This window comes from Indicator indicator, chromosome 30 (genome assembly GCF_027791375.1).
Source record: "Indicator indicator isolate 239-I01 chromosome 30, UM_Iind_1.1, whole genome shotgun sequence".
Lineage (NCBI taxonomy): Eukaryota > Metazoa > Chordata > Aves > Piciformes > Indicatoridae > Indicator > Indicator indicator.
Genome location: NC_072039.1, coordinates 6,911,213 through 7,160,111, shown reverse-complemented (window position 1 = coordinate 7,160,111; position 248,899 = coordinate 6,911,213). Strand labels below are relative to the sequence as shown.

Here is a 248,899-nt window from a genome sequence, read left to right as displayed (position 1 = left end):
GTGAAAGAGCAGTGTTGTAGAAAGAGCCTTTCCCATGCTCTCAGCAGGGCTGCCAGAGCAGGCTGAAGCTCTCTTCCCCTGCAGATGGCACATGGCAGGGCCAGTGCTTTTGCTAGGGGTGGGCATCATTTTCTGTATCTACTCTTTGAGGCTTGCTGCTGCCAACATATAACTGTTTTAAAGAGCAGGTTTTGACTTCACAGCTCACTGGAGCAAGCTGGATGAGAGAGCTGAATGCAGGCAGCAAAGGGGAGGGGAACCTTCACCTCTCTGCAGAGAGCACCTGCCCAGCACCCCCAGCTGCCACACTCCTGCTGTGGCCACTGCTGCTGGGTGAGTCCTTGCCCACATGAGTGTGAGGTGGGGCCATGGAGCCTAGCTGAGCCATTCCAGGATATCTGCCAGGGCCACAGAGGTTAGTAAGAGTTCATGTGGATCACTGTCACTGTCCTTTTGGGAGAAGACCAGGAGTCAAAGCACGAGGCCAAAGCCATGCCAGCCATTGTTTCTGACAGAGGGATGGCAACAGGGTAGTGCCAGCTGTCACCTGCCAGGCTGGAGAGGTTGATTTGACCTCTTTGCCCTGCCAGTGTGGAGTCTGCCATGGCCCTGTGTGTGTGTTTAATCTCCAGCACTTGCAGAGTAGTCAGGGGGGAAGAGGGGCAGGAAAGGTATGAGGCACTGAGTTGTGCTGTGGCAACAACTCCTTTGCCAGTTAAACTGCCTGACTTTAGGCTGGCTTTGATGCAGTTTCTAGAAAGCAGTCACTAATCCACCAAGTCAAATCCTGTTTCACCAGGGGTTTCACTTTACCTGATTTCATGTCCTGTCTGCTGCTGGGGCTTAAGGGCATAGAGCATGCTTTGATTTTAATGAAGCCTCTGTTCAGCTGTCCTGGGCTTGGAGGTTCTTTGGCAGTAGTAAGAGCTCAAGGGTTCTTCTGAAAGCAAGAAAATAGCTGCAGGCCCTGGGGAGCTAAGCTCCAGGGAGGCTTCTCTTCAGGCACAGTGCTGGAAGCTGGTCTCTGTCCCAGGCAGGTGAAGCCCTGGGAGGAGCAGGGCTGTGAGCTGCCTTTCCTAGTCTGCTGCCTGCTTCTTGTGTGAAAGCTGTGGACTGTTTTAACTGCAGTCATGGTTGTTTGGTCCCAAGGTGCTCTAAGACTCTCCACTGCTATGGCTGCAGAAATGTTAGTGCTGAGTTGCTGGTGGAGGATTTGGACAGGGCATAAAGGCTGGAACAAGGGCTGGGTCTCTGCAGGGTAGTGCTGCATGTGGCAGTCAGGTGAAGCTGGGCAGTAAAACATGCAAAGGGGATTAAATTCTGCCTGTCCCAAGCTAAGCCTGTGCTGGAGCAGCCACATTCAGGTCTCTGTCCTTCCTCTGAGTGTTCTCCTTGCAGATGAGATCAGTCTTGAACAGTCTGTGGCTTTCAAACCTCTGCCCTGGCCAGGAGGCCCTGCAGGGGTCAAGAATAGAATCAAGAAGGTTGGAAGAGACCTCAAGGATCATCGAGTCCAACCTGTCACCCTACACCTCATGCCTATCTAAACCATGGCACCAAGTGCCACGTCCAATCCCCTCTTGAACACCTCCAGGGATGGTGACTCCACCACCTCCCTGGGCAGCACATTCCAATGGCCAACCACTCTCTCTGTGAAGAACTTTCTCCTCACCTCCAGCCTAAACTTCCCCTGGCACAGCTTGAGACTGTGTCCTCTTGTTCTGGTGCTGGCTGCCTGGGAGAAGAGACCAACCCCCTCCTGGCTACAACCTCCCTTCAGGTAGTTGTAGACAGCAATGAGGTCTGCCCTGAGCCTCTTCTTCTCCAGGCTAAACAGTCCCAGCTCCCCCAGCCTCTCCTCATAGGGCTGTGCTCAAGGCCTCTCCCCAGCCTCCTTGCCCTTCTCTGGACATGCTCCAGCAAGGCAAAGGGTAGCTCAGCCACCTGGCTTAGAAGGCTGGTGGGGAATTAGCCACCCTTGAGGGGTGGGGTCTCGGTGATGCAGGAGAAGCCCTGGACTTTAGTGCTAGCAATGCCTTCCTGTGGGGTGGGAAGTGTCACACAGCAGTGCAGTGGTTCTGATGGGGCACTTGTGGCCAATATGTTTTGGAGCATCACTGCCAATTGTGCCCAATACAGTAGCTGAGATAGCTCAGCAGCAGCCAGTCCTCTTGTGATGGTTTTAAGACTGTCTTTAATTTTTCTTCTCACAGCTTCATTTGCTTCCAGACTGAGCTGGCCTGGTTATTGTCAGTGTGAGAGGGGGATTTCAGCTCTCACACTGTGACACCTCTGCTAGAGAAAAGTAGCTGCATCAGCTTCTGCTTTGCAGTGTGCCACAACACAACCAGATTTTTTTTTTTCCTGAGGTGCTTTTGCAGCCAAGACACAAGTCCCAAGCTTCTTTCCAGCTGTCCCAAATACGGCCTTCAGCAGGCACTCAAGACATACCTGGAGACACATAAAAGACACATGCCTGGCCTTGCTGTCTTCAGCAGCACTTCACTGCCAGTCCAGTTGCAGAATGGTGAGTTGTGTTGTTATTTCTCCCTTTCCCAGGCAAAGGAGAACTTGTGTCCCCAGATCATAGTGGAAGCAGGGCTTAAGGGCAGCATTTCTCTGCTGTTTCTTAAAGGAGAGGTTCCTTGATCAGAGGGCTGGAGCACCTCTCCTATGAGGACAGACTGAAAGAGTTGGGGTGTTCAGTCTGGAGAAGAGAAGGCTCTGAGGTGACCTTATTGTGGCCTTCCAGTATCTGAAGGGGGCTACAAGAAAGTTGGGGAGGGACTTTTTAGGCTATCAGGTAGTGACAGGACTAGGGGGAATGGAATAAAGCTGGAAGTGGGGACATCCAGACTGGATGTGAGGAAGAAGTTTTTCACCATGAGAGTGAATGGGTTGTCCAGGGAGGTGGTTGAGGCTCCATCCCTGGAGGTGTTTGCAGCCAGGCTGGATGAGGCTCTGGCCAGCCTGATCTAGTGTGAGGTGTCCCTGCCCATGGCAGGGGGGGTTGGAACTAGATGCTCCTTGTGGTCCCTTCCAACCCTGACTGATTCTATGATTCTTGTAATTAGAAGCCCTGAGCTTACAGGAATTGGCTCATACTGGGGTGCTAACATGGTTTGGATTGTTCTGCTTTGTGCTGTGAGGCTAGAAAACAGGAGGCCAGCAGCCAGCATGTGCTGGGAGTGGCAGGACACTCCCTATTGCTTGGTGCTGGTTTGGATTGGGGCAGTGACTCTCCTGACAGATGGACTGTGCTTTGATGGGGATCCCAGGCTGTCCAGCCACATGGACCCTCTGCTCCTGATGCCCTCACACAGGTTCACATCATGACTCTTCTTGGCAGGTGTGGCAGTTTGGGCTGGGTGCCCCCTGCCACTGCCGCATGAGATACACCTCTGGTGTCCTGGGTGCCCACCCAACAGGGGTGGACACAGGAAACGGCGTATATCTACCCATAAATCCTGCACCCTATAAGGCCATCTGCAGAGTCATTCTCTTCCTCTTTCTTCCCTCTCTGCTCCCACGGGAGATGTCCTCTCTTATCGGGTAATGCCGGGGGAGTATCCTCAAGGCCTCTTAGGCCTGTCTAGGCCTAATGCCAGGAGGAGAATGGAGGGGGGGGGCAGTCTCAGACCTGGCCAGCCTGAGACTTGCCTAGCAGCGGGAGGGGGAAGAAAGAGCCCTGGGGGGTTTGGGTTTACCCCCAGGTGGGAAGAAGGGAAGGATTGGGAAGCCTTTGGGAATTCTGTGAGGGGTTCTGTACGCTTTGGGATACTCTTTGTCACTATGCTTTGTAGTTTGTAGGTTTTTTTTGTAGCTTCACCAATTGCTTTTTCCATTTAAACTTTCCATCACTCTCCAATCTGTTTGTGTGAGTCTCATTCTTTTGTCCCTTTCGGGGCAAGAGAGGATCTGTCTGGCCCCAAACCAGCACAGCAGGGGAAAGGCTGGCCACAGGGACCTCCTCCTGACTGGCATCTGTTGGTCATCCAGTGCAGTGACAGTGAAGGCTGAATGGACTGCTGGAGAAGTAACCATTTGTGATGGTTTGAAACTGTCTTTTTAATTTTTCCTTGCAAAGTTCAGAACAGAGAAAGTGAAAGAATGTAAATAAGTCACTATTGGGTGTAAGAAAGCAAAATAACGATTGTTCTAAACACTTCCATTGGATAGATAGAAATGTTTAAGAACTATTACCCAAAACAAAGTGGGCACTCTGCACATTCTGCGTTCAGCAGTGGGGGCAGTTGCTGGGCTGTCTGGCTGCTGTTTCTTCTTCTCTTCTGGCTGAAGATAACACACTGACCTTGGCAGCTAAGTTAACAACTTTCTGCTCTAACTAAACTCTGCTTCTCTGTCCAGGGGGGTCTGGGGGGGAAGCTCCTGGGAGGGAGGCCCCTTTGGGGAGGGTCCCCTTTGGGGGGAAGCAAAGGGAGCTTGGTTGTGCTTTTTCTGTTGATTGTATATATTTGTAAATGTTGTGAATTTTGTATATTTGTACATATTCATTGCATTTCCTCGTAGACTTTGCTTGTAAATACAGCTGTCATTCACTTCCAGACTGAGCTAGCTTGGTTATTGTCAGTGGGGGGGAATTTCAGCTCACACTGACACATTTTTATTTTTGGTGCCCAACGTGGGGCAGAGAGGGAAGAAAGAGAAAGAATATGACTTTGCAGATGGCTTTATAGGGCACAGGATTTATGGGTAGAAATACGTCGTTTCCTGTGTCCACCCCTATTGGGTGGGCACCTGGGACACCAGAGGTGTATCTCATGCAGCAGTGGCAGGGGGGGCACCCAGCCTAAACTGCCACACCATTGTGTCCTTTTGAGCGTGTTTGCAAAGGCTAAAACCTTAATGTTTTATTTGTGAAGTACTACACAATGTGGCATACACAGATTTGTCTTGCCAGGGACACTCAGAGATGGCTGCAGTGTGTTGGAGATGGTCAGGAGTGAAAGTGAGGTTACCACTCAGTCAGGACACCCTTGCACCAGCAAGTCAGCCCAGGACACCTGGCACCATCAACTGGCATCAGCTTGGCCAAGCCAGTCTGAGCTTCACAAGGTGATGTGTAGCTCTGGTGTCAGCATGTGGTGCGGAGGGCCAGGGCTGTCACCCTATGCAAGCTTCATTAAGCTGTGGTCTTGTTTGTCAGCCTTTAGATAGCCTTGGTAGAGCTCTACAGGAACAGCACTGGTGTGTGTGGGAGGTGTTTTTGTAAAGGGAAGGCTGGAGGGGCTGGAAGAGTGAGAGTGTGTCTGTGTGTGTGCAGGCACACGTGCTTGGGTATGCCCAGGATCAGAATCAGTGTGGTCACTGCAGTCATGTTGGCTGTTGTTTGCTGATGGCTGCTGGAACATCAGAATTTACAAAATTATGCTTAATCATACTCTGTAAAGGGCTTGATTGAGCTGAAAGCTCTGAGATGTGCTGCCAAAAGGTGATTTGGGGTTGATTGTTGAAGTGACAAATCCTTTGCTTGCAGGGATGGCCTGGCCTGGACGCTTGTGCTGTGCTGAAGGAGAAGCTGCTGCAGGGCACTGTAGGAGAGGTCTCCCCCACAGCTGGTAAGGGAAAACTCCAACACACCTTGTCTGTGCTACTGCTACAGAGCAGGGCAGGGGAATGGGTGGGCTGCAGTGCTCCTGAGCCAGTGGAACCAGCCCCTTCACTCCTCCTTTTGCCCATGGTGACATGGTCAAGTGGTCATGAGGTCTTGGGTGACAGGTTGGAGGTTGATGATCCTTGAGGTCTTTTCCAACCTTACTGATTCTGTGATAAGTGAGGTGCCACCCTCCTGTGAAGCTGACAGGGATGGCTGCTGCAGGATCCTTGGAGAAGGGCAGCCTTGACCACTTGGGGGTTAATTTGCTGGCCTGCTTCCTGCCCATCTTCCCAAGCACCTGACCCATAGCTACCACCACATTAGCTGCTGGTTTTCTCAGTCAGCTCAGCCATGCCTTTTGGCTCTGGTGTGCACCATTGCTGTGCAGGGAGCAGTGCAGAAGGGGATGGAGCATCACCCTGCCCTTGTACTCACCACCCATGCCTCCCCCCACCTCTGACACCCTCAAAGGAGGTTGTCACTGACCACCCCTCTGCTCCCTCTGCCTTTCCCTGCTCATGGTGTTACTTTTCAGACAGGCTGCTGGCCAGGGTAGGTTTATTGCCATCCACATCAAAGTGTTCCTGGCAGGATCTGTGTGGCTGCTAGAGCTTGGAGCAGCCTGGAACCAGCCCTGCAGCCAACAACTATAGGAGTGTGCAGACAGAGCAAGACTCAAGAGGTGACACAACTAAAGGAGCCAGGAGGTATGTTTTAAATACTTTTATTTCTTAATTTACATAAAGGTATAATATTTGGCTTAATTCTCTTTTTTCTTTTTTTTTTTTTTTAATACTCTGAGATTCACAATCAGTTGCTCTTAAAAAATAAAATAGTCATTTGCTTCTGAAAGAAATCAGAAAACTATTTTATACTCCTCCCTTGTATAACAAGAAAATATACTTAATACTCCTGTACATCACGTGGTAAAAGTGATTGTAAGTGCTGGTTTACCAAAGAGTAAAGCAAATGGAGAAGAAAACAATGAGGATGGAGGCTGCAGAGAGGAGCTCTGCTTCCCAGGGTCCAGCCATTCACCTGTAGGGTTTAGTCACCCTGAGGTTCTCTTTTAGCTACAGAAGGGGAGAGGCTCTTGGGTTCACCCAGATCTAGCTCTGTGAGTGAAGGCAGCCAGAGGTATTACAGGGCCTTGGGTTGGCAGCTTGCTGGTTTTTGGTCACTTTCTTGCCTCTCTGTGCAGTTCCTCTTCCCTCTTTTCCTCTCATTGTGTATAAGCTGCCTCATTGCTTCTGTAGTGAGTGCATGGTGCAAATGCCTCTGAGCCGTGGAGGGAGTTAATGGAGTAGAAGAGGCATCCTGGACCCTCCCTGGTGGACTCTGGACACCCTGGTGAGTGCAGCAAGGCTGCAGCTGATGTAGGTCCCAGCAGGTGGAGGGAGATTGGAAGGAGCCTGTGTCTTGCTTGCCAGAGATGGTCAACCCTGAGGCAGAGGTGGGGAACAGGAGCAGAGCACTGGGGAAGGACCAGTTGCCACCCTGGGGAAGGACCAAGGTGAGGCAACAGGTACCAGGGAGTGGAAGCAAGACACAGCAGCCCCAGCTCATAACCTGGAGCTCTTTGCCCCTGCTTGGCTCCTGTCCTGAGGAGATGTGCATGTGCTGGGATGTGGAGCTGAGTGGAGTGGTGCCTGCTGCCTTTTGGTAGCATTTTCCCACTGCATGCAGGAGCTGCTGTTTGTGTGCTCCACTTTACAGACATTCATGTGAAGTGACTTTGTGTGCAGGAGAGCAGTGGCTTTAAAGGTATTTCTGTCCTTACTCAGACTATTTAATTTTGTGTTGAAGTTTAGAACCACAACCATAACCTCAGTGACCTGAACAACCACTTATTTAAGTGACAGGCTGGAACCTTGCTTCATTTGCTGTGATGGATACTAAAATAGGTGGATTCTTTATTAAAAACTAATTCTCTTTTCCTATTAACAGCCTTTCTTTATAAAAAAAAAAGACATAGAACATCTCAGCAGTGAGAATCTAAGCTTTGCAGAGAAAGAGGCTGAGGCTAGGCTGTGACTTTCCCCAAGCCACATACTGGCAGGAATAGACTGATGTCTTGGGAAAGGGCTTAAGTGGCAACATAAGTCCAGTTTCTGGCCACATTACATGTTTCCTGTCCAGGCTTGATGTAGCTTCATGGCCTCCCTCTACAAACCCTTCACCTAAAAGTGAGCTGCTTTCCCTCTAATAGACCAACCACCTTTACAGGAGCACCAACTGAACAATTCTTCTTCACCAAGAACCACTCTACAAGGAATGCAGCCTTTCAGCTTCTGGCCATTCAAATATTTGCCATCTAGCTGTACAGGAGCAGCAGCATCTGCAGGAGGTGCAAGGATGGACTTTCCATGCTGTTCATCTCCTCTGAGCTGTCATAGCTGCTGCTTTGGCTTCCCTCTCTGAGCCTAGAAGGAGTGGGAGCAGGGACTCTTGGACCTCACCCTGTGGAACTCTTGCAGGTAGGACTCACTTTTCCCTCCCTTGTTTGCTCCCTCAGTTAAAAGTAAGCCACAACAATTTCCTTCATCTGCACAGAACACAAAGCTGGCCTCCTGGTAACAGCTCTGTGCCTCTCCAACAAGGACTGGGGCTCCTCACTAATAAGTACAAGTGAAATTACACAACACTTAGGTTGCCTTTTCACTGTTGACTTCTGAGAATTAAGTTTCAGGACCATTCCTAATCTCTCACCTTCACTTCATTTTGTGGACAGTAAATACTACAACAGAGAGAGCCTCCCAGAGAAGCAATTTAGGAAATGGGTCTAATCTTCTTTGGGCTCTCAGCTGAAGTGACTGATTGTTGGGCTGCTTTTTGTTTCTGTTTTTCTTTTATTTTCTTTTTTTTTTCTTTTTTTAACAGCTTAACAAGGAATTTCTTAATAGGAATCAGAAATTCTTGTGCCTGTAAAGCCAAGTGCTTGGCTCCTGGAATACAGAGGCAGTATTTCCACTCCCCCCTACCCAGTGTAAATAGTAGCAGGAGGTGGAAATGAAGCATTGTTTGGGATTTGGTTTGCTTTATTATTTCTAGCACCCACTTGCTGTTCTCCAGAGGCTGCCCTGGCACTCGAGGAAAGCTTCTGGCTGCAGTTGTTTAGCCAAGTCTTAAAGCTATTGGTAAGGTATTTTTAGGTGACAGAGCAGCCCTTGCAGAAGGGGCCTGTGGAGTCTGAGGAGGAGGAAGGGCTGACATGGGTGCAGGAGTCATCCTCAGAACCCATCTACCTGGGCAGAGATTGGCTCTCTGGTGAGCAGTTTGGTGTTACCTGGAATTCCTGACCAGTGCTACTACCACCCTGTGCTCTAAATCCCAGCACATCCTGGAAGGGAGTGGGAGATAAAGTCCAGATTTACTAACAGTAACTTCCTGAGTCTCTGAACACACCTGGGCCACAATCAGGACAGCCAGCTTCTACACTTACAACCAGTGGGGCATGGAGAAGAGAAGGCTCCAGGGAGACCTTTTAGCAGCCTTCCAGTACCTAAAGGGTGCTACAGGAAAGCTGGAGAGGGCCTGTGGTGATAGGACAAGTGGCAAAGGTTTGAAATTAGAGCAGGGTAGATTTAGATTGGACATTAGCAAGAAGCTCTTTACCATGAGAGCAGTGAGACACTGGAACAGGCTGTCCAGAGAGGTGGTGGACACATCCCTGGAAGTGTGTAAGACCAGGCTGGATGAGGCTTTGAGCAACCTGATCTAGTGGGAGGTGTCCCTGCCCATGCAGGAGACTTGAAACTAGATGATCTTTAAAGCCCCTTCCAACTCAAACCAGTATATGATTCTATGATTTCCTTTGCTGATTTAGTCCTTGCAGTCCAGCTGCACAAGAGGGAGGTGCATTCACTGACTCAAGATGTGTGTAACGTGGAAGAGAGTGTCTAAACTGTGTGAGACAGCAGAAAAAAGGGTCTAGGGAGTCACTGAAGCAGTGCCCTTTCTTTGGAAACCTGACTGCTCCTCCAGGGCCTGTGCTCACCTGCCTTGCCCACACTGTTGCTGCATCAAGCTGGCACAGCACAAATTTAGCTTGTGGAGGCCAAGTGCAGGAAACAAGACCCTAGCTTGAGAGACATCTGCTTCTGCCTTTAGGACTAACACAGCTCAGGCACTGGCCCTGTTATGCATCTTCATAAAGTGGCCAACTGACAGCCCAGCAGGAGCAGTCTGGGACTGTGTGTGGCACTGGGTGTGCATTAAGCCTAAGCAGCATTGTTCCAAAGGAGACAGCTACAGCAGAGTATCAGCCACTGGCTGTGAGAATACTGGCAGAGGGAGACTCAGCACTGACAACACTTGTGATATGCATGTAAACAAAGCATGATGGCCCTGGCACAGCAGTACTGCACTACCAGGCCCTAGGTAAAGCACTGAAGCCAGATGGATTTTGGTATTTGTAAAACCTGTGAACCTCCCAGGCAAAGAATAGTGAGCAAACTCTACAGCCCCTAGGGATTCCTGTCCAAAGTTCTGGGCCTTTCTGTAACAACCACCAGCATACCCAGTGCAGTGGAACTCTCTCCTCTCTCCCCTTGCTCAGCCTCAGGTGCCAAGTCAGTCAGTCAGTCACCCACTGGAAGTCTTCCTAAGGTGCCCTTGCAGGGCCTGAGAGCAGGGCACTGAGAGGAGGAGAGTTGTGGACGTTACTGATACCTGCTCTGGTTGCACAGGCAGCTCCAGCTTTGCAATGTTTAAATAAAAAAAAACAAAACTGTTTATCTAAATATATATCTCTATATAGCTCTCTATATATATCTGTCCTCTAATGTCTTCAGCAGGGATAAAGCCATCTTACAACATATTTAAATAAAAAATAATTATCTGAATCAAGCCTTCAGTGTTAAAGAAAAGGTGATGTACAGAACAGGTCCCCAACTAGTGCAGTCTGTGGGTGTGGGAGTGCTGACAGAACAGCAGCATTCAGTAGGACATTTAAGTTGCCCTATAAACATTGTGGACTTTGTTGGCTACAGCTAAAACCATATTCACAATCTACAGTCACTCACTTGGGGAGCATGCCGTGGGTCCAGGTGGACAGCTGCTTTTGATGCTCAGAGGAGCCTGCTGAAGGTCCTTATGCTCAAGAAGCTCTTGTGTTCCAGGCTGCCCTGCTCATCTCCTGGTGCCTGGCCCTGCAGGCTGGAGTGGTGAGATTGATTTGGTGCTGGATCAACCCTTCCAGGGTAGTGTGGAGCTGGAGGATCCACTGGTTTCCAGTATGGAAGGGCATCGAGCTTGAGCTTGGTGTGGTGAGACAGGGGGGAGCAGGAGTCCACATGTTGTTTACTTCCCTGGCAGCTGCAAACAAGGAAGAGAAAGAAGGTGGTTAATGGAGTGGCACAGGAGTGGATCAATGAATGATGCACCCCAGCTCTGTGGCAGAGGCCAGCTAGAAGAGCCCTTGCCTCCATGGAGAGTGGAGGCCAGCAAAGCTTGACCAGCATGGAGACAGCATTTTGGGATGTCCTGCAGGCTTTTGGAAGGGGCAGCTCAAGCACACTGTGATCCAGGCACAGTCTGCTCTGTCTGTAGTACTTAAGGGCACTGAGCACATCTTGTTTGTATCAGTTGTGTAGGTCCAGGTGCTTGTGATGGGGCTTGGAGCAGCTCAGCAGACAAGCAGACAGCTCACTTCTGCTAGACTGTTTCTCACCTCATCAGTTTACTAAAGAAAACAGGGCCTGCTTCTTGCCTTCTCCTGTCACCTTCAGAACCTCTGTCCAGCTCAGGCAGTCCAGCAGGCACAGACCCAACAGGAGAGCTCAGTTGTCAGTCTTGCTGCTAACAAGGTAGAGCAGACACTGGCTTCCTCCCAGCGTGCTGGTGGTGTACACTTGCTTGAAAGAGCAACATCAGCACATCTATTAACTGGTGAGGTGCCACTTGAGCATGCTGTGGTGTATCTAAGCAGCCAGCAGCTCTTTTAAGTGGGCAGGATAACCAGTTCTCTTGCTGCAGGATTTCCTCTGAGGGGTTCTGTGCTCCACATCAGGCAGGAAATTGCCCCTGCCCATTAAGATCAGGGACTGCTGGGTTGTAGAAAAACTCCTGTAATGATGGCCTGGTTTCTCTCAACCTGTTTAAAAACTGGACCAAAAGAGAAGTAATATAGTGAAAAAAACTGATATTTGCTCAGTGCTTTATAAAGCAAGCTGCAGTACCACCACCTAATACACTTCCTTCCGGAATTTTTTGAGGATTTTTTTTGTTTAAAACCCTCTTTGTCTAAAAGCTGCTAATAAATAATGGTTTGTGAGCTCACATCCAGCCCAGGGACTGGAAGGTACAGGCAGGCTGAGCATATCCTCAGCCTGTACCAGAATCCACTCCCCTCTGTGGCAATAACCCATCTGCTGGGCTAGAGATTGCATTAAATCTTTTTCCCCCAAAAGGCCATTTTTAAGTGTGTTCTGATTTTATGATTAGTCTTTGAATGCATTTCATTTATGGGAAAGAGAAAAAAAAAAAAAAAAAAGAAGGGCTTTAATTAATTTTGGCTACAAGGAAAATGTTGGGAAGTGTTTATCAATCATTGCAGCTCTGAGCTGTGGTGCTGTGACTGCTGGTGAGTGATAAGAGCAGCATGAGCACCAGGGAGAAGAAAGGGCAGTGGGAGTGGGACTCTTTGTCACCCTGGAGCAGGGGGTTGCAGTGGGGACAGTCCCAGCAAGTTCATTCCCTGCCAGAAAACATTTTTCTGCAGAAAATTTGGAATGGGCTAGGACTGGTCAGTTGATAGGGAGCAGATGTTGGCCCAAGAGCAAGGCAGCAGGAGGTTTTATGAACACAAGAGATGTGCTAAGTTGTGGCCTTGGACAGTCACATCTGCTGCTGGTCAAGTCATTGGGCATGGTCCTGGCTGCTCAAAGAAGGGACCACCTGGCTTCTGGAAGCAACTCAGTACAATAAGGGACACCTGGGTTGATCCCTGGTTTCCCTGTTCTTGATTTGCTGCCTTTTGGGTTGAGGGGGGCAAAGGTGCAGACTTGTGGCTGCCTAAGGTTGACTTCTTTCCAGTTTATAAGCAGAGAAAGGGGCTGGCACGGGGCTTGGTGCAGGATGCGTAGCTTGAAACCAGTTGCTGGTTTGGGTCACTCACCGTCTCAGACTTTCACAGAGGCTGGTGGCATCACAAGTGGATTCACCCTGATGAAGGCAAAACAAAAGTGACATGTGAGAGGTGCAGTTAGTGAAGGAACAGGCTCCTAAAGCCATACCAGCCTGTTAAATCCAGGTCCCTGTTGCTTAACAGCTTCTGGAGAGCTAAGGACATTAACAACTGCCCTGCACAAAGGTATGAAGCTGAAAGCCTCACACGCAGCAGTGTCTGATAGCAATCCTGACAGTTGCTGGAATATGCCAGTTAATGTTGCTGACACTAATTGACAAGGATTTGGGAAGGTCCCAAAGGCATTCAGGTGTAGCAATTGTTTTCCTAAGCCAGTAACAAGAGTGGCTGTGGAGCAGTGTCCTTCAGCCTGACAGCATCGCTGCAAACAGGCACTGCTGAGAAAAATTAAATGAAGAAAAAAGGAGCTGCCTTTCAGTTTTCAGCTCCTGATGACCTGCTGCTGTTCCAGACAGCTGCTGCCAAGTGATGGATGGAGTCCAGTGGGGACTGCAGTGTCACCAGGCAGAAGCTGTTCTCACCACATGCTGTCCTGCACCTCCTGCTTGCTGAGGGGAGCAGCTCCTCTTTGTGCTGTGGGGCACCCAGGGAAAAGGCAGCAACAGCTCTGCAAAGTTCATCCCTTTAACCTGCTCCTCCTTGCACAGTGTGCCCTGTGCATGTCAGCCTTCCTCAGCCACAGCTCTCCTGCTGCAGCAGATCACCTCTCCTTGCTCCTGCCTGCCCAGGTCATGGTGACTTGGGGACAGGCTCCTCTGAGCATTAAGCACAGCAGGGCTCCTGCCTGCCTGCTAAGGCACCCTCAGACTCTAAAGCCTTTGGGACTTGCTTTCTGTCTTGGATTCTCACCAACCTCATGGGGAACTCCTGAACAGCCCCCACCTCTCCTAAGGACCTGGCTTGATGCTGCCACCTTTGAGTGCCTTGACCCAAATGCACTCCAGCTGTGCTTGGTCAATGGGAGAAGAAATCTGAGTCATAAAGTAGGAGTCTTCTCAGACCAGTGGGCAGTGCTAACTTAAAACAGTAAAGACACTGAAAGAGCAGGATTTTATACCTTAAAGGCCTGCAGCAGGACTTGGCCATCACATACATGCCAAAGCACACCATTTTTTTCTGAATCTGTGAAAAATGGGGGCAGATTTGCAGGGAAGAGGACAGAAACCATCACCACCTGAAGTCCTACCAGACAAGAACTTCTCAGTGAACCATCATTTTCCTTTGGAAAATGCTGAGTCATTAAAACTCACCTGGGGCTCTTCCCCAGACTTCACAGCTGGAAAGGGATGATGCAGGATTCAGACACATTCCAGGATAAAAATTAAGCAGTGCTGAGGGAACACCTTCCAAGAGATCTCTGCATCAGAAACTGGCACAGTTCAGCTCTTAACCTCACACAAAGCCTATCTCCAAGATGCATAGAAACCTCTGTGCCTTTTCTGGCCTTCCAGGCTGTAAACCAAAATACTTCTGATGCAGGAACTGACCCATGTTTGTAGAATTACCAGTCTTGATCACCCTTCTGGACAGTGCATCATACTCAAGATGGAACAGGAACTATCAGAACACATCAGAGAGAGAACTCAGAGCAGCAGAAAGTAAATTGATTGCCATGAAGCTATCAGAGAACAATGGAAGGTGCTATACTGTTTGACAGTCATAGAATCAAGCAGGTTGGAAGAGACCTCCAAGATCCTCCAGTCCAACCTATCCCCCAGCCCTATCCAATCAACCAGACCATGGCACTGAGTGCCTCATCCAGTCTTGAACATCTCCAGGGTCATTGACTCCACCACCTCCCTGGGCAGCCCATTCCAATGGGCACTCACTCTCTCTGTGAAGAACTTCCTCCTAACATCCAGCCTATAATGTCCCTCACCATGTGATTCTCATTCTGTATTTTTACAAAATACAGAATATCTCCAGAAAAAGTTTTAGTTTGCCATCACTTCAGCACAGAGAACCCAACCTGCACTGCAGACACATCAGCTAAACACACAACACAACTTCCCTGCTTACAGTTCAGCCTCCTGTGGGGTCCTGCATAAGTACTTCTGTTGGCCCCAAGTCATGAGTTACTTGTTCTTTGCATCTTAACACATTTCTTTCAACTTCTGCTTTATCTCTCTTTCACAGATGGGAACAGAGGCCTGAGGGGCTAATCTTGAAAGGCATTTGGAAGATGTCATGGGAAATTAGACCCCACATGACTTTGAGAACCTGCTGGGGACAAAAGTGACTTTCAGAGATCACCCAGGAAGCCAGTGGGCAGAAGAGAGAACTAGAAGTCTCCCAAACTTCAGCCAGCAGCCTTCACTCTCTCTGGAGCACAGAATCAACAAGGTTGGAAAAGACCTCAAAGATCATCAAAGTCCAATCTGTCACCCAAGACCTCATGACTACTAAACCATGTCACCAAGTGCCACATCCAATCCCAGTGCTGAAGGCAGTGGTCACTGCCTTATTCACAGCCTGGTTTCACTGAGGCTCAGCTTGCAGGTGGCAGCAGGTCAGCTCTGTTTGCTATTTTTTAATCAAAACCACTACTAATAAAACTTAGCTTCTCTTCTCTAGTAAGAAGTGGTGCATGGACTTCAGCTAACAAGGCTTAAGAGCACCTAAACCCCAGCTGAAGTTCCCCTTTGCCTTTCTAGTAATGATAATCCCACGCTGACTGGATTGTCACTTCCTATTTGGTGCTGTCTGCTGACTAAACATTGCTCCCTGAATTGTTCTATTTTCTCTGCAGTGTTTTCTCAAGGTTGTGAATGTTTTCATTCCTTGAAGAGAGCTGGGTGGGAACCACTCTTTTGTTTCCTGCAGGGTAGGAAACTTACTCGAGTTGCCTTTTAAGAACAGAAGCTGTACAACTTTTTTCTTTTTGGGTTGTTTTTTATGGGCTTTTCCAGCAGTTAAAAATGTGGCTGGCTCCTTCTAACCCCATCATTTCCTCCCCTGTCAAACCTAAATATTTCTTCTAGATCCTATCAAACCATTTCCATGTAGTGTGACAGCATCTATAATTCTGAAGTATTTATAAGACTGTCTGTTTAATATTAAACTACATGCTCTGGAGCTCTTAAATATTTATACTATGTAAAATGGATCTAATTTCACAGCACCTCAGCTAGTTAGAGGACAGCACAGGAAAAAGAAGACAACTTTAAGATAACAGATGAGTGGCCAGCATCCTTTACAGGTCAGCTGTACTCTATTTCAGGAGCTGTGCAGAGATTATTCCCCAAATGCTCTGTCCCTTTCAGTCCAAGCTGGTCACCAAGCCAACAGATAACAGAGATTACAGGTTGTAATACAGCCAGCACTGCTCTACAGCTCCCAGCACCAATCTTAGGAGGCCTTTGAAAGAGCTTTTGCTCCTCACATCCAACCCAAGAACACTCTGCTCCACCTTGTGCCAGCAAGAATCTCCTTTCTTACCTGCAGCTCCACCTGTCCCAACGACTGAGGGTGAAGCTGTGAGCAGCAGTGGGAGGTGATCTGCCCCTCTGCCTTTCCTTAACCTAGAGGTTACAGAGTGTTTGGGCCCCATGAAAGTGGCATGAGCTCAAAGTCAAGGAGAACGCTCTTCAGTGTGAGCAGCACCATCCTGCACAAGACTCCCAGAGGAAGGCTGTGCTTACATAAAGTTTTTCTGCATGCTGCCTACACCACTGAATGTTAAGTTGCATAAATAACTTAAACAACACAGAGATTTCAGTATCCTACAGCTTTCCAGCAGCCTATTTTCTTGCTATCTAAACAACTCAAGCTCTGGCTTTTGTAACTGAGAAGCATATTAGGAAATAATGTCCTAATTTTTACAGCCTGCTGTACTTAACATCACTTAACTTTTACAACCAACAATAAAATGCTTCAGTGGGGTCCTTCTAGCCTGCAAATAACTCATGTTTTGACTAGCAGGAGCTCGTTCAACAGATGAGTATTTGGGCTACAGGGGCAGCTAGGTCACTGGCTTTAGCAGCAACTCCTGCCTGTGATTAAAGACCCTTCCTCTTCATTTCACTGGGGAGAATTTGGAAGTGCTGTGCAATGTGCCATAAAGTGCCTGTTTGAAGCAGTGCTTTAGGAGCAGCAACCAACATTACAATCCCTAATGGCACCCTTCAGCAGATTCCTCCTCCCTGTTCTGAACTTCCTTAGGTGTTGCTCTGGGGGCTAAACATCTCAAAAAAGGGCCATGTGAACCCACCCAAATCAGAACTTTCACAAGAAGAAATTTTTACATGGTCAGATGTCCATGAAAGGCAAAGAGACTTTATGGCCTTAAATCTTTGGGGTGGGGAGGGGAAAAATCTCCTTCAAATAGAGGTAGTTAAAAGGATTTTTTTTTTTTTGCATCAAAGTGTTGGAGCCAGTGAGACACTCGACCTGTACCAGTGATCATGAGCAGCCCAGCCAGGTGCAGCAGTCTGCAAAGCCAGCTACTGAACTCAGCAGCAGCAGTCAGCTCTAAGGGTTGCTGTCTGAACCTGGGCAAGAAAAAAGAGGCTAAGGATTACCATTTATAGCTCCACACCTGCTTGACTTTCAGATGCAAGAGTCAATTTGATCAACTGATAAAAGAACACAGAAGTTTGTTGCACACAAGGTTAGCTCCTGCTACTGTTAGTCTTGTATTCCTGCAGGTAACTAACAACACAGTTATGGAGTAGGAGAGCTGGGGGCAGCATTCCACACTGGGTTTCTTGATCTCCACATGCACACAGAGTCCATCAAGTAAGTTAAAATCCTAGGGTAGATGTAGTGCTCTCACTGTGCTCTCCCTGACACAACAGGACAAGTACAGTTGCAGCTGAAAAGCAGAAAGAGATCACCAAAGCAGAGGAGCATAAATGGGGTCAGGCACAGGCAAAGTCCTCTCTCTGCACAATAACCACCTCCTAATTTACCAACTGTGCTTCAGACATGTCAGGGAGGTTTATGTTCCACATGGCCTCACTTCATCCACCACCTCGATACTGCAAGCATCAAGCACCTCAAGTAAACCCTTGCTGAAGCCAACTGCCAAAGCACAGTAACATTTTAGTAAACAAAGGAGGGAAATGGACACAGGTTTGGAGACCATCCCACTCAGAGTTTCCATCCCTGCCTGCATACTGTCAACACCCTCATCAACAGTCAGCTCCAAGAGGAGATAGAGCTTATTGCAGGTGGCCTGCCAGCAACACAGACAGGTGACAAAAGACCAGGAAGCACCTTAAAACCACAACCAACCACCCCACATACATTACCACACCTTGCTCATCCTCTCCACAGACCCTACTGCTTTGTCCCACCAGGATTGCACCACATAGCTGCATTTCACTGGGATCTTACCACATTTCCCTTGCACCAAATGTAAGATACTGGTCCCAACCTTTTTTGCCAGACACTTCATGGAGAGCAGACCCAGCAAGCTGGAGGGAGACTCCAGTTCAAGTGTGCACCTTTTATGCCCATTGTTACAGAGAGGTTTTAAGCAGCACAGAATGCAAATATGTAAAGCCATTGCTGTCCTCCAGTGACAGGAGGTGTAGTTGTTACTTTTACCTGTAGTTGGAAGGAGATGGCTTTGGTTCCTTGCTCTACCACAGAGTTCTCCCAGGATGCTGAACAAACTGCTGGGTGCACTTGTGCCTCCATCTCTTTTCCTAAAAAGTGGCTGCAGACCATGAAACCTCAGCACAGCCTTCTGAGCTTGGTGTGAGAACAGCCAAATCAAGGATTGCTTCCAGAGAACATGTCCTGTTTTAGCTGAACCTCAGCTATTTGGTAGCTAAGTCAGCAGCCTGGGGCCAAGTCACTCACCATTACCAACATGCATTGCTGCAGCCACCTTCTGCTCTGGGTTAAAAGGCTCCTGGGATGCTGCAACTGGAAACAGTGACTGAAAGTGAAGATGCATGAAAGGTGAGCAGTAATAATACATCAACCTAGAAAGATCCCAGTGAGGGGCACAGGGACAGGACTGGCATGGCTAAAAATAGCCTACACACTGAGCTCCCTGATGCATCCTGACAGCCTCCCAGGAACAGGATCTGTTTGATGAAGTTTGAGGTCAGTTTGCTAAAGGAAAAGGACACTGAGCAGAACACTAACAGAATTTAACAAAGAATCAGCCACAAGCATAGCTTCCATTGGAGTAGGAACCCATTGCTTAATTTAGCTCTGCTGCCTGCTTGTGCCCACTCATTTCCACCCAAAGAGGAAGCCTTGGGGCTTGTGTAAATCTAAAGCACTCCAAAGCAAAGGCTCCAACAGGACTCAGTTGTATGCAGCTCTCCTGGCAGTCACTGGCATAGAGTTGCCTTGCCCTCTGGAGATGGAGATGGTGGCTCAGGCTGTACTGAGCAGCAGCTCTCTGGAGGAGAGACCCTGATGGGAGCTTCATGCTGGTGATGCCAGGTGCACCCTGCCAGCTCCACTAAAGAAATGAATTGGCTTCAATCCCCTTTCTTCCTACATGTCACTGGCTTTAGCAAATGGAATATGATAATCATGTACAGCAAATACAGGTTTGTTTGTTTGTTTTTTTCTCTTGTTTGGTACAGCCCCTTAAAGCTGTACAGCCTCTGTCAGTGTTTTCCATCTGTTCATTTAATCTGGGTGCTGAGCATGTTTGCCTCCAGAGGAAGCAGCCCAGGTCAGCTTCGATTTTCCCTCTTTCAAAGATCTTGACAGAGGAGAAAACTGGCATGAAGGAAAAAAGTCAATAACCTTTCCTTCTGTTTTTTTTTTTTTTCCAGGCAGCTGCAACAGATGTGAAGGTAGAGTGGTTAACAGTACTCACCATGACCTGGATGGAAATGAATTCCAGAGATGAGTCTGCCTGACTGCTCTGTGGGGGTACACTACTGGGGGTTCCTGAAGTTAGTGAAGAAGCCCTCAAAATTTTGTGCCTGACTCTGTCCCAAACCTTCATGCTTGAGTCTGTCCCTCTAATTCTGCCAGTTACTGGTGGGCTCAGCATGAAGGTGGTGGGATTTTAAGTACTATGGAAATTATAGGTAGCATTGTACTCTCTTGTCCACTGAAACAATGGAGAAAAGAGCAAGTGGAGGGTCTTGCTTTTTTGTGGGCATGATTGAATGGGGAAAAGGATAAAACATGACCTAAAAAGCAGATATGATCTAAGTCATTCTTTAAACAGAAAATCCTGTAGCACATCCTGATGCCACTTGAGTAGAAACACCTTTCTTACCTTCCCAAATAACTGCCTCATGATGCAGCTCTCTTCAACAACCTCTATGCTAGCAGCTCTAGAGAACTATCCTTCTGCTCTGCTCCACTGTAACACAGCCTGGGCAAGCCCTGTCTGGCATGTGGCAGTGCTCTGGCAGTAATTTTAAGAGTAACCAAATCAGAGCACTGCAGACACTCCTTGCTGAAGCCCTGGAAGTAACACTTCCAACAGTTTTGTCCCTGTTTCACTCAAAGATGCTGTTCAGGCCAAGGACCTGACCACAAATAAATGACTCTTAAGACATCTACAGCCACAGGTTGCTGAAAATCTGCCTGGCAGATTTCTCCACATGAAGAGGTCAGTTACTGTTGGTAAAAGTCAGTACCTCAGTAAGGTGCTGTGTGACCATGACAGGCTTCAGGAAACAGCCTGGCAGGGCTGAACTTGTCATGATATTTTTTTTTTCCTATTTCCTTGTGTCAGAAAAAAACTTTCTGGCTTTCAAGGCTGCCTTCTGCTCTGTGCTCCAGTCACCTGCATGGAATCTCATCAGATTTCCTATGTGTGCCTGGGCAGCCTTAGCAAAGAAACTGTCTTAGTGAGAGTTTAAAATACCCTCCTGCATGATTAAGTCCCTGCATGCCAAGAACTGTCCTTTGCAATGACAATGCAAATTGACATATTGAATCCATGGCAAGCACATGATAGAAGTGCCTCTTGTACCTTGTGGGTGAGTGCTTTCAATCCTGTTTAACAGCTGATGAGCATTTTAGGGACAGCATCTTGAAGGTCACAGCAGAGAGCCAAGACAGCAGTAGGGCTCCAAGTAGTTCTTCATGTGGTGCTTGGACAAGGAGGCTTTGCCTTCCTGTATCTTCAGGCACATAGATCAATTCTGTTCTTGCTGTAGAACAGCACTTAAGTAGCTAGGAACAGTCTAGGAATAGTTTTCCTTTCTCCATGGCACAGGAGATCAACCTCAAGTGGTCACTAGATATGGGGAATTGATGGGCTCGGAGAACAGTAAGTTCTGCCTGCAGCCTCTTCCACAGCTTGAAGCTAGCCAGAGCTATGCCAGCACCAGCTGGCTCAATCCTTCTGCCTGTAGTTAAGAAAAGCTCCTGCTGCCAACAATTAACTTGAACAGCATATTTCAAATGCCATGAACGTTTTGTGCGTGGACCACGACTCAGCTCAAAAGGCCTGAGCTCAGCCACGCTGACCTTTGACACCTTCCTACCTCAGCTGCAGGAAATCTGCAGCTTGACTGAAAGCAACAGAACAAATCAGTGTTTTATCTGGATCAGACCATATTTTCCATCTGCATGAACCCAGCAGCTCCCAAGCTGAAGCAGCAAACCAGCATTTAAAATTCATCCAGTCCCAAGCCATTACATTCTTGTATTTACTAGTTACAAACATGGCTAAAAAAAACCCCAAACAACACAAACCCCAGCTCTACAAGCAGGCTTTTCCCACCAATAGTAAAACTATTCACATTTTTACCACCTCTTCCCTTCCTGCTCTCAAGCCTTTGATTCCATATAAACCATCTAATAGGCAAATCTTAATTCCATCTGCAGTCTGTGTAGGCTGTGTCTTGGATATTCAGAACACACTCCTTGCCTCTCCCACCAGCACAGATCCTCTGCATCCTAATCCAGGTTTTTGCTGCCAATTCAAATGCCTTCAAAGGCCAAGGAGAGCCTACCTGGGCTGAAATGGCATTGTGAGTTCATATCACTGTAGGGCATGTTTAATTATTGGTTTTCTTTTGTAAAGCAAAAACAAAAAAACAATCCCCAAATAAACGAAGCAATCAGATTATTCCCCCTAAACAGCTGAACATCAGCAGTGAGTGAACTGTTCCTCCAATATCCCTTTATGAGAGCTGTTAAAATTCACTTGCTGGCCCTGAAATCCTCAAATCCAAACTCTGCTTCAATGCAGCACTGTGATATCTCTCTGAAGGAAATCTCCAGCCTCTTAAAGAAACCCAAAACAAACAGACCATGAGATATTTCAACAAAGAAATACTCCTGTTAGTAATGCAAGCTACCAGGATGCACCTTGCTCTGTGTCAGCCCAGCATGTGCCACTATTACTGGAGGGGACTCCATCCTTTGCTGCCCACATCAGGTCATCTGATGACTCTTTTCTGTCCCTAACTGCTGCCACAAAAAACATCAGAGAAAAAAAAAAAAAAAACCAAGAGGGTTGACAGTTCTGCGAGTCCCTTCCCCTGCCCCACATAATGGAATCTGCAAAGCAAAAATAAGGTCAGACACTTTCAAATTGCTGCAACACAGAACCAGGAGATCATTTTATAGCTAGTTCTAGAAAAGGCTAAAAATAAGCCTGATGTGAGGCAGAAGGCACAGAGCCTGAAAATGGATTATTCTCATTTTTCCTGTAATGTAATTTGCAGATGTGCCATGTCAGAGACAGCAGCAAATGTGTATGGCCCAGGGACTGCTCTTTTTCTGACCTGCACTCTCTAGACTGTAAGGAGGATTTTCTTTCTAGTGTTTGTACCCAGCACTTGGAAAATGAATTGTTAATCAGCACTGCTGCTCAGCAAGAGTTTCCACACCTGATCAAAGGTGTTAAGAGTATACTTTTTTCCCCCCTTACTCAATGGTTAATTTTAATTTTAGGAGAGGAAAAAAAAAGCTGCTAGAGCTGTTAAAGTAACCTGATTCTTGTCATGTAAACAAAGGGGTGAAGCATTTAGGCTTGCAGCTCTCTCTGAAGTGCTGAGTGGTGCCTAGTTAAATAGGTAAAGCCTTTTGTTCTGACCAGCTGCATCAGTGCAGCTATTTACTGCTGTTGTGTCTGCACCCAGGGAGGCTCACTGCAGCTGCATCCTGCTGCCTCATCTGCATTGCTGTATCTTTGATATTCAGCATGCAGGATGCAGAGAAAGGCTGACAGTTAGAAAACTTGGATGCCCATCCACCACACAGCATCTTTCTGTACCTCTGGGGTAACCAGAAAAATCTCTTGCTTCCAGGGATAAAAGCAGGGATTAAATAAAAAGAGATTAAAAAAACAAAACAAAACAAACCCAAAACCAACAAAAAAAACAACAAAGCAAAACAAAACAAAAGTGGAATGCTTTGAGAGGCAGACAATGCTACACCTGCACAGGGTGGGGGTTTGCAGGGCAGATCTAGGGGAGTTTGGGTTTTCCTTCAGCAACTTCTGGGAGTGGCCACTGTTTAGAGACAGGACTGCAGGATGCCCTGCTGCAGAGCATCCATGGTCCTACAGGTCTGTGCACTGCACAGCTCAGCAAAGCTCCAGATGCTGACTGCCCAGGAAAGAATTGTGCTACATGCTGAGTCCATTACAGTGATTTATGTGCTCTGGCACCCAAAAGTTGCCACAGCTTGGGGAAAGGACTATTATTTTTTTTCCCTTTTCAGAATAAAAATAGCACATTCTGCCCAATTATTGGTGAAGCCATTGCTTCTGATAATGCAGGCATTTCTTCTGCAGCTCCCTAGGGTGAAGCTTTGATTTTTCAGGTTTATCTGCATTATGAGCCAGGAAAAGGACACAGACCACAGATGCAATTCTCAGCAGTGCTGAGCTTTTACTTCCAGTGTGTGAAGTGCCTGAAACACTCCTGACCTCTGGAAGTTGCTTTCTGCCTGCTATCTGCCAAGGCTGCACAGGTATCAGTGGTGAGGTAGGGAATAAAAGTAAGGCCCTCAGATTTCTGCTCTGTTTCTGCCATGGCAAGACTGGAATGTCTATGTATCATCTTCCAGAGGATATCAAAGTACAGCTTGGGTCTCACAAATTTTCATTAAGCAGGTAAGAGACAATACAGAGTGGGAAGTCAAATAAGACTGCTTTAAGCCTCCACTGCAGTAGTACAGAACAGGAAAGGAACTCCACTATAGTCAAGTGAAACCACAGCAGGAGGTGTAGTTGAGTGGTTTAAAAAAAGAACTGAAGTATTTATTATGACTATTGCATAGGAGCTCTTGCAGAAACCATTCTTAAGCATTTTCTCTCTCTTAGCACTTTGGAAGGGGTAGGATTAAATTTGTGTTATAAAAATGGCACCAAAAGAGATTGGATTATGTTGCAGAGGGATGTACTGTATTGTGTCCTCTGCTAGGTCTGAGTTTACTAAAAGCCTCTTTAAGCTGTCAGATTTCTGAAGCAGCATGGACACAGTTATAAGAGAATTGTGATTTTTAAAGGAGAAAAAAAAAGAATTGCTGTATAAAGACTTTTTGGTATTTTTCTCCTCTCCTGAGTGTTTTTGGGAGAGCCTTAGTGACTGGAATTCCTGTGCTAAAAAAGCCATCATCAAAATATGCCAGGAATTGTGGCAAGGATAAAAGTAGTATGGAAAAAAAAATACACCACCACCACCCCCCAGAAAAAAAAAAAAAAATCCAAGTCATGCAGCACTGAAAGCTTGGAAACTGTGTTTTTGAAAGGAAGTGTGGTGGAAACTGGAGGAAGCTTTACAGGAAACAGAGGTTGCCATCCTGATACCCTGCCCTGCCTGGGAGAAGTAATTATCTGTAAGCAAAAGCCCAGAGAGCATGACACACACAGGAACAAACAACCAACTAAACCCTAGCTGTAAACCCTTGAACTACTTTTTTCACAGAAGCGTGGAAATTAAAGCAGGGAAAGCTTAATATCCATGGGCAGAGCTGCAGAGTTACACTTTTTTTTTCTTTTTTTTTTTCCTTGCCTATTAGTTCATTAGAGAGGTCTGTGACATCTGCCCTGGGTGCCCTGACCCTCCTGGAGATGAATGGCTTTAATCTCTGGCGTGTGACACCAGCGTCTGCGAGTCCTGCAGGTTAATTGATTTCTTCTGGCAAAGCACATTTCCAAGTCCTGTTGTCTGAGCAGCAGGACTGACTGCAGAGGAAAAACAAGGCAGCTTTGGTGGAAATAAATAAATAAAGATTCTCCTGGACCCAGCAAGTAGGGTAAGAAGGGGAGGACTGAGCAGGCGGAAGGTTACCCCTGCCAAAGGTGCGCAGTGCCAAGTGCAGATGGCCGGACAGATAGGTGGGAGCTGGAGTCAGCACGGAGTTTTGAACTGCTAATAGCAAAATGCTCTGCTGTCTTACCTCTCACAGGCAAGCACTCAGCTAACAACAAATCCTCCCCCATCAATTCTCCCGAAGGAGACCACTGAACCTGTCAGCAAGGGCAGATGGAGCCAGCCGAGGGCACAGACACCACTGGATGTGGCAGGGAGAGCTGCCTTACGCCAGCCTTAGTGCAGACACCGACTGACTGCTCAGGAGGCACGTTTGGGTTGGATATCAGGAAGAAGTTTTTCACTGTGAGGGTGGTGGAACACTGGGACAGGTTGCCCAGGGAGGTAGTTGAGACCTCTTCCCTGGAGATATTCAAGGTGAGGCTTGAGGAGACCCTGGGCAACCTGATCTAGTTGGGGATGTCCTTGCTGACTGCAGGGAGGTCAGACTGGATGAGCTTTGGAGGTCCCTTCTGGCCTGGACCATTCTGTGATTCTAATGTGTCAGGAACTGAAGTTAAGCTGTACTCTCCAGGAACCTGACTTTAGAATGTCAGGGTATTTTTAATGTGGGGATGAACTCCTATGCTCATTTGAGAGAGATTATTTAGCTTACTGTTAGTTCTGACAGCTGTTCTCTATATCTGCAGTGGTTTGCAACATGAGAGATCCATTGCTGAATAATATAAAATTCATAAACAAATGTGAATCAGACAGAGGCGAAAGGGAAAGATGCTCAAAGAGAAAGAGAACCACAAAAAGCAAGTCTGAAGCCTGAATATACTTCTTTCAAAAGTGGACTGGGATATGAACAGAGTACAAAACCTGCTCAGGCTAGTCAGCAGTAGACTCAAACAAACACTTTTATCCAGGAGAAAGCAGAGCAGTGGGAGGTGATCTCCCTCCCACAGTAACACCCCTGCAAAGCTGATGCTTTGGTGCATATTAAACCACTCCAGCACTGGCACTCAGGCACAGCCTGTGAGCTGTAGTGCCTCCTGAGGAAGCCCTCTTCCATGAGAGCTCTGCTGGAGCTGTGAGTCCTGCTGGATACCACAGTGCATTGCCCAGTACAAAGGTCCAGCTGGGGCCAGACATGCTGATAAAAGGGGGGAGTAACCCAGGATTCATCAGAGCCTGAGTACTGAGTAGCTGAGGTGCTGTCATGCCATGCTGGCAGCAGAGGTGGTGCCAAGGGACACATCTCTCCACCCTAATTGCAGGTAGGGGGTGAGCAGTGTCCCCTCTGAACACACTGAAGACAAACACTGAAGCTTTCTTAGAAATGGAGAGCCCTGAACAAAGGCTGCATGAGAGGATTTCATCTGCTGCACTGCATCCCTGCCCTGCCAGAGAGAACTTAGGGCTCCTTGCAGCAAAACCCCCAAACCTTGGGCACCTAAAAGCTTATGTTCATCTTGTCCCCAAGTGCTCACTGCTTAGACTTGCAGGAACCTTTACACAAAGAGAACTGGATGGCAGCCACAGACCAGTTCCCATCTTCCTGCTTCAACACCAAGGCCTTTAGAAACACAAGACAGCTTTCACCACTTCTCCAAACAATCTGCTGTAGCATTTACCTCTTTTTTTTTTTTTTTTCCCCCATCTCAGGAAGTTTTACCAACATCTGATCTCCAATTTCACTCCTTGCAATTTAAAGCCCTTGTAGGCAGATGACAAAGCAGGGACACATCAGTCATGTCACATCCCCAAAGCCACACTGACATTCAGCTGTGCAGGACTTAACCTCTTTATGTGACACGTGATGAGGTCTTGTTTTTTCATTTCATCACGGGGGGGGGATGTGTATATCTGAAGGCACCACGAGGAAGAGAAAGTTCCTTTCTCTGGTATCTGTGCTGCAATGTTAGCAAAAGGAAGGTGGAACTGCCCTTACAGGGCCACAGAACCATCTGTGGCACTGCTTCCAAATCTCTTGCATCCACCTGATACAATAGTGTGAGCCAGAAGGTATCACCCAAACTGGTCATGCACTTGTGTCCACCTCCAAACACCTTCTTTTCCTTCTAATGGTACCAAGTGACAGGGACATGCCACAGGGCCCTTCTCCTTCAGGCACAGGCATGCTCTGTCCTCCTTGCCTGCAGCCCTAGCACCTGCACTGCTGACATCTGCACATCTCCCATTCTCCCACCCACTGCCCACGGCAGGGGGGTTGGAACTAGAAGAGCTTTGAGGCCCCTTCCAACCCAAACCATTCTATGAATCTATGAAAGGCAAAGGCAGCTTAGAGTCAGCACCAGATGAGTCACCTACCCACACACTCAGCATGACATTATACATAGATACTCTTATTTTTTGACAATGAGGAGAAAGAGACTAACCCCAGAAGTTTGTATGTCATGTGGAAGCCTCTTCTGAATTACTGTAGTTGCCAACCGTGAGGTGGTCCGAATCGGTTTCTTTACTGAAAAACAGCAGCTGCAGTGAGGGACTGGGGAAGAGCATCTGCTACAGCCACCCTTCAGCACCTCTGGCCCCACACACAGCTCTTCTCCTCCCTGCCTCATCTTCCTGTGTGTTGGAGGCAGCAAGCAGGACACAGGGAACTGAGATGGGACCAACTACCAAGCTCTGTGAAGTATCTCTTGCTCATCACCTAGCAGTCCCTGAGGTCCAACACACAGCAACCCCTCACCACTGATGGCCTGGGCTGTGGCATGCTCACATGAGTACAAGGGGCCTGTGGCCTCAAATACTGTGCTCCCCTCCAGGCCACGTGGACAACCATTGAGATCCACCAGAGCAGAAGCATGTAAAGGATGCCCAACCAGCACGACCCAAGCCCCTGTGCTCCGTGCAGCCTCATGCACTCTGCTGAGCTGAGGTTATTAACCCCACATCCTTTACCTGGAAGACCCAAGGTCAGGGAAAGAACAAGCATGAAGTTCAAGAGAGAAAGCAGGCTGTGTGTGGTACCTCCCCAGGTTACTCACTGTTCAGCTTTGGCTCGGTCACTTAGGAAGAAGAGGGCTGTGGCCAGGAAGAACATCCCTCCTAGGACAACGACAAAGGGGCAGAGCATGAGTGCATACCCCAGGCTGAGGAACTCCCAGACTGGGGACTCCTTTGTGCTTTGCCGTATCAGGTCTGAGATCTAGGAGAGACAGGCAAAAAAAAAAAAAAGGAAAAAAAAAAAGTCACTTAGCTGAAAGAGAGAGAGGGTAATGGTGAAGGGAAGATGATTGCCCAGCCAGCCACCCACTGAACATGTGCACGAGGTTTAAAATGGAACAGAGTGTTCAGTAGAAGCTGAATGTCCCCTGCAAGCTTCAGCCTTCCACATCCCACTCTGGAGCCTGGGCAGCTTATGCTGGGAGCAGCTTGGCAGCTTCCCCTCTCCCTGTCACTCTTCTGGCCTGATCTATGATTCTTCCTCCAGCCCCTTCCATCTTCTGCCTGCCTGCCTCAGTGACTGCAGCTGTGGGTGTCTTGCCTTGCTGCACTGCCCAAGCCTCCTGGGGCTGGTCAGGAGCATTGCTCTGTGAGTCAGGGAGTGATCAATCTTCTGCAATTTCTGTCAAAGCCCTGCTTACTCCTACAGCTTGCCTACCTTTCAGCAGAGGGAGGGATTCCATTCCATTTCTGCGTATGAAGGGGGAAGGGGAAAAAGGTTTTCATGCAATTAAAAAAAAAAAAACCAAAAAACCAGAGATTCCATCTGATTTTCAGAAACAGAACTCAAAAGTTTGAGGGTTTTTTTATCCCTATGTCCGAGGTATGAGCCTCATTCCCCCTTCTAACCTCCACTTCTACACTCTGAAGTGTAACTGTGTACAAAATGTGCCTCTGTCCCCTAGGCTCAGACAGGGGCTGTGCTCACACCATATAACCATGCACCACCAAGCTCATGTGCTAATACAGCCTGCATCTTCCAACAGCCAAAAAGTGAAATTATCACAGAATCATAGACTGGGTTGGAAGGGACCTCTGAAGGTCACCTAGTCCAACCCCCTGCAGTCAGCAGGGACATCTTCAACTAGATCAGGTTGCTCAAAGCCCCTGACCTGGTTCAAGGGAGGAACGATACCAAAGTGAACACAGGTACTGCTTACACAAAGGAGCAGTGAGATGCAACAGCAGCTTTTAGTTTATTCTGAAAAGCTTTTGGTAAAACTCAGCTATTTAATAACTGTCTGTAGCTAGAACAATCACAGTCTAAAATTTACTGTCCAGCAAACATAGAATCAAACCATTGTCAGGGTTGGAAGGGATGTCAGGGATCATCTAGATACAACCCCCATGCCATGGGCAGGGACACCTCACACTACATCAGGTTGCTCAGAGCCACATCCAGCCTGGCTGCAAAAACCTCCAGGGATGAGGCTTCCACCACCTCCCTGGGCAACCTGTGCCAGTGTCTCACCACCCTCGTGGGGAAGAACTTCTTCCTAACATCCAATCTGAATCTACCAACTTCTAGTTTTCTCCATTCCCCCCAGTCCTATCACTACCTGACAGCCTAAAAAGTTCCTCCCCAGCTTTCTTGTAACCCCCTTCAGATACTGAAAGGCCACAAGAAGGTCTCCTCAGAGCCTTCTCCTCTCCAGACTGACCAGCCCCAACTCTCAGTCTGTCTCCACAGGAGAGGTGCTCCAGCCCCTTACCCTTTACAACTTTACTCTCCACAAATCCAAGAGAGCTGTACCAGCAGTAGGGGCGAGTCTCAAGGCACTGGGCATTTAAATGTCCAGCTCTGGTTTTATCTGTGACTTTTTGGGGATGCAGAAATCCTCCTTTATACCACAAGGCTGCAGGGAATTTACAAGATACAAATCCTACTGCTGTGCACACACACACACACACACATTGAATCCAGAAATAGTCCAGCCTTGTGCAGCAGCTCCTAAACTGCTGCATTACTGCTAATGAAAAGGTGACGTCAGGCACAACCTCCACACAAAGTCTGACATCCAGGGCTTAAATCTTGACAATCAAGGGAGGAAATGACACATGCAGAAGAAATCACCACTTCCCAGCTCTGCAGCCAACTAGCAACCTGGAAAGTGAACATGTGTGAGGAGATGCCTCAGCAGAGGCCAAGCACAGCAGAAGGTCACAGAAAGATGACACTGGTGGGGACTCAACTGGACAGGTCCCAGAGTGTGCTCTAGCAGAGAGACTTTGGTGGTCTCACTGCCTTAAAATCTTACAGCTCAGCCTGACCCCTGCTAGAGTGAAGGGAAGGAGGAGCAGCCAGCCTGATGCTGGAGATGAAACCACACAAAATAGCAGAGGACTCTCTCAGGATGGAGCATTCTCAAGTAGAGAGCAGTGAGTAATGCTGGAAGAGACTATCTACAGAAAGAATGAAAGGCTTCTAACCAGACTTCTCTGCTTCCTTCCCTCTCCTAGAAATGAGGAGGAGAACATTTCAGTGCTTGGGATATAGCTAAGGAAGTGTTCCTGTCCTCTCAAAGAGAACTTTGTTCACACATAAGGAAAAACAAGAGTGTTATGAACTAGTTTTGTGTGAGAAATGAGGGTTAAAGAAGTCCTTAGACCCAAGGCAAGTAACAGTGGATGCTGGTCTGAGAGACTTACTAACAAAATAGCAGCAAGACTCAAATGTGAAAAGGATGCACCCACAGGAAACCAGCAGAACACACAGCACATCCAGAAGACAGAACATCAGCTGGGGAATTTATTCCCTCTGGCACCCAGACACCTTAATTCCCAGCACTTCCCTTACTCTTCATCATGAACCAAAATTGGGCATTGGACCAGCCCCTCTGTGTGCAACAGCCAGAACTGAGGCTATTCCAAAACAGGAGTTTAGAAATTCAGCAGCACTTTTCATCTGGGGGAACGGATAACAATTATCCTCCAAAGGGACCAGGCAATAAATCACTCAACAAATTGACATGATAAATCAGCACTGGAGGATGAAAAAAGCCAGGCATGCACTCCTGATTGCTTTCTCTTGGGGATGACAAGGCATTCTGGGCTAAAACCAGCTTTGCCCCACACTTTCCCTTCCAAGCCATCTTGTTGACCTTTTATACCAACAGATCCTGTTGATATTGAACCTGCTGCCTTTTGCACTTCCAGCCTAGCTGTTCAGAAGGAGCAGTGTTTTCTCCTAGCCAGTTCTTCCCACCAAGCCAGCTGGGCTTTCTCCTCACATAATCCCCTACTCCTGTTTGCCTCTCTTCACTCCAGAGCTCTAGCAGAGCCCACATAAATGTTTTTGCTTTTAACAGTGACTATTCCCTGTTGGTTTTTCCCACTCAGTCACAAGCCACCTGCTAAAAACTGGAACTTTGGCATCTCCTCTCAAGTGGACACAGGACATAATCACAGCCTTGGGCTCCAAGGATGGCAGAGTGTTTGCCAAATGCTCTGCTTTGTATTGCCAAGCTCTGGCTTCCCAGACCCCTTGCAAGGGGTAGCATCCTGAGTCATCAAGCTGTGATTTGGCAAGACCCAAGCCAGGAATCACATTCAGTGTCTTCCCTCTGTCATGAGTAACACAAAGTGGGGGCTGCCTGCACAGCCAGTGCCAGCTCTTCAGCATGGAGTCATGTGTGTGTGGGATTCCTTTCTTTGTTCTGCCCAAAACCCCCCAAAACAACAACCCTTTGAAACATTTACCCAAAATGTGGGGGTGGAAAAATCAGTAAGGAAGTCCTGCTGCTGCTTTGCAGTATAATCAGAAGCCTTTGATAACATCCTGACTGTGGAAGTTCACATCTGCTTTTCCCTCACTGCAACACAGACCAAGAGGAATGACTTGGCTAAATAAACTTCAGCTGGTGGCATTTTTGCAACAGGATACAAATGGCAAGGATTCAGCTGGTGGCAGCCAACTGGATGGAGTCCAGCTAGAGAAAATGCCTGCATTCTGGAGAACAAACACTACAGCATGCTCCAAAACCCCCAAATCTCAGATTCTGTTTCAGTCTCAGTGCAGGAGACAATGAAGGAAAAAAAGAGAAACTTGATTACCTTTCTTGGGAAGCACCTGCTGGGGTTTTTGGAAGACTGGCCAGGCTGCTGAGGTAAGAAAAGCTCAGGTGGACTCAAGGCCCAGAAAGGTGGTTTGCTTCTCTGCTGCTGTCCCTCCTGAACATCATGAGCCATTCAATTAAACTGATTTACTAATTGGGCAATGTAATGGTAACAACAGCTTTGAAATCATCATTTCATCTCCTCTGTCTCATTGCCAAGTCCAACACCTGAAGCCTTCTGCCAATTGCTTGGATTTTTCTTCATTTCTGACACTGCCTCTTGGGCACAGATCTTGCTCTGTAAATGTTATTTCCACTGTGGTATCTGAGATGAGGAAACTGATTTTCATGGTTACCAATTTGATATGAGCCAGGTTCTCCCTGGCTCTTCTCTTCAGTGCAGTTCCTGAACACAGCATTCCCTGCTGTGGTTCACCTCTCTTGAATTCAGGGCTGCATGTGAAAGGTTTCTTTGTGCTTTGCTTTGGTTTTCTTTCTTGGTTTTGGTGTGGGGTTTTTTGGTTTTGGTTTGGTTTGGTTTTTTTTTTACATCTAATATGAATGCAAGCAAAGACTAGAAACCAAAAAGAAGGGATTTTATAAAGTAAAGGTAAACAACTTGCTGGGCCAGTGGGGCAGCACAAGCATTTTGTACTCTGCTACATGGCATGAGAAACATGATCTAAAAAGAGGAAGCAAAAACCTGACTGTTGTATGGTATTTGTTCAGCAAACTGCAAGAAGGTAAAAGAAATGACAGGCTAAAAGGGATTCCAGTTTTCACTTGGCATCTTTGGCTGGTGGAGAAAAAAATAAAAAAGAGAAAAGAAAAAAGAAAAAAGCAAAGCATCCTGTCAATCTTAATTGTGTCAGATTGCAAACCAATGGAATGCTTGGCTGGTGGCAGTATCCTGCATGGGCCCTGAGTTTGTCCCAGCAATACTTAGAATCATAGAATCAGCCAGGTTGGAAGAGATCTCCAAGGTCATCCAGTCCAAGCTGTCACCCAGCCCTATCCAATCAACCAGACCATGGCACTAAGTGCCTCATCCAGGCTTGTCTTGAACACCTCCAGGGATGGTGACTCCACCACCTCCCTGGGCAGCACGTCCCAATGGCAAATCTCTCTCTGTGAAGAACTTTCTCCTATCATCAGCCTAAACCTCCCCTGGCACAGCTTGAGACTGTGTCCTCTTGTTCTGCTGCTGGTTGCCTGGGAGAAGAGACCAAACCCCTCCTGGCTACAACCTCCCTTCAGGTAGTTGTAGACAGCAATGAGGTCTCCCCTGAGCCTCCTCTTCTCCAGGCTAAACACCCCCAGCTCCCTCAGCCTCTCCTCTGGGGCTGTGCCCCAGACCCCTTCCCAGCCTTGTGCTCCAGACCTCTCCCCAGCCTCATTGCCCTTCTCTGGACACATTCCAGCACCTCAATGTCCTTCTTAAATTGAGGAGCCCAGAACTGGACGCAACACTCAAGGTGTGGCACTTCAAATCATAAAATATGACTTTAAAACCAGAATAGATAAATCCCACTTCCTCAGGCAGGCAAGTCTGGACATACAGAACAACTTTCTATATACATCTCTTTACCTGGGGGAGGGAGTAAACACCTTGGAAGCCAAATCAACACAAAGGTTGTCTCAAACTGGGACGAGGGGGCTGCCAAATTCACACCTCCAGTTATAACTTTCCTTAAAGAAGTATCTGTATTGCTGCATATCCTTAGGGGCTTTGAGCTGCCCCTAATCAGAGGCTGATCTGCCTTCCCTGATACTCTGCACCAGTGATAATTAACACTGTTCTGCTAACTGCTTGCTAAAGGGAGGTCATTAACATTCTTGCTGTTTAAGTAGCTCATTAGATCTAGTTTATTAACCTACTCATACAAGAAAGTTGGGGAGGGGAGAAAAGTGAAGGGTGACCCAGGACAGGCTGCTGCTTAAAATGTTTGCAGGTAATCACAGAATCGTGGACTGCTTTGGGTTGGAAGGGACCTTTAAAGGTCATCCAGTCCAACCCTGCTGCAGTGAGCTGGAACATCTTCAACTAGAGCAGGTTGCTCAGAGCCCCATCTAGCCTGACCTTGAACGTCTCCAGGGATGGAGGCTCCACCAGCTCCTTGGGCAACCCATTCAGGAGTGGCACAACCCCCTTCAAATCAGAACAGCTCAGATTTGCTTATGATAAATAACCAGGGTCAGCCACTCTCGGACCTCTTTTTGAAAGAGGGAAGTTGCCTGTTGGGATATTTGTGATCTCTGCTGCCAGGTCAGCCAGCCTGGGCACTGCCAACCCACCCAGCCCTCAGCCCTCAGTCGGGGGAGGGTTTGCCAAGAGGAGGCTGTCAGAGACTGCAGTTCAGGTGGTGCTCCATTTGCATCACTAGGGATGGGCAGATGGGGAGAGCTTTTGTCTGACCCTCAGCACACAAGAGGACTGAGCAGGTAGCCCCAGCCCCTGGTGGCCAGACCCTGTCGCACTGCCCTGACACTACTTGGCTGGAGTGGCTGGAGGTTGTGTGCCTCAGGGAAAACTGAAGCAGCAGCAGTTAAGAAGGGGAGGACAGGTAGAAACCACCACCAGTGGAGTACAGGGAGTAGCCTGTACTTAGCCTGTCAAAAGTGCTGGGGGAGGTGAGCTGATCTCTGGCACTTCACAACACCCTCTGCACACATTGATGCTGCCGAGTGATGAGCAGATACAGACAGGTTTCAATCCCTGCACCTGATGGATGGTTGCACAGGGGAGATGAGAAAGAATTTAATAAAGCAGGAAGCTAACAGGAGAGCCAACAGCACCAGAGCAGCAAGGACAGTGTGTGCCCACAACAGCCATTTCCCTGACACAGAGAGAGAGAGAGAGAGAGAGCAAAGCCTGGGGTGGGTGCCCATTTCTCATCACAGCCAGGGCTAGAAGCAAGGCAAGGAGAGAGGAGGACAGCTCTGCTGTGCTCAGATAGGAAGCAAATAACAGACCTGAAGGCAGGAAAGAGGGAAAAAAAAAAAAAAAAGCCATGGCACAGCCTCAAAGTTAAAAACTCACTGCCTGTACTTGGTTTTCCTGAAGCAAAAACGTTGGTGGAGGGAGACCACTGTGTGAAGCATGATGTAAACCCTGAGTGGGGGGGACAGGTTCATGCATGCACGTGCACAGCTGAACACAGAAGCACAGACTCCCTGGCACTTCTCAAAGTTACTGAAATTTCAATGGCAACAAAGACAGAACCAGAATTAATAACACAAAGAGCTGGAGCTCCAATGCAGCCTGAGAAGAGTTAGGAGCTCACTGTTAACATTCTGCACTCAGCTCTCTTCTGGGTCTGAAATGCTGAGAGGTATTAGGGCACAGGCAGAGCAGTTAGAAGACCTTTATCTAATGCTCAACATGAGTGGGGAGGTTTGAGGTATTTCTCTGAACTGTGTCTGCATAGAAGGATCTTCCAAAGGCAGAAAAGTACCAGAGAGGTTTGGGTGCAATGCACTGAGCAGGTGACATTTCTCCCTGACTGCCTCAAGAACAAAGCAGAGAGTGGTTAAACAGAGATTATTTAAACTCTGCAACCTATCACAAAGGTCCTGGAAAAGTTACAGTGATCTAGGAATAAAAACTGCTTCATCCAATGCAATACTGCAGCAGTGCAGGGAGTCCTGTTTGGCCACACTGATTTGTAGTAATTGATCTCAGTGCCTGGCAAGCAGGAAAACCTTCCCCAAATTACAGCTGCCACCCTAAAAGTCCATTGGCATGACTTCTTTGTAAGCCAGTCTTAAGGCTTTTGACCATAATAAAAGTTAGCAGAACTTAAAGAGACATGAAAAATGCCCCTGCACACATGCTCTTAAACACCAACGTGCACTTTGGTGCTCTGGGGGCAAGGAGCTGCTCTGCAAGGTTTGGAACTGGGGGAGAGTAGAGAAAAATCTGAGTCTGACCTCCTGCTCACACCACAGGGCAAGGGAACAACCACACACAGGAGGCTGCAGCTGTTAAGTACTTTCCATGTTCCACATGAGGATTATAAGATCAATACAGCATTGATTGGCACCCAGCAGACAGAGACAACTGCCTGAGACAGCTTAGTCCTTGAAGGACACAGGTACCTGGTTCTTTATTAAGAGCACTGCTAGAGGGAATCTCACCATGAACTCACCAGAGTTCCAGCTGTGTTTGATCAAAACATTACTCATTTAGTGAGGGAGCTTCAGGCAGATCTTGTAAGCAGTCAGAAGAAATGAGATCTTCAGCATCTCAGATGAAGCCTGAGTGATCAGGAGGCTGATCTGCTTTGGAGGTCACTAATTCTGAGCATGCCTGTTGCTGCAGCTCCTTTGATTTATCCTGCCTTCTGCCTCTCTCTTTCAACACCTACACCCTGCTCTTGGTCTGCTTCATGGCAGCTCTGGAATAACAGCAGTGTGAACTCAGTCCTCAAGGCTGGGGATTCCCAGAAGGACTATGGGAATTGAGTTCCCACATTCCCCTTAAGGTAGGTTGACTTAGCTCCCATGGACTGCTATGAAAATCCTAGTCACAACCCAAGCCACTTCTGTCACCTGCCCAGGTGAGATTTCAGTCCTGCATGAAGGTCTCCATCCTATAGGACAGCTGGACAATCCCAATGACAAACCCCTGCAGCTTTTAGTGATCCAGTTGCTTCCTTGCCTTAGGTCTGGTGGAGAAGTTGGCCCTTTGTCCTTCCACCTGAAATGGAATTTGTTTTCCTGAGTTGTGCTAAAGCTGCAGCTGACCTTTCAGTCCCTGTAGCAGAGGGAGCATGAATCAGCCAAGCCAGTCCAGAGGCTACAGAAATGGATGCTGGTGCCTCCTTGTGCCATGAGTGCTTCCTGCTCTCTTGCCACAGACCTTTGTGCTTGAGTGGCCTCCTCCCAAATAAAAACTGCCCAACAAGTGCAAGCATTAGGAAAGAGTAATTCCAAGTCATAATTAATATTTTTCCCAGCCTACAGAAGGCCTATGGCAGCTGTGGAATTGGGGTTACACCATGTGGAATTGGGGTTACACCATGTGGAATTGGGGTTACACCATGTTCCAGGCAGGTATTCCTTAAGTAACTCACAACTTGCCTGATCTCTGAATACCAGCAGGCCAAGACAAGTTATTTTCTAAAGTCCCTATTTATTCTTTTCTCCTTTTTTTTTTTTTTTTTTTTTTTTTTTAATTCATCTGTGACACTCAAGAGCCCTAGGCAACTTTCAAGATGAATTGCCATCATTCAGGTTCCTCACCATTCTCCTCCTGGACATCCTCTCTTTACATAAGAAAAAGAATGAACATGCAGCAGGCACCTGAGAGAGCCCCAGTGGCACCTCAGCACCTGAGAGAGCCCCAGTGGCACCTCAGCCCCTGCCTCATCGTTGGCTCCTGCCTTCAAAGCACATTGCCCTGCTTATTTCATTCCCCTACTTGACATTCCCCCCCATGTTGCCTGCCCTGCACAGGAGCACTCTCTCCCAGCCATCCCTTTGTTCTTGCCACTTTCAACTAATTTCTAAAACAAGATCACTTCTCCCTGGGTGCCCAAAACATTGAAGCAAATAAAGAGTAAGCCAGATTGTACATATTTGTTCTCTGGAGATGGTTCTCATTCTTTGGGCTGTTCAGCCTTATCTGGAGCTGTCTTTTCATGTATACTTCAGGGGGCTGCTGAGCAAGTACAGCATTGTTGGGAGCTGGCATTCCAGAGTGAATATTTATGTATATTTAAACACACACACACACACATCATTAAGTAGATACGAATAAATGTGTGTAGATGCACAGCCCAGTGTCTGTGGGATGAAGAGATGAGGACAGATGGAATAGTCCACCTAAATTTCCAGGAGGAGCTTCTTTATGTTGGGGATGGTGAAGCAGTGGAACAGGCTGCCTGGAGAGGTGGTGGAGTCTCAAAGCTCTCCTGGACACTGTCCTGTGCAAGCTGCCAACCTGGCAGCAGGATTGGTCCAGATGATCTCCAGAGGTTCCTCCTCCAAGCCCTATCATTCTGTGCTAGGATGGTTTGGGGTTTGGTTTTGTTTTCTTTTTAAAGAAAAGGTGCAGAGCACCCAGCAGCTGTGTCACAGCAGTGCTGAGCTGGAAGAGCACATCAAAGGTGATGGGGACTACTGAAGATCCCACTGGAAAACTGTCACCCCCTCAACACAAGGTGAGCAGTGCCACACAGGGTTTAGATGGAAGCTGTTATGCTTTATAAATGATGCTGTGTGCTCTCTGAGACTCAGTGCATCAAACTGCACAGAAAGGTGCAGGGGATAGAAATTACTCCAGGATATCTAGAATTGTCTTCCTCATTAAATTTCCCAGGCCTTGTATTCTCATCCCAAGCCTTATATTTGTACCTGTGAATGTTCTCTGATTGCCTTTTGTTTTGCTCTGCACTAGGATAAGGGTGACATAATAAGGGAGACCTCCAGTCAGACCAAGCAGCACTAAGAGGAAGGAATATTACTAATCAAAACCCAAAGCACACACACCAGGGAGGAATACTAATAAAAGCCCCAAAACATCCACAGCCATCCTGCCATGGATGTTGCACCACCAATTATTATCATACAAAATAGGTTCAAAATATCAGCAGGTCAGAGCAGCTGCATCTTGCTCCCTACAAAGAGCTCTCTGGCTGATGAGACCAGATGAGCAGTTCCACACAGAGGGCTCTGTTCCAATCTCATTTCTAATGGACCTGTGTGTGTCCACAGCACAGAAGCAACTGCTCTCCCTTTACAGAGCTGTCTATCAGCTTTAGAAATGCCCTAGGCTAAAATAAAAAGATTTAGAAGCTCACTTCTTGTGCCTAAGTGGTCCTTCCAGGTTTGAATTGCAGGCTCTGAAGAAGCTGCATCGCTGCACCATTTCCCATTCTGCTGGTAAGCTCTGGCCTCCCTTCCCCAGCACACCTTAAACTTGGACAAGCAGTTCATAAACAAAAACAACCACGGGCAGCAGCCCTGCCAAACCCTGCTGTGAGCACTTACAAATCCAATCAGATAAGGACTGCCAGCATCTCCCAGGAGGTGTGAAGTGAAACTCTGCAAGGCCACTGCGGTTGCACGGCGTGTTGGGATGACCACGTACTGCAAAGGAGAAGGGGAGAGAGAAAACAAACAAACAAAAGAAAAATACATCAGGAAATTGAAGCAAGAACCTGTCCAGCTGTCTTGTATTGCTCACTTCATACCCAGAGCAGGACTGGCCAGTGGAATGGGCTGCCCAGGGAGGTGGTGGAGTCACCATCCCTGGAAGCGTTTAAAATCAGACTGGATGAGGCACTTAGTGCCATGGTTTAGGTGATTAGGTGGTGCTGGGTGATAGGTTGGACTTTGTGATCTTGAAGGTCTTTTCCAACCTAGTTAATTCTGTGATTTTTGTCATTCTCTTCTCCAAAAGAAAGCAGCCCCTAGAGATAGCAGTGCCCAAGGACATGGAGCCACTGTCCAGTAGGTGGGTGACTCAAGAAATCAGGGAGCTCAGCTCTTTTCCTGCTTTCCTACTCCTCCTCCTGAGAGCAGGCTGTGAGGGAAGAAAGCTCTGTTCACAGCCTGAATTCTGAAAGACTGGATGTGGCATTTAGTGCCATGGTTTAGTTGATTAGATGGTGTGAGCTAATAGGTTGGACTTGATGACCTCAAAGGTCTTTTCCAACCTGTTATTCTGTGAGTTCTTTTCAGCCTGAGACTGACTAAAAACTTTGCCCATAAGACACTCTGCTATTGCTTCTCCCTTGATACTTCACTTGGCTGATGGGGACAGGGGGTTGAGGTGGTTTGCAGCAACTAACTTGCTCAGCACCACCAACATTCCCAGGGAGGACTTTGCTGGAACCAGGGATGTTGTGTTTTTGTTTTGGTTTTTTTTTTTTCCATAATAAAGGCATCATTTTGTTCCCTAACAAAAGCTCACATCAGTAGGAAAGGTCTCACATCCTCCCCACCTACTCCATCTGTAGCCAATTTGTATTTTTCTCAGAATATCTCAGTTCCACTTGTGAAAAGTGATAAAATCTTCCACAGCCAAGATATTGCAGTTTGGTCTCTTCTCCTCTAATAGGCCATGACAAGCTTGACCAGGTCATGTAGGATCAGTCTTGTCTACACTGGATCAGTGGAAAACACAAAGTACCTCCCCATGAAGGGACCAGAGCTCACAGAAAACAGAGCCCCAACCACAGGAAGGGATTAATGATTAAAAAAAGAAAACAAAACCAACCACAACAAAACCCAAACCCAACAACAAACCAAACAAAATAAATAAAAAACAAACAAACAAACAAAACAACCAAACCCCTGTCCTATGGAATGACCTCGAATTTATACCACACATTTAGGAGCAGAAAAAGGTAATTGTCTCCTGCATAAAACTTGTGAGTGCAGCTGGCTTAGAAACATCTGCATCGAGTCCACATATCCTGGTTTATAAATTGATCCTTTCTTGATTTAAAGACTGTGAGCAATGAAGAATTCAATAGGTCTCTAAGGCTGAGGGAGCTTTGTTTCCCCATCTGAGCACTGAATCTGATTCTGCCTTTTTTTCTGCTGCTCTGATGAGCTATCAATCCTGCCAGAAACGTCTCTTTGTTTAGCTCTTGGTAGACCATCACATCCTTTTCACTTGTCCACTTTCTCTCTGATGGGCATGCCTTCCCAGGCCCCAACTCCTTCACAGCATCACAGTCTCACAGTGTATCAGAGGTTGGAAGGGACCTCAAGAGATCATCAGGTCCAACCCCCCCTGCCAGAGCAGCATCACTTAGGGTAGTCTGCACAGGAATGCATCCAGGTGCATTTTGAAAAGTCTCCAGAGAAGGAGACTCCACAACCCCCCTGGGCAGCCTGTTCCAGGGCTCTGTCACCCTCACTGTAAAGAAGTTTCTCCTCACGTTGAGGTGAAATCTTCTCTGTTCAAGTTTGAACCCATTGTTCCTTGGCTTATCACTGTGAACCACCCAAAAGCCCCTTCCACTTGACACCCACCCCTCAGCTATTGATAGACATTGATCAGATCCCCTCTCAGCCTTCTCTTCTCAAGACTAAACAGCCCTTCTTGCAATCCTTTCCTGAAGTCAGTTATTAATTCAATGTGACATTTCAGGACTGGCATGTCCCCAGTGAGAGGTACACAGAGATCACTGCTCAGAAGGGCCACAGCTCAGGGCACAGGATCTGAAGCACTGCTTCAGTGCTTTAACACTTAGGGGAGTGGAGCTGCCCTGCCTGCAGTGGGAAGAGACATAAACAAAACAAGAGGAAAGAAAAGAAATGGCATTGAGAAAAATCCACACTAGAAGACAACTGATAGCCATTTCTTATTCCAAGCAGAGACAATTAGGAGCTATGAGTAAAATTAGGTTAAATGCTTTTCCTCAGGGTTCTACCATGTTCTCTCAGGATGACCTGCCAGGGCTTTCATTGCTGCTTTGACCAAGCTGCAAATGCACACTGCTAATGCACTTTGATGCCACACCTTATCTGGGCACCCTCTTAAGCTCCTGTTGTGCAACAGAAGAGCAAAGGATGATGAGATCCCCAGCAGCCACCTGACTGCAGATGTTACACACTGTCCTCCTTTGACATCCACCAGCTCAAAGCAGACTTGAAGGCTCATCGAAATCCCAAGAGGAAAGTAAGGTCTAGACTTCATTAGAGAGACAGAAAGGTACTGAAGGTCACACTGTGAAGCAGGAGGAGAGCTGCACAATTCATTGCCATTCCCCAAAGATGCTGGGTGATGGGTGCGACCTGGACAGATTAGACAAAGAGGGGAAGAGAAAAAAAGAGCTATTGTTGCTCGTCCCACCTGGCCCCTGCAGCCCACAGCTGCAAAGGAGAAGCATCCTGCAACAGCTGCTTGGGGAAGGGCATCTGAGGAGATAAAGTGAAATGCTACTTAATTCAGGAGGTCAGAGTTGTGCATATCTGTGAAATGGGGAATTTCACACTTAGGTTAAAAGATTTTTCTTTCATTAAAGTTTATGTTAACAACCCTGGAGAAGAAATCCTGCCTGGCTCTATCCTCTGCCAATTTCCTTAGCAAAACCATAGAATCACAGCATCATCAAGGTTGGAAAAGACCTCTAAGATCATCAAGTCCAATCTTCCACCTAACATTTCCATTCCCATTAAACCACATCCTGAAGTCTCACATCTACTCCTTTTTTGAATACCTCTAGAGATGGTGGCTCCACCACTTTGCTGGGCAGCCTGCTCCAATGCCTCACTAAATGACAAATGGCAGGGCAAATTTCTTAGAACTTAGCATTTTCAGAGAGTGGCAATGAATTGGTGCCACTTAGAGAAAGAAATGTGAATGATACCTGTGCCATATGTGTGTACAATGGACACTCACACACAGCTGAGACATCATTCTGCATGCAGAGCTGTATCATGCAGGCATACAGTTTTGCAAGAGGCAATACTATTTCCAGCAAGTTTGCAGCTTGCCTGCTTAAAGAAGTTATTGATGGCTGAAACCATGGATATGGCCAAATCCACCAAAACTTAGGCTGGAATTCAAGTGACAATCACCTTCTTCCCCCCCACTCCCAACTGCAAAACCCATCATGTGACAAGCAAATGAGCATGAGATTTTTCTTTCTCTTACCAAAAAGGTATTGGAAAGGGAAAAAAAAAATATATATATATATATAAAAGGCTGAAAGCAGCATCTTCAAAACACCAAAAACTGCTCCACCCTACCCCTCCTTACAAAGCATTTTCTTCTGGTGGAGAGGAAGCAGTTGGTAGCAAACAGTATCTACTGTTCTAGGAAGACAGCAGTAAATTACAGATCTCAAAGGGCATTTTGGTACTAAAATAGACCTAAATTCAAACCATACATGGCCTGGTTTGCCCATCCCACAGGAGCTGGAGGTGGAAGAGCCCCAGCAGCCAAGGCGGAAGGCCGTGGGATCGTCCTGGCTCATCTCCCGCTCCAGGTTCAGAGGCAGGCAGCACAGAGGATGGGCAGGGAGGCTGACCAAGCAACTTTGGCAAACCTCTGCTCTTTAAATAGAGGCCCAGAAAGGCCATGGTTTACTGCTGACATCCCCTTCCTGTACTGAAACCAGCAGAATGAGTCGATGGTCTGAAAAAAAGTTAACCAGGAAAGCCAAGGAGAGATCATCCTTCTCCCAGTAAAAGGCCACGTGCCAGAGGGAAGTTCTGATATTTATGTCCAAGCTTTGATAGGAAACTCTACTCTCTAAACCACTTTGCTGCCCCTTCTGGGTCAGACAGTAGTCTTCAGGACAGTGCACCAAAGGCAAGGAAAAGACATGGAATCATAGAATCAGTCAGGGTTGAAAAGGACCACAAGGATCATCTAGTTCCAACCCATGCTAACACTCTTCTAACCCCTGACAGAGCCTGGGAAGAGTCCAGGTGTCCCTATTGCAACTACTGCTCTGAAAGGAGAAAGGCTGCAACCCAGAGAACCCAGCCTGAGAGGGACTTTTCACTCCAGCTAGGCAGAGACTGCCTAAAACAATGCTTTTTAATGTAGTTTAAGTAGGCAAGGTGATGGTTTGAAACCAAGAGGGAGCTTCAGACTGGAGAGAAGAAAAAAAATGTTTACACCAAGGGTGGTGAGACACTGGCCCAGGTTGCCCAGAGAGGTGGTAGATGCCCCAATCCCTGGAAGCATTCCAGGCCAGGTTGCCTGGGGCTCTGAGCAACCTGCTCTAGTTGAAGATGTCCCTGCTCAGGGCAGCAGGCTTCAACTAGATGAACTTTAAAGGTCCCTTCCAGCCCAAACCATTCTGTGATTCTACACCCTGGTTTCCAAATCACAGCACACCCTGGGACAGTACACATCCATCTGCAACCCTTAGCCCATGGATGAAATGCAGAGATGCCCCTCAGCCCATCCTTCTTGGTCAGAGCTGTGCTCAAGTGGGCATTGTACCTTCATTCAAAGGCACTCCTCACCCTGCCTTAAAATCCAAACCACAGCACTCAGGTTACTGATGTGTGCAGGGCACACTAAGAGAAGCAACATTGAGAACTTCTGGAGATGCTCTTTATCTTCAGCTGTAAAAACAGGGCAGTATTTTAGACTGCATAAATAATTGGAGTTTATTTATAGGGAGGACAACAGCAACACTGCACCATGCCTATAGCACAGCTGAGCTATGCCTGTTTCAAGCCAAAAGGAAGACTTTGACTCTATAGCAAAACATTACAGCAGCTCCTCCGTGGCAGCTCATGACCATTTAAAAGAACCTAATGTTTTAAAAGAAAAAAGAAAGATGCAGAACAGAAGGGGTTTTTTTGCATGAATGTCAACTAGAGGATGGCTTTTCTGAAGAGATTGTGGCTGCAGCAGCTGAGGCTCTTGAAATTGCCTACTGGCAGTGCCACCAAGCCTCTGCCCATCATCTTTATTCCTGAGATATATATTCCATATATATTCCTGAGATTCTCCTCCTATGGAGGAGAAACCCCACTATTAAGCCCAGGTTCTACTAAGTCCCAAGCACTCAGCACACTTGCCTGCTTGCACTGAGGCTCATTCATTATTGCTGTTACAAGGCAGTTTTAATGCTACTTTGGGGTTCTGGTGATTTTTGAGGCCAATTTGCAGAGATGGTTGATAAAATCTGTTTCATAATTAGCATGATACCCCCCCCCCCCCCTCCCCTGAGCACCATCTGAGCATGTGCCTGGGAGGACCTTTGGAGAGTTGTGCTCAGGAGAATAAGGCCAGCTTTGTACAAATTTGCATTCAGAACAAATGTTAAAAATCTCAGGCAGTGCCATACATTCTGCAGTGCTGATGCTTTCTCAGACCCAGCTCTCAGCACCTTCCATTGCAGACAGTGTGAGGAGCTACACACCAACCACTGCCCTGGCGAGGACAGGAGAGGCAGTGGCAGCACGAAGCTAGGAAGAGCCAACAATTAAATCTGAAGATAATAAGCAAACATCCTTGGCTTGCCAAGGACATTAAACTTGCAAAAACCTCTGAAGATGCTTTACCGACTTGCCTGATGGGGTTCTTAAGCAGTCATGAGATCTGTGAATCTTGGGAGAGCCACAACAAATCATTTGGGATGCACTTCCCCAAAAAAAGCCTCACTTCTGGCATAATGAAATCAGTGGGAAGTGTTCAGCTACTATTGAGAGCTTTTTATCCATGAAAACAGGACAATATTTATGTATATGATGCAAGTGTTGTTAAGCTTACACTAATAATGCTTTTAAACTCCTCACCAGCCCCAGGCAAGAACAGACACACTTCTGATTACACCAAATAAATAGTAATCAGGAGAAATTAATTTGCCAAACATCTACAGTGTGTCTCCCTAAAGCACATCCACACCTTCCTCTGGCTAGGACTCCTTACAAAGCTGTCTGTCAAACACGGTTATAGCCCTGGCTCTCACCTTTTGTCTGACTAAACATCCTCTCAAGCCCCTTGTGTAATACAAATGCACTCCAGACCATCTGTTTGGAGGCTTGCATTGATCTGAGTGGATGTTTACATTTATTGGGAGAGCACTTTCACAGGGCTACTCCTGCTGGAAATGCATTAAGCTGGGCATCACAGATGACACAGTTCATTTTTCCTAAGCACCCAAGAAAAGAGCTAGCTTAGGAGTTGGCATCAATTGCCAAAAGCCAATTTGGAACATGGTTTTAGTTTCTTTACTCTATCACACACAGAGAAATATTCAGGTTGGAAAAGACCCTGAGGATCACTGATAACCCTACCCTACAAGGTTCACCCCTAAACTACACCCCCAAGCACCATCTTTTGGAAACTAGAACTAAGGAATTATTTCCCAGTCCTTTCTTTTGCAGTTCTCCTGCACTAAAACAAGATCAATAACTGCAAATGCTTCCCTACAAACTGCAGCTGTCTGTAGGGTGTTGTAAGACAGATGGGCAAACCCTACAAAAACCTGTGAAAAAGTGACAGGATACTGAGGTCACATTGAAATCAACACCAAAAACATCTCAGTAATTAAGAGGGGGCAATGATGGCTTCCTTAGCACACTTGATATAACAAAGTACTTGGTTGAAAAATGTCTTTTGGGGTTAGCTTGAGACAATGCAGGTTGAGCTTCAGCTCTCTCTCTTGCACAGATTTTTCTGGAGGGCCTTGAACATGTCTGACAGGCACCCTCTGTCCAGCTGTGCTGTTTTGGCAGCAGAGCTGGCTACCTCAGGTGCTCTTTGAGACTGACTGTTGGAGGGTTGCAGATGTGCTTCATGGCCAAGCCCATGCTCATTCCAGCCAATGCCAGGGAAGATATAAAAGATTTGCTATTTCAGTCCATCAGCTAATTCTGACCAGAGAGTTGGGAGCACCCCTGAGAACATCACAGCCCAAGTCAGAAGCAAAGGGATCTCTGGCAGGAGGCAGTAAGGAGCAGCTACAAGTACAGTGCTCTGATTTCTTCCTCAACACATCAAAGTGCTGAGATACAACTTAATGAATGGCCCCAGCAGCCCTCAACTCAGCACAAGCTGCAGCCCCCCTGTAAGTACAAAGGAACCACCTGTGCAGCCCAGGCAGAGCTCTGCCACACTAAAGCTGAACTGGTAGGAGGAATGAACCTCCTACCATTAAAAGTTATCTAATGCTACTCAGCTACACTGCTAACCTTTGCTTATCTGGGCTTTAGTCTCATCTGAGAGAAGTGGAGTTAACCACCCCCACCTCCCCAAGTGTTCTCTGTACAAATGACTTAAAGGTGGAAAGTTCATCAAGCAAGGCAATTATGGCACCTACAGTCTGCTACCTTAAAATATAAACACATCCTTGAACTGACAACCATAAACAGAACTTAAAGCAGAAGCTTGAAGCTCTTTACTTAATCAATACATCAACACCATTATCTTCCCATCTAGGAGTACAGAGCTGGATTGTGCTCTTGTTGATGTTTGCATAGGCAACAAATACAAGTCAAGGGAGTTTTCTATTGATGCCAGACTTGATTTTATATTTTTAGTGCTGTCAACGAGCTGCCAAAAGACCTCAGGCAAGTCCTGTAATGGTTCTCTGCCCTAGTTTCTTTCTTTTTCACACAATAAGCAACAAGTAACCTCCCTCACAATGGGATTTCAAGATGCAGTAAGTTTTATATGCTGTGGTGGAAGCATCTAGAAAACATGCAAAGCTCCTTGAGAAACCTCCAGACTCTTTCACCTGAAAATTTGGCTGCTGAGGTCACCTTGCTGGTTTTAAAGACTTTAAAAGTTCTGTGGTGGAAAAAGAATGGCAAATGAAGGACATGAGGTGAAAAGTCCCCAACAGTTTCCTCTTGGGCAAGGTGGACACATTCCAAAAATTCTTTAGACTTTCTTTTCCTCTCTCCTCTCCCAGAGGTAGTTTCTATTGTGTATGTGTTGAATGGTAGGTTTGCTGGAGTTAAGCCAAAGAGAGAGGTGGATGGTTGCCTTTGTGGCCAGAGCAGGGAGGGAGGGAAGGATTTCCTATTGCAGAACAAAGCCAGAGTTATTGATAACAAAATCCACTAAAGTGCTGACTGTTAGGAAATGCTGCCTGATTTCTCTGCATGTGCAGTTTTGTGCCCCCACATCTGAATGCTATTCTAATTTTAATTCAAACCCATTTGAATTCAGTGCTGCCATCCTTTCTGGACATCTCCTCTCCCTTGTGCTCAGAACAAAGGATGTAAAGAATCTTTTTTTTGTCTTCCTCTCTATTCCGCTTTCCATTTCAGCAAGTGAAAAAAAAAAAACCAAAAAACAACCAAACAACAAAAAGCCCAAAACCACCAAAAAAAAAATGAAGCAAAACAAATTGCCAGAAAGGAAAAAAAAAAAAAGGCTGAAGCAGGGGCTAGGGATTTGGAAGAAATTGTGAGCTTAGGTTGTTTTTGCAAGCTGACAAACTGCTCTGGCCCCCAGAAGATAAAGATGTTGTTCCAAAGTCCACTCACCATCAGTATGTCTGCTGTGATAGCCCAGTTTGAAAACAGAAGAGTTTCTCCAATAAAAATGCAAATCTGTGGTGACAAAAACACACAAAAAGGAGAAGGTTTATTCACTTGACATTCGTAGGGGAAAGGAACCTGCCACCAACTTTCTTTTGCTGCTCGTTTGCTTCAAACCTGCACAATGCTGTGGTTTATCCTGAATATCAGAAAATGACAGACTTGTAGTAGAGCTCTAGAGGGTTGGCCTGCAACTTTGTTAGTGTAAATGCTTATGGTCTATAGAGCTGATAAATAAAAGTCACTTTTGGTTACAGAGGAATATGAAAAGCCAGCACGAAGAGACAGCCCTAGGCTCCCATACTTGCATCATTTCGTTCCAAAAAGTTGGTTAGAAAAGGTGAGGCAGCCACAAATCCCCCAGACAGAGTCCTTCTCAGCACTAGGAATCAAGTGATGTGTTAAGCTCGCTTTGTAGTAAGCCAAATGAGGTTCTCTGCCTCAAGATCCCTTCCCTTCCCTCCCCTGAGAGCACAGTGCTGTGCTTTTTGAGGGGGACACGGGTGTAGGCACTGTGACAAGCACTGCACTGGTGATATCTATGGATATAAGCCACCACAGGGCTTAAGTGTGGGATTTGCAACACTGAAATACAGCTGCTGACTGTGGGGACCATCAACAAGGTATCTCAAAAGCCCTCTGTATGTAGTGGGATGAGAGCTGCTTTGTGTGGTGGTGTGGTATGAGCAGCCACCACATACCCTTTCTGCCTCTAGGGCTCCTTCCTTCCTTTCTTCCTCCCAGCTCACACTTGCACAGATTGCACTGGGTGGGAAGGGACCCTCACAGGTCATCTTGTCCAACTCCCCTGCACTAAGCCAGGACACCTCCAACTAGATCAGGCTGCCCAGGGCCACACTGAGTCTGAATCTCATACAGCCCTCTCAGTCGTGCTGGTACCAATGGGGCCAAGCAGGAAATCAGAGCTGGAAACTGAGATGGGGCAGAGGAATCTTTTGTTGAGGAGAAGCAGGGGAAAGCAGGGCTGGTTTTGCTTATCCTTTAACCTAAATCAGTTCTCTGGTTCAGTTCACTAAATGGTTCTACAGTTATAGCAGTTGAAGGACTGGAAATGATCAAATGGATTAAGAGCTTTAACCTGGCCTCATCATTAAATGTTCATTGATCTGGGTCAGATGGAGCAGGTGACACAGCCTCAGAAGTGACACTGCCTCCATCAAAAAGCTTTTCACTCATATTTCAGTTGTGAGCCTTTTGCTTTTATACTGCATGTTAACAATTTAGCAAAGAAACATAGGTGCAATGGGATCAAAAAAAAAAACAACCAAAACAAGGAAAGAAAACCTTCCACATATATTTCTCTCTTCCTCTGTGTGTTATGAAGAGCAGAGAACAGATGAAATGTTACATAACCAGACTTGTAAAAGCCAGCTCCCCCATTCTCCACCAAGAAGGAGCCAAGCAAAACTCATTTCATCTCCCCCAAAAGGCTGCTTTTTGCCCAGCTAACCCATTTCTTTCTGTGGCATCTAAAGAGAAAACATTACTCCTGGAATCCCTCTTGGTAGCTGGGGATAACAGCCCTGGAGATTTGGGTCCTGGTAATTGAAGATTCCTCTTTTAATTGCCCTGTGCTCAGTTTTTGTTATGCTGAATAGGCTACAATTCATTAATAAAACACAGCTGGCAAGAGAGACACAGTACACTTGGCTCTGAGAAAACATTCAGAGGGATGTCCTTTTGTGGTGGGCTTGGGAGCTTTGTCACTCTGACAGCCACAATAGCTGCCCTGGTCCCTGGCACTGCACGCTCCACAGCTATGGCATGATGGTGACCACCACCACTCTCCTCCCCACACACCAGATGGGATTGCCTAAACCCTCCCAGACCATCTAAGCCTGCCAGGAATAGTTTTGCTTTATTTAGCAAGCCTTACACACTGACCTACAGAAAGCTTCCTTTCTAAAATTGTCTTTGTTTCCCACACATTCTCCCTCCCCATCCCTCCTTTTTGTGACTGGATCTGTGATGGTGTCTGAACCAGTCCTTGCAGCCCAGCTGCTCACCAAGCAAATCTCTTCTTTCCCGTTTCTCGCTGTCCACTGGTCTGGACACAGAATTGTTTTGGTTGGCAAAGACCTCTAAGATCATCCAGTCCAACCACTGACCTAACACCACCATGGCCACATGTCACAGTGCCATGTCTACAAGTTTTTTGAACACCTCCAGGGATGGTGATGGGCAGCCTGTTTCAATGCCTGACCGCTCTTTCAGGAAAGAAATATTTTTCTAATACCCAACCTAAACCTCCCCTGGCACAATCTGAGGCCATTTCCTCTTCTTCTGTCACTTATTACTGGGAGAAGAGACCAATCCCCACCTCGCTCCAACCTCCTTTCAGGTACTTGTAAGAGAGCAATGACCCCTCCAATCAGCCTCCTCTTCTCCAGATTAAACAATCCCAGTTCTGGAAATCTCAACTGCCAAGCTCAGAAACACACAGACCAAATAAACCAAGGTGCTGACAGGAGCTGAAGCCATGTGTCATGTAGTAAAGGCATGGGAGAGCCACAGGTGGGCTCATAGGATCTGCTCTGAAATCTTTCCTGCTAGAGCTTTGCAGATGCTGCTACTGGGGTTCTGTGGCTGGACAGATAAGACTGAGCTTAGGAAAGATGGACTCACCCTTCTGAATGCAGCATCACCATGCCCTGCCTGCTCATGAGAGACAAACAACTGCTTGCCTTCAGGTTGTATGAATTATGTACACGTAGCAGATGAATTGTTGCACACAGCAAGTAAGACTTGCCCCCTTCTGCAGGAATTCAGCACAAGTCCTGTAAATTCATCACTGGCATGCTGCAGGCTGCAGCAGTTGGGAATTGTTCAGTCGGAACAATTTGGAATTTCACCTGACATGTTTTCCATGCAACACTTGTTTAGTATCTGGATACTGGTGAAAGAGGAACAGGAGGAAGATCAAAAAGTAGGACAAAAGACAGTGACATTAAAACAAGTCTGTCCCTCAGCTGCTGATGGGGATTTATGAAAATCAGTTCATCCACTGCAGAGGGCAGATGAGGATATGTGGCATTTTTGCTGGAGAGAGACTCTAGGGATGCTTACTGCAAATAGGGCAACCTCCAGAACAGATCAGTAGCTCCTGAGACTGTCACAGTTTTGACTCCTCACACACTTCTTGAAGCCCCATTTTACACTGAGATTTCAGCTCTATACATCCATCTTCTTCAGAACCCAGCTGTGCTGTATGGTATCTCATCATCTTCATTTGCTGTTCAGTTGCTCATCTGTGGTGAGCTGATAGGAGGTATGCCCAAACCTCCAGTGGGTTTCTTTATGGGATCAGTTAGCATACTCAAAAGGATAAATAGAGTAAGTTTCAGAATGGTCACAGAATCATAGAATCAACCAGTTTGGAAAAGACCTCAGAGATCATCAAACCTCTTACCTAATACCTAACACCTCCTGACAACTAAACCCTGGCTCCAAGTGCCACATCCAAGTTTTTTTTTGGACACCTCTGGGGACAGGGACTCCACCACCTCCCTGGGCATCTCTCACAGCAAAATCCAAGCAGAGTGTAAACCACTCCATGGCTGTCTGCAAAGTGCATATCATTGTTTCAGACAGAAAAGACCTCTTGATTGAGTCCAACCATTGACCTAACACCACCATGGTCATTAAACCATGTCCCCAAGAGCCATGTCCACACGTGGCTTCAACACCTCCAGGGACAGTGACTCCACCACCTCCCTGAGCAGCCTGTTCCAGGGCCTGCTATCTGTCTGCATCTTCATTATTTGCATTTATCTCTGAAATGTTGGGTAAGACTCCCAGGAGTACTCTTGAATTTGAAGCAAGTCTAACTCCATCTCAGTGCTGGGCAACACTGATGCCTCAGAAACAGGTAAATCACCACCACTGTGTCAGCAGAAGGTCCCTGGGGCTGAGACAGAGATGCTGTAAAAGCTCTGTGGCAATGTTTCACCCTGGGACTCGCTGTCCCTGCAAGACCATAAAATGTCTTTGAGGAACTGATAGAGATGTTGAAATTGAGGTACAACAGGAACTTGGAACAGTGTCAAAAGGAAGGCAAAGCAAAGCATCTCTCTCCAGTCATCTGGAGATTTAAACCAGTGCAAAATCTGCTGCTGCAATGTCTGAGCAGAGCAATGTGATGATGCCGTGCAGCTAATGGGTTTCAAGAGACAGGTTTGAAACCAAACATTTCAAAGAGGAAATTCAGGAAGAATGGGACCTAAAGATATGTAAATTGCTGTTTTAAGGAGCTGGACTAGAACACACAAATCCACAGGCTGCAAGGGAAACAGAACAAGAACTGTCTGGACTGTAGAGTCAGTTGAAAGAGCATAAGACAGACAGACAAGTGTCTGGGCAGCTAGGTGATAGGAATGCTGCTTTATTCCACCTTTCCAGCCACTTCTGCCACTGCAATCATTTACTGGATTAGTATGAACAGATTGGATGGAAAAAAGAAGTCTGTCTACCTGCTCCAGGTAGGAGTGGCTGCTACAGAACTGGAACAGCAGCTGCCCTCAGGGACCAAATCCATCTGCAAGACAGGACTGAGCAAGGGAGGAAAAGTACCTCTGTTCAGGGGAGGAAGAGAGCAGGGAGCTGACAGCCCGTGAGGGACAGCTGATCAGGCTAATGGAAATGCAGATCTTCTCCAGAAAAAAAATCCAACCCCCCCCAAACCCAAGAAATTAAAAAGCAAAGGCTCTGATGATCCTTGCTGGAGTGCTGAACACTTCATTTAAGCTGATGCCAGTATCAGTTGACAGTAAAATCTCCTGGCTGCTGACTAGAGCAGGGAGGCAGACAGTGATCTGGTGGCCACCACAGCTCAATGGTGAGAGAACACCATCTCATGGGGACTCATCTAAATGCCTGGAAAAGAGAATTTTAATGCTTTGAGCCAGTGAGGAGTCCAGAACCACTAACCCTTCCATTTTAGCATGCTCTGATCAATGACAGAAGTCTAAGAACAGTCACAGTATAGGAGGTCTGCAAGTGCCACCATACTGGGGCACAGCCCAGAACATTGCTCTTGCCTCTCACAGTCATACAGAACTCAAGGATGCTGGTTCAGGATGACAGCCAGGACACAACCACCAAGGAAGCTATCAGAAATGAGAAAAGCCACCCAGAAATTTTACTGCACTTTTCCCAGATTTTAAGCCCTTCCTATCTAAGTGGTCCAACTCCAACCATCTCATGCTTTGCCTGCAAAAACTTCTCCCAGGTCCTAGGCTTCTCTCTATTACACTGAAAGGGAACCTGGGACCTCTTCAGTGTACTGGATTTTTGCTCTCTGCTGGAAGCAAGATTCTAGCCTGAGGCTGGATTATCATACTTGAGTTTTTCCTTCTCCCTTCAGTCTATTTGGATCTATCTGATACCTTGATTACAAGCACTCAGGGACCATCTTTTAATCTCCATTTGAGCAGCACCAAGCACTGTGGGTTCCTGGGCTATGACTGGGATTTTAGGCAATACAGATAACAACAAATTGCAATTACCTGATAATTAATACTGGTCTGCAGCAAGCTACCTATGTATGAATGGTACTTAAAGGTAGCCAAAAGCACGCCCACAGACAAATTGTTATGTAATTATGATTTGGTATCACTGCAGCTCCAACACCCTTATTGCATGGGAAGTGGCCAATTTTCCAATACCAAAGTATTAGGCAAGAGAATAGAGGTATGGATAGAGGCACAGACAGAGCAAGTGGAAGGAAGGGAGCTGTGGGTTTCCATGCATGCACTACATCACCAGCTCTGAGTTCTGATGACAGTTTAGTGAGTGGGGATAAGCAGCTGAGACATCATTATCCCTTCCAGGCACATCTAGATTGTGCCAAAAACGAAGGACATTCCGAAGGGGAAAAGCAAACCCAGCATCTCAAAGCTTCCTTTGAGCAGGGAACAACACAGAGAGCCTTCTGAGGAGTTTAGCAGGGAGAGTAAGAGTGAGACTGGGGTACTGTGGTGGGTTGAAGATTTCCTCCCAACATTAAGTTTGCCAGACCAGCTCAGTTGGAAGCAAATGAAAGCTGTATTCACAAGCAAAACTACAATCTACAATGGAATGCAATGAATATGCACAAAATACACAGGAATTACAATATTTACAGCTATTTGCAATTAATAAACAGCACAAGGACACCCCTGGTCAAAGACCAGGGGAAGCTAATAGCTTCTCCCTTCCCTGCCTCCTCCCCTACTCCATTGTACACAAGGGACAAGAGACAGAAGCAGAGAAGTTAATACCAGGCAAAACAATGCAACCAAGGTCAAGCAGAGGCCAGTTAGTATCTCTCAGCCCAAGGAAACAAGGAGAGAGAGAGATTGTTTTGGGAACCAAATCTCATGGTAGCTATCCCTCCAATCCTTATTTTCCTTTTGACACCCAAGAGTGATTTATTTCCATTCTACTGCTTTCTGGTCGAGATGTGGGGAAAAAAATTTAAAGGCATAGCCTAGCACTACCACACAGATGCAAAGGATTTATTACTTACATAGGCTCCCACGATGCTGCTCTTGGCAGCCACGAAGATCAGACAGATGAAGATGGCTGATCCCAGCATGCCAACAGCACAGACAAGAGGATCAGCTCGCTGGGTTTTCGACCGGCACCATTTGGTTGCCCCTGCCCCTGTGATCACACCCAGGAAACCAGTGAAGCAGGTGATTGCTCCAAAGATCAAGCTATTAAAAAGGAAAACAAACAAACAAACAAAGAGACAGGTTTAGTTGTTGGAGTTTTCCTTCCCCCCACAAAATGGGCACAGTCTTTGAACAAATTGCTAGGGTAAACTGACTACTGGCAACCTGCACATTGGCTTTAAAAGAAAACAAAGGAGGTGCCCCCTCTCCCCTCCCCACTGAGGGCTTTGTGATTTTTAGCACTCTTCCCCTGCAGTTAGGGAAAACACAGTGTAGGAAATTTGAGGGAATTTTTAGGCTATCAGGTAGTGATAGGACTAGGGGGGAATAGAACAAAGCTGGAAGTGGGGAGATTCAGACTGGACGTGAGGAAGAAGTTCTTCCCCATGAGAGTGGTGAGAGCCTGGAATGGGTTGCACAGGGAGGTGGCTGAGGTTCCATCCCTGGAGGTGTTTAAGGCCAGGCTGGATGAGGCTCTGGCCAGCCTGATGTAGTGTGAGGTGTCCCTGCCCATGGCAGGGGGGTTGGAACTGGCTGATCCTTGTGGTCCCTTCCAACCCTGACTGATTCTATGATTCTAAATTCAGCCTGGTACACAGGTGCTGATCAAAATGCAAAGGGATGCAAAGGGCTCATGCTGCTGCTTTGCGTGGGGATGAGCTTCCTCCAAGGTGCATTGCACAGCTGCTTGTGTATGCACACAGCTAAGTAATAGCTGCACATTGATCAGGTAAGGGGAAATCACAGACAGAACACTAGGAAGCTGAAGGGAAAGGAAGCCTAACAAGACTAAATACAGAGAGGTCCAAGCACACTTTGACTTCCTAACCCCTTTCAGACCACTTCAAAGCAGCCTTCTTTTGCTGGGAGGTTATACATTTGAAATGTGCTCATTTAAATTTAAAGAGCCAGGAGCTGCCTAAGATTCTCCATACATTGTAGAGGCTCAGGGCTTGGATTACAGAATCTTTGGCAACAACATTACAGTAGCTCCAGGGCAGCTCAAAACGTAGGTGTCATCAAGGAGTGGAAAAGTTCTCTTTGTAAACAGCAGATGGGCAGTCAGAGTGGAGCTGTATTTTCTGCTCCCTGCTTTTCTGCAGGACAGCCTGAGACTGCCTGCTGGGCGCCCTGGTTGATGGCACTCCAAACCACTAAGTAGTTTACTTGAGATGGGATTGTGTCAGCTCCAGCAAGAAGGTTTTCCTGATGTTATTTTTTTTTTTGCCTCCCCCTCACAAGCTAAAAAAGCAGAAGAGCTGACAGGAAAACAAAAAAAAAAGGGAAAAAAAAAAAAAAGGCAGCAGCAGTTTTCTGTATCTTTTATTCACCTGGAGAAATGCCTTTTTTTGTTTTTTAGCATTTTATGGTTTGTGCCCCCCCCCAGGTGAAGCACAAAATGATGAAGTACTTTTCACAGCTTATGTGCTGCAAGTGATGTTCTGTAACTGGGGCTGAAAAACCAAACCACTGCCTAACATCAGGCACTCCAGCCCCACATCTCTGCACCATCCTTCAGCCAAAAACTCAGCACACACAGCAGTACACAGAGCACTGAAGCATGCTGCTCCCTCACACAGAAGCAGAAGTCTTCATGGTTAGTCTTTAGGGGAAGCAGTCCAACCTTTGAATTACAACCACCACTGTGGCTACCCAACCTGTCAGTTTACTCTGCTGCTATCACAGATTAAGTATGGGGCTTCAAACCCCATGTTCTCAGCTCTCCAAACACCCTCCAAGGCAAAGACAAAAGTCTCTACTTCTGCACCACAACCTGGGAACTAAGACAGAGCTGAGGTCACCGCTTCTCCCTTGGTTTGACTTCATGCAATGAAGAAGAGAAATCAAACCTCGTTTACAAATCCCAGCATTTCCTATCATTGTTGTAAAGGCCTGGAGGAAATTACTGACATTCTAGTAACGACTCTGTGGGACCTGCCTGTTTCCTCTGCTAAATAAGCCAACACTCCCTTCTCCCCATCTCTAAAGCAGCTGAGTCTGAATCTCACCTGTCTTTCGTGCCACAGGGCTGTGAGCTGCAGGTTTCTGCTGTCTTCTGCACCACCTGTGCTCTGTGAAGGTAGAGAGGGATCCACATGCCCAGTGCCCCTGTGGCAAAGGAGACAGCTGAGGTGGCCAACGATGAGAATACGTAGCTGCGGCTGCGGAGGTGCAAGAGGCGAAACCAAGAGAAGCTTTAGTGGTAAAAGACAGAAAGCAGCAGCCCCAGGCAGGAGGCAGTGCTTCAGTGACAAAACAGAGTGTTCTCCCAGACTGGTCACCTCCCTTTGCCAAGGGACAGAGACAATACAAGGCACAAAGCAATGGAGAATAAGAAGTATGGAATATTTTTTCGTATGTGCTGCTCTGTTGAGAGTAATTTAACTCTCCAAAGGTGCTGCACAGAGACCATTTTTCATGGGATCATTGTCACCATTTAGTCACTAAGACTAAATCACCTGTTCACCTGGATGACCTCTTTCACTTCTCCCTCCCCACCCATGCCACTATTACTACTTGGATAAATAAGTAACGCAGAAAACCTTGATAAATATTCCTCTCTATAAACCACCATCAATTTTCATAGCCTTTTGATACTGGGTGACAATACCAGGGAGACATTCAAGCCAGCAGTTCCAAAACCAAAGGACACCAGAAGTTTCCCCTCAGAATTCCAATGCAACACTGAACTCACAAGTGCAAGTAGTTGCACATTCACAGCCAGTGCTCTGGAAGCAAACAGAGCTGCTTAAAGCATTGGTGAGCACACAAACCTTCCTGCACACCTCCACATTTGTCTACACACGAGCACATTCAGTGCTTGTGCATTCAGTCACACCTGGCTGTATGAACAAATACATTTAAATCTGCCTTACAGTGCAAGCTGTTGGTCTGTTTTCCACTCTTAAATTGCTCTGCCATTTAACTCTCCCCTCAGCAGAGTAGCTCCTTCACAGAAGTAAAAGGCTCTAAGTGTCTGAACAAGAGTGGCACAACAATTAATACAGGAATACAGCAATTTCTACACTTCAAAAGCCTTGATTTGTCTGAAGTATGAGCCAAACAAAGCATTGGGATCTCTTAGATCTCAGTCTTGGAAGCAAAAGTGGGAAGCCATCATCACCACTACAGTTGATACCTCATGAAAACATAGTCTGTGCTCCCTTAGGGAAGGGAATCAGCTAAGCTACCCCCAGCTCCCTGCATGGTGCCACTTTCCAGTCCCCCAGTGCTAAGAGCACAGGCCACTGGATGTCCAATCCAGCATTAGGGACAGGGAATGCTTTTTGCTGGAGTGCTCTTACTTTCTAATCAGTGCTTTCATGTCTCTCAGCCAGGAGGTCTGAGCCTTCAGCTGGGCCCCGAGTTGTTCAGCATTTCCTCTTTTAGCAGCAGGTACAAATATCAAGATGAGTGTCCCTGTTATCATTCCCAGGAGTGGAGATACCTGCAAGAAAGGACCAGGGAATTAGCACAGGAGTCAGCAGGGCTTGCTGACACCGTTCAGGAAGGAGGAGATTACATTAGTTTAGTTTCAGCAACTTGATTCTTTGCAGTTAGCCAGAAGCTGTAAGCACACTGAGGCATCTGCTCCTTCCTTCCTCCCTGTCATTCCCTGGACTCTTATCTCATTCTGGAAGCATGCAGATTTGAGAATACTCTCACTGAAGCAGTCTTTTTTTTCTTTTTTCCTTTGGTGCTACTAAAATTCCAAGATTCATCTAAATTTGGTTCTTTGGTGACATTTAACTCTTTGGAAACCTATTCCCAGCTGGGCTGAGAGACCAACTAGTTTCTGGAAGCATGCAGAAGGTTTTTAAAGGCAGTGAGGCCAGAGGAAAGATTTCTGGATGTTTGGAGCATTGAAAATCCTTGCTTGACATGCATCCCTCTTTCAGCTAACCCACAACGGCTTCCCATTTTCAGGCAGCTTCTTCAGATTACCTCAGGCTACAGCAGACCACGAACTATTGAAAATTCAGGCTGGAAGATGCAGTCAAGGGTTAGATTTCCCAGCTGCCAATCTTTCCTCCCAATCACTAGATAAAAACACAAAGATCCCACAGCGTTTTTGCAAGCTACAAACCCAGGATTCCTGTTTTGACACTGGAATTTCATCGTTGTCAGAATGGAAAATAGCTGTGTTAGGAAAATAGGAACAATTTTTGTCACTATGCAGGCTATTTTAAACATAAATTCCTGCTCCAAAACACCCCTTATGCTTCCAATAATAACCTGAGAATGGCCTTTCCACAGAGAGCAATGTTTCATGACCAAAGATGACAGACTCAGAATTCTTCTAGGGAAAGAAAGACAAAAATAGTTCAGAACTGGAAAGTCAGGAAAATGCTACATCCAGGGACAGATGCAGCCTGACTCTGTGTTCTTAGTACAGTTGAACACAAAACACATCACTGGTTTAAAAAAAAAAAAAAAAAAAAAAAAAAAAGAAAGAAAAAGATAATGTTGAGATTGTCAAGGGCCATATAATTGAAGCCTCCTAAAGGCTTAACCCCCCAACAGGACAATACCCACTGATACTCAGCAGTGCTCCAGTGAAACACTGACATTGCTGTGAGATCCAGAGACAAAGCTGCCACTTGCCAATGTGCCCGCTGAAGTACAGATTATTCCTGACCTCTCCTGGATTTGGAGACCACAGGTGAGCACAGAGGGAAGCATCACCTGGGGAAATCTTTTACATCTTTCAAGAGCACAATGATTGCCACAGGGACAGAAGCTGCTTTATTGCTGATGTCTGGAAGCTTTCGATCTCTGCTGTTGGACTACTGTGATGGTTTGAAACTGTCTTTTTTAATCTTTCTTTGCAGACAGTTTCAAACCATCACAACTACAAAAGCTAAGCAATGCTGTCCAAAGCAACCATCATAGAAACCTGCAGCTTGCCAGATTCCCCTCGATCCTGAACGAGCAGGGAGTCATGGAGCACTCTCTCATAGTGGAAATCATGATCCCATAAAAGGTATAAGCTTGCAATAGCCTGGATTTCTCAGGATAACTATGGAGATTTCATCTGAAGAGAAGGGTGCTGGTGAGGATCTCTTTGCACACATTAATCATTTGGGTCTTACAGAGAGAAACACAAGAGTGCTCCAATGAATCAACCTGATTAAAGCCCATTGAGCAGCAGGAGAAGCAGCTTTAGGGTTTCGTATTGCTTATGCTGCTGTCTACTCAGAAGTTATTTTTACCCTTAAAGTATTTCTGCTGCTGAATGAGGTGCCCATCCTCTTGGTGTGAAGATGGGACTAATCAACTTTTCATTCCAGGTTCACAGCTGGAAGAGGCTCTCCACAGCTGGAAGAGACTCTTGGATAGGGCTAGGTGATAGGTTGGACTGGATGATCTTGGAGGTCTCTTCCAACCTGGTTGATTCTATGATTCCACAGCTGGAAAAGACTTTCCACAGCTGGAAGAGACTCTTGGATAGGGCTGGGTGATAGGTTGGACTGGATGATCTTGGAGGTCTCTTCTAACCTGGTTGGGTCTATGATTCCACAGCTGGAAGAGACTCTCCACAGCTGGAAGAGACTCTTGGACAGGGCTGGGTGATAGGTTGGACTAGGTGATCTTGGAGGTCTCTTCCAACCTGGTTGATTCTATGATTCCACAGCTGGAAAAGACTTTCCACAGCTGGAAGAGACTCTTGGATAGGGCTGGGTGATAGGTTGGACTGGATGATCTTGGAGGTCTCTTCTAACCTGGTTGGGTCTATGATTCCACAGCTGGAAGAGACTCTCCACAGCTGGAAGAGACTCTTGGACAGGGCTGGGTGATAGGTTGGACTAGGTGATCTTGGAGGTCTCTTCCAACCTGGTTGATTCTATGATTCCACAGCTGGAAAAGACTTTCCACAGCTGGAAGAGACTCTTGGATAGGGCTGGGTGATAGGTTGGACTAGGTGATCTTGGAGGTCTCTTCCAACCTGGTTGATTCTATGATTCCACAGCTGGAAAAGACTTTCCACAGCTGGAAGAGACTCTTGGATAGGGCTGGGTGATAGGTTGGACTGGATGATCTTGGAGGTCTCTTCTAACCTGGTTGGGTCTATGATTCCACAGCTGGAAGAGACTCTCCACAGCTGGAAGAGACTCTTGGACAGGGCTGGGTGATAGGTTGGACTGGGTGATCTTGGAGGTCTCTTCCAACCTGGTTGATTCTATGATTCCTTAGCTGGAAAAGACTTTCCACAGCTGGAAGAGACTCTTGGATAGGGCTGGGTGATAGGTTGGACTGGGTGATCTTGGAGGTCTCTTCTACCTGGTTGGGTCTATGATTCCACAGCTGGAAGAGACTCTCCACAGCTGGAAGAGACTCTTGGACAGGGCTGGGTGATAGGTTGGACTGGGTGATCTTGGAGGTCTCTTCCAACCTGGTTGATTCTATGATTCCACAGCTGGAAAAGACTTTCCACAGCTGGAAAAGGTTCTCCACTCTCCCAGCTGCAGGTGACCTGCTCACGGCGATTTTCCTGACTTGGTTTACCCTTGGTGGACAAGGAAGGATGGCTTGTGTCAGAGAGGGGTGGATTTGCTTGAGATGGGAATCCATGCATTTCATCACCTGCTGTTAAAAATGGTGCTGGCCTGAGCTTTATGAGAATCATTGTCTTCATGAAGTGCCAGAGCCAGAGCATGAACCTCATGGGGGTTCATGCCACCCAGCCTGCCAAAGGTCAGAAAACAGTTCTGCTGGGCCACTTCCTCTCAGCTCTTTCAAGACATCTTTGTGTGCAGGATCTGTTTGTGCCTCTGTGATTGGAGTGTATTATCTTTTCAACACATTTATCAGGCTCCCAAGAGGTTAAAATAGAAGGAAACCGACTGTCTCAGGGCAGAAAAACAAGCGGAAACTGGGACAAAGTGTTTTTTCCTCAAAGCAGGAAGCCATTCTCGGAGTTTCTTGACAGCAGGGCACTGTGGAGTTGATTTAAGGCCAATGGCTCGTCTTCCCATCCTCATCAAGAAATCATGGTGGACTGATAATGAAGTGATTGGAAAATTCTTGCTCCCAGGCAGGGAGAAACCCAAGCACAACAAGCCAACCCCACATACCACTCCCGTTTGCTTAGAGACTGCATCTGCTACCCACTTAATATTCCTAGATGCAATTTCCAATCCTTCACCTTCTAGGTATAATAACAGGTTGAGGAGCTGTGTGATAGAACTCTCCCCAGCACTGATCAACCCTTGCAACTCTTACTAAGATGTTATTAGGAGTGGCTTACCCGCAACGCCCAGTGCCAATCTCCAGCGACCTGCTTCACGCTTGACCCAGTGATGTATCCCAAGCCACTGGAAGAAGTACAAAGATGAGAGTCAGTCAGAGCTTTGGCAGACTACACAGTCAGGTTGTTGTGAGAGTCAGTCAGAGCTTTGGCAGACTACACAGTCAGGTTTTGATGAGAGTCAGTCAGAGCTTTGGCAGACTACACAGTCAGGTTTTGATGAGAGTCAGTCGGAGCTTTAGCAGACTACACAGTCAGGTTTTGATGAGAGTCAGTCAGAGCTTTGGCAGACTACACAGTCAGGTTTTGATGAGAGTCAGTCGGAGCTTTAGCAGACTACACAGTCAGGTTTTGATGAGAGTCAGTCGGAGCTTTAGCAGACTACACAGTCAGGTTTTGATGAGAGTCAGTCAGAGCTTTGGCAGACTACACAGTCAGGTTTTGATGAGAGTCAGTCGGAGCTTTAGCAGACTACACAGTCAGGTTTTGATGAGAGTCAGTCAGAGCTTTGGCAGACTACACAGTCAGGTTTTGATGAGAGTCAGTCAGAGCTTTAGCAGACTACACAGTCAGGTTTTGATGAGAGTCAGTCAGAGCTTTGGCAGACTACACAGTCAGGTTTTGATGAGAGTCAGTCAGAGCTTTAGCAGACTACACAGTCAGGTTTTGATGAGAGTCAGTCAGAGCTTTGGCAGACTACACAGTCAGGTTTTGATGAGAGTCAGTCAGAGCTTTAGCAGACTACACAGTCAGGTTTTGATGAGAGTCAGTCAGAGCTTTGGCAGACTACACAGTCAGGTTTTGATGAGAGTCAGTCAGAGCTTTAGCAGACTACACAGTCAGGTTTTGATGAGAGTCAGTCAGAGCTTTAGCAGACTACACAGTCAGGTTTTGATGAGAGTCAGTCAGAGCTTTGGCAGACTACACAGTCAGGCTGTTGTGAGGTCAGTCAGAGCTTTAGCAGACTACACAGTCAGGTTTTGATGAGAGTCAGTCAGAGCTTTAGCAGACTACACAGTCAGGTTTTGATGAGAGTCAGTCGGAGCTCTGGCAGACTACACAGTCAGGTTTTGATGAGAGTCAGTCAGAGCTTTGGCAGACTACACAGTCAGGTTTTGATGAGAGTCAGTCAGAGCTTTGGCAGACTACACAGTCAGGTTTTGATGAGAGTCAGTCGGAGCTCTGGCAGACTACACAATCAGGCTGTTGTGAGAGTCAGTCGGAGCTTTGGCAGACTACACAGTCAGGTTTTGATGAGAGTCAGTCAGAGCTTTAGCAGACTACACAGTCAGGTTTTGATGAGAGTCAGTCAGAGCTTTGGCAGACTACACAGTCAGGTTTTGATGAGAGTCAGTCAGAGCTTTGGCAGACTACACAGTCAGGTTTTGATGAGAGTCAGTCAGAGCTTTGGCAGACTACACAGTCAGGTTTTGATGAGAGTCAGTCAGAGCTTTGGCAGACTACACAGTCAGGTTTTGATGAGAGTCAGTCAGAGCTTTGGCAGACTACACAGCCAGGCTGTTGTGAGAGTCAGTCGGAGCTTTGGCAGACTACACAGTCAGGTTTTGATGAGAGTCAGTCAGAGCTTTGGCAGACTACACAGCCAGGCTGTTGTGAGAGTCAGTCGGAGCTTTGGCAGACTACACAGTCAGGTTTTGATGAGAGTCAGTCAGAGCTTTGGCAGACTACACAGTCAGGTTTTGATGAGAGTCAGTCAGAGCTTTGGCAGACTACACAGTCAGGTTTTGATGAGAGTCAGTCAGAGCTTTGGCAGACTACACAGTCAGGTTGTTGTGAGAGTCAGTCAGAGCTTTAGCAGATTACACAGTCAGGTTGTTGTGAGAGTCAGTCAGAGCTTTAGCAGACTACACAGTCCAGGTTTTGATGAGAGTCAGTCAGAGCTTTAGCAGATTACACAGTCAGGCTGTTGTGAGAGTCAGTCAGAGCTTTAGCAGACTACACAGTCAGGTTGTTGTGAGAGTCAGTTGGAGCTTTGGCAGACTACACAGTCAGGTTTTGATGAGAGTCAGTCGGAGCTTTGGCAGACTACACAGTCAGGTTTTGATGAGAGTCAGTCAGAGCTTTGGCAGACTACACAGTCAGGTTTTGATGAGAGTCAGTCAGAGCTTTGGCAGACTACACAGTCAGGTTTTGATGAGAGTCAGTCAGAGCTTTGGCAGACTACACAGTTAGGTTGTTGTGAGAGTCAGTCAGAGCTTTAGCAGACTACACAGTCAGGTTTTGATGAGAGTCAGTCAGAGCTTTAGCAGACTACACAATCAGGTTGTTATGAGAGTCAGTCAGAGCTTTAGCAGACTACACAATCAGGTTGTTATGAGAATCAGTCAGAGCTTTAGCAGACTACCACAATCAGGCTGTCCTTAAAACAGTATAAAAAGGAGACACAATCAATTTTGTGTCCTAGGCTCTCTTCTTCAGCAGGAAGAAACACAGGGCATGAAGGTGAAGCAGATGGTGGCTAATACGTAACTCTTCCCAGCACTGTTGATCTAAAAATGCTCAAATATGATGGAAATTTGGACACTGGTCTCAAATTTATGGCTGACCTTTCAATTTACAGTGGATGGAAACAAAGCCTCAACAAGAATTTATTTCCCAATTTAAATTCCACATCAGACCTTTCTGTGCACTAATAGGAATACTTCACAAATTTACATTCAAGCTCTCAGTTAAGAAATGGCCTTTGAGGACACACCACATTCCATCACTACATTTTTTTGCCTTGTAATTTTATAGTTCTTAGTTCTAATTACCCAGGAAGACACCATTTTCCACAAGTTTGTCAGGAAAATCAAGGAGAAGATGACAAGCCTGATGGGAGAACATCAGACATGAATCTTGGAAATCTCTTCTGAAGGTAAAGTTGCTACAGGAGCTTCAGCCACATGCTAAGAATTGCACTGTGGTGACAAAAGGTGGCTCACAGGCTGCTAGGTAAAGGTGAACACAGCCAAGCATCTCTCCAAGGGAACAGAAGGGACTGGAAATCCCTTTCTCAGAACTGCTGCATTTGTGGCTGAGATTGCCTTGGTTAAAAGCTGCCAGGATGACTGTGGGGCAGCTGTCAGCCCTCACAGATCTTTATTGCACAGTTTTGCAGGTTGTCATCTGTAGTCACCCCAGATCTGGGGGAGTCTTACACAGACAAGCCCCCAAACCAAACCATGGGTTCACATATCTGTTGGCTATTGAGATAATTCACTCCCAGAATCACAGAACTGTTATGGTTGGAAGAGACCTTTAAGGTCATCGAGTCCAATCATCAACCATGTCACTAAATCATGTCCCAAAGTGCCATGCCTGCATGACTTTGGAACACCTCCAGGGATGGTGACTCCACTGCCTCCCTGGGCAGCAATCTCCCAACGCCTGACCACTCTTGCAGTGAAGAAATTGCTCCTAATATCCAACCTAAACCTCCCTTGGGCACAACTTGAGGCTATTTCCCCTCATCCTATTGCTAGTTACATGGGAGAAGAAACCAACAGCCACATCTCATTCCAATCTCCTTTTAGGTAGTTGTAGAGAACAATAAGGTCTCCCTTCAGCCTTCCCTTGCTGGCCAAACAGGATGAATATTTGTCATTCCTTGCTAGCCACAGTTCACTGAATTCTCATTGTAAACAACTGGCATCCTTGACTCCCTTGGGACTCTGTTCACCAGTTAAGACTTTGCTATCTCTCTTTTCTCAAGAGCAAAGGGATGTGTGTGAGTTTGATCTTAGGATGAGTGCTCTAACTTGTAAAACGCACCATCATCAACCAGAAGTTTTACCCTGAGTTGGAGAGGATTAAACTGCTGCCTGTGCTTTCCCTGCTGGAAACAAACCCATGGGCACCACTTCTGCACAGGATGTTACCCAGCTCTGAGAATCGATGTGCAAAGCTATGCAAAGCCACCCTGCCTACCACCTCACAACAGAAGGGTAACTGTGATTTAAAAAAAAAAAAGAATAAAAATCATTTAAAAAAACCCCTCACAATCACAGATTCCCCTCCTGTCCCAACTCTCAGATGCTGCACTGGACTGATGAGGGAACTCAACTGAAAGCAAGCGCCAGAGGAAATAACTGCTCCAGATCTGTCTCTTGGCTTTCATCAAGCATCTCTGGGCTGAGCTGTCCTCCCCTGCTCTGCCTTAAGACTTGAGTGTGAACAGTTGTGACAGTTTCACTCTTCAGCCTTGCTGGCTACACTAGGCTTCAAAGATTCTCCTAATTGTTGTTTCAGTGGCAATAGCACCAGAAGGGACTGGCCACTGCTGTGGTGGCCACCAAGCCATCTAAGATTGGCTCAGCTGTGCGTTGCTAACCCTAATGGTTGAATTCAAGGTTGGGCAGAACTTGGGTTCAAGCTAAAAATATTTCTTAAGGTCAAGTTTTCAAACTCTGCATGTCATGTAGCACTTTTCTCTTGAAACCTTTGACATCTACCCTGTCACACAGAAGTGCCAGCTTGCTTGCTTTGGAAAACTCAGCCCAGTGTCTTAAGAGATCTTAGTTTCACAGTAACCTGAAAGACATTGCCTAAAGAAGACCTCACAGGAATGCAAGCAGTGATTCAGAGAACCAATATAACATTATTCAAACCCATAGTTTTGAAAGAGCTCTTGGAGGGAGTCCAGAGGAGGGCCACAAAGATGATCCAAGGGCTGGAGCACCTCTACCATGAGGATAGGCTGAGGGAGCTGGGGGTGTTCAGCCTAGAGAAGACTCTGGGGGCACCTTAGAGCTGCCTTCCAGTACCTGAAGGGATCCTACAAGAAGGCTGCAGAGGGGCTTCTCTTCAGAGTGTCTAGAGACAGGACAAGAGGGAATGTTTTGAAGCTGAGGGAGAACAGGGTTAGACTGGATCTTAGGAAAAAGATCTTCAGTACCAGGGTGGTAAAACTGTGGAACAGGCTGCCCAGGGAGGTTGTGGATGCCTCCTCCCTGAGGGTGTTCAAGGCCAGGTTGGATGAAGCCTTGAGCAGCCAAGTCTAGTTGAGAGGTGTCCCTGCCTGTGGTGGGGAGGGTGGAGTAGAGGATCTCTGAGGTCCCTTCCAACCTAAGCCACTCTGTGATTCTATGAATTTAACAATGCTAAAAAAGAAGAAGAAAAAAAGCCAGCTAAAATATTTTGATTCAATTTCTACTTCATTCCTGTAAAAATAACCAAACCAAACAACACCGAAAAAACCAAATTCTTCCCACTAATTCCCAAAAGTGAAACATGAACCAGTAACAGGGCTAGAAAAAGAATCCAATTCCTGCAACTAATTAGTCACTGCTCACAGGATTTTCCTGTCCAAGCCATTCCAACCAGAGGCAGAATTATCATCAGCAGCAGCTGAAGATACATGAGCTTACTGTGAGATAGGCCAATAGGAAATGGCCTCAAGTTGTGCCAGGGCTGGTTTCGGTTGGACATTAGGAACAATTTCTTCCCCAAAAGGGTTGTCAAACCCTGGAACAAGCTGCCCAGGGCAGTGGTAGGGTCCCCATCCCTGAAGGGATTTAAACTGTGGCCAGCCTGATCTAGTGTGAGGTGTCCCTGCCCATGGCAGGGGGGTTGGAACTGGATGATCCTTGTGGTCTCTTCCAACCCTGACTGATTCTGTGATTCTAGATGTGGTGGTGAGGGACATGATTTAGTGGTGACACATGGCAGTGCTGGGTTAACAGTTGGACTCTACCTTAAAGGTCTTTTCTAACCAAAATGATGCTGTGATCCTAAGAGAAAAGCCAAAACCAGACGAAAGCAGCATTTTGTTACTTACCTGCCAAGAGGAATTGCAAAGTAGAAAACAGACAGCATCAGGGTCCTGGTGTTTTTGGTGAAAAGGTCTCCTATGATGGTTGGTGCAATAGTGGAGTAGCTTGCTTCCCCGATGCCAACCAAACCTCTTGAGAGCACCAGAAGCCAGAAATACTGAGAAAAGAAATAAAACACATTAGCAGGCCTCCTCTTGTCTTTCTTAAGTCAAGATGGGCAATGCTGAACCTACACAAACAGGGCAAGCCAAACCCATGTGACTGCAAAGGGATCCCCTTGCTTGAAACCTCAGACTGGTTTCATTGCTCTCTGGCCAGGACTAAAGGGCTTATAGCTTTTGGTGAAGATGTGTAGGCATGAAAGAAAAGCAACAATGATCCATCTTTGCTCAGGTACAGTCCAGCTTATATCCTAACACAGGCAGAGGACCCTCAGTTTATTCTCAGGATGCAGCTTGCTCTTGTTAAACCCAAGTGCCAGCAGCACTGTGCTGACAGAGGGAGGTCTGGGATGGAGGGTGAGTGGAACAAACCTTGCTCCAGAAATAAAACAAGACCTGCCAAGCACAATCCCAGCCATCTCAGCCTCCCCAGCATGCCAAGGGATGAGTTAAGACTGGGGAAATCCTAAAGGCTCTTCAGTGCTGTAGAAGGGTTGAACCTGCAATTCCCCAAACTCAGTGTTTTTTCCTTTACTAGAAGCTACAGAATAAGAGGAGATGTTCAAAGGTGTTAGGCACCTATCTCACTGGATCATAGGATGTCAGGGGTTGGAAGGGACCTGAAGAGGTCATCGAGTCCAACCCCCCTGCCAGAGCAGGACTATACAATCTAGCTCACCTGGCCTTGAAAAAAACCCTCATAAACCTGCCCCTCACAGCAGGAAATCAGAATAAACCAACACTGAGCAGCTCTGACAAAGCTCCTGTTGTGATCTGAGCTGGGATGCACAAAGAGGTAAGCCTGGAGCTTTGCTGGGTGCCCAGCAGTCCCACCAAGTGAACACTTCAGAGCAACAGCAGGCAAGGGCAGAGGCTGCAAAAGGCACTAAGCCTTTCTGAGTAAAGGGGGATGGACTTCACATTCAACCCAGCACAAGGGAGGAAGGACTTCACACTCAGCACAGCACAGCCTAACTGGGATGGAAAGGAATTGCTCATCTCACAGAATTTTCCTCATGGCCTCTCTCCCTGTTTCAGGTAATGCTTTGTAAACTGCAAGGACCTCATTTTCTAGCCAGCCTCTTTCACTACCCTTGCATTTTTCTGGGTGCTGCTGTGTGAAGGCACAAGGCATAATACCTTGATGCCTAAATACCTGATGCATGAGGACAATCAAGCTGTCAAGACATCTAAGCAGCCTGAGCTACACCCAGAAGTAATTGCAGGTGCAGAAATTAAACTGTCAGTTGCAGAAACCTGTAAGCACAGGGTAAATCTATTGCTGCAAATCTAACCTCTACAGATCCTCCATTTACTGTAATTACCCCACAGCTCACTTGTGAGAAGAGCAGCAGGGATTATGATGTGTCCTTAAACACAAAGGTGTTCAGGTGGTTACTGATCCTCCTTCTTCAGATGGGAAGAAGCATACTGGGAGGTGGCTGACTTTGTGGCAGGCTGAGCTGGAGCAGCAGGGCTCTCATTCACAAGTGTGGAGAAAGCCATGCAGACATCAAGCCATGTGCCTCACCCACAACTACATCCATCAGCAGAGAAAAAATCCACTGCTGACATGCTCTTATTCATAGAATCATAGAATTATCAGGGTTGGAAGGGACCTCAAAAATCATCTGGTTCCAAACCCCCTGCCTTGGGCAGGGACACCTCACACTACATCAGGTTGCTCAGAGCCACATCCAGCCTGGCTGCAAAAACCTCCAGGGATGAGGCTTCCACCACCTCCCTGGACAACCTGTGCCAGTGTCTCACCACCCTGATGGGGAACAACTTCTTCCTAACATCCAATCTGAATCTACCCATTTCTATTTTTGTTCCACTCCCCCCAGTCCTATCACTCCCTGACATCTTAGAAAGTCCCTCCCCAGCGTTTCTTGTAGCCCCCTTCAGATACTGGAAGGCCACCTCAAGTCTCCTCAGAGCCTTCTCTTCTCCAGACTGAACCAGCCCCAACTCTCTCAGTCTGTCCTCACAGGAGAGGTGCTCCAGCCCTCTGCTCATCCTCATGGCCCTTCTCTGGACACACTCCACCACTTCCAGATCCTTCCTGCAACAGGATTGTTTTTCTCTTTGCAGTCTCCTGGTTGAAAAGAATTTCTTCAAGATCCTTATAGTGACACAAACCAAACACACTCTTCATTTCCTCTTCCTTGGTGGTAAGTTCTGCACCAATACTCTGTTTTCTGAGTGTATGCAAGCTCCTGGTTTGCTGGCAGGGCTGCTATCATTCATAGATCTCTCATAAGCTGCACACACGTAACAGAAACAGGTGGGTGTATGCAGAAAGGGCAACACTTTGACTCAAAGCATGGTAATTCATGCTAATTGCCCAAAGCTAAACCACCCCACTGCAGAAATATGCTGACAATGATTGGTGCACAGGTAACCAATGCATCTGGAATGAGCAACAGTATTTATAACATGCTCAGTGACTGAGTCATGCAGAATTAGAAAGCAGGGGAACTGGAGGCTGATTTGGGGCTCTTAAAGGTTCACAGAGATGGTGACAGGCACAAAGTTCATCTGCCTGACCTGAAATGAGTACAGAGACAGTGCCACAGTTACACCTGTAGAATGACAAGAACTGGATGTTCCTCAAACCTGAAATACCTACAGAACCATTCAGACTGCTAAATATTGGAATAAACTCCCAAGGGAGGTGATGGATTCCTCTACATTAGGCAATTTCAAGGCCCAGCTTGACAGGGTGCTGAGCCACCTCATTTAAAACTATACTCTTACCCTGAAAGGTTGGACCAGATGATCCCTGAGGTCCCTTCCAACCTGGCATTCTATGAATCTATGAAGAATGACCCAAGTGTGTGCTCACCAGCCAGCATCACTCCCAGTGAATGCACTGGACAGGAATTTCCTCCAAAGAATTCTGTGCCTCTTGCAATATAAAGTAGGAAAACTACAAAGTTTTCCTGTTGTGGGTAAAGAGTGACTCAGTTCCATCAATACCACTGAATCAGAGTCCCAATACAATGAAATCATCTGCACCAGGAGCATGTTCATTCTTCTCCCCCAGATCCTCCTCCTTGAATCCTCCTTTCCTGGCTTATCCCATCCTCACCCACTCCAAATGGCTGTTTAATATTTAAGCTAGGTTCTCTAAAGGAGCAGCATCCAAATTTAAGTCATGAGATCCTGGACTTCAGCTGACACTAAAAGCATAACCTACACCAGCCATGAGTGGTCTTTATTGCCCTTCTGAGAGGATCTGTTCCAGACTCTGGGCAATGCAGCTATTCAGGTGCAAAACATGCAGCAGCCCAAAACAACATGAGGTAATTCTTTATAATCAGTTGAGTCCTGTGCCTTTAGAGCTCTGTATCTGGGATTAAACAGCTAATGCCACTTCTTATCCTGCTGAAAGATCTCCTCTGGGTGTTTGGTTAGCACACATTCCACTGGAACCTATACAATAAAGTGATGCAGTAATTTGTTAGAGTTAAGCTAGAAACCCCAGTCTTTCATCTCTAATCACAGTCAGCCAAAACTTAGGTGTTTGGCAACTCTGAACAGGGACTGGGTAGATCCTCAAGACAAAAAGAATCCTGAGTGATCTGTTCACTTCCCAAATAGGAAGAAAAAAAAAAAAAAAAAAAGAAATACAGACAACACAACAACTCCAGAATTCTTATGCTGCTACTCATTTGGACCACAGACGTACCATGAACCCACTTAGAAACTGGGCCCAAACCCACTGTGTGTGCAACAGAGGCAGCCTGCTGTTTTGTGTGTGTGCATTTATAGCCACACACACTCATATCCACTCTCTGAGAGGCAACCAACGCAAACAAATGGGAAAGTCAGTTATCACCCACACAGAGAAAGCATCATTCTTCTCACCAGCTGTAGCAGGATGCTCCTACCATCTCCTGTGCACTAAATTTCCCCCCTCAAGTGCTTTTCCCTTTGTCCTAACCCAGGATTCTCAGCAGTTTAGTGAGACCAAAAGGGCTGACACCAGCCAAACTCCTTGCTGCATTATCTGTGCTTTAAAGCAGTGCAGGTAGCTAAGACTTTGAACTGAATTTCACTGTTCCCCAAGCAGAAATTGATATTAAAAAAGCTTATCCTTTCTACATTGCTTTGGAACTCTTCTCTAATTTGCTCATCTGTGCAAATAGCTCTCACTCTGACAGGAAAACTGAAAACTTCTGAGTCAGCTGCTGGTCCCTGAGCTTGTTCCCTTTCTAGGTGTTAAGTGCAGTAACCTCAAAACTTCAGTGTCTTTTTCTCTGGCTCACAGAATGCCAGCACGGTTGGGACCTCTGGGCATCATCTATTCCAACCCCTCTGCTGAAGCAGGGTCACCCAGAGCAGGTTGCCATGGATTATACTGCCCAGGTGGGTTTGGAATCTCTCCAGAGAAGGTGACTCCACAACCTCCCTGCTGCAGGGCTCTGGCACCTTCGTAGTCAGTGCTTGCAACTAAAGTTTTTTTGAAACAAAGCAATTACCAGCAAACTTATGTCTCTAATTTTGGTCAGCAGTCACGTCAGAGATGTCTGCAGCTCCATGACAGCTGCCAGCATCTCTTGCTATGGGGAGATGCAATGGTATGGTAGAAATGCCTCTCCCTGCCTGTGAGTCAGCTTCAAGTGCCACCAGAACCATGGCAGAGCTCCTCAGCACCACTTGGATGTGGACAGCTGGAGAGGGCTTAGCACAGCAACACCTGAACCATACAATGCCACTGCTATGAGCACAGGGGACAGTTCAGGATGCAAAGTACTCTGAGTCCCTTTCTCCAAACTGTAGCCACCACAAAGGGGCTGATGAGACACAGTGCTGTGAAGATTCCAGTGCACAACAAACCACAAACAAGTGGGCAGAAGGGCAGCTGACAGAGACTCAGGACTGCCAAAGTCTGTCTAGGAATTTCCCCTGAAGAGCTGCAATCACCAGAAAGCCCTCAGGAGCAGGTATGTGAGGTAGAAAGGATAGATGGAGCAGCTCTCCTCTTCCCATGTCATCACTAACCACATGGAATGAAAAACATGCTCTAGCTCTAAAGCTGGAGAACTTGCCACTTTGTGACTTGAAGACTAACAAAGCCCAAAGAAACACACAACAAAACACACAACTAATCCCCCAGGATAGAGATGGCTTTTGGAAGGGATACAAACCCTTATGCCTCAAGGTATGTGCAGATCACTTCTAGAAATACTCTACCTACCAACTTCTGAATTTCTCAAGGTGTCAGTAATCTGTAGGCAACCACATTGACAGGGTCAGGTAGACCTGGTCTGATGGCTGTTACCAGTGATGCTACCCACTGGGAGCTAAAGGTGTGACCCAACCCTTCCAGGATTTTAATCTGAAAAAAAAAAAGCTTTCATGATTTAACTGTTTATAATATGCCAAAAAAAAAAAAAAACAAAAAAAAAAAAACGAAAAACCAAAAAACCCCAAAAACCCAAACACAACAACAAAACCAAAAATAAACAAACAAAAAACCCCAAACCAAACCAAAAATCCATAACCCAGTTCATGTGTTTTTTCTAGGAAGTATGGCAGAGTTTATGGCATTTTTGTGCTGCTTTACTCTCAGTCTCACACATAAATGTTTGATGGCCTGGGACACGTGACTATCTCTAATCATGTTTGGACAAACCTCCTAATTATGCATTTATCCTCCTTGTATAGACCATTGAGTGAGTAATGCCTGTTTTAATAGGTCTAATTACAGCTTTAACTTCTTTCTCCTCTTTTTTTTTTTCTTTAATTAGTTAACAAAAGGAATTAAGCCACAGTTCTTGAACAGATTAGCTGTCAGTGATAAACCCATAATCTGCCAAATTCATGTACAACTCTGAGCCACCAGATTTACTGTCTGAAGGAACACATGATCCTTAAAGCTTGGGTTATTAAGCATTTGCATTTGAATGTGGGGTAGCTCCTAAGGGTTTCCTAAACAAGCTGCACACATGGTTCTGTCAGATGAGGAGCACATGGCCCCACAAGATCACCCAGACAGAGCTAACCTCATAAAAATTACCAGTGTGGATGGACAGCACCAGTGCAAGCCCTCTTTGAGCTGATGTTGCTGCTCTTTTAGAAGGATCTTTTACCACAGGCTCACAGGATGCTAGGGGTTGGAAGGGACCTCCTGAGATCATTGAGTCCAGCACAGGTCACACAGGAATGCATCCAGACAGGGCTTGAAAGTCTCCAGAGAAGACTCCACAACCTCTCTGGGCAGCCTGTTCCAGGGCTCTGTGACCCTCACAGTGAAGAAGTTGCTCCTCACATTGAGGTGGAACCTCCTGTGCTGTAATTTATATCCACTGCCCCTTGTCCTACCACAAGGTGCAGCTGAGCAGAGCCTGTCCCCTGCCTCTTGAAACCCAGCCCTCAGATATTTATAAACATTGATTAAATCCCCTCTCAGACTTCTCTTTATGCAGCTACAGCACCTGCACCCATTCCTATATGAGAAGATGGAATTAACCTCCTACAGTTTCTACATTTAGTTGCTGTTAAAGAGGACTCAGCACCATGAAATTCCATCTTTGGATTGCTGAGGTTTGCCAGATTTGAACTGCTGAGGTTCGCCTTATTTCCTTTCTTCTGTCACACAAACATTATGCAGCAAACAGGGATATACAATCAGAGTTTGCATCCCTGGAAAATCAACATCCTTAAGGAAAACCATCCATGCCACCAGGATGGTGTCACAAAGCCTACACCACCTGTGTGTGGAATGACAATAACCTGAGGAGAAGGCATTGGGATTGATTTAATTTCCCTGAGTCTCCAGAGCAAACTCAGTTGAAATGTCCTGCAGGTAGGCTCTTGTGTTTCTGCAGCTGGCAGAGCCTTGCACTGGCACTGCCCAGGCTACCACAGCAGTCACAAGAGATCAGTTAGATCAGCTGGGGATGGATAAATCTGAAGTAGTGCAGGAGGCAGCTGACCAAAAGTAAAACCAGGAGGCTCAAGAGGACATTGAAGGGCTGCACAACACTGGTCCCTTCTGACAGCCACACTTGTGTGCAGGCATTTGCCTTTCCTGAGCAGAACTCTCATTTTCTGGCCAGGCAAACACAGCTTCCTCTGGCACTCTGTTAAGTTTTCCCAACCATATCAGTACTTTTCAGGGACACCCCACACCCTACAGTGCAGGTAGGGCAAAGATGTACCATTAGCCATGATGCAAACCAAACCAGGAACATGCTTCTGAGTATCGGTGTGGTGACTAAGAGCATTGGCTCCTCTACACTCACAGTTTAAATTCCAGCTCATCAGCTGAGAGTCTCTCAGAGCTGAGCAATGGAATGACTTTACAGAAGCAGGGGACATATTTGCTTAAGCACTGAACACTCCATTTGTCTTCACCCTCCTACAAATGATAGGGTCACCTTTAACAACCTGACAGTTGCCAAGTCTCACCCTGAGGGTGGTGAGACACTGGCACAGGTTGCCCAGGGAGGTGGTGGAAGCCTCATCCCTGGAGGTTTTTGCAGCCAGGCTGGATGTGGCTGTGAGCAACCTGATGTAGTGTGAGGTGTCCCTGCCCATGGCAGGGGAGTTGGAACTGGATGATCCTTGAGGTCTCTCTCACCACCCTCAGGGTGAAGAACTTCTTAACATCCAATTTGAATGTACCCATTTGTAGTTTTGCTCCATTCCCCCTAGTCCAATCACTACCCTGACACCCTCAAAAGTCCCTCACCAGCTTTCCTGTAGTCTCCCTAATATGCTTGTGTGGAATCTGGTTGGTGATGGGTTGATGAGTTATCAGCTCTGATGCAATGCCTGGGGGCTATCTGTATCTGTTTTCTGTAGAGCTACAAGGTTCAAGCTACAGTTACCTGCCTGATAAATGTAACTATCAACTACCCTTCTCACCTCCAACAAGATGTTTGTCCCTCATCAGACGTGAGTCATGCTGGCAGGCTAGCCTGGGGGAGATTCACTGCCCTTGCTAGGGCTTTTTTTTGTTTGCCACTGCAGAGACATGATTTGATTTACTCTTCTCTTGTGTGTGTGTGTGTCATCACTTACCCATAAACCACTTTCCACTTCCCATTTCTTCACAGTCACAGCTGTCTTGGAAGTCTCTACTGCACACAGCATTTCCCGTAACTTCCATCAGCGCTGCGGTGAAGCTCTGCAGTTCCCTCCCTTCAGACTGAACTCCTGATGCCAAGCCCATCTTTCATCACCCTTTTCAAACTGCTCTTCTGCTTTGCATGCACATCACAGAATCAAAGAAGACTTGAGATTGGAAAGGACCTCTGGGAGATCATCTAGTCCAAGCCCCCATCAGCAACCACAGGTTGCTCAAGATCACATCCAATTGAATTTTTAGTATCTCCAGAGATGGAGGAACCGCAGGGACACTGGACAACCTCTTCCAGGGTTTGACTATTCTCACAGTCAAAATGTTTCTTCTTACATTTAAATGTAGTCTTCTGTATTTTAGTTTGTGCCTATTGCCTCATCTCCCCACTGGGCACCACTGAGAAGAGTCCAGCTCCATCTTTACTGCCTTCTATCAGATTACTGATACACAGTGAAGCAACATTCCAGGCTCTGTAGGGATAGTAGCACAGCTCTAAAGTGAGGTTACCACTTTAGCAAAGGTAAATCACATCTCAGTTAACTCCAGGGGGCAGGCACCATCCCATCTACTGTGTCTCTGCTGCATTCACTCTAAACAAGTTTTTCTCTACTTGACTTCCCTGAAGTCTGCTTGAGCATTAGAAGTAAACAATTTTTGGTGTTCAACAGAGAAGGCTTCTCTTAGCCAAAGATCTTCCCCTGAACTCTCACAGGCAGGTCACCAGCACTGAAGTGAAAAATGCCCATGGCCTTCCTCACAGTATTCACATGTTTTACTGACATTTGCTTTCTTCACACATGCTTATTAAACCCTGTCTGGAGGTTAGAAACATCTTACAGATGAGACCACTGCACCATACCAAGGCTTAATTAGCAAGCTACTGAATTACTGAAACCTTAGCACATTTGATTAATCATTTGCTCAAGGGGAAATATATAATGGAGCAAAAACTAGAAGTGGGTAGATTCAGATTGGATGTTAGGAACAAATTCTTCCCCATGAGGGTGGTGAGACACTGGCACAGGTTGCCCAGGGAGGTGGTGGAAGCCTCATCCCTGGAGGTGGTTAAGGCCAGGCTGGATGTGGCTGTGAGCAACCTGCTGTAGTGTGAGGTGTCCCTGCCCACGGCAGGGGGGTTGATGATCCTTGAGGTCCCTTCCAACCCTGACAATTCTATGATTCTATAAACCATTTGCAATTGGGATGGGCTTACAGAGAAGCTTCTAAAGCAGGCCTGGTTCTTCTGCAGCATCCATTTGCACCTCGTCAAGCACTCAAAACCTCAGCTCATTTGGATGCAGTAAGTGTCCCACCAGTTCCGAGCTCTAAGCACCTCACCTTTGAACAATTCCCTTCTGGGAAATCTCAGCTGGCACTCAGAGCCCCGTGAGGAGAAGGGAGATTACAGCAAGTAGAAAGAGAACAAAATACATATTTAAATATAGAAATGAGCAGGGGAGATGAAGCAAAGTCCATTCACCTTTCCTTTAGAGTTTGTTAATGGCTTTAGCTCTCCCAGGTGAAATGTTCAGGCACACTTCACTGAATGTGGAAAGTTTTGTTTGGCAAGGTACTCAAGATTCTAGCTGATTAAAGTGGCCTTATTTTATGCTATTGATATTATTATTTAGTATGTAAAAGTAACCAGTAAAGACTGCAAGATATTCCTCTTTCACTCATCACACCCTTCAATCAGCAACTGAAGTGTTTAATGACTGGATACCTACAGACAGGCTCTAAAGTGAAGCACCTAATTAAGTGCTCTGGAGGTAAAAAAACAACAACAAAACCACCCTGGCAGCAAGACTCCCACAGCACTTCCCAGAGTCAGGAGGGAGCTGCTCTGTGCTTCACAGGTACAAAAATCAGGGCCAAGATTTTCTTTGCTACGTGCGAACTCTGAACGCAGAATTCCCTTATGGCATTAAAACTGCAGCACCCGAAATCCAAATTCCCATCACTGCCCCCCCCCCTTCAAAGATGGGAAACTCATGAGAGAGGCTTATTCTAGTTTTCAGTCGGTTTTGGGTAGTGCAATAGAGTGGGGGCGGGGTCGGAAAGTTAGGGGAGGAGGAACGAAGAAAAAAATGGAAAACAAAAAGGAAAAGAGAAATAAAAGTGAGGGAAAAGGGGGGGAAAGAGGGAGGGGAAAAGGGGGGGTCAGAGGGAGGGGAAATGGGGTGGAATGAGTGAGTGGAAATGGGGGGGAAAGAGGGAGGGAAAAGGGGGGGAAAGAGGGAGGGGAAAAGGGGGGGAAAGAGGGAGGGGAAAAGGGGGGGAAAGAGGGAGGGGAAAAGGGGGGGAAAGAGGGAGGGGAAAAGGGGGGGAAAGAGGGAGGGGAAAAGGGGGGAAAGAGGGAGGGGAAAAGGGGGGAAAGAGGGAGGGAAAAGGGGGGAAAGAGGGAGGGAAAAGGGGGGAAAGAGGGAGGGAAAAGGGGGGAAAGAGGGAGGGAAAAGGGGGGAAAGAGGGAGGGGAAAAGGGGGGAAAGAGGGAGGGGAAAAGGGGGGAAAGAGGGAGGGAAAAGGGGGGAAAGAGGGAGGGAAAAGGGGGGAAAGAGGGAGGGGAAAAGGGGGGAAAGAGGAGGGGAAAAGGGGGGAAAGAGGGAGGGAAAAGGGGGGAAGAGGGAGGGGAAAAGGGGGAAAGAGGGAGGGGAAAAGGGGGGGAAGAGGGAGGGGAAAAGGGGGGGAAGAGGGAGGGGGACAGGAAACAAGGGGGGTGGGAAGGGGGAAGAAAGGAAATAAAATTTTTAAAAAGGGAAGAAAAAAAGAGTCATCCCAATTCCAATTCTCCATTCAATTAGGTAAGGTAATTACAAGCCACTGGGTGATGAAGCAGCACCAGCAGGTCCTGACAATTGGCTCAGCTGAGACAAAACAGCATTTCAGCTTCCTAATTGAAGGGCTTTTCATCTGATTGACCTGCCTGTGGTAAAAATCTGACCTGACACTCAAACAGGGGGGATTTACCTTCTTCTCCAGTTAGTCTCTTGGCCATTAATATTGCATTAATGACAGGGGGGCTGAAATGTAATTGGAAGGAGTTGTAAGAGATTAGTTTGCTTATTCACCAGAACACCAGCCAGCACAGGGCTACCTCCAGAGGCACTTAGGAAACAGACCTCAAAGCCAAAGGCTGATGTTTGCAAATAAATCACAGGGATCATAAAGAGCTCCATGTTTCCAGTGCCTGCTGGAACACTGAGTTAAAGCACTTTTTCCATCCCCATGGCTCTGGTGTGAGACACAGAGGAGACCACAGCATGTCCCAGGGCTGAAATAGTGCTCATCTGTTACAAAACCATTGCCTGCAGCAGGGCCAGAATGTATCTTCCACAACTGTTCCCCTGAGAACCTTCACAGTCCTGGGTCAGAAGCAGACTGTTGGCTTTTGTTCTAGATCTGTCAGGTGGGACAAACTTGCAACAAGTGTCTCTGGCATTAGGCACAATTCCCTTCCTGGGACGTGCAAAGACAACCATGACAGAACCACTACAGCAGGGATGGGGAGACCCAGGATGGATTTGTGCAAGTGTGCATCACAGAATCAGAGGACCACAGAGTTGTTTTGGCTGGGAAAGACTTCTAAGATCATCAGGTCCAAACATTGACCTTACACCACCATGGCCATTAACCCAAGTCCCAAAGTGCCATGTCCACGTTTCTTGAGGTTTTCACATGTGTTGGAACACAGCCTGGTGTGCACAGAACTAAAGGATATCCACAGGCAGTAACAGGCTGCTGTGTTCCAACCTCAGATGAGTCACCAAGAGTGAATCCAAGCAACCCAGCTATAAACAGGTACCAGGTTCTTCAGCACAAACAGTTACAGGCATCCATACACAATGTGAACAAACATCTCCACCTTCAGTGATGCCTACAGTCATGAGTGAGATCTAACCACATCAACCCGAGGGGATGCCTCGACTCAAACACTCTCTGGTTTGGAACAATTCTTAAAGCAAAATGTAGTCAAATCCAACAGACTGGTCTGGTTCTCAGAGAGCAGCACCCCCCACCCCCCCCAAATTTCTGTCCCTAAAACAACTGCAGAAACTCTGATTTCTCATCACCCTTTGAACAAACCATCAGCCACCTGAGATATCCAGGTGGGAATGTCCTGCCCTCACTATCTGTATTTTTAAGGGTAGAACACGTTTTCAGAGTTCATGAAGGACACATTTTAATGGAACGTCTCAAAGTTTACATGGAATGACCACAGCCAAAGTTCAGGGTCCCAGCAGCTTAACCTAGACCCTTGGTTCTGCTGATTCCTGGCAGAATGTACTTTGTGTATGCTCAAAGTGAGAGCACACCAGCAGGTCACATCTTTTAGGCAACTTTGCTGAAAAACTATCTGCATCACTCCAAACTCTTGACGCTTTGTTCTTCTTGCTTTCTGTTTTCACACTTCTCTGGCTTGCTGACTCAATCTAGACCCAGAAGCACCTCAGCACTATGGGGAAGAAAGGTTGACCCTCCATTATGTTTGCCCTGCATCTGAGGCAAGCAGTGACAGAACCAGAGGACACAGTCTCAAGATGCAGGAGGGGAGGTTCAGGTTGGATGTTAGGATGAAATTCTTCACAAAAAGAGTGATTGGCCATGGGAAAGTGTTTCCCAGGGAGGTGCTGGAGTCTCCATCCCTGGAAGTGTTGAAAATCAGACTGGATGAGGCACTTAGTGCCATGGTTTAGTTGATCAGATGGTGCTGGGTGCTAGGTTGGACTTGATGATCTCAAAGGTCTTTTCCAACCTGTTTGATTCTGTGTTTAGCACCACGTTTCCAGAGACAACCTGATGCATCTATCAATTCCTACTACCTAGAGGGCTTCTTCTTATTCATGATTTTCTTCTTCTTTTGAGCAGTTATTACACTGCCAGTTGAAGCATTATTAATTGGCAAGGCTTTGTCATGCTGCAGCCTCACTTCATGCTGTAAATGCAGCCTGTTTGACAGAGTGACAATCCTATTTAACTGTATCAAATGCATTTGCATCTTCTCAGGAGACTTCGTCAATCATGTTTTCAGACATGATGATCAGCAACCACTCCCAGGGATTTCCAGCTCCAATTCTATTACAGGGCTTTGAGATTAGGGCTCTAATTCAATCTTCTCTGAATTGCAAATGCTGGGGGTTTGTGTAGCATGTGAACTTTATGCATTTAAAAGAAATGTCAATACTTCAAAAGCCTAATTTAGCACCTGGGACTTGAAGAGAGTTTCCTATCTTCACACTCTTTGCACAACCCTCAGAAGACAATGGTCCTTTCCTCAGCCCTTATGCATGACCCAGGAGGCCACAGATTGTGTGTGTGTGTGCCATTGAAGAAGCACTCACACTTCCTACAGCATGACTGATGCTTTTGTAGCAGCAGGCAATCAAAAGATTGACCAAAGAAATGCTCAGATCCATGCTTCTGCACCTGAACACATGCCAGAGGCTGAACCACACTTTCCCTCTCTCCTGCATCCTGTTTTTCAGGATAATATGCACAGACCTGTTAACACAAAGCTGAGATTTGTTTCCAGGCCTCTTAATGAGTCTAAAACTGGGCTGAATTAATAGTTTTCTGTGTCTGTGAGGCATCATTAACCAAACTCTCCAGCAGCATCCTGCTTCTTTCCAAGTCCTAAGTCTCATGAACACAAACCATAAGCTGCCTCATTCACCCCCAGGCTAAGTACCCATCAGCTTCCATCCCTAAGTGAGCAGCAATGTTTCTCCAGACCCATATTTGAAGATCCCAGTGAAGCACAAAGGGACATGTTCTACACCACCAGCTTGGCATCTTCTTGAAGCACTCAATACACAGTTACCTGGGAAGCTGATTACCAAAACAACAGCATGACAGGGAGCCATCTAGACACTGCAGTAGTGGCTTGCTTGGCCTTCTGAACTCATCTGACCAAGCCACACTTCCCCGTGCCTGAAGCCCAGCATGCAACAGTGGAACAGGGATGGATTTGTTCCTCAGGTCACAGCTACTACTGCAAGGATCACATTAAGCTGATAGGAAATGATACAATTCCTTACTGTGTATGTTAAGGTTTGTTTACATGCAGCACTACTTTTTTGTTTTGTTTTGTTTTTCTTCAGTTTAATAATTTTATTTATTTATTTATTTCCCTAGCTGACTCAATCCCACTTCATTAAAGAGCATTTTCCCTTTCTTTCACTCCCAGGATGTTTTGAATGAGTCTAAGCTTAAGATGTTGCCAATTATTATTTATGAAGCATAATGCTGAAGCATTATAGAGATTTCCATGACACTAAGGCATCCTATTTGTGTTCCATCAGCATGCTCTGGGGTTAGGCCTCTGCTGCAGTACAAGCAGCAGAATATACATTTTCATAGATAACACAAGAAGGAGGAATGCTTCCAAGACACACACAGCCTGGCAATGAAATAAATACACCTCCTTGCCTCTGCCTCCACAGCAAATAACTGACCCAAGAGAGATCTCCTGCTCAGGTACAATAAAAGCAGGACAAGCAGGATGATAGTTATGAGCAGGCATTGCTTCCAAACCACCCATTTACTGACAGAGTGGCTGAACTTGCCTACTCTTCAACCTAGAGACTATAAATTCAGGTTTCTGCATAAAAATGGGAGGAAGATGTAAAGGTCTGTGGCCTGTAAAGATCACTCATGCTGGCACCACAGTCCCAGCTGTTGTCTCCAGGCGTTTCCATGATCCGATCAAACGACATCAAATGTAAGCATATTGATTTTAAAAGATGTAGAGTCTGACTCAGCTCCCACAAAGACACACAAAAGGTTCCCTCAGACTTCCAAAGGAGGAGCTGAATCAGAACCACAATCACAAACCCTATGATAACGATTGCAACATCTTCTAATGACCTAGATAACCCCTGGTGCTCTTACAAAAAAGCCCAGCAAAGGTAGGCAATTACAGGGAGTCCTCACTGAGACCCACTGCAAATTAGCATTCAGCCCCAAGCCTATTTTGTGATCCTCTCCCAACACAAACCTCTGTCCACCTGCTCTAGAAAATGCCTGAGCTCTGAGGAGCAGTTCTGACATTTCAGTGCAAATTGCTGTCTTCATTTTAATGAACTGGCACCAGAAGCCTCTGCAGCAGCATGCGGCAGTTCAGGTGAGTCGTGACACTCAGCCACAGAAACAGCTCTTCCTCTTTCAGCACCCACAGTGCCTGAGCCAGATACTCTGTGATTTCAGATTGATTCATCACTCAAAAGCAGATAGCAGAAGGCAGGAGGTGCACTTCTGGACATAACAACACATGACTGGGGTGATCTGAGAAGGTTGGATGGGACTGTGGTGCCAGACTGGCACCTACCTGGGGAGGGTTGCTCCTGCTCCCAGAGGGGAGAGCAGAACAGATCCTGTCCCAGAGAGCAAATCCAGTGTATGGTAGAGATATTCCTTATGATATTTTCTTTAGATTCATTTTTCTTATCACATGAATAAGCTTCCTGAGTGAGCTCTGGAACTATGCACTGTCTCTCTCCTGGCAGCCAGCACCAGCTGCGTTTTCAATAACTCTTCCCAAATGCTTTGCAGATAAATAGATGCAGATACTGGAGGGAAAATCCAACACTCAGAGCAGAAAATACAACACTTCAATTTGTGATAACACCTATGAAAAGCTTCCTCCTCTCACAGATTGGCTTTTAGGGGCTGATGCTCTGAGAACACCCTAACCTGTTCTTCTTTTATAGTTTGCCTCAGAAGAGGGACAGGTAGAAAGGGACAAGGGAAGAATATAAAGCAGGTAGGAGACAAAACACATGGTAGCAGCTCTGCACTTTATTTCAGCAAGCTGCAACTATTTCATCTAGGTACATCTTCTCCCATCTCTTCTCTCCTGTGTCAGCAAAACCTGAGGGAACAGTGAGGACCCAAGATTCAAGAGTTCAAATCCTGACACTTGTCTGTGCTCTTACAAGAGAGCAGTTTCCCATACACCATTTGGTATCTGCAGTGCTGAAGATGCTAGCAGATTTGACAGGTGCCCAGAACACCTGGGCTGCTTCATTATTGAAGGATTAAGCCCCCCCCCCCTTTATTTTTCTTTGCCACAGTACCTCACATAATCTATAGAAGAAAATACAAGATGGTAAAACTTGTAAGAGTGCTGTGAATAGCACTGGGAAGTAGCAGCAGCTGCCTTCTTGCTGGAGAGGGGGATAAGAAATGGTGCCTTTCAATTCCCATAGGAACTCTCATACCTCCTTGTCCAGGGAGCATGGATTTTGTTATGACTTCATCTAGTCCTATCAAGAGCTGGAAATATCCAGCTCCAAACAGCCATGAAAACACAGAAGGAGTTTCTCACAGCTGAACTGCTGCAGGAGCCTGACAACTCCTACTGCCCAAGAGCTGCAGCTTTGGAAATCTCATCTCTACCCCCAGCAGCCATATAGCTGTAGGTGCATAGAAGCAGACTTGAGGTAGGTTCATTTCTTCTCCTGATGGGCAACACCATCACCAGCACATTGCAGTGCAAGTAACCCTTTAGCACAGCAGACTGCTGAGAGGGGAAGCAGGTCTAAAGGGGGCTGTGGGAATGATCTTTCTACAAAGCATCTGTTTTCAGCCATATGGGACAGGGAAAGTGAGGTGGAATCAGCTCCTAAGGAATTTCACAGTGGAGATGACAACCCTTATCCTCTCCCTCTCTTCTGGGACTTCAGAGCCTCCTAAACTCAGCACAGCCTCCTCCTTCACTCTGCACCCACCCAAACCCAGCACCCCATCCTCCTTCACCCAGCACCCCATCCTCCTTCACCCAGCACCCCCCCAAACCCAGCACCCCATCCTCCTTCACCCAGCACCCCCCCAAACTCAGCACCCCATCCTCCTTCACCCAGCACCCTCCCAAACCCAGCACCCCATCCTCCTTCACCCAGCACCCTCCCAAACCCAGCACACCATCCTCCTTCACCCAGCACCCTCCCAAACCCAGCACCCCATCCTCCTTCACCCAGCACCCCATCCTCCTTCACCCAGCACCCTCCCAAACCCAGCACCCCATCCTCCTTCACCCAGCACACCATCCTCCTTCACCCAGCACCCTCCCAAACCCAGCACCCTCCCAAACCCAGTACCCCATCCTCCTTCACCCAGCACCCCATCCTCCTTCACCCAGCACCCACCCAAACCCAGCACCCCATCCTCCTTCACCCAGCACCCACCCAAACCCAGCACCCCATCCTCCTTCACCCAGCACCCACTCAGCACAGCAGCTCTCCTGTGCTGAGGAGGGAGCCCTGGTGGCTGGAGAAAAGCAAAGTGCAGATGCCATGTCCCATCTCAACAGAGCAGAGGCAAAGCAGGAGTGGGTTGAAGCTCCCAGGTGGTGCAGTGGGGCACCACACCAGCGTTACACAAATGGCCAGAGCAGCAGCAATTAGAAATTGGAGTGTTGACACTGCTGGCAGATAGAACAGCAACACCCCTGTAGTATATTACCCACCCTAATCTCTAGCTCTGAGGTAAGAGAGTACACAATGGACTATATTTTTCCTGAGCAGTCTAGCAAAAGGGCAGGCATGCAGCAATCCAAATGTCAGCAGCATATGCTCCTCTGTAGGGTGCCAGTACCACATTTAAGGCTGGCAAAAGACATCACAGCCAACTAAAAGCCTTTGTCCAAGAACTCCCCATGTTAGCTCCAGCACCAGCTTCTGCACCAGCCACACAGACTGTCAGGAATTGCATGTGAGAGAGGGGATGGAAGGTGTGTGCAGCAGACTTCATAGAGTTGCTGGGAGACTCTTTTGCCTCCTTTTTAAAAGAGACCTCTGCTCCAAAATAATAGGAGGGAACAGTGGGATACAGCACTCCAGTAATTCATGGAGACTTCAAAGATAACTCTCAGTACTCTCCTCACATACAAAACAATGGCTTGGGGCTTTTGGTTCTGTTTGTTTCTGTTTTGTTTGGTTTTTTTTTCAAACTGTAGATTTATCTCACACAGTGGAAGCAAAGGAACAGAAGCTGTATGTTTTAGAGCCAACTTCTGCCAAAGCATGGAAGGCTAAAGGCTTTTTCTTTCCCCCCCCTCAGAATGAATCATTGTGTGTAGGGGGTGGGTTGGTTTATGTTTATGTTTGTTAAAATTAACCCCAGCCAACCATTTGTTTCCCTACAGCACATCATTTGTAGCATTCCTTGAAAGACAAGTTTGGGAAATAAATATCCATCTGGCAAGCCTGAAAGACACAACTTCAGCAAGCACTGCAGGCTAACTGGAATTCCACAGTGGACAATTGGCTTCCTCTTTCAGAGATTCATCAAAAAGAGAGGAAAAGAAGAAAAAGAAGACACTAGCAGAAATGCCTCTCCTGATTGCCTTGGAATGGGAGCAGAAAGGTTTTATCATGTTACCTATATCAACACCAGGAACTCGAGGATTCTAAAGCACACTCCTGCTCTACCTTCTTCATTCTTTGCTTTGCCATTTCCAAACTTTCTGCCATGTGCAGCTCTGATGCCTCCCAGCAAATCCACATTCCCACAGCCTGGTCTGGCTGATGATTAGGTACACGTGGTCTCCCAGCCTAGTGGAGCCTAACTCTTTAGCAGAATACTTTGGTCATCTGCAACCAGGCATCCCTGTTACACACAAATACACTCAGGATGGGACAGAGCAGTATCTCACAAGACTGGACAACAGTCTGCAACTTTCCACCTCCAAGCTCTTTCCTGCTTCAAGATACTAGTGTCTGCCCATGAGGGAGAGAGGTTCTGATGTCCCAGAAGTTTGGGCTAAGAGGGGTAGGAAGGTTAGCACCAAACCCAAGGTTTCAGCTAAGTCATTAGCTGTAAGAACTATCATTATGACTAATAGGCACAGATATCCAAGCAGCCAGAAACAAACTCTCAGCACACAGCCTGATCACTCCTGATAACCAAGTTGCTTCATGTCAGACTTGTTAGAAAGAGGGAAGTGGTGCAGCTGAGACAGAATCTTTCCTGTGACATCTCAGAGCATAAACCAGCTCAAGCTGATCAGTCACCACACAGAGAGTCAGGCACCATGCTCATCAAAATGTGAGCTAGAGAGGAAAGTGGTCACTAATTAAATCAGAGTTTATACTGATACAGAGGAAGGCAGATATGTATTTAGCTTTTGCTGTGGATGGAAATGCATCTTGGTAAAGAAACTCTGTGTGCTCAGTGCATTTCTTTGTGATATGACTCCACACTGCCCTGCAGCTTTGCTTGTTTCTGGCTGATTTGCTATGGAGCATGAACCACAACCCAGAAAGTGCTTTCTGCAAACACTTGCCAAAAGCACAACACAAGGAAAAGGGTTTTGCAGGTGAAAGTACCAAAATTGGCGTAGCTGCAGGTGCAGAACTGTTGGAAAGTTGTGCATAAAAGGAGGCAATTTCCAAGCAGGTGTTTGCACTTACAACATACAAATTAAGATAGATGCATCCTGCACTGAAGTTTCTATAAATGGAGTTAAATCTAGAGACATGTCTAAATATGTAGCAATTTTAAGCAATCTTAGGCTAAGGAACAAGTTTGTTAATGATTTCTTCTTTTTTTTTTTTTTTCTTTTTAATGCAACTTTTATTTTAGGAACAGAATGGAACAGAAATGTGAAAGCACCAGAGACAGAGTGCAGGACAACTCTTTTTCTTGGGTTTCTATAGAGAAATTCTGCACCAATACAAATCGTCAAATCACATTATTTGACAAAAGAAAAACTGACTTTTTCACTATTACCTCAGCTGTGTTATTTCTGGTGATTTTTCATTAGTTAAACTGATCATTAGCTATTTTTTCTTTTAATCTGTGAAAGCAGGTGCATGGAATTACTCCCTGATATGGTTATTTATTTGGGTTTCTTACTTGGATTTGCTTTAAATGTAAGACCTCCTGAACAGTAACCAAACATTTAAGTATCCAGTTTTTATTTAGCTATGCATGGGATTCAGGCATTGTTGTTTTCTGCAGCTATCACCTCCTGTATACTCTGGAACTAGCCTTAAATTTTGGTCTCATTTTCTTTTCTTTTCTTTTTTTTTTTTTTCCCTGTGAGAGTCTATTATTTTAGTTATTTAGTAGCTCCTAGCAGATGAGAGATTCATGCTTCATTTATCTGATGGTCATTACTCCATGCTAACAGCACAAAGATGTTTGGTAATAGATAACTAAGGGTATTTTAATAAGTGGCTGCAAACCTTAATGCAGTGCTCTCAAACAGCTATGTGTTTGCACGACACATATCCACGGTTGCCTGTTTTATCTGCCAGCTTTTTGGTGCTTTTTAACTCAAACAGCATGAAATAGCGTTTAGATAGTATCTTAAATGAACTGTTTCTCTGTGCCCCAATCCTTGTTTTCCATATCAAAATCCATCTGTCTGAGGTAGTTTCTCACTCCAGGTAATTTTCTTGCTGCACGGGTTATTTCTCTACTGAAATGAGGACAGGAATAAGGAATGAACATGTGCTTTTCTGCATACTTATCTGCACAATCAGCTAAAAATAATCTAGATATTCAGCCAAATGAGAGCATTTTGATTGTTTCCCCATAGGTGTCCAAATTTTACCCAAATACTCTCCCAGAACCCTCCACAAATTGAGTGCCTTCAGACTCCACCAGCTCTGTAGCTGCTCTCTGCCTTTGTCAAGCTGTCTCTTTCCATTTACATTCCCCATTTGAACTCTCTGAATGTGTACTCAATCACACACTGATAGCATGCATGAGCCACTAGACACTGTCAAAATTCAGAGAAAGGCAGTCCCTGAAGACACAGTTTGCTATTTCTCCTGAAAGCCTCTTGCTTCTTGCCTACTTCAGTATTTTTGCTGTCACCACAGATGGGAGATTTCTGTACAGAAGTTTTTCAGTGGGCTCAGCCTGTGCCAAATTGTTCTTTCTAGCTCTGTGTTTTCATGTTGACTTGGATGTGGTACTTATCTGCTTACAGCAGTGTTACTGCTCCTTTTATTTGTGCTAGCAAAGAGGGTTTTTTTCGTATTTCAGCTCCTAGCCTTCCTCCCTGACACACACACACTGTCTTGAAGGAAAGAAAAGCAAAACACTGAGAGAAGAGCCAGAAAGAGAAAAGAAAGATCAGGGAAAATGCCTAGTTAGTCACTCCATGAAGAAAAAGAAGCTGCATCAGCTCTTCTCTGACCTTTTTTCTCCTTAGCCCTTCAGGACTTCACCTTGCTCTTTGTGGCAATTCCCAATTACAGATCAGGCCTTCAAAAAGGATACCAAAGTGGCAAGGGATACCACATGAAACTGGGACTATTCTTTCTGACCTTGTTCAACTGCTGCACCCCCTGGGTAAGGCACATCCACACAGCAGCTGTGACATTTTCCATCCTCTCCTGGAGTAAGCAACAAGAGAACATGGGGACACTTCTGGCTTAGAAGATGTGTCTTCCAGTAGAGCTGAGGATCACAGTTAAACCAGGACAGGGAATTTTTCTCAGTATTGGGCTGGGGTATTTTGTGCAAGGTTGCAGCCTGGATCCAGAGTTAGTACTGATGCAAATCCAGGTCTGGCTACTTTGATCTTGTCTCTCTTCTGAATTCATTGGGGTTTGGATTCCAAACATGATCCAGCTTTATCAACATCATTCTCCCTTCCTTTGGCTCACCATGCCACTTCCAATCTGAGGTCCTGTATGCTGACAACCATATATATCAATCCCTGAACTACTTCACCTTAGAATTCCAAAGTCCTAAAGTTGTCTATAAGCAGGGAATGGTTCTTTCATAAAGTGCTTCCCAGCTGCTTTTGTAGAATATTATGAGAAAGATTTTTAAAGAAACCCCAAAAAAAAGCCTCTTTGTTTTAGGTGGGAGATGTTCTTTCTCTGGAAAAGATGCTTCCTGGCTAATTATAATCCAGAGCAATTTACCCAGTTAAAGGCTTCTACATTTGGCCAGCTGCATTTTTCTTTAGAAATGCACTGACAACCCATCCAAGGTGAAAGCCAGCCAGACATCTGACTGCCACTGCCCACTTTAGGTGGAAAAACTCTTTTATTAGAAACTGCAGAGCATGTTGTTGGGCAGGAGAGAGCAGGGTGGAGAGGTTTAGTCCCTGGTTGTCATTCTCTAGGTGTGACCACAATGCTGCAATCTCTGGAACGCAGCTGAACAGAAAGGATGAGGAATGTCCCTGCCAGGAGCTGTGATTTGTTTCTCCAGGAATGTTGCCACCTGCAGCAGTTAAACTTCCTCTCTAATATGATTTAAACAAAAGGGTATTTTCCCCCAGAAACTGCCAGATCATTGTTTCCTCCAAGTGCCTCTGACAGGCAGGAAAATTAATGCAATAAGGAGTCCTCAAATGGGGTGTTGTGGTTGTCCTGAAAGCAGGTGAGGGATGCTGTGCATAGCTTGACAAAATTAAGTAAGCCTGGCAACTCCATCAACAGTTCCCCTGGCTCATCCATTGACTGTCATTAAAGGAGAGGAAGCTGTGTCTAATCTCTGTGCTACCATCCACCTTCACTGCTTTGTTGGACAGAAAACAAAACACAGCCATAAGACCACTGCTGGATGCAGTGGTCATTCCACACACCACCAGCTTGACTTCCCAACCAACCCCAATGCTTCTGTTACATGCCAGAAGATAAGAACACCACTGTATAGGCCCATGAGGTTGTGGTTTGTTTTTTTTTTCCACCAAGCCTTTTCTAAAGTTTACTGAAGTTTCTTTAGGATCTCCCTGAAAACAAAGCCTTTCTGTCACCAGCAACTCCTGCTGAGATATGCTCATGGCCAAAGAACAACAGCTTTCATAGTTAAGAAAACACAGCTACAGAGAGCACACTTCACCCACCAAAGGGCAGAGAATGCTCCATGCTGTGTGTAGGACATGTCCTCTTTGAGCACATTGTGATGGGCAGTGAGGAGGCTGCTTTAGGAGCATATTATCCATCCTCTCAGGACACCCTGCAAAATACCTTGGGAAAGATCTTACCTGTTCAGTGATGAAGGAGCTTGAAAAAGTGACAGCTGACCAAAAGAAGATCCCACAGCTGAGAATGATCTTCCTGTTGAAACGGTCACCAAGGTAACCAAAGATAGGTGCTGCCACCATGAAGCTACAGATGAAAACTGCAGAGGAGAGAAAAAGGAAAGGAACATTTCATAAACATCAGGCCAAGAACATGAAAACTAATTTTCTGCAAGCCAAATCCCCTCGAGAGCAGTTCCATTTAATTAGAGATTCTGCAGCCCTGCCTTACAGAGTTGTGCAGTCTGATAGGCTCTCAGAAGTCAGTGTTTTCTTAATCAAAGAGATTTTTCATTCCCAAAGAAACTTCAGACAAGCAAACTCATATTGTATTTGAAAGCACCAGTCCTTCACAGCCTGCTGTGAGATCAGAATCTGGGGATGGGCAGAACCAGGACAGAATAAATTAAGAGTTTCTGCCTAAAAGTCACTGGGAAGGTGAAGTGAAGGTTGGGAGGAATGTCAAGCAAACAGTAAGCAAGTTAAGGGCTCCTTGTAGGCTCTTGTAGCAGAGATCAGAGAACCAGGCTACAGGAACTGAAGTCCCTTTAGCCTTTCTAGCAGTATTTTAAAGCAACCATGAAACAGTGAGGAAATTCAGTCAACACTGCATCACTACATCATCCTACTAGCCCCAGCCCTATAGTCAGACAGAAAACTCCTGTCTCCTCATTAGGTCCTCTCACCAGCACTGAACTTGAATTTAAATCCATCAATCAGCAACAGTTTCACCAAAACAAGGACTTTTAACCTGCAAAGCCCTAAAAAGCCAGGAACGTCCTCATCTGAAATCGTCATCTTTCCCCTTTGCTTCCCATTTAAAAACCCCCAAAGCGTTTACCTCAGACCTTCTGTTGTGTAGGAATGAGGCTCCTGATAGAATAACCTCTGCAAAATCCTCTCAACTTCAGAGTTCACTCCTCCAGCCTAGCATGAAACAATCTGGCCAGGGACACCACTGCAAGCATCTGAGATGAGGCACTCACCACACTCATGATTCATTTGGAACTTGGCAGAAACTGCCAGGTTTTAAGCTGATTTGTACCTGGCTTTTGTCTGTCCACATTAGAGATTTGGATGAGAGCAGCTACATGGATTTTACTGTCAGGTAGTATAAACTTTTTGACTTTCACCAACTGTCTTGGATTCAGCAAAGGCAGAAGGATCTGGGGGGAGGGACACCAGAATACCTGGAGCTCCCTCCTTAGTCACAGAGTTATGACTGTCATTAATTATTGGGTAGTTCTTGGAAGGCAGGATGGGCTTTTGGCACTGAGTAACCCCAACCATCTACTTTAACTGCACAGAAGTGGGGGAACAGGAGGAAAAAAGGTATGAGGAGAGGACACACAACCCCTTTGGTTGGAAGGTGTGGGTAGAATTCAAGTGGTGAAGACCCAAACGATGAATTTTTCATGGATGATGATATCTGAGAGCTCAAAAACGTGCAGAATGCTGAGCTATGAAATTATCTAAATGTCTCCCCTTTTTCAGGGGATTAAGATGTCAAAGCTGCTTTATAAATAATACATGTCCATTTGCAGCCACCTTTGGTGAGCCACACGACTGTGTGTGTATCACTTTTGCACAGTGATGTTTGACTGGAATTACACATTGACTCTTTTTTTTTCCTCCCCCCTCACAATGAGAGCAAAATAAATGGAGAGGATAGAGAAAGGTTAAGACATGAGAAGAAGCACAGGCACCATCACATCACACAGCCTTCAGCAGTGATGCTGTGAGTGATGCTGCTGTTCATCTCTAGCACATGAACCCCATTGACAGACAACACTCAGCCCTTGCATCTCTATCCCCAGATCTTTGTGCAAACACAACCTGTTGGACACAACTATGAGCACTTAGGCAGTGTTTCATACAATCACAGAATCAGTCAGGGTTGGAAGGGACCACAAGGATCAGCCAGTTCCAACCCCTCTGCCATGGGCAGGGACACCTCACACTAGATCAGGCTGGCCAGAGCCTCATCCAGCCTGGCCTTAAACACCTCCAGGGAATGGGCCTCAACCACCTCCCTGTGCAACCCATTCCAGGCTCTCACCACTCTCATGGCGAAGAACTTCCTCACGTCCAGCCTGAATCTCCCCACTTCCAGCTTTGTTCCATTCCCCCCAGTCCTATCACTACCTGATAGTCTAAAAAGTCCCTCCCCAGCTTTCTTGTAGCCCCCTTCAGATACTGGAAAGCCACAATAAGGTCACCTTGGAGCCTTCTCTTCTCCAGACTGAACACCCCAACTCTTTCAGCTGTGTGTAGGACATGTTTCCACCTCTTGTGTTCTTCAGGGAAGCTGCACCCCACTCTGAATCATGGCTTAGCACTGCTATGGGTTGGATTAGATCCTCCCCAGCAACATTTTTTTTAATTTTTTTTTCCTGAAATCTGCCCCAGAGAGCAAATCTCACCACACTCCTGCCCCCACATGAGTCTGAGTGGTTGATACCTTTCAGGAAGCCCAAGCTGATACCTTCCAGGAAGCAGCACATCCCTGAAACCCATTGATCTCTAGTGAGCTGGGCTCTAGTAGACCAGAAGTGGCTTATGTATCTCTACTTTCCACAAGTACATCTGCACTGGCCCCAGTCCAGCAAGGCACTTAAGTACATGCTTATATTAAGCACTTCAGAGTAATCAATTCCACGATTAAATGCTTTCCTAAATTAACACCAAAGCTCAGCACCTTGCAAAGCTTCTGCAGCAACCTGGGGGCACAGAGGGTGTGGGAATGAGAAGCAGAAAATGACTCTGACTCGTCCAGAGCAGTGTGCCCATTGCAATTTGACTTTACCCTTGGAAGGACACTGAAATTCATTCATCTCAGAATCAGATATTCTGCTATTTTTACAATGTAAAAAGACATGAAGCTAAAAAAGCTTCTAAGGGGGAAAAAAAAACCTCAGAACCATCAAGCCAGCATTTCACCATTTCAAAGACCAAATAACCTGATTAATGCAGCTTTGAGACACAGAGGGTGTGATCCAAAATTCACATTCATCAGTGGGATTATTAGCTTCAATGACCTCTGGATCATAAAATGCAAAGTCATAAATGCAATATAAATGCAAAAGTAATTTGGGTAAAACCAGGGGGAAAGCACAAACCTCCTCTTTCCAATAAAACAAACTAAAAAAGCCCAAACAAACAAACAAAAAAGATTGCCCAGTACCTTTCCAACACCACACATCCTGCTGTTACTCAAATCCCTTTGGAGGATTTATTTTTGGAAGGTTCTGAACTGAGCTGTGAGCTTTGTCAGCGGTAAGCAGCTGACTTGACAGCTCCACAAGGTGTAAAGTGAAAGGACAATGCAATCTAATAAATAAAAGGTAATGGAACACAGCTGTCATAATAATAAATGCAATTCGTATCAGGGTATTTATGACCCAAATATGCATCAGGGCATTGATTGACTCAAATAAATGCAGAATGTGATGGCTGTGTGGTCTGTCACAAGGATCTGCCTGTTACAGGCATCGCCCATGGATCAATTTTGGCAATTACTCTTGCAAATGACAGATGAGACTCCTGAACAACAGGCTGGGCTGGCAGGATGGAGGTGAATGAAGCCAGGGCATGTCAGCAGGTGGGATGGAAACCTGAGCTACTCTAGACCAGAAGTTGAGGTGCTGCAACAACTAAACACTCATCCAGGAGATAGAAAACTGCCAGCACCTTCAGAGTAGAGAGAAAGGTGCAGAACCAAGATTAATTTGTAGAGAAAGATGCCTGCAGCATAAGGCAGAGGGATGTACTCCAGGAAAGGAGCCTGGCCCTTGTACTGGCCTCTTCCTCTCTCTCTCCCCTCCTCTCTTCCACAGCATTTTCTGCTCCTTGCACTCACCCACTCCCCCGTTAATATCCAAGGGGCACCACAGCAGCTGCAGCTTTGGCTGAACCCACTGCCACCAATCTTTTCTATTGGGAGAGTGCTGTGACAGAGGCTGGCATCTCATTTGCCTCTTCCCAATCAACAGCTCCTCTTCCCATCTGCACTCAAAGCCACCTGAGTATTACCAACTCTTGAAGAGATGTACAGAGAAGCTCAGGGCAGAGTTAGAAATCAACTGGGACTTGGAATGAGCTGCTGCAAAGGCAGAGATGTCATCTGGAGCAGCTGTGGGCAGGTATCACTATGTCACTCACCATTATGCATGCAGCATAGCTAATTTCTCTGGGTAAATGATCTCCAGCAGTGCCAGAAGTGGCTCAGCCCCAGCACAGGGTGGAGCTGAGATAATTTGCTCCTGCAGAAACCTATCTTTTGAGCAAAGGGTGAATCAACAGGCATATGATGAATGCCATCCCAGGAGGGAGGTTCTCTCAAGTCCAGGTATTTCCAAAATGAGATCCCACTTGGCATTAAACCTCCCTTTGTGGCTTGGCTGCCGAAACGCCGACTGCGGTGAGAACGCAGGAAGAGGCCAGTTGCCCAAACAGGATGGCTTGGGGTCTATTTCTGCCTCTGAGTGCCTGTCCCACCCTGTACAGGTGCACAAGCACTTTCACAGCCAGCACTGGACAGCTTTTCCTGTGCCTGGCTGCAATGACAAAAATGTGCAGCACTGGGGGGAAAAAAAAATGTTTATAAAAATCTTACACTTCCCTCCCTCTCCTCTCCTCTGCCCAAACACCCACCAGGGAAGGAAAGCAGCCTCTCCTCTCCAGTCTCTGTTGCCTACTTCAGGTACTGTGCTTTCACTCATCTTTCACGGATTTATGGCCAGGGAGCTGCTCTTCAGCCCACACTTTCCCCTCTCAAGAGCTGTGTACCTGTGACAAAGTAAACCCCTAGACAGTGGAAGCAAAGGAGATGAGGGAAGAGGGAGAAACTCTAGACAAAGAAGCTCCTCCCCGTTGTAACTAGACTTCATTGCTCTTATCTTTCTCTTTGCCTCTAAACAAAAACTTGACAGCTTGACTCTGAAACAGCTCTGACCCCTTGATTCCAAAGACACTGTTGCCTCTGCCTCACTTGTCTTTTCTCATGGGGACTGATGAACCCTTTGTGTCTCAGAGAGGAGCTTCTCCTGCCAGCAGGTCATCCACACAGCACAGCCAAGAAGGGAGAGAGGCATTGACAAAGGCACAGACATAGGTTACGTTTCCTCAGTTACTGGAGGGTTGAGAGGATCACAGGCACCTCCAAGAAAAGATCTCTTCTTTCAGTTTTGACTTCAAGCACTCAGGGTTTATTTTTCTCCTGTCAGGAATAATGTTGGAAAGGTTCAGGCAAAAACAGCTTGCTCTCTCTGTGCAGGGATGCTCAAGAAGGAAAAAACCAAACAAACCAGTGGCTATCTTTGAGCTCTGAGTCAGCATGAAACCATATATGCAGGTCTAATTGAGTGCTGACAATGTGTTTGGAAGGCAAACCCAGACAGCCTCTGCCTCAAGGGACTGGCAATCCACTTAGGCACAGCAAAGAACTATGTGCTGTGAGGTTGTTAATATTTTCCCAACAACAAATTTCCAAACAATGAGAACACCTAAACACACAGCTGGCTCTGGATGGGATAATTTGTGGGTGTGTACAAGCACAATCCTGCTCTTCCTGCACGAGGCACTGCCCTGCTGGGACTTGGTTGAGCCTCTTCTGCTCCAGGGACTACTTTAGGATGAGAAGAAATGGCCTTGAGTTGCACCAGAGAAGGTTTAGGTTGGATATCAGGAAAAAATTGCTTTCCTGAAAGAGTGGTCAGGCATTGGAACAGGCTGCCCAGGGAGGTGGTGGAGTCATCATCTCTGGAGGTGTTCAGAGAACATGCAGACATGGCATTTTGGGACATGCTTAGTGGGCATGTTGGTGTTGGACTGACAGTTGGACTTGATGGTCTTAGAGGTCTTTTCCAACCTTAATGATCCATGCTCTTGGGTTGTGAACACAGGAGTTCCTCAGGCTGCTTACAGGACCATCTACCTACAATGGTGAGGTGACTCTCCACAGCCCAACCAACCCCTCTCTTTTTGTGTTTTTTTGCAAGGCTTCTTGTTTTTTACATTTTTCATTACAGCCTTGTGCTACAATATCACTACTCAGCACACACATACACAGCACTCTCAATCACAGTAAGGCCTGGAGCAATTTAGAAAGGAAGTTAAACACCATTCAATTCTACTTCAGGGCTAAGGAAATTAAGACACAGGACTCGCCCAGGATGAACTACAGAAGCCTTGAACCAATGCAGGTTCAGGATGAACTACAGAAGCCTTGAACCAATGCAGGTCTTCCAGCTTCAGCAGTGTCCTGTTTACAGGACCATGTCTATGCTAAAGGTATTTCTTAAGGTCTACAATCACAATTAAAAGCTTTTTCTTTTTTCTTACAGCACCACACAAGCCAAACAAGAACAAAGATCCTTTCATGCTACTCAACCATTGAACCTAAGAGATCAGACACAACACGGTGCTGTGACCAAAGTAAAAGTGATACCTGACCACAGGATGATCCAAGGCCCTGGGAAATCTCAGCAAAGTGGTTTAAAACATCCATCCTTTGATGCAGTTGAATTCTCACATCACATCTGCTTGTGCAAAACATCACCCTTTAAATCCTCATCACAGACTCTACTGTAGGGAGGCTATCACATCACACTCTCTGCATGGACTTTGGTTTACTTGACTTCTGATTCAACAGCCAACAGCTGGATTGTGTTGCTGTTGTGTTGCTTGCCAAGTGCAAACACAAGCTCACTGGGTTCCAGGCAAGCAGGCAGACCAGAAGTTTCTGACAGGTGTAAGGAGCTCTGAAACACACCACCAGTTCTGTGTGTCACACAAAACTGTCACATACTGACAGCATCAAACACAGGAGCACTTCAACAAAGGCTTGAGGACACCCCAGATCTATTGGCCTGAAGTATACAAATGTTTGGTGTGCATGTGGCCTGGAATGGCTTTCCCAGAGCAGAGCACAGCACAAGATGAACTGGAGAATTTCATAAATGCTTCCCTCTTGTGTGCTTGTGTCCTCAGCAAATTAATGAGGAGAAAAGCAGTGCTTTAAGAGGTGTGGACCTCATTACTCACACTGTTTGCATTCCCTAGCATCTCTCTGTCTGGCAGGACACTCTGGGTTGCATTTCCCTCACTGCAGATGCCACTCATCAGTATTCAAGCTCCAAGTCTGTCTTCTCCATAAGGGAGCATGTTGCACCACGAGGTGCCAGTTTCCTCCTTAGAGCAAACTGCTAGAAAACATAAACAACATGTTTAGGATGGGTAGATACAGAGCCAGCTGACATACACATTTGCACTGAGAAGAAGGCTGCTGTCCCATACCGCTCAGTTCCATTTGCTGTGACAGGGTCAGAGCCTGGTTACAAAAACAGACTTCTGAAGACAGACAAAGACTTTTCCTGGCAAAGTCATGATTGACTCAACAATACACAAGATGCAGCCCTGGGAAGAGTTCAGCACTGATAATTCCACCCCTTTTCCTCACTGCAGAAACTAGATTCTTCCAAGATTTAGCCCTTGCATTCCCAGCAAAGGATATCCTGAAGCTTTGCTTTGTTCACCTTAGTCAACGAGAACAATATTATCAGTGGGAATTGCTGGGAAATCCACTCCTTGGAAACAGAAGGTCAGATAAGAATAGCCAGAAAATCAGTTCAATAACACACAAGTGCCACCTGAGCTTTGAGAGCAACTGTGTTGGGCAAAGAACAACCACTGTGGTCAAATGTAAGTAACTGCTGTCAAAAATGCCATCTATATAACTATCTGCATATTTATCTCAGGATATCATTGATCCATACAGTGGTATGTGGTGTTACAGATGTCAGAGACATTTCACTCCATGCATTGCTTCATACAGAGGGAGAAATATTCCCTTTCAGTTCCAAATGCCAAGAGAATAGCTACCAGAGTGTAACTCTAAGAAAAGTGGAGGCTAAAAAGGGAAACAACCCTTACCCATGAGTACTGCTGCCCACAGACTGGCAGAGCCTGGAGTCCAAAGGCCATGTCAGCTCCTTGCATGAGCAGGCTCACAGACAAAAATCATTCAAATGCAAATTAAGCCATGAAATACTCAACTCAACAAATCAATCTGCAAGTACTGCTGCTTGGTCAGCAGTGGAAGCAAAACCACAGCCGTAAGACTTGAGCTGCTGCCATTTTGGTCTTCTAAAGAGCCCATTTTAAAGGCTGTTCAGAGGACATAGGACAGTTTGATCACCACCAGGGAGAGGGGACTATCACCAGTGAGCTGTTAACTGCTGGCTCTGGCACTTCTACAGCCTGCAGCCAGCACTACTACTGCTCATAACTAGAAGGCAGAGAGAGACCCAGAAGCAATGAGGTAAAATGCACTGCAGGGAACATGAACCCTGCCATAACACACACTGCTCCCATATAAACTGAAAGGAAAGACAATGTCTCCAGCTGCCTTTCCATACACCTAATCAGAGTATCTCTAGCTCCTCACTCCTATGGTCCACAGCATACCAACAATCCCTAAAGAGCAGCAGCAACACTCCTCTCTCTCAGGCCTCACAAACACCACTACAATGCTTCAAAGTTTGAAATCAGCCTTGATGTCCTGATTCAGGCAATCAGCAAGGGGAAAATAGCTTTGAGTTTAAAGCCACATTCTAAACCAGCACTCAGATTTGTCACTTATTAGAAAAAAAAAAAACAAAAATCACTTCCCAGCATTATGTCAACTGGAGCTGCATTTAAAACTTCAGCTGTTCCTATCTTGCTTATCACTAAAGCAATGCAGAAGATGGTTAGTCACAGTTACTGTTGCTCAACCATTTACCACATCTACTGAGGTTCAGTTCTATCATGCTATATTTCAATTCTTTTTCCCTCAGTGTGGAGTGGAAAAGCATTTTCCTGTGCTCTCCAGTCTCTCTGGATGTCCAGCCAATTGACTTGGAGCAGGAGCTGACTTGCCACGAGATTAAATTTTCAACAGCTGTACACAGACGACATGATTCAAAAAGAAAAGAGGCCAAACCCAAACCCACCTTCTGCTTTTCACTTTGGCAATTACAGTGATTGCATTACCATTGTTTTAAAGGGATTTGGGCAACCTGAACATCAATTAAAGCAGTTACTGTGTTCCTAGAGATCTGCTTCACAAAGCAGCGCTGCAGGCAGCAATCCAAAGGAGCGGTTCCAGAGTACAGCTTACAGTTCACTGCTTCCCTTGTGCCTAAACTGGAGCTTGCCTGATCCTGCAGTGAGCTGATTCTGGGAGGCCAGCAGATAGCCCAGTCCTGATCTTTTGCAATGAAATAAATAGTGAAATAAATTGAATGCCTTCTGTGCTTTTGCTGGGGGGATTACAATTTACACATGGGCACGTGTGAGGAGCAGCAGACACCACCTCTCCCCAGTGGTGTCTCTCCCTCTCACCTCATATCTTCACATCTAGGTCAAATCCACCATCTGGTTCATTACATGGTGGCCACAAAGAAGGGGCAGGAATGGGAGGCTGTGGCAGAGTCTTCTTTCCATGGCAGTGCCATACAAAAGGCATGCAAACTATTGCCTAAGACAGCTTTAGATTCCTGACACTTAGCAGCAGGCACTTGTCTGTCAGGGCTTCAACTTGGCTTTTGCATTTCCTGCTGTTGGGAAATGAATTGATTAGATAAGTCAAGGCAACTTTTGCTTTATAGCCACTTCCACTCTGAGCTGATTTTCTGCAAAGTGCTTGTAGTGTGTTCTGATTTAGACTCCTGACCAAAGCTGATGGAAGGAAGCCCACTTGATTCAGTGGGCATTAAAGCTGAGTTTTCTGTTTAGTCAGAACTGCTTAAAAAATCCCCAGTGGCAGCAGAGATCAGAACCTCTTTACCAGTAAACAAGTTGTAGTACTTGTAAGTTTACTGCATCCCTGTGATAGAAAAGGTTATTACTGGAAAAAGGACAGAGAGCATCAAAAAGCACTGCCAAAAGGATAGAACAGGTCCTTTTACAGTAAAACATCAAACATACAGGAAAAGGAACAACTGATGTGGGATGCAGGAGAGATCTATTACCATGAATAGATTGGAGAAGGGGAAAACCTCTCTTAGAAGTCTGTCCAGCTGGCATCAAATAAAATTGGCAGCTACAAAATTCAAAGCAAAGGAGATACTTCATGCACAAAACTTAACTAAACACTGAGATTTTACCACAGGATGCTAGGGGAGGTGAGTTTAGGATAATTCAAAACAAGATTGGACAAAGTCCTGCAAGAATACTAAATGAAGGACTGATAAGGATAATTCCTTTTGTTCAGAAAATCCTCAGCCATCATTGATATATCAGGGAACTATCACCATAATCTTGTCCTGTTCTTTTTCCCTGTGTGCTATTAATCACAACCAAAGACTAAAAAGACCTCTGGTCTGGCACAGCTACTCCAAAGTTCTTGTGAAAACCAAGCAAATTAGGAGGACAAAAGTGCACCTGCATCATTTCCACCAGCTTGATTTGGTAACATCTTACCAACACTTTACTGAGTGGCACCTAAAATGACTAAAACCAAAAGCAACTTTGTCCCTGCACATGCACTCAAGGGTGAAATAATGAAGCACTCAGTCAAGAGAAGATCTGTCCCTTGGCAGTTTCTTCTCCACTTGATGTAAGCAGCTCTGGCTGTTGGACAACTTTGCTGGTTAGCACAGTGGAGCGAAAGAGGACATCCCCCCCTTGCTGGGTGCAGCCTCAGTGCACCCACAGTTCATGACATGGGTCGGTTTGCCATTGCCCAATCAGCTGCAGGGAAACCTCATTAACTTTGCTAGCCAATTAGGATGGATTTGTATCCATTCTGGTCGATCCTGCACTAGACATGAGATCCCAGAGGTACAGAGACTGCTCGATAGCTTTGCAGTGCTGCAGCTCCATGAGTGATGCTGCTACAAGTCTGGGTTTGCTTGGCCAGGACTGAAGAACTCCTACCCCAATCTTAGCTGCTGGTACAAGAACAGTCATCACTCCTAGCACTCATGAAAGGCTTGCAGCTGAGCAAACACTTTTGCTTTTCCCTTTCTGAGCAGTTTTCCAGGGTGTGCTACATTTGCCATCCCTCTGAGAGCTTCAATCACAAACAAATCCCCAGCAGGGAGGAAAGCTGCTCCCACATCCCAGGAGAATGAAGCACCTATCCCCAGGGCTCAGGGCTAGAAAAAGGGGTCTTGAGAAAAGCATTTAAATAACCACAAACCCAAAGAACCTTCAGTTTATTCTATTTTATTCTATTTCATCCTATTTTATTCTCTTCTATTCCTCTGCTTGAGATCTTTCTTCTCCCACTACAGTTGTAACACCAGGCACACACCATCCCTGCATTCACAGAAGCCTTTGGAAACAAAGGTGAGATCTTCTGAAAGAACTGCTCAGACTTTCCCTTGTATCAGTACTGGAGCTTGTGTGGCCATCTGGAGAGCAAAATCAGGGGACTGCTGAGGACTGCAATCCTTTCTGGCAGGCTCTCTCCTCCATGGCAAAGCAGTATAAAGGGTGGCCAGACACAGAGCAGTTACCTCAGGCAGTAACAGCTTGGTGCACCTTTACCCAAAAAGTCTTTTTCAACCATAGTGTGCACTTGAGCAGGCCAAGAAATGACAGCCTAAAGCTGATAATGCAGAGTAATCCAAATCCCTTGATCCTTGAAATCTGCATTGAGTACCATGAATTAGATTTAACTAGCTATAAAATACTTGAAATCTCTTATTCTCTTAATAGAATGATGCAGCATTTGTATCTGGTATGAAGTGAAATGATGTTCCTGGTTTCTAATTGGAGATTGTTTTCACCCTAAAATGAGGTTTATCATCCTTCTTTACATCCTCACCACTAATCCTGCATCCTAACTCAGCAAACATTTTCATTTCAAACAATTCATTGCCTGAAAGAGAAATCAATCTCAAAATCTACTTCCTGCAGCAACAGGGAACAGGAGAGAGAACTTTGAAAGCAGAGTGTGTTACTAACAAATTCTTTGCTAGAAGGAATTTACCAATAGCAGCAGCTTCCTAAGAAAAACACAACAGGGAATGCTTCCCTCTCTCTTTAGAGTGGAATCAAGAGCTTCTCATGGCACTGTACTCACAGAAGCTTGCTAAAAGAAATGTTCACCTGACATATTCTTATCCCAGAGCTTTTCACAGAATCACAGAATGTTAGGGGTTGGAAAGGACCTTGAAAGATCATCCAGTCCACCTCCCCTGCCAGAGCAGGATCACCTACACTGGAATGCATCCAGGCAGGTTTTGAATCTCTCCAGAGAGGGAGACTCCACAACCCCCTGGGCAGCCTGTTCCAGTGTTTTGTCACTCTCACAATAAAAAGATTTTTCCTCCTGTTTCCATGGAATTTCCTATGCCTCAACTTTCACCATTGCCCCTTGTCCTGTCACTGGGCATTACAGAGCAGAGCCTGGCTCCATCCCCTTGGCACTCATCCCTTACATCTTTATAAGCATTGATGAGGTCACCCCTTAGTCTCCTCTTCTCCCAGCTCCCTCAGGGGTTGGCACTATACAGCTCCCTCTTGGGAAGGGAAAATGGCCATACCCTCCTTTCAATTCTGCAACTGGCTATCAACAGGGACAGCACTGACAGCCTCAGTACAAACACTTCCTACTCCGGCCACAGGGATGAAATGAGACTTTGCTCTCAAGCTTTTAGTGTCTGTCACTGGCACCCACCAAAGCCTTTCTGGGAGTTAAAACTGAAGACATATCTGCAGACTGCATGGTCCAGATATTGCTCAGGAAAGCATGTAAACACTGGGCAAAGGGTAGGAAATGCTTTGGGGTTAATCAGAGACCTCCAGAGCACTCCAGATCTTGTTCCAATGCTACCAGCAAAGTGCAGGAGCAGAGCACCAGTGTCAGATAGGGAAGGACAGGGAATCATATCCACAATGTGTGTGAATCACAGTGGGTCAGGGTTTGGTGAGCAAACCTCCTTGCACATCGTTGTCCTGCAAAACTGTTACCTTTCCAATTCAAGCCATGCTTCTGTAGGACTGTTTTTAGCAGACCAGGTAAAGGGCATCTTTTAAAATCAATAAAAGCTCAATAACTAAGAAAATGATCAGTCTGAAGGGGGAAAAAATGCTGATCCATCTCTGTGTCATTGTAGCTAGCTTCCTTCACAGAAGTCAGTCCAGATCTTGCTAAATCTCTAAAGAGATGAACTTCACCCTGCTGCCTGCCTCTGGTTATCTGGAGGAAGGCAAACATTTGTCAGGTTAAGCTGAATTCTTATTCTCCTCACAAGAGCTTCAAGAGGACATCTGAAACACTTGATTTGTATTCACTTGCTCTAAGATGCAGGCAGCACCAACAAGGGATATCGCTCTCAAAAATCCTGCCATCTGCAGCCTCATGCTAATTCAACATTTTTAGGAATAGAAATAGCTGGGGAATGGGAATATGCTAAAACTCACAGAAGATATGGGTGCAGAAGCACTTGTGGGAAACTGCTTTTCTTTGATGCTAATCTAACAGTCTTGGACTGTCTTATTTTCCTCAAAGTTGTTTCTCCAACCACCCCCCTCCATCTCCTCCCAGAGATCTTAGTGCTTCATATTTGTTTGTGGAGAAAGCACACAAATTTCTTAACACTGGGCACCAAACCTTTACTTCTAAGCAAGCTGCTCAGCTGCCTCTTTTATCCTGAGTTACCTGCAAAATACAACAGTGTCTCCTGCAATGACAGCTCTTGCTCTAGGAGCTACCATCCATTAGAGTGTGGGTCTGCACAGTGCCCCATCTCCATCAGCTGGCATCACCAGCCAAGAGGTGCAGGTGGTTTCATTTCTGGTTTACCCATCCAGAGCCTTCCATTACTTCCAGCTTTTTGGTGAACACAGCAGTCAGACTAACTGGATGTAACAATATGGCAAATTGTCAGCCAGTGTGATACAAAATACATCATAGCTAGGGGAGAGGGGGGCAAGACAAAGAGAAAATATTAAAATACCTCTGAAGAAAAAAAAAAAAACAATCCAAAACATGGAGATTTTCCTGAAAAGTTGCCTTCAGTTCTCACTGAGGATGTTTTGTGGCAGCAAAGGTAATAATAATGCAGGATATTATACAATGGATGTTGAGTTTGCACTAATTTTACAAAGGAAATTTCTGTAGTGCTTGACTGGGCTTCAATCCAAAAGCACCAACACAGAAGGAGAGAAAAGCATCTCTCAATGCAATCTCACAGTTCTCCTTAGGACTGGTGTCCATCTTTCTGCCTAAGGCACTGGCACTAAATAAATAATAAGTCCCCCAATAAATAGCTCTTTCATGTAACCTCAGGAGACCACTTTATAAGAACAGTGGCAACAGATCAAAAAACCATGTAGCCTTGCATCCTGCCTGTGACAGCAATCAGATCCTTCTGAGGAAAGGACACAGAATTCCTGCACAAGCAGCTGAATCACTCAGAGGTTGGCTTAAGCCCTCCCAAGCATTACAATGTGTTATCCCCACAAAGATCTGGGGGTTTGACCTCTGACCCTCTCAATGCTCCTTGTGACATTCATTTCCACAAGCTAACTGTTCACTGATAAGCTTCTGGAATGCTTTCCAGCAACCTGACCTGTACTGATTGTTTCTGCATTATGAGGAAAAGGAATAAAACACACCCTGCCTTTGGGAGGCTTCATGGCTCCAGGTGCTTTCACGTCACCCTCCCCTCCTTTGGAAGGACAAGCAAATGAATGCTACAGGGTATCTGTAACAGTGCTGCTGGAAGAAGGAAGGGATGTGCATGTGAAGACAGAATGTGGGTATGCTCAGGGCCAGGGCAGGCTTGCTGGACTGGACACACTGGCCCCAAGTGTCATGTGTGTAACTGCACTTGCTGTCTGGTTTCATGATGAGTCACACATTCTCTAAAAGGCAAGAAAGGAACCATTTGTGCTCTCACTTACCCTGCAACCTGAACTAATTCTTATTTTATCATCCCAGCCACTACATTTGCACAGTCACAGACACTGTCTTTAGACAAAAACAATTCACCAGTAGCTGCAAGGGGCAGGAAATAAAATGCTGAAGCACAGACCTGGGCTTGTTAACAGTACAGGGTGAAAAAAGGAGGGGTCTGGATGTGCCAGACAGCAAGATCTACCTTTGGCAGAAAACAAGGCTCTAGCCCTTCAGTATTTACCATACCATAGAGGTTACCTGTTCAGTGCATCAGGTAACTCCATCTATGCTTCATTTAGGAACTGGCATCTGAACTATAGGGGCCAGGCTTCCAGACAACCACCAAACCCTCAACCATCCTAACAAGAACCACAAGTGAGCCAGAGGCATCAGGAGCACGATCTTATGACCTTCAGAATACCCTCAACTCCCACAGCTCTCTGTCCAGCATGCTTTAGAGGGAACCTCATCATCGTTTAAGAAGCAGTGGTCTGAGCACAGGATAGGGATCATAAACACTTCCTACCTCCTACACAATTCCACACGGTGCCCATCAGTGCTTAAACAACTCCCTGCCAGGGTACAGAGAGCCACAAGCTCAACCATTTACTGTTTCCAATGCCAGCAACATTTCAGCAGGCTTTTGTACCACGAAGTAAATACAAAGAAACATTGCTACCAACTGCAGTTTGCAATTACATCTTGACCAATGGGACAAGAGAGATGAACAGCCAGCTGGCCACAACTAAACACCTGCAATGATGAGCAGTCTTCACCCTACAACAAGGAGGGAGCAGAGAGTATGGCAGGAAGCCTCTCCCACACTTTCTAAGTGGCTCTCTCTTTGAGAGAACTTTTCTCCCGAGGGGGAACTTTTCCCCTGGCAGTAGTTAGAAATGCTCTTGCACCTCACTGTTAAACTCAGACAAAGGGCAGGTGTTTCAGAGTGGCTGGGTGGCCTTCAGAAAGGGATACATTCATTTAAGGAAATTGTTGAAACACTGCTGTATCCCAGTGTTTAATCCGCCAGGGTTTGTAAAAGGATCATCACGACACTGGAGAATGAATTCAGTCTCTTGTCTGCTTTACAGTTGTTATTTCTGAGATGATCACCCAGATGAATTTCCAAAGCACCATCTCTGACTTGCAAAAACACTTTAATCCAAGCTGAACTGCAGCTCCAGGAGTGAGCTTTGTAGCTAAGCTTGCAGCCGTGGCCACAGGAACGTGACCTCTGTAAATAATCTCAGGGCTGACAGCAGTTTCAAAAGCCATGGGGCATAGCTGGCCCCTGTTTGAAATAATCCCTCATTTGAAATGTCTTCTGACTAGCATCCCTCTGGTAGGATGAGCCCTACTGGGAAACAGCAGACTGAACTGAGCCCTGCAATGCACAAGGTTTGCCTTCATGCATCATCAATTACATTAATGGGAAAAAAGCAAAGACAATATTTGGTGATTCCCAGGGATTGTTAACATATTTGAAAAAAAAAATAAATTCAATCAGGCCTAAATATGTAGAAAGTGAGACTGATGTCTGAGCAGGGGTCCATCTGAAGCTAGTTGGTGTTCAGCACCTATTCCATTCCCCTCCCTAGTGACCACACCATCACATATGGTCCCAGCTGACCTTTGGGATCAGCCCACCCGACACAGCTGAGAACTGAACCCTGGGGGAAAACTTATCACAGTGTTGCCAGCAGTTTGTTTGTCTGGTGACTAGGCAATGGAGTCTACTTTGTGACCTATGAAACCATAAAGAACAAGTTCAATAAGTCCAAAGAAGGAAAATTAACACATCTTTAATGTACAATGCAAACATTGTGCTCAGTGTGCTTATGCACAAGGCAAACATCAGCTCAGCCTGTCACACACTGTAGTGCTCAAGCCATTGGAAGGTCTAACATCAGCAGCTGCTAGGAATGTCTCACTGGGGAGCTCTCAGTGCAAATTCAACATCCATTGTATAATATCCTGCATTATTATTACCTTTGCTGCCACAAAACATCCTCAGTGAGAACTGAAGGCAACTTGCTTTTCAGGAAAATCTCAGTGGTTTGGATTTTTTTTTTTTTTCTTCAGAGGTATTTTAGTATTTTCTCTTTGTCTTGCCCCCCTCTCCCCTAGCTATGATGTATTTTGTATCACACTGGCTGACAATTTGCCATATTGTTACATCCAGTTAGCCTGACTGCTGTGTTCACCAAAAAGCTGGAAGTAATGGAAGGCTCTGGATGGGTAAACCAGAAATGAAACCACCTGCACCTCTTGGCTGGTGATGCCAGCTGATGGAGATGGGGCACTGTGCAGACCCACACTGTGATGGAGATCTCAGGTTTGTGCATTTAGTCTCACTGCTCTTGTGAAAAGCTGGAAGGTTGTGTTTCCAAAGCATGCTCAACTCTGCTTCACTTCACATACCCAAACCTGATGACTAATGGCCCAGGCCACTGGACAGCACAAGAGCCAAAGCAGGGCAGCAGCCTGCTGGATTCCACTTATTACTGTGTCCACACCTAAAACCTCTGTCCTTTGGCAGTGATTCTGTAGCCAACAAACTCCAAGTACCTTAACAGCCAGCTGGAGCCTACAAGAAAGCTGGGGAGGGACATTTTAGAATGCCAGGTAGTGATAGGACTGGGGGGAACAGAGCAAAACTAGAAATGGGTAGATTCAGATTGGATGCTAAGAAGTTTCACACCATGAGGGTGGTGAGACACTGGCACAGGTTGCCCAGGGAGGTGGTGGAAGCCTCATCCCTGGAGGTTTTTGCAGCCAGGCTGGATGTGGCTGTGAGCAACCTGATCTGTGTGAGGTGTCCCTGCCCATGGCAGGGGGGTTGGAACTGGATGATCTTTGAGGTCCCCTCCAACCCTAACAATTTTATGCTCCTATGCTTTGACAGATGTTGACAGATACTAGGGAAGCTGAACAGCTTTAGGAAGTCATTTTCTGTATAAGAAGATCTCATCACATTTTCTAACAAATGCAACAAAATCCTTCTTAGAAGTAGTTTCTCTTTCTAAGCCCACGTGACTAAGCAAAAGCAACCACATAGCTCATGACATTTGCAGCCTTGTGAGCTGTAGTAGCATAGTAGTACCTTAGATTTACACACTCTGGTAGTGCTGCTGTGAACCTCAGCTTGGGGGACATCAGATAGGCAGCAGTTTATGGTGGGAGATGTCAACTTAAAAACAAAAGGGGGGGGGATGGACCACAACACCAAGAACAGAGACATTTTCGTGTTTGTGGTCTGGGGGATTTATCTAGTCAAAGACTTGCATAATTCTTACCATAATAACTCTTTACATCAGCCCTTCTGAACTAATATCTACTTTTAGAGTTAGGTTTTTTAAAAGGATCCTCAACTCAATCACTAATTTTGAGCTTGCAATTTACCCCGGGAGCAATTTTTCTGGTGGAATTAGCTCTACTTAACTACTTTGAATTGCTGGCACAATTACTGAGCTGAACATTTATATATCCTGAGCTACACCTCTCAAATGGAAAGCTGTTTTTAAAAACAGCCCATATCCTTACATTGAATGCAACTCAGTTCAATGACACATGGATCTCTAAAGCATCCTGCACATTACAAAGTAAGCAAAAAAAAAAAAAAACAAAACAAAACAAAAAAAAACCTCCAAACCTTGCCTGGGTTTTTTTGGGTGACAAAATTACTCTTTAACTCACCCACCTTTCTTACATGACTCACTGAGTCACAAAAGCCCTCATGAAATAGTACCTTTCTTTGTCAGACTCTGTCCATGACTTCTAGTGCTTGAAAGGTGTGGCCAAGGCCACTCAGGCAATTTTATTGTTATTTATATTGCCAGGAAGGCTGGCCAAATCCACAGGATGCTGAATATACAAGCATGGAAGTTGACAGCTAACACCATCTGTGGTGACCACTTTAATCCCAGGGTGGGTAAAAGGCAAGGACAAAACTCAGTAACTGTGACTAAGGTAGAATTTAAACCAAAGAATTTGAAGCATATTTCAAGCATCCTTCAAGGGAAACAAAACAAACCAAAGCAAATCCAACCCCTCTCCAAAACACCAGAGAGATAATAAATCCTACCCTGAAAATTTCACTCAGGCAAAGCTCTTAACAAGGTCAGTTTTAACAAGCACTTCATCACAGGCTTATAGGGCAGATGATTGCTTTGCCTCTCCAAACTGATGATCTGCAGAAGAAAGGGAAGAGGCAAAAGACCCAGAGAAGAGAGCACCTTGGCCAGTGCCATCAGAATTGTAAAAAGAAATCAAAGCTCAACCTGCTTTACCTGTGCTGCCTCCCTGATTCACTTCCAAGTCTAGCCCAACACTACTTTATTGTTACCATCCATTTACAATTAGCGTGGCTCTAAACAGCCAAGTTAAAGTTATTGTAACAACTTAGTTCTTTAAGGCAGCTCTTCACAGGTAAGGTTTATTACCATCAATGTTCTCACTTGAATACCACTGTCCCATGAGAGAATAAATGAGAGCTACCACATCTCCAGATCAGATCATTCACAAAGAGCAAGAGGAATGATGCAGCAGGGTATGTAAAATAAATCTTGCTTCTGTAAACGTTAGTGCATGCAAAAAGCTTGGAAGAAGAAAATGGTTAAAACTGTCTAAATGTTTAATTAATTAGGAATAACTGACCAAAAAATTTGCATGGGGGAGTTGACCTTTCCCTTGAAACATCCTTTCCACTGAAAACCAAAGCACTTCCTATAGCCTGCACTGCCAAAGGACACAAGAGTGTGAACCCCTCATCCTCTCAAGTAATTTGGTTGCATCTAAGATTTAAAAACCTAATCCATCCTCAGCCATTTGACTCAAACTTGAAAACAACTGAAGAGAGCTGGAGCAAAACAAATCTTTGTGTACATTTACTTATTTTGTGAGAACTAACTTTGAACTGGGGCAGAGTAATGGACCATGAGCACTGACACTTGCCCTCCAAAACCAGGTTCCCTGAATAATCTAAGCAGAAAATTGGTCACTGCTCTATAACCTGACATAAGTATACAAGAAAATCCTGGGATATGTGCAACCCTGGGGTTGCACTGGGAGATTTTTTTGTTTGATTGGTGTAACAATGGAGCATTCATGCAATTCAGACTTACTGGTGTTAATTGGAATCCAGTTCTGCAGGCTGGTAACATTACCAAATACCATCAGGAATGTTCACTTTTTACGTAATTGCTGCCCTGGAATTCATTTTCAAAGGCAGGTAATGGTGTCTACAAATGAGTCACTCCTTCTCAAGTGGCTTTGGGTCTAACACACAGGACTCACTCCAGCCTGCACTGAAATGTAGCTGCTTCTGCTTGGAACACACCACCTGTTCCAGCAGCTTGGAACAGTCAAAGGCTATGGCTCCCAACTTGTGTTCCACAATGTTAACAGTAAGTATTTGCAGCCAGACACACAGAAAATTTACTTTTATAGTGGTCTGATGATAAACCACTACAAAAATTTGATTGTAAGGATGCAAAGGGGTCTGGTGCACATCCCAAAAGGTTTGGAGGAAAAGCCACCTGGAACTTAAGACAGGACATTAGAGAAGGAAAATGATCTCATGGACTGGTCTAGGACCTCTGCATTTCCAGTACCATGAAAAGATTCCAATCCTTCCAGAGTCTACTGGATGCCTGCTGTGGCACAACAACTAACATCAGTGCTCTTTGCTTCACTCCAAGACAGTACTTCCAGTGCTCCTTCACACTCTGTCACAACTATTTGGTTTATCCAAATGATCTCTCTGTCTCTCCAATTAAGCACCTCCTCCAACAGCAGTGCCTCCAACTATACTGCACTAACTTGGAAGTCTCCCAGCAGGCACAGACCAAGCCTGACCTCTTTATCACCTATCTCACATCCCTGCATGAACATAGCTGCTTACATTTCTCACAACACAGTATGCTGCCTTGCAGAACTGTGTGTTTGAGCTCTAAGAAAAGGAGAGTTCTTCAGGTGTGGGAGGCAAGACAAAACTCAATCAATCTTAAAATAACTCTTTTAAAGACAGAAGACTTACAGCTTCCCTGGGATGAAGCATATTAAATACATAAAATACACAAAGTTAGTTCTATTTTCTCCCTCCCAGTTTGTAGAAGACCCTGATCTAACTTCCTTTAAAGTCAAAGCAAAAAAAAAAAAAAAAAAAAAATCTTCCCCTCTGGTCTACCACCATTAAAATGGGTCCAACAGGTATGAGTAGCAACTGTAGACACAGAGAAGAAATACAGAAGAAATGCTTCTGATTCAGACCATATACAAACACTCCTCTTGAAAAACCATGCTTGAAAACTAGACTTACAAGCTGAATGAAAAGCAAGAATTAAATCTATGAAGGTTCTCCAAGTATTAGCAAAAGCTCTTAGTGCTACAGCAGAGGGGGAGAGGAAAAGGTAAGCTACTCATGAGGCACTGAATGAAGCACACCCTGCTCTTCCAGTAACTGGGAGCTGCCAGGTGTCTAAGGACAGCACTAAAAGAACTCTTAATGCAATTCCAATGTTCCTCTGCTCCTGTCAAAATTCCAAATATGGTGTTAATGAAAAAAGCAAAGGCTGCAAGACAAGCCCTTCTGAACTATGTGTGCATGAAACACATCACAGGGTGCAGATGCCTGCTGCATGAGATTGCATAGCTGGTGTGAGGAGGGAGTTGGTGTTTAGAAGGATTACACAATACCACCAAAAATCCCACCCTTCCACTAGAAAGAGCCTGAGTGAAATTCTGAGGTTTGAGGAGCACACAGAGGAGGAGATGGACAGGCTGTGTTGTAAACTGTTTGGACATTGGGTGGAATGATAACTCTTCTAAAATCTGTGGGAAATCTTTCCCCTCATTATTACAATAAATTACAGAAGCCAACACAGCCTTGGCAAGAGGTGCTTGAACTAAAGCCTGAGGGGAAAACAGGCCAATATCTACTTATAGAACAGACATGCCAGAGGCAGCACAAGCATGAGTTCCTCTTGCAGCAGCCAGCCCAAGCACCTGCCCTGTCTGAAAGGGCAAGAGTTAGGACAAACCTTCCTTCTGCAAAGTAGGAAGACAGGATGGGAAAATTAATTGTTATGTTGTGCTAGTGGTCATGCAGTATCATAAAATCAAGCTATTAATGAAGGCAAGCCAGTCTGGAGAGTTCCCCTGTTCCAGGAGCCTGCACTCACTTGCTGACACATACAATAAGGAAATAAAGCACAGCAGTGGCTCAAGCATTTACCTGGTATCAGCAGGAGGCAAGGACACTTTCCCCTCCCTTGCCTGCCCCTTCTGCCCTATCAAGGATTATTTATTTTGCAATCTAGGGCTGTCCAGTGAGAGTGCACACTGTAACCAGCACCTATATAGTTTGGTTCTGGGTGTTCAGTGGCTGGGCTGGAGCACAAACACATTTCCCTGTAACCTGCTCACTGATTTGAGAAAACACTTTCATTCTTGATTGCAGAGAGACTTCCAAACATGCTTAACTGCTTCCATGAATCAGACCCTCTGTCGGCCATGACTTCTTAGCCTAGCAGACACCATTCCAACACACAGGAAGAAAAGGACTGTTGGAACTTGTAAAGGATCTGTGTGGGAAATCATCAGGTCCTGGTCTACCTCAATTCACTTCACAGCATTAATCTGAACACAAAGCCCTGTTTTTTTCTTTATTGCTTAAACTGGAGCTGCCCTGTACAAACTGTTTAATCAGTGGCATGCTACCAAAGGCTGGAGAAGTTCAGGAAAAAATGATACAAAGTCAGGTATGGAGGAGGAAATGAGGAAAAAAGTTTTACTTGTTGTTGACATGACTTACAGAATCTGGCAGAAAGAGAGCTCCATCTTGTCTGGCATCCAGAGGCCCAGACTGCCAGAAGAGTAAACTGGATTTAGGAATGCTTAGCATTTTTAGGAGAGATGATGATGACAGTGGCATGTCCTGCTCTGAGTAGGACAGGGTTGTCCAAACCATTTCCAGTCAAAAATGAATGAGAGCAACTACAAAGCATTCTGTCTCACCTTGTGGACTGGACACTGAGGTACCTGGGAGGTACTCTGCTGTAAGAAGTCATTCATTCAAAAGTAAACCCCATGGAATTTTAATAGAAAACAGAAAAGCATCCAGAATGTGAGTTCCTCTGTTCTAGCAAGAACAGTTAAGCAGGTGCAAGGGGAAAGGAAAGATGAAGATTTGATTCAGCTATGCATCCCATAGATGAGAAGCAGGACAGTGTCTATTCAGGTAGGAGCAGATGGCAGAAAAGAAACAAGTGGCACCTGCAGCTCATGTAATATGCATCTATTCAAGGGTAGCATCCAGAGGAGGCGGTCTCAGTGTGATTAAAAAAATGTTAGAGCACTATAGTCTGTCACCATAAGCTAATGACAGGAAGATGGGAGTCAAAGGGAGCTGCAAGAAAACCCTTCAATTTAGCAAGCCTGATTTGTCCCATCATTGCACTCCATTATCTCAAGGCTCCTATTTACTTAGCTTGGTTGGTACAATCGCAGCACACCAGAGCTGCAAACATTGCAGGGTTGCAATGTAGTACAAGGTTACACTAGGCTGGCTCAAGAGGCACCTGCTCAGGTAGGTAAAGATTCACTTTTCAAACAAAGGCTCTAGTTAGAATTGACCCTTCCAGGAAAAAGGGAGCCCATGAGAAGACTTAAGAAAGTACCTGGCACTGCTAAGCTTCTTGGGATACAAGGGCTGAGAGGCATTTGGGAGAATGCCCATCTCTCTCCACGTGAGCAGAGACAAGTTATTTCAGAGCCCCAGCTCCCTGTGATTATTCACCCCTAATGAGTCCTTCCAGATCTCTCCCTTCTTTATGTTTCCTTGCTTCTGACCTTATGCTATCAACTGCTAGTTACCAGGATTTCCTCTAACGACATCCCGGTGCTCTTTCTGATGACAGAACCTTTCCCTCTCTGCATTCCAATGGAATCTTTGCCATACCCTCCATTTGATGCCTCACAGTTTTCACCTGCAGAAATCCTCACTGGTTTATGTGCCCTCCCCTGAGCTTGAGCTGCCCAGGCTGGAAGATTAAGGTGCCCATTAAAACAAGCACCAAATCTCTGGGTCTAACCATTAACCTAGCTGAATGCTGTGTGTTTAGGAGCTGGACCCCAGCTCTCTGCCTCAGCCCTGCTGTGTGACTTTGTGCAGGTCATTTCTCCCATCTGGCTTTCTTGGTTTCCCCATCTGTAGAAAAGGGAAAGCCTCATTATCCCTCTCTGTATAAAACATCCTGAGGTCTAAGAAGACAAACTGCCTTGAGAGCCAGGCACTATTATTATTAGAGCTCAGGTGTGCTAAATAGGCACACAAAAGCAAAATGAATCCAAGGGCAAGGCAAGCAGACAGAGCAATAAAGCACAAAAATTGGAGAAAGAAGGGGAAAGAAAATCCATTGAAAACCAGAGTACAGCACTGGGGCACTGCTTCTGTGCTCTAAGCATGCATGGTAGGATAACACTGTTTGGAAGCAGTTCTACAAATGCAGGTGTCCATCTTCCCAGCCTTTTGTTTTTAGAGGTCTGTAGTTTTGGTCAATCCAAATTGCTGCTCCTACCTAACCCCACACTAGAGAAAGCCATTTCTATGGTTTGGCTTATTGACTGTATTGACTGGCTACAGCTGTAGAGATCAAGTAGGCAAGGAGATGCTCTGTCACCTTTTGAGATCAGCCAGGATTATCCTTTCTCCAGCTGGGAAAAGCAGCAGGTAAGGAATGCAAAGTACAAGAAAGCCTGAATGCAGAGCAGTAGGTCAGTTAAAGGAATTAACTCTATCTGTGTATTTAGTGCTTTATAAAGGGAGACCAGCACAGAATCACAGCATCATCAAGAGATAGCTGAGGCTCTGGAATCAACATGCCTATTACTCTACAGTGCTGCTGGGCAAGCAGCAGTTGTGGTCCATCTGTCAGTGTGTCCTCTGCTGTCACAAGATCCTTGCTGCAGATACGACCACATTCTGCTCCTTTCCATTATGGATGAGGCTGGAGTGTCCCTGTGATTTTTCCATGCAGCAGTTACAGTGCTGCTGTAACCAGTTTTTATTCTCTCTCTGAGGCAAAGAGCAGCTCTGCTCTTGGGATTACCATAAAAGAAGACAAAAATTCACATTCTGTCTTTGCAGTTCCTAAGAAATCAGTCACCTTTGCTTTCCAGAGGGCAGCAGAAGCTGAGAGTGTATGAATTGGCTTTTGAATGTTTGGTGTGGGAGAGAGCTGTGAGATTGGCTGTGCCTGCACAGAGAGGGTCACAGTGTGCATGCAGGGTCAATACATTGCCTTTGGTGGATCTCTTTCCCCCCTTCCTAAAACTGTCTGCAGCCTTCTTTCTCAGTTAAAAGGCTTTTCTTTATTATTTTTTTAAAAGCCTGTTTGATGAGTGATATCAACTGCCAGGGAATGCTACATTTCACTCCCCCTCATTAACATTGTAAATTAATTTAGGGCTCATTTAGATGCAGGATTAACAACCTGAGGATTAATCCACTCTTCATGCAGAGGACATACTCGGGATGAGCAGCCTTTCGTCTCACATCACTCAATTAGGGAGCAGGACCACCTCTTGGGAATCAAATGATATTTCTGTCTCTGCTTGCAAAGGAACTGTTCAAGGTTAAGGCAAGAGGCCCAGGAGACATCAGTCCTGGTCCCAGCTCTGCTGTAGGCTTCCTCTGCAACCCTGGCCAAATGCTTTTGCACTCTGCATCCACTTTATCCAATTTGCACATGTAGAGAGGTCAGACAGAGAAAAGGCAAAAGATTAAGAGTAGTGTTTATGGTGGTTCAGGACAGTGTGTTTTATTTCACCAGGGTTAAGGGGACAGGGGCTGTGGGCCAGCTGCCAACACACCAACTTGTTAAGCTGAAGTAATACATTTAATAATAAGTTTTCAGTTATGTGCACCTACCCTTACTGAGGTGAAAGAGTGTTTTATTTCGGGAGCACTCCCTCCCTGTGATGGCACAGTGAGTAATACTCTGTTATGTATGGTGTAGGGGCAAAGTCAAGCCCTTAGTTTTCAGATCATAAAAAAAACACCCAAAGCCAGCCAAACAAAAACCAAACCAAAAATATTGCTTTTCTCAGGCAAAGAGTCATCAGCTACAAAACTCTTGACACAGCAGCAATCCTGCAATATCTCAGTGACTCTGTTTTTATCTGCCCTGCCTATTTGCTAGAGAAATAAATAACACTTCTTGCAATTAACAAATGCAATGCCCTGTTGGAGCTTAGCTCTTACTCACTGTTAGTAAATCATCTGCAGAAGGATTTCATCCACTGAGGGGAATGAAGATTAAATACGTGCTTTGGCAAGTGTCATTTTCTACCAGAATATTTTCTTGAAGGCACTTTGTGCCTAATGATACACTGAAGACCTGTTCCTCTGAGTACAATAAATAAATACAAACAAGTGCTGTAGAAAAAAAAAAAAAAAAGCCTGACAGACAACCAATGCCACTTTGGGCAGAACTGATTGATGCTACTTAGAACCAGTAACACTTGCAAACCTCAGGCTTTCTGTTCTGCATACGTGCTGTGCACATCAGCTTAGCTGAACCCTGCTGTCCCATGAGGAGAGTGTTTCTAAAGCCCTAATGCAAACTGGTGTCAGCTGTTTGTATTGCAACATTACCAAGGGAAGCTCTAAGTGCAGGCAAGGACCCTCCTGTGCCATGGGCTGCAGGAAATGAAATGGAGATGCTGCAGTGGTTCAGAGAGTTTGAAATCAAAGACCAAATGGCAGAGCCCCAGAACAGTCTCACCTCTAGCGTGCTCATACAGAGTGAAGGATTTCATACAATATATTGCTGGCTACAGCTTCACAGACAAGCTCCTGACAGCAACAGGGGATAGCACAAAGGGAAAAAAAGTATGGAGAAAAATGTCTTCCTGGCACACTTTATCTAATCCTAATTGAAGTCTTACTTTTTTTTCCAGAAACATAACTGTTCCAGTGTGGTTCCCTCAGACAGATGACACTGACAAGACAACCACAGCACCACAAATCCGTGATTCCAACTAATAATTCTGTAGGAAGTTTCCAAACCGGATGATTTCTCCACTTAAAATACGACTTTAGCTCTCTGGCTGCTCCTTTCAGCTCCCCATAAAGATCAAAAAAGTGATGTCATAATTACTGCCACTCAATGCCAATCCAGCCCATTGAGAAAGGCACTCTTGTAAAGCACCAGAAAAGCTGGGTTTGTGCTGGGGTGGTAGAGCTCTGTCTGCTGGTATCTGCTGCATTAAAACGTCTGCCACATTAAAAGGACATCACAACTGCAACAATCCTCCTTTAAACACAAGGAGAGAAACATCTGAAGCTAACAGCACCAAAACCACAGGGATATTGTTAATCCATGAAGTCTCAAAAATTCAATGCTTGTTAGCCTTTCCTGCAGTTTTCATCCCCAGGTACTCGTTCTGATGAGGATTACGTTTTCATGCCACACTGTACTGCCAAATTCTATGCACTCAGCAGATTCTCTGTAGGGCACATGAAGGGCACTACACAGCACAGACCAACCTACAGAGAGTTCAGAGAAGTGAGAACAACAGGATCCTGCTGGTTGGTGTATCATGAGTTTTCTGATCTAGGGAAGGTAGCTGTCTCCTGTTTGATTTTAGTTGTCATAAATAATGCCATCAGGTTTGCTTTCAGCCCATTCTGCACTCAAGTCATTCTGAGCTCTGAGCTGCCCATCAGCAAATCAAAGCTCAAACAGAACCCTCATGTTTACTCATCTTCCTAGTAAGAGTGTATTTCACAGCCAGTCTGCCCAAGGGCTGTAACTGAAGAACTCTGAAAGCAAGTGAGAAGAGGAAGGTGACAGAAACCAGTGAGCAAACAAATGCTGTTACCTGTCTGCAGTAAGCCAGCCCCACTGTCTTTGACTCCAAAGTGCTGCTGGATGTCTAGTAACACACCTGCAAGGAAAACAGAGAACAAACTGAGTGCCTTCAGTCTTTGAGAAGCACACAACTCAAACCCGTGAAGCATCAGCAAAGCTTCAAATTCCAGTAGTTTTGACACCCAACTTCTAAAGTTTGCACTTCAGCTTCATTTCTGTAGGTGCACACTCAGTCATTTGGGGCTACTGCAGTATCAGCAGAGATAGGCAGACACAAAGTCATGCAAAGAGTGTGGGAATGAAATCCTCATGCATGAGGAACTGGTCTTGCCTTTCTCTTTGAATAAGATCAGGGTTTTCTTTTTTGTTTTCTGCAGAATCCAGGCCTCTTTCCTTCAGTTATTTTACAGAAATGCAAGGAAACTGATTCTGCACCATCACCATAGATGCTTCAAATGTTTTGACAAGACAGACAAATTGAATCCAAGATGAGTTTTAGCACATCATCTCTGTTGGAAGAAGATGTCACACATCCATAGGAGTGATGATGGAATTTTCTGCATCTAACTGCTTCTGGAGGGGGCGGGGGTGTGTTTCTCATTTCCAAAACAAATGCCGAAAATAAAATTACAGTATTTCAGTAGAAGTAAGTGACCAAACCTTCAGTTCTAAAGCAACTAAAAGCAGAACCAAGTCCAACCTCCTCTCTTTCCTGAGACCAAGTATATTAATTGATGCAAGTAAAACTGATGGGGATTGTGGTATTTACACATTCAGCTACTTGGGCATGAAACACATGAACATATGCAGTGTCAGGTACAACTGAACAGACACACTTTTGTAACCCCCCTAGCCAAGAGGGAAAACCCACAAGAGAGCTTTTGTAGCTCATCTTGGAGGGAGCAAGGTTGCCTAGCTCTAGAGGTCCAGCTGTGTTAGACACAGACCCATAGGCTTGAACATTTGTCTGTGGTCCAAAATTGCACTCCTTTTGGGGCTGGAACAGAGACAGTTGCTCTTTTAACATCTGGGACTTCCTTACTAAGGTTACTATCTTCCCCAAAAATAGGGATATGCAAGTTGATTTTTTTCTTTTTTAAATGAGAAACACCATTCCCCAGCTACACTGAATAGCTATAAATAGTTCACCACCAGCTCAAAACTTGAACCCAAGCTTGAGCCAAAGTCATTCTGCTCATCACTGCAGGTCTCAGGAATCAACAAAGCATCGACCTGAACTCACTCACCATATATCTCAGCTTTTGGGACTGCCAGGATCACAGTAAATGACAAGCACAATGAGATAAAAGACCCAAAGAGAACTGTTCCCAGAAGACATGGGGAGCAACGCCAAGAAAACAGACATAAATTCAAAGTACTATGGGGAAAGTAAAAGATACAGAGAAGGAAGGAAAAAAGTAAGAAAGCTAATTTGTCCTAGTCCTTATTACCTGCACATCATCATCTACTCAGGGCAGCATTCAGGCTGGCTTTTAGGCCACCAGCATCTGCCCAATAACATCAGTGCAACCTCCTACAACAATGGCCCCTCCCATACTCTCTATCAGACTGTTCAGCCACCAGCAGAGAAGGCTTGGGGTGGAGAAGGGTGTGAATCTTATCAATGTGTATCAATAACTGATGATGAGAGGGGGGGAAAGAATACAGAGCCAGGCTCTTCATACTGGTGTTGAGTCAAAAAAGGCAAAGGGCACAAACTGAATCATAGAAAATTCCCTTTAAACATAAAGAAAAAAAACCTCTCTACTGTGAAAGCAGTCAAACCCTGGAATGGGTTGTTCCAGAGAGACTGTGAATTCCCCATTCCCGGAGCTATTCAAAACCCAAAAGGACACAGACCTGAGCAGCCTGCTCTAAGCTGACCCAGCTTTTAGGAAGGGGCTTGGACTAGGTGATCTCCAGAGATCACTTCCAACCTCGATTATGCTGTGCCTGTAATTTTCTCAAGTATTAAATGTCTGATTACATCCAGCCTGACACAGTTTTCCCCAGCCTGCCTTTTCCATTGGAGCACTGCTGTCTACTCTAATTTCAACAGGCACTTCTTAATTTCCTCTTGGTTGGCAGATTTACCTCCATTTTCAAAGTGCCCTGGCATTTCTTGCCTGTCCTTGCCTCACTTGCTCCACTAATAACTAGGATATCATTATCCAGGCAATGGCTGATGAACTAAAAAAATGTTTGCCTTTGCCTCAGCAAACCCCTCTGTGGTTCAGCTGACTGACTTACTCCCCTTCATGTCCCACTATTTTACAGAGACTGATTCTCTCACAACCCAGCCTAGAAACCTGGTTTAACCAGCTCTCAACACCTTCAGTTCTGTGCTCCTAATCCCATGATCCATGTCCATGTCCGCATCCAGAGCTCTAAAAGGTGCCTGAGCTGCCTACAGCAACATATTCCTAACCATGCCAGAATGCCAAAGGGACATTAAACCACCAAAAATCACAAGGAGCAGGAGCCTGGGATGTGATGGAAAACACAGCCTGAGAAAGAAGATTGTTTGGAAACCAGAAGAGCAAATGCACAGAATTACAAAGGTGCCTCCACTGTAAAGCAGAGGAGGTCTTCCAGTTAATTACAAGGAAATTTTCTGCCCAGTGACAATGGCTTTACAGTTCTACAGTGCTTTTTTTCCACAAGAGATCATGGTGTGTTCTACAAGCTTGACCCACTGCAAGTCACAAATGAAATACATTTAGGACACTGAAGTACAGCCACCTTGGATTAAGCCTCCAATTTCATTCTGGTGGTGGAGAGGGCACTGGGTTCTGTAGCTAGTCAAAGCAATAGGACAATACAGAACCATAACTATGAGTCCTGGCTGAGCCTGGAAGAAGGTCTCACATGCTTAGGAGAGATCTGCATGTCTAATTGGCAGGAATTTCCCACTCCAAGCCTATTTTACATTCTCTTTGGGCTTAAGGTGTTTTGATATGGGATTTAGAGGATCAAATTAGAGGCAGCAGCAAGCAGCTGTTGCAATCCATGCACGAAGTGATAGGAGTTTGTCTCTGCTGTGGGAGCTTCCCTGTTCAGCCTGCTCACACGGAAAGACACTCCTCCTCTCACATTTGCTCAGCTCTGTTTTTATCTCACCATGGCAATGACTCACCCCAAGCTTTAATAAGATTTTGGGGTACAATTAAGCAATGATAGACCAGGGGAAAGTAGAGGAAAATGACAGAGCTTTTGACTTTCCCTTCTGCTTTTAAATGATGGGAAAGCAGAGATAGCTGGTGCCAGGCTCCAGACAAGGATCACATTGCTTGGAGAGATGTGCTCCCAGGTGCCTCACACCACCTGATGCAATCCAAGAAAGTGGTTTACAAGGCCTTTCTTGGATTAAAGTTCATATCTATGTCCCACATCTATGTCTCAAAACAGCCACAAGCAGCTAACAGGCACCACTCTTCCCAAGATAGCCTCTCAGCAGGACTGGTGACCACTTGGGATGTTTTTATGACTACATGGCACACATTAGAGCTATCACTTTTTCTTTTTTTAAGCACATGTGGCAACTTGATGACTGAATAAACACATGGGAAACACAGTGCCAACCTTCCAAAGCATCTTACCAGCTGAACCAGACATTGTTAATGCTGATGTAAAGCTTGGAACTCAAAGAGATGAAACACAGGGCAGCACCTAGCCAGGAATGCTGATCAAGATGGGCACAGAGACAGGACTCATTGGGGACACCCAGACAGCAGAACAAGTAGCTTCAGCCCTATCTGGTTACTTTCCTGGTGGCACTGATGTCTAAGTACCCAACAAAGACACTAAGGCACTTAGGGGATTTTTGTGGGCACTGGGCATGAAAAGGGCTTTTAAGAGCAATTTGGAGGATAAAAGGTCTTTGGGTGTGGAGTGTTAGATAGGGAGAGAACGTCAAGTAAATGGGGAAGAGGAATGTGGCTGACCTCACCCACCCAGAGTGTCAGAGGGTTTATAGGATCTGCTCCAGGATCCAGCATACACTTCCCTCCTATTCTTTAATGGCCATTTCAAAAACCACTGAATATGAGATACTTGATTCTGAGGCTTTCAGAATGCAAGCCCACATTCACCAGCCTAAGTCACCCCTGATTTAGGGTGAAACGTTTTGAGAAAGCCAAATTATCCTGAAAGTGCATAGCTCAGGCTTCAAACAGGGAGGCAGGTGGTCAGATGATGCAGGAGGCAAAGCTGCCTGCCTCAATCAGCTTTGTGTTCCTGACCAGAGCTACAACCAACAGTTGCAAGACTGGAAGGTCAGTTGATAGGGGGTTAAAAGATGCTCTGCAGAGAAGGTCATCTCAGTACAGCTCTCTTTCATGGTAACCACCATTTACTACTCCACAGGAGGTCTAATGTGCAGAGTACTTTGGTTACCCTTTGTATTTAGAAGGAACGTGGGCACTTCATGTAACCACTGCTACCTGGACATCTGCATAAAAACTTTGCCATGGTAAGAAACAGCATTCATAAGCATACAATCAAATCACAATTTCAAAGAAAAAAAAAAAAAAGAGAGAGAGAGATCAGAGCTTCTCTGCAAGACTCCCATTTTCCACTCACCAAAACAAAACATCATGATCTGATTTCAAACTGCTCCTGAGGCAGGTACAAACTCTATGGAGTTAGCTTGTGGACAGAGTGCAAAGCTACAGAAACAAAGCCAGAGTTTGTCAGCTCACCAAGCCTTGCATCACTAATGCCACTGCACAATCTTCAAGCACTGCACGTGCTGCAATACCATTACCCAACCTAACTACTTTAAAAAGCACTTTTAAAGGTATCTTTTAATGGGGGGGAAATTATGGTGCTTGACAGCACACAACTTTCCACACGATGCAGGGCAGGCACTGACAGCAATCCAGTGTGTCCCCAGCACCCTCTCTCCTGCCCCACTGCAGCACTGGACTTGCACCACTCTTTGGGGAAGCCCCAAAGGAGGTAGAAGAGAACCCAGACTCACATTCTTTTAGCTCCCAAAACACAGCAGACTGTGCTGAAAACTTGCTTCCTCCATTGCTTGTTGCTTACATACCTCTCCTTATGAAGGCATTCTCCTTCCCAAGCTGTGCTCCCTAGTTTTTCCAAGGCCAGCTCCTACAGGTGAAGGTAACTAAGCAGGGATAGCCAAGCCTGCCCTCCTAGCCATTAAAGGCACAAGCCACCTTCCCACCATCAGGCTCTTCCTCATGCCTGCAGCCATATTCAACCTGCTTCAAACAATGCATTAAGGATGCATAGGAGTGGTGTACACACCTGCCTGTTCAGAGACATGTGAACAGATTAGGTGGAGAGGAGTTTATTCTGAGGTCTCCATGATTGTATCTTCACTGCAACCCCAAGGTGTGACTGCAGCACACACACAGACCCCTAAGCTTCAAGCAAGCTGGCTTCAGCTCAGCCACCCAACAGATCTCTAAGCTTCAAACAAGCTGGCTTCAGCTCAGCCACCCAACAGATCCCTAAGCTTCAAGCAAGCTGGCTTCAGCTCAGCCACCCAACAGATCTCTAAGCCTCAAACAAGCTGGCTTCAGCTCAGCCACCCAACAGATCCCTAAGCTTCAAGCAAGCTGGCTTCAGCTCAGCCACCCAACAGATCTCTAAGCCTCAAACAAGCTGGCTTCAGCTCAGCCACCCAACAGATCCCTAAGCCTCAAACAAGCTGGCTTCAGCTCAGCCACCCAACAGATCCCCCAGCTTCAAACAAGCTGGCTTCAGCTCAGCCACCCAACAGATCCCTAAGCTTCAAACAAGCTGGCTTCAGCTCAGCCACCCAACAGATCCCTAAGCTTCAAACAAGCTGGCTTCAGCTCAGCCACCCAACAGATCCCTAAGCTTCAAACAAGCTGGCTTCAGCTCAGCCACCCAACAGATCCCAAGCTTCAAACAAGCTGGCTTCAGCTCAGCCACCCAACAGATCCCCAAGCTTCAAACAAGCTGGCTTCAGCTCAGCCACCCAACAGATCCCTAAGCTTCAAACAAGCTGGCTTCAGCTCAGCCACCCAACAGATCCCTAAGCTTCAAACAAGCTGGCTTCAGCTCAGCCACCCAACAGATCCCCAGCTTCAAACAAGCTGGCTTCAGCTCAGCCACCCAACAGATCCCTAAGCTTCAAACAAGCTGGCTTCAGCTCAGCCACCCAACAGATCCCTAAGCTTCAAGCAAGCTGGCTTCAGCTCAGCCACCCAACAGATCCCTAAGCTTCAAACAAGCTGGCTTCAGCTCAGCCACCCAACAGATCCCTAAGCTTCAAGCAAGCTGGCTTCAGCTCAGCCACCCAACAGATCCCTAAGCTTCAAGCAAGCTGGCTTCAGCTCAGCCACCCAACAGATCCCTAAGCTTCAAACAAGCTGGCTTCAGCTCAGCCACCCAACAGATCCCCAAGCTTCAAACAAGCTGGCTTCAGCTCAGCCACCCAACAGATCCCTAAGCTTCAAACAAGCTGGCTTCAGCTCAGCCACCCAACAGATCCCTAAGCTTCAAACAAGCTGGCTTCAGCTCAGCCACCCAACAGATCCCTAAGCTTCAACAAGCTGGCTTCAGCTCAGCCACCCAACAGATCCCTAAGCTTCAAACAAGCTGGCTTCAGCTCAGCCACCCAACAGATCCTAAGCTTCAAGCAAGTGGCTTCAGCTCAGCCACCCAACAGATCCCCCAGCTTCAAACAAGCTGGCTTCAGCTCAGCCACCCAACAGATCCCTAAGCTTCAAGCAAGCTGGCTTCAGCTCAGCCACCCAACAGATCCCCCAGCTTCAAACAAGCTGGCTTCAGCTCAGCCACCCAACAGATCCCCAAGCTTCAAGCAAGCTGGCTTCAGCTCAGCCACCCAACAGATCCCTAAGCTTCAAACAAGCTGGCTTCAGCTCAGCCACCCAACAGATCCCTAAGCTTCAAACAAGCTGGCTTCAGCTCAGCCACCCAACAGATCCCCCAGCTTCAAACAAGCTGGCTTCAGCTCAGCCACCCAACAGATCCCTAAGCCTCAAACAAGCTGGCTTCAGCTCAGCCACCCAACAGATCCCTAAGCTTCAAACAAGCTGGCTTCAGCTTAGCCACCAAACAGATCTCTAAGCTTCAAACAAGCTGGCTTCAGCTCAGCCACCCACTAGCTATTAAATATCAGCTTCACAATTTGGACCCTATTTAAATGCCGAGCTGCAGAAACCACCACGGTAGCCCTGCTGATATTTGCACCTCAAGATAAAATTCCCATTGCTACCAGAACTAGCAAGCACAGAAGTGAACCACAGTCCCACCTCCTGTGGATTGCCATGAGAGCATTCCCTGCCTTACATGCACAAAGATGCAGGCCTGCTCTTTAGGTATTGGGAAATGAGTGCTGACACCTTGCTTGAAAACACTGACAGCAGCTTCCTTAGGACACAGACACACACTGACTTCCATTCTGCAAAACTAATTTCCCCCGTTGTATGACATGACAGCATGCATTGGTGAAACAGTCTCTGGTTTTGAAAGAGGGTGGCAGGATTAAAAAGAAACAAACAAATCCAACCCAGCAACTAGACACAAATCCAAACAAGGGTTTCCTAAGACCTGCTGACTCTGGGACGCAACAAACTTGTGACCTAGAAAGCACTGAAAGGAAGCTGCCAGCACCCACAGGAGCACCTTTAGAAAGGGGTTCCTCTGAGGAATGAAGCAGAGCACTGTGAAGAGGGAAATCCAGCACAGCAGTTCAAGCTGAAGATCAGAGCGAGGCAGGGTCTTGGTGCCCAGCACTGCATTATTCACAGGCCATGAAACAGCTGCTTAAAAATCTGCTAACAAAACCCCAGAGCAGGTACGTGTGATGGTTCAAAGCCTTCACAGATCCTCTAGCCTCCCACTACCTGCACATGCAGAAAGGTGACAGGGTGAAAGCTCAGCTCAGAAGACTGTTTGAAATGAAGAGCAAACCTGTAAGGGTGTAGCTCTGACACAGAGGAGGACTTGTTGTGTACCCTGAGGAGCATTTCCAGTGGGCTTTTTGTTCAGGACAGGAGCTGTACACTCTGCCTAGCCCACTGCTGCTTGGGAAGTGAACAATTTCTGTTTTCTAGGGACATTCCTATCCTGAATCCAAACCCAAAGTCATCCTCAGAGGCTGGCACTGCCTGTCACACCCACTTATTCCAGTCAATGTTTTTATCCTTATTATAACATAATAAAAAAAGCCTTACCTGCATGGCATGTAACAAGCAATTAGCATTAGGAAAAAAAAACCAAATAAGGCATGCAATTAACAAAGGGCTTGAGGAGGAAAATTTATTAAAACCCAACTTCTCCCTCTCTGTCTGTGGCAGAGGTTAGGTAGTAATAAATGGTGGTTCCTCTAACATAGCTCCAACTCCACTGTAATGTTGCATGCAATTGCCTGCAAGAGTGGGAGGAGATAAAAAAAGAGTTCATCAGGTGTGGAATCAATTAACACAAGGCATCATTAACACAGGGCCAGGGCCTCTAGGGAGGGGAGCACTGGACAGCAAGTCCTGCTTAGATATAATAATAATCAAAACAAAACAAATAGGAATTTGAATGCAGCCATGGCTGCCAAATGCTGGGTGCCTCACTGGCAAAGCCACACCCTAATCAAATACTTCATCTCCCTAATTACAGTGTAGGCCTGTTCCCAGGACTATGGCTGGGAAGGAAGCCCTTGTCATATGGGGAACTTGGGATACTTGGCCAACATGAGTCCTAGAGCTTAAAAAAAATTCCAAAGCATGGAAGATTTTTCCATTTATCATCCAATGCAACAAGAGCTTTCAGCAGCCAAACTGCAGAATTACAAGGGGTCAAGTTTGACACTCAGCTCACTCTGCTGCTTTGCTCTCCTTATCACTCCCACCATACAGCTCCCTACAATCAGATCCTTAATTTCACTCCTGCCTTAGCCTATCTCAATCAGCCCTGCAATTCCCACAAGCCAAGGGAAGACTTCAATTAAAGATAAATTACATGGCTAAAAGGACAGGCTAAAATGAATTGGCCCCTAGACTTGAACTTGAAAAAAAACCAAACTCATTCATGGAGACTTGGAAAGATCCCTGCTAATGGTAAATACCAGCAGCTGTAACAACCTCAAACAACAAACAAAAGCAGGAGGTTTGTGATAGTTCTCTGAAATTGCAGGAATCATCAACAGCTTTCAGAAGAGGATGGCCAGACCCTTGTCCCAGACCCAGCACCTCTGTCTCAGGACTTGGTTCAGACCCCATTTCAGCAGGGCTTTGCTTTGCATAGCAAAACCTCTGCTCCAACACAGAATGGAACACAACCTTTACCAAGGCAAAAAGCTCCTCTTGGGACATGTCAGATCCAACCAGCAGCCTCCAAAGATCTTTCAGACCAAATAGCAGAGCCTCAAAAAACCCAAGGACATTGTCATACTTATTCAGATCTTAGATAATTCAGAGCCTCTCCCCCCTTGCAGAAAAAAAAAATGGGCTGGCTCTCTTCTGGCTTTCTAATCTCTACAGAAGACTAACAAGTCTAGCTAATTCATGCAATGAAGTGAAACATATCTCAGAAACTTTGTATATGAACTAATTAAAATTAATAAAACCAGTTTAGATAATGATAGAGCGAATCAAGTGCACATGAATTCAGCCAGTGACTCACCACTCCCTTATTTGCCTTATTGGAAAACTTGGCATATCACCAGACCAGAGTGACAATGAGTCAGGAAACTGGCATGAGCCACAAGCTGCAAGGAAATTAAAATAAGCATCTACAAAAATCTCTTTTTTGGAAGGATTTTTGGAGATCTTTGCTGGCTTTGTAGGGATGTGGCTATGGACTTCAGAGCTCTGCTCTCCTGATTTTCTGGCTAGACAAAATCAGCCAAGGAAAAAGAGTCACTTACAAGTTCTTCCAGACACAATACATCATGATTGGGCTCTTGTGCTCAGAATCAATTTGATACTTTTACTTTCACATCCTCTTGCTTATATTTTAACCATTTATACCCATACAACATTATATATTTAACATAGGAAGCACACTACCATATCCTAGAACATGTCCAGAGAAGGGCCACAAGGAAGAGCAGAGGGCTGGAGCACCTCTGCTATGAGGACAGGCTGAGAGAGTTGGGATTGTTCCGTTTGGAGAAGAGAAGGCTCCAAGGAGACCTTCTTGTGGCCTTTCAATATTTGAAGGGAGCTACAAGAAAGCTGGGGAGGGACTTTTTAGGGTGTTGGGTAACAATAGGACCAGGGGGAATGGATCCATGTTAGAGGAGGGGAGATTTAGATTAGACATCAGGAAGAATTTCTTCCCCATGAGGGTGGTGAGACACCCAGGGACAGGCTGTCCAGAGAGGTGGTAGAAGCCCCATCCCTGGAAGTTTTTAAGGCCAGGATGGATGTGGCTCTGGGCAACCTGATCTAGTGTGAGGTGTCCCTGGGATAGGGGTTGGAACTGGATGATCCTTGAGGTCCCTTCCAACCCTGACAATTCTATGGACTGCTCCATAGCACCTTACCTTGTAAACAGGCACATGTTACTCACTTGGGACTAGCCAAAGTCCATGCAAATATTGTAACTGAGAGCTAATGGCATGCATGACATGAGGGTAACAGTTCTCAGCCTAATTCTGTGTAAGCATAACCTCTAGCTGGTCACTTTGCTGCCTGCCTCATTCATGCAGACAATGAGACCTTGCACTGTCACCTTCTGGCATAGCCTCTCTTGGACTCACAACCTTCAGGCAAGGTTGGGAAGATGAAGCCCACCAAAAAGCCTCTGCTATCAGGTGTACCTTCTGTGCAGGAGCAGCTGTGTCTCCAGGGCTATAAACACATCCCATTTCCCTCTAATAAAATAGGACTCAGAAAGTGAAGCTAAAAGAAAACTTAAAGAAATTAAAAAAAAAAAAATGCAGATTTCAAGGTTGTAAATGCCAGCAGAAGGAAGCCTCTAGGTTCTTTTAATACCACCAGCCTCTAAGGAGGAGGATTTTTCACCCACTCCCTCCCCTCTCTGAGCCACACACACTGCAGTGACACACAAGATTTGAGATGTGAGCGAACAACTGGGGTAATTAGTGACTGATGATTTACAGCAGATGACAGCTAATCTCTCCAGTTAAGAAGAACTCCATCAAGTCTGTATGTTGGACACACTTCCAAGTGACTGCATCTCATTTCTCATTTGCATTTGCCTCCAAGCTATTCTGGAACATCACAAGCTGCCCAGGGCATGTTGGTATATTCCTGTGTAATTGTAAAGAGCTTTCCATTCTTTTCTACTACAAAGACTGCTGTATAAAATGCAAGGTGCAGAGGCACCCTGTGCAGAGTGGACTGGAGAAGAACAGCAGCCAGGTGATAAAGCAGCCTGGCAGGGAACATCAGGCATGTTCCAAGCAGGTTTTTTGTTGCACAGACCTCCCAGTTTCTCAGTCAAAGCAAAACACATCCACTCTCATGGTCCTGGGCTAAGAAAAGGTTTTGGTAATCAGCTCCATGGCAGCATAGGAGTGCAGAAGCACATCCCCAGTGCTCCTGCCAAGCTGCATACTGATTTGAAAAAGTAGCTCTGCAATGTTAGCTCATAGCCACTGTACAAATCTCCCACTGCCACCTAGATCTGGAGAGGAGCATCAGGCTTTAAGTGCAAAAACAGGAAAAGCTGGAATTGCCTAGAGACTACCCTCCAGATTAAAACCTGGATAAAACTGTGATGCAAACTTGGTGCTACTAGCTCACTTCTAAGACCACAGGAAATCTGTAAAAAAACCCTCAAAGGTCTACTATTTCAAGTGGCCACCTAAATCTTGTCTTAGCTTCTGGATGAAAGAGCTTTTGGCTGCAGATAAAAATACCTGTCCTAACTTTAGGAATCCCTGAATGGCCCTCACTGTTAAATATACATTTTAAACTTCTCTGAGGCACTGCTGCTGAACATGGCAAGTAGGCTTCTGAGTCTGTCATCCTGCATAAAGAAAAGAGGATAACTCTAAGGCCACCCTTGCATGCTGCTCCCTGTTGCTCACCTGTTCTCTCTCTTCTATCTGGAGCATTATTAACCAGGACTTTCTAGGCCTCCTGCTCTGGAGGGCATTATGATCCATGCAGCAGCTTCTCACACCCAGTGCACACTCCCTTCCTCCCTCCCTCACCCATTCTTGTATCCACTTGAGGATCACTCCCATCTACACATGATTCTTACTACAAGCATGATGTAAATAAATCAAAAGGTCCTGTTTGGAGGAGCTCTTCTCATATCCTTATGTGACCCCAGAGAGACATTTTTCCTGCAGATGAAGCTGTCAGCAGAGCCTCCTCCAGCTCTCTTGTGTTTTCTTCCATAACTATTTAAAGCAGCCACTGCAGTCCTCTAATCATGGGCACTTTTTAATCTGTGTATGAGTGGAAATTCCCTTCTGTCATTTGCCCACTCCAACATCTCCCACTGATGGGAATATCTTTCACCAAGCACAGCACAAGGTGATGCTCCTCCTCTGCACACACACACATGCACCCACACAAGTGCATTAAGCATTTCTTTTTCATCTTGGGTCCTGCTCAAGCTGTGCTAGGAAATGATCCAAGCATGGTGCCCAGCTGTCAGTGGCTGCATTTTTCATTCTAAGCAACATGTCTTTACATTTCTCCAGCTGACAAGGCAGGTGGCTTTGTACAGTTAGTAAGTCAGGCACACAGGTATTGAGAGAAGACCTGTGTGGGGCACAAAAGCTTGTAAGGAACCCAGGGCTTACCCACAGCAGTGTTAGGGAAAAGAGAAAAGAAAGCAGCTTTGGAGTTATCACAGGAGGTATTTAAATGAATCAACCCTAGCTTCTCAAATAAGAGCTGTGAAAGAATTTACTATGTTCTACAATTGCTCCGTGGCTGATCCTGCAGAAAAATCTGTGTATAAAACCTTTTACCTGCATGAGGGTGTGTGCAGAGGTAGGAACAGAGAGCACTGAAAGAAGCCTGACAGCTTGGGCTCCTCTATAATTGGAAGGGGTCACTGGTGTAGCCATCTGACTGCAGTGAGACCAGGAAATCTTCATGGCCCCAGTAGAGCTTGTCCTGGTTTATTCCTAGAGGGTTTTATTCAGTGCCAATTGTGGCAGTTCCTGAAGCTGGAACACCCTCCCCAGCCCTGGTTTGGGTTTTTTTTTTCCTAGCTGCATTGCCACAGGACCTCTCTGAGAAGGGCTATGGTACAGGACAGTGACACACACAACCTGAATGACACAACCAGGTTAGCAAGACCTGAATTCAACCCAGGATTGAGAGACAGGGCTGCTCTGTTCCCAGTCCTGACACTACATCACTATTAACCTTGGCTAAGTTACTTGCTCATGCAAACTTTCAGAGTCTGCATTAGCCTAATGAAGATAATAACAATAATCATGTGTGTCACAGATACAGTAGGGCTTGGTTATTATGCTCTTGTGAAGTGCTTAGAAGAGCCTCCAGATGAAAGGGAAATTAGGAGAAGGAAGATTAATTACATGACATGTGCCTCCCAAATAAATAAAAATAAAAGAAAAAAAAACCAAACCAGACAGGAACATTTTTGTTGTTGCTGTTATTAGGAGAGAGAGACTCTCTCTGATTTAGGGCAGCTTTTATTTCTCTGTGGGTAAAGCAGACCCATTTTAACCACCTTCCCTGTTCAAACTTTATTTGTAGATGGTGGGCAGGTGATAAAAGCTGCTGAGCCTCTGATACTGCAACCATCAAGGGCTTTGATCAAAGGTTTGATTCCACAGTGACTGGTGTCTGTGATATGACAAACTGGCAGGCCTGCCTGGCTTTTAACTGTGACAAGGCAAAAGCAGGCATCAAACATTTGCTGCCACTCTGAAGGAAAGAGTGGGATGAAGGGAAAGGAAACATTTCCTGTGGGTAAACACACCAGAGAGAGTATGGGCACTAGTGAGAAAGTTGGCAATGGAATCATATGAACAAGCACTTGGGAACTCAACAGCAAACTAAAGTAGCTGTTCTACAATGCCTTTCACCCAGGAAGCACCAAGCAGTTGGCATTGAGGTGAGTGGTGTTTAAACATGGGCAAAGGGACACAGTGAGAGATGTGGATACATCTGAGCTCCTGCATAATTGATCAGCACAGCCTAAAAAGAGACACAAGCTCCCCATTTCCCCCCCAAGCCTCACTGCTGTCCATTGGAGCAGCTTCATCCTCCTCTGCCAACCATCTTTAGGAGCATTAGATGCTCTACTTGAACATCACCCAGTGCCAAACACAGTTCTAACTCTTAACTTCACTGTGTGCATTTCAAAGTGATAGCAAATTCCATGAACTGGCCCTCAGGGGCAGTCAGTAATGAATTTCTTTAAAAATAGATGAGTACAGGAACCTGGGAGGGGAAAAAAAAATGCTTCATAATTGTACATTTCTTTTTTTTCCCCCAGAACCCAGGAAAACCTTTCCTTCATCTTGCACAGGGAGTTTTCTGGGTTGAAAAACAACAACAAAAAAACCCAGGGTAATATTGAACCCTTCATTTCTCAAGAGTCAGATTTGTTGTTGTTGTTGTTTAATTGCTGTTAGCAAGTCACCTACACCTTCATTTGTGATAATTAACAATGCAGTAGAAGAAGAAAAGGAGCTAGGCACCACTTGTTTCAGGAGACACTGCAATACACAGGGAGCTAAAGAAGGAGCTTGGGTTTCCCCCCTTCACCATAAACACTAAAAAGCTCTAATTTGTTAAGCTTCTGCTCATGAAATTAACTCCTTAATGACAGGTGCACCTCAGAGTCAGGACAGCTAATCACAAGATCAAGAGTTAACCACAACACAGAGCTCACAGGAGCCCTCATCTTTTTCAAGGAAAAGGCTTGGAAAGGTCCCACAAGTCAGTTCACAATGAGTTTATAGCAAAAAAAAACCCAAAAAAGTTATTTCCTAAGAGCAGAAGTAATCACCCCTGTTTTCCTATGGCTTTGCATCCTAAGACAGCATTCTCCAGGCTTTTTCAGTGGTGGCAGATGTTCCAAATTCTTTTGCCTTTGTGGTTTCTTTCACATCTAATAAACATTAAGCTCATGTTACAGGGATTCCCTCATTTCCCTGGCTCCAAGGTTCTATGAAACCTCTAGCAAAACTATCTTTGAGAAGTCTTCCTTCCTCAAGTGCAGCCAAAGCAGTAAGGGCTGAGGGAAATAAAGTCTAACCTAGAGAGAGAATGAGTCAGAAGCTACCCTCTGTTGAAAAGGAACTGCTTCCATTGCACTTCATGTCTTCATTTACTGGAATCACTGAAGGTTTTTGTTTGGTCAGCCCAGAGAGAGTTTCCTGTTTCAGACTAGCTGTGCCTTATAGATCTGAAGCCAGCCAGTGGCTTTTGACAGAATCACAGACTGGTAGGGGTTGGAAGGGACCTCTGGAGACCATCTAGTCCAACCCCCCCATGCTAAAAGCAGGGTCATCCAAAGCAGGTTGCACAGGACCACATCCAGAGGACATTCCACAACCTCTCTGAGCAGACTGCTCCAGCTGCAGCAGCAAAGATTTTTTTCCCTTATGTTTAAGTGGAACCTCCTGGGTTCCAGTCTGTGCCCATTGCTCCTTGTCTAATCAGTGGGCAGCACTGAAAAGAGCCCAGCCACATCCTCTGGGCCCCCACCCTTTAGATATTTGTAAGCATTGATAAGTTCCCCTCTCAGTCTCCTCAAAGCTAAAAAAAACTAGGTCTTTCAGCCTCTCCTCCTCAGAAAGGTGCTCCAGACCCCCCTATAAAGAAGCAAATCAGCAGAATTACTCCACTGAACCTTTAAACTCAGGACTGTGTGCAGTATCCCACACCAGTTACAGCTTCCACTTTCTGTTCATCAAGGTTTCCAGGCTTTTAGCAAACCCACCACACAGCTTTGGTGAAAAACAGCCCTAGCAAAATTTCTTGCACTGATGTTTAATAACCTGAAGTTTCATAGCTGGCCAATAAACCAGGATTTTTAGAATGGTCAGTCCCTAACTGCCATCCCTTATCTCAGGATGGTTTTGTGTGTGAAGTGGAAAACTGTTAGATCTTCAGAGATAATCAAGATTTGGACATGGGTGCTGCACAGAAGGGACTATCACTGTAGAAAGCAAACAGTATTTATCTTTCCCTCCCTGCCCACATCCTACTTTTGCACAGGAGAACCTGAACAGCCAAAGAAATGGGGTCAGGAAGAAAATGCTTAGCCACAGAACAAAAAAGGCAAAGCTCCCTTTGAAGAAAGAGCCTGTTGGGGTCCTGTGAATATGCTTTCAGACTGAATAGAGAAGAAAAAGAAAAGATCAATTTCAAAAGTAAAAGGCAACCCAGTCCTCTACCTGAACAGTAATCCACATTCTTTGGTCCTGCACTTCAGGACCTGTATTAAAGGTACTCCTTTGAGAAGATGTTGATTCTTTTGTTCGTTTATTCTGGATTTCGATGTTGAACAGAAAATAAAACATCTTAATTGTGTGTTGCATAACATAGAGGGGATGAAATAAATAAAGCAGTGTTGGTCTAAGTCCAAGGGGGGACAGGGGGAAAACAACCCTTTGTGCTGTCAGATTATGGAGAGTAACTCAGAGTATTGCAAAGTGCCCCTGCAGTCAGTATATTTAAAGGATTCAGGAAGCACTGCAAACTCTGAGCACCAAAACTGCTGCTGTCAGATAAAGTGACTCCCAGATAATCTAAGAAACTCCTTGTCAAGCATTCTGCAGGGGGACCTGTACCCATTGTAGGTAGAGAGAGCAGACCTGAGATCTTGCACAAGCATGCCATGCCCAAAGCCTTTCTTCCTTCTGCACATGACACTGGCTGGAATCATGCCTGACTCCCAAGTAACCACATGGTGTGCAAGATCCTTGCTGGAAAGCCAGGCTATAGAGAGACGGACTGTCTGCTGCTTATGTCAATCCCTCAGTGCTGAAGCAAGAGAAGTTTGGTCTGGATTGAAGTGCAGAGCACACCATAGTACTGATACAGCTCACTACTGAAGGTGGTTTAGCACTTACAGATGGTAGGTGAATCCACAAGAGCCTGACAAGACAGATATGAGACCTACCATAGCACAAAACTTTGTTTTCCAACAGGCAAATGCCAAGCTAGCAAAGGCACTTTCAAGTCAGTCCAAGAGGCAGATGTGAATGCCACCCAAACTCCAGCAGATAGCTCCGTGCAGGTCCGAACAGGCACACCAGGTGTTCCCAGGAGGTACACACTAAACCCAGGGAGCTGCAGCATTCCTCACCAACCTCCGCATTGGGAAGGGTTTCAGATGGGGTCCCCGAAGTCATTTACTCCCTTCAGCTCTTCCCTACAAGGTATTGGGGGGGTGATGGAAATGAAAACAGGAGAAAAATTAATCTTTTCATTAATTTAGAAGGGTGCAATCCATGACTCACAGCAAGCTTGTATAAAAAAATGGCATTGTTTAAATCTTATTTGTAATTATACTTCAAGCCAGAGAGTTTCAAAGCTGCACTCAGAATACAGCATCCGGATGTCTAATTTATTGTTATTTTAAGCAGGTACTGTGTGCCCAAATTCCCTTGGCAGATTGTATCTCAGCTTAAGTGTTTTGCTAGAGGTAATTTTCACGTGTTCATGACAGCAGCAATGAGAGGAAGGAAATCAAACAAAAGAGAATTCCATCTATCTTGTCCAATTTCTTCCTCTCTCCGTGGCAAGCTGAAAGAGATTCCTGCACAGCTGCAGTCTGAACTCCCTGTGCTCAGCCTCCTTTAGCACTGAAGAGCAAAGGGAAATGAGAAGTGGAGCACCTCTCCTATGGAGAAAGACAGAGAGTTGGGGTTATTCAGTCTGGAGAGGAGAAGGCTCTGAGGAGACCTGAAGTGGCCTTCCAGTATCTGAAGGGGGCTACAAGAAAGCTGGGAAGGGACTTTTTAGGATATCAGGTAGTGATAGGACTAGGGGGAATGGAGCAAAACTAGAAGTTGGTAGATTCAGATTGGATGTTAGGAAGAAGTTCTTCCCCATGAGGGTGGTGAGACACTGGCACAGGTTGCCCAGGGAGGTGGAGGAAGCCTCATGCCTGGAGGGTTTTGCAGCCAGGCTGGATGTGGCTCTGAGCAACCTGATCTGTGTGAGGTGTCCCTGCTCATGGCTGGAACTGGATAATCCTTGAGGTCCCTTCCAACCCTTACAATTCTATGATTCTATGACTCTGAGTGGTTTGGGAAAGGAAACAAACGGGCAGGCTTTCCAACCAACAGGCTTTCTTTACCTGCCTGTATTTCTGAGAAGTATGAAAAACTGTTCTTTGTGCTATTGCTGCTCACTATACTGCTCACCTGTTCATTACAACAATGGTCATTAATAAAGAACAAAAGCTCAGAAGCAGATCACCTTGTAAGTCTTGTTCATACTCCTCCATCAGGCTCCTTCACTCTCCAAACACAGACTTTAAAATTTCTTCAATATCAAAAACGTACAGAAAACTATAAGTTACTGAGGGGAAAGCCAGCACCCATCTGCATAGGAAATGCCTTCTTAACACCTCTCTTGAAACACCCCAGGCATGCTTAGAAGGCTCCTGGTAATCCTTAGGAAAACTGATGGAGTTTGGAGGCACTGTCACACAGCTGGCTGCTCTTGAAAAGTTGGACTCTGAACAACAACGGTTGGAGAAATGCCTATCACATATCTCCTGCTTTTTAACCCCTCTCACAGTGCTGTAGCCTTGTGCGAAATCTAAGGCAGGTAGCAAACGTGGAAAATTAGCAGCCTCCCAATATCCATCAGTGCTAACAGCCAGAGGACCACAGTCACCCACTTGTTCAGCACAGAAGCTGGGTTGGGGGTTGTCATCTGTCCTTTTCTTGACAGAGTTTTAACCCAGAAAGGTTTCTGTATGACAGCAAAATCAAATCCTAAAATGCTGTCATTACTAGGACTGTAATGTTAGAGAGAAAACAAAAGTTCCCTAAATCAGTTGACCTTTTTTTCCCCCTCCCCTGCTGCTAGAATATCTGAACTGCTCCTCTCTCAATTAAGAAACTGGTCTTTCATGTCAACTCAAATTCCCATGCAATGGACTGGAATTTGGTTTCATCTCCTGCTCGTTTGTCTCCCACTTCGTGATGGAACCGATGCTGAGGGATGAGAACTGCTCCACGCACTGTAAAACAAAACTCATCTAGAGTGAGTTTTCCCCCTCTGCTCAGAAACACAATCAGAAAGTTGATTTTTATATGACCACTGCTTAAAAATCCACAGCTAACTCTATTCAGTCTTGAACTGGCTTCAAACATCTCCCTTTCCTTAGCTTCATTCCTACCAAGTGTCTGCTACAGGTAAGAAAATACAACTTGAGATCTGAAATGGCAGAGACTGAAGGAAATCTCTTGCAATTACTCTTAAATGACCTGGATTTCAGAGTACACTGCTATTTTATCTCCTGGTAGATGGGGTCACAAACTGCTGTTCCTGTCTTCTGCTGCTCTAAGGGCCCAGAGGAAGACTGCAGAATGTCAGGGATGCAGGCATTAGAAATGACAAAGATGTTTGTCTAATGCAGGCATACTCCATCCTCTGCCTATCTTTGGGTCCTGGAGGGTTTTGGGGGGTTTTTTTGGTGTAATTTCCTGGTTTTGTGTTGTCATTAATACCACTTTGGGGGGTGAGAAGAGAGAAAATATTCACCTCAGGCACACTGCCTTAGGATGCTGCAACAAAAGACTGAATAAAACACCTCTAGGCAGAAGGATCCTGCTGTGTGCTGGAGGCATAATGCATCTCCAAGTCAGCTAAATAGTGCAATAGAGAAGTGGAGAAGAACTGCAGAAATTGCTTTGAAAACAAAAATTACCAAAAAAGAAAAAAAAAAAAAAAGAAAGAAAGAAAACTGTTTTCCTACAGCCATCATCAGGTTTGCTTGTCAGATCAGATGTCTTTTTTGTTTGTGTTTGTTCTCCATTCAAATGCAAAGGAAATGCTTGAAGAAAATTGCTAGTTTTGGTACTTACACCCTTCACACACACAGCTGGAGTGAAATTTCTGCTGTGGTGGGGCAACAGCATCAACAAAATAGTCTAAACTTAATGGCAGACATACTGGAAGAGCTACTGAAACATCTCATGCAAAACATTGCCTGATTCCATCCTCTCCAATAAATCAATAAATTTTATGCTTCTACAGTTTTTAAGTACCTTTTTTTTTTTTTTTTTTTTTACTCAAAGCTTAAAGGGAAATGGTTCCTTTTGGGGTAAAGATTATGATCATAGAATGGTTTGGGTTGGAATGGACCTCCAAAGGTCATCTAGTGCAAAGCCCCTGCAGTGAGTAGGGAAGGACTGAAAGGAGATTAATAAAGGTAGATGGAGTCATGAAAAACCTTCTCCTTCAAAGCTGATGCTTCAGAAAGATGGGGACAGTTTGTAGCAGGGCCTGTTTTAAATTAAGAGAGAGGAGATTTAGACTAGATAGAAGGAAGGCATTTTTATGAGGTTGATGAGACACTGGCACAGGTTACCCAAAGAGGTGGTTGCTGTCCCATCCCTGAAAACATTCCAGCTCAGGTTGTTTGGGGCTCTGAGCAACCTGATCTAGGTGAAGATATGCTGCTGACTGCAGGTGGCTGGGTTAGATGACCTTTAGAGATCCCTTCCAACCCAAAAACTCTCTCTGACTCTCCTCACTTTGGCAAGGAAAGAAGCTCCACAGAAGGCAAATCCTTTTGTAGTCACCAGCAGACACTTCTCTTGCTTTAGCTTCCCATCTGACAACAGCACACACCCTGCCTCAGCTTTGTAAGAGGTAAGAGCTGCACTTGTTTACCCTTGTGATATTTAGCACTCTCCTGAACACAGCTGCTACTGCAGTTACCAAATACTTTCAACACTTAAGCCTTCTAAATCAGACGATTATGCAGAAAGTTTCCCCAACCAGAAAGAAACCAGGCTCCAAATTCAACACTCAACTCAATCACACCCAAAAAGTTTCATTGCAAACTCAAAAAGGCTTGCTCATGGATTGTGGCAATTCATATCCATAAGGTGAAAGTTTCCATCAGGCACCACCACCTCCCTTTTATTTATTTATTGCAAACAGAACAGTGATGGTTCCCAGTACAAAAAGCTTGCTCAGATATAAGACTATAAGGACACAGGTGAATAGAGAGACAAATGAGAGAACACAAGGACACACCACATCATCTCTGTCCCTCTGACAGGTATCCTGACAGGATGAGAGAAAATGGCCTCAAGCTGTGCCAGGGGAGGTTTAGATTGGATATGAGGTAGGATTTCTTCCCCAACAGGGTTTTCAAGCCCTGGAAAAGGCTGCCCAGGAAGTGGTGGAGTCATCAGCCCTGGAGGGATTTAAGACATTTGTAGATGTGGTGCTGAGGGACATTGCTTAGTGGTGGACTTGGCAGTGCTGTGTTAACAGCTGGACTTGACCTTAAAGGTCTTTTCCAGCCTAAAGAATTCCATGACTCTATTGAGGACTCTCTTTTCCATGAAACAAGCCTTGCACCTGTAAAGCTAGAAGGAAATAAAACCCTCTGACTTTTGCTTTGCTACTAAAGTGCTGCTCTGGCCATCTGACCTGTTAAAGGGCAAATCATATGTCTGGGGTTTTACCCCCACAAAAATTTAATTGCTTTATCTCTCTTATCTGATCAGCTGTGTCTCAGTACCTTTGCTTATCAGCTACCTGCCCTGCCCTACTTGCTGCTTCTCCCCAAGTCACCTGCCAAAGCAACTACTTGTGTGGCCATGGCCACAGTTAGAGAGGAGCAAAAGCACCTGGAAAGGAAAGGGGAGGGGAAGGGGAACCTTTTGCTTTCCTTTCTCCTCCCTGCAGAGCACAGTAAGTAATTTGCCTTTCAAGACAAACAATGCTACTGCCTACAAATACCCAAGGCAGCCTTCAGAAATGACCAAGCAAGTTATTCCAGGAGAAGGAATCTGTCTCCATTGCTCCAGCTAGCTCCAGAGCTTCCTAAAGTGTTTTGAGTTGCATCAATTTCCTGTTAAAGTCCTTCATACTAATGGATATGCTCTGAATTGTATCATCAATTTCTGTCAATGTACAGATATTTTAAGCCACCCATCATTACATTTTTACTTAAAAGCTATTACCTTCCTTCTCCCTTTCATGCACACATGCTCTTTCTTTCTCTCAGCACAACACAGGGAAAGATTCATGGTTTTATACACACTAACATCAGCTGCAAACAAGAGGTGTGAAAGGAAATTGGCTATGCAAGTCAACTCATTCACAAATTAACTGCCTGTTCATTTGCAGGAGCATGATGCTTTGCCACACCAGAAAGCACTTCCCAAACATGAAGCAGCTAGGGGAGCATCAGTGATTTCTCTAGCAGCTGAGAAACAACTGGAGCAGGTAGATGAAAAGACACCTTTGTTTCTCTGAGAAGTCATTTCAGGATAGATCTCTTCTCCTTGCTGTTCTCAGTCTCCAAACACGAGGCAGATATCTACAGCACCACCAACGTTATGATATTAATAATAACTAAGTTACAGGACCACTGTGAGTATTGATTATTTGTGAGGAGTTCTTATGTGCTAGACAGCCTTGCTGTGCTAGGTAGGAAAGCAGAGGTGCAGAGGCTGTGCCCTCTTACCCCAGAGCACACAGCTCTGCAGGATGGACACTCTGGAACATGAGCTGCCTGTGTTTCTCATGCACTCCTGCTCAAGTCCCCTGACATGACTGAGCATCCTCCTCCCTTCTCATTCTCTGTGCTGTCCTGCTTCCAAGCACCACACACAGGGATGCAGCAGGGTTACACAGCACAGGGACTTCTGCAAGAGGAGCCACTCTTGTGGACCTTTAGACTCTGCAGGGATATAAACAGCAGTGTCCAAAAACCTAGCTAGAGTTCTCTGCTGCTCCTTCCATTTATCCTAACACAGGAAAACAAGAGTAGTAAAATCTTGGTCTCAGCTGGACAGTACAAACACTCTGAAATGCCCCTGTATTCACACTAAGAGAGACTTCAGCCCAGTTATTTCCCTTGTAAACTTTATCACATTACTCAACTTCAATCAAGATAGAGTATCATTTCCCTTCTGAAACTTTTCAACCCTAAATAAACATTCCCCCCTTCACCATCAAACATTCTCATGCAAATTCACTACTAAGGTTTCACAGCATGTTTAAAAGAGAAATGGTTGCAGCCTATCAAGTAAAGCATTTTGCTTAAATCACACGTTTTTTCTTCATAAAATGACAGAATGTAGTTTGCCTTCTCAATGTCCCAGGGTCTGCACTGAGGCCAGCAGAGAATCACAGAATAGTTTGGGTTTGAAGGGACCTTAAAGAATACCTAGTTCCAAGCCCCCTGCCATGGGCAGGGACATCTTCCACTAGCCCAGGCTGCTCAATGTCTCATCCAACCTGGCCTTGAACACCTCCAGGGAGGGGGCTTCAAGACTTCCCTGGGCAACCTGTTCCAGTGTCTCATCACCCTCAGCGTAAAAAATTTCTTCCTAACATCGAGTCCACGTTTGCCCTCCGTCAAAGCGGCAAAGATGTGCATCCTGCAACCTGCCCCCACAGAACCCCCCTTAATTTGTCCAGGAGCAGAGAGCACAGCCTTATTGGCTGAGGGCTGCCAACAGCAGAGAGGTGCCCATTACACACCAGGAAGGGCCAGTGAAGGAATTGGTGCACACAGGTATGGCACAGGGGATCTCTGTGCTAGGCAGAGCTCCGCTCTCCCGACAGCCGCTCTTGTCACTCGGCGGCACAGAGCACAGCACGACAGTGGCCTTCATTGCAGTTCCTAACTCTAAGTGGAAATAACACATCATTAGTGCACATCCTGCACTTCCCCAGGCATTTCAGATTTGGCTAAGTATCATCCATGACTGCTTTAGGAAGCATCAAAACCCTGCTGAAGCAGAAAAGTAAGAAATATCTGGAGCTTAAAGCGTTCTTTTTGTGTCGATCTCCATCCACGGGTTAGGTTACATCATAAGCCCTTAAAGATCTGAAGAGTTGGGTTAATTGCATTTACTTGTCATGTCCTCTTACTTGATGAATCCTTACTAAGGCTATGAGTGTAGCAACAGTTACAACAACAACAGGAGATGCCCAGAAGACCAAATTGATGTAAAAAGGCAAACAACAAACAATAAGGTTTAATTTCTCAGGGCTCCTAAAAGGAAAAACACCATACAACTGAAATTATAAAAACCAGATGAAAGTGCAGCTCAGAGCCATCTCTCCTTTCATCCTGGCATTTGAAGTTTTCAGACTCTATAATAAATGATATAATCTTCCACTTTATGACATGACAATTAGACAGCCTATAATGAGAGGCTGGGTGATAGCTGAAACTCAGAGCATGCAGGGAGAGATTTCAGTCAGGCCAAAGGCTCACAAGGCAGCATCTGACCTTTCCATTAGCTGAGAGGAATTAAAAAGCAGAGCAGATTATTTGAGAGATTCTTGGATTTTCCTTAGAAAATTTTCCTGCAGTGGCTCTTGATCTCCCATTTTGAAGTGTTCTAGAAGAGGACAGCCTGGTTCTCCAACACAGCTTAGTGCTGCGTGGTTACACTTGTGATAAAGGACAAAAACTTCTCTCTACAACCATGTGCATGGTTGTACAACCATGTCTCTCTACAACAATGTGCAATCCTAGCACCTTCTTTACACATACAATGGGCACCTTCTGCACCCCAGCACACTGTTCATTGCCACTGCCTTCTCAGGGCTTCTACTACAACACAAGAAGCAGCTTCTCAGTTGGAGGCTGAGAGGCAAGAGTCCCCACCTAAGTTAAACAGAAAGAGGAGTTTAAAACATTCAAAATTCCAGCTCAGAAAGAGAGAGCTGCCAGTGGCCAACATTTCTAAGGGCAGAATTACAGCATGTGGGAATTATAGATCTGCAGACAAACCAGCAATTTGTGAGGAATTCAAGTCACCAGAAGCGACAAATTAGGACCACAATGCTAACAAAATTAGACACAGTCTCCTTTTAACCTCATCTCTATTTTTAAGGGTGCTCCTTTTTCTTTTTCTTTTTAAGGTTTTATATTTGTTTTGTTGTTAAAGTTTCCATGAAATCGGGTTGAGAGAAACTGTTTAGGAATGATGTTTCCCCCCATAATTTACTCTCATTACCTTAGGATGTGTGAAATGATGCCCATGCCTGTACAGGGAAGTTTCTCTCAGCTATTTAACAGATTGACTGAGTCACTCAGCAAGATAAAACTTAAGTAGCAACAGGAAAATTCTTGACAGGAGGTTGTCAGGTGTAGGATTTTCTTTTTTTTGGGGGGGGGGGGGGGCGGGGAGGGGGCAGGATTCCCTTTCATTCTTAAGTCTTCTTTCCAGCTGAGGACACAGCTAAAGTCAAAAGGCAGCTCTTCCTCATCTACATGTCAATAGACTGAACCCTGGAAAATCAAAACAAGAACCAAGCCAATTTCCACCACCACTCCCCTCCACTCAGTAACAATAAAAAAATCACACAACAGCATCTTTAAAACCAAGCCTGTTCATCTTGATAATTACTCTAGCAGTCCATCTGAGCATGGCCTCTCAGCCCCCTTCTCCAAAGGAGAAACCAAAACCTGAAGGAGAAGGAGGAAACAACTCATCTGCTGAACACAATGTTCGGAAATGTGAGGTGAACATTCCTCACCCAAGCAAGATGAATGTTCCCACACAAGCACAAAGAAAGGCTTCATATTTCATATATTTTCTATTGTTTGAGCCCGCTTGTCCAGAATTAACTACATTTAGCAATCATCAATGGGAGATGTTTAGCAGCTAAAAAAGATTAATGTTTTTAAGGACTGCAAGAGCAGAAGCAAGAAGGTTGGCTGCACCCTGGTTCAGTTCCACCAAGGTTCTCTTGTTCTGACACAGAGAGCCACCCTTCCATGGGTGCAGTTACCTCTGTTAAGATGTGCAATATCCACTGCCCACAGGAAAAAAACCCATGGAAACTACCCACAATGAGGGGGCTGCAGCAACAAACCCCCAAAGAAACCAAATGCTGCTTAGTCTGAGCAGGGCTTTTAGACAGCTCCACTGCACAGTGTTGTCTGATTTGCAATGACAGAAAGAGAGTGGATACAAAGTCTGTGAGGAACTAAAGGATTCTGGATTGCAGCAAGCAAATGCTTTGAGCTGTGAAACATTTAAATGAGATGGCTTCGTGAGACAAGGAAACATCCCATAGGTAGTGATGGAGGCAGGGGGTTCAATTTGCCACACTGAAAGAAAGGTCTTGGTTTGACTCCAAGGTGTTCACCAGACAGTGAAAAGCAATGGTGGAAGAACTTGTGTAGACCTGGCAAGTCTCCCAGCCTGATGGCCATTTCATACTCATGTGCTGCAGCACTTCCCTCCTGCTCAGCACAGTGCAGCTGCTGAGGCAGGTGTGGCTGGCACATCAGGTCCTGCACGGGGCAAAGGCAGCAGCCCTCTGCCCCAGAGAAAGCATAATGCCCAGAAAAAAACAAATAGAGGCAAGAGAGGCTTTGCTGACCTACAATGGGTTTCAAAGAGAAGTCTGCAGTGTTGCACAAGTGACTCAGCATCTTTGCACAGTTATTACTCAGCACCAGTTGGGGGTGATTTGGGTTGCTGCCTTTCTTTATGTATTTAGCAGAAATCTCATAACACTGCCCTTTCTAGCTTTCATTACATGCTCTGAAAGCACTCTTCAAGTAGACCCTGAAAAAATATAAAGCAGGGTGTTTATGGACAAAGGCAAGCTTCAGCAGACCAGCAAAGGAATTAAGTGTCCTTAAAACTATGAAGCAAGATAGAAGGAACAGGGAACACTCATCAGCAGAGGCTGCTGGCACATGAGGTCATCTCAGCAGCCAGCAATGGCAGGTGCAAATGATGAAATCTGTGTGCAGATTCTAGAGGGACAGCTTTGGAACAGAGGAGCTCTTCTCCACTGGGGCTGGTGCTGCTGTTTTATTTGGTTGCACACAAATGAGAGCCTTGGGGGAGGGACAGAAGGAAGGAAAAAGGAAGAGTGAGGACCCTTCTAAGCACCCATGCTGAACTTAAAGGGCACATGCAGCTGCAGGCTCAGCAGCCAGGGTACTGAGCAGTGGTCCATGGCAAAATTACAGGGGATCAAAGAGCTGACATGGCATGATCCTTCAGCAGACAAAAAAATGCCTTGCTTGGCCCTCAGCTAACCACATGCTGCATAGCAATTTTGACTGGAAAGATGCTATCCCAGATTTAAAGGGAAACAAATCTGTTAGAAGAAATACATCACTGAGCAGGAGAGGCCAGAATCAGCATATGACCACCCCAGCACACACAGACTGATGCTTTGTCCATAACACATGCAGGTGCTGCACACCTTCAGCTTACCACCAACCAAGGCTGTTAGAACCTTGCTTTATAGAAGCTGCCCAAAAACTCTCCTCTAACCATACCTTGTAACCTACAAGTACCCAAAGTGTGCTCTCACTTCCCTCTAGCCCTGAAATCTTACAGAAGCTCTCTGAGACTGTTTCTTTAAAGGAACAAACAATTCAGTTTCAATTGCATTTTAGGTTCAAAGAGGGAAAAACAAAACCAAAATGCACCAGAGGCCAGGATCAGGTTCTCCAGACTAAGCCCAAGAATATCACTAAAGAAAAATTGTTCTTGTTGAGATATTTAGGTGTGGGGTTTTTTTAAAACCTGCTTTAAAATTGCCATGACTACCTACCAGAGTCAAAAATCACACTTTTAAGATTATATGTATTAATATCTGAAGTGTGCAATTATAAAGGAGCAGATATATTATACAAACATCATACTCAGAAACCTGGGGTTTGAAGTAGAAACTTTCTGCATGACTGTCTTTAGTCCCCCAATACTAACAGAGGCAACAGGAATCCACATGTTGGAGTGGGAGCTGCAAACAGTGATCTTCTATATTCTGTCAATGGCATTAAGACAGAAAGGAAAAAAGGCAAACCATCCTCCTGCAGAACAAAAGAAACCCTGAAAACAGTGGGGAAACTGTGCTGCTACAGTTTTCTTCTTACCAGCTTCCTTCACTAAAGGCAAACTTAAAGCAAGCAACAAGTTTTATATATTTGTTTGAATACACCCAAAAAAGTGCTGGCAAGTACTGGGTTTGCCAGCCCAAAGCATGGTTGGTGACATTTACTAGTAACTTAAGCAGTGATTTAAATCTACTAACTAGTGATATCTGCACCATGACGGATCCTGCCTGCTGTTTTCTGCCACTCTCTGCAGAGAGCAGAGGCTGAAAGCCTACAACTCTCTAGACAAACCAAACTCTCCCACTCCTGCTTTTGTTCTGTGCACACAAGCCTCTTGCTACACATAGCAACAGTGTAGGCAACCTCTCCCGCTCAGGATTTGAAGCAGGACATACTTCAGTTGCACAAGCCTTGGAGTGAATGAAACCAAATGTCTTCAGGTTACAAAGTCTAGTAATTCCTAAATGGTGATGAACATTGCTCCTATTCCTACAGAAAACCTGAAGGGATGGTATAATAGAGCTTGACTAAATGTTTAAATCATGATGTTAAATCCTGATTCTCATCATATTGCACGTGCTTACAGCTAGAAACCTCCAGCCAGCCACTCACATCACTTGTGTTTTTCATTCCAACCTCATCTCCACTGCTAATTTATTCTTGTTAAGTGGCTCTCAGCAATGCAAGTGATTTAAATGGACACTTGTGAGGCAAATGTAAGCTTGCAATGATGTAGAGTTTGACATTTATACCATTCTATATTTCTGAACACAATATGACTACAGAAGCATTACTAATTTTGAGTCACTTCCAGATGAGAAAAAGAAGTTTAACAAGAACAATGAAATGTGAAGTAAAAGTGATTTACCTCTCTCTTCTTCAGTTACTGTTGCAATCCCTCTTGATCCATAATCCAAAAACCTGTTAATTTTCGTAGCTTTGGAAAAACCTAGAAGTACACCCACTGCACCTTGAGCAGCTGCCAAAACTGTGCCTTGATATCAGATGCATCTTAGCACACCTTTAAGCACAGAAGTAATTTTAACCCTACTTGGAGAAGTGGTTTAGATTCTAAGAGCTTTACTGAAGCATGACATGAGAGGCAAAGAATCTCTGGAAAGGGCACTAATCAGCCACTGAAACATGTTCTCACTAGATGCAGTTCTCCCTGCATCACATCTGTAACTTCTGAGACATCCTGAGTCAGAGAGATGTCCCTCTGCTCCAGTGCCTACAACCCTGGCAACATCAGGGTATGACCCAAAACTCCTTTTCAGTAGTGAAAGTCCTACCCAATTCCATGGGTGTTAAAGCACCAAGAAAATGCTGCACTAGATTCCAAAACTGGTCACACAGAACTGGTCACACATCTAAGCTTAGAAAAGAACTGGAAGCAATATCCATTTATGCCAAGCTGGAATTTGCCAACCTGTAAGAGGTACAAATTACCACAACCTAAAAATACATGTTTTATGAAGGAAACAGCAAATGACCCTAAATTTTAGCAGTTCTACCAAGAGCCTGCTGTAATGAAATAGGCAAGCAGAGGAAACTCATTAATTTTATTGCCTTTTCAGCACTTCTGCACAGTTCACAGTACACCACGGAGCCAGCGAGCACACAGCAGCTAGGGAAGAATTGCAAAGTGCTGGTGAGCACCCAGCACCTGCATCCTATAAAAGTAGATTAAATTAACATAGAGGTAAATGAAATAAACCATGTTTATTCCCTCAACAGCTAATAAATGCTGCTGGGGAGAAGCAGCAAGGAAAGGGCAGAAGATACACTCTTTGTGTTGGAGTTCTAGTGGGTGAGGGGCTAACCTTTGGCCAGAATTAGCACCCAACAGCCTCACCTTCTGACCAGGGACTCAAGGTTTTGCATTAGGGATTGTGTAATTGCTTATGCAGTCTGTACACAAGGACAGATGAACAAACCCACCAGGATTCCTCTAATTTACAGAGAGAAAACAATAATGATAAAGAAAATGAAAATGATAAAGAAAATGATAAAGAAAATGATAAAGAAAATGATAAAGAAAATGATAAAGAAAATGATAAAGAAAATGATAAAGAAAATGATAAAGAAAATGATAAAGAAAATGATAAAGAAAATGATAAAGAAAATGATAAAGAAAATGATAAAGAAAATGATAAAGAAAATGATAAAGAAAATGATAAAGAAAATGATAAAGAAAATGATAAAGAAAATGATAAAGAAAATGATAAAGAAAATGATAAAGAAAATGATAAAGAAAATGATAAAGAAAATGATAAAGAAAATGATAAAGAAAATGATAAAGAAAATGATAAAGAAAATGATAAAGAAAATGATAAAGAAAATGATAAAGAAAATGATAAAGAAAATGATAAAGAAAATGATAAAGAAAATGATAAAGAAAATGATAAAGAAAATGATAAAGAAAATGATAAAGAAAATGATAAAGAAAATGATAAAGAAAATGATAAAGAAAATTATAAAGAAAATGATAAAGAAAATGATAAAGAAAATGATGATAATAATAAAATAATCTCCCTTGCCTTAATACTAATTGGAAATAAAACTCACACACACACTTTTTAGTGTCCCAAACATCACAGCTTAACTGATTATCAGAAGCTCAGCAATTTCAGCACATTTATGTTGCAGTCAAAAAAAAAAACCAAAACTCCAACTCAATGACTAAAACCCACCACCTCAGTATTTCTCAAATCTTGTTACAGGAAAGTCATGATGGAGAAATCAGTGTTTGCTCTCCCCCAAGCACTATTACTCTGCTAGCTTGTTTGGTACTTCAGAGTTACAAATTCCTCCAAGATTGCAAAGTAAATAAGAAGTCTCCTTTCCTAACACATCACTTTCTGTCTTTCCCCTTCCCTTCCCTGTCAGAGAAGGAACTAACAGAACACAGATGGAGCTGATCAGGAACTGTCAGTTTTAATCAGAGCTCTGTAGCTGTCAGTCACTGCTGGCCCTTGGGTATTTTTGTTTCCTGAATATATAGAAGATTGTTATCCTGAAAGTTACTCAGCATTTCTGGCTGCTAGATGGCAATAACAAGACTATTATAAATGCTTTAACATTAGTGTAGCAGCAGCAGGATTTCAGTTCTAACAGCTTAACACACACATGCCATGACCACTCCTGATGAGCCACATTGCTGCATTAGAAATGTTTCCCTTACTGCATAGTTTGTTTCCTGACTTACACAGTCAGCATTTATTAATAGTGTTGCAACTCCATATTAATTATTATTTAGCACTGACAGGATGTCTAGAACTGTACAAAATCTGTACCTTGTGCCTAGGCAGCCCTGATTGTGTCCCATAACCAATATTTCCCACACCAACCTGCTCAGTTACTAAAACCTGGGCAGCAACACAACTTGGCCAGCTGAGGTCACATCATGTACTTGAATTTGTGCTGCTTGGGACAGCCAAGCCACTGTGGGTCTAGCTGGGAGAAAGGTTACCATGCACAAGCCTGTTGGGGAAACTACTCAACACTAAAGCCCAAGTTAAAATGAGAATCCAGGGCTTATGAACATTCCTTGGACACTAGCAAGACATTCTTTACTATGAGGGTGGTGGAACAGGTTGCCCAGGGAGGTGCTGGAGTCCCCATCCTTGGAGATATTCAAGGTAAGGCATGATGGGGCTCTGAGCAGCCTGTTGGGGATTCACAGGTTGCATGGTGTAGGAAGAGAGCCTCAAAGGTCATCTTGTCCAACCAACCTGCACTAACCTCCAACTAGATCAGGCTGCCCAGGGCCACAGGTATGTCCCTGCTTACTGCAGGGCAAGTGGACTAGATGATCTTTAGAGGTCCTTTCCAACCCAATGCATTCTATGATTCCACCTTATAAGGGGAAAAAACCCAAACATACGACACACACACAAAAAAAAAATCCAAACCCAAACAAACAAAAAAACCCCAAAAACACTCCAAAAAACCCAACACCAACCACAACCCAAGAAAACCCAAATAAACAAAAAAACCCCACACAAACAAACAAACAAAACATCAACTCCTGTCACAGTCTCACATATTCAAATGAAAAACTGCACTTCCCACACTGCACACCTGCTAGAAGAATGTGCTAAAGCAACTATATATGCCAGCAGAAATGCAAGATGTCCAAGGTCATTGCTACCACCCAGGCACAAATCATGAAATAGAGAGGTGACAGCCAGAAAGATGTGAAAACTGCCAACCAACAACAGGGCAAGACCCACTCTCCCCTCTCAGATCTGTGCTGCTCTGGTGGCATCCTCTCCCAAAGGATCACTTCTCTGCAATGAGAATATGCAGGGTGCAGATCACAGGACAGCCACATGAATCAAAGTTAACCTTGAGCTAGGTTTAATTCAAGCCCTGCAGGCTCCACACAGAGAGAAGTCCTGTCAACTCTGTCAGTTCACCCACTTGTGTTGTTTTCTCTGCTGCCAAGAGCACAGGGCTCACGTTCTAAGACAAGAATGACATGTTTCTAGTACAAAGAAAGAGAATGGGAAGTCCTGAAACAAATAATTAACTGTGTTCTGTTATTTACAGAATTATTGGCAGAAGCCTGAACGAGGAGCAAAATAGATTACTGCACTTTTGGTTCAATGCAGCCTTAAAATAAAAATAAATAAATAAATAGAAAAACACCAACCAACAAACCACCATCATCACATGCCAAGGTCTGAAAGGATTTTCATTCCAGCAGGAGGTTCTCTCATTCTGCCAGCCAACTTCCAAGCTGCTACTGCAGCTATTCTCCAAATAAATCCCAATCTTTTCCCTCTGCTGTTCTGCTCAGCCCCTGCAGTTGCTGGCCACCAGCAGAAACATAGGAGAAAGTTCTTGAAAAGCTTGTTAGGTGATAATATTGTTCACCAGCAACACAACCTTGGTATGTTCACCTGGATGAAGCCTGAATTTAGGTGTGGCAAAGCACAAAGATGAGTTTTTCTTCTGGATTTCTCTTCCTTTTCTTCAGCTAAAATTGCTCCATGGTTTCAGCTGTGGTAGAAGATCAACAGCTCTGGAGAAGGATGATTGATATTTATCCCCCTCAAAAACAGAAGTATAGAACAGGTGAGAGCAACTACGTTGCTCTCATGTCATGCTTCATTGCTGTCTAGAAGGATCAGCCTGACAGCACTCAATGGCTTACTCTGGCAGTTCATATTTTGAGAGATAACATAGAGATACCATAGTGGTTCCCAGCCATGTCTTGTGTGGAAGCCATCATGAAACACACACAGCAACATTAAGATTGAAAAGAGACCACCAGAGGGGTCCTGAATCTTCAAAAGCCTTCCAAAGGAAACCTTCAGCCACTGCTGACTGGCATCATATCCGCAGAAATGACCTCAAGGGTGAAAGATTCTGCATCCTTTCAGTCACACAGGAGCCCTTACATTCTCTCCTCCCTGATTGTTTAGACTGTTGTAAAACCAGAAGGATGGAAATGAGTGTTCCCTCCCTTTCACTTCCTTTCCCTGCAACCCTACAGAAATAGCTGGGTTACATAAGACAGAAACACCCACAAAATAACAATAAAAACAGATGTATCATAATAAAAAAAAAGGGGGGGGGGGGGAATGTGTATGAGATGCCCACTGTGCATGTCAGTTCTAACTGAAGTACTCATCTAAGCTACGAATAGCATGGTGACCATTTTAATAGTAGCAAACTCAAAGGAATCACAGAATCACAGGATTAACCAGGTTGGAAAACAGCTTTGAGATCATCAAGTCCAACCTATCACCCAACACCATCTAATCAACTAAACCATGGCACTAAGTTCCTCATCCAGTCTTATTTGAAACACTTCCAGGGATGGAAAAAGGAGGGTCTAGTAATTAGGACCTCAGAACTATGGACTTGTGCTTGTTTTTTGACTGATCTTTTTAAATCTTTGGACTTGGTGGGTTTTGGTTTGGTTTTTTTTTTTTGCCTGTGCCTGTTTCAGATTTGCTTCTTGGCTTTCAGAGTGGTTAACCAAAAATGCAATTTTCCAGAAAGGTCCATCCATGCCAAATTCTGTAACCAAACTTCTCTGCAAACCACCAGGATTTGTTCACTTCACTTTTACCTCTCTGGGCTCTGAGCCCATTTTGCTCAACTCCCATCAAAGTTCCATGGCTCCATAAGTATTTCACAAGTCCTTTGTAGAACTCATTTTGAACACACATTATTTCTTTCTAGAACACTCATCACCCTACATTCATAGTGACAGTTTCCAGAAAACTCTCTCTACCAGCAGATGGACTTCATCCTCTATCATCCATTTCCTGCTTTCTCCTGGGATGTTCATCATGCTTGGTAGATGTTGTCTGCAAACATTTGCTGAAAGCTACCATTGCCTTCCCTCTAATCCCTCCCCACTCTTTGGCTAGGCTGCTCCCAAACAAGTCCTATGTGCTGATCTCCTAGGGCCCCTTACAGTAACCAACATTTTCTCTTATCTCCTTCAGACTCTCCCACCCATAGTTGGCAGATCTCTGATATGTCTCAATAAAAATAAGGGTTGTAAGCACCACCTGGTTCAGTAGAAGCTGCACAATGATGTCCTGGTCTAGAAGGTACATAAAGCAATGATGGTGCAAACAAGCTACCCAGAAAGAGTTCTCATCTCTTAATGTCTTCATTTCTATCTGTAAAACAAAATTATGGTTTCCCATTGGATCTCCTGAATAAATACCACAAACCTTTCTTAATGGTTACAAGGAGCCTCAAAGCTTTAAAAACTTGGATTCAGGTGGCACATTAGAATACCTTTCAACAAGAAGATCCTTGAAGCCCAAACAAGAGCTATGGGATTTCATACTGGGGGAAAAGTCACCAGCTTTTAACCACAGCTGTTGAACTTAGCTGCCCACCACATGACCTAATCAGCAGCTTGTTTGCTTCTGATGTACAGTGTACCAGAGGGAATAAAGAATAAATAGGAACAACTCAAAACAAGATGACTGATGGAATCTACCCCTATTACAGCTTGGTATGGTATTAAACAAGTCCTAAAGGAATTACTAGAGAATTCCCACCCTTCTGACCAGATATTGACTGCCTTAGAGATCAAGGGACTAGTAAGATCATCATATTATTCTTAAGAACACACTCAATATTTATGAGGATCTTAACTCCATGTAATAAAGGCCACATTCACTGACTGGGATGGCTTGGATGCTCTGGGGATAAAATTAATCAACATGCATGAAAGAGGATCTCGGAGTCAAACAGGAAAATCTGCACATGATAACACAGATAGTAACTATGTGGCAAACCTACATCACAAGGAAGAAAAATACTATGATTAAACATAGTAAGTCTTCACTTGAAATGTAAAATCCTCTAGAACACATCCCACCAATTGGCCTAAAGAGCAGCTGACTATGCAATAAAGCCATCACTCAAGGAAAACACAACTTTGGAGAGCTAGGTGCTGCTACACAGCCCCCACCCACCATGCTGCAGAGTGCTTTCTAACACCTGCTTTGGAAGTGAATGAGGTTCAGTGCTTCTAGCTTCTGCTCCCAGTGAAGTACTCCTTGAATTGTGTGCCAGCAACAGGCACCTATTGTCCAAGCAGAACACTGTCATCCTCTTGGCACTTCTCACAAGCATGAGCTGGTGACACTGCTGGCTCAGGTAGGTTCTGCCAATATTATCTTCTAATATTTTTCCAACATTACTCTCCTTCCACTGCTAAGCCCTAGAGACAAAAACAGTAAGAGCTTGCACTGCCACTTAATGGTTTCCTTTTTGAAACTAACTACTGAACAGTCTTGTTACAAAGGGGATGAGGGCCTCTCTTTACCCCACTGCACACATGGGATCTCAGACAGCATGAAGATCATTCACCAGGAAGCATGCCGTGAGGTACTGAGTTACTATCACAAATGTGAGCTCCCAAGTGAAAATAAGCAGTTTGGGTTTTGAACCCCTTGACTATCTTTGCACTTGAGAGTTAGTGTTGAACCTTTCCTAACCCTTCAGTTGCAGCCTGCACTACCCAGTTTTAAACTTGACTTTCAGCTTTCAGTAATCATTTGCATGTGCGTATCTTCAAAGAATGATATTTGATTTGCAACTATGTGTTGTAATGAGAGGCTAATTAACACAAATATAGTTATTAGCAAGTTACAGACATTTACAGGGCAAAACCAGCAGACCAAAGCCTTTGGCATACTGCATCACAGGGATGGAGAACCTCAAGGATGAGCTAGCACCAGCCAGGACTCTGCCACTAACTACGTTACCACTGGCACATTGCCGACAGCTCTGTTTCCCCTCCTGGAGTGGGATAGTAAGACTCATTTACTTTGCTGGGTAGCTCTCCATCTTAATTAAATCATTACCTTTAAATTAAAGGCACTACAGAAATGCCAGGAAGCAGTGTCTGAATTAGAGGGTAATGGTGACACTCTAATGAAGCAAGACTATTTCCATCGTCAACAGCCACGCATAGTAAGAGGTCATTCCTGGCAGAATTGTGAAACCACATTCCAGGCTTCTGAAGGTAAGATGACTTCCCTCAAAACTTCATTAAGGAAGAAGGTAAGTCCCAGTATCACCAGATGGCTGAAATGCTGTAGTTTCACAGGTAATCTGCTATGGTTACTGCTTGTTTTCCCTTTTCCCAACTCTTTGTTTTCCTAATAGCAGCAAAACACACAGCTCTTGAAAGAATGCTTCTTCCACAGGCAACTGTTTTCAGTATGATCAAAGACCTATTAAGAAAATTGCAGAGGATCATTTCCCTGCAAGTCAGTAATGTTCAGCACAGAGTTTTCAATCTTTTCTTTAGCAGAGCCACAGGAGAGGCACTCCCACTTTTTGTCTGGGACAGCTCCTCCCAAACAAAATGATATTTAACTTTCCCCATACACCCTGGAAATTTCCAGCTCTGTGTAAACTTAATGACATTATTGACACATCCACTACTAATGTGCAGGCTTCTTATTTTTAAAGTGTTAGGGAAAAAAAACTATTTTTAAACTGTAAGAAGCAGACCAGTCCTCAGTGGAGGCCCAGTTTCATCATGTGTTGCCAAAATAGCTGCAACTTCATGTCAGGTGTGAAGCTGTGCAAATCCTGTATCTCCAAAACTTCACTCACGTCGTTTCCTGGAATGTCCCAGCTACCAATAGGCACATCCCATCCTAAATTCATTTAGTCCATGCTGGCAAGTCATTAAACCAAAACTAGGAAAACAGGCAGCTACTTCCTTGTTTGTTGCACCTGAAAAAGAAAATCACCCTAGGACAACTCATTAAGCACAGCCTTTGTATCCTGAGTGTAAACACCAAGAAACACCACATTTGCTGTCCACTTTTTAGCAATGCATAAGAATTTACTTTTAGGAGCAAGATGTGCTGTAGGAGAGGCCAGCCTGGTTCTTTCTATTACATAAGATCCCCTTGCATTGGCTGGATGCATTGGCTTCTGCATGATTATGTTGGAAAGCAGTGGAAGATACCCAGGGAATTACTTTTTTTTTTTTTTTTCCTAGTGGCTAAATATACACTGGCATATACTGATTATATATATATATACACACACTAAATATAATCTTGCCTTTTTATATGCTTCCATTTGTGATCAGGAAGACCAAAATGATTGCAAGCAAGTTTTCAAGTCAGATAAAAGCTGTACTTGTAGTATCGTGCCCACACAACAGGATTCTCTGCTTGCCTCTCTCTGTCTGTCAGCTGCCTACTAATCACTCTTGAGTTCACTGACCTGCTTCTGACTAAATTTGACAGCAGGAAGAAGTCCCAAAGCTCCCCACACTTTCATTAACAAACTAAATAAATAAATAAATGGTTGGGTAGACTCTTAGAAGACAAAAAGAGAAAGGTTAATGACAAAGGTCAAGTCTTATTTGACGTCAGAGAGCCCAACAGGAGGGATCACCCTAAAGACACAAATCCTCAGGAGTCAGTTTCTATTGGTATTGCTGCTCTTCTAACACTTGTTTCAAACGCAGCTGGAACCAGGAATTAATTCCAGTTCTCACAACAGTTCACTGGCCTTAGGTAAATCATAACTTCTGATGCTACTTCCCCTGTCATAATGTGGCTAGTGTAAAACTCCCTTATTACGTTGCTGCAACAATTCATATTTGAAATGCACTTTGAAGGTCTGAAGAGCTGTATTCACTAATTATTACCTGTCTTGAGACATGAGCTGAATATTCAAAGTGCTTGCTTGATTCATATGCAAAAGTGCATGTCACATAAACATGTGGTATGCACTAAGACACAAAATATAAAAGCAAAGAGGGCTTTTAGACAAGACATCATAATAAATCAGTTCTGAGCTCAAAACACATCATTTTTATTGCCATGGCTCTTCTCTTTCACTGGATTTTAATTCTGCCTTGTTATGGATTAGCATTTTATAAAACATCAGTCTGAAAACTAAATACTAACAGACAGAGGACAAAACGATCATGCAGAACTTGATTCTGCCCCCAAAGGAAAGTCTGATGTCCGAGATCTTAAACTTGTGATATCAAACTGAATGTTAACAGATAAGTTCCACAGGGCAGTTATTGAGCATAAAACCAGAGAATATCCTAAAAATACTGGCAATCACAGCATTAGGACTGGCAATTCTGTATCATAGGAGGGCATTTTCATCCTCTCTTTGGTCAGGTACTTTTCAGCCTTCCCAGAAATAGAGATATTTCTTGCTTCCTTTGCCAGAGCATCCCATACATTCTGTCCTTGCAGGCATAAAAATCAGATGACAAAGGTCTGGCTGAAAGTACTACAGCAAATGCAGGAACAAAATAGTGATTTAAAAAAGAGAAAGAAAAAAAAAAAGTGTGCATGGGGTGGGGGGAGTAATAGCTCCCTGAAAAGGAAACTTTCTGTGCATTAAAGGAAAATGGTGATTTTATTAGAGAGAGTCCTATTTGAGGGTGAGGGAGCAAGTTACAATTTCCTTCCATAATAACAGATCAACCATGTATCCTCAAGCTTCTTCCTGCAGCACACTGACTACCAACCAAGTACTCAATACTTTCCAATACTGGCCTTTACATTTCCTGAAGGAGTAAACCCTGTCTGAAAATAATAATAAAGAAGCCACGAAAGCATCAGCTAAATTTTAGCTCTAATCTTCCCCATCTTCCTACCTCAGACAAGACAAAGCAAACCTGCCCAGTTTATTCTGACAACAGTGACGAGATTTATGTCCCTTGCACTCTATTACTGCCCTACAAACATACATTATTTTAATGCAGTATAAACAAATACCTGATTTGCTTAACATCACATTGAGCTCAGTGATTAAAACATGTATATGCATAGAGCAAGATTCATACATGCACAAACCCCTTTATAAGCTCCAGAGATAAAATTATCAGCATTGCCAAACACCGAATATGCATTATATTATAATTACATAAGACAGTTGAATACTAACAAGCCTACTTCATTTCTAATTAGAAAAAGTTCAGTAATCATCTTCCTCCCTGCTGTTATTGCCTGACAAGAATAAATGAGGAGTCCCCTCTAGGGACTGCACAGTAAACATCCTAAAACACGTTTATTTCGGGGCAGAGCTTCGTAGTAGTAGTGACTGAGGCAGCTAGAGGCTTTCACCCGGTACAGCTGGTAAAACACACCCGTCAGGGAGTGCACGATTTTAAAAGCTTTACTTCCAGAAGCCAGACGCTTGGCAAAGTGCAATGCAGCTGCCTGGCTGCTCCTCTGCGCATCGCCCCACCGCCAGCCAGCACAACCTAGCAGGCAGCTTGCTGTCACCTATTTGTGAGTTCTGCAGGGAAGGGACCCTCTTTGGCAAAGGACGGAAGGACAGCCTGGCTTTTCGGCTTGGGGAGACTCCGCAGGGGCAACGCAAAGGTGATTTGCTTCATTGTGATGGCAGTGCTCCGTTTCCCTCAATTCACAGAATGACAGAATTCTGTGAAATGGAAAAAAGATCAGCGAGTCCAACCAAAAACCTAACACCACAGTAGCCATTAAACCACGTCCTGAAGTGCCATGTCCGCACGTTTTTGGAACACTTCCAGGGACGGTGACTCTAGTTCACAGCAGCACCTACACCTGTCACCTACACTGGGCTGTTCAGCTCGATAAGGCTTCTCCCATCAGCCCACAAACCCCGACAGAGTAACCCCCAGCATCAATCCCCTCTAACAGACACGACCACACATTTACTCCACCATCAAAGCCGTGACAAACAAAGGACATCTTTGACTTGCAATCAAAATAGGACAAACAGAACAATACCCGAGGGTCCTCACAATGGACCACACCACATCCCTTTTTCCACCTCTCATAACTCCAACCCGGGCACGGTTTCCCCCGTTGCCCCCCGCCGCCGCCGTCCCGGAGGCGGGAGGCAGCAGGGAGAACCGTGCCCGGGGCAAAGATTTGATCCCAAGTCCTCACCTGCCACCGTATACCGGTCCAGGTAGTTGAGCACGTTGCCCACGCTGAGGATACCAGCGGCTGCCACCCGGGCGCGGCCGAGACCCGGCGCTTTAGGGCGAGCACCCGGTCGCTCCGAATGTTTGCCGGTTGCAGGCGGGTTCATTCTGCCCGACAAGGTTTGCACCTCTCCTTCCGTTCCCCGTCCGCAGCAACCCCGTTCACCGTCCTCCTCTTCTTCTTCGTCACCGGCACGGAGCCGTCCGCCACAACCCGGGCTACTGCCGGAGGAGCCGTCGCTTTCCAGGCACATCATGGACTAGCGGGGAGGCAACCCTGGTGTGCAAAGAACCGGGTGCGGAGTGACCGCCGGTAAGAGCGTTCAGCGCCGCATCCCGTTCCAGCCACTGCCTGCGGGACCCACCGCCGCCGCCGCCACCGCCTCCTCTGACAGCTGCCCCGGGCGGGGCGGGACCGAGCGCAGGATCCGCCTTCCCCTACACCCTCCGTGCGCGCCCCCGTGCGCGCATCCAGCAGACGCGCGCACCCCCGCGCGAGCCCCGCCCCAACGGCCGCCGCGCGTGCCCTGTCGTAGGCGGGGGTGTCCTCTGCCTGCCTCAGGCTGCCCCTGCTGAAAGGGAGGGCGCTGGGGCCAGAGTGCTTTCGGTTGTGAAAGGTCTTTAGGACCCTCGAGTCCAACCGTGAGCTAACTCTATCAAGCATGGTGCTGAACCATGGCCCTCAGAGAATCACGGAGTGCATTGGCTTGGACGAGACCCTTAAGGGTCGTCCTGTCTGACCACCAGAGAGTCAGATTTATTTAGGTTGCAAAAGACCTCTTAAGAGCACTGAGTCCAACCATCAACACAACACCACCATGCCCAGTGCCACGTCCACGCTTTTCTGAACACTTCCAGGGAGAGTGACTCCACCACCTGCCTGGGCAGCCTGTTCCCATGCCTGACCACTCTTTCCATAAAGTCAGATTTCCGACTATCCCTTCTAAACCTCCCCTGGCACAATTTCAGGCTATTTCCTCTCATTCTATCACTTGATACTAAAGAGAAGAAACCGACCCCCACATCATCCTTTCAGGGAGCTGTAGGGGGCAATGAGGTCTCCGCTCAGCCTCTTCTCCTCCAGACTCAACAAACTCAGTTCTCTCAGCCCCTCCTTGTAAAACTTCTCTGGACCCTTCACCAACTTTGTTGCCCTTCCTTGGACATGCTCCAGCAGCTCAATGTCTTTCCTGTATCGACATCTGACATTCCAGTTCCTAAAGGCAGCCTACAAGAAAGCCGAGGAAGGACTTTTTACAAAGACTTGTAGTGAGAGGATGAGAAGAAATGGATTGAAGCCTGAGGAAGGGAGATTCAAACTGGAAATTAGAAATAAATTCTAATTATTAGAAGAATTTTCTTCTAATATCCAACTTAAACTTCCCATGGTGCAATTTGCAGGACTGTGCCTGCACAGTGCAACTGGGGAATCACCTTCCTGTGTCAGTCTTTTATTATTTGACAGCTCAGAACACAGTGATTGGCAGAATTGTGTAGTTAGCTGTGGAAAAAAAAGAAAAAAACACCACCTTGAATGAAACCAAGGACTCTGGTTTGGATCCAGCAGTAAACTCCACATGGGCCACACAAGACCATCACCCTCAGACTTGGTTTTAAGAAGCCATACAACAGTCCATTAAAAAAAAAAAAAAAAAAAATCTTGCCTACTTTCAGTGCCCAGAACCATTCACAGAGCCACAGTTTAGCACCAGACCTGCTAGAGTTAGATAATGATTGAACTGGATCATCTTAAAGGTCTTTTCTGAACAAAACAATCCTATGACTGCTGGCAGAGAAGAAACAATGTTGTGAGGAAGCTGAGGACACACTGCAATACACTACCAAACCTCCCAGCTTCCTGCTTGGTCCCAGACGATTTTTCTATTGCACAAAAGTTGCTTCAGGAACAACATGCATCATCAAAGGAAGTAAAATTGCTCCAAAGTTCTCCCTACTGAAAACAGTTTCATCCCATTCCCTATAAAGTTCCACCTCTGAGCTAAGAAGGGCCAAGAGAAATTTGATTTCAAAAGGAGAAGTCTTCAAAGAGATAAAAGTGTTCCCAACCAGAGCGGCTCCAGCCTGTCGTACCTGTAGTAAAACTACACAAGCTAGCTGAAAGCAGAGAAATTAAAGTGCCTGCTGGAGAGCTAACGTGCACTTGTCCAAGAACAAGATTTTTTTTTTTCTCAGGTTGTTGATCATGCCTACGAAACTGCATCATGATTAAAGCCTTTATCTCCAGGTTACACATTTAAACAAAACTCCTGTCACCTACCTCTGAGGAAACTGGTGTTGCTCACAGCACAATGTGGTGTGTGCTTGTGCTCAGCATACCTTCTTGGTCACACCCTACCCACAGAGCCCACACCCATGACACCGGGGCTGGGCTATGCCAGTAATCTGGTGAGGTACTGCCAAAGGAACCCCCCAGGATGCCGCGGGTGAAAAGGGCGCTTTCTGGTGAGTCAGCATGGGAGTCAGGGCTGCTTGAGCAATGCTGCTGAGCAAAGGGGCAGGCACCGTTTCTGGTGGCACACTACACTCCCCAGCAGTGGCAAGTGACATTTGTATGTCCAGAGTAGGTCTGTACAGATGTTTCAAGGGCTAGTTTCGGTAACAGAAACAGCGTAGTTGGATTAACACAGGATAAAGTTCTGGCTGACTTGTCGAAGCTTAGGGAATCATTTTTTTACCCCCCAGCAGCATCTGCAGTTCAGATGTGGCTGAGCATATGGCAAAGGTTGTACTAACAAAATTGCTTCTTCACATTCCCACTAATTTCAGAATTCAGGTGGTGTACATAACGTGGTCAAGTGAGAGTGCCTACCCGGAATATTATATAGCCCAAAAGGAAAAATAAAAGAGGAAAAAGGGAAAAGCAGAAAAAAAAAAAAAAAAGGAAAAAAAAAAGAGCAAAATGGCTTCACTAAGACCACACAGCTTGCTAACAGTGGAGGCAGAACTGTGTTCTTTAAGTTAGACACATTGGGCATTAAACACAGCTCAAGGAGTTCCACAGAGACTAGCCACAGCATCCAGGAGTCTTCAAGTGTGCATGGTTTGTTCCAAAGTCTATTCCACTCTTTTTTTTTTTTTTTTTTTTTATTGCTTGGGCTGCCCCAGGGCTTTGCACACAGAAAATAATGTTCAGAAGATGTTAATGAGATTAAAAGGTAACACAAAATTAAAGACCTTAGTCTTACAGATCAAATGTTTCCCCTGAAAGCAACTAAGAGCAAGCAGTTTTCTTAAGAAATGGAAGTTTAGTTTAATTTCTTTTTGTTTCCATTTGTGACCAATATCAAGCATGCAAACACAGCTGACACTGAGGCCAAGGTGGCTTGCTGCATGTTAAAATAACTGCCTGAAAGAGCTGGGAAATGACTTCTCCAAATCCCCTTGATCCAGCAAATCCCCAAGAAAAGAGAAACCAGCCCAAATACCAACTTACAACTAAAAGTCAATATATATGCTCCAATGTTCAGGCAGGCTTCTGACACAGCCATACAGGACCAAGCTGAGAACCAAGAGCATCTTTCTGTACCTGACACAGAGGAGTTTCAGCTCACAGACATCTGCAGATACTGCAGGAAGAGGCATGGGTTAGGCAGTTAGTTACATGAACACTCAGGGTCTTACAGCTAACTCTAACACCTTCAGCTGCACATGGAAACTCATGAAGTGCAGATGCCAGTGCATCCATGTCATGAGATTTATGCAAAGGAAAAGCAGAGAGAACTGGAAAAAATGTGATGGAATTGGCTTTACTGGCAGGGTGATTCATGAGACTGAATGCTAAAAATCAGGGGTTGCTACCTCTTAAGAGGAACAGGGTAGATTCTAGCATGGAGACTGCTGGGGTTTGCTGCTACAGGTTGTTGAGAGGCAATTTGATTACAGCATGCATTGGGGAGAAAAATGCCAGTTCTGAGAGCTCTAATCAAGTGAGAAAAGGCAAAGCAAGAACCAGAATAGTGGCTGAAAGCTGAAGTTAGAAAAATCCTACTGAATCATCTGGTTCACATTTGTTACAGAGCAACTATTCTGTGGAACACAATGCTAAAGGAGGGATGTATTCTCCATCCCTTTTTGTCCTTGGATCCAGGTTGATTGCCTTTCTAGAAAGTGCATTACTGAACTCCAACATGAGTGGTTGCACTCCATGCAGAGAACTGGTGGCTATTTAATGATACAGGAGGTCAGGCTAGATGGCTTAAAGTCTCAACCCTGAAGATACAAGTCCTGACTTAATGAGCACACAACATTTTCTGCTCCCACTTCTGTTGCTGGATTGATCTGAGCTTAGCCCCTAGGAAAGCACATCGCACCAACCTAACTTTGAAAGGGTGATTGCATTCTCCTAGCCCTGGTGAAGAAGGTGGACAGCATCTTTCTGAAAACTGGTGACTCTGTGTTCTGTCTAAAAGCTCCCTTACGCTGGGAACACTACCAAGAAGTGTGTAGATACAGTTCCAAGTGAGTCTGAATTTAGCTAGCTCATCCTTCTGCTTTTGTTCCTGGTTATACATGTCACCTCTGCTCCAGAAGCAGCTCTGGTCTGTTTCTGGAGATTCCAGCTAACAGGTATCAGCAAGGGATAAGAGAATCAGCAGCCTTTGTGCAAAGAAGTAACATACCCTTGGGCATGTCTCTAAAAGCACCTCAGCCTATACCCCATCACTGTCTTGTCCCAGTGGCCTCAAACACATATGCTGTCTGGATGAGACCAAGTGAAACCATGCTCTGCTGAAAGCTACTTGCAGACATCTTGATGAGAGTCAATGAAGAAGCACATCTCCATGGTTTCCAGCCTGAATATTTGTTGTGACTTTCTCAGTTACAACATTTTCCTGGTGCTGCAGCCTGCCTGCATGTAATATCTCAGGCCAACCAAAACAACAAAAGAAAAAAAACAGCCAAACCCCTCCAAACATCCCCAAAGCATCCTACCCTCCCCACACTCAACAAGAAAACCCCCAAACCAAGAATCTCGAAGCAGAGCAGAGTGCTCAGAATCCCAGTATCCAGAGGCAGTTGGTACAGCAGGCAAATACCACCTCTGTCCTTTGTGATTTCTGAGTGAGGGACCTTTGATCTTCAGGGCTGTTGAGTGTAGTGATCCCTCTCCAGAAACCCTGACCTTCATTATACTCAGAGGAGTCTCAGTGCTCCAAATAAATGGAGTTTGTGGTCTCACCTCAGGTCCCAGCAGGGACTACAATTACTAGTATGCCACATTTTTGGCAAGTTTTGTCCCATGTTTGAATGAAGGATGTTGAGCCTGAACTACTGCCTCCTCCCACTAGAGGAGTCAGATTCTGCAGATGGTAACATGCATGTTTGCCCTTAGCATCCCACTTCTCAGAACAGCTAAATACTTGAGGTCTGATTAACTAGCACTTAAGGATCCAGTGTGGAATGGATAGTTACAGAAATAGCATTCCTGCACTACCCCAGCATTTTAGGAAGGGACTGCCAGGTCCATGTGGGAGCAAAGGAATCCCAAAACAATAAGGACAGACCCAGCAGTTACCAATTTATGAACAGCTTCCTGGCATCTTGCAAAAGGGCTCAGGCCATGAGAAGGGGATCCTTACAAAAACAACATTGGCAGATGCAGTCCCACTGTTTGTTTTTGCCCACATGGGGACAGAAAAAAGATGAGGTCACACAAAGTGGAAAAGGCTGAAATGGTACAGCTCTAACTGCCTGGTTTGCTCAGTCAAGTTCTCTTAACTCATTTCAAGACCAAATTTCCTCGAGCAACTTTGAAAGTTCCAGCTTAATACCAGCAGCTGTAATTAGGGCTGAGCATCCACTGTCCCAGACATTGCCCCTAAAATTACAATCCCAGCCTGATGTGATTTATTTTAATCCATCAGCAGGGTCCCCTAAATTTATAGTATTCCAAGTGGGCTGAAGCACCATCTACAACCTCAGCTCCTGAAGGGCCAATCTGGGCTTACAGAGGGGAGGTTGTTGCATTTCATATTTAGTCATTGTCATGCCTTTTCAGTATTTACAGTGAAACTATTTGGTTTACAATCTTTGTGGACCAACAGCTATCCCATCCTTGGACCAAACAATTGCCTGCAAATATATGGGACAGGATTTGACAACTCGGTATCTAGGGTGGAAAGAACCAGCTATTAATGGTTCAATCCTGTTGAACCATCAGAGTTTCAAGCTCTGAAGTCCACCCTGGTGACTGATCCACTTGATCAAACAAAACAACATGCAGAGTTTGCTTCACTAGTGGATTGTCCTGCTCAGCTCATAAAGAAAACAAGAACATTGGCCCAAGAGCTCTGTGTGTATCACAGCAAATCCTATACCATGAACATTAAAAAAAAAACAACAACAAAAAGTCATTCTTTCAAGGCAAAGTCTTTCTTTCCAAGGCAAAGTCTTTCTTTCCAAGGCAAAGTCTTTCTTTCCAAGGCAAAGTCTTTCTTTCCAAGGCAAAGTCTTTCTTTCCAAGGCAAAGTCTTTCTTTCCAAGGCAAAGTCTTTCTTTCCAAGGCAAAGCACCACTCCAAAATCAGAAAGCTGAGCTAAGTTTCTACCCAAGGTAAAGGTGCTTACAGCTACTAATGAGATTCTTTGAAGGAATCACAGTTTGAATGTAGTCAAGATCAGGGAATTTAAGAGCAATTTGAAGAACATCCTAATTATTCTGAGATTGTTCATGTTTTAGAAAGAGGAAGAAGGAAGTTCTCAATCCACTGTCTAGGTAAAGTAGCATGGAGTAGGTAGATTTGGATTTAAGCTGATCTTTTATGGAATGAAGACCTAAAGGAGAGAAAAATAATCCATGAGACAGCTACAGAGTACAGGGACATGTGCCACCAGTTAACTGCAGCTCTGTAAACTATTAGCAATTGCTTTGTGCCAGCAATCTTGTGTCCTAATCAGAGGACTTTTAAATTAGGCTTAATTTTCATCAGGAAAATGAACTGATCACATAACTAAATGTTAGCTGTGATTCATGCAGGCACATGGATCATCTTTTTCTTGCGTGCAAACAGGTTGCAGCCAGTGAGTAATTGACTGTCCAGTGTATAGTGCCTGGTGTATTAGCAGGGCCTGTTTCACAAAGCTGAAACAGTCATGAGTCAAATTAGTCAAGAGAAGTGTTAAAGGATAACTCTCTAGGAAGCTGCTCATGTACCAAGAAACAGGCCCTGAAAAACATGCCACTACCATGAAAAGGACAAATTCTGATAAACTGGAGTCAAGAAATTGAACAAATTGATAGGAGCTAAACACCACAGAATATTCTCTCAGCAATATTTTCACTTTCAAGTCGCTTTCAGCATAAGAGTAGTGTTGACAGCACACTCCCTAGCATTAGATAAAGCAGCAAGAGGCTGCTGCAGTCTGAAGCTGCTAAGGCTTGGACACTTCAAGTCAGAACTTCAGAGAATGTTAAAAGAGCAGGCTGAGGGCTGCTGATAACTGCTAACAGAGGGAACTTCCAGGAGCCTGGAGGGATGCATATGTTGTGCCAGTATTTAATAAACATAAATATAGGCCTGTGGCATCAGTCCTGAGGGAGATAATGTCAGGGCAGACATGGGATTTGATTAGTGGAGAAACAGAGGGACCATATAACTAGTGCCAGTGAACAAAAGTGTATTAAAAGGTAGATCTTGCCAAACTAATTTGTTTGTTTCAATGGGATCAAAAGTTTGCTTGCCTGCTAATAGGTAGCAGTGTCACCATAGTGGACTTTTGCACAACACACCTTAGTATTACATGATGTGCTGATTAGGGATCCATGGCAGCTCAGACTTACCCTGACACATGAATTAAGTTAAATTTGGCTGTGTAACAAGTCACAAAATACAATCATAAGGGGGTGTTATTACTGAAGGAGTCCCTCAGGAACTTGAGCTCTGTTTGGTTTAATGCATTGCTAGTGACAAGGAAGAAAGCAATTGACAACCAAGTTCCAGTGTTAGAGCATTTAGTAAATAAGGACAGCAGAGCTCACTGCTCTGGGTTGCTTATCAAGTTGGAATAAGACCTTGTAATGTGTAGGAGCAGAGTACAGGTCTTACAGGACAAAGGATTTTACTCTGGAAAGATGACACTTTGGGAAGGAACCAGGCTGACAGTGAAAAGTCAATTCAACCTGAGTTCCCAGGGCAGTGCTGCAGGCAGAGGAGCCATGACCACCACAGGAACCTGGAGTAGGAAGCAAGAGCTATCACCTTTCAGTTGTGGTGTCACATCTGCTTCTGACACAGCAAGCAGAGAGTTCTGTTGACTGCCACTCTAGAAGGCTATTGATGAAAAGAAGAGCACTCAGGAAACAGCTACAAGAAAGATGAAGGGGCAGAGAATGATGTTTTATAACAACAGATTCAAGCACAAATGGGTTCAGATTTTTGGGCCAAGGGCTGATTTGTACAGGCTTTTGTGCATATACATTAGAAAACTGATTCAATTGTCACAGAATCATCAGTGTGACAAAGATGTGGGGAAAGAAAAAAAAGCCTTTCCAGCTAGAGAGCGAAGCTGCAGAGATACAAACAAGAAATGAGATGTGTGTTCATTAAGAATAATTAGCTGGGCCAGTTCACCAGTGATTGGAGCAGTTCTACTTCACCAAAAAGTCAAAGGTAGGTATTTATAAAACCTGTGTAGTTCAAACAGGAAATAGCTTCCAGAAGTCTACAGCTATAAGAATCAGGCTGATTAAATAGCCAAAAAGGGCTCATCTGCTCTGAGAATCTGCTTTTACAGCCACTCAAATGTATGTACACCTATGCACAGACCTGCACCTGTACACACATAGGTATAAAAATATGAACAAAACTCAGAGCAAGCATTTGCTTGTTCTGGTGCTTTTCTTTTTCCCCTCTATGAGCAAAGGGGGAAACCACCAGAAAAAAAAAAAAAAAAAGTTTTAACTACAGTGGCAATTGGTGCTACAAAGAACCTGAATGACAACTGCTCTTATCACTTGTCTGTTTCTATGCTCGTTGCTGGAGAACATAATGAACCACAATTGATATATGGCAAGAGGGCAAGTTTTATAAGCTTTGCTAAATTACAGAGAATTACCAAGTCAGAACAAAGCTAGAGGGCATTGCTTAAGTGCTAAATTCTCAAGAATACATCAGGCTTCTTGGGACTACTCTTTCCTGCTAGTTCTTTTGAGCAGCTACTTCTTCTAAGATACATACAGCAGCACAGCTACAGCTCATTTGAGCTGCCAGAGCTGATGATCACAGAGTCATAGAATTGTTAGGGTTGGAAGGGACCTCAAGGATCATCCAGTTCCAACCCCCCTGCCATGGGCAGGGACACTTCTCACTACATCAGGTTGCTCAGAGCCACATCCAGCCTGGCTGCAAAAACCTCCAGGGATGAGGCTTCTACCACCTCCCTGGGCAACCTGTTCCAGTGTCTCACCATCCTCATGGTGAAGAATGATTTCCAACCTCATCTGAAATGTAACCTGCAGCTCTTACCTCTAATTGAGAGGTAATTGATGCCACAAGATCACAGGATGTTAGGGGTTGGAAGGGACCTCCAAAGATCATCAAATCCAACCCCCCTGCCAGAGCAGAGCCAAGGCAGTTCTGTCTAAAGGTGTAGCACTGAAAACTGTCACTCTCCTGCTGTTCAGGGATGTCTGCTGGGACACTACAACAGAGTCCTGCTTCCCTTCAAAGCACCAGATCCTGACACCCAGAAGGTAAAGCCTCCAACAGCTCAATTCTTGATACATGGCATGTAGCAAGTTTCCTGGAAAACTTTGCTTGTAGACAGAGCCTCTCTCTGGGTTTGTTTTTCGTGTGCATGTCGTTTGAGTTTTGGGGGTCGTTGTCTTTTGTTCGTTTCTGTTTGGGTTTGGTTTGGTTTTGTTTTGCTCATTTGTCTGTGGGGGTTTTTTGTTTGGTTTGATCTTTTTTGTTTGTTTGGGGGTTTGGTTTCGGGTTTTGTTTTGGGGCTTTTTTTGTTTGTTTATTTGCTCAGAACCAGCATGTAGCATTCCTTGGCAGAGCCTTTCAACGTAAAGAGGGTTGGGCAACACCTTGGAAAAACCCTCTCCAACAGGGAGAATATTACAAGGTCTCCAACCTACATCATTTCCTAAAGTGATTCAGGCAGCAATGTTCACACAGATGTATCCTATGCCTTATTTTATGGATTCCACACGTTCACCACTACCACTGTAAAGAACACCCAAAATAAAACCTTTGCAAGTGGAGGTCCATGTCTTGCAGTACAGACCTGGAGGAATGCAACTGTAACTCACATTTTCCTGCCATTCATCAGCTACACAAACTGCCACCAGCAGTTCCTTGAATTGAATTAGAGCCTGGTTGTAGCATCAGGAAATGTGTTTTCTACTCTGAGGGGAAGAGAATGTAAAGGGAGAGGCTGGCACATGCACTTTCAGTATGCATGCATTCAACATTCATTCACAGGCAGATCTGAAAGCACTGCAGCAAAACATGCATTGGTCAGAAAGTTGCCCAGTTAGCACACACCTCCCCCAGAAAAACCCAGAGGTGTGTGGTAACCACTCAGAGATCACCAGACTCCACCATAATGCCTCTCCTAAGCAAAAACAGTTCAATTTCTGCCTAGAAAAGAAATTCTCTCCTGAAAACAGCCAGGTGCTTTCAACATCAGCTAGTTCAGTTGTATCTGCAGTACCATCTCCATAAAACACGGGGCTGGAAAAGCCTTCCAGAGCTCCATTTTCAGTTTCTTCTCCCCATAGCTCCAATTTGGAGACTCTTTTAAAGCCTCCCCTGTTCTGAAGATTTCCAGACTAGGTTCATTCCAGGCCCAGTCACACCCTTTTGCTCTTTGACTAATGCTGTCCTTTGCTTTAAATGTTTCTCTTCCTGTTGTTCATTCCTGTAGCATATTTATAGATGGAAGCTTGCCCCTCACAAGGTCGACTCTTTCCTTCTCTCATAAAATAGGCTCCCAGGATGACTGGGAAATGTTTGCCCTTTCTCTGCACTTGTCTCAGTGCTAAGAACCTGATGCAAAACTCTAGGTAAGATTTTCCTTCCTGCTTCATACAACACATGGACACCTGCTTAACTTTTCCCAATCGCTAGACCTGCAATTGCATTTTCTCCATCTCTCAGCTCAGATCCATCCTCTGACTGATCCTTACACCTGTCCTTCTCCCTCAGCTGATTGTTCCTAGATGTTGTGTGCAGCAGAAGACCTTGTTGGTCTGTAGGTTCATAAACACACTTTTTGTCTTGCTGAGTTTTACCCATGTCAGCTCCATTACATTTTTTAATTCTCCATTGATGTAACCTGATCCAAACAGTGAATAAGATCACACCTTGTTAGGAAAGTCCTCGTTCACTACCCTCCTCCCTTTTCAATGCTGGCTGGTTTTAGCCCCTCTTCTCCACCTGTCTGATCCTGTTCTCAAAGAGCAGATTCACTTCAACACTTTCTGCTGCTATATTCCAGTTCTTTCAATATGCAGGAGTGGTGACTCCTGTACTCAGGAGGCATCCTGGTAATATTTGTACAACAGCTGGCAAAGAAATTCCAGAGCTTTTCCATATGTTGTTTTCCCTACCCAATTTTCCCTCTGAAACAGAAGACCTGAATCTTTTATTCATCCTTTCATTTAATTTAAATAGAATCAATTTATGATCACCCAAGCCAGGATAATGTTTTTCAGCAACTTCTTTATCATATCCTTAACACTTGCAGTAATCATATTCAAAGTCATATCATCTCCTGTTGATTCAGGCACATTTTGATGAGGAAAAAAAAAAATCTGTTAGATATCTTATCCAGCATTATCTGACCTTACATTTAATAGTATTTGCTTTCCAGTCCATTATCTGAGAGGTTTGTCTTTGTATGCTAGTTCCCAGTAATATAAGGCTCCATAATAACACTACAAAGATGTTTATGCAGATAGGATTCTAATAAAAGAAAGAAGCCTTCTAGCACCAACCTGGCAGAGCCTTTTATCCATGCTGTCCCCCTTCTGCTTCCTTTCAGCCTGTCTTGTCATTAGGACAGAAAGGGGAGCAGTTGTCATGCTTGGAATTTTCTGGATAATGCAGATGGATTTCAGAGGTGTAATTTACTCAATATCTGGGTTGCAGGGGAAGATGGAGAAGTTGGAAATTGCACCATAAACTCAACCTTTTGTGCTAGGGAAAAAAAAAATGAACCAACAGATAACTCAGTGCCTGCCATTAGTTCTGTTTGCACAAGCATTAGACTGCACCACAGCCAGATAACAGTTAGAATATAATAAAATGAGCTTTCACAGCTATTATCACTGCTGATCTCGTCCATAAAACGTTATGAAAAATAGGCAAATCTTCACTTTTTTTTTTTCCTTTATAGAGGCAAACCCAAGTCCTTGGAAATATTACTGGCTTAAAAAAAAAAAAAAAAAAAAAAAAAGGTTACCAGATCTTTCTCTCTGAAGTAATCACAAGTTACTGAGCTGCAAAGTCCTTCACAATACACAAGCCACAGCACTTTTACCACCACAAAGTAGCTGGCCTTTCATACCACATGAATGTGCTGTGGCTTTTCTTTTCCTTATAAATATTTTTAGCATTTGGGTTTTCCTTGATTTCTGGTGCGCTGAGAGTCCCTGAGGAATGGGTAGTAAAACAGAAAGAACTGTCTCACATCTGAGCACCACGGGAATAGCCCTGCCCTCCCCCACAACCAGCCCATGCAGAAGTCTGCCATAAAAACACCATTAAGTAACTGACTTCTTTAAAAGCAGCTTTCCTTCCTAGTGCTTGGAAACATCCTCCTCCCACACAAACAAGGGAGAGTTGATTTACAGCTAGTTTGCAACACACAGGTAGGAGCTGATTTGCTTTTGTTAGTTATCACTGAGAGGGTGAGAAAAACTAGTTTTATAGGAGGCAAAACCTGAGCTGATCCCAGGCCATAAGAGTGCCCTGCTCCACCTAACCTGCTCACCAGAGAGGTGTGGTTTGGGCACAGAATCATTCAGGTTGGAAAAGACCCTTGGGATCATCAAGTCCAACCATTAACCCTCCTCTGCAAAGTTCACCCCTAAACCATATCCCCAAGCACCACATCTAAACAACCTTTAAACACATCCAGGGTTGGTGAGAATCAACCAACCCCCTGGGGCAGCCTCCTCCAATGTCTGACTATTCTTTTTGTGAAAGAACTTTTCCTAATGTCCAGTCTAAAGTAAAATTAAGTCAGATTAAAACACAGACTCCATTGCTGTCCCCACTTCACCTCCTTTCTGCCTCCATTCAATAGTCACCAAGTAGAAGCCAATTCTTCCTGAAGAAGTAAGAGAGCACTACCGGTTTGGTGGAAATGTGGTGAAATGTGGGTGCAAGCTTTTGCAGAGCTGAACCCACAGAAGGCTCACCTGGTCACAGCCAGCTTTAAAGGAAAAAAAAAAAAAAAATCAGTAGTGTCCCCTACAAGGCCCACACAAATATCTACAGCTCCTACCTAAACATCTTTCTCATGCTGACCATCTCCAGCTTATCCATGAGCATTGCTGAAGGGAACTCAATGTCTGTAATCATCTTTGAAGTGATGCAGAAATACTCAAAGATCCAGACAGTCCAAATGAGATTCTAGGTGACAGTGAGTTCCTCTGCTGAGCTCTGATCAGCTTGAGCAGCTGGAAAACAAATGGCTGGAAAAGCTGCCACCACCAGCCAGCGTGGCAGGTGTTCCCCAGGTAAGTCATAATGGCTGTGGGAGACATCCCAGAGGCACTTTTCTTCCTTATGTAGGAAAAATAAGGCTAAGGGGCAAAATTTTTTTTTCCAGAATTTAAGTTTGTAGATGTGGAAAGAAGGGATCCCTTCAGAAAGGGTCTACCAGCACCTTGACTGGTCCTTCTGGTCTTTAAGAGTGCCAAAGAGCTCCAGGTCAGGTGTTCTGCAATGGACAGGTATCTACCCATCATCAAACAAATATTTCAACAGGTACAGCTAGCACCAGGTGTGAGTCTGCTTGTTGGAAGGATCCTAAAAGTAAGAAGGTGAAAAGAAAAAAAAAAAAAAAAGAAAACCAACCCAAAAGGAACAGAAAGAGTAGCCAGCCCTCCAGGTGCAACCAGGACTCCTTGCACTGCAAGACTTAGCATGAGGCTGTCAACTACAGCAGCCATTCACTGACATGTTCAGTTGGAGCCTGCAGGCAAACCACTGTCAGCCTCTCCTTCCTGGTATCTAGAAGAGAGAACTCCCTCAGGACCAGCTCTCCACAGGTTCTTGCCCATCTGTTGCGGCATGAGCTTGGATGAAGCACACAACATCTGGACCTCCTGCAGGACCCAGCCACTAGCCTGCACTCCTCCTACCTTTGGGTGCAACAATTCTTTAGTCAAGGCTTTTCTCAGCCACGTCTTTAGTTTTCAGTTTCTTCTGAAAAGAATGACTTCTGTGGGAGGGGAGAGGCAAGCTCTGCATAACAGAGAGGTTCTGAGTCCTTCCCCTTTGGGTGCAGCGTGCTTCCTGCCACACTAAGATGCCACAGTCTGCTCTGTGGGGAGTCTGGTGTTTGAAGGCACCACAGGTGAGTCAGAGCAGGCTGCTTCCATGGCAATTGTTGCAAGGGCCAAATGTTATATAGCTGCAGATTGCATACAGGAGCAGAGAAGTGGTCAGAACGTAAACTGAATAGAAGATATTTGATAAGAGAAATGCAGAAGTGTCTCAAAGTTTGGGATGAAGCAGTAACCTCAGAAAGTAACCATGCTAGCTCCTATGAGGCCATGGCCATGGTGTGCTGAGGAAAGGGCTGCATCCTGCCCACTGGGTGCTGAATCAGAGAATCATGGAAAAGACCAGCTGGAAAAGACCTCTAAGATCATTGAGTCCAACTGTCAACCTAAGACTACCATGTGCTGAAGGTACAGCAAGCCCAGGAGCACAGACATTTCTGTCCTTGCAGGGTTTTTACCTCTCTGAGCAATCTTGTAGCACTCCAGTTTCTTGGCATTGCCATGTTGAGGCATCCCTCTAATTTCTAGGCTCCTCCTGTAACCAAGTTCGTACTGCACACCTGGAAATACAGACAGACTCCACCAGGTCCATGCTGCCCAGGGTTAAGCCTTCTCATCACACTTCCCAGTTACCAGAAAGCACAAGAACATCCTCCCATTTCCTAGTGGCAGCAGGACCTGGGCATAGCTTGAAACCCACTTTGCAAGTCTCTGACGGCAGGTGCAATAGAAACATTATTTACTACTTTATTTTCCTGGCAGCTTTCCTAGATCTTCCTTGAAGCAGATGGAGAGTGAGCAGCACTAACACTGAAGCTGTGGGTGCAATTATTCACACATGCCTAATACTCCTCTGAGTAGCAATCACTTCTGTCAGCATGGAAAAGCGTGGTTACCATCAGTACTACAACAGCCAGAGTCCTTCCCTTGCAAAGCAACCCAGAAGGTAACAATTCACACGTCAGGAAGGGGCTGGTTGCTGCCACGAGTTGTAAGAAACCAGGGCTGACAGTTGCAGTAAAGGAGCAGTGATGAGGAAAAATATGTGAAGTATTTTCCTCCACACCGCCAGGGGACAGGTCACAATCCTATTAGCATGAAGCAGGGGGATGTGGGGGGAGAAGGCTGTGAGTATTGTAATCAACCAACCTTGTGGGAACAAGGAAATACTCTGTTTCTTGCAGAATACTGTGAGCAACCAGAGGCATCAGAAACTACAAATCCTCAGCACACGACTGCCCTTAAAATCCCCCCTGATACTGCCTCAGATTTCATTTCACAGCCCCTAGGAGGCAGTGAGCCAGAGCTGGAGTTTGCTCACCCTAGGAGGTCAGCAGCAGGCGCAGAACCTACCCTCATGGGACTGTTTCCCTGGGTCAGCCACACACTGTCCTGCATGGCTGAGCTCTGCCTGATACAGGAATAAGGAATTCCTGGACTAGCCCATATTTCTTGGGGGGGAAAAAAAAAAAAGAAAAAAAAAATATGGCAGACCAAAGTGAAAGGAGGAGGAAACACTGAAAGCAGTTAGAAAAGATTCATATAGTGCAGACTGCAGTGCAGACCAGCTCCATCACAGCACTTCAGTGCAGGTCCTGGTGTCCCTGGCATTCCTCTGCCATGTGGACAGGGCTCCCAAAGCCAATACTGTGCCGTGTCCTGTTCCCACTGATCTTGTGCTGGCCACCCCAGCCAGGCAGACAAGCAGAACAGCAGTCACTAGCATTTGAGCCTCATTGTTTGGCTGTAAGGACAATGGTGGGAATAAACACCTATCTCAGCCTTGGAAAAGGCCCCTCCGAGATCTGTTTGTATTCTCTGCTTCCCTTCCTCCTTGGCCTCCTTCCAGCCTTTGAAGAAGCAGGTGCAGGTGACAAACTGTCCTTTTGCAGGGAGGGGTGGGACAGGGCATTGCCCAGGTCCTGCATTCCCCGCTTACCACCTCAGGGTCCCTGCTCCTTCGGAGGGCAGGCGGCTCCCTCTTCTGGTCGATGGCCACCTGCCACCTTCAGCGCACCTACGGACTGCATGAGGACCAAGATTCCCACATCCCTGCCTTGTCTAGCAAGCACAAAGCACAGACTGACTTGCGTGCATATGACCAACGTGCTCCAGATGAAAAGCGAAAGTGGAAAAATAAAATAGTAGAGAGCACCTAGTAGAGGTCTTTCATCTGAACCTCAGGCCAGGTTAGTTTGTAAGTATTTCTAGGTGAAAGAAATGCTTGGAGATAAGAGAGGTGGTGAGTTACCTCCTTTTCAGTCAGCCCCAGTGGATGTTGGGGGCCCATCCTTCTCCCCCATGCCACCTCTCCCACATACAGTGAAAAATTATCCCTGCCACACCGTGTTCCTTGTGAATCAAGGAAACAACCTACAGTAGAAATCCTCATATGGCAGGTGGGGGTCTGTAGCAGGGAACAATTAGATGGACTGCTAAAGGTCTCTCTGCAGGTCTGTAGCAAACCAAGGGCTGACTGAAGATCTCAAATGGCACTAACACCCTCCAGGGGACTACCTAAAAATCAAGGCTATCAAAACTCACCTGGAGGATGCAGACATTGAGAAAATACCTTCCCTGCCTAATTTTACCCTTCCCTCCCTTTTTCTGAAGGTGTTCCTGTCCATTCCTCCCCTGACCTCTAGTGGTTTAGGCTTTGTCCAAAGCAGAGGAGTGACTAAGCTGAAGTGCAATGTGATTGTGTTGGCTTTGGCTCAGTGAAATGCAGTCTTCCTCCAATGAAACCAAGTGTGTAAACAGAAACTGAACCCTAGCAGCCCCCACATGACATTTGGAGCTTGCAGAGTTTGAACTAGATGAGCCTGGTTTGCTTTTACTATTTATAAGCCTGAAGAGAGCAAAGAAGGTTTTCAGAGAAAATATTAACCTTGGCTTAGCTCTTCCTAAGCTTAAATACGTGCAGGTTTGTAAGGAATAAGTCTGTTCTTGCAGACTAAACATGGGAGGGAGAAGAATTCAGGAGGTGCCTGCAAACCCAGATAACACAGGGACATCAGGATGTGGGACAGCCTCCTCAGTTAAAACAACCTTGTTCCTAACCCAGTTGTAATTGCCTAGAAGATATCCTTGCCTGGGTAAATGGATACACACACATCATGCTTGGGGTTTGAGCTTTGAGTGGAGGCTACCACAGATGCACAAAGCGTGTAGGATACTTTATGAAGTCTGGATCCTCTGAAGAAATAAGACTTGAACTAGAATATGCTCTGTATCCAGGCTCTTTAATAAGTCAGTTCTCTCCTTGAGAAGACTCTGAGGTCATTGTGTTTGAACTCCAATGCTGTGATACAAATATGGATACACCAAGAGAAAGGCAGGGACTGCTAAAGGAACACACACATTTCCAAAAGGAGGACCTGCCTCCATCTAACTGACCATCAGAACCTGGGCCAAATCCTCCTCTTCCATTTCATGACTACAGCTTCAAACAAAAAAGGGGGGGAAAACCCATACTGCCCCTTCTATCCCCTCCTGCACATTTGCCACTGCAAAGAGAGCCCAAGCAAAGGAAGAAGTCTGGCTCACCTGCCCAGTTAGCTTGGAAATAGCCAAACCAAGCTTTTAGCTGCATCATGTTCTCCTCATCCCTCTGTCTTCAGGGCATCCATGCAGTGGCTGCCACTGCTCAGTAAGGGACCCAATGCCTGTCTAGCCCTATATGAATAGTAATTAACACAGAACATGTTTACAAATTGAATTTTCCTTCTGCTGTCTCCGTGTGTTTCAGTCCTTGATGAAGAGGGACCTCATGGGGCTGCTAAGTAGCAGCACCTCAGCCCAGCAGCTGACCTTGGCAGCCTGTGCTGGGAGGAGCAGGGGAGCGAGGAGCAGGGGAGCCCCTCACACAGCAGGCTTTACAGGAATACTGGAATTGCTCCCACTTGGTGATGCTGCCTTAGAATTCATGCTAGATGGTCCCTGCCACAACAGGGGACTAGTGGTCCAGAGGTCTGCTTTGGGTACTGAAGTGCTGTGCCTTTGACCAAATAAACCATTTCCTATCTGGCTTGCTTGGCAGCCTTATTTCAGGGTAAAGGAGAAGGAGGACCCTTATCCTCTTTTAATTGGAGGAGGGTGAGTGCTTTATAGATGCTGCTGTACTCGCTGGTAAGTGCTATTTCCCTTGGGAGTGCTTCCTCTATGCCTGCTGGGGTCATTTAGATGGACAAAGGCAGACTCTGCTGTTTTGGAGTTGCTTTCTATGTGTACAAGCTTCCATTCACCGACATCAAGCCCTGAGCTCCACCTTCTCTGCAGGCTGGTGCCAGATGAAAAGGCTGCTGGGTTATCAACAGCTCCCTTCTCTTCTAATTAATAGAACCCAAACCAAATTGCTTAGAGGCAACACAGACTTTGAAGATTCTGCTTTCCAGCACAAAAATAAACCAATCCAAAATTTTGGTAGAACACATTAAAAATAAACTTCTGAAATCTAAGGGAAGTCCCGAACTGTGATAAGCTTTCAAATGAAAAATGTTTCCTTGCCAAAAAAAAAAAAATAAATAAACAAATAAAGTGGAATTAAAATTCAAGTAAAACTAAAATAAATAATAAAATAAATGGAATAGTTTATTTTTTAAAAATGCTTATAAGTTAAATAGTTAAATTTAAAAATAAAGTAAAATCAACCAAATTAAAAGAATATCATCTAAATTAAATAATTAAGGCAAACGAAAAGAGTAAAATCTAAATTAAATAATTAAATAAGGCAAACTGAAAGAATAAAATATAAATTAAATAATAAAAGACACCAAAATAAAAGAATAAAACCTAAATTAAATAATAAAATAAACCAAAATAAAAGAATAAAATATAAATTAAATATCAAAGTCCCAAAATCAAAGAATAAAACCTAAACTAAATAATGAAATAAACCAAAATAAATTATAATAATAAAAATTAAATAAAGTAAAAGAAAACAAAATGAAAGAAAAAATTAAATAATCAAAGAAACCAAAATAAATTAAAATAATAAAAAACAAATTAAATAATAAAAGAAAAGAAAGCAAAATAAAAGAACAAAAAGTAAATTAAAGAAACCAAAATAAATTAAAATAGAAACTAAATTAAACAAAATAATAAAATTAAGTAAAACAAACCAAAATAAAAGAAAAAAATAAATAAATCAAAATAAATTCAATTAAAGCTAAATTAAATAATAAAAGAAACCAAAATAAAAGAACAGAAAGTAAATTAAAAGAAACCAAATTAAAATAATAAAAACTAAATTAAATAATAAAATAAATTAAAATAAAGCAAAAGAACAAAAAATAAATTAAAAGAAACCAAAATAAAATAAAAATTACATTAAATTCATTATTAAAAATATATATTAAATAATAAAAGAAACCACAATAAATTAAAATAACAACTGAATTAAATTATAAAAAGAAACCAACATAAATTAAAATAATACAAATGAAATTAGATAATCAAATGAATTAATGATAAAAATTAAAAATAAAAAAATACATGCATTTTTTGTGAAGCAAAACTGCATTTTGAAGGAACAGGATATTCTTGGTGTGCACAGCAGGAGCGTGGTTCTGCTTGAGAGTTACAGGAAGGCTCAGCATACTGCACACTAATTAATTTGCCTGAACATATCACACTGAGCTATAATAAGGGCAGAGTATTTACAGCAGCATCTCCAAGCCCTCATTCTGCTGAGAGCCAATAGTTACACTTCAGTTAGTTCTCATCAGCGTGTTCCCAACTATCTCAACAGATCAGGCAGAGCAAGCAGAAGCATCTAGAAAAAGGAGGAGGAGCAGATCTGGAGGTCAAGCTCAGTCCAACACGCAGTTCAATGGCTGTGCTTTCTCAGAGCTTAGGAGACCTACAGCAGAGGCATAAAGATCTTTAGACCTAGGGAAAGAGAAATCTGAAATAGTAAGAGAAATGCAGCTTGCTGTATTTGAAGCACTAGAAGGTCCCTAACTGTCTTACCAGCCTTGTGAGAGTAACTGCTGCTCCTTGCAGAAGCACTTGCATGCCTAGCCTGCATTAGCAGTGGTGTTTCCCTTGCATGCCTAGCCTGCATTAGCAGTGGTGTTTCCCTTGCATGCCTAGCCTGCATTAGCAGTGGTGTTTCCCTTGCATGCCTAGCCTGCATTAGCAGTGGTGTTTCCCTTGCATGCCTAGCCTGCATTAGCAGTGGTGTTTCCCTTGCATGCCTAGCCTGCATTAGCAGTCTTTCCCTTGCATGCCTAGCCTGCATTAGCAGTGGTGTTTCCCTTGCATGCCTAGCCTGCATTAACAGTCTTTCCCTTGCATGCCTAGACTCCAGTAGCAGTGTTGTTTTCCTTGCATGCCTAGCCTGCATTAGCAGTGTTGTTTTCCTTGCATGCCTAGCCTGCATTAGCAGTGTTGTTTTCCTTGCATGCCTAGACTCCAGTAGCAGTGTTGTTTTCATTGCATGCCTAGACTCCAGTAGCAGTGTTGTTTTCCTTGCATGCCTAGCCTGCATTAGCAGTGTTGTTTCCCTTGCATGCCTAGCCTGCATTAGCAGTGTTGTTTTCCTTGCATGCCTAGACTCCAGTAGCAGTGGTGTTTCCCTTGCACGCCTTGCCTGCATTAGCAGTGGTGTTTCCCTTGCACGCCTAGCCTGCATTAGCAGTGGTGTTTCCCTTGCATGCCTAGCCTGCATTAGCAGTGGTGTTTCCCTTGCATGCCTAGCCTGCATTAGCAGTGGTGTTTCCCTTGCACGCCTAGCCTGCATTAGCAGTGGTGTTTCCCTTGCATGCCTAGCCTGCATTAGCAGTGGTGTTTCCCTTGCACGCCTAGCCTGCATTAGCAGTGGTGTTTCCCTTGCATGCCTAGCCTGCATTAGCAGTGGTGTTTCCCTTGCACGCCTAGCCTGCATTAGCAGTGGTCTTTCCCTTGCATGCCTAGACTCCAGTAGCAGTGTTGTTTCCCTTGCATGCCTAGCCTGCATTAGCAGTGGTCTTTCCCTTGCATGCCTAGCCTGCATTAGCAGTGGTCTTTCCCTTGCACGCCTAGCCTGCATTAGCAGTGGTGTTTCCCTTGCACGCCTAGCCTGCATTAGCAGTGGTGTTTCCCTTGCATGCCTAGCCTGCATTAGCAGTGGTCTTTCCCTTGCACGCCTAGCCTGCATTAGCAGTGGTCTTTCCCTTGCATGCCTAGACTCCAGTAGCAGTGTTGTTTCCCTTGCATGCCTAGCCTGCATTAGCAGTGGTGTTTCCCTTGCACGCCTAGCCTGCATTAGCAGTGGTGTTTCCCTTGCATGCCTAGCCTGCATTAGCAGTGTTGTTTCCCTTGCACGCCTAGCCTGCATTAGCAGTGGTGTTTCCCTTGCATGCCTAGCCTGCATTAGCAGTGGTGTTTCCCTTGCACGCCTAGCCTGCATTAGCAGTGGTCTTTCCCTTGCATGCCTAGACTCCAGTAGCAGTGTTGTTTCCCTTGCATGCCTAGCCTGCATTAGCAGTGGTCTTTCCCTTGCATGCCTAGCCTGCATTAGCAGTGGTGTTTCCCTTGCATGCCTACCCTGCATTAGCAGTGGTGTTTTAGCCCAAAACCAGAAGAGCTTTTACCCAGGCTCTCCTGCTTTCCCTCCCCTCTGCCAATACAAGCAGCCACTGCTTGTTGCTCTCTCTGTTCCGTTAGATAAAGCAACCTTTGCAAGAGGAACTGGGACATGGGAAAGATTATGGCAGAAATGGACTCTGCTTTTTCTAACCAGGAAGGGCTGCAGGTGGTCAATGCCTCATCATTTGATATTGCCTTAGAAACGGATTTTCCATCATCTCCTTATACAGGAGATGCAGTAAAAAGCAAGAGAAACATGGGCAAAGGAGCCTGGAAAAGATGTTTTATTGCTCAGTAAGAGGCCAAGAAGGTCTTCTCTGTTATTTTTAACTCCAAAGACCTGCTCTCCTTCCTAGCTTCAAGTCTGGAGTTTCAGCCAAAAAGCAAATGCCAGACTTACTTTGGAGACTTTACAGGTGAGGTCTAAAACATTAAGATAGCAGCAGGAGTCTTCTAAACTTCTGGAGGATTCCTGATCCACAGCTTTTCTTTTTTTTTTTTTTTTTTTTTCATTATTTTTGACCCAATTTGGGATAAGAAAAGTATAAAATCCTGAATTTGATGTTGTGGCAGGGAGACAGTTGGGTTTGTTGCAGTAATAGAGATAACCATGCATGACTTGGGAGTGTTGGGCTAATGGTTGGTGACCTTAAAGGTCTCTTCCAACCAAAGAGATTCACAATGAATCCCAGCATGGTGGGGGTTGGAAGGGACCTCTGGGGATCCTTTTGTCCAACCCCTATGCTAAAGCAGGGTCACCTACATCAGCTTGTCCAGGATCACAATGTCCAGGCAAGTTTTGAAATTCTCCAGAGAGGGAGAATCCACAACCTCTCTGGGCAGTCAGGTCCAGGACTCTGAACCCTCAAAGTCAAGAAACTTTTCCTCATGTTGAGATGGAACCTCCTGTGTCCTAATCTGTGCCTGTTGCTGGGCACTACTGAAGAGAGTCCAACCCCATCCTCTTCACCTCCACCCTTTAGCTTTTGCTGAGCATTGATCAGATCTCCTCTCAGCCTGCTTTACTCCAGACTAAACACCCCCTGCTCTCTCAGCCTTTCCTCCTCACAGAGATGCTCCAGCCCTCCTCACCATCTTCACAGCCTCCACTGGAATCTCTCCAGCAATTCCCTGTCTCTCTTGAAGCAGGGAGCCCAGAACTGAGCACAGTTCATGTGGTCTCCCTAGAGCAGAAGGGGAAGAGAACCTCCTTCAACCTGCTGACCATTCTCTTCCTAATGCACCTGAGAGACCCAGCAAGCTCTCTCCCTCTCAGGGCTTCTGTATGTAGCTCAGTGTCTCACACCCACTGTACTTCAGATACATATATCTGGGGAGGCTGCCAGGCTGTCATAATCTCTACTCCAAGAAGAGAATCTAGATCGTGTTTTGCTCTGCAGACTGAGCAGTTTCAGGCCTCATAGGTGCCTGGATGAAAGATGTTCCCTCTGAGTCAGCAGCCTGCTGCTACAGCATTTTGCAAAGGGTTTTCTCCTGCTGGCAAAGCCAGGTGAAACATGGTCCTGGCTCCCTGGGGCTCTCTGAGTGCCAAGGAGGGGCAGCTGTCATTGCTTGATGGGTCTGGGAATGATGCCTCCAAGTATCAGACTCTGGGTGTTCTAAGCACTAACTTGGCATGTGGATGTGGAGGGATTTTTGCAAAATAAGGATGCACCTACTCACTTCATCCCAACCAAACCTGCCTGCCAAGCTGAGCAAAGCTGAATGCTGGGGAAGTGCAACCACCCTTGGCTCATCTCCACCTGAACTTTGAATCTTGGTCCCTGAGAGGACACTGCTGAGTGAGGAGTGTCCCAAGGTCAGGTCATTGCAGTGTCTCTGGTCCCTGAGAGGACACTGCTGAGTGAGGAGTGTCCCAAGGTCAGGTCATTGCAGTGTCTGTGGTCCCTGAGAGGACACTGCTGAGTGAGGAGTGTCCCAAGGTCAGGTCACTGCAGTGTCTGTGGTCCCTGAGAGGACACTGCCGAGTGAGGAGTGTCCCAACAGTCCTAGGAAATTGCCATGCTGGGGGGGGGAGGGCAAGATCCAACAGTAATGGGAACATCAACATTTGTTCCTAGCCTGAAGTTGGTGATCACTCATTTTAAACTTGAGTACAACAGGATACATAGACTCAAAGAATCATTCTGGTAGGGAAAGACCTTTAAGATCATCAAGTTCAACCACTAGAAAGAGCTCATCCCACATGGGCCCTTATGGATCGTTTTCATCATCCACACCTAAAGCATTTCAGCATCACTGCCAGCAGCAGCCTTTTCAAGAGCTGTGGGCTGGGTCCCTACCCATTCAAGCAGGCAGCAGATACCTTGGTGTCACAAAGAGCAGCTACAGAATTACATCTGTTAATGCTGCCTGTAAAATTTCACTGCAACAAATCACCATAGAGACCCAGGCTCTGATCCCATCATCACATCTAGGAAAAGACTCCCACTGGCCTCGTTCTTGAAAGGCAGACAGGTTCCCTAAGATTTTAGCATGGGACTTTTCTAACTGCACCTGATGGGAGCACATCTGTCAGTCATTAATGCTTCAGGAAATACCACTTCTCACAGGCCATTGCATTTTGCTGCTGCATCTCACCTTCTTGCTGTTACCTATGCAGGCTTCCTTAACTTATCTGCACCCCGGCTCCTGCTCTTGGATGCAGTTAGCCTCACAAACACCCAGGGACATTGGTGTCCCCATTTGAGCAGTGAGAGCCCAAAGCACCATGAGAACATCTCTGCTGTGCTGGGGCAGGAGCAAAGCACCTTGGTAACCCTAACCCTCACCCTCACCACTATCCCATCAGAAGGTTTGAACAGAGTTGGGCTTCCCCGGATCCCATGCAAATGACTACCTTGAACATTCTGCCATAATTCCTTAAAAAAAAAAAAAAAAAAAAAAAAGAGAGAGAGAAGTCTTGAAGCCTATTTGGAAGAGCCTACTGAGTCCATTGAGGAATCTTCCAGTAGGACATTGCTGTCAGCCTGGGTGTCATTGTCTCTTCAACACACATCACTTTGTGTAGGAGGAGACCAAGCCCAACAACCAGAATTAAGGACATAGAAACAATTTGCTCCTCACTTTTGGTTGGACTTGAAGACCCTAAAGGTCTTTTCTAACCACAGTGACTCTCTGATTCATTTTCATACTCCTGAGGGGTTCAGATTTATTCTGACATGACTGCTTCGGTGTTTAATGCTAATAAGGATAAATTTAATTTCTTCCCTGCTATTCCCTCTGAAATCAAAGGCACATATGTAAATAATTTGAAGGGAATCAGCTTTTTTTTTTTTTTTTCACTGCACTTTCCCATAAAGGAAACCACTGAGGGAAGACCCATCCATGCAGCAGTGTTGGTAACACATCCTCCAGAGAGGTGTTCACTTTACACCAGAAGGCTCTGCACTAGATTGCATCCTCAGTGCTGTTAGTTTACATGCAAGGCTCCCAGAGACTGCATTTGGGAAGTCTTCCAACAACTGAAGAGGTTGCCTGTGGTCACTTCAAAGCGGTACACAGAGATTATTTTTCTTTCCCTTTCCTTGTTTTGATGAGCCTGGGGTTACTTGAGGTATGCTGCCAATTCCCACTCATTTATCTTTTCACCATCTGCTTCTGTTGACTCGTGCACACCAGACCTGAGAGCCCTTTGCTGTCTCTTCTCCCCTCCCTTTCTTCAAGTTCTGAGCAAAGAGTAGTGGAAGAGGAGAGAAATCAAGAGTGATCCTGTTTTTCACAAGATACTTTGACTTAGCACCTCTTAGAATCTGCATCAACACATCATTTATGGTAGGACCACATCCCTGGAAGTTTTTAAGGCCAGGCTGGATGGGGGTCTGGGCAACCTCATCTAGTGAAAAGTGACCCTGCCCATGGCAGGAGGGTTGGAACTGATTGATCTTTGAGGTCCCTTCCAGCCCTGACAATTCTATGATTCTATAGCATCAGTTATTAACCTATCATGGTTGTATTTTCTGAAAGTATTTTTGATTATCCCTCAATTTCATTGCTCACAGCAAGTGGCAGTTCATGTTCACTGAGAGATGTGTAGATTGGTGTCATCATCATCATCAAGACAGACCTTCATAGAATGGTATCAGTTGGAAGGGACCTCAGAGATCACCCAGTTCCAACCCCTCTGGCATTGGCAGGGACATGACAAGCCCAGGTTGCTGGACTTGAACACCTCCAAGGAGGGGACATCCACAACCTCCCAGAAAGGAAGCAGCAGAAAGGTATAAGAGAAAAGAAATGTGTGAAACGAAGCAGGGCTGTTGGATCCACACCAACAAAGCAACACATGGTTGGGATATTCCAGTCACAGATGGAACACTGGTCACCAGGGGTGATATCACACACACTGAATGTTTGGCAGCTTGGCTTTAACACTCTGGATTGAGCCCACAAGAGCTGCTCATATCTTTGTGCTGGCTGGAAGAAAGAGCCCTCACCCCCAGTAAAGCAGCAGGTCAGAGCCGGTAAGAGGTACCAAGGGTGAATGCTTTGAAAACTAAAATGAAAAAATAAATAGATGAAAAGCTCCTTCCTGTGTGTGATCTTACTGCCAGGGAGTTAATAGAGCACAGCTAGCCCACTGGGTGTCTGCTCCTCAGCTGGCAGAGCATGCACTGAGCTGCTCCATCTGCTCACGGAGCAAAGGAGCTCTTCAAGCCAGAACGAGAAATGCCTCTTGGATTCAGAGTTGATGGAACTTCAGCAAGGCCTGAGGGTCACTGCTGTGTTTTAGGTTCTGAAGAATCATAGAATTGTTAGGGTTGGAAGGGACCTCAAGGATTATCTAGTTTCAACCCCGCTGCCATGGGCAGGGACACCTCACACCAGAGCAGGTTGCTCACAGCCACATCCAGCCTGGCTGCAAAAACCTCCAGGGATGAGGCTTCCACCACCTCCCTGGGCAACCTGTGCCAGTGTCTCACCACCCTCATGGGGAAGAATTTCTTCCTAACATCCAATCTGAATCTACCCATTTCTGGTTTTGTTCCATTCCCCCCAGTCCTATCACTCCCTGACACCCTAAAAAGTCCCTCCCCAGCTTTCCTGTAGGCCCCCACAACTTCATCCTGCAACGAGAGCCCTGAGCAGAGGGTCAGTGGAGCTGTTATATTTGTTATTAAAAAAAAAATAAGAAAGAAAAATAACAATATAGCTGCATGTACTGGTTAAAAACAGCCCAGATGACAATTCAGGGCTAGCTTCCCTTCACTTAAAGTCTGTGCACATGTTCTACCCTCACTAAACAGAAAGATTGTCAGTGGAGAGCTTTGCTCTGAGAACAAAGTCTGCAGAGCAGTATGAGGACTTACTGTCTTTTTGCTATTCTAATGGCAAAGAGGAGAGGGCAGTTGTTTGCCCACTCAGTTTACTGAGTTGCCAGGGACAAAAGATCAGTGAAGAGAAGCTGTCTGGCAGGCTGCAGCTCTAGACCCTGTAATGAGTTTAGCTGTGGTTCCATGGTTAGCACTACACTGCTGCCCTTAAGAGCAGAACAGAGTTAGTAGAGAAGAAGAAAGGGAAGACCTAGTTTGCCCTGAAGGCTTAAGGCAGCAGCTGGCCTCTTTTGCTATGCCAGAGCCATAGGGGTAGCAGGAGAGCCACTCACAGGCACAGGAAGAGTTAGAGAATAGATGTTGGGGGAGCTACTCAGGGCTTTGCTAAAATATGCATGTGCACTAAATAAAATATCAAGTGATATAAATACATCTCTGCCTCCATTCATCCTGCTCTGCCAGGGAAGCACAGCAGCCAAAATGGCTTCACAAGGGCTTTTTTTCTGCATGATACTGAAACTCATGCCTCAGCTGTATCCTAACAGGATACAGGAGTGTCCTGCTGCCAGGTACCAATCACATTAGGTGTTTCTCCACACACCTGTCCCCAATAAAGTCCTAGGTTTGCTCCTGAGCTTTCTAATCTTGAACTGCTAATCTTTTCAAGTTCTTTACAGTTCTTTTCCCTTCAATGCTCTGGTTTCCATGCAGTGGGAATTACCTTACAGAACCACCATCACTTAATTTTGCATGGAGGTTTTCAGCTTCACTCTTACCAGGTGAAGGTCAATGCACAGTAAGGGACAGCAGTGCAAACACTGAAGTGCTCCATGGCTCCCTGTGCCTTTGTACAAAGGCTTGGGGCTTCTCAGTCCCCACACAGCACCAGGAGGATTCATCACTCCTGTGCTCTTTCTAAATCAAACCTGACAAGCAGCTGCTGAGAGCTACAAGCTCATGATATTTGTCATTGGCACCCTTTTAAGTCCCCACTTGGAAGCATAGAACAAAACAAGGCTCAACCAACTCTACAGGTTTCCCCCCTCCAGCACAGCCACCCTGGGCACAGCCTTTCAGTGACCTCCCTCAGAGTGGTGCCTCCTCTTTGGCATCATAGAGCACCTAAAGATTCATAGAGGCTAGAAAAGACTTCTAAGATCATCAAGTCCAACTGCCAACCCAACACCTCCATGCCCACTAGATCATGCCCCAAAGAGCCATACCTACATCTTTTTTTAACTCCTCCAGGCATGGGGACTCCACCACCTCCCTGGGCAGCCTGTTCCAGTGCCTGACCACTCTTGCAGCAAAGAAATTTTACTGATATCCAACCCAAACCACCCCAAGCACAACTTGATGCCATTTTCTCTCATTGTATCACTTGTTACTAGGAAGAAGAGACCAGCACCTACCTTGCTCCAGCATCTTCTCAGGGAGTTGTAGAGAGCCAGAAGGTCTCCCTTCAGCCTTCTCCAAAGTAAACCACCCCACCTCCCTCAGCTGCTCCTCATCAGGCCTCTTCTCATCACGAATCCAGGTGGCCTCAAGCACAGCCTCATTAACTGCAAATGTAGCCCACCTGCAAGTTATCCCTCTGTATCTAACAGCAGATTCTCTGTTCTTCCTCTCATGCCCACTCCCAAGGATGATAACTTGGCGTTTTTTGGTCAGCCTCTTTTGCCCTTGTGCTCTGACTGGCAGCTACAGCTTTATGACAACCTGACCTGGACAGGCTGAGAGCTGGCTGCAGGCAAACCTCATGAAATTTAATAAGTGCAAGGTCCTACATCTGGGCAGGAATAACAACAGGCACCAGGACAGGTTAGAGGTTGCCCTGCTGGAAAGCAGCTCCACAGGCAAAGACCTTGGAGTGCTGGTGGACAGCAAGTTCTGCATGGAACAACAATGTGCTCTGGTGGCCAAGAGAGCCAATGGGATCCTGGGATGTATCAAGAAAGGTGTCCAGCAGGGCTAGGGAAGATCTTCTACCTCTCTACTCTGCCCTGGTCAGACCACACCTGCAATCCTGGGTCCAGTTTGGGGCTCCCCAGCTCAAGAGAGACAGAGACCTGCTGGAGAGAATCCAAGGGAGAGCCAGGAGGATGCTTAGGGGACTTGAGCATCTCCCCTATGAAGAGAGCCTGAGAGCCCTGGGGCTGTTTAGTCTGGAGAAGAGAAGACTGAGAGGGATCTGATCAATGTCTATCAATATCTGAGGGGTGGGGGTCAAGTGGAGGGGGCCAGGCTCTTTTTGATGGTTCACAGTGATAAGCCAAGGAACAATGGGTTCAAACTTGAACATAGAGGATTTCAGCTCAACATGAGGAGAAACTTCTTTACAGTGAGGGTGACAGAGCCCTGGAACAGGCTGCCCAGGGGGGTTGTGGAGTCTCCTTCTCTGGAGACTTTCCAAACCCACCTGGATGCATTCCTGTGCAGACTACCCTAAGTGATGCTGCTCTGGCAGGGGGGTTGGACCTGATGATCTCTGGAGGTCCCTTCCAAACTCTGATACACTGTGAGACTGTGCCATTGCAGTTTGTTCTTCCAACCCTTCCAATCTTGCAGCATTTCACTCAGTGTCTGCTGCCAGCTGCTATCCTCTTTCACTGTGGCTTTTGAGGGACTAATAAAGCCCAAGTTATTTGCCAGTATATTGCAATATATTGCAAGTATTTGCAAGTTATTTGATGCATGCCCAACATGAAAGTGAGCTTCCTGCTGGCAGCAGAGGAGTGCCCTCTACACCATGAAGTTCAGAGGCAGGGGGATTCAGATACAGCTTTTCTGTGTCAGAACTGAGATTCCAAGGTGTCTCCCAATCTTTCAGATTCAAGTTCAGTTTATGAACCCTCCATAATGTAATGAAAGAACAAAGCTGTTCATATTTTTTTATTGGTACTGAGACAGGAAAATGCAGCAGGATTTAGTCACTTGGCTCCTCAATGCTCAAGAGGGAAGCAATTTAGTGAGTAAGAATACATAAGCTTTCAGAGAAGCATCAAAAGGGGGAAAAAAAAAAAGGTCAAATGAATGAGAGGATTAGTATCTTCCTGCTCTTTTATTTTAAATCTAGACAGAAGCCTACCAAAAAAAAAAATCAGTGAGAATAATAAAAAAAACCAAAACAGTGAGATGTGGGGAAGTGGTGATCTTTAATCTCTCTGCAATTATCCTACACTACTCCTACACACCACATGGAAACATCTTGTTGTCCCCAGCAATTTAAGGGATCCATTTCCAAAATGAGCTGAGATCTGTAGGAAATCTTTTTGTTTGTGCTGGCAAACTTTCAGCTTTCTGAAAGAAATGCTGAGTCACCCCTACCCCTGGAACAGGCTTGCAAACCTTCAGGCATCTGGGAGGAAAAACCTGAGAATGAAGCAGGGTGGAAGGGAAGCAATCAGTGCAGTACTGAGCAGTGCTCCACTGCAGAGCCTCTCCTGGTGCTGCCAGCACAACTGCCAAGCCAGTTAGACACCACCAGGAGTGTCCAGGGACACAGAGCCAGTCAGACACCACCAGGTGTGTCCAGGGACACAGAGCCAGTCAGACACCACCAGGAGTGTCCAGAGACACAGAGCCAGTCAGACACCACCAGGTGTGTCCAGGGACACAGAGCCAGTTAGACACCACCAGGTGTGTCCAGGGACACAGAGCCAGTCAGACACCACCAGGAGTGTCCAGGGACACAGAGCCAGTCAGACACCACCAGGAGTGTCCAGAGACACAGAGCCAGTCAGACACCACCAGGAGTGTCCAGAGACACAGAGCCAGTCAGACACCACCAGGAGTGTCCAGGGACACAGAGCCAGTCAGACACCACCAGGAGTGTCCAGGGACACAGAGCCAGTCAGACACCACCAGGAGTGACCAGAGACACAGAGCCAGTCAGACACCACCAGGAGTGTCCAGAGACACAGAGCCAGTCAGACACCACCAGGAGTGTCCAGAGACACAGAGCCAGTCAGACACCACCAGGAGTGTCCAGAGACACAGAGCCAGTCAGACACCACCAGGAGTGACCAGAGACACAGAGCCAGTCAGACACCACCAGGTGTGTCCAGGGACACAGAGCCAGTTAGACACCACCAGGAGTGTCCAGAGACACAGAGCCAGTCAGACACCACCAGGAGTGTCCAGAGACACAGAGCCAGTCAGACACCACCAGGAGTGTCCAGAGACACAGAGCCAGTCAGACACCACCAGGAGTGACCAGAGACACAGAGCCAGTCAGACACCACCAGGAGTGTCCAGAGACACAGAGCCAGTCAGACACCACCAGGAGTGTCCAGGGACACAGAGCCAGTCAGACACCACCAGGAGTGACCAGAGACACAGAATCAGTCAGACACCACCAGGAGTGACCGGAGACACAGAGCCAGTCAGACACCACCAGGAGTGTCCAGAGACACAGAGATGGCTGAAGAAACCACACACAGGGCATTGCCCTCTCTACTGAGGTGCTGAGCACAGCTCCACCTGTTTAATGAGGGTTTGCTGGCCATGCATCCAAGCCCTTTGGCTACACAATGTTGTTGCTCCTGCATCCCACACTCAGGCTGAGGGGAGATCTCACTCTACAGCTACCTGAAAGGCAGCTGAAGAAAATTAAGAGTTGGTCTTTCCCCTCCCCCCCCCCCTGTAACAAGTGATAGAATGAGAGGAAACAGCCTCACATTGCACTAGGGAAGGTTTAGGTTGGATATTAGAGGAAACTTCACCTAAAAGTGAAAGAAGACTGGAACAGGCTCCCCAGGAAGGTGGCTGAATCCCCTTCCCTGGAGGCATTTAAAGCAGGCAGATAAGTGGTGCTAAGGGACATGGTTTAGGACTCAACCACCTCCCTGGGGATGCCACAATCCTCCACCTCCACTTAGACTGGTTGGAAGGGTATTTTATTTCTTTGCACTACTGTCCCTAAATGTCTGAACTGAGAGGCACAATCCACATTACATAAATGAAAAAGGGGCCTGGTGCTCAGCAGTGCTGACTCAAGTTGGCTTTTAGTGGAGATTTAGATGAAAGCTCACCATCAGCTAAAATGTCTGCTGCCCAGTTGAGTCCTCTTCCAAACACAAGCTTGAGCTATGAGGCTAATTTCTGAAGCCACTGAGAGGGTTTTATCCAGGGTCTATTAGCCATTGTAACAGCAGGCAGCACATTACCATGGAGCAACTCACAAGAAAATAGCTCAGATTTACAGTGCAACTGAACAAACTGGGAAATTAAGTAGCCCCAGGTGCAGCCTGAGTAAGCTCCTTGTAAGAGGAAGCAAGACTAAGTGCAAACTGAGCAGGAATGCCTCCTGGAAGGTGTGTTTCTCATTCTCCTACAGATTCAATATCTGTTTAATGTTAAGAATTGCACCTTGAATGCCCATTTTTGCCATAATCCAATGGTATAAAAGAAACTTGTGTTGAGTCACTGTATACCTGGCCAGAAATAGAATCATGGAGTGGTTTCAGTTGGAAAAGACCTCTAAGACCATCAGATCCAATCATCATCTAAGACCACCATGACCATTCAACCATGTCCTGAAGTGCCATGTCCACATCTTTCTTGAACACCTCCAGGGATGGTGACTCCACCACCTCCCTGGGCAGCCTGTTCCAATAAAATAAAATCCTTTTTGCAACTAGTTTAGTGCAGATATGGAAAAAAGACACTCCTGTACATGGGCAATTCATGGTAGGTAGGTATGTGCTGTTGATTGTGTGTGCCCATACTGCTGAGAGGTACTAAGAACAGCCACAGAAGCATCCACATGTGTGTGGATCACAGGCCTGCCTGAGAACTCTGAACTGAGAGGTCTGGTTTGCATAATTATGGAGCAAAAACCAACAGGGGAAAAAGAGAGAGGGAGGAGAAGAGAAAGGGGAAAAAAAAAAAAAGTGGGGGGAGATACTCTCAAACTTTACTGTAGCAGTCACAATAAAAATAAATAAATAAAGACCAAGGGAGGGATAACAAAGGAGCACAGCATTGTCACTAAAGATTGCATTACATGCTTGAGAACACACAGTGAAATATTCCCAGGAGCTCCTTGCACTTCTTGTAGTGCAATCCACAGCCCTGCCTAAGGTTCAGCTGCAGCTCCCCTGCACACGTCTGCAAAGGAGAAAGCAGCTGGAGACAAACCCTTGGCCCTGCCCAGGAGCTCCCTGTGCTGTAACCCCAGCTGCAAGGTCAAGTGTGATGCTCCCAGCCTGTACAGAGATGGGGAAGTCTGTGTCTGTTGGTTTAACTTTGCTGCCTCTCAGAGCTGGCTGCTAACTCCTAAACTAGTGCAGATCTGCAAACATGCCTGTGCTAGCAAAGGAGCCAGCACTGCTCAGCTCCATCTGCAGCAAAGGACTCAGGAGGATTGAAGCACAGCATGACCACAGAATTGATTCCCTTGGAAAAGACCTAACACCACCATGGTCATTAAAGCATGTCTCCAAGTGCCATGTTTACATGGTTTTTGAACACCTCCAGGGTGGTGACTCCACCACCTTCCTGGGCAGCCTGTTCCAATGCCTGACCACGCTTGCAGTCAACAAATTTTTCCTAATATCCAATCTAAATGATCCCTGCTATGTCTCCTAGGCAGCAAACTGATACCTTTCACCTCAGCCTGGACAACCCAAAGCAGCTCTGCCTGACTGTCTGAGGAACTTCCCTGCACATAACACCCTCAGTGGCAGCTTTAACCATCATTTACAGGACAAAAGGGAAAACTAATACTCCACATTTGCCTTTTGTATAACATAATTGACTTGCCCATCCTGGGAAAAAAGCTGAATGATATTTTACTGCCATGCTTCCCCTCCCCATAACTCCAATTTCCACACACATTCACAGATCTCAATCAGAGTATGACAGCACCAGATCCAAGCTCAGAGGCTCTTTGAACCAGTCCTAAAGTGTTCATCCTGCTCAATATCTAAGGCATAAGACTGAAAAACACCCAAGCCCTTGTGCTGTTTCCTTGTCAGATGAGGGACACCCCATAGGGCCAGGAAAAGCAGTCAATAACACATGGTGTTTGTTCACTCACAATCAATGTTCTGCCATCAGGGAGGAAGATATCCTCCACAGGAAGCTACAGCTTCAAAGCAACTAATGGCATGAGTGGAAAGCACTGCAGAGGTGTGTGACTGTCAAAGAGGACACTGAAAAGCCCTCCAGTGCTCCCCCTCATACACCTGAGCTTGTGGAGAGATGCAGGTGGAGGGATGCATCATTATCACACTGCTTTGGTTCAGGTTTTTTTCTTCCCCAGTGTCTGCATTTCTGAAGCCAAGCTCTATAAATGAGAGGTTTTACTACTCCAATTACATTTTGATTTGCATACAAACCATTACAAACAAAGCCATTACAAGTTATTTACATACATAATACCTGATCTTCCTCCCTTGCATCCTCATGACCTTGGCTGTTCCCTGGCCAGCTTCACTTCAATCATTGAAATTGTAAAGTCATATTTTTCATGCCCCAGCTGTTTTGCCCTGCCTAATCCTTGGGTATCTCGTTTTCATTAATGCATCTGGGGTCCCAACATAGAACTGGCATGTGCTTTTGAGACAAATTTAGCCAAGGCAAAACTGAAAACTGACTTGCAGATCACACAGCGCCACATCTGTACTGCCAGCTGCATGAAGAAGATAAATACAATAGAGACTTCTCTTATCCAAGCCTGTGCTCCAAAAGTCACTGCATTCACTGCTCCAGCTCCAGGTTGTGTCCAAAGCCTAGAGAATTATCCCTCTTGAAGTAGGCTCATTCCTGCTAATAGTAAATGAATGTACAGCTGGGATCAGCATCCTTTCATAGACTCATAGAGTGGGCTGGGTTGGAAGGGACCTCCAAAGGTCATCCAGTCCAGCCCCCTCTACAGTCAGCAGGGACATCCTCAACTAGATCAGGCTGCCCAGAGCCCTGTCAAGCTTCACTTTGAACATCTCCAGGGATGGGACCTCAACCACCTCGCTGGGCAACCTCTTCCAGTGTTCCACTGCCCTCATGGTAAAGAGCTTGTTCTTAACATCCAACATACATCTCCTCTCCTGTAATTTCAAACCACTGCCCCTCACCCTATCACTGCAGACCTTTTGTAAACAGTCTCTCTCCATCCTTCTTGCAGCCTCCTTCAGGTACTGGCAGGCTGCTGTTAGGTCTCCCCAGAACCTTCTCTTCTCCAGGCTGAACAACTCCAAGCTCCCTTAGCCTGACTTTGTGTTGGGCAGAGGAGCAACGCCTCTCCATGTTGGTAGTCAATCCAGTTGATAAGAGAAGACTGGTTTGTAAGATGGGTTCTATTTATGAAAACACTGCAAGTGCTGCTTAAATGTGTTGATCCCCTTAGCCAGCAGGAGCTCCTTGGATCACATCTTTCAGAGCTTTAAACGACCTTAATGCAGCATGCAATCAAATATTCCTTGTGCCTTGCAAGGATGCAGAGGGTCACTTTAAACCAGCAATAATGCAGTCTCTCTGTCATTTAGGTAATTAAGTAATTCCTCTTGCTGCTGTCTGGAAAACAAATCTTGCAGCAGCGATGGACCTCATGAGGCTTTGTGCTTTCTCAGTCAGGACTTTGATTCTGCTGTTGGCTCACTCAGGCTTTACCTTTCTGCTCTGCATATCACAGCCAAGCTTCAGCCCGGAGGTCACTGCATTTTTAATCAACATTTCCCAATCTCTGTGAATGGAAGACGCTGCACAAAGTGTCAGGGATGATTTTTTGTTATTATTATTAATTTTTAAATGAGCTGCTGTTCTGCTTCTTTAAAAGGTTTATTTCTCACCAGCACCCAATTCTTACTGATTTGTTAAGTCTAATTAGTCAGGATTCAAATGTGCCATGCCTTAATTTGGACACTGCTCAAACCCCACACAGATTTCACATGAAAATGGCTTCTTTGAATTTTAAACACAGTCTGTTCCACCAATTCTGACATACTAAGCAAGCTGACAAGCCATTAAAGCCATAAAAATGCCAGTTGAACCTAACAACCTGCAATGGTAGGGCATGAACAAAGCTATTGACTTCATTAACTGATGCTACATGCAGATGCTGATCCTATATCCTTTGATTTCTCTGAGATTTGGGTGCAATCCAGATGCTAGAGTCCTTCAGTCTCCACAAAGAACCATTTCAGCACAGAAGCAGAGCCTTGAGATCCCCAGAAAGCACTCCAGCCTTCTCAGGCTACAGCCACAGAATACAAATCATCCTGCCTGCTTCACCTTTTTAATATTCTAATTAAGTCATTTTAGCTAATGGGCTTTAACTACATCTTTTAGTGTAGTCTAGACAAGTAGTGGAGTCTACATTTTAGCATTATCTTCAGAGCAAGGAGATACCTTTTCCTATTTCTGTGCCAATTTGTATTGGAGAAAAGGGCACAGGCTGAGCAGAGCTCAGCAGAACCAGATCAAGCCAAACACAAGCCCCCCACTGAGGCTAGCTGCAGGCAAGGTTCTGCCTCTGCTAGGACTCCTACACTTAAGAACATAAAAAATTCTCCTTTTTGAGGTGAAGGAGCAGCCATGTATGCCAGCCTTTCAAGGTTCACCCCTTGCCTCTGGCACATAAACCTATGGACATGAGCTTGTCTAGACTGGGAATGTGTGGAGTGGTAGCTGGGCTACTGACATTAGCACAGGGAAAGAAAAGTGCTTTTTAAGACATGCATTAAGGACATTTAAAAGCATGCTCTGCCTCTGCTAATGCACTTCAGCAACCCAGCACAGACATGGCCTCTTTGAGGCAGTCCAGACAGGGACACAGAAGATTCTCTGCAATCTGGGCTGAGCACTTGACATTAGTTTCCCAGAATGGCAATAGCTTTATTTTAATTCAGCATGATAGCACCTTCCAAACACAGCAACCTGTGAAATCAACCTTGCAGGGTTTAAATCATAGCCTGACTCCTTTGGCAACACTTCCTGCTCCAAATAAGTGAAGAAATTAGAGGAGGAAAATCCATCCAAGCAATGGCAGCAATCCAGGACAAGAGTGGTTAGTAAAATTACCTTAAGGTGGGAAAAAACAGGCAGGATTGCCAGGTTTGTGGTAAATAACCACAACCTTCACAGCACCAGCATTTTGGCACATGACATGCTCCTAGAGTGGGCTGAAATCTCCTCTTGGCTCACCTGATAGCTGAGTGGGAAAGGGATGGCAACCCTGACAGGGTCTCTCTTACGCATGGAAGGCAACAGTTGTAAGCAACTGGTCACATAGATTCTATAGCTCATTGGATGGACACCTGATTAGTGATGGTCAGGTCCACACACGCGTTGTGCTGCTGATTGCTGTGGTGCCAACTTCTCTGTGGCTGAGGAGCAGCTTATCAGAATCATGAGCACAAAGCAGATCTTCAAAAAAATACTGATTTTCCCCTTCTCTCTGGACATTAATGCAACAACTGTTCAAGGCCAGGTTCAAGAGGGCTTTGAGCACCCTGGTCTAGTGGAAGGTGTCCTTGTCCATGGCAGGGATGTTGGAACTAGACATCTTTAATGTCCTGCCAGACTGATACTCCATGGCACTAGAAATGGGAGTGCATTTAACTGGCACCAAGCCACATCTTTCCCCTCTTTGCAAGGCAAGGTGTGTGACAGAGGCACACAGCACAGCCTGGTTTTGTTTGCTGGCTGACAGTGTGATGTAAAGTGAGTCCAAATCCATGGTGCAGTGCTGGCAGTGCAGCCTTCCCCAGGGAGAGGAGAGCAGAGGCAGGCTCAGATAAGCACATGGCAGAAAGAAACAGGAGGTGTTACCATCTCACTTTGCTCTTTACATGTGTCTGAAGCAGATGCAAACAGCCAGTGCTCTGAGAAGGGGAGAGCATCCCTCCCTCCTTTGACTGGACTGGCTGTTCAGAAGTCAGCAGGCAGCTCTCCAGAGCATGCTGGAACATCTTGAGCTTTCAATTTGCTTCCTGCTGTGCTGTCTGCTTCGTTTCTGTCTGATCCTGTCCCCTTCAGGACAGCACTCTGTCTCACTCCCCCTGAAAGCAACCTGCATGCAATGAGCACAAGTGCTGGGTAAAGGCTTAAGTCCAGCAGTGCAAGCCAACAAGTACCATCTGCTGGGGAGCAAGAAGCATCCAAAGAGAGGAGCTTGGCTGGAGAAGCATCCTGACATTCAATAACAAAGTCTCATGCAAACCCCCAAGGCTCACAACCACAGAATCAGAGGAAGGCAGAAATTGAACAACAGGAGGAAAACTCAGGAGTATCTAGATGCTCCAGGACACTGGGAGTCATACAGATCTGAGAAAATGCTATGTGTGAGAGGATCATTCAGTCATTAAGGTTAGAAAAGACCTCTAAGATCATCAAGTCCAACCATCATCCCAATGCCACCACACCCACTAAACCATGTCCCAAAGTTTTATGTCTACATGGGGTTTTTTTTCAACACCTCCAGGATGGTGACTCCACCACCTCATGTTCCTTAGCCCAGCTCTTCTTTGATACTAAAGCCAGTGATCTCTGCTAGCATGACAAATCAACAGCAACTCTTCCAAAGGTCTCCAATTTTCCAAGAGTGCTAAGGAAAAAAGATACCATCCTCCAAACCCATCACAGAGGGTTTGCAGTCAGAGCTGCTTTAAAGGTCATTTTCCAGAGAGCTCAATATTCCATATGCCACACTACTGAAAATACCTGGCACCTACTTAGGGTAATGGAAATAACATCTTCATAACACTGATGGCAAATGCATCTGCTGCACTCTTGATAACACAACTACACCTTCCTGGGAGAATACAGGGAGCAGGTACCAGAAGGCTTGTAAACAGCAAAAGAGGTCAGATCTGTAAGCTAATGAAGTCCTGATGCTGAGCAGTAGGCAATCATTAGATAGCCATAGAATCATAGAAAAGTATGATTACAGGTTCACAGACTGCATCAGGTTGGAAGGGATCCTCGAAGGTCATCTGGTTCAACCCCCCCGCAGTGAGCAGGGACATCTTTAACCAGATCAGGCTGCTCAGGACCCTATCAAGTTTGACCTTGAATGTCTCCAGAGATGGGGCCTCTACCACCTCTCTGGGCCACCTGTTCCACCATCTCACTGCCCTCATAGTAAGGAACTTCTTCCTGATCACAGTCTCATAGGGTATCAGAGGTTGGAAGGGACCTCCAGAGATCATCAGGTCCAACCCCCATACCAGAGCAGGATCACTTAGGGTAGTCTGCACAGGAACCCATCCAGGTGGATTTGGAAAGTCTCCAGAGAAGGAGATGTCCAATCTAAATCTATTCTGGTCTAGTGTCAAACCATTGGCCCTGAAGAAGCAGCCTCATGGAGCAGTAACAGGCATGAGAGGAGAGCTGAGGCCAGAAATCAGTGATCCCTCTGATTTCTCTGATCAACAAAGCCTTTCCTTATAAGCATTGCAGTAGGTCCCATTCCTGCAGCAGCACAAGTGACTGAGTCAAGAGAAGCTGCTGCAGAGAGAACAAGTCAATAAAAAAGGAAAAAAAAGGAAGCTGCAGAGTGAACTTGAAGAGATTATATGATTGCAACAAAGTTAAATGGAGAGATGAATCCAATTCTCATTTGCACTGTTTGCCAACAAAAGCTTGTGCATGACATGGAGCTGTCTCTTCCCTTTTTATCCAACATCTGGAATGCAAATGCAATTCTTATTTTCTCTTTCAAGAGATCAGTCTAAGATTAGAGGAAGACTGCAAAAATTAACTGTGCCAGTTTGTAACTCACTTTCACCAGTGATATCCTGAAGCACCACCGTGGGCTAGCTGTCCTTCAGTGCCAGGTACTCCTACACACAAGGCTGCTACTCCTCTGCTTCCCCAAACAGCCCCTGCTTCACCAAGAGTGAGGCCATCAGTTACCTTCCTGTATGCTGGGGATCACAACAAGGCATCCCAGCTCCCTTTGCCAGCCAGAGGTCTGACAGCAGCAGTGAATTTTTAGCAAATAATAGAGAAAGCTGAGTAAACAACACACTCCAGGGAGCACTTTCACTGTGGCCTTACCTCTTGGCAGATACAACAGGTAGAGCACATCCAGACTCATCCAAGATTGCTCACTGCTGCTCTCACAGCTTGTTTCAAATGGTTTATGGACTTCAATGAAAAGTCTGATGAATAAGAAGCAGCCCACACACTGACAGTTCCATCAGAACATGCTTCGCATGGCATGAACTTAGCAAGATAGGTAGCAGCAGCCTTCACCCCAACCCAAAATCCCAACCTTCAGTCAGGTAAGGCTGCTCAACTCATCCCAAGAGCCTCACAGAGAGGGGCGATTGCTTTGTCCTAGTTTTGCAACCAATGCAAACGTGACCAGCAGGGAGCTGCTGAATCTCCAATGCTGAATTTATGACTGGATCCAGGGCAAAACAATTTAAAAACATGACTGGGGAATAGTCCTACCTACATCTGCCTCAGGCACCTTTATCTGCTACAGGGACACCTTAGTGTTCTCCTGGCAGGATTCAGAGGACTAAGGACCTGCCTCAGCGAGGCATTATTAGAGACTTTGAAGATGCAAAAGCTCCCCAAGTGCTGGAGGGGATCTTCCAGTTCATCCTGATGGGCATTCACTGCAGGGATCATTGCTACAAGCAAGCAAGATGAGCATTGGTGTAGTGACAAAGTTTGTAACAGAGCCTGAAGGCTTTGCATCACCTGTCTGCAGTGGGAACAGCTCTGCCACCTGGTAACAGCAGCGGGGTTCAGACCTGCCTTGGGTTTGTTGTTTTTTTTTTTTTTTCTCTAAATCTACAATTCTAAAATTCCTTTTATGTCTCCTGGTTCATTACCTGACCTCCAAGGACCCTTGCTGCCATAGAATTGTTTTGTTTGGAAAAGACCTTCAAGGTCATTGAGTCCAACCCTTACCTAGCTCTACCAAGTCTGGTGCTAAACCACATCCCTCAACACCACTTGGTCACTCAGAGGCTTTGCTACAGAAAATTATGCTCAGAGCAAACCTCTGGTAAATCATTTTGGGGAGGGGAGGGGGGGAAGTTTTCTCCATGAGAACAGATTCCCCAATTACCACAACCAGCTCTTCAGTTATCAGAAAAGCACTTTGGGGAGGAAACAGAATTAAACCCAGGCTGCAGCAGCTGTGGCATTGTGTCAGTGTGAGCTGAAATTCACCCCACACCAACAATACCCAGGCTAGCTCAGTCTGGAAGTGAATGAAAGCTGTATTTACAAGCAAAATCTACAATCTATGATGAAATGCAATGAATATGTACAAATATACAAAATTCACAACATTTACAAATATATACAACCAACAGAAAAGCACAACCAAGCTCCCTTTGCTTCCCCCCACAGGGGACCTTTCCCAAGGGGCCTCTCTCCCAGGGGCCTCCCCCCTAGACCCCCCTGGCAGAAAGCAGAGGTAGCTAAAGCAGAAAGGTTGTTAACTTAGCTTGCCAAGGTCAGTGTGTCACCTTCAGCCAGAAGAGAAGAAACAGCAGCCAGACAGCCCAGCAAGCTGCCCTGACTGTGCCTACTTTGTTTTGAGTAGTAGTTCTTAAACATTTCTATCTATCCAATAGAAGTGTTTAGAACAATCATTATTTTGCTTTCTTACACCCAATAGTGACTTATTTAGACTCTTTCACTTTCTCTGCTTGAACTTTGAGAAGAAAAATTAAAAAGACAGTTTCAAACCATCACAGGCGTGCAAAGCTTTCGTGCATCCTCACTTAGCTGAGGTCTCCTACAGCACAAGTTAAACAAGATGCTACAGAAAATGGGCTTGCCAGCCAAACCAGGATTGGGGGCAGCAGCCTAATGCTTGAACACAGCCTATTGAAAGTGATCTACACATGACAGGAAAGCTCCCCAACAGATGGGAAGCTGGCACGTTGTTTTGCTAGCTGCGGTCCAAGGACAACTGCCACGGAAAAACTCTTGACAGTTCTGCAGCAGCACAGACAAATTAAACACACAAACTGTAAGGATAATTAAAAGGACTGGAGGGATTGGTTATCAAGGGAGAGCTCAAAGGGTTTGAAAGGTATATGTGGAAATATTTAGACTAACACATAGGAGTTGTGTGACAACATTGAAATACGAGAGGGGTGAGTGTTGGGAAAAGAATAAACTTATGGTGAAATCCACAAGGCTGTTTACTAAAGCTACAGACACACTTAGCTGAGATAATTAAAAGCTACAAGCAGACACGACACTGAAGGGAAAAAAAGATTATAGGCACCAATCTGGCATCAGCAAGGATTAAGTGATCCAACACAGTTTGCATAACTAATTATAGGCTAGAATCATTAAGGTTGGAAAAAACCCTTTAAGATCAAATCCAACCATAGACCTAACACCACCGTGGCCACTAAATCATGTCCCTAGTACCATGTCTGTAGATTTTAATACCTACAGGGATAGTGACTCCACCTCTACCCTGGGCAGCCTGTTCCAACACCTGACCTCTCTTTCTGTAAAAAAAATCTGTCCTTATATCCAGTCCAACCCTCCTTGGCACAATTTGAGGCCATTTCTTCGTGCCCTGTTTGTTACCTGTGAGAAGAGACCAACCCTCACCTCACTACAACCTCCTTTTAGGGATTTGTAGTGAGCAATATGGTCTCACTCCAACCTCCTTTCCTCCAGAAAGAAAAAAAAAATAATGAAAAAGAGAAAATCTAGAGAAAAGGTTGGGACTTGATGATCTTGGAGGATTTTTCCAGCCAAGACAATTCTATGATTCTGTGAAAGTCAGCACTTAAATGCTATGAAATAAGCATGGCTTAGGAACTCCAGCTTAACTCATTGCAGGACGTTTTTCCCACTTCTGAAAGGAATAGCCAGATAATTGAAATCTCACCTGCACTGGCAACACTATCATTGAATACCACTGGGAGCAATTCTCATTAGCATTTTAATTATCAGTACCTACTTTGGAGCCCTCTTCAGATCTTTCTGAACAGATCTGTGCAAAGAGCACCTCACCACTACATGAAAATGCAAGGCTGGGTCAGAGTTTCTTTGGGTTGCCATCCCTAGCAGTGCATCAGCTCATTTGCTGCAGTGAATGGGCAGTAAGGCTCAGTCACTCTTCTAATATAATATAGGAATAGTTCTGTAAACCCACAGGCAAAGACTGCAAGGGACAAGCCTAAAGGATGCTGTAAGCCCATCTGTGGTTGCTGCAACAGCCTGAGCTCTGGACATTCTTCAGAAGGAATCACTAAGCACTGGAAGGAACATACCAGCCTTAGAAGTAAGACAGTCAAGTTCCAAACCCAGCTGTACCTTGACTAATACACTTCTCTGGGCTTTTTATTGCCATTAAAAAACAAACAACAGACGACACTGATCCATCTTGGTGAAATACTACTCAGTTGTGGGGATTTTGGCTAGTTACAAGTGAACTGAGTGTTTAATTCTTCCCTCCTTCCTATTTGGTTCTTTTATTAACAGATGTGATCTCATAAGATGGGAGAGAGCTACAACACTGGTGCCAAAGTCCTCTTCTCAGTCTCTTCAGAAGCTGGGATAACTACTGGCACTAACCCAGGAGAAGCAACAAAGAGTCCAAGTTTGTATAGCAGCTGGACTTGCAAACTGAAGAGTGATGCAAAGTAAACCAAACCCCAAGCAGAATGATGATTGGCAGAGATATGATGCCTCCAGTGCTGGAAATGAAAGTGCTATGAATAATTAGCCACCTCTGACCCAGGAAAACATTGACTCCTTTCACAGCACACAACTGATTGCAGATGGTGCTAGGGAGGAGGATCTAGCTATTCACTCTGCTTTTCCCTCACCAGAAAAATTCATTTCCTCTCTACTGTGGAGCAATGAACTGGACCTGATTGGATCTGCTGAAGCGACTTCACACAGAGGACTTGGCATGAAGAATTACAGAGCCCATGGGGTGATGCCAAAGGTAATCCTATTAAACAGGGGGCTAGAGGGGGAAATGTACATATACCTCCTGCTTTGATAAAGAATTAAAATTAACCTCTTGAAGGGACAAAATTATTTGGACATTTCTTTGAAATCCTAATGTCATGGTTTCTGAATGGGATGCTGGGGATCAGAGCAGGACCAAGGACATCTCTCATTCCCTACTGCTCCTCCTGTTTCTTCCCATTACTGCTCGCTTCTTCCTACGCTGCTGACTGCTTCCTGCCTTCCAGCTTCACTGCTTCCAGCTCCTTCCATGCCTGCCAGCCCTCTCTCCATCTAACTCATGTCTTTGCTGAGTGGCAGTTCTTGTCCAGCCTTGTCTGCTGGAAGGTCTCACCTTCACAGATGTGACAGCTTCATTTTGGGGCTCTCCGCACTCCCTGGCCCCTGTAGGCCTGACTCCAAGGCTTAAGAGAGGAAAAACAAAGCCCATCCTTACAGTGGGCTGAGAAACCTGTCTCCTGTGTGCTCTTGTCAAACACCTTTACCTTTCCTCAGCTGACATCAGAAGAGTGAGGCATCTCAGACTGGGAAGAAGGCTGAAGAGGAAGAACAACATTATCATAGAACCAGAGAATTGTTTGGCTTGGAAGTGACCTTAAAAACCATCTAGCTCCAACTCCTCTCCCAGCTGAAGCCTGGGCATCTAGGCACTTGCAAGCTCCCTACTAGATCTCTTTCTTCACTTAAACTATTTTCTGGTTAAATATTTTCTTTTTATGGAACATCTGCAAATGTAAATATTTTCCCTTTCCTCCCACACCTTGTCCTTTAGGAAAAAGAAAAGACAGAATGTCCTAAATGAAGTTGACAAGTCCAGGCAACCCCAGTGAGCATGAAAATTTTCTTCTCCAGACAGAGATAACTGCCTTCTTCAGAGCCACTGATGTTGCAGAATCCCACAATAACAGAATGGTTTGTGCTGGGAGAGATCTTTCAAGGACATCCAATCCAAGCCTCTGCAGTGAGCAGGGACACCTTCAGCTTGAGCAGGTTGCTCAAAGCCCCAAACAACCTCAGCTGGAATGTTTCCAGGGATGGGACATCCACCACCTCTCTGGGCAGCCTGAGCCAGTGTCTCACCACCCTCAGTGTAAAAAAGTTCTTCCTTCTCTCTGATCTGAATCTCCCCCTTTTCATTTCAAACCACCAGCCCTTGTCCTGTCACAACAGGCCCTGCTAAAAATTCTGTCCCCAACTTTCTTACCCATGCTTTGAGCCCGTGGTTTCTGTCAGTCTCACCTTTTCCAGCAGCACTTTGGTGATCCTCATGTAAAACACCACAAGGGAGATTGGTCATCACCCTGCATCAGGAGACACAGACCCCCTAGGCCAACACCACAGTGTTTGAGGGCACAAACCAGATTCGCAGGAGAAAGCAGCTGGTACCTAAATACCTGCACCTGCTTCACTACCAACCCTCTCCCACGTGCATGTGCTTAGCACAGGTGATGATGATGAACCACTTTTAATCACCTGCTGCTAGAGGAGGATCAGACCACACAAGTGGGAGCAGGTGAATAGGTTGGAGATACCCCTATCTGCTGCCTAATTATAGCAACTTCTAAAAATAGAACTGCAGTTTTCCTTGGGAGCTGTGTCTTCTGACTTCACAGATCAGGCAAGCAGCTCTGTCTTCCATGACTTCCAGGCTTGCCATGAGTCCCTGCTGCCTTCCAGTGGCCCTCAGGGCTTCCACCAGCCTCTGCCTCCACAGCTGCTACACAAAAATCAGCCATCACCAGTGACTAGGGTGGTCATACCTTTAAGCATCTGAGGGCTGGGTGCAGATTCTCCACCTCTATGGGCACCTGTGCCAAAGCTGCCCCCTCAGGAAGTTCCTCCCCACGTCCAATGCAGAACCTCTCAAACTGCAAACTCTTCTCCAACAACCTCAGGCCTCTCAACCTTTCCTCCTCAGGGATGCTCAGCATCTTGGTGGCCCTCCACTGGACTCTCTCCAGTAGATCCCTGTCTCTCTTGAACTGGGGAGCCCAGAACTGGGCACGATAGTCCAGGTATTCATGGTTGATGCACGCTGGATGCAAGTCCCACTGAGACTTGGGGGTTGGAGTTGGCACTTCAGGCAGCACATGGGTGGCAGAAGGGGACAGCGAGCCTTGAGTTCTGAGTATTGGGTGGGGAATGTTGCCATCTCCTGTCCAAAACAAATCCAGCAAGGAAATAAATCAAGATACAGTCCCAGGTTCCAGTCAGGAGGTAGGCTGTGTGCTAGAAGCTGAAGAACTAAATTTTTGCATTAAGGATGGACAGTACATGAAGCTGGAAGAGCCAAGAATTGAAGTCTTGTGCTCCAAAGGAGAGAGCAAGGTCACTACCTGGCTCAGCAAGGGTCTCCTCCAGACTGTCACCGTTCCTTCCTCTCTCCAAACCCCCTCTTCCAAAAACCAAAAGGCAGGCAACAACCTGGTGCAGACCACAGAAGTCTGCACCCTCACCCTGCCAGCTGAAGGACATAAGGCTGGTGGGTCCAGACTGCCTCAGCTAGGGGAGTCTGGGCCTGCTTCCAAGGCAGAGCAGTGCACGCTGCGGGAGAGGGCGATGGGGAAGGCTGAGACATTTGCCAGATGAGGAAAGGAGGCTGAGGATGGTCACCCAAGGAGAAGTTTCCTGTTGGACAGAAGGAGGTGAGATGGGACATAGGCCTCCCCCCGCCGTCGCCAATGCCGCGATGTGCAGAGGCTCCATGGCAGCTGCTGTGATGGCCGAGCGGTGAAGGCGTTGGACTTGAAATCCAATGGGGTTTCCCTGCGCAGGTTCAAGTCCTGCTCACAGCGGGAGCTTTTGTTGGCTGGCAGCCCCTGTGCTGCTGTCCCCAGGAGCGACAGACGGACACAGACCTCTCATGCTGGCACTCATCTCCCAAGGCCTCCTTGCCTTTAGGAGATGGACAAGGCAATGTCCAGGGGAGCAAACCCTGCACCTCTCTTATCACCAGAAGTAATCCTGCAATAGCATCACCACCCCACACAGCATCCCTCCCATACACAGCATCACCCCCATACACAGCATCACCCACACACACAGCATCACCCACACACACAGCATCACCCCCATACACAGCATCACTACCCCACACAGCATCACCCACACACACAGCATCACCCCCACACACAGCATCACCCCCACACACAGCATCACCCCCACACAGCATCACCCACACACACAGCATCACCCCCACACACAGCATCACCCCCACACAGCATCACCCCCACACACAGCATCACCCCCACACACAGCATCACCCCCACACAGCATCACCCACACACACAGCATCACCCCCACACACAGCATCACCCCCACACAGCATCACCCCCATACACAGCATCACCCCCACACAGCATCACCCCCACACAGCATCACCCCCACACACAGCATCACCCCCACACAGCATCACCCCCACACACAGCATCACCTCCACACACAGCATCACCCCCCACACAGCATCACCCCCATACACAGCATCACCCCCACACAGCATCACCCCCACACAGCATCACCCCCCCACACAGCATCACCCCCATACACAGCATCACCCCCATACACAGCATCACCCCTCCACACAGCATCACCCCCACACAGCATCACCCCCACACACAGCATCACCCCCACACACAGCATCACCACCCCACACAGCATCACCCCCACACACAGCATCACCCCCATACACAGCATCACCCCCACACAGCATCACCCCCACACACAGCATCACCTCCACACACAGCATCACCCCCACACAGCATCACCCCCATACACAGCATCACCCCCACACAGCATCACCCCCACACAGCATCACCCCCCCACACAGCATCACCCCCATACACAGCATCACCCCCATACACAGCATCACCACTCCACACAGCATCACCCCCACACAGCATCACCCCCACACACAGCATCACCCCCATACACAGCATCACCACTCCACACAGCATCACCCCCACACAGCATCACCCCCACACACAGCATCACCCCCACACAGAGCATCACCACCCCACACAGCATCACCACCCCACACAGCATCTCCCCCATACACAGCATCACCCCCACGCACAGCATCACCCACACACACAACATCACCCCCACACAGCATCACCCCCACACACAGCATCACCCCCACACACAGCATCACCCCCACACAGCATCACCCCCATACACAGCATCACCCCCACACAGCATCACCCCCACACACAGCATCACCCCCACACACAACATCACCCCCACACAGCATCACCCCCACACAGCATCACCCCCACACACAACATCACCCCCACACAGCATCACCCCCATACACAGCATCACCCCCACACACAGCATCACCCCCACACAGCATCACCCCCATACACAGCATCACCCCCACACAGCATCACCCCCACACACAACATCACCACCCCACGCATCATGTCCTCCCCACACAGCATCACCTCCCCCACACCATGTCTGCCCCACACAACTTGGCCACCCAACACAACTGGGTCACCCCACCCCACACACATGGGTCACCCTGCTCCCTGCATCCCACCACAGCCTCCTCCTGGTTGTCCTCCACCTGGGGTACCTTTCTGCTGGGAGGTGCAACCTGATGGCAGTAGGGGGACAAGAGGCTGTTACCACTCAACAAAATTCATCCATCCCTGCCCCAGCCCCATGCACTGGGTATGGGAGCTCCTGAACCCCATGAGCTGCTGAAGGGCACCCAGTAAAAGACTGGGACCTGCAGTGACTACAGAACCCCCTTCCCTGGCTGGGAATCGAACCCAGGCCGTGGCAGTGAGAGTGCCAAATCCTAACCACTAGACCACCAGGGATGAGGTGGTGATGGTAATGGACCTGTTTGGTGGCCATCAACCAAGCCCTGAAGGGACAGGAGCACTTGGGACCCACAGTCCAAGGAGAGGATCAGATGGGATGGATGCCACAACCTTTCTGGGGGGGTCTTTGCAGGGATGCCTGCTCCTTTCTGAGAGCTGTGCCATTGGGAAGACCTTCTGAGCAAGAGAGACCCCATCCCAACTCTACCAGTGACACAGAGGATGATACCCAGGGGTTGACCAGTGCAAGAGCAGAGCCTCACCCACACAGCTGAGCAGAAAACACCAGTGGGCTCCTCAGCAGATGGATGAGGTGTGGCTGAGATGCAGATGAATGAAAGGGCTCAAGGAACATTTCCCATAGAAGACAGCAGAGGTCTCAGTGCTCCTTTGGAAGCTCATGTGTGGTTGGGAGGAGATGTACATGGGCAGAGAGAAAAACTCTCTGACTTGCAGGGTCAGAGGCAGGGGAAACCTCTTTGTGGTTTGTCTTGCCTCAACCAGCTCCCTAAAGTGGTCACTGCAGCTCATTTGGGGTTGGTCAGCCTCAGTCAGGTTGGTCAGAAGAGAAGGCTCCAGGGGCAGAACTTGTTGTAGCCTTCCAGTACTTAAAGGGAGGCTATAAAAAAGTTGGGGACAATCTTTTTAGCAAGGTCTGTTGTGACAGGGTGAGGTGGCTTTAAAATAAGTGAGAGGAGGTTTAGACTGAAGAGAAGGAAGAAATGTTTGACACTGAGGGTGGCGCAACACTGGCCCAGGTTGCCCAGAGAAGTGGTAGATGATCCACCCCTGGAAACACTCCAGATCAGGTTGTCTGGGGCTCTGAGCAACCTGCTCTAGTTCAAGATGTTCCTGCTGACTGCAGGGGGTAGGACTAGATGACCTTTAAAGGTCCCTTCCAACCCAAATCATTCTGTGATCTGAAGCCAAGCCCCAGCAGTCCCCATGGTTCCCCCTACAGCCCTTCTGATGTTCTGGGGTCACAGTGGGACATCTGGCATCAAGCTCCCCCATCCCTGTGATGCCTCAATGTCTTCCCAGGTTTCTCTGCAATGCTTGGGGGATCCCAGCCACTGATTGCTGCCTTTGCCACCACCCTTCCCTGAGGAGCTGCAGTGAGCAGGAGAGGGCAAAAGAAGTCAGCGTGGAGCTCTGTAGGAGTGCAGAGTAGGATGAGGAGGTGAGCAGAGCCAACCTGGAGCAAGGATGGAGCCATGAAGAACGGTCTGGCGTCTTTCCAAACTCTCCGACATCTCTGCTGTGATGGTCAGGGCTGCAGAGCACACCTCCAAACACCTGCACCGAGCCAAGCCCACCGAGTGAGGAGCAAGGGCTGGGCTGTGCAACGGCCCCAGGGGATTATGTCATCCCTTGGGATGGGGGCAGAGGGAGCTGTGCTGGGCTGAGGCTCAGCCACCCTCTGCTCTCGGGAGGAAACGCAGATGTCATGGTTTCGGTTGCCTCTAGGCTCCAGGAAAGCTCCAGGAGAGCGTGAGCCCCAGCAGCCTTGCGGTCGGGACAGTGTCACCTCCTTGTGGTTTCTTAGATCTCTGCACCTGTCAGATGTTTTGTCACAGACAGTAACAGTTCCTTCCTCTGCCAGTAGATCTGAGCACCCCAAAACAGGTCCAGTTGCACGTCCCATGGCAGCTCTGTCTGGGATGGCAGAGGAAGGGGACATGAATCACTGCCACCCCATCAAAGACCACAAGGAAAGAGTGCTGGAGCCTGCTGGAGCCTGCTGGAGCCTGCTGGAGCCTGCTGGAGCCCGGGAGTGTGAGGATCCCTGTGGTGAGCACCTTGGGGGGAGATGTAAAAACTTACTTCAAAAGAGAAGTCCCAGCCCCAGGAACAGCCTTGGGGCATCAGGGACCCATCAAGGCTTGGTACAAAATGTAATTGCTGCTGGAGAAAGGAGGCAGGGCTGAGACATCACCTTGGTGGATCTGGGGCACGAGCAATAGACACAGAAATAAGCCAGAACAGGAGGCTACCTGCCATGCTGGAATCCACACAGTATGGGACCAGCAATAAACAATCCCTCTCCCCATCCCCAAGAGAGTGGGATGTCCCTTGCCAAATTCCAGATGAGATTTTTGTCCCTTGCAAGCCCTGAGTATCTGCTACCACCTTGCTGTGCTGCTCCAAAATGCCACCACTGTGTGTTTGTGACCTTGTGGCATCAATCACTTGGTTCATCTCCAGCTCCTTCCAATGCTTTTGAAGGCACAGGACCTCAGGCTCCCCAGGACACCAGCATTCCCAGTTCCATGAACATGGCTGCTGGCAGGATGAGCTGGGAAGGCCTTGAACTCACCTATCCCAGCAGGGTCCCTGGCACAGCCCACAAGGATCCTCCTGCACCACTAGTGGGTCCCATCAATGTGGACATTGCAGTGAAAGGACATTGTGGGGAGGCAGCCCAAATACACCCAAGCACAAGGAGGAGGTGAGGAAGGAGAGTGAGAGCAGAGCAGCATTGCCCTGTGGTCCTCATGCATTACTGGAGCCATGGGGCAGAGAGGAAATCCCAGGGAGCTGAGCTCATGGTGCCTCGTGAGTGGCAGCTGGGAGCTGGGTATGAAGATACCACAGAGAAATCACAGGCTGTGAGCTGGCAAACTTGGTGCCTGCTGCTGAGAAGAGGGAGATGGAAAAGGAAAATGCTCCCTGGGGCATCCTGGAGAGCCCATCACCTCGTGGCAAGGGCAGTGCCAGGGAGCTGGAAGTGGGACTGCACCATGAGCCCCATGACTGTGAGTGTGCACAGGGGAATGAGGGCACACACTTGCATGAGAGCTGCTCCTTCTCCACTGCCCATACAGGGGAACCTCCTGCTCCACCTTCTGCAGCCCATCTTGTACACAACCCACGCTGGCACTCGTGTGTGCCCACTGTGTCTGGGAGGAGAGGGCATTTGTAGAGTCAGACACTGAGCTGGGCATCCCAGGTAGGCACTCCCTTACTGGCTGATGCTGGGGGGTGTCAGGAGGGATTTGGAGATCCTGGCAGCACAGCTTTGGGGTTTTGTGTTTTATGGTGCCAAGGCTGCCAGCACAAATCTGTAACCAGTCTCCAGGGTGCCAACCATCCTTGGTGCCTGCACTTTCTCAGTGTGTGCCCATGCTGCCCACACTGAGGGTGCCCCTCCTGCACCCACCTGGGGCATATCTCAGACCCACCATGGGATCAAGGACCACCTGGCTGGACCTGTGCTGCCTCCAAGCTGTTTTGAGGGTCTGAGCACCTTCGTCCTCAAGGCTTGGGTCTTTGAGAAGGAGACTGAGCTGAGGCCCTCCTGGTCCTTCAGTGGGGATGCTGAGATGAGTTTGAGGAGTACTGCAGTCATGGTGGTGGCTCTACGTGTGAATGTGCAGCTCAAGGGTGGCTACATATCCTGTCTGGGTCAGTGTAGCTCTCCTGCCTGTGCTGATTTGCTCAGCCTTGCCTCACCTCACCCAGAAGCTGTTCTGGTGTCTCCTGGACCCGCTGCTTCCTTTTTTGTTTCAGCACTCTGAGGCAGAGGTGCCATGACATCAGCTCTGCTACGTTTTGGAAACCCCAAGCCTTTGCCTTGAAATCTGACTGGCAGAGCTGACCACCCACCCTATAAAAGGGCTTGGGACAGCACCTCCCATCAGACACAGGAGGAATCTGCTCTGCTCCTGCCTCTGCCCTTGCAGCTCGTCTCTGTCCACGATGAAGGTCTCTGCAGTGTGCCTCTCCATCATCTTCATCGCTGCTCTCTTTTCTTTCACCTCCCCTGCTCCAGGTGAGTGCAGCGTCTCTCTCTGCTCTCTCAGGGTGGAATTCTGCTCTGCCTAGAAGTAACTCTGGAGCAGAACTGGAAGAAGTTAACTGCAAAGGTTGGAAACCTTTGTGAATAGCTTCTTCTGCTTTCTTAGGACTGATCTGGCTTTCCAGCACCCTTTCATCGTAGGGATGAATTTTACTGGCAACTATCAAAGTTTTCAGGTTTCCTCTCCCCTAATTCTGTTGCTGGGCTTTAGGAATAGTCCCAAGGTGACCAGAGGGAATTTTTATCATTGGAAGTGACCACAAAACATTGAACAAATCATCCCAGCAATGATTGTAACTGAACCTTGGTGTCCACAGCAAGTTCTTGCTGACATTTCTGGAGAACCATGAAGAAGAGAGGGCTCCACAGGGGATTAAGGGGATGGTTGCCCCTGCTCTTGGCTGGGGAATGTGCAGTTTATTGAGTGACACTCATGCTGCTGGCTTTCCTAATCTCTTCCAGCTGGGCCTGACACAACTGTGTGCTGCTTCGGCTACACCACACGAAAGCTGCCCCAGAGCCATGTGAAGGATTATTTCTACACCAGCAGCAAGTGTTCAGAGCCAGCAGTTGTGTAAGTACCAGCTCCTGCTCAGGGTTCTGAGGAAAGGCTCTGCCAGCCTTTGGGCTCTTTGTTTCATGTCCAGCTGGACAAATTGCATGATGGTGTGAGGAACCACACCTGGAGTAAGGGATGGGAGCAGCTACCATGGGAGCAGCTGCCCTGGACAGCATGTGAATACTCACCCTCCTCTGCTGAGAAATAAGTGGTCTCCTTGGTCTCCTTGAACCATCCTGGTGCTGGGAATAAGGTGTGGGAAAGGAGGTGCCCATGTGGCCAGCAGGACCTCCTAGTGATGATAAGCCCAGTGCACATGATGTCCCACCCACGAGACTTGCTCCTGATGTGCCAGCTGCCCACATGCTGCTTCCAGGCTCCCCACCACACTGAACATGGCCAGGAGCATCTGAGCATAGGGAAGTTCTCCCAGGGGACCTTAATCTCTCCCTTCCCTCAGGGTTTTAGCAGGCTCTGCAACACCCTGATACTTGGGGGTTTGGGAGACGGGAGCTTGGAGGGTAGCTTACCCCCTTGGGAGCCAGCTCTCACCACAGGGCAGGTCAGAAGGTGACCCTCATGTCCCTTTCCTCCTCTGAGGCTGTAACCCCTCCCTGCTTGACTTGCCAGGTTCATCACCAGGAAGGACAGAGAGGTCTGTGCCAACCCCACTGCCAGGTGGGTGAAGGAATATGTGAACGCCCTGGAGCTGCAGTGAGCACTGGGAGCTGAGGTCTCTGTGCTGCAGGAGTCCTGCCAGATCACGAAACTGAGCCTTGGCACAGGCCTAGAAATCCTGCTGCTGAGCCCCAGGACCTGCTGAGTCACTCAGGACCCTTAAAGTTCCTTCTGTGTTGCAATGGTGCCATTTCTCCATGATCTTTCAGCCACCCTTGTGGGCAGCTGTGATGCTGAGGACCTCCTGGCCTCATAGCTCTGCCTCGGTGTAGCCTGCTGTGTGACATGTGGCTAAACTGTCCCTTCCTTCTGCCTTCACTGCTAGAATGGGAGAGGAATTTTATCCCCAGTGGTCTTTGGAAATGAGGTCTGAGAGCTTTTATGTAAACTCAGGCTGACTTCCAAGTCAGCTGCTGAGCTCTGCCATGGGACAATAGATGGTGTAAGATCTGTCTCCACAGCAGAGGATGTGGTTTGCTGGTTACTTACAGGATGCTCATTGTGGAACCACATTCTTCACCTTGTTCTCAAAATGCTATCTCTTGCTGATGCCAAGGAATAAAGATTATTTTATTCTCTCTGTGCCAGCTCTGGAAAAGCTTGATCTCCTCCCACCTGGAGAAACAGGGCTGATGGAACCCCTCTACAACCAGGGGAAAAAATCCAACTTCCCAGCTGGAAATGCCTCAGCCTCCTTAGCCCTTAAACCCTTCCCTTCTGCATTGCTTCCATGCTCCCAGCACTGTAGCAGCAGCCCCACTACAAATCCTGCAAATCCTAGGGCTCTTCCCTGGAAGCCAGAGCAGTTCCCTGGAAGTCAGACCCCTCCCTAGCCCTTTGCTCCCATCATATCTGAGGCCAAGGCCAGGAGTTGGTCCCACTGGATTTGTCACAGCAGATGTGACAAAGAGAGGTCATCCCTGGAGGCATTCAAGGTCAGGCTTGATGGGGCTCTGAGCAACCTGCTCTAGCTGGGGATGATCCTGTATACTGCAGAGGGTTGGACTAGATGACCTTTAAAGGTCTCTTCCAACCCAAACCATTCTGTGATTCTATGCCTGGAAGTCCAGGCTGGGGGTGCAGCAGTGTCCCTGCAGTGAGCACAAAGGAGAGTGGCTCAGGGGCTGGCCAGCCAGGACCACATCCCCAGCACAGGCTCCTGTGGGGCATCAGCCTGAGCTGTGCTCAGCTCTGGGCACCTTCTGTTAGTGCTTTACTGCAAAAGGCCAGCACCAGCTCTCTGCTGTTCTCCAGCTGCTGTGGGAAGGAAACCTGAATTTGTTTTTAAAAAGCACAAGAGGTCTTTGCAGCAAGAAGCACTTCAGCAGCCTGTGGTCTGCGTCTCAAAGCAGCTGATGGTTCTGTGGGTAGAGAATGAGACTGCTGGGTCTGACCTCCCTGCTGCTGAAGCTCTGCAGAGCAGGACAGGACCTTTGCTCTCCTGGCTGTCACCATCAGACCTGTCTGAAGCAAAGGTTCAGAAGCCCTTGGACAAGATTATCACTGCCTGACAGCTTGTGCATGTCAAATCTTCACCTCCAGGACCTTTTGCCTCACTAAATGAGCTACTCATCACCCCTGGGAGTAATTTCTCCCCCCCCCCCTCCCCCTTTCATTGCTAGCAACAAATGATCCCCCATAATTAGGAGCAAGCAAACCAGTGTGACCCTGAAAACCACATTTCTACAGTGTTCATAGAACACTCTCAAGCCCATTGGTGCCAGAGTGTTCTGCGAATGCTCAGGTTGCCTCCTGGTCTCCCCTTGCTCATCATCATCTCTCCACAGGTCTCCCTGTTTATTAACCAGCATTTTCTATTGCAGTTCTTTATGAACTGTATCAACATCTCTATTTCTGGTAGAGGTCAAGGCCACAGCTCTCACCAGTCCTGGAGCTCTTCACAGCCTGGGTGTGAGTCTGCCTGCACCAGTGCAGGGAATGGGTGCAGAAACCTCCCAGAGCCCAAGGGCACAGGGGAGGCTCTCAGCAACCAGGATGAGGCAGCCTTGAGGGCTCCCACTCTGCCAGGCTGAGCATCCTCCCAGTGACAGCAGGCAATGGAGGGAGCTTCAGGATGTCTGTGCACCAAGAGCTGGTGCCTCAGACTGAACTGCTCTTGCTTCCACACAGGGCTCCTTGAGCACTTCACAGCAAGCTCTGAAGTATTGCTGTCCCTCACAGATGGGGAAACTGCACCCCAGAGCACACCAGGAACAACCTCTCATCCTCTCTCTGCTGGGCTGATCCCAGTGTCAGCATGGGCAGGTCCTTCTCAGCCATCTCCTTGCAACTGGAAAGCCATCTCTCTTTGCCAGGACTGACTGATGGCCAGTCCCAGATAATGCCCCAACAAGTCCCAGTCTTGGTTCCAAGAAGGAGAAAGATTTGTGGGGTTGAACCAAAGGCTTCCTGTGTGGTCTGTGTCCACACAATATCTGGTTGCTGGCAGCTGCTGGTGGTGTCCTTCATGTGCTTCCTGGGAAGCCTTTCCCAAGAGCAGCACACAGCTGTGCCAGGGGCATCTGGAAGACGTTTAGGGAGCAGGACTGAATCCATCTGACCAGGAGAGGACACAACATGGATGTGTACAACGATGGAAGGCATTTAGGGAGCAGGACTGAATCCATCTGACCAGGAGAGGACACAGGATGGATGTGTACAACAATGGAAGGCATTTAGGGAGCAGGACTGAATCCATCTGACCAGGAGAGGACACAACATGGATGTGTACAACAATGGAAGGCATTTAGGGAGCAGGACTGAATCCATCTGACCAGGAGAGGACACAACATGGATGTGTGCAAGTGGAGAATAAGCACTCCTGGCAGGTCATGCTGCAGACCAAGGAGTCAGAGCAGGTCATGCCTGTTCCTCAGACATTACAAGTCACCAGCATGAGGTCTTCTTCCTTAAAGCAATGAAAAACCAACCCAAAGACAGAGGCAGAACCACCTGGAGCAGAGCAAGATAGGGAGCAGAGGGCAGCAACAAGGAGAGCCACAAGGCTGAACCAGAGAGACCTTCATGCTCCCATCAGGAGCTAAGTGGCCACACAGACCATGCTTGTGCTTAGCACTGCTCCATCCAGCCCCCACTTCCCACAGGGAAGCACCAGTGATGGGATGTATACAGGGGTGGGTTTAGCAGAAAGGCTTCTGGCCAGCATCAGTCCATGGCCAGCATCAGTCACGAAGACAGAACTCAAAGAGGCTGAGCCATGAGGCCAAGTTCAAACCAACCAAAGGGGGCAGCCACATGGTTCATGACCCCAAGACCACCAGAGAGAAGTGGGCTACCAGCTGCTTTGCCCATGGCACCCTGAGGGCCTTCTGACCTTCTGGGTGCACTCTGCCAGCCCCATGGGCCAACATTGACAGCCAGGCTGTGCTGCCACTGCCCCCCCTGCCCTCACAGTGCCTGGCTCATGCCAGGGAAGATGGGTCAGGGATGGGGGGGAGCAAGGCTCCTGCAGCAGAAATGGCTTGGCTGCTGCTGCTGGAGCTTCACTGAGGAAACTGAAAACAGAAAGGCTAGAGAGGGAAATTCCCACAAGTGCCTGGGCTCCTGGCCAGGGACTGTCCAGAGAGCAGCCAGCTGCAGTGCTGGGTCCTCCTGCCCCTCCAGCCTGTCCTTTGCACCCTGGCCCTGGGGCAAACCTCAGACCCCCCCCCACAACCTTCTCTCTCATCACAACATCCTTCCTCCATCCCCTCCCAGTGTGCAAAGCCCCAGATCAGGGACTGTTTTCAGTTTCTGAAGTTCCTCTGGTGCACCAAAATCATCTCCTCAACACAAAAGTGTGCAGCAGATGTGGGGGAGCTGGGATGGCCTTGGGGGAGTGAAGACCTCCAGCATTCCCTTCCTCTGCTCTGTTTCCATGTTTCACAGCACTGTGGAGAAGCCCTGCACCTCTGCAGGCTTTTGTCTCTCCCTGATGATGACAAGCCTTAGAGTGGGAGAAGATTTTTGACCCATCTTGACTCTGCTTAGCCCTGACCCTCTCTGCTAGGACCCTGCTGTGCCAGGGGAGCATGGGCACCCTGCTGGGATTGAGGGAGAGCCTGTGCCAAATCATTCTCCTAGCAGAGCAGTCAGGAGCCATCCTCATGAAGCTGGGGAGGACTCCTCCACATGGTCCACCAGCATCAGCACCATCTGCTAGGACATTACATGGTGCTTGGGCTGGCTCTGCCCTTCTCTGGGGTGCAGCTCCTCGGATGCCTCATGAGCAGCAGCATTCCAGCCTAGAAAACACAGGACTAGAAGGAAATCACAAGACCAGGAGAAGGTTCTTTCCCAGCATTGGGCTTGCCAAATCTGGTCTGCAGCTGAGGGAGGGGGTGGGGGTGAATGAACAAATAAAATAATCAGATAAAGGGATTTTTGCAGGAAGAAGAAAGAATCCCAACTGGAACAGGATGACCACAAGGCCAGGTCAGCTCTGGGTGGCCATGCTGTTGGGGATGTTTCTTCTGAGCAAGCAGAAGCAGAGTTCTGAGCAGAACTGCAATGGCCACACTGTGCCCAGCACTGTGCTTCTACCCTTGGCACCTGGTCCCTTCCCTTCACGTTCCCATGCAAAGCTGCATCCTGGGAATGGCTGCAGCAGGTCTACTGGTGGCTGTTCTGCCCTTGCAGCACAGCTGAACCCTCCCTTTTGTTCTACAGGTGGGAAAATGAGGAAGAACCCCCACTGGGGTGGTCAGAAAGAAAGCTGAGGTCCCTGCCCCCTCCCTGGGTAGGGCTGCCAGGCTTGGCAGGACTCAGCTGCACATGGGGGCTGGTGGGCAGACATGTGGTGATGTCTTGGAGAGATAGATATAGTGAGGAGAGATGCTGTGGGGCTGCTGACAGTGTGCATGTGGGTGCCTGTGGGCTCTGTGCTGGGAAATGCTGCTGCTTAGCTGGCAGAAATTTCTTGCAGGGGTGGGCATGGGCAGGGAACTGATCCTGCTCCTCAGCACCCTCAGCAGAAGGGTGGACAAGCAGCTCATGAGCCCTGGCTACCTGCCAGCTGACAGGGCAGCCCCAGCACCACAGCATCTCCATGCCCTCTGCTTCCTCCCATCCAGCCTTGAGCTGCTCTCCCTTTTCCAACCCCCAAAAGACTCTGGCAGGATTTTACCCCTGACAGCAAGGTGTCCTTCTATCACCCCACTGCACAGCCAGCATGGCCAGGGACCAGTTTGGAGTGCAACCTATGGGGTATATGATCTCAGAGGTCTTTTCCAACCAAAATGATTCCATGTATGAAGAGCACGTTCATGCATGTAAAAGGCCCTTATGTGCAGCCCATAATAGCCACAGACATGGCTAATTCTGTAGAGGATGTGGGAGGTGAGGGTGTGTGTGGTGGGGGAATGAGGTGGTGGAGGATGTTCCTGTGCCTGCAGCATGGAAACTTGATGGGTTTGCCTCAGTCATGTGCCCATCATCAGGTGCCATCCAGAGGGTGCAGACAGGCTCAGGGTGAGGTTCTGCCTCAGTTCTGCTGACCACCAGACAGAGCCACAAAAAAGGGGGGAAAAGCAGAGGTTTTCTCCACATTCTTTATTCTCCAGAATGATGATTTCACACATGGAAGCCAGGGCCACCCATCATCCAGTGCTGAGACTCTGAGCCACCCTCCCATAAATAGCATCCACAGAAGGCAGCTCTGCCCATTTTATACAATATTTTAAAAATAATTTAAAATACCATAAGAACAGCAGAGGTGTAGAGCCATGGATCTTCCCAGGCCACAGGTGGAGGTGTCAGGGCAGAGGGATGAGGCTGCAGACTGGTCCATGCAAGCCAAGGGCAGGCAGCAGCACCTCAACACAAGGTGTCTCATGGTGCCCTTCCAGCAGCCCCATGGAGCTGCCTGCAGAGGGTGTGGGCTCCTCTTGCCCCAGTGTCCTGCTCCCTGCAAGGAGCTCAGGATGACAGGACTCAGTGTGTGGCAGCAGCTACACTTGTCATCTTGCTCTGCTCAGTTCTGCATCAGGTTCTGCAGGTAGTTCTGCACCCAGAGGTCATTGGGATTGGCACAGACCTGGCGACCTTTCTTTGTGATGAACCTGTGGCACAGGGATGAGACCTGTCAGCTCCCTGCTCACAGCCCAGAAGAGCCTAGATCCCAGCTTTGGGGCCCTGCAATAAGTCCTGCCCTGTGCCCTAAGCTGCTGCTAAAGCCAGCAGCCAACTCTGGTTTCCTCCACTCAGATCCCTTTTCCCACCCTAGAATCATAGAATCATAGAATCAAGCAGGTTGGAAGAGACTTCCAAGATCATCCAGTCCAACCCAGCCCTAAGCAATCAATTAGACCATGGCACTAAGTGCCTCATCCAGGCTTCTCTTGAACGTCTCCAGGGATGGTGACTCCATCACCTCCCTGGGCAGCACATTCCAATGGCCAATCTCTCTCTCTGTGAAGAACTTCCTCCTGATATCCAGCCTAGACCTCCCCTGGCACAGCTTGAGACTGTGTCCTCTTGTTCTGGTGCTGGTTGCCTGGGAGCAGAGACCAACCCCCACCTGGCTACAACCTCCCTTCAGGTAGTTGTAGACAGCAATGAGGTCACCCCTGAGCCTCCTCTTCTCCAGGCTAAACACCCCCACCTCCCTCAGCCTCTCCTCATAAGGTTTATGTTCCAGGCCCCTCCCCAGACTTGTTGCCCTTCTCTGGACACCTTCCAGTACCTCGACATCTCTCTTGAATTGAGGAGCCCAGAACTAGACACAGTTCCCTGCCCCCTCGACTCCTGCTGGAACATCCCTGAGCTCCCCTGCAAGACCATCCCTGTGCCAGCCCTTTTCCCTTGGAGTTCTCCTTGCCCTGCTCTGTTCCTACAAACCCCCGTGCCCACAGCCACCCTGCAGAGCTGGTCAGTTGCCCAGCACACCCCACAGCAGCTGTCCCCACAGTGTCCCAGGCAGTGCTGGTACTCACACGACGGCCGGCAGTGCGCAGCTGTCGCTGGTGCGGTAGTAAAGCTCAATAAGCTTCTTTGGCAGCTTCTGGTGTGCGTAAGAGAAGCAGCAGGCTGAGGAGACAGGTCCAGCTGGAAGAGCAAGGAGAGACAGTGTGAGCATCTGCTGAGTACGGAGCAGCCAGGCCATCACTTCAGGGAGCTGTGCTCACGGAGAAGTAGAGGATAATTAAGGTTAAAATGGACATTGGGGATCAGCTGGTCCCATGCCAGCAACACTGTTGTCAGGTTCTGGAGCAAATTCCCACACAGCAATGAAGCTCAGAGCTTTGTTTCCCCACCTCGTTCAGATCCTGGCAAAGAATGAAGTCCCTAAATCATAACCAGAGATAAGTAGTCTGAGCCCAGGTTGGCTGACTGGATGGATGGAAGAGTGGATGAATGGGTGGATGGATGGAAGGGTGGATGGATGGGTGGATGGATGGAAGGGTGGATGGAAGGGTGGATGGAAGGGTGGATGGAAGGGTGGATGGAAGGGTGGATGGAAGGGTGGATGGAAGGGTGGATGGAAGGGTGGATGGAAGAGTGGATGGAAGAGTGGATGGAAGAGTGGATGAAAGAGTGGATGAAAGAGTGGATGGAAGAGTGGATGGAAGAGTGGATGGAAGAGTGGATGGAAGAGTGGATGGAAGAGTGGATGGAAGGGTGGATGGAAGGGTGGATGGAAGGGTGGATGGAAGAGTGGATGGAAGGGTGGATGGAAGGGTGGATGGAAGGGTGGATGGAAGGGTGGATGGAAGAGTGGATGGAAGGGTGGATGGAAGGGTGGATGGAAGAGTGGATGGAAGGGTGGATGGAAGGGTGGATGGAAGAGTGGATGGAAGGGTGGATGGAAGAGTGGATGGAAGAGTGGATGGAAGGGTGGATGGAAGAGTGGATGGAAGAGTGGATGGAAGGGTGGATGGAAGGGTGGATGGAAGGGTGGATGGAAGAGTGGATGAAAGAGTGGATGGAAGAGTGGATGGAAGAGTGGATGGAAGGGTGGATGGAAGAGTGGATGGAAGAGTGGATGGAAGAGTGGATGGAAGAGTGGATGGAAGAGTGGATGGAAGGGTGGATGGAAGAGTGGATGGAAGGGTGGATGGAAGAGTGGATGGAAGGGTGGATGGAAGGGTGGATGGAAGGGTGGATGGAAGGGTGGATGGAAGAGTGGATGGAAGAGTGGATGGAAGAGTGGATGGAAGGGTGGATGGAAGAGTGGATGGAAGGGTGGATGGAAGGGTGGATGGAAGGGTGGATGGAAGAGTGGATGGAAGAGTGGATGAAAGAGTGGATGGAAGAGTGGATGGAAGAGTGGATGGAAGAGTGGATGGAAGGGTGGATGGAAGAGTGGATGGAAGAGTGGATGGAAGAGTGGATGGAAGAGTGGATGGAAGGGTGGATGGAAGAGTGGATGAAAGAGTGGATGGAAGAGTGGATGGAAGAGTGGATGGAAGAGTGGATGGAAGGGTGGATGGAAGAGTGGATGGAAGGGTGGATGGAAGAGTGGATGGAAGAGTGGATGGAAGGGTGGATGGAAGGGTGGATGGAAGAGTGGATGAAAGGGTGGATGGAAGGGTGGATGGATGGGTGGATAATGAACAGATAATTCTCTAATTCTGGGGTTCCTACATGTATCTGATCTCAGTGCAGAGTGGAGAGTGGTACAGATGCTAACAGAGTCCCAGTTATCTACCAGAAGAGCTCAATGGAGAAATGACAGCGAAGGCTCAGATCTGTTCTTCTTGCACAAATGAAAAAGTAGGACTCACCTGGGGCAGAGAAAGTCTGGGAGCAGGAGGCTGCAATGAGGAGAAGAGCAAAAAGGGCTGCAGAGACCTTCATGTTCTCTGATTCTGTGATCTTCCCCTTGGATGAGGGCAATCAGAGCAAGTCAGAAGCTCTGGCAGAAGCGGTTCAGACTGCAGCAGCTGGATTCAGCTCCCCCTTAATAAAGAGTCCTGGAGGCAGCTGGGAGAATCCTGCAACTGGAAATTCCAGAATGATGACAGAGGATGACAAGAAAATGAAATAGCCAAAAGGAATTAAGAAGGAAGGAAAAAAAAAAGAAGAAGTCAGAAAGAATGGGATGAGGTTCTTGCTGGAGCCAGGCGTGTGGAGCTCTGACTCAGCACCCGTTTTTGATTTCAGCAAAGCAAATGGAAAGCGAAATGTGCCAAGTGGCATGGCCACAAAGAGGAGAACTGTTTATCTGGGTTACAGGAGGGGTTTTCCCTCTCTGGCTGTCTAGCAGAAGGCACAATATTCGCCTGAGATTGTGCAACTCTGGAAATAAAAAAAAAAAAAAAAAAAAGAAACAATACAGGCCTGGCAGGCTCCAAAGCAGCTCCTGGCACTGAGTGCTGGGTGTGTAACAGTGGTCACTAAGCTGCAGCACGTGGAGCTGAGAGGTGGCCAGACTGTGGGCTCCGTGCTGCCCAAACTGCTCTGCCCATACCCGTCCTGCAGTGCTTGGCTTAATCTGGACCAACAAGTTGGTGAGGCTGGAGGAACCCCTGGAGGTCATCCAGCCCAGCTCCTGCTCAAAGCAGAATCATAGAACTGTTGAGGGTGGACAAGACCTTTGAGCTCATCAAGTCCAGCTGCTCACCCAGAGCTCATAACCCCACAATTACTGCTGAGCCACTGCCACTAAACCATGTCCCTAAGCACCTCACCCAGCTGTCTTTTAAATACCTCCAGGAATGGTGACTCCACCACCTCCCTGGGCAGCCTATTCCAATGCTTGGCAACCCTTTCTGGGAAGAAATTTTTTCTAACATGCAACCTGAACTCACCTGGCACAATTTGAGGCTGCTTGCTCTTGGACTCTTACCTGGCTCCAACCTCCTTTGTAGTTGTAGAAGGCAATGAGGTCTTCCCTCAGCCTCCTCTTCTGAAGACTAAACAACCCCAGTTCCCTCAGCTGCTCCTCATAAGGCCCTTCCCCAGCTTAGTTGCTCTTCTTTGCACCCACTTTGAGCACCTCAATGTCCTAAGGTGCCATGTCATCTAGGAAGGCTGCCCAGAACCATGTCCAGACAGGCTTGGAGTATCTCCAGGAGTGACAACTCCACCATCAGAGACTCCAAAATCACAGTCTGGCAGAGACAGAAGGAAGGTGCAAAGCTTCTGAGATAGGTGATGATCTACTCATCCACACACTGACCCACCTGGGGAGGACCTCTTTTGCACTCCAGCTTCTCTGCATCATCTTACCCTGCGTCACAGCCCAGGACACTGAGGTGACCAGAGAATCACAGAATGGTTTGGAAAGGAAGGGACCTTAAAGATCATCTAGGTCCTACCCCAAGAGTGGCCAAGGATGTGGTTTTACTGGGACCAAAGATTCCCTAAGTGGAATCAACCACCTCCCTAAGGGTATGAGGGAGGAAATTGGGTTTTGCTGGATACACATCAAGCCCAGGCAGGACCAGCTCTGCTTTCTCTGAGCGAGTCTGAGCAGCCACAGCCAGAGGTGCCTGGCAAAAGGAGAAGTGGCTCCAGCTTTTGATTGAATTGCTATGGAGCAAACCCAAGTTCTGGCTTTTTGCCATGGAAATCACTCATGCTGAAACCAGCAGTGGGAGTTTTCACCTTCCTCTGTGCTTGCAGCTCACATCCTGGCATGTGCACGGGGAAATGACAGCTGCCAGTGCTCCAGCAAAGGAAGCTCGTGGCTGCAGAAAGGCAGCCCTGTGGCTGACACCAGCCAGGGAAAACTTGGCTCATGGGAACTTCACAGCTTCTGCTCCCCAGCCTGGTGCCTGCAAAGAGCAAGCCACAGGGCTCGTGGTGCACCCAATGCCATCTCCCTTGCTGCACAGAGCACCCAGAGGTGGTGGGGGCTGTGGTGGGGAGTTAGGATGGGCTGTGATCTCATCTGCATCAGGCAGCTCCATCCCTTCCATCTGGAAGTCCCAAGATGGTCAGTGGGAGCAAGGCAGCCATCACTTACTGCTAATGAATTGAACAGAGCTGGAGGAGGAGGGTCTGCAAAGAGCTGCTGCAGCTGCAGTTGCTTGGTTGTGTCATCACCACGAAGCAACCAGCGCCTACGAAACTGCCCTTTGTCAGCTGGGAGCTTGTGTCCCCTGCACTGAGCAGCCTCCTGGAAGGGGGGAACCTCTCCCTCCCTACAAGACTCCAGCTCCAAGTGCCAGGCTGCAGCTCAGCCCCACCACAGGCTGATCCCACAGCCTGATCCAGCCAGGCTGATCCCACAGCAGCTCACTCTCGCTGGCCCCCGAGCCCAGCTTCTGCGTTTGATTTTCTTTTGCTCTCCACTGGTTTGTCATCTCTGTCAACCCCCTCAGAGCCCTCTGATGTCACAGTTCTGCAGCTCTAAGCTGACCTCTCTCTGGCTTCCTTTGTTATTCCTGGAAGCGAGACATTTTTACCATCTTAGCCTCACCCAGCCCAGGGCAGGAGATTTGTTTGGGTGCAGGCAGGGTAGGAAAAAAAGCTAAAATTAATCAAAGAGGAAGACTGCAGGGAAGGATGATCTAGTGGGTGCTGAGTCTTCATCCCCTGGGATAGCTGGTGACAATAATTAGCCCAGAGGCTCTGGGGACTCCTTGAAGCCCTCGTGAAATCCTGCCCTTGTCAAGATCCTCAGAGCACACACCCCCAGGGCAGAGGGATGCAGGGGACTTTGCCCATGGGTGATGGTGAGGGTTGTCCTCATGCTCGTGGGGAAGCATTATCTTGGGGGTACAGCTCATCCATGGGGGCTGCACCATCCCAGTCCCTTAGCACCATCAGAAAGACATTGGAGCACAGAAGGGAACATTATCCTGTCCTTGTCACTCCTGTTAGCCATTTGGTCCTGCACACTCTAGGGTGTGGGGTGCTCCATTTGGGAGACGCTGGTGGTTTCTCCTGGGGCAGACATGTAGTGCTCCAGGGGGTCACAGCCTTGTCCCCTTAAATGTGGCAAAGGTCATCCCTGACCAAGTCCAGCTCCCTTCCACTCCCACTCATAAACTGTCCCCAGCAAGTCCCTCCTGAAGCTGCACCTCTCTGCATTGTCCCTGAGGGACTCAGAAGGCCACATGGGGAGGCTGCAGAGCCATGACATGCCTGCAAATGGTGCCAGAGCTGCCCCAGCCCTCCCCTCACCCCAGGAGATACTGGTGCCAGGCACAACCCATGCTGGCAGGGGCAGCCAGACAATGGCCCCTTTGAAGGGCAAAAGCCCATCTGGGGTGGCAAAAAATTGAGCATGAGAGGGAGCAGGATGGGACCTGTGCCTCAGAAAGACACCACAGAGCATCCTAACCTACCAGCAGCCCCCACACATGGGAAGTGGTTTGCAGCCTTGCAGTGAGCACAAAACAAAGGGTGAGGTTGGTAAACATCCACCCATCACCATTGCAACTGGAAAGGTCACACCTCGCTGTGGGAGTGGGGTTCACACCACCCCGGGGGTTTTCCTACCCCCTCTTAGTGCTGACACCAGATACAGCCCCACCAGCACACTGCAAGGACAGGGAGCAAGCTGGTGCTGGTGGGCACGGAGTCTTCAGCAGGTCCAAGAGCCATGGCAAGTCCCCCAGCTGTGGCAACAGCTCTGACACAAGTTTAAAGGTTAACCCAGCTCTCAGCCCTCTCCATGAGCAGAGGAGCCAGGCCTGTGCTCACTCACACCACCCAACAAGGATGGCTCCCAGCCGTTCCCAAGGGCACACAGATTCCCTCTGGAGTTAGTTCTGGAATGTGACATCATCTGAAAGATTCCAACATTTCTCCAGAAACAGAAAAATTAGTGGGGGTGAAATTTCTGGACACTGAGGGCAGGTCACCAGTGCCTGACCTCTGAGCAGGAGAGGATGGAGAGTGCTGCAGGTGGAAGTGGGGCTTGACCTAGAGGCAAGTTTCTGAACTCAGACCATTTTTGGGTGCTTCCTTTTCTGAGTGAGTCCTGACTCCTCAGCATGACAAGCTGCTATACATAGCAACTGACATCAGCCAGTCTGACCATTTAGTCAGGGTTCCCCTTTCATTCAACACCAAGAAGTTCCCCATTTCTGCTGGCACTGAGTTTATTTTGGGTGTTTGCTTTACTTAGCACTTTCTCCCGGGATTTTTTGGGGGCTTGCAGGAAACCTCTGTCATATTTCTCTATGTAAATTGGTGCAACATCAGCCAGACTGCTTCAGATGGTCCTGCTGACTCCAAGCATGGGGGCTGAGTCACAGATCCTGAAACCACCTGGAGCCACAGTGGGACAGCTTCCATCTTACACCATCATCTGACAGAATCATAGAATTCTTTTGGTTGGAAAAGAGCTTTAAGTAATCAAATCCAACCATCCTCTAACTCTACCAAGACTGGTGCTAAACCATGGCTCTCAGAACCACATCTCTGCCTCTTTTTAACACCCCCAGGGATAGGAATTCAACCACCTCCCTGGGGAGCCTGTTCCAGTGTTTGAGAACCCTCTCAGTGAAGAAGTTTCTTCCAATGTCCAAACTAAGTTTCTTCTAATGGCTCAACCTGATCTAGTGTGAGGTGTCCCTGCCCATGGCAGGGGGGTTGGAACTAGATGATCCTTGAGGTCCCTTCCAACCCTGATTCTATGATTCTAGCCCTCCCCTGGTGCAACTTGAGGCCATTTCCTCTCATCCTGTCCCTTGTTACTAGGGAGAAGAGACCAACACCCACTTGACTCCAACCTCCTTTCAGGAAGTTACCTAATTCTCCCCTGGGATGCTGCAGCCCCCTTTGGCCACTCTCCCATGGCCATCTGTCCATCTCAGAGCACCTGCTGGGTTAGATGTCCCAAGGCACACAGCATCTCCTCTTACTGAAAAGGGGAAGAGCTCTCTTGTTTCACCACAACTGGAACACAGAGAAATGGGTAAGCAAAAGTTTCTTAGGAATATGTTGCAACATCCCAGGTCGTCACTGATGTAAGCATAGCCTCCAACCTCTGCTCAGCCTGCTAAGAGCTGGATTTGTCAGATTTCTAAGGAAAAAAACAGTCCCCTGGGAAGCCACTATCCTGACCTTGGGGTCATTTTGGCTCTCAGCAACAGAAAAGTAGTAAATATTCAGCCCTTCCCTCGTCCCTGTGACTCATTCATTGGGCTAAGCTGACTCAGCTAAATTAAAGCAATTGTTTTAATTATTAATTAAAAATTGGTCTCTGGCAGTCCAGCAGAACTTGGCACCTGCTTGCTGCTGAAGGGATGAAGGGATGGAGGTTTTCAGCTGCCTGAAACGAAAATGTCTCACTGGAAAGGTTTGGATAATCAGTGCAGGCTTCCAAGCCATTCTCCTGTTTTCAGGGAACTGGGATTTTATCAGAACATTTCTGCCCCATACATGGCATTTCTCCTGCCTGCCCTACCCCCACTGGGAGCAAGGCAGGACCAGACGGCTGTAGGTGGCAGAACCCAAGACATGACCTATGAATGCCTGAAGGTCCAATCAGAGGGAACAGCTCAGAGGCAAACCATGCTCTTACGTCCATCTCCAGGTTGTACTCCCTGAAGCAGCAGGCAGAGGAGCCAAGCCAGCACTGCTTGCTCACAGGCAAGCTCTGGTCCAGCTGGCGTCCAGCTGCTCGATGGGTTCCCACCTCCCGCCTGGCTGGACGCCCTGTCTGCAGAGGCAGGCTCCTTCCTCGTCTTCCTGGGATATCTGGGGACAAGCAAGCTGGGAAGTGGAGTGGAAAGTGAGAGCTGTACTGGTGACTGAGCTTGTGAGGTGCCTCTCTCTGCAAATCATAGACTCACTTCAGTTGGAACTGACCTTCAGATCATGGAGTCCAACCACTCTCTAATTCGACCAAGTCTGGTGCTAAACCAAGTCCCTCAGCCCACCACTGGCTCCTTTAAACATCTCCAGTGATGGAGATTCAACTGTCTCCCTGGCCAGTGCTTGAAAATCCTTTCAGTGAAGAATTTTCTTCTAACGTCCAACCTAAACCTCTCCTGGTGCAGCTCGAGGCCATTTCCTCTTGTCCTATCACTTCTTACTTGGGAGAAGAGAATGACCTTCACCTCCAACCTCCTTTCAGGGAGTTGTAGAGAGCCAAAAGGTCTCACCTTAGGCTGCTTTTCTCCAAACTAAACACCCCTAGTTTCTTCAAGCACTCCTTGGAAAACCTGTTCTCCAGAATGGCGAATGGAAAGATGGAGAAGGGACCAGACTGGCCATGGTGTGGCCAGGAAGGAGGTGATGCTCCTCTTGGCAAGAGACACATTTGTTCCATGGGTTAGATTTGTCCTCCTCAGACAGGGCAAAGGGCAGGCACATCACCACAGCTCCCAGCAGGAGCCTCCTTGAGTGGGACTTCTGTGCCAGCCCATGACCATGTTGTCTTTCAGAGCCTCTCTGCCTGCATGGAGCAGAGAAGTTAACTCCCATGGGGCTAACCCATGGCTGATGGGTGACCTTATTGTGGCCTTCCAGTATCTGAAGGGGGCCTACAGAAAGCTGGGGAGGGACTTTTTAGGATATCAGGTAGTGACAGGACTGGGGGAATGGAATAAAGCTCAAGTGGGGAGATTCAGGCTGGATGTGAGGAAGAAGTTCTTCCCCATGAGAGTGGTGAGAGCCTGGAATGGGTTGCACAGGGAGGTCGTTGAGGCCCCATCCCTGGAGGTGTTTGAAGCCAGGCTGGATGTAGGCTGTGGCCAGCCTGCTGTAGTGTGAGGTGTCCCTGATCCTTGTGGTCCCTTCCAACCCTGACTGATTCTATGATTCTATGATTCCATGATTCCATGATTCTATGATTCTATCAGCTGTGGCTGGTGGAGGGCTGTGCACAGCAGGCAGCCTTGGAGCCCTGTGAGGAAAGCACCAGGGTATCTACAGAACGTGCTGGGTCACCAGCTGGAAGCCTGTGATGGAACCAGAGTGAGTCAGTGCCCCGCACTGCGCTGGGGGTGCCGAGGTGCCGCTGGTGCGGTTGAGTTGCTCCACTCCAGCTTCTAATTCTTCCGCTGACCTCCAGGCAGCATCTGCCACAACATCACCACTCAGCACTGTCCTGAAAACAATAAAATGGGGACATTTACCAGAAATGAGTCTGCTTCCCTGTTAAGAAGACATATCCTTCTAGGAACATCTTGTTGCAACTGCAGCTCTTCCCAGAATATCCATCCTCCCCCTTCCAGGCCCTCCCCCTTCTCCTCGGGGACAGAGAACAGTTTGGTAGACCTCCATGGCACTTTGTGTGTAGGCCTATGGTGGCTTCTTCCCAGTGAACCATCCCTGCTGGCAGCCCTTGCCCAGCCCTTGAGCTATGAGCTCTCACTCTCCCCCATACAATCTGGCCATTCCTTCTTGTCTCTGGTCATTAGAGTTTTCTCTCCTGCTGAGACTGGATACTCTTTTCTCCCTGGACATTCCAGTTTCTGCCCACGCCCTTGTCCCCCAGTCTGGTCCTGGGCTTGAGAAGCTGTGTCTTCTTCCTCACCCTGCTCCTGGAGCTCCTTCTGCCTCATCTGTCAGTAGCCCTCAAAACTTTACTAATCTAAATTGGTCATTTAGGATCTTCTAGGAACTGGAGTGCAGCAGACACCTCCAGGAGGTGTCATCTTGTCTCTCTCTTCCCTTAAACTGAGGAGAAAACCCAAGTGCTTCAGCTTTTGAGACCCTTATTTCATACCCACTACTACCTGTACTGTGCCTACAGTGCTGCCCTGGCTGCAGGATGTGCCCTGAGTCCCCTCAAACTATGTGAAACAAGTCGTGGAGCCTACTGGTGATGGCTACCATCTCCTGCTGCTGGGGCAGCACAGGCTGTGCAGATGTGTAAGGGAAACATTCATGGTAGAGGAGACCTCAGCCCCAGCCAGCTTCATCCCATTGATGCTCTTCAGCCCATTTGATCCTGGAAGGATGCACTTTCATCTCCAAGCTTCTTGGGCAGGTTGGGTAACAGAGGCTGTTGGCAAATGCAGGAACCTCCACAGGGGAACTTCTTACTAATGGACATGCACAAAAAAAGAAGCAGAAATAGCAGTGGTGATTGTTTCATATCCTGTGTCACTGGGGAGGCACTGAATGAGGGGGGAGCTTCACCTTCCGGGGCTGAGGCTGCTGTCCTTGTTCCACCATGAGACTGCACCACAACCAACCTCTCCTCTGTGGAAATTCCATCATGCCTACGCAAGCTGCACCATGGAGCTCCTCACCCTATAAATTGAGGAGCTGCTGACTCTCTCAGCAGACACCAAAGAAGCTTGCAAGCTCCTCTTGCCTATTTCAGCTCCAGCCACCACTTCTCAGCTGACATGAAGGTCTCTGTGGCTGCCCTTGCTGTTCTCATCGCTGCCTTCTGCTACCAGACCTCCGCTGGACCAAGTAAGTCTGAGCTCTCCCTCTAAATGGGGACAGCAGAGATGTCACTGGTGGGACAGGACCTCTTCTACCAGGCGTCCTTCCCTTGTCAGACCACCCTCTGATAGGTGCTCCTGGGCAGCTGGGGCTCTTCTGCCATGGGAAAGGCACAGAGCTCAAAGCATGGCACAAGCTTCATCAGTGCCAGCTCAGGGTGAACTCATAGGCAAAGGAAGAATCAAAAAGACCTCATTTTTTTCCTTTGTCCTCCACATTCTCCCAGACCCTCCAGGTCTGTGGTTCCATGTCCCTGCCCTTGCTCCCCATCCTTGACCACTACTGATTACTGTCTTTGCCTCCACAGTTGGCTCTGACCCACCCACCTCCTGCTGCTTCAGCTACATCTCCCGGCAGCTGCCCCGCAGCTTTGTGGTGACGTACTACGAGACCAGCAGCCAGTGCCCAATGCCAGCTGTTGTGTAAGTCCTCTCCTCCAGGGGGCTGGGGTGGTGGTGGTGGCTTGCTTTCTCTTTGGGCTGAGGATTCAGAGAAGGAAAAACCTCTTTTCCAAAGACAAAGATTGGAGGCTGCCCCCAGGAAACAAGACAGATGGGGGACAGGAGGTGCAAGGGTGTCAGGTAATGAGAGGACTAGGGGGAATGGAACAAAACTAGAAGTGGGTAGATTCAGAGTGGATGTTAGGAGGAAATTCTTCCCCAGGAGGGTGGTGAGACACTGGAACAGGTTGCCCAGGGAGGTGGTGGAAGCCTCATCCATGGAGGTTTTTAAGGACAGGCTGTATGTGTCTCTGAACAACCTGATCTGTGTGAGGTGTCCCTGCCCATGGCAGGGGGGTTGGAACTGGATGATCCTTGAGGTCCCTTCCAACCCTAACAATTCCATTACTCTAATTCTATGATCCTCTGTGATGCTCCATGGGCTGAACACGCAGGGTCCTGCTCCAACATTTTGCAAGCCCACTGATGGCTGCCTGAGATGATGAGCACTGCACCTCCCCTCTCACCAAGCCCTTCTCTCTCTGCACCCCACAGGTTTGGGACGAGGAAGGGCCGCGAGGTCTGCACCAACCCTGAGGAGGAATGGGTCCAGCAGTACATGAATGACCTGGAGCTGAACTGAGGTCCTGGGACTCTGCCACTCTGCATCCCCCAGCTCCACCAGAAACGCATCAGTGTCACTTAAAGCTAGCTGAGAAAGTGAAAATGTCCCAGAAGCTGACATCAGTGCTTTGCTATTTATTTTTTTTTTTCTATAGGGGAGGGATCAGGTGCAATAACTCCACTCCAGACAAAGAGGATTATTTAATAGATCTATATATTTTTTTTTTATCTAAATACTTGTGCTCAGGTGCTGTTTTCTGCACTTAATTAATTGTGGGTTTGATGCAATATTTAATTTAAATTTTGAGAAAAATATTTTTGTAAGACCTTTCTGCATTGAATTAATTGTTTGGTGTTTGGGTTTGGTTTTGGGTTTTTTTGGTGCAGTATTTAATTCAGATTTTGAGAAATAAATATTTTTGTAAGAAATTCCTGCCTTTGCCTCTATTACAATTCTTTACAATGACATGAACTGAAATTATAAATGACAAGATGGTCCTTAGTCCCTTTCCTACATTCTCAATCCCCCTCTGCAAGCTTTGCCTACCTGAACATCCTGTCTTGCCAAATAAAAAGAGAAAAGCCATGAAGGAGGAGGTATAAGAAGGGTGCATCACAAAATCGCTGGATGGTAGGAATTGGAAGGGATCTCTGGAGAGCATAGAGCCCAACCCCCTTGCCAAGGCAGCTTCACCTAGAGAAGATCACACAGGAACACATCCAGGTGGGTTTTGAATGTCTCCAGAGATGGGGACAGAGCAGGGCAGCCTGCTCCAGTGCTCCAGCATCCTGAAATTAGAAAAGTTCCTCCTCATGTTTAGATGGAACTTCTTATGGTCAAGTTTGTGCCCATCACCTCTGGTCCTGTCACTGGGCACCCCTGAAAAAAACCACTGGTCCCATTCTCCTGATACCCAGCCTTTGAGTATTGATCAGCACTGATGAGAACTCCCTCAGTCTGCTCTTTTCCACATTAAGAAGCCCCAATTCTCTCAGTCTTTTGTCCCAAAAAAGATGTTCCAGTCCCTCCAGCACCTCTGTGCCCCTTTTCTGTACTCTCTCCAGCAAGCCCCTCTCCTTCTTGAACTGGGGAGCCCAGAACTGGACACAGTATTCCAGAAGTGACCTCACACCCTCACCATGACACCCAGGTAGTTTGGCTCAGCCCTTGAAGAAGGTTCCTCATCCCCACTCATTATGGCTGCTGGCAGCTGGTTAAATTCCATCACTGGCCCCATTTATAATCAATTAAAAGGTTACCTTCAGGGGCTGACATTTCTGGTGCTGGCTGTTTCAGGGAGAGCTTTCTGGGAGCTGCAGCTAAAATGGTTCAGCTATTCCCAGAGCTGAGGATGGGGGGGGGAATCTGTTTCACTGCAAGGTTTTTAGAACAGTTTCATTAAACTCTCATTTAGCTGAGACATGAGGCTCAGCCAGACGTGTCCTTACAGAAAAAGTGACTTTTCTCTGTACCTCCAAACCCTGCCCATCACTGGACATGTCTGTCCAGAGACACAGTGTCCCTCTCCAGTCCCCCTGCCAGGTCCCAATCCCAGGGCAGGATCTGTCCACGCAAGGACACATCTCTGCTGCAGCCCTGGGGCTGGTCTCTCACCTGAGCTAAAGGAGATGGAGCCCACACCATTGATGGTGTTTAGGTTGCTCTGATCAGCTCTGGACACATGCTGTAGGATGAACAAGGGTTTGGGGTCCTCCTGCCTGGACCTCTGGTGCACGTAGAGCAGTCCAAGGAAAAAGATTCAGGTTGGAGCTCACCCCAGTGTTTACTGACTGAATCTGGGGGGGACAAACTTCATCAGTGAGACCCAGGGGAACAGAGCAGGCTCCTGGGGAGGGTTGATGATGAGCAGACACAGGGCAGAGGCTGGGTGGGATCTGTGCAGCAAGAGAAGCTTCAGGTGGGGCTGGAAGGGACCAGGGGGCTGTGGGTGTGTTTGGGGGAGGAAGGACCACATCAGCTGTGTCAGGAGCCTCAGCCTTTGAGGAACTGCAGCCCCCAGCTCCTCAGCCCACGGGGCAGCCTGTAGCCCATCAGTCATCTCACTACAGCACTGACTGCACCCAGATGGAAATAGCAACTGAGGAGGAGGAGGAGGAGGGTGAAACAGGGATCTGTGCCAGCAGGACCAGAGTCCCTTCCCCGAGGTGCTGCTGGGAGGGAGCCCATGTGTGGGAGCTTCAGGTGGACACCACCTTGGGGACAAGGAGATGCTCCTGCATGTGAGGCTGGTGGCTTTGGTCACAGCCCTGACTCCCCAGGCCCTGCAAGCCTCAGGGTCAGCTCTGGGAGAAGGGCTCATTGTGGTTGTATCAGAAGTGGGGACACCTTGGCCATTGGGTACCAGCCAGCCCCATATATGAGTGCCTGAGCCCAGCAGCTTCACCCTGAGGACTGAGATTAGTACAAAGTTGAGTGCCCAGAGATACCTTCCCTTTAGGGAACAGCAGGAGAAAGGGAAAGGAGAGGGGAGACCTGCAACAGGGTCATCCCAAAATGACTTTATCTTCTAGAGTCCCTCTTGGGGGACAAGCACCATCTGACCCTGTGGCACTGGAAGCAGTCCCACAGCCCTGGGGTTTCTTGTTGAAGGACACTCAGTGCAGAGTCATCTGGGGATCACCATCCAGGCTGTGCACTGTTTGAGCCTGTTGTGAACAACCCCATGAGTCAACCTCCTTAACAACCCAAGTCACACTCAAGCCACCCACAGCAGACACCTACCCTGGGTACCTCAGCTAACTCCTCACTGCTATTCTGGGCAGCTGCAGGGAGTCCTGGATTGCTCATGTCTTTCTTCAGCTTCCACCCACCTACGTGTGACAGCTCAGAGGAGCCCCCAAAGTGCCTGTGAGAAGCACAGCTTGTTACTCCACACCCCCAGGCAGGGAGGTGTGAACGAAGCCTGCACGAGCCAGGCACAGGCAGCCAGGCAGCTTTCAGAGGATCATTTTGGTTGGGAAAGACCTCTAAGATCATGGAGTCCAACCATCAATCCAACATCACCGTGCCCATTCAACCACCTCCTGAAGTGCCATGTCTACATGGGGGTTTAACACCTCCAGGGGTGGTGACTCCACTGCTTCCCTGAGCAGCCTGTTCCAGTGCCTGACCACTCTTACAGGGAAGAAATTGTTCCTATTATCCAACCTAAACCTCCCCTGGCACAACCTGAGGCCATTTCCTCTTGTCCTGTCACTTGTTACTTGGGAGAAGAGACCAACCCCCATCTCACTCCAACCTCTTTTCATGTATAGAGAGCCAGAAGGTCTCCCCTCAGCCTGCTCTTCTCCAGAAGAGGAAGCTGGGAGCTGGGACCTGCTTCCAAGCCCTCAAGCAGGGCATCTTCAGAGCCCCCATGTTTTAAAAAGGAGGAGGAGGAGTGTTGGAAGGTGGCCAGGAGCAGGGACAGGCAGTAGCCACATCACCAAATCTCACCTAAGGATTACTGTGCCCAAAGCAAGGACTGGAGCTGAGTGATGCAAGAAGCCCTCACACCCCACAGCTCTTGGAGGAGCCCCAGGTGCCCCTGGTGCTCATGCACAGGTCTCAAGGGCCAACCACGACGTTCATCCCTCCCAAATACAGCCTCATGAGGTGCTCAGGGAGCACCCACTGGAGATGGGGCAGGGGAACACAAAAGCAGAGGGCACTAAGCCTGAGGGAGCAGATGAAGGGAAAGGGGAGGCTGGGACCCAAGAGGAGGGTGGCTTACAGGAGGTTTCCTCTGGGTTCAGACCAAGTGCAACACTGTCAAGGGTTTCAGGATTTGTAAACTACTAAAAGAGAGACTCATCCTGAAAGCAGAGTGTGGTATTTACTGACTATTTTGTGCTGTGTAGATAAAAGCAAACATCTGTAATGAAACCCCTGGGAAAGCCTTGCTGTGGGCAAAGCCAGCATCAGACCAGGCTGTGCCATCTGGCTGAGGGAAGTGATGCAAGCAGGACCTGGTCCTTGCTGGGCAGGACCTTCATGGAAGCCAGAGCCAGGTACTAAATGCACTCCACAAGGACAGAGCTAAGCTTGGCTTGTGGTGACTTAAGAAGAAAACCTGCAGATAAGCTTTAGGAACAGCTTTAGCTTTAGGGAGCTCTGAAAGCCAGGTCCCAGTGCCCCTGGATTTTCTTTAGCTGCCCATTGCCAGTCTGGGCATCTCAGGACAGAGCAGTATCTACCCTGAGCAGGTTCTTAGTTACAAGTGATGCAGAGATGGAAAGATGTCACAGCCCATTCCAGGCTCTCTCATGCCTTCAACCTTTACCCTCCTTCCTGCGAGAGGCACATTCATAACTTTTAGGAACACTTTGGGTGCTTGCATCAGGCTGAGTCCACATCCTTTCTGCTCATTCATTTCTTCCCCTTAAATGCAACATCTCTGAACTGTTGCAGTTCCTCCTGTCTCTTCTGGAAATGCTCTTCACCCCTCCAGCACAGCAGCAAGTGTCACTTATCTGTCACCTGGCCGGACTGGTCTTGCTTTCTGGACAGCTTCCATCCCATGACCTTCTCCTGCCCCAGGTTTGGTGACATTTAGTGTGGTCCCTGCACAGCAGGTTTCCCTGGTTGTCCTCACCACTCCCCTCCATAACCACCTTTGCTTCCAGCCCTCAGCCAAGACCTCAGCATTCCTGTCCTTTCCTCCCTTCTCAGGCTCCGTAAATTCCCTGTAAGATCTCAATGGAGGTCAATGAGCTGCAGAGCTCACTCAGACCTATTGCTCTTCTCGTCCTGGGACATGGAAAAGCTGGGATTGGGCTCTTCTAGTTGGGGTTCTTTTCTCTCTGCCATGTAGCCTCCAAAAGAGTGAGCCTGCAGCTGAGGGGAGGAGACAGGGACTCCCTGAAATGCCACAAAACTCAGCCAAGAAGAACTGCTGTCTCATGTTCAGCATCTTTTTTTTTCACTGGAAGACTCCTAAAGCACCATCCAGGACATCCCCAGAGAAACTGGGCTGAGCATTTAAGACACTGCTTTATCAAATCTCATTTTATTTTAATTGAATTGGTCTTTAAATTAAGTAGCTTCATCATTTTCATCTGAAGGGCATGCTCCACAGCCACTCCATCTGGCAGCCCAGGGCTGCTGGTGTCACCTCTACTTCCTCTGCCCCCAGGGCAGTGTCTCCTGCCTCCTGGCTCTGTGGACCACAGGCACTTTGGTTCAGATGAGCAGGACTGGCTGATGCCACAGCTGAGCTTAAGGACCTGAGACCTTTTCCTCCAAGAACACAGCGGCACAATGCTTGAGGCAAGAGGCTGGGGCAGCAATACTGAGAGAAAGGATGTCCCAGGGGATGGAGAGCCCTTGGAGGCATCAGCTGAGGATGGCTCATTTTTCTCTCCCTGGGTTTTGCAGCCCCCACAGTGTCCCCATCCTGTAGTGGGCAACACAATGCTTCATATGCTTGGAGATTCCCCACCCACAGGGCTTGTGAGGGGACACTGAGGGGCTGGAGCTATGGGACCTGGAGGCGATGTCCCCACCAGAGGATGAGGGAGAGCAGCCCAGCCACCACCCACACCCATACAGATGTCCCCTTGCCTTCACCCCAGGCCTCAGCAACAGGAGGCTGAAGCATGGCCAACTACACAGCTGCCACGACTGACTCTCCTGCCTGGTGGGTGTGCAGCTTCCTGCAGTCTCCCAGTGAGGCAAGAGCAGCATCTCCTGAGTAGCTTCTCAAGGCTGGGGAGGACCAGGTGCAGCAGCACCCTTTGCCCTCCGAGACGTTGCGGGTTAGCTGGGGCTAATAAGCAGGGCTGGGTGCACCACAAAACCACACTGCTAACCACACAAGGCTGCCCAAATCAACCCTTTATTGCCCTGTTCCAGTCCAGCTCACACCAAAAGCAGCACTGTGTGGCAGCTGGCTGTGAGGCAGGGCAGCAGAGGTCAGTGTGAGTCTCTGTCCCCACCAGTGACACATGGGGTTACGACATGACCCCAACATGAGTATGCACACAGTGGGTGTCAGACTCCCCCAGCAGCCAGTGGGGATCTGCTCCAGGTGTTCCTGCCCTAGCAGGGCGGTTGGACTGGATGATCTCCAGAGGTCCCTTCCAGCCCCACCACGCTGGGGTTCAGTGACTCTGTGGAACCCTACCATGGTGCTCACCAAGGCACACAGACTTCCCCCAGCGGGAGGAAGCAGCCAGGCTCCCAGGTCTCACCACCAACAGCCCGGAGCAGCCATCACAGCACAACGCAGCTGCTCCCTTGCGTGTCCCTGACCCAGGAGATCACCAAGGGCTCTGCATTTCTGCCCCCCAAAAAGGCACCCAGGAAGAAGAGAGGCCGCAGGTTCCCCGAAAACTTGTCTGTGAAGGTGTAGATGTGGGAGCGGTCGCTGACGTTGTAGAAGGAGATCTCTCCTGCCTCGTAGTCGAGGAAGATCCCCACGCGCCGGGGCCTGATGCTCAGGCTCAGAGGGGAGGCTGGGGAGGTGAGGGCCTCGTAGCCTCCCCCGCTCTGCAGCCGCAGCACCCAGTAGCCGTTGTTGGGGCAGAAGACGACGTTGCCTCGCCGGTTGGCGTTCTCCCGGCACAGCCCCAAGCCCCACTCGGGCTTGTCCCCCACCTGCACCTCCCAGTAGCTGCGGCCCGAGAAGAAGGCCTGGCTGCCCAGCACCGCCGGCACCGTGCCAAACCTCCTGGGGCTGTCGAAGAGGGAGAGCAGCAGCTTCTTGCCGCCACGCCGCACACTCTTGCGGTCCTCCGACAGGGTGAGCTCCGGGTGCGCCGTCTCGGGGTCCAGACTCACATCCACTGGGGAGGGAGAAGGGTGGAAGCGTGAAGAGGGCTCCAGGAGCCTGGAAGCTGAGCTGTTCCAGCTCTTTCCATGTATTTGCTTGTGCCCATGGCTCTGCATGGCTCCCAGTGCTGCCCGGCAGCAGGGAAGTTCAGTCATACAATCACAGAATCAGTCAGGGTTGGAAGGGACCACAAGGATCAGCCAGTTCCAACCCCCCTGCCATGGGCAGGGACACCTCACACTACAGCAGGCTGGCCACAGCCTCATCCAGCCTGGCCTTAAACACCTCCAGGGATGGGGCCTCAACCACCTCCCTGTGCAACCCATTCCAGGCTCTCACCACTCTCATGGGGAACAACTTCTTCCTCACACCCAGTCTGAATTTCCCCACTTCCAGCTTTGTTCCATTCCCCCCAGTCCTGTCACTACCTGATATCCTAAAAAGTCCCTCCCCAGCTTTCTTGCAGGCCCTTCAAATCCTGCTGACTAAACCACACCAAAATATTCAGCATCTGGCTGCAGAGCAGGCACAGATTTGGGTGGGGGAGGGCTCCTCAGCTTCAGAAGCAGCCAACATTGAAGAGTTCATGGGCAACAGGGAGCCTGAAACTCCTGACTGACCTCCTAGGCTTCAGGGTCATCTCACAACCTAACCAAGACCAAAGTGAGGAGTGACCATGACACCAGCTTGAACTCATCAGTTCACAAACTGGGACCAGCTGGACAAAGCTTGTTGAAGAAACCTTCCTGTTCCCCAGGGTATGGGTAGGGGAGGGCAACTGGAGCATAAATGTGCCAGGTCCTGGCACAAAAGCAAATCCCTTACCTTTGAACTTCTTCAGCATGTCCCTCATGCACAGGCAGTGCTCTGGGATGCTGTAGTTTTCCTTCAGGGTCACAGACACAGCCTTGGGGGATGGGAACTTTATCCCATCACACCTGAAAGAAGAGTAACACCCATGGGTTGTCTTCAGAGCCCACAGCATGGCCAGTGTCCTGCTGGTGGGGGGTTAATGTTTTTGTCTTGACTGCAGAGCTGTATCTCCTCCCTTGAGCTCTTTGGCTGTGCAGAGCACTAGGGACAACCACTTGCTTATCAGCAACGCTGATGGGACCAGGAAAAAACAATGTGGGGAGCAGCACTGACAGTCCCTGGGAAGGATGGATCAAAGCCAGCAGGGCAGCATGTCCCTTAGGAGATCAATCATCTCACAAACGACAAGGCCAGGCAAGAGCTTGGCCTTGGGGCCCTGGAAGAAGAGGATACAGTCTATATTTCAGCCCCTGCTGGTCTCAATCTTTCCTTTGTCAGCCCCAGGGAGGACCAAAGCAGATGCTGGGCAGGGAGGACAGGGGGTGGCTGGCATGGAGCAGACAAGAACACGTCACTTAGTCTGGGGACAGCCAGGATGGTAGGAGGAACAAGCACAGGTACCTACGTGATCAGGAACTTTTTCATGTCCTAGCAAGAGAAGAGAAGAGAAAAATCATCATGGGTGTGGGGCTCTGGAGCCCACCAGTCAGCCTGGCCCCAGCCAGCTGCCCAGACAGCAAAGGCATCGGGGCTGAGTTGGTAGGGCTGGTGGCACAGCCTGACCTTGAGCAGCTCCTCAGCTGACTGCTGGGTCTTTTCCTTTATCTCCAGGATCAGCTCCTCCAGAAGGGACTTCTGCTCCACCAGCATGGACAAGTTTTCATTAATCAGCAACAGGATTCGCTTCTCCTCCTCCTCCAGCTTCTGCAGCAGCAGCTTCTCGTCGTCAGCCAGCAGCCGATGCAGCTTCCCGAACTCGCTCACAATCCTCTCCCGCTTCTTTCTCACTGTCTCCTTCAGAGAGGAAGTGACATGGGGTGAAGTGAGGCAAAGTTAGCCAGGAAGTCAAGACAGAGCTGGATTCTCCAGCATCAGGCCCCGGGAAACCACCACATTTTTTGGACAAGCACATGTATTTTAAAAAGCAGCCAGAGGCCAACTGCTGTGCCTTCACCTCTGCCCAGCTCCTCCTCAACATCCTCAGTTCATCAGCAGCAGGACTTTGCCCAGGGCATTTCTGCTCAGCATGGTGGGGGTTGGAAGTAACTTCCGGAGGTCATCCAGTCCAACACCCCTGCTAAGGCAGCGTCACTCACAACAGCCTGCCCAGGATCACAATGTCCAGGTGGGTTTGGAATCTCTCCAGAGAAGGAGACTCCACAGTCTCTCTGGCTAGGCTGCTTCAGGGCTCCAGCACCTTCACATCAAACATTTTTTGTCTTGGGTTCAGATGGAACCTCCTGGGTTCCAGTTTGTGCCCACTGCCCCTTGTCCTGTCAAATGGGAGCACTGAAAAGAGTCTGGCCCTATCTTCTTGCCCCCTACCCTTTAGCTCTTGCTGAGCATGGAGAAGATCCCCTTTCAGGCTGCTATTCTCCAGGCTAAACAGCCCCAGGGCTCTTAGCCTTTTCTCCTCACAGAGAGAACAAGTGTCTCAGTGAGGCACAGGAGGACCTGTGGGGTTTCCAGGCTGCCAGGAGATGCCATCAGGTCTCCAGGGTAGACATTATTAGAATCTAGCTCCAGCTAGATTCAGGCTAACCTGCTGCTGGGGAGGAAATGATCCAAGTCTAGAAAATTCCATAGCATGGGGAAAAGAGGAAAGAAGTTTCAGGGCTGGAGAGGGCTGAAGAGAGGGAGCCAGGGGGGATTCTTCAGGTGTCTGAGAGCTTTCCCTACAGCCAGCAACAGGCAGGGGCTGCCAGTGCTTTAGAACTGGGTACTAGGAAGAAGTTCTTTAAGGGTGGTGGAACACTGGAAAATTTGCCAGGGGAGGTGGTGGAGGCCCTGTCTCTGGAGACATTAAAGGTCAGGCTTGATGGGGCTGTGAGCAACCTGATCTAGTTGGGGATGTCACGGCTCAGTGCAGGGGGGTTGGCATAGATGACCTTCAAAGGTCCTTTGCAAACCAAACCATTCTGTGATTCTGTGGTTCTGTCTGAGCCCTAAATATTGGCACCAAGGTAACACAGTGAGGTCAGCAGAGACCACGAAACCTCCAAACACAGAGGATAAACAAAAGGAAACTGAACTGCATTTATCTTTCTGTCCTAGCACATGATTTCTTGGACCTGAGTCACCAAGGTTTGATAAGACAGGATGGTCACAGCCTCTTCCTCCACACCATTCTCAAGGGACCTTTCTTTTTTATAACTAAAGGAGCTCAACCAGCTGCCAAGGGGAAGCCAGAGGCAGCTGAGTCGCAGCCCCAGAGCCCTGACTCAGGAGGGTCAGGGGGACAGTGGCATAGCTCTTTCACAGCCTCCATCCCCATCCCTACCCCAAAGGGGATGGTGGGCACAGAGGGGCACCCCAAAACACCACCACCCACTTGGCTAGGTTGTGGTGGGAAGGCAGAGGAGCAGAGGAAATGACATGGGGAGTGCAGAGAAATTTGTTTGCCGTGCCAAAGCCAATTCATCATCCAGCTCAGGCCTGGATAACTCGGTCCAGAAGTTTTGTTTCCCTTTCTGCAGTTACTTTTGCTTTCCAGCTTCCAGTTTCCACCTCAGAAGGACATGAAACGCAGCTCTTTTGCTGGTGTCATAGCTTCCCAGGACTGCTGGAAGTTGGGCAGAGGTGCAAGAATTAAGCTTTTCTGTTGTTGGGGGGCTTTTTTGGTTGTTTTTTTTGGGTTTGTTTCGGGTTTTTTTTCAGTAAAAACACTTTCAGTTCCTACTGCTGTGAAGCAGAGCTCCCTGGGTGGCTCACAACTCAGGCATGCATTGTAAAGCGAAAGGCAAACAACTTAAACAGGAGCAGAAATTTCTTTGCTGGGAGGGTGCTGGAGCCCTGGAGCAGGCTGCCCAGAGAGGTTGTGGAGTCTCCTCCTCTGGAGACTTTCAAAACCCACGATCCTGTGCCACCTGATCTAGGTGAACCTGCTTTAGCAGGGGGGTTGGACTACATGATCTCCAGAGGTCCCTTCCAACCCTCACCACGCTGGGGTTCTGTGATAACAAATATTCAGGGTTGGTTTAACTGGCACACAAACCCTCCAGTTTCAGGGGGGCTGATGTGCTGTGCTTTGCAAAGCTTTCCTTTGCAAACCTGTTTAACGTTTATTACAGAACTCACACAGCTGTTGAGCTGCTTTCCAGCACAATACAACAGCAGGACATGGGGACAAGTTCCACCTTGAGGACTTTGCCCAGATACACAGCCCCAGACCAGATCACAATTGCTGGTCTCTCTGAAGCTCATGCTTTAAGTATTAAGCCAGGCACCTGCCTTGCACTCCTGGGTTTTCATCTTTTCTGTTGATTCATGCTTCTTCACGTCCTCCATTTCCTTCAAAAGATGCTCCAGGGATTTATGGAGTTTGACCTGAAAAGACAAAAAAACAGGCTCAGCTCACCCTAGTAGCACCCACTGAGTACAACGGTTTAGCCCTGGCAGCCAGGGGACAGTGACCACACAATGCCAGGCAGTGCCAGCCCTGGCACCCAAACCCAGCAGCTGTGCTCTTCACTCCCAGCATTAACCCTCTGGATGCCCCTTGAGTTTTCCCTGTATTTTTCCCACCATTTGGCTTTTGGAGATCAAAGTGACTGCTCCCTGCAGTGCCAGGGTGTGGGGCAGCCTGCTGCGTGCTGCTGGGAGCATTGCTGTGATGTGGGGCTTGGGTGCACACATTCACTGAGGAGAAAAGTCCCCAGGGCAGGACCAACGCCCTACTTCTCCAGGGAAAGAAGCCTTGAGGTTGCCTCCATGCACCTGGATGGACAGGGCTGAGTCTGAGTGCCTCCACAATTTGGTAGACAGTGAGTCTAGCCTCATCCCTGCAAAGAGAGCTGCTGGGTGGGCACTGCTGCCTCTGTCACCCCCTCCTCCGCTTTCCTGGCAATGCCATTGGGGCACTGGGAGAGGGGCAGTAGAATCACAGAATTGTTAGGGTTGAAAGGGACCTCAAGGGTCATCCAGCCCCCATGCCGTGGCCAGGGACACCTCACACAGATCAGGTTGCTCATAGCCACATCCAGCCTGGCTGCAAAAACCTCCAGGGATGAGGCTTCCACCACCTCCCTGGGCAACCTGTGCCAGTGTCTCACCACCCTCATGGGGAAGAATTTCCTCCTAACATCCAATCCGAATCCACCCATTTCTAGTTTTGTTCTGTTCCCCCCCGTCCTATCATCGCCTGACACCCTAAAAAAATAGGGCTCTGGCAGCCACCCGCGCTGGTACCAGCGTGCCCAGGGCACCCCGAGCTCCCATACCTTGTAGACCTGCACAGCCTCCTCGATGGGGCAGATGGTGTGGGAGCGGTGGTGCAGGGACTCCCGGCACACCACGCAGATGGCCTTCCCGTCCTCCTCGCAGAAGAGCTTGAGGCGCTCGCCGTGCTGGGCGCAGAGCGGCGGCCCCGGGCCCAGCTCCAGCCCCGGGCCGGCCCCCAGCCCCAGCTGCCGGATGCTCTCCACGATGTTGGCCAGCTGCCGGTTGGGTCGGAGGCCGCTGCGGTGGCAGGAGGCCCGGCACTGCGGGCAGGAGAAGGACCCATCGGCCCACAGCCCCTTGTCCTGGCAGTGCCGGACGATGCAGCCCCGGCAGAAGTTGTGCCCGCAGTCGATGCTGACCGGCTCGCTCATACACTCCAGGCAGATGGGGCAGATGGCCTCCTCCTGCAGCCGCTCCAGGGCATCCGCCAGGGCCATGCTGGGGTCCCGGCCCAGGTGGTCTCACCGGGAGCCTCTGTTCCCCTGGGGGGCAATCGGCACAGGCAGGCTCGCAGGCAGACGGAGCTGTGGTAGCCTCACTTCAGGGCAACACCAGCAGTGCCATGAAAGCGAGGGGAGAAGCCAGGAGAGAAACCAGGGCAGAAGCCAGGAGAGAAGCCAGGGAAGAAGCCTGAGGAGAAACCAAGGAAGAGGCCAGAGGAGAAACCAGGGAAGAAACCAGGGCAGAAGCCAGGAGAGAAGCCAGGGAAGAAGCCTGAGGAGAAACCAAGGAAGAGGCCAGAGGAGAAGCCAGGGCAGAAGCCTGAGAAGCCAGAGAGAAGCCAGGAGAGAAGCTAGGGCAGAAGCCTGAGAAAGCCAGGAGAGAAACCGGGGGAGAAGCTAGGGCAGAAGCCTGAGAAAGCCAGGAGACAAACCGGGGGAGAAGCTAGGGCAGAAGCCTGAGAAGCCAGAGAAGCCAGGAGACAAACCGGGGGAAAGCCGACCTCCCTGCCGCGCAGCACAGCCACGGAAGCCCTGAGTGCCAGCTGGGGGAGGAGCAGGCAGGACAGCTGCAGCCAGCCCTAAAGGCTGGGCCTTCCTCGGAACAGAAAGCAAAACCCTGCTGGGAGAGCAGGACAAATTAGGAAGCGCCAGAAATAATCGGTGCGCAGAGATAATTGCGGGCGCTGGGGTGGCAGAGTCCGAGTGGCCTCTGGTGTTTGCTGAGCTGAGCAGCCCATGGTTGGAGGGGCAGCCTCAGCTTTGGCCGTCCGCTGCCTGATGACACTGGCCGAGCCTGGTGCCCCCACATGATCGTTCATGCTGAAACATCCCCTGCAAGCTTGGGTACCACCTGGGGCAGGGCTCAACCACAGCCTGGCAGGCAAGGGGTGCGAGAGCCCTGCCAGGAGCGGGCAGGATGAAGAGGCTGGGGGGGGGAGGGGGGGGGGGGCAGCTCAGAGCAACCCCAGCACCCCACAGACTCATCTGGTGTCAGCTTGGACCCCTTCCAACCTCCCACGACCCCCATGAAACATCCTGAGAGCCAGTGGGAGAAGCTGTAGGTTTTGCTCCTTTTTATTACACAAAATAACTTCACCACAACCCGTACAAATCAGAATGAAAAACTGCACTGAAAATGTTAAATAAATTACACATGCTTTTGCATAAACTTAAATAAAAGAGCTAAACACTGTGTGAAACAGTCTGCCACGTTCACAGGCAATAAGGGAAAAGGGATGTGCCTTGGAGGTGCCCATGAGAGAAGGTCTTCATGGAGGTGATGGTTGCTCAGCTGCTGCCTGCCTTGCCCTTTAGCCGATCCACGATGTTCTGGACCCACTTATCCTGGGGATTGCCACAGACCATCTTGTGTAAAGCTGTGGTAAATCTGCAGGAGGAAAGCCAGTTATTGGAGAGGGAGAGGGAGAGAGAGGGAGGAGGTGAAGGGACCAGCTGTTCCCTGCCACTGGTGAATCCCCCCAAACCAGATATCTCTACAGCTGCAAAACAACCCCAAGGAAATACAGGGTTAGGGGTTGGCTTAATGGCATTACAGGTGTCTTGCTCTCTGCTACTTAAGCCACTCTGCCCCAGCATGTCTGATCCAGCTGGAACACCATCCTGCCTGGATCCTGCTATCTAGAGACAGCAAAAGTGACCAGAAGCAGCTCATTTGGCTCAATTCTAATTGGGATATCCAGGAACTGGTTGCCTGGGATGTGGAATTGGCCTGTAAGGTGTTTAGAGGTTGTTCTAACACATCAGAACTGAGCCTGTTGTCTTCCCTTGCAAGGATGGAGTGAGATGTGGGGTTTTCTGGCACTGCCATCCTTCAGTGGAGCAGGGCAGAAGATCTACTCACATCACAGCTGGCTGCGGGCAGTGGCTGCCTACGTAGTCATATTCCACTGCGAGTCTTGCAGGTAGTGGTCTGGGGCTGTAGCTGAGGCAGCAGGGACCAGAGTTGACAGATACTGGAAGAGAAATTTTCTGATTAAACCAGACCAGGAAAAGCACCAGTGGGGAGAAGCAGGGTCAGAAGATAAGAAGGTCCCCACTGGAAGAGGTGCTGCCTGTACTGTGGGCTCCCATCACAGGCTCCCACCACAGCCATCCTTCCCTCAAGAAGTCAAAGAACAGCAAGATGTGTTCCTTTCCCACAGCAGATGCTTGGAAGGGAGAGCTGCCAAGCATCACTAGACGTTATACAGCAGAAAGAGAAGAGAGCTCCTTGGAGAGGAGAGCTTGGACTCACTTGGAGATGAGGAGACCTGGTAGCAGAGGACAGCCACAAAAAGCACAGCAAGGGCAGCTGTGGAGGTCTTCATGGTCCTGTTGAGTGGAGATATATGGTAGGAGTTGGGCTAGACTGCTGCAGAGCGTCCCTTGCTGTGCTTGATGTGGGGTCCCTGTGTTCAGCACACTTTATAGAGGGACGGAGTCAGTGAGGACTCAAACGTGCCGGAAACATTGCTGTAAGACATGACACAATGGAAAAAGTGCTGTGTCAGGGCTGCCACACAGCCCTGGGGGGAAGTGGCCAGAGCCCCAAGGAAAGCAGTGCCCTGACGTGGCACGTTATATGATGATATGATACCACGAAGTGATAGTGGACAGGATATGACCTCTCTTTTTCTTTCCCCTAACCAAAGGTTTCTGTAGAGAACCTAGAAAGAACGATTCAGAAGATTAGTAGATGGATCTCTTGCCCAGAAGTCACATGATGGCAGTGAAGAACCACCATGGCTGCCACGCACTTGTGTTCCTTAGAATCTCTAAATCACAGCCAGACTGAGGCCACTGCACTTCTCCCACAGTGACTGGAGCAGGGATTGTCCATGAGTCAGGCAGCCCTCTCCATCTGCCCATTCAGCAGGTCAGCAGCCATGCCCTGCCTTGCTTGCAGCACTGCCCCAAGGAAATGGAGACTTTCCCCAGAAGGCCACCAGTCTGTAAGTGTGCTGAGAGAGGGTGGAGTGTGCTCACAGAAACATTCAGGTTGGAAAAGACCCTTGGGACCACCAAGTCCAACCAATAACCCTATTCTACAAAGCTCACCCCTAAACCATATCCCCAAGCACCACATCTAAATGACTTTTAAACACATCCAGGGTCGATGACTCAACCACCTTCCTGGGCAGCCCATTCCAGTGCCTGACCATTCCCAGGTCGGGCTCCTCTTCTGTCCTTGAGCATCACCTACAACCAGTCATTGGGATGGATGTGCTGCCTGAGACAGGAGACATGACAGCTTGAGGTGCCCAAGACAACAAACCAAGAGTGACAGCCCCGCCTGAGGCAACAGACAGCAGATTGAGGCTGGGGGTGCTAGGAACAGGCTTGGAGATGGATCTGACTGAGTGGCAGACTGGGAACCACATGGAGAGATGAGATTGAGATCAGATTGAGATGAGATGATCATCATGCACTGGTGACCTGCTAACCTAGATGCCATCAACGTCTCCCACTCTCATTCCCTTGCTCCTGCCACTTCCACCAGCGTGTTCAGGCCCAACATTTGCACACGTTCCCCACTCAGATCAATCTTAACATTCCTGTTACACATCCCAGCACACAGGGACCAGAATAAAACTGAGAGGAGGAGAACAGGCTGGAGCTGTCCTCTCTGATGCAGCTCACACCAACACAGCTCAGCTTGGAGCTGCTTTTAGCAGCTGTTCTTGCAAGGTTCAAAGTAGGGGTTTGGTGGAAATGCCAAGATCCATTCTGAAAAATCAGAGTTTTCTGTCAGGAGAAGAGACATTTCCAGTGAATTCTCTCCCCTTTCAGATACACTGGGTTGTGTTTCCTGCTTCCATTCATTGCAAACAGAATTCTTGGAGGCTTTGACACCTCTGTTGTTCCCCTTGTTCACTGTTCTGCTCAAGAATGTTTCTTCCCTGAAGGAGGATTTTGTACCTCAATCTTGGCTGCTCCATTCTGCCAAGACAAATAATACAAATCTCTAAATATTTTGATTTCTAAAACCTCCTCCATATCATACATCCGAAACTGTGGCTATTTATAGAGCCTCTAAAACCTTTGCCTTATGGTGTGTTTCAGCTTTCAATAGAAACCACACATGGTATCTTTGGATCCATCACCAGAACAGATTTGGGCTGCAGGAGGAAGTCTTTTCTTAGCCCTGAATGCAACCTGCTCCACCACACCGCCTCCTAGGTTGGAGTCATGTCTGAGGGGTCACATTGTCACAGTGGCCCTGGGAGCTGCCACTAAAGTGGACAATTCTGGCTTTAACTGGGAGCAAATTGTCTGGAAAGAGAAAGAGAATGACAGGGAAGTCAGAAATCACAGGGTGGTGTTGCTCCAGGAAAGATAAGCAAGTTCTCAGATGGGAAGAAGCATTTTCGAGAGGGATCAAGGCTTTCCAGCATGGGAATTGAAGTCTGCAAACAATGAGTGGCCTAGAAAGAAGGACAAAGAGCAATTGTTTGCTGCCTCTCCCAGAGCAGGGACAGTGGACCATCCAATGAAGCTGGCAACAGCCAGGTTCAAAAGGAACAGAAGGAAGCAGCTCTCCATAAGAGGAGCTCCTTGCCAAGGGACGTGGTGATTGCAAGGAAATTTCCATGTGTCTGAGTCACAGCCTGGATTTCAGATAAGCTTAAGAAGATTTATAAAATGAGAATGGCTGGGGCCTGGGATAGCACTCAAGGGAGGCAGCACAAATATTTGCCTTTCTTTTCAAGGGTTATGCTGTGGCCACATCTGGAGATCTTACGGCTGGACTAGACAGATCCTTAGCCTACATCCTCTGGAACTGTTGCTGTTTGATTCCCCAGGGCAGCTGGTCCTGCAAGGCTGGGAGGTCTATAGTGCAGCTTGTGAAATTGCATTGAAACCCCTGGACTGCAATGGC

The 248,899-nt window shown here is 46.9% G+C and overlaps 6 protein-coding genes and 2 non-coding genes across 8 annotated transcripts; 3 read left to right on the top strand and 5 right to left on the bottom strand.

Annotated features, from left to right (window-relative positions):
• Window positions 1-27,923: 27,923 nt before the first annotated feature.
• SPNS2 (SPNS lysolipid transporter 2, sphingosine-1-phosphate) lies at window positions 27,924-159,311 on the bottom strand. The gene is made up of 11 exons (XM_054394298.1): window positions 159,017-159,311; window positions 118,645-118,710; window positions 90,828-90,964; window positions 67,622-67,773; window positions 61,843-61,909; window positions 57,899-58,041; window positions 56,603-56,755; window positions 54,446-54,635; window positions 47,866-47,931; window positions 38,935-39,033; window positions 27,924-28,088 (listed from the first exon to the last, which is right to left on the bottom strand). Exons 1-11 carry the CDS (start codon window positions 159,309-159,311, stop codon window positions 27,924-27,926), a joined length of 1,533 nt encoding a protein of 510 aa, XP_054250273.1.
• Window positions 159,312-206,031: 46,720 nt separating this feature from the next.
• On the top strand, window positions 206,032-206,113 carry TRNAS-UGA (transfer RNA serine (anticodon UGA)). The gene has a single exon. It is a non-coding gene; the product is annotated as a tRNA-Ser (tRNA).
• Window positions 206,114-208,072: 1,959 nt separating this feature from the next.
• Window positions 208,073-208,144, bottom strand: TRNAE-CUC (transfer RNA glutamic acid (anticodon CUC)). The gene has a single exon. It is a non-coding gene; the product is annotated as a tRNA-Glu (tRNA).
• Window positions 208,145-211,846: 3,702 nt separating this feature from the next.
• Window positions 211,847-213,223, top strand: LOC128976915 (C-C motif chemokine 5-like). Its single transcript, XM_054394319.1, has 3 exons — window positions 211,847-211,919; window positions 212,409-212,520; window positions 213,136-213,223. The coding sequence occupies exons 1-3, from the start codon at window positions 211,847-211,849 to the stop codon at window positions 213,221-213,223; spliced, it is 273 nt and encodes a 90-aa protein (XP_054250294.1).
• Window positions 213,224-219,154: 5,931 nt separating this feature from the next.
• LOC128977046 (C-C motif chemokine 3-like) lies at window positions 219,155-221,979 on the bottom strand. Its single transcript, XM_054394512.1, has 3 exons — window positions 221,907-221,979; window positions 220,116-220,227; window positions 219,155-219,242 (listed from the first exon to the last, which is right to left on the bottom strand). The coding sequence occupies exons 1-3, from the start codon at window positions 221,977-221,979 to the stop codon at window positions 219,155-219,157; spliced, it is 273 nt and encodes a 90-aa protein (XP_054250487.1).
• An 8,405-nt stretch (window positions 221,980-230,384) lies between these two features.
• LOC128977045 (C-C motif chemokine 4 homolog) lies at window positions 230,385-231,570 on the top strand. Its single transcript, XM_054394511.1, has 3 exons — window positions 230,385-230,454; window positions 230,795-230,909; window positions 231,483-231,570. Exons 1-3 carry the CDS (start codon window positions 230,385-230,387, stop codon window positions 231,568-231,570), a joined length of 273 nt encoding a protein of 90 aa, XP_054250486.1.
• Window positions 231,571-237,379: 5,809 nt separating this feature from the next.
• LOC128977043 (E3 ubiquitin-protein ligase TRIM39-like) lies at window positions 237,380-244,017 on the bottom strand. The gene is made up of 5 exons (XM_054394510.1): window positions 243,577-244,017; window positions 242,588-242,683; window positions 239,904-240,151; window positions 239,150-239,262; window positions 237,380-238,337 (listed from the first exon to the last, which is right to left on the bottom strand). Exons 1-5 carry the CDS (start codon window positions 244,012-244,014, stop codon window positions 237,766-237,768), a joined length of 1,467 nt encoding a protein of 488 aa, XP_054250485.1. The 5' UTR covers window positions 244,015-244,017; the 3' UTR covers window positions 237,380-237,765.
• Window positions 244,018-245,307: 1,290 nt separating this feature from the next.
• On the bottom strand, window positions 245,308-246,347 carry LOC128977101 (C-C motif chemokine 5-like). The gene is made up of 3 exons (XM_054394569.1): window positions 246,275-246,347; window positions 245,882-245,993; window positions 245,308-245,407 (listed from the first exon to the last, which is right to left on the bottom strand). Exons 1-3 carry the CDS (start codon window positions 246,345-246,347, stop codon window positions 245,308-245,310), a joined length of 285 nt encoding a protein of 94 aa, XP_054250544.1.
• Between the last annotated feature and the right edge of the window lie 2,552 nt (window positions 246,348-248,899).

Bases quoted from the DNA above. Each gene is read 5' to 3' on its own strand.
- SPNS2 (XM_054394298.1), bottom strand. From the start codon at position 159,311: ATGATGTGCCTGGAAAGCGACGGCTCCTCCGGCAGTAGCCCGGGTTGT. The intron at 58,042-61,842 runs GTAAGCCACTCC...CCTTTCTTGCAG, and splicing joins ATTGGCACTGGGCGTTGCGG to GTATCTCCACTCCTGGGAAT. The intron at 56,756-57,898 runs GTAAGAGCACTC...GCACCTCCGCAG, and splicing joins ATGAAAGCACTGATTAGAAA to CCGCAGCTACGTATTCTCAT.
- LOC128976915 (XM_054394319.1), top strand. From the start codon at position 211,847: ATGAAGGTCTCTGCAGTGTGCCTCTCCATCATCTTCATCGCTGCTCTC. The intron at 211,920-212,408 runs GTGAGTGCAGCG...AATCTCTTCCAG, and splicing joins TTTCACCTCCCCTGCTCCAG to CTGGGCCTGACACAACTGTG. The intron at 212,521-213,135 runs GTAAGTACCAGC...TTGACTTGCCAG, and splicing joins TGTTCAGAGCCAGCAGTTGT to GTTCATCACCAGGAAGGACA.
- LOC128977046 (XM_054394512.1), bottom strand. From the start codon at position 221,979: ATGAAGGTCTCTGCAGCCCTTTTTGCTCTTCTCCTCATTGCAGCCTCC. The intron at 220,228-221,906 runs GTGAGTCCTACT...TTGCTCTTCCAG, and splicing joins CCAGACTTTCTCTGCCCCAG to CTGGACCTGTCTCCTCAGCC. The intron at 219,243-220,115 runs GTGAGTACCAGC...CCTGTGCCACAG, and splicing joins TGCGCACTGCCGGCCGTCGT to GTTCATCACAAAGAAAGGTC.
- LOC128977045 (XM_054394511.1), top strand. From the start codon at position 230,385: ATGAAGGTCTCTGTGGCTGCCCTTGCTGTTCTCATCGCTGCCTTCTGC. The intron at 230,455-230,794 runs GTAAGTCTGAGC...TTGCCTCCACAG, and splicing joins CCAGACCTCCGCTGGACCAA to TTGGCTCTGACCCACCCACC. The intron at 230,910-231,482 runs GTAAGTCCTCTC...TGCACCCCACAG, and splicing joins TGCCCAATGCCAGCTGTTGT to GTTTGGGACGAGGAAGGGCC.
- LOC128977043 (XM_054394510.1), bottom strand. From the start codon at position 244,014: ATGGCCCTGGCGGATGCCCTGGAGCGGCTGCAGGAGGAGGCCATCTGC. The intron at 239,263-239,903 runs GCCCTACCAACT...CTCTTCTTTCAG, and splicing joins AAGGTCAGGCTGTGCCACCA to GTGTGATGGGATAAAGTTCC. The intron at 238,338-239,149 runs GTAAGGGATTTG...CTCCCTCCCCAG, and splicing joins CATGCTGAAGAAGTTCAAAG to TGGATGTGAGTCTGGACCCC.
- LOC128977101 (XM_054394569.1), bottom strand. From the start codon at position 246,347: ATGAAGACCTCCACAGCTGCCCTTGCTGTGCTTTTTGTGGCTGTCCTC. The intron at 245,994-246,274 runs GTGAGTCCAAGC...TTTCTCTTCCAG, and splicing joins CCAGGTCTCCTCATCTCCAA to TATCTGTCAACTCTGGTCCC. The intron at 245,408-245,881 runs GTGAGTAGATCT...TTCCTCCTGCAG, and splicing joins TGCCCGCAGCCAGCTGTGAT to ATTTACCACAGCTTTACACA.